Source organism: Xenopus laevis, chromosome 1S (genome assembly GCF_017654675.1).
Source record: "Xenopus laevis strain J_2021 chromosome 1S, Xenopus_laevis_v10.1, whole genome shotgun sequence".
NCBI lineage: Eukaryota > Metazoa > Chordata > Amphibia > Anura > Pipidae > Xenopus > Xenopus laevis.
The window spans coordinates 163,639,572-163,925,735 of NC_054372.1; the positions used below are offsets into that span (position 1 = coordinate 163,639,572).

General features: G+C 38.7%; 4 protein-coding genes across 14 annotated transcripts; 2 read left to right on the forward strand and 2 right to left on the reverse strand.

The window, feature by feature from the left end:
- Window positions 1-384: 384 nt before the first annotated feature.
- Window positions 385-8,468, forward strand: LOC121399121. The gene is made up of 3 exons (XM_041579054.1): window positions 385-456; window positions 7,179-8,211; window positions 8,394-8,468. Exons 2-3 carry the CDS (start codon window positions 7,204-7,206, stop codon window positions 8,466-8,468), a joined length of 1,083 nt encoding a protein of 360 aa, XP_041434988.1. The 5' UTR covers window positions 385-456; window positions 7,179-7,203.
- On the forward strand, window positions 8,270-42,660 carry LOC121399505. 2 transcript variants are annotated; one of them, XM_041580449.1, is made up of 12 exons: window positions 8,270-9,601; window positions 10,336-10,524; window positions 19,795-19,962; window positions 22,922-23,023; window positions 24,039-24,149; window positions 27,429-27,542; window positions 31,846-32,024; window positions 35,892-36,049; window positions 37,622-37,664; window positions 38,038-38,224; window positions 40,701-40,836; window positions 42,389-42,660. In XM_041580449.1, the coding sequence occupies exons 1-12, from the start codon at window positions 8,617-8,619 to the stop codon at window positions 42,486-42,488; spliced, it is 2,472 nt and encodes an 823-aa protein (XP_041436383.1). In that variant the 5' UTR covers window positions 8,270-8,616; the 3' UTR covers window positions 42,489-42,660. The 2 variants fall into 2 exon arrangements, with proteins under 2 accessions (XP_041436383.1, XP_041436384.1); XM_041580450.1 differs by lacking the exon at window positions 27,429-27,542.
- Window positions 42,661-54,505: 11,845 nt separating this feature from the next.
- Window positions 54,506-67,823, reverse strand: macir.S (macrophage immunometabolism regulator S homeolog). 3 transcript variants are annotated; one of them, XM_018244336.2, is made up of 2 exons: window positions 67,537-67,823; window positions 54,506-58,653 (listed from the first exon to the last, which is right to left on the reverse strand). In XM_018244336.2, exon 2 carries the CDS (start codon window positions 58,631-58,633, stop codon window positions 58,016-58,018), a length of 618 nt encoding a protein of 205 aa, XP_018099825.1. In that variant the 5' UTR covers window positions 58,634-58,653; window positions 67,537-67,823; the 3' UTR covers window positions 54,506-58,015. The 3 variants fall into 3 exon arrangements, with proteins under 3 accessions (XP_018099825.1, XP_041436386.1, XP_041436385.1); XM_041580452.1 differs by lacking the exon at window positions 67,537-67,823 and adding an exon at window positions 66,965-67,523; XM_041580451.1 differs by lacking the exon at window positions 67,537-67,823 and adding an exon at window positions 62,015-62,080.
- A 17,354-nt stretch (window positions 67,824-85,177) lies between these two features.
- pam.S (peptidylglycine alpha-amidating monooxygenase S homeolog) lies at window positions 85,178-196,521 on the reverse strand. 8 transcript variants are annotated; one of them, XM_041573516.1, is made up of 26 exons: window positions 196,385-196,520; window positions 193,113-193,515; window positions 182,912-183,032; window positions 164,714-164,771; window positions 142,060-142,147; window positions 138,323-138,408; window positions 137,602-137,685; window positions 135,743-135,791; window positions 134,403-134,470; window positions 133,485-133,565; window positions 132,930-133,006; window positions 128,730-128,833; window positions 124,735-124,934; window positions 123,214-123,279; window positions 111,148-111,468; window positions 105,624-105,753; window positions 101,735-101,851; window positions 99,465-99,537; window positions 99,088-99,295; window positions 97,450-97,650; window positions 95,525-95,643; window positions 94,665-94,761; window positions 94,219-94,272; window positions 93,249-93,455; window positions 89,561-89,617; window positions 85,178-85,879 (listed from the first exon to the last, which is right to left on the reverse strand). In XM_041573516.1, exons 2-26 carry the CDS (start codon window positions 193,208-193,210, stop codon window positions 85,698-85,700), a joined length of 2,946 nt encoding a protein of 981 aa, XP_041429450.1. In that variant the 5' UTR covers window positions 193,211-193,515; window positions 196,385-196,520; the 3' UTR covers window positions 85,178-85,697.
- Window positions 196,522-286,164: the final 89,643 nt, after the last annotated feature.

Below are 286,164 nucleotides of genomic sequence, written 5' to 3' on the forward strand. Positions count from 1 at the left end.
ATTTGAATTCGATTTTCAAGCTTTATCAATGGGAGAGGTTGAATTTTAGTGTTCGAGTCGATTTAATTCATTGATTGAATTTCGAATTTATGGGAGTTTAGGGGAGTTTTTAAAAACTCACATGAATTCGAAATTCGACCTTTGATAAATGTGCCTCCACATGTGAAACATAAATTAAATGACTGAAAATCAATATATTGGTGCAAAACATTACATTTAATAGTCAAGACCTTCAAAAGATACCCAATACTGAAATATGATACTTATAGGCTGATTAAGGCAAAGGAGACCAACCATCTTGCTACTACTTGGGATTAAAGAAGATAATCAGATTCTGAGCTTAGGGACAAAAATAGCAACGATGAGAAACAGAATAAGGCTAAACACTGGACAGTGTAACTGGCATCTCTCTCTTGCTTATGAAAACATTATCCCATTTCTACAGGAAATTTCTTGGTGAGTTTCTTTATTATTTCTGTTCTTGACTCCACTCTGTGTTGAGTTTCAAATGGTTGTTTCATAAATAAACCCTTTATGGCAATTTTACTTTACTGTTTATTGTTTTAGGTTAGAATTGATCTTTCAAGAGCCACAGGTTGTCAATCCCTAAAATCAGAAATCTCCAATGTTGGTGTTCCCTTCAGACTCTAGAATGAAGTTTTAGTGCGAATGAATCAGAAGATAATGAAGTGAAGTGCATTTAAGATGGGGAAATGTTGTAGGTGTCATAGTACATTAAGGGGGTTATTTACTAAACTCCAAATGCAAAAATCACAAACAATTTGTCTGAATCAGAAAATCCAGCATCTCAGACCTGTCCAGGTTGCCTATAAGTCAATGGGAGATGTCCCAATGATTTTTTGATGTGCGCTGGGTTTCATGCAATACCCGAAGTTTTCGGGCAAAAAAAATAAGAAATGTGAGTTTTCGGTTGAAAAAAAATCGTAAAAATCAGATTTTTACCGGCAAAGCACATTTTTGGGAAAATGTAATAATAAATAAGCGTAAAAAAACAGAGCAGATTTGATCAGAGTTTGTAGCAGAAAATATTGAGATAAATTCGGACTTAGATAAATAACCCCGTAAATTGAATATAATAGGGCTACTATTGCACCCAGATTCTGTCAGTTGTATCTGACTTCAGCCGTTATTCTCCTGGTTTATTTCTTCTGCTATTCCATTGTGCAATGTGACAGCAACAGGAGGGAAGATATAGCATTTTCTGTTTTCATTTCAACCCACGTTACCGAAAATAGTAGAATGTAGATTTTCTAAACATAATAAATGTCAATGTATTTCATTTTTTCTTTGTTTAATGTATGAGATGTTTTATTTTTACTATATTATTCAGAATATTAAAGGGTATGCTCACCTTTAAATTAACTTTTAGTATCATGTACTGAGAGTGATATTCTGAGACAATTTACAATTGGTTTTTATTATTTGTGGTTCTTGAGTTATTTCGTGTTTTATTCAGCAGGTCTCAAAATTGCAATTTCAGCAATCTGGGTCCAAATTACCCTAGCAACCATGCATTGATTTAAATAAGAGACTGGAATATGAATAGGAAAGGGTCTGAAATGAAAGATACATACAGTAATAAAGATTAGCATTAACAATAAGGGGCAGATTTATCAAATGTCGAGTTGAATTTTCGAATGAAAAAAATTAGAATTTCAAGCTATTTTTTGTGTACTTCGACTAGGAAATAGTCATAAAAAATGTTGGGAATAACTTGGAATCAAATTCAATCGAATGCACTATTCCTTCAATCCGTACGATTTGAATTCTGCCTAATACGGACCAATTAGATCAAAAATGGACCTATTCGACCAAAAAACTTCGACTTCATTTCGGTTGTGCTTTTTGAATTCGAATTTTTAAGTTTTTTCAATTCGAAATTCGACCCTTGATAAAAATGCCCCCTAATATGCCTTACAGAGTGTTTGTTTTTAGACGGAGTCAGTGACCTCCCATTTGAAAGTTGGAAAGCGTCAGACGAAGAAGGCAAACAAATCAAAAACTATAAAAAATAAAGACCAATTGGAAAGTTGCTTGGAATTAGCCATTCTATATCATACTTAAAGTTAATATAAAGATGAACCATCCCTTTAAGGTCGAAATACTTTTATAATTCTCCTGCCCCATCAAAGTTTTAAAATCCAAGGCATCTGGAAAAATAATAATTATATTGGGTTCTGTTAGCCAAATGGCTAGTCTTGAAATTAATTTTCAGTACTATTTAGATTATATCTGTTTATTTAAGACCAATTATTATTTTCTTTTTTTTTACATTGACATTTTTTATATCTGCATATTAATTTTTGGTACCTGAGCTATTGTTTGGTTGCTATGGTTGTATATACCCTAGCAACAGTGGTTTACATGACAAGCTGGGGGATGAAAAGGTGAGGGTCTGAATATATATTGTAGTAAAAGGGGTAATAACAAATATTTATAACAATATCCAGTATCAGGAATCCTTTACTCATATATTGATGGGGGTCAATAACCCCAGCAGCCAGATAACATTTTAAATTTAAGGGTGGAGAAAGGCAGAATTTAAAGGCACAGAAAAAAAACCCATGCTAATTTTAATTTTAAGGCAAACTGCAGTTTATTTTTTATTCAGGACTCAATTCATGTTGGTTCAAAATTTGTGGTTACATGCAAATACCGAATGCTCCACCAAAGATTAGATTAAATACTGAAACACATGTAAGCTGTTTTATAATAAAACTCATACAGTGGAAAGTCATAAAAGCATTTCATGGAAAAAATATTTGCAAAACAAAAATGTCTTCTGTACAAAAATGTTTCCATTTGGCAAATTTAATATAGCTTTTGGAAAACCAGAAAGCGTGTGGCGACCAGTGGAAGGCATATTGAATTTTATAGTTTGCACCAGTGCACAGTGTATGTAATAAAACTTCTTATTGGAAAAATCATTATTTGTATGGCAAAACAGACCACCATAAAAAAATGTAAAAGCCTTAATTTGCCTATTATGTAGATTTTTTTTTTAAAGTGCAACATGTGTGAATAAAACAAAAAAAACATGTTGTCTAAGTTGCCCAAAACATAAAGGGCTCTGTTCCCTAATTTCTGCACTTGATATTCTTGAAACTATAGCTGAATGGCAACTGGTAAACCCATATTTAAAGTAAAGTGCAGGAGCACCCCCAGTGATTGTATTCACTTACCAGATTCCCCAGGCCGTTGCTCCTATCAGCAGAAAACTCCACCGGCCTGGGACTCTTTTCAGTGAGCACCACTGAGTGAATCTCTCCTTCTGCTTCTTCTTTCTTCTACACTGGGCCTACGCATGTGCAGTAGAGTGAAAAGGTCAGCTTTTTTGTTAAAGTTTGGCTTTTCCCTAAACTGAGCATGCACGACCACATGAATAAAGTAGGAGGAGTATCACTCCAAGGTTCTTGTTGAAAAGAACTCTGGGCTGTGGCAATGTTCTGCTGATAGGAGCACTGGCCTGTGGTATCAGGTAAGTAAATACAGTTACTAGAGGGTGCCTAACTTTTGGGAACCCCCCCCCCCACACTGATATTTTGATTTTGATTTTTCTTCTCCTTTAAATGTGTTTTGGTACAGGTATGGGATGCGTTATCTGGAAACCCGTTATACGGAAAGCTCTGAATTACTGAAAGGCCATCTCCCAAAGACTCCATTTATCCAAATATTCCACATTTTTAAAAATGATATCCTTTATCTCTGTAATAATAAAACAGTAGCTTGTGCTAAGACATACTTGATCCTTACTGGAAGCAGGACCAGTTTATTGAGTTTATTAAATTTTAACAAGGATTTTCTACTAGACTTAAAGGAGAACTAAGTTCTCCTTTAAGGTATGAAGATCCAAATTACTGAAAGATCCATTATCCAGAAAGCCTCAGGTCCCAAGCATTCTGGATAACAGGTCCCGTACCTGTACTCTAAAGTCAAATTATAGAAACACCACTTGTGACAAACAAACCTGTGACCTAAGATATATACTGTATCATCAGATCATCGGAATGTAGCAAGGAAGAAGGGTCCACACACACAGGACTTAAAAGTAAAAAAATGGTGTTTATTCAAGTGAAGGGAGACCTGACGTTTCGGTCAGCAGTCTGACCTTTATCAAAACACGATTTTTTGACTTTTAAGTGTTGTGTGTGCGGACCCTTCTTCCCTGATGAAATAAATCTTGGGATATATATATATATATATATATATATATATATATATATATATATATATATATATATATATATATATATATATATATATATATATATATATATATATAAAAAGCAGTCTGAACTGATGACATTGGAAAATATGAGCACTTCACTTTTGTACATGATGTAATTATTGTTAATTCGGTATTTACATCAGCCATATATCTAATCCCAAACTGCTGTTGGTGTCCTGCTTTAACAATTCCAGGAGAAGTGAGAAATATCAGAAAGACAGCAGTCTAAGGGGCATATTTATCAAGGGTCGAATTTTGAATTGAAGGTTTTTAACAAAAAAAACCTTGATTTTTCAAAGTCCAACAATTCACTCCAATTAGGTTCTAGGAGGTCCCCCATAGGCTAAAACAGCGATTCGGCAGGTTTTAGGTGGTGAATGGTTAAAGTTAAATTTTTTAAGAGACAGTACATGATAAATAACAATATTCGAATTTTCAAATTTTTTTCGAATCGAATTCAGACTTTTCCCTAGTCGAATTACACATAAAATAGCTAGAAATTCTAATTTTTTTCATTAGAAAATTCACCTCGACCTTTGATTAATCTGCCCCTAAATGTCACTTGGGGATCCAAGGGGGTGCTGTGTTTTGTGCAGGTGGAACAGATAAAAGTGATCAGGAATAAGCTGAGAGATGGAAACAGGTTGTTAAGGCCTAGGAGAACATGAAAAGGAGGCCTGTTTCTGTATGGATGTATGTGAGTTGCATATGAAGGGTTTATCTTAGTACAAAAAAATTATGGTTTCAATCATAAAACAGGACCTACTTTCCAGTTTTCTAATGATTGCTTATAAAAGCCGATTAGAGAAGGTTTGCTGATCTCTGCCTAAAAGTACAGTAGAATTTACAAATTTCCAAAAAGGTCTTCAAATACATAGTTTGTGGGTCAAGTGGCCAATAACAATGTAATGCACTGCTTAACTATATGTCAGATATTTTATGTGTAGGTTTTACAAACTCATTTCATAGGGGTCCAATAATAATTAACAAACAAACAAACAAACAAACAGAACAATAACCTTCCGCACATGGCTGGATGGGAAACACACTTATTTAAGTAGGGATGCCATCTTATCCTTTTTAAATCGGACACATAAAATCCTTATACCTTGGGTCACCAGATAATCCTGTGGTTTCCAGAGAGTTTTTAAAAATATAATCAGCATCAGGTGACATCTTAATACAAGATATCACACGTTTTTGTTTATACATATGCTGCATATTTGATGTTGCATGTGTATTTGAACTTCTAATTCATTGTAGGTTTTTTGCTAAAGAAATTACCATTTATTACATTTAAGAACATTGAATGTGTCCTGCATTAAAGGGATAAGCTGACAATTACAATTGCCTGTAGCACACAGCTCTAAATGGTTGGTGTGAGCTAAAGTTTGATGCCATTTGTCACTGGCAGATCTTATTATATCAGGCTTTTACAACTGGCTAGGACAGCAACTGATTCATATCATTGTTTGTGGTGGGATCTATCAAATGAGCTAGCTGTATATTTGAGCAAAGAGTGGTCACAATGGGGTAAACTTCCTGGTATCAAGAAAAAAGTCCTCTTGTTGAGAGATCTGGTAAAACCCTAGTCTCAGGGGCAAAGCCAGATAAACTTTAAGTTAAATGGGGGTACAGTAAATCTATCTTTCTTTGATAGTCAAATAATCTTTTCCACAAACACCACATGAAAAAGGTTTTATTGCACAGTTGTATTAAAGTGGTATAGAGGTATATTCTACATAATAAGACAATACATACATGGTCTCTAAAAATGCATACTTATTAAATTCAGGAGTTTATTATAAATCCATTTTAGTTTGGTTTATTGGTTGGTAGTGCTGTACAGATCAACCTCCCTTCCTGCATCAGTGCAGCAGTTTCATGGTTTGAGGTAAAGTGTTTTCTAAGATAGAAGTGATTTCCAAACCAATAAAAAGTGGACACTTACAAAAATAAAAAAAAGCACAAACAGCGGATAATTTATTAACAATCGTAGCTTGGGTTTCTGGTAAATCGTTGTAAGAAAACACACATTTCTGCATTTTCATTGTAGTATTTATAAAGGTCTGTCAATTATTTTTCTTCTGAAAATGATGGCAGAATTGTATACAATCTCAGACACTAGTGTAACCCATTTATATTAATGGGACTAATTCAGCCGGCTAAGAGTTTCTGTTTTGAAAAATTGTAAAAAATGTTGTGTAAAGACTAGAGGGATTCTATACTGGTTTTATGCAGTTTGTTTAAACCAACACCTCTTTTATGCCAGAATTTTACAATTGTCCAAATTGTGTACAAAGCTTACACCTGTAAATGGTTTTACAGAGAAAACTGAGGGGTTTAAGTGCCATTGTTTGGTGTATAACTGACAATTTTAGTAAATTAAGGGAAAAAGATAGAGAATCAGAGATGGCAGGCTGCAAATCTACTTTGCAATAGTTGGGAAAAACTCGGTGCTCTGGGATAAATTGTAAATGACTCACCAAATAGTAAATGTGGTCCGGGTGCTCCAGCCCCAGACCCCAAGCTTTAGGGAGTGGTACGGCAAAGGATATGTAGAAGAGACAAGGCCGACACTCGGATGGATCCACAGGACCAGAGAAAATCATTTAAAAAAATATTCTTATTTGTACAAAGTTTAAAAAATGTATATTTGCATCTCCATCCGCCTGCAAATCTACTTACCACTCACTTTATTACTTACTATCACACAAGCATTTACAGAAACACAAGGAGGTTCTTAAAAGTGCATTAGGAGATAGATATTCAATTGTGATGCATGTACTATTCTCTCTCTCTCTCTCTCTCTCTCTCTCTCTCTCTCTCTCTCTCTCTCTCTCAATTGCCTTGGTGTAGAATGGCTAGCTTCACATTACATTTTCAATAATCAAAAATGACTAACCTTGTTTATCTACTTACTTTATAGAAAGCCATTTGCCGTTTGAAAATTTATGAATAATGTTGCATTAAAAAATCCTGGAATGTCTGTCTCCTCTAATTTGGATTCTGAGCAAGAAAACGAAAGTGAATATTCTTGTTTGTCTAAGTCTGAAAAACCAAAGGAAATAGAAAACAATGAAGAAACTGTTCAAGATATGCAATATGAAGTAAAAACTGGATCATGTGGGCACAGCATTTTTCCTACTTCCTCGACACCAGAGGTATCAGAAAACAGCACTTTAGAAGGTGCCGTTGCTGTTTCACCAAGTAAAAGTAAAACACAAATTAATTATAGTGGAGAAGTGACAGCCCATGTAACATCTGACAATCAACATCTGAACTTGCAAATCCGCAATGTTCCCTCTTCAGATAGTAGAACCAAAGTTGTAATAACCAATAAGAAGTCTCTTAAGAAGAGTCGTAGTTACCATGACAGTCAGCATCAGCAAAGCCAACACAATGTTCACAACAAAGATACTTTTGTAGATGATGTCAATGGAAAAAGAAAGGAAACCCCAAATAAGCAGACTTGTAAAATGCCTTTAATAAAAGTAGAGATTACAGGAGAAGGTATTGAAGTGAAGTATAAAACTATTGACCGTCGTCTAACAGTTCACATTGAAAGAGATAATGAAAGGGAAGAAAGAGAAGTATGTTATTCTCATAGCAATAATTTATTGCGAGGAGGGTCCAGGAGCTCTTACAGTTCAGATTATAATCATTATCAAAGAGAAGACATTGTGGTTCCTGATTGCTGTATAGATATTCCTCCCCCAGAAGAGTTTGCTGATGGAAGATCTGCATCCTCAAATACTAATGTCGGAAATGAGGCCTTAATTCAGGATGATTTGGTAAGGGAATCCAGTTCTATACCATCAATATTCTCTTCCAATTCTGAGTCAGAAACTGAGAAGAGACCAAAAAAAGAGGAGTGCTCCATAACTGAACACATGCCACTGTTAAACAGTAGACTTTGTTTGTCGTGTTTGAACAACTGTACCCATTGTTCTCCACTCACTGTGAAGCCATATAATATGAGTTGCCATCATATTTCATCAATCTGCCCAGAGAAAACAAACTCAAATCCATTTGATTGCAGTCACCATCCAAACAAAAACTTTTTGTTTGACTCTAAAGCAGTCAGAAGAAAAACGTGCCCAGAAATCTATTATAATCCACAAATACATTCTTACAATTCTAGACATGCTTTTTGCAAAAATACAGACCAGCCTTTGGCTTCCAGCATTCTACCCCCAGAACTGTCTTCTACCTCTAACTCTTGCACTGAAAGATGTCAATCATCATCATCAATCAAACATCATGCTTCTCTTGAGCTCTGCAGATCATTTACCACTTCACCTTGTAGACACTGTGTATATACCCAGCATGAGCCAGAGTGTAAATCCATTTTATTTCATTCAGAAATGGCAGCTTCACACTTTGTGAATACGGTTGAGGATCCTTACTTTGTGAGCAGTTGTTCTCCTAGTTCAAAGCTAAAAACAATTCGACCAGATATTTGTTCTCTGTGTTCTTTGCAGAATTTAGAGATCAATTATGAAGAAGAGGACCATGAGGACCTAAAACATAACGAAGATCACATTGACTTCACTGAAAGTGGATTTGATGAGGAAATGCAAGATGGTGATAATGTTATCGAAACCCAAGAGTATTCAGAATTGCTAAATAAATGTCTTTTAATTCAAGTTACTCCACCCTCAAGAGGTGCTTCCAAAGAATATATTCTTGAGAAAAATGTTTATACTAAACACCCAAATGATTGTGTGCAAAATTCTGTTTCACAGACATCGGAAATATCTCAATCAAATTCAACAACACTTGAAATGCCACAGAGGAAGAGAAGAGGATCTGTTGTTACTGTCGTTACAGGGGACCTAGAGCAAAGATTATTAGTACAAGGAGAAAACAAAGCTGCCAGTGGTTCTATTTCATCTCAAGGACATTGTGAATTGCATAAAGATATTCAACAATCTCCATTTGGACGAAGAAACTCTGTTTTAACACCTGTCTTAGATGTTGATGAACCAGAACTAGAAAACAAATTACATGGTTCTTTTGAGGAACAGAGTCAACCCACACTTAAGGATATTTCTTCCCAGACACAGTCTTTTGACCCTTTTTTATCAGTGGAAAATCAAAGCAACTTTGAGGACATTCAAGAGACTGCTGGTAGAGTAGATGGATGTAGTGATGTGAATTTTCCAGCTGATGACACATCTCCGAGAAATAGTTCTGACAGTGCAATACCAGGAACCTCTTTTGAGTCAGGAGCTGGTCAACTTTCATCCTTTAAAAAATCAGATTCTGAAGAAAATGGAGTCAAACGTGCTGAAAGAAAAGACAATCCTTGTGAGAAATCTGAAACACCAAAGCAGTTTGATAAAAAAGGTGAATATTCCTTCCAATTTTTTGTTTATATGAAATCTCACTTTTAAAAATGGGAATTCCCAACTCAATCTATTCCTTGTGGTGAGTTTCACCTTGTGGTGAAATATAAATATATAAATAACAGTGATTCATAACCTTTTTCAAGCTAATTCCATATTTGTTTTTGACCCAGATTTTCCTGGAAAGAGTCACTACAGGTACGGAGCCTTTAATCCAGAATGGTTCTGTTAATTCTAAACTATTTGGATACAGTTTTCCAATTAATGGATCTCATATGTGTAAAAGAAACCTTATGAATTCTCTCCATATGCATGATATATGGAGAGAAACACTTGTGTAACATACCAATTCCCAATTCCTGTTAATTTACAGGGAAAGTATTGCATGCCACTTGTTGGAATTTTGTTTGTTTTTCTACTTCATTTTGCAGATAGCAGTCATGTAATGTTAAAAAAATGTCATGTATGATACTAGCAATATTTTAGAAATCAATTTAGTAATATGATCATATAGGACTAAAAAAGTAAATCAAATGGTAAAACAGCAAATATGATATTAAACAGCTTGTTTAAGAAGCAGATTTGTTCAACATCTGACAACTTTGACTGTTTTTTTGAAGAAATCATGAATCCCAATTCCAGTTTCCAGATTAAAGGCTACTGAATGGTTATTCTTGTAGAAGTCAGTGGGAGTTGTATTGTCATGACGGTAACAGAATTTTCTTTAAATATCAGATGCAAAACCAGAATTTGTCAACAAACATTTGAGATTACCTAAGGAATCAGTGCTCAAAGAATCAAGGGTATGTGAAATTACCCATGAAGAAGATCGATGGGCTAAGAAAAGAAAACAGTTTAAAGAAACCAAGAACTGCAATTCAGCAGGAGGGAGTTCGGTGGCAAGCATCATCACAGAAGAATCAGGTTAGTAAAGAAAACTCAACTTAGAATTACCTTTAGTAGTTGAGTTTAGTGATGAGCGAATATTCCCAAATTCATGAAATGGCATAATGCTGCAAAACACATTAAAGTCAGGTCAAGACTTTTTGCTGCTGCCACATTGTCTAGCTTTGCTTTTCTATAAAAGAATTCTCATACTGATAGGATCTGGAAATTCACTGCCTCTGTTAGATAGGCTTAAACCAATCATTGTAGCCAGTTTTTAAAGCATGCACTGTCCTGTCAATGTAGATATCGTCTGTATTTTGTCTACTTTAATTGCAATTGTAACAATTCTAATTCACAATCTAACAAGCTGGTATAAATATAAACATGAAGTCCATTCAGTTTACGTTTTCTGCTGCTTGATTAAATGTTAATTGTCCAGTTATGCCACATGTGCCATGAGACTAAGGCTGAGTTAAGGTGGATAAAAAAAAGAACTGGGTCATGTAATTACTGGTTAAGAAAAGAAGTAGAGTGGGAATAGAGCTTCCTTAAAATGAGCTACACAGACCCAGACAAGTCTGGAAATGGCTTATTTTGCAAGTGATTAGCCTATTTAGCATTGACTAAAATTATCTCATGTTCTGCAAGTTCAGTGAGAATCGTGAAGGACTATACAGCTCAGTTTCTAGCTTGATTGGCCACCTTGGCCATAACTGTTTTTGCTATAATTGCACAAACCTATTATTTTGTAACATGGGGGTATTATTTATATTCAGAGGTCTATTTATCATCTCCCCATGTCTATGGACTACGGACCATCTAAGAATGCATTGCAGGGACATTAATAACCGAGTCACGTGAAGATGACGTAAGAATTAAAACACGCCTTTTTAAATAATCATTCCTTTTTTGTTGTCAATCTTCTTGGAAATAAACTCAAGCTATTCCATGAGAAATGCAAGAACATACAGTAAAAGCTTACATATAATTTATCATCTTTATCATCTTATACTATAACATACATTGACTCAAATCCCTTTTATGTATTCCTACTGCAGCCTCCATAAAAACAAAAGCCAGAGGGCACACTTCATCTAATATATCATTGCGTGAGTGGGTTGTTATACCCTTTACTCACCAAAAACTGCTGGATACAACCATAATTATAGAGACATACAATTCTTAATTTTTGGAGGTCAGATATGGACTAGAATCAAAAACATTTGGAAGGGTCCCTTTATTCTACTTTTCATTGCTTTTGAGGTTTGGGGTACTATTTTAACATGTGAACCATGTATGTATGTATATATGGGTTATTTATAGAGCTCCAAATTTTTCTGGTCAGACTTTTCTGAGAAAAAAACTCAACTTTTTCTGGATTTTTATTTAAGTCCAATGGTGTTAAAAGTCAGATGAAAAGAGTTAACATGTTAACGTCAATGGCAGATGTCCCGTTAACAATTGGAGAACATTCTGGGTTTCCGGGTTTCAGAAAAAATTGTAGCTTTCAGACAATTTTACAGAAAAAAACCCCATTGGTTTTTGAGTACAAAATCTGAAAAAATTCAAGGATTCCGATTTTTTTATGATTTTAGCAAGGCTTTTTCTGCACAAGAAACATTTGTGAAAATATATTGATAAATAGGGGGGTAAAGTCGCGGATTTGGTCGGAGTAGTTTTCTGAAAATAGTGAGATATATATATATATTGATAAATAACCCCAATTGTCATGATTTTTAACTGATTTATGCACATTTGTACCTATCTACATATTACATTATTAAAAGTAAAATTGTTTTTACTCAGTTTTAATTTGTTTGGTTACAGTTAGGTGGGACAGTCAAGTCTACCGCACTTGAACTTCAATTACCATGTTCTGTAACTAGAAAACATCCTGTTTTACATTATAATGTTGGAGTTGTTTCATGATGATGGCATGTTCTACAGAATCACTTCTCTTTCTTGACTATTATGTAGTCTTGTGGTGTCTTGCAAGTGGTATAACAGACAGCCCATAGGGCTTGTGGAGGCAATGAATAAGGCTATACGTTAAAGGCAGATGTGTTTAGTTTCTAATGTTGTTGATTCAGTATGTAAATATATTTATTATTCTATATATATGTTCCATGATCTATACATATATTTTCCATGTTAGAAATCATGAGAGAAATCGGAGAAATTGACTGTCTTACTGTGACATGTATAGCTTATGCGTTGGCTGCTTCAAAAGACTTTGCAGCTTATGTAACCATCTGTTATTAGCACTGTGTTTTTAACCAGATCCCTGATGATTCATACATCCAAATAATGCTTTCTGTAGAAATGAAATAAACGCAGCGTGGATAGGATAAATATACGTTTTTTTCAAAGTAGCATTTTTCCTGGATATAAAGGCGGCATGATGCCTTAACCATGTTCAATGGAGAATTCTTCATTGCAGGATGAACACCAAGGTAATTATTTTGTGCTTGTGAGTTTTCTAATCTGATCTCGGGTCTGTGTGGAGAAATGTGCATGACAGGAAAATTAGTGGGAGTTTATTTTGCTCTGTACGGCTCTGGGGTAGAAAAAATGTGGCCTCTGTTGTGCTTGACACAACACACAACCTATAAATTCTGCAATGCCACTTTTATAATGGATTAGCAAATGTCTACGTTGTCTCCATTCTTGGGTGATATCCATTTACTAAACTGTAGCGAGAGATCAATCTTAGTTACAAAGTTGTAATCCTTTTGTTAGCAAATGAGTTTTTATCAGGAGTTGGATAGAGCATTGTCAGTAATAATAACTATTTTTCCTTGTTGCTGCTTGCATGCTTGATATCTTTCTCTTTAACGTGATCCTGGCAGCTTCCTAAAAAAACATTTGGTTCACCTAAAAATATGGCCAATTTATTGTGCAAATGCTTTTGCCCTAATTGGTACTAATCTTTAACATTAAGTCAAAAATAAATAGCCTGTGTCCTTTCCTTCATTGGTAGAGATAGTGACTTTCATATGACTGACAGGGAAGGGTTTGCTTTGTACTTAAAGAGGCAGAGGGTTTGTTATATTTAAAAGTACCACACGGGTCTTCAATCTGCTTTTCTTTCTTTGTCAAGCCACCAATGTCTGTCTCCTAATTAATGTAGACTAAGGGATTCATTTAACATCTGTCAGATCCAGAACTCATCAATATAGTCCCACAATTGCATTGTGAAAATGCATCTCCTAGAATGACCCTGCCAAGTAGTTGTTGTGGGGACTGAGAATTGTTTTTCAACAGCTGGAGGCATGCAGGTTGAAATGCCCTCCATAACTTTGTCTATGTAAACAAAAGTGTGGCTCTCAATGTGTTAATCTATATTCCAATGCAAGAACGGGAGCTTGGAGTGAAAGCTATTCTCTTGCTCCCTCTCTCTCTCTAGCTGTTAGGGTCTTGGCGAATGTAGGTACCGTATATACTCGAGTATAAGCCGTCCCGAATATAAGCCGAGGTACCTAATTTTACCTCCAAAAACTGGGAAAGCTTATTGACTCAAGTATAAGCCTAGGGTGAGAAATGCAGCAGCTTCTGGTAAGTTTCAATCAAAAAATTTAGGGTTTCTGCTCCCATTGGAGGTGCCGGCGACCATTCTTGGACGCCAGCGAATATTCTTGGAGACTATTCTTGGACGCCGGCGACTATTCTTTTGCGCTTGACCCGAGTATAAGCCGAGGTAGAGTTTTTTAGCATATTTTGGGGGCTGAAAAACTTGGCTTGTACTCGAGTATATACGATAGGTCTGGCTGGCTGCAGTGGCTCCTGAAAGACACCCTACACAGAAATATATTGAGAGCAGGTCTTGGCATCTACATAATAACAGTATGGTGGACACGAAAACACATGTGACCATGCTGCACCAAATACACAGCACTTTCTACTTTATATATACTTACATATAAATATACATATAACAGATATTTTAAGTTGTTTATCTCTAGCTGTTGTTGAATTACATTTGAACTGCAACAAAAGACCTAAAGCTAGAATGAATGATGGGTGGGTTTTCCAATTAGAGTAGATTTGCCTTTCAGTGGCTGCAACACTGTATTTAATATTGCAAAGCCCTAAGTCCAAATAGTAAATCCTTAAAGTGATCTTAAGTCTTACTTACAAAGCCCTAAAGCTGGCCATAGACGCAAAGATCTGATCGTACGAATCCTCGATTCGTACTATTTTTGGACCAGTGTGTGGAGAGTCCCGACATTTTTCATCCCACAGAGATCGGTCGTTTCGTCAATCGGATAGGTTAAAAGATTTCTGTTGGCTGCGGGTAATATCTCTGCATGTATTGCCGATTTTCAGTGGGAGACTGTCACCAGCTTTGGTCGGATATAACTTACGTACGATTGCTGTCAGGGGCAGAACATCGGCTGATCTGTTCTTTAACTACTTTATGTGATCTGAATGTTTAGTGGCAGGTTGGGAGATGGGGAAGTCCAATCGTCAGTTTAAGTGAAACAAAGCTCCCTGTGTTTTCCAGTTATATGGTGGTGGCCATTTAATTAATGTGACTGTTTAGTATTTTCCTGCCCTACAGGGAGCAACATCTCATCTTGGCTGACATTTCAGCAGTGAATCTAGGATGAAATCTTTCCAAATGAAATCTTTTATATGAAATGATTATGGATAGTTACATTTTATAGTGTAGTATAACTTTCAGTTTTTGCTTCAGTTCAACCCAACTTGCTTGGGACACTTTGGAAGTCAAGTTGCCGTGCACTTGTAAAAAAGAATGTGGACATATTCAGGCCTAAAATCCCCCAGTTTAAGTTTAAAAAAATGTGTCATTTCCAGGAAATCAGGTCTTATTGACATACAATTGATTTTTTGTTGCTGTTTGTATTGTTGATGAGCCAGTAAGTGGGACATGGCTCTAATGTCCTTGGGCATTTGAATGCAATGGCAGTATGGAATGTTTGGTCAATGAAATTGCATTAGAGTGATCCCCAGAACTGTAAATATCCGTGTAAATAATGCAGAGCAAAGTACAGACTGTGGGGTATATTTATGAAAGAGTGAAGTTAGAGATCGCCACAGTCCTCTACAGTGAAATTCCGCCACTCTCCATTAATTTTTATGAGATTTTGAAAGGCGTATTCCCATAGAAATGAATGGAGAGTGGCAGAATTTCACTCTAGAATTTCACTCTAGAATTTCACTCTGTGGCGATCTCTAACTTCACTCTTTGATAAATATCCCCCTGTGAGTGAAATGGATACATCCTGCTTGGGTGCACTGTCTCTTCTTACATTACTCCGATATCACTGTACATCAGGTGAGCTGAATCTTACAGTATCTAATCATTAGTTTTCTTTGTGAGAAATTTACCTTTTATTGTCCTCCAAATAAACAGGAAGAAATAAGAGGCACAAATGTGTCCTACTGTGGTGTTGTAGGAGGGGCCAGGACATACTGTATGTTATAATGTAGAGATTTGTGTTGCTACCTCAATTGTACAACTGTATACTGGCCAGGTTTCTGCTTAGTTCTCTATTTGTAGCAAGATTTCCTTCAAATACATAAAAGCTGAGTTGCCTTTTAATATGTCTGTTTATTGGGATTTGCTCATAGGCAATAAGATTTGCCTCATTACAATAAGTCAGGAGAAACATGGTGCCCCAGAATAGTTGGTAGATAACTCACTAAATAGTAAATGTGGTTTGGGTGCTCCAGTCCCAGACCCCCATCTTTAGGGAGCAGTACAATGAAGGATAAGTAGAAGCAAGGCCGACCGGCACTCAAACAGATCCGCAGGACCAGAGAAAATTGGTTAAATAATATTTTTATTTATACAAAGTTAAAATATGTATATCATCTCCATCCGCCCTATGCGTTTCGCACCCACTCGGGGGGAACTTAGTCATGGGCTCTCTAATAAGATTAGCCTTCCCAAACCTGTTTGCCTAAAAAATTTAAAATTTTAAATAAAAAAAAAAGTCCTCTGTCTTACCAATGTGCCTATTACAGTTTGTCTGGGGGAGGGGCAGGGGGTGCTGCTGACTAGTGTCTTTAGAAAAAAAAAAAAAACTCTACCTGTTGACTCCAGTGATGTCATCATGAGATTTTGCTCAGAAAGTCTTGTGAGATTTCAGATGGGATTTCTAATCTGAGTGGCAAGCACAGTTAGGGAGTAGGTGTGATTGAGCTTTACTGGGATGGTTGCTTGTGCTGGTGATCACGGCCAAGACACAAAGCAACTGCTTATCTGGTATATGGGGATTGTTTAATACAGTCAGGAGCGCCCAGAGAGATCCGCGGCACTCCAGGTCTTACCGGCACCACGTCCAAGATGGCGGTGCCCTTGGGCGCCATCCATGTTGTGATGCTGGCGTCATAACGTCAGCGCATAGATGCGTGACATCTTGCCGCTGCGCTTGAAATAAAAAGACGCTCTGGACACCAGTTCAATGCCCAAGTATAGGTCTCCCTTACTGGTGTTCCTGGGTGCTGTTCTATTATTCTATTATATAACTGTTGGTTAAAGGCTTCATATCCTTATCTGCCTACCAAATAAATATGCTGTTCCTTCTTACTGGAGTGCTGCCTTCATTTGTATCACAGCTTAGACTGCAGCATACATGCCTGTATTTCCCCTTCCTCTGGGTCAGCTATCAGATCAGTTAGGCTACTTTCACTTAGACATACATTTTGTGTTGATGGTTGAATGCAAGGTTGTTTCAACCTCATCTACTATTATATTGTATTACTTTGAAACTACAGTAAAAAGGTAGCTATTGTTTTTGGCAAGGGGACCAAAATATCTCTGCATTATACTTTCTATAGATCTCCCATAAATGACACAGTTACCATATACATTGTGTTTTATGTGAAAGTAGGCCAATAACCATGGTTTAAAGAATAAGTAAACCTTTAAAATAATTGAATGTAGAATTGATGATGGTGCTATTCTAAGAACTTTTGCAATTTACATTCATTATTTATTTATTTTTTATTCCAACATAATAAGGCCTACATGTACTGTTAATATGAATGAATTTAGTGACAACATCACCCCCTGCTGGTCAGTTACCAACCAAGATTTGAGAAAGGTTTCTCATTTTTTTCCTAAGCAGAAAAACATCAGAGCAGACTCTTTCTTTTTCCTGACAATTTCCTTGACTACTTGGTGGTCACAATGGTGGGAAACTGACCAGATGAAGCTGTTGTAACTAAATTCACTCATATTAACAGTACATCTTGAAATTAATAAATAATGAATGAATATAAATAACAAAGGAATAGCACTCTCATTCATTTTACATTCACTTATTAGACAACCCAATTATAAGCTCTGATTTTTAGTAATGTGGATGAACTGAACTTTTTCTATCATTTTGAAAATAAGAAAGTACTATGCATATTATTTTCAAAATAGTCTGGGCTTCATCCATGTCAAGTGAACATTTACTTAGTATTTAAAGAGGCAGCCTGTGTGCCCGTCAGTTAGTAGCTATTAAAGGAACAGTAACACCAAAAAATGAATAATTTTTAAATGACAATATAATGCACTGTTGCCCTGAACTGGTAAAACTGGTGTTTGTTTCAGAAACACTACTGTAATTCATATAAACAAACCGATGTGTAGCCATGGGGGCAGCCATTGAAGCACAGGATAGATTTTAGTATCACAGTAGCATTGGATAAGCATAATATCCAAGGCTAATGTGATACTAAAATCTATAGTTAGTATAGTTATGAGTATACATGTAATGAATGTTTACCCTGGTGGTCTAGTGACCGACGGGGAAGCCCGTCGCGTGGTTCTTTACTCCTCTGGTGCCGGTTCCTCTGTGGTGCATGTGGTGCGCACTTCCTGGTTTTAGGCGCCGACGTGATGAGTAAAATCCAAAGGTATTTAAAGGGGCTTTGAATGGAAACTCATTGCCCGCTGTTAAAGGGCATGTAAAGCCAAAAAAATAAAATCCCATTTTTACTTTCTTTAATGAAAAATAAATTAATATACTTTAATTAAAAAATCTGTACAGTTTTTATAAGAAACCTGACTGTATGCAGTGAAATTCTCCCTTCATTTACTGCTGTGGATAGGAATTGTCAGACGGTCCCTAACTGCTGAGCAGGGAAACAATCATACTTATGAACAGCAGGGGGAGCCCCCACCTTACTTACCAGCCATGCAGAACTCAAGCAGCTTTGTTTATGACGATCCCTAAGCAGCCCAGACCACACTGAGCATGTGCACTTAGTCTAAGTCTTGCAAAGATGTATAACAAAGTTATAAGATGGTGACCCCCTGTAGCCAACTTTGAAAGCATAAATTATTTGTTTGATTAGGCTTGTGGTGCAGTAAGTTCATGTTTATATTTAGTATACAAAATACAGCATTTCTAGCCTTATTCTATTTTAGACTTTACATGCCCTTTAAGTCTAATTTGATAACTTGATAACAATTGTGCTCCTTTGCTCATCCAGAGCTCTTGCTTGGCTCCTCTCTTTAAGGGTAAGGTCACACCGGGAGATTCAGGGAGATTTAGTCGCCCAGCGACTAACTGCCTATTCTTTGGGGGGACTAATCTTATGATTTTTTGAAAACAAAGCGCAGCGAGTGCCATGCCGCTGGCGATTTTTCATTCTAGCAAGCGGAAGGCAGGGGAAAGCAGTTCAGGGAGATTAGACGCCCCAAAGAAGAGTGAATGGGTGAAAGTTAGAGTTCACTATTTGATAAATAAATACACTTCTAAAAATCCCATGAATAGAAAGTGGGTGATTTTTTTTCCTGTGGTGAGCTCAAAATCTTCCCCATAGGGCTCATTACCTGAAAAAAAGGAAACATTTATTTGTGTAAATAGATGAAATATAAATTCAAAATCTCTACACTGTTCTCTGCTCTCATCAACCAATTTACGTCCTTCTTATACTAAGCGTCCCATCCCTTCTATCCAGCCATAATTGGTTTGCTTTTGTAATGTTTTTAAAGACATTCCATTTTACTTCTTTGTTTAACCCTGTGAAAAGTCTGGTTTCTATCAGTACATGTCTAGATGCAAATTCACACTTATGTCAGTAAATTAACGCTAAAAAAACAAAAAAACTAAATAGTGCCTTAGAATAGGACAAGCATATTCTCATCTTTAGTTAATGACATGCTATAAAGTATATGTTTTTATATTCAATTATATGGTTCTCAGTGTTTATTTGTATTTCCAAGATAATACTTCACATTGTGATTGTGTGGATTCAAAATCAGCTGCAATATACATACAATATACTTATACTGATGCTGAAAATGTCTAAATCAAGTGATTCCGGCACATATTTGTTTAGGAAACTCAGAAGAAACTCGCTCTGTGGATCTGGGGGTGCGTTCGGACAGCAAGGATAAAGGATTATACACAGAAAGCTTTCATTCCACTTCATGGCTCTTTAGAGGTGATGACTGCAGCCCAAATAACAGCCCTAGATGCCTGAGTAAAAGGCCCAGATCAGTAGCAAGTAAGTGAGAATAATTTATAGGTATGGGACCTGTTATCCAGAATGCTTGGGACCTGGGGCTTTCTGGATAACGGATCTTTCCATAATTTGGATCTTCATACATTAAGTCTACTAGAAAATCATGTAAACATTAAATAAACCCAATAGGCTGGTTTTGCTTCCAATAAGGATTAATTATATCTTAGTTTGGATCAAGTACAATGTACTGTTTTATTATTACAGATGAAAATAAAATCATTTTTTAAAAATTTGGATTATTTGGATAAAATGGAGTCTATGGGAGACTGGCTTTCCATAATTCAGATCTTTCTGGATAACGGGTTTCCGGATAACGGATCTAATACCTGTATAAGAATATTTACCTGTGGCGATAAATGACAGCTTGACAAACTCAGGGGGATTGTAATTAATATAATCATAGCAGTGCCTGATAACAAACATATTCCGTGTAGAAATACTAGAGTTGCAATGAATGCAGGATTCAGTTTATATTTAAAAAATTTGGATTCGAGAGATTCCTTAAAGTTCAGCCGATCCAAATCTGAAGTCCAAACATTTGGGATTTGATCTGTAGTAAATCTATACATTTTAATTGACCAGTTTTACTCATAAACAATGATATGTATAATAAAAAAAAATAAAATGTATACAAGTTTTAACATTTTCACAATAAATTGTGCTACTCAGTACAGATTGCCTTTGCTTGCATATTTCTATGGTGTCCATGTCTACAGGATAGCAGTAATCATCAGGGGTTGTTCCTGCTGCTATGATACGGCTTCTATACCAACCACTTCTGACTGTCACATTTCCATAAAGGTCAGGCATCATTAACTTGTTCACTAGGCCAGGCCTGTTGGTTTCTTGAAAGAAGATTATAACACTACAGGAGGGCTATGGAAGTTTATAAGGTCAGAGTTAATAGTAGAGACAATCACAAGACTCAATTGCAAGCTGAGCCAGGAACACCTTACTAATCGTGCAGGAAAGCAAAGCCAAAGAGAAATAATTGTCGTTTTTTTCTTTATATTTTCTTTAGAAAAATACAAACTGAAATTAAAAAATAAAGAATGTTAACCCTTGAAATGAGCTACACACAATATAATACAGTACATAGCACGGCATGTACAATAAACCTAGAATATTTGTTTCCCTCTAAAATGAAAAGGTAATTATTAAATAGGTCAGTTTCCTGGTATAATTATATAATCATGGAGTGGCACCTTCTCTCTAATATTAGTAGCAATTATTGAATTAGTAATGGTATTAATTTGAGCAGAAACATGGAGTTTAAAGCAGTAACATCATGTGGGTGATGTTATTTGACCAGGTAAGTAAGTAGCCCTGTTGTTTCAGTACACTAGGGGGCCGATTCATCAAGAGTCGAATATCGAGGGTTATAACATTATAACATAACGATTTTGCGCAAATCCTGCGATCGATCGATTCAAAGGATTTTAATCCAACGATCGAAGGAAAATCCTTCGATCAAAAAATCACAGGCAAGCCTATGGGGACCTTCCCCATAGGCTAACATTGACTTCGGTAGGTTTTATCTACCGAAGTAGGTGGTCGAAGTATTTTTTAAAGAGACAGTACTTCGATTATCGAATGGTCGAATAGTCGAACGATTTTTACTTCGAATCGTTCGAATCGTTCGAATTCGAACGAATTTAACCAATTCGATGGTCGAAGTACCCAAAAAATACTTCGAAATTTGAAGTTTTTATACTTCGAATCCTTCACTCGAAGTTAGTGAATCGGCCCCATAATATGCAGTGTTATCATCTGGAAAATCCATGGGGGTTCATTGGCCAAATCAGTGATCCTGATCAAAACATTTGTATTTCCATGCAAAATAATTGCTGTTGGTCATATTTCAGTTTAGATGTTCTATGAGCACTCCAAATAAAATGCTATTATGCATTGGATACTAGAGGGGTTATTTATCAAAGTCAGTATTTATATCAGTATCATATGGTACTTTCCGAAATTTTGTTTGCTGAAAAAAAACCCTGAATAAAGAGTGAAAAATACAAATCTTATGCTTTTTCCCGATTTTCCACCCAATAACTCATTTCTCCTTTCTGATTTTTGCCCGAAAACCCCGAAATCTTCATGTTATTGCACGAAACACAGCACAAATCAAAAAGATCTTTGGGACTTCTCCCATTGACTTGTATGCAACCTTTGACCGAGATGCCGGATTTTCGAATTCTGACTTTTTCCATCCTCGGAGTCTGATAAATCCCGAAAAATTTGTGGGGTTTTTTTCCACTAAAAATTCAGATTTTATACAAAAAAAACCACAACATTTTTGGGTTTTTGGCATTCGGAATATAGTAAATAACCCCCTAGGTGTTTATTTGCCATATGATAACTATAATTCTGGACTCCTGTACAATAAGTGGCTTTTATACTGCTGCTATAGTGAATTTATGTAAAGCATTCAATATACAAAGTGACAACCATATTGCTTGGTTATGCAGAGAGGAACATACTGTAGTATTATATGTAAATACAGGTATGGGACCTGTTATCCATAATGCTCGGGAACTGGGGTTTTCTGGATAACAGATCTTTCCCTAATTTGGGTCTTCATGCCTTAAGTCTACTAGAAATTCATTTAAACATTAAATAAACCCAATAGGCTGGTTTTGCTCCCAGTAAGGATTAATTATATCTTAGTTGGGATCAAGTACAAGCTACTGTTTTATTATTACAGAGAAAAAGGAAATCATTTTTAAAAATTTGGATAAAATGGAGTCTATGGGAGACAGCCATTCCGTAATTCGGAGCTTTCTGGTTATCGGGTTTCTGGATAAGGGTTCCTATACATGTATCTAGTGTTCCATGAATGGGTTTGAAGAAAACCTGATCATAGCTTAGTTACTATTCTGTACATTGCTATATTTGAATATAATGTGCATATGATTTGCCTTGTGTTTTTCTGATACAGTTCGTGAACGTACTGTGCAAATAGCCAAAGGGACAGGGGACTACCCTTGGGGATTCCGAATTCAGTTTTCAAAACCTATTCTTGTATCCGAGGTTGATACAAGTAAGTCGTTCCCTTTTTTTTTTCTGTTGTTTGAATTAAACACTAATTCTATAAGAATTTTATATAAATACTACAATTGCCAAAAGCCAAACCATTATTGTTGTTAAATAATTTGAACCTCCACCATACCCAGTGCTCAATTTCACACGACACAAACCTTACAGTTACAGTGTTCCAGCTGAGACAAGTGGCCCTAAAATTCTTGGTTGGGACTGGTGTCTGTCATACATTAATTAAGATGGACAGTAGGCTAAGCCTATCTCAGGCAAGTGCAAGCCCACATTTCTGTGCTTGGTGAACACTGCTCAGCCTTTTGACACAGAAACTCAGGCACGGTGGTAGTGACCAGCACCAATTATAAATGATCCCTAATGTCTCACCAGTGTGGACACCATTGTTATTTTTTGCTTATATACAGACTCTTCAACTTCAAATAGGATAACATAATATTTGTCCCACTTAATATTTATGTAAAGCTGTTCAATAATGCAATAGAACGAGGATTCTTAGATTATAAGCATTGGCATGTTGCTAAACTATACCTGTCCCGATATCCACTTGGTGTGACATCACTTCCTGCCTGAGTCTCTCCCTGCTCACTTATAGCTCTGGGCTCAGATTACATCAGAGAAGGAGGGGGGAAGAGGAGCAAACTGAGCATGCTCTTGCCCAGGGCAAGGAGGTTTATGCTGAAAACAGGAAGTCTGATACAGAAGCCCATGTGTACACAATAGAAGGAAAGAAATGCTGTGTTTCTTTTGACAGAGGACTCAGAGCAGCATTACTTTGAGGGTTTACCGGTATATTTAGGTGGACTTTTCTGATAAGGCTTACTTAGTTTTAGCCTTTCCTTCTCCTTTAAAGCTACTAAATAACATGGAAACAGTAGAAAAAAAAACAGGATTGTTTTGTTATTAATATGGATTTGAGGTAACTTATTTTTACCATTGAGTATAAGGTACTTTTTTACTTCTTTGTACCCAATGAAATCTAATGTTATCTTGTTTCATGTTAGATGGTGCGGCTGAAGAGGCAGGGCTGCAGGTTGGTGACATTGTAATGGCTGTTAATGGAACTGATGTTACAAGTATTCCACATTCTGAAGCCGCATGCCTAGCACGGCAAGGTGAGTCTCCACTGCCCTCTAATCATGAATGCTAAATCAACCCCTAACTTTACAAACAAATGTAAACGAATACGGACTTTGTGTAGATCAAGGGCTCTGTACACACATAGGAAGCCATATTTACAGGCCCGGACTTCCTTCACAGGTGCCCCATGGTCCTAGAGCCTGCCTGTGCACCCCCTCCCTCACGAGTGCGGTGCGTCCCCAGCACACCTTAAAGAAGCAGTTCAGTATAAAAATAAAAAACTGGGTAAATAGCCCGTGCAAAATAAAAAATGTTTCTAATATAGTTAGTTAGCAAAAAATGTAATATATAAAAGCTGGAGTGACTGGATGCAAAGGCTGGATGTGTAAAGATGCATTCAATTCCAAGGGGTGTTCATCTCTGAGTTTATTTTTAATAACTTTTCGGTTGGCTTTCATTTTTTCTTTTTTATGGTTTTTGGATTATTAGCCTTCTTCTTCTTCTGACTCTTTCCAGCTTTCAAACTGACCCCATCTAAAAAAAAACAAATGTTCTGTAAAGCTACACATGTATTGTTATTGCTACTTTTTATTACTCGTCTTTCTTTCCAGGCCTCTCCTATTCATATTCCAGTCTCTTATTCAAATCAGTGCTTGGTAGCTAGGGTAATTTGACCATAGCAACTAGACTACTGAAATACTAGAGAATAAAAAGCTAAATAACTCAAAAACCAAAAATTGTAAAAAATGAAAAGAAACTGCAGATTGTCTCAGAATATCACTCCCTATATCATGATACTTTTAGAGTTCATTTAAAGGTAAACAACCCCTTTTTTTTTCTTTGAAATTACAATTCTGTTTTTATTTATATATATATATATATATATATATATATATATATATATATATATATATATATATAAATGTATGTGTGTGTATATATGTTTATATATATATATATATATATATATATATATATATATATATATATATATATATATATATATAAAACACACAAGGGAAAGTTGTGCTCACCACTATTTTTTAAAACCATTAGGCGGGGGTGCAATGAGGCTGTGACCACAAAATACATATAGTCAAATACAAGAGTCCTCTGCACTCAACCCATTATCAATATATTTAAGACAGCGACATTTTGTGCATACTGCTACTAAAAAATGCCTTACCCTTTAAACAAAACAGGGATTGTTTGTCCATATATTGCAATATATTTAAGCTGGCCAACTACGTCAAAGTCATCCCATATCTGGCCAGTCCTATGCTCAATTTTATCTGATTCATTAAGAATTCTATTGCTTCATTATACATTTTACAAAGGGACTAGGTATTACCTGCAACTTAACTTGCTGCTTTCAAAGTAAACCTCCATACTTGGCTGCCCTTTTATTAGACACCAGTGGGATCACCTGACTATAGCTGGGAAGGGTGGGAGCTACAACATGGAGCTGGTCACTGCTCCTGTATAAACTATAACAAACAAGGGAAAGTTGTGCTCACCACTATTTTTTAAAACCATTAGGCGGGGGTGCAATGAGGCTGTGACCACAAAATACATATAGTCAAATACAAGAGTCCTCTGCACTCAACCCATTATCAATATATTTAAGACAGCGACATTTTGTGCATACTGCTACTAAAAAATGCCTTACCCTTTAAACAAAACAGGGATTGTTTGTCCATATATTGCAATATATTTAAGCTGGCCAACTACGTCAAAGTCATCCCATATCTGGCCAGTCCTATGCTCAATTTTATCTGATTCATTAAGAATTCTATTGCTTCATTATACATTTTACAAAGGGACTAGGTATTACCTGCAACTTAACTTGCTGCTTTCAAAGTAAACCTCCATACTTGGCTGCCCTTTTATTAGACACCAGTGGGATCACCTGACTATAGCTGGGAAGGGTGGGAGCTACAACATGGAGCTGGTCACTGCTCCTGTATAAACTATAACAAACAAGGGAAAGTTGTGCTCACCACTATTTTTTAAAACCATTAGGCGGGGGTGCAATGAGGCTGTGACCACAAAATACATATAGTCAAATACAAGAGTCCTCTGCACTCAACCCATTATCAATATATTTAAGACAGCGACATTTTGTGCATACTGCTACTAAAAAATGCCTTACCCTTTAAACAAAACAGGGATTGTTTGTCCATATATTGCAATATATTTAAGCTGGCCAACTACGTCAAAGTCATCCCATATCTGGCCAGTCCTATGCTCAATTTTATCTGATTCATTAAGAATTCTATTGCTTCATTATACATTTTACAAAGGGACTAGGTATTACCTGCAACTTAACTTGCTGCTTTCAAAGTAAACCTCCATACTTGGCTGCCCTTTTATTAGACACCAGTGGGATCACCTGACTATAGCTGGGAAGGGTGGGAGCTACAACATGGAGCTGGTCACTGCTCCTGTATAAACTATAACAAACAAGGGAAAGTTGTGCTCACCACTATTTTTTAAAACCATTAGGCGGGGGTGCAATGAGGCTGTGACCACAAAATACATATAGTCAAATACAAGAGTCCTCTGCACTCAACCCATTATCAATATATTTAAGACAGCGACATTTTGTGCATACTGCTACTAAAAAATGCCTTACCCTTTAAACAAAACAGGGATTGTTTGTCCATATATTGCAATATATTTATATATATTTATATATACAAACAAGTCCCAAAGGTGCACTCCGTTTCCTGTGTAAATGCCTGGAGTCTATAGATATATATACAATTGTACAATGTATTTCTACTCCCTCCTATGTCACTCAGTTTTCATTGTTTGTGTCATACCTTATAATGTCCCGTTTAACCTGGCAGTTGCCTGTAACTCCCCTCCTCGTCTGGGCCCCCAGCCACTACTCCCCTTGGCACTCCCCTAATAATTTATTATTATTATTTATATTGATTTATCTTGTTGTGGCCACGATCTGGAAGGTAAGGGTGCAGCATCCAGTTGGTTTAGGTCAGTAGCCCAGTCCGACCCTGACCTAATGTGATAAGTGCTGGAACATTTATACACAAAAAACACATAATATATGAAATATCTTTAACAAGGACAGGGTAAACTAAATCCTTAAAAAACAAATCTATATATATATATATATATATATATATATATATATATATATATATATATATATATATATATATATATATATATATATATATATATCATATCCACTCCTTATAGGTGAATCCCACATTTCCCACACTAAACACAGATGTGAAGAGTAAGTAACAGGATAGCATTGTTAATATTCCATTCATTTTTTTCATCAGAGAAAAGCTGCAGCTACAGAACAGTGCTGGCTGTGCTTTCAAAACGAGTCTCCCCCATGTATGGTCCAAAAATAGGAAATATACATCAGTTCTTTACTTTCGACATTAATCATGGTAAGGCTGGCAATGTTCTTGATTCCTACCTTTGCACTCCAAACGCCTCCCCGTACAAGGGACAGCTCTTGGAGAGAGAGAGAGAGATCGATTGCACCCGATCCCCCCTTTCTTATATTCCATTGTGTGCATTTTGTGCATTGTAGAAAGCAAATATAGGAATCAGTAAATGTTTAAGTTATGAGTGAGTTTCACCATATGGATGTTCTACAGCTCCCAACATGTCACTGCAAGACCTGGATGTTGTAGTTCAAGAACACCTGGTAACTTTATTGGCTATCACTGAGCTACAATGAGCTGCTGCTAAGAGAACTGTCAGTGATATCATGAGACATGTTGGTAGAGAGAAAGAGTCATTAGGTTTGATGGAAATGGATTTTAGACCAACTACACTAAAATGTGGGAAATGCTCAAAAAATGGAAGTCCACTTTCCACTGCTTCCATTAATACTGACAACCTCCTCCAAGGGGGTTTACTGGTTGAAAAATGCCAGCGCAGAATATGTCCCATGTAATTCTTTTTCTGACTTTTCCAGCTTTAAAATGGGGGTCACTGACCCTGGCATCCCATAATCTATTGCTCTGCAAGGCTACAATTCTGTTATTGTCATTTTTTTTTACTTATCTTTCTATATAGCCCCTCTCCTATTCATATTTCAGCATTGAAACCGCTGCTTCTTTGCTAGAGTAATTTGGACCCTAGCAATCAGATAGCGGCTGAAATTGCAAACTCGAGAGCTGCTGAACAAAAAGCTAAATAATTTAAAAACTGCAAATACTTTAAACCAAATTGCAAATTGTCTCAGACTATTATCCACTACTTTAAGTTAATTCAAAGGTGAACTACCCCTTTAAATATGGGCACATATTGGAATAAGAGCTGCACAAACAGGAGATAGTGCTGCCCTCAACATATAAATAGTTAATAAAGTACCCCCTCTTGTAAAATATAAGGATATTATAAGTTACCGAGGAGTTTCATGACCATATAAAAACACGAGGCAGAAGGCCGAGTGTTTTTATACAGGTCATGGAACTCTGAGGTAACTTCTAATATCCTCATATTTTACAACTGGGGGTACTTTATTTATTATAATACACAAACTTCAGTGAGTCATGTGACTGGAATGACATCAGAACTCACCATTTATAACTGATGACATCAGAACTCACCGTTTATAAGGATATAATTTACAAGATATTCATAGCTTTTGTATATTATATACAAATAATCAACATTTAAACGTTAAGAAAAAAAAATTGCATGACATTATAAAAAGTATATACATATATTTATATACACAAAATAAAATGCCTGCAATAATAAATGCCCCCAATAATTCTTTCCCTACAGTATATACTTGTAATATTCAGGCATTGTATTGTTTGTCAGCTCCCCTCCAGCCAAGCTGCGTCAGACTGGGGGGCCCGGGGTCAGCAGCAACCCCCCCCCCCGGCCACCCCATTCCAGCTGTAACCCCTCTCCACCCCCACTCCCCGAGTACCATTTCCTTGCGCATATATTGATGAGCTCTGTGGTCACTGTTTTTTGCATGGAATTGCTGGGGCCACTGTGTCTCATACTGCTGAGGTCAATGCAGGGGTCACTGTGTCATAAAATTCTAGGGCCACTCAATGGTGTTACATATATACAATGGTGTTCCACAAATTACCCTATAAAAAGTATAAATACTAATGGATTTACTGCCTATAACAAACCAGCAACAAAAACAAATATATATATATATATTATAGGCCTGTTCTCAGAGACAGATGAAGCAGATCCTTCAGTTGCAGAGGGGCCCATGAGTGTAGAGGGCTTATTAAAGAGCAATTTGAATTTCATAGTAGAAATAGTCAATTTACCAGTATCTTGAGACCCTAAATGAATTATCTAACATCTAATTATCCCACTGCCTGTTGCTTCACCCTCAAACAAGAAAAGGTTAAGTCTTAAAAATAAAATGTTTTTGTGGAAAATGCCATATTATGAGATAACTTGGCCCAGTGGTTGAAGTCAGAAGGTTAAAAAGTAATGTGTACAATCTGTCAAATGAAAATTGTGGCACGGGAATTGAGTTGCTGACATTTTGGATCTGTCATGCCCATTCCACCACAAACAAATGCCAAATTTCATTCCATGTTTAACTCGCTCCATAAAATTTCTAACAGTTCTAAAGAGTGAAAGTAGAATAATACATGGCTGTACATTGTGCAAAGTGTAGAACTCGCCTGGTTTTTTCACGTGTGCAAATGTAAATAAAAAGTTGTTCAACAACTTGACTATTGATGTCAACCGTGAAACGACTGATCACCTGACTTGCGTGCAACATAAATAAGTCACACTTGATAACTGATTTTCATGCAGTTCTGGTTACTTCATGCCACATATTATTTTATATATGATGTCTTGTCGTCTGAGCTTAAATAATGTATGTGGTGGAAAATGCAGGAGAAGGCAATTTCTGACAGTTGTGCAATTCAATTGTTTTCTCCCCGTCAATCTGCAGTGACACCAATGCAATGGCATTTTCTGACAGTTTGCCACAGACCAATGCATCAGAAAGAATTATTATCATTCTACTATATAAAATTTCATTCCTGAACCAGCAAGTGTATTTTTTTAGATGTAATATTGCAAAGTATGCTAATAGTCGTCCGTTCTTATCTCCCTGCTCAAAGTATCTCTGTGATTGGTAGAGAAGGACTTTTTTGGTCAACAGGGTATTATGTCGTTCTAAGGCATTATGTTTCTCTAGTAGAATTGAGTAAGTCTCTGGTGTAGGGTTAGTGGTGTAGTCAGTTTCAGCTTGGTAGGCTTCTGCCTCTGCCTGTTCTATGGTTTCTCTGGCTTGTCGGCGGGCTTGTGTTATTGCTCCTGTTAGCGTACCCCACATAACCGCCTTAGAGGCATCCCAGAGAATAGCCTGGGAGGCTGAGTTTACATTTAGGACCCAATAATTATAGTAGCCTTCAGTATTGGCCGTCTGTACTAGGTCGTTGGCCAACCAGAGAGGACTGAGTCTCCACAATCTCAAGGTCGTTGAAGTCGACCATCTTAGGGAGAGTAAAAGTGGGGAATGATCAGAAAGTATGAGTGGTAGAAATTGCACTTTGTCAATGTATGGGAGAATATCTGAGGATACCAATGCTAAGTCTATCCTTGAGAAAGATTGGTGTGTGGTAGAATGGCAGGAGTATTCTCTAAGCCCTGGGTGTTTCCATCTCCAAGTGTCAACCAGTTGAAGTGCTTCTGCCCATTGAGCTAATTTAGTGGGAGATGTACCTTGTGCATTAAGAGGGTCAATTTGGAGGTCCATGGTGCAGTTGAAGTCTCCTAGTATACATACTGGGGCTGGTGGCAAAGTTGCTAGTTTGTTATTAACAAGATCTAAAACTGTTCCAGAATAGGGTGGCGAAATATATAGGTTAACTATGATTAAAGGTTTGTTATACAGGGTACAATAGAGAATAATGTATTGGCCGTAATGGTCCATAATTATTTGGGTCAGCAAGAATATGGTACTTTTTTTATTAATATAGTTACTCCCCGGGCATGACTGGAGAATGTGGAGTGGTATGACCATCCTACCCATGGACGTTTCAGAGAAAGGACTTTTTGTCCTGTTAGGTGTGTTTCTTGCAATAAAAGGATGGAGGGTGCGTGTTTCTTAATATAATTATGCATAAGGCTTCTCTTAAATTTGGAGTTTAACCCCCTGATGTTCCAAGAGATTATATTACAAGTAGCCATGATAATGGAGAGTTACATATGTGAACGAATGAGACCTCAGTACCTGTACAATACTGGTGACCAGTGTGACTGCAATAGGAAAGAGGATAAAAGTTAACATAACACACAATGTAAAAGTTTTACAAAATATGTAAAATTAAGTAAAAATTGTAACATCCCCCCCGGTTCCCTCCCTTCCCACCCTCCAAACTTGAGGGGGGTCTAGATCCCATAACAAAAGACCTGGAAGTGGTCATTATTGAGGTGCATGCCCCTTCAAACCCAGAACTCAAACTAGTCAAAAAAAAAGAGAAAAAAGTCTTGAACGGCCGTTGTCCCTACCAGCCCGGTTATAGGGTAGGCTAAAGGACTGCCTAGATATATGACAGACCCCATAATTAAATAGTCTTGCCCCTCAGCTTGGTAGCAATCCGATGACTTGACTCCTGTAAGTAAGTGTCACACTTGTTGTTTCAGTTGGTTTTCTAACTAAATGGAAACAGTATATCTGTTTGTTGGACAGTATCCCTTTAATGTATTTTGTAATAATTTAGAATTTTTATATTGCAGGACCTGATCTGTTGACTCTTGTGGTTGGATCCGATATCAGTCGCTTTCCCACCACCCCGAGGCCATCATGTCGGGGATATCTACATAAGAGAACTCACTCAGGCCTGTTGAAAGGCTGGAGGAAGCGATGGTTTGTTCTGAAACACGATGGCAGCCTACAGTACTATAAGCGAAAAAAGGTGGGATACAAAATATGCTGGCGCTCTAAAAAGAAAATGTTAATAATAATACAGGTATGGGAACTCTTCTCCAGAATGCTTGGGACCTGGGGTTTTCCAGATAATGGATCTTTGTTATTTGGATCTCCATGCCTTATATTTACTAGAAAATCATTGAAACATTAAAAAACCCAATAGACTGTTTTGCTTCCAATAAGTATTAATTATATCTTAGTTTGGATCAAGCACAAGGTATTGTTTTATTATTGCAGAGAAAAAGGAAATCATTTGTACAAATTTGGATTAATTGGCTAAAATGGAGTCTATGCGAGATGGCCTTTCTGATATTCAGAGCTTTCCGGATAACAGATCCCATACCTGTAATAATAAATACAAATGAGTGTCAACAAGCAAAATTGCATCTAAGAAATGTAGCACTTAGATATACAAATCGTATTTTAGCCATTAGCTTTGGAATTGAAATGCTTAATTATGTAAGTCTAGAGTAGTCCCCGTACATTCCTTTAACAAATAATATCATTTTGAAAATATCCCTTTCAATAACAGGGTTGCTAGATATATCCACTAGGTGGCGCGTCTCACTAGAGAATGAGCTCAGTCTTCTCTATAGGAAACACTTTCCTGTTCTTCTTCAAACGTGTGCAGTAATGTCTAGCTGCATATTAACTGTCCTGCATTAATTATATGATCATTAATATTTTAAAATTGTGTTTGAAAAATACATTTTAATAATTCATATATTTCTTCCATCTTTCTTCCTTTACTAAAATTAATTAATTGAATGGGTCATTTACAACCACATGTGCAGTGTGTAAAGTGCAAAGTGTAAATCGTCATGATATTTACCCAGGCGAAAATGTCTGATGTTGTAGATTCCAGGTCTCTGGTTCACCTTCAGGTTAACTTTTAGTTTGTTATAGAATGGCCTATTCCTAGCAACTTTTCAATTGGTCTTTTTCTTATTTTGTATAGTTTTTTTAAAATTATTTATCTGACTTATAACCAATAACCTATTGCTCTGTCAGGCTAAGGGCTAGTCCACACGGGGAGATAGCGACGCGTTTGCGGTCGCGGCGACAAAGCGCCGCGACAGTCGCCGCGACCGGCGCAGGCGACAGTTTTGTATGGGCGCCTATGTAAAAACGCCTGTGCTAACCACACGAGGCGATGCGCTTTTCAACAGTCGCCTGAAAATGCCTCGCCAGGCTTTTTCAGGCGACTGTTGAAAAGCGCATCGCCTCGTGTGGTTAGCACAGGCGTTTTTACATAGGCGCCCATACAAAACTGTCGCCTGTGCCGGTCGCGGCGACTGTCGCGGCGCTTTGTCGCCGCGACCGCAAACGCGTCGCTATCTCCCCGTGTGGACTAGCCCTAAATATGTATTGTTATTGTTACTTTGTATTCCTTATCTTTCTATTTAGGCACACATCTTTTCATATTCCTGTCTTTCTTTCAAGCTACTGTCTGGTTGCTAGATTAAATTGGACCCTAGCAACCCGATAGCTGCCAAAATTGCAAACTGGAGAGCTGCTAATAATAAAAAAAATTGCAGCTTTTCCAAGTATAACTTTCTTTACATCATACTGAGGGGCAGATTTATTGAGGGATGAATTGAAAATTTGAATTCCAATTTCGGAGAAAAAACTCGAACCAAGTTTAGTCGAATTCGATTCGAGTTTTCGTGTCAGTAAAATTCATGCAAGTTTTAGTCTATTCGTTTTTTTTTATTAAATAGCCCCCCTGTTAAATTTCGAGTATATTCGAATTTAAAGGAGTTTAAAAAAACTCACATGAATTTCGAAATTCAACCTTTAATAAATGTGCCTGTTAAAGTTAAAGGGATACTGTCATGGGAAAAAAATATTTTTTCAAAATGAATCTGTTAATAGTGCTGTTCCAGCAGAATTCTGCACTGAAATCCATTTCTCAAAAGAGCAAACAGATTTTTTTATATTCAATTTTGAAATCTGACATAGGGCTAGACATATTGTCAATTTCCCAGCTGCCCCAAGTCATGTGACTTGTGCTCTGATAAACTTCAATCACTCTTTACTGCTGTACTGCAAGTTGGAGTGACATCACCCCCTCCCTTTCCCCCCTCCAGCAGCCAAACAAAAGAACAATGGAAAGGTAATCAGATAACAGCTCCCTAACACAAGATAACAGCTGCCTGGTAGATCTAAGAACAACACTCAATAGTAAAAACCCATGTCCCACTGAGACACATTGTTACATTAAGAAGGAAAAACAGCAGCCTGCCAGAAAGCATTTCTCTCCTAAAGTGCAGGCACAAGTCACATGACCTGGGGCAGCTGGGAAATTGACAAAATGTGTAGCCCCATGTCAGATTTGAAAACTGAATATACAAAAATCTGTTTGCTCTTTTGAGAAATGGATTTCAGTGCAGAATTCTGCTGGAGTAGCACTATTAACTGATGTGTTTTGAAAAAAAACATGTTTTCCGATGACAGGATCCCTTTAATTTAAAGGCAAACAACCCCTTTAATATGCTGTCTGTGCATATTGACGCAGGGTGCTATATGGATGCACTTTTGTGTGATTCAGAACAAGAGGCTGGATGAGCGACTTTAGACGCATGTAACTTGAATGAATGCCATCAATTTTCAACTGGATACACTTTAGGAGAACCAAACCCTTTTTATTAAAATCCCCTACCCTACATAGACTCCCCTCCCTGCTTCCCCCCCCCCAGCCCAGCTATTAGCCTGGGTAAAAGCCCCTAACTCTTTACTTACCCCTCGTTGCAGATTCAGCGCATCAGAGTTCACGGTCGCCATCTTCTTCTCTTCGGGAAGAGAGCGGTGCAGGGGCGTTACTACAGAGGAAGCAGACCCTGCGGCTGCAGGGGGGCCCAGGAGGTATAGGGGCCCCATGAGGCCCTAATTAATGAGCAATTTCAATATATATTGGTAAAAAAGGGCAACATGTGGTTATGTTGGGGGCCATAAAATGAATTTGCTGTGGGGCCCAGTAACATCTAGTTATGCCACTGGAGCGGTGTATCAGCGCATGCACAGTTGGCGCAATCTTCCGTTCCCGAACAACTGCGCATGGGCTGAAAGCTGCGGAAATTGCTGAAGCACCGGAAGAATACCTGAAGATTACCGAAGAGAAGAAGATGGCACCCGTGAACTCCGATGCCCTGAATCTGCAAGGAGGGGTAAGTAAAGCGTTAGGGGTATTTACCCAGGGTAACACCTAGACTGGGGGAGGAGGGAGGGGGTCTACGTAGGGTAGGGGGCTAGGGGATTTTAATAAAAAGGGTTTGGTTCTTCTTTAAGTAACTGTGATCCATATGTGAGTCCTATAGTGATGAGTGCACTTTCCTAATACTGTAAATGTGTAAAGCACCATTAACAGGCCGGATTTGTGTTGTATCAGGCCAAAGAGGGAAATCCGGGCATGACCATTATACTGATGATACTAACCATTATACTGACCATTATACTGATGATACTGACCTTTATACTGACCTTTATACCGATGATTCTGAGCATTATACCGATGAAACTGACCATTATACAGATGATACCGACCATGATACTGACCATGATAATGACCATGATACCGACCATTATACCGATGATACTGACCATGATACTGACCATTATACCGACCATTATACCAATGATACGACCATTATACAGATGATACCGACCATTATACCAATGATACCGACCATGAAACCGCGCATTATACCGATGATACCGACCATTATACCGACCATTATACCGATGATACTGATGCTGAGTAGACACAGTTATATACTCATGGGCATGGATTATAGTCCAGTACTTAGCTGTGGGTGGATAACTGAAGCTGATCTTCTTTGTCTTTTTGCCCCAGGATGAAGGAAAATGTCGGCCTCTTGAGGTGACTAAGCTGGAAGGCTCAGAAATTGGCATGGATAGCAGTCTGGGAAAACCATTTGTGTTTAAATGTGCCCCACAGTCTGGAAATCGCATCTTTTACTTTTGTGCAACCTCAAACCAAGAGATGAAAAGGTGCTTCAATGTGCTACAATGTGGGAGTACTCACAGCAGCCTCCATTTCATATTATGTTAAATTAGTGTCATTATCAGCATAACATTGAATATGTATTTATATGCCGTATAGTGGGTATGCTAGAGTTATGCAAAAGTGTACAGTGCAAATCTAGTACTGAAACTGACATAGAGAAAGTGGCAAGATTCTGGAACTTATTTCCCCTACATCATTTTACTAGCTACACCAGTTTCTACCCAACTGCACCAGACTTACCTTTCCACATTAATGCAATGAATTAATGCTGCTTTCTACCCAGCCTCCCCTATTCATATTCCAGTCTCTTATACAAATCAATGCATGGTTGCTAGGGTAATTTGGACCGTAGCAACCAGATTGCTGAAAATGCATACTTATTTATTTTAATACCCTTAGGGGGTTATGCAATAAAGGTGCAAAGTTTGTTACAGGTTTAGTCACCTGTAGCAGACAATGAGCAGGTAGCATCACCTGTTTAAACGCAAACATCTTATTGGTTGCAATGGTTTACTGGACCTGTACAAACTTTATACCTTTTATTACGTATTAAAGTGAAGTTTAGAATTCAGCCATGCGAGATGTTGGACGGGCAGGTGTCCACACACTTTTGGCCATTTCATTGATTTAGCCTCTCAGTGCACATTCTCTAAATACCACTCCAAGGGGCAAATTCACTAAAGGGGAAGTGACTAAAGTTGGTGAAAATTCGTCAGCGTTACGTCATTTCGGTACTTCGCCGTTTTACAGTCGCTGGTGTAAATTCGCTAGTGAAGGAGATAGACTGTAACGCTACTTTGCACTCTAACGCCTGGCGAATTTTCACTCTGGCGAATGGACGTAACTACGTGAATTCACTAAGATGCAGATTTGACTGAACATTACTTCTTGCGCCAGACTTGCCTTCACCACCTCAGACCAGGAGAAGTGCAATGGAATATATAGGGCTTCTTCAATTCTTAGTTGAAAATTTTTCTATGTCCCAAAAAACGCTGGCGACTTTTCAGTTTTTCAGGGTGATAGGCTGCAAAAGAGCTTACATTTTTTTTGGGGTAACCAGCTTCCCCCCTACACTTCCTAACATATGGCACATAAACTATACAGTGGGCTCATGTGTAGGGCAATATAACAACTCTATTTTATTAAGGTTCCCTGGACTTGTGTAGTGTAATGTATTTGCTGCAACATATATGTCCATTCAACTTTAAATTCCCGCCATATGCAAATTAGCCAACGCCAGAGCAACTTTACTTTGCTTGCCGAATTAACACTGGTGAAAATGTCGCCATTGTTCGGCGCCCTGGACGCAACTTCGCATTTTAGTGAATTCGTGTTGTCCTGGTGAATTTTAGGGGGTTAGTGAATTTGCCCCCTAATTTCTCTGCCTTGTAACCATATCCTATAGTTACCCAAGTTTAAATCAGTAAAGATATCACTGTTCTAGTTTCTAATTAAAATACACTTTGAATTATGTCCTTAAACAACTCACTTTTGCCAAAATATGGCTAAATAACAGATCATGCTAATTAAGGTTTCCTCCATCTCTTTGTGTTTAGGTGGCTTGAGGCAATGGATAAAGCAGTTCATCCTCTTACTCAGGTACAGTTTTAAGATATTTTTTTTTCAGGTTTCAAGGTTTTTTTTTTCCATTTTTAGTAACACATTGGAGATTGCATTATTGTTATTATTTATACGGCACATCTCCTGCAGAACCTCACAGCACCCGGGGATACAAACACAAGACCCCAATATATCAATATACTTATTATAATAATAATAATAATAATAATAATAATAATAATGATAATAATACCACCACATGTACACAGGGAGAATGAACTCCTTTCACATAGTGTCCTGGTCAAAATGAAACTAAATAAATATAGACAAGATTATATATTATTATTATAGATTATAAATATAATATATATTATTAATTGCAATAATATTGCCTTATGTTTGTGTCTGACAGAACCACGTGTGGGTAGATGTTACAATGCACAACCTCAGCCTGCCTCCCCTCGCCATCAAAACCCCAGAGTGCCTGGGTCTCCTGCACCAGCTGGACAGAATGAAAGACGTGTGGATGCAGCACTACTGTATTCTGAAAGATGGCTGCTTGTATTTCTATTCTAGCATTCGATCGACCAGTGCCCTAGGTACGTCCAGAATTACCTCTTATCCCGTATTGGGCTTCTATTTCATCCCTTTAACGTTTAAAAGGCATTCAAAAGGACTAGACAGTGCTCCTTATTTGTCCATTTAACTCATACATGTATGGGACTTGTTATCCAGAATGCTTGGGACCTGGAGCTTTCCGGATAACGGGTCTTTCTGTAATTTGGATCTTCATACCTTAAAGGGGTTGCAAAAAAATAAAAACCCCTTTTTACTTTCTTTAATGAAAAAGAAATCTATCTACATTATACTTTGTTTAAAATATGTGTACTGTTTTTATAATAAACCTGATTGTGTGCATCGAAATTCCCCCTTTGTTTTACTTGCTCTGACTGCTGAGGATAAGAAACTCCAGACGGTCTCTAACTGCTCTGCAGGGAAACAATCATAATTGGTTTGTTTCCCTGTGACCGTGTAGAGATTTGTATGCGCAGACCCAGTGCAGTCTGTATATTCTGATTATTAATCAGTCTTGCTGCATCGGCTTCTATGGCAGAAATGATTTGACTTGTGCTGTTTTGATCATTTATGACGATCCCTAAGCTTAGTAGTCTTGGTCTTGCAAAGATGTATAACAAAGTTACAAAACTTCCAACTTTGAAAGCATAAATCATTTGTTTTATAAGGCTGATTAGAAATAGTGTTCATACATTAGTGAATTTGTATTAGCTATGCAGTTTCCTTCTTTTGGTTCCAAAATTGTCAGCAAAACATTTAGGGTTGGAGGAAACATTTGTGTTTGTTTAGTCCCAATGGGTTTCCTGCAGAAAAAGCTCATAGCTCAATTCTCATCATTTTCCCCAAACTGGCTTTTGTAACAAAGAAAAAGGCTTGCACAATCATAATAAAGCCCCTCAATGTGTCTTTTTCTATCTCGCATTGGTTCTGTTTTCATTCCACTCTTATTCCAATAATAATAATAATAATGATAATTAGAAGAAAATAACAATGCCAACAAAATGGCAGATGAGTTGATCCCCGGTTAAGTGCAGGGGTATTAAATAGGTAGATGATATTGCACCTTACTCAATCTTCTCTAGTAGGCTTGTGCGACTTTGACCCATTTTGTTTCGCCAAAAGTTTGCCGCTGGCGAAATGTCGCAGACGCAAGTCTATGGGCATCAAAAGAAATTTTTTTTTTGACTCGCGACAACATACAAGTCTATGGGCGTCATTTCCACGGCGAAACAAGGCGAAAAAATTCACCCATCCCTATTCTCTAGACAAGGATGAATCCAGAATGACTGTATATAATTAAGAGGGGAGTAGGTAGCTACAGTGTTTGCCAGTGAGTATTCGCTTCATGGCATGTGGAACTGAGGCTCAGGAGACCAGGTGAGGTAGATCTGTAGAAACTACTTAAAGGAATTGTTCAGTGTAAAAATAAAAACTAGGTAAATAGATAGGCTGTGCAAAATAAAAAATGTTTCTAATATAGTTAGTTGCTGGTTACCCTGGCTACCAGGCAGTGACCAATCAGAGACTTGAGGGGAGGCCACATGGGTCATATCTGTTGCTTTTGAATCTGAGCTGAATGCTGAGGATCAATTACAAACTCACTGAACAGAAATGTCCCATGTGGCCCCCCTTCAAGTCGCTGACTAACTCAGAGTTATAGAGCTGAAAAGCAGGAAGTTGGATTCTGGCTGTTTTATTAGACATCTGTTCACTCCAGCCTTTATACATTACATTTCTGGCTAACTAACTATATTAGAAACATTTTTTATTTTGCACAGCCTATCTATTTACAGACCTTTTATTTTCACACTGAACTATTCCTTTAAGGCCGGGATCCCCAACCTTTTGAACCCGTGAGCAACATTCAGAAGTAAAAGGAGTCGGGGAGCAACGCTAGCATAAAAAATGTTCTTGGGGTGCCAAATAAGGGCTGTGATTGGCCATTTAGTAGCCCCTATGTGGATTGTCAACCTACATTGAGGCTCTGTTTGGCAGTACATCCAACAGGTTGGAGAGCAACATGTTACTCACGAGCTACTGGTTGGGGATAACTGCTTTAAGGTAAGTAAATGTGTAAGTGCTGCTGGGAACCTCATATTGAATACATGAAAGATGTTAATTAGTGATTTCCACTGAAATACAATGAAGTTTATACGTTGATAAAGAACCTGTGAGGTCAAACACATTTGAGTTGTAATGAAAGGAGAGCTACTCAGTGCCTGTTTATTTACTGAATTTGACAATAACTAAAATCCATTTAGTATGTGCCTTTTTATGATTAGCTGGAATTGTGGTTTCTCTTTAAATTCCTAAAGATCAGTGAATGGTAAGCAACTTCAGACTATTATTCTCTGTTTTGCTTTATGCTGTGCCAGTGAGTGTTTGCGCATGAGCCTCTATAAACGGCATTGAGGGTCACCAGTGCAACCATTGTTTTTGCTTAGGGATATGAAAATGTACAACATGGATTTATAATTACCCCCTCTTTTTAAACAACAGGTGGTATCTACCTGCAGGGATACACGGTAACTGAGCAGTCATTTAATTCCCGCCGCTGTCTAATTGAGCTCAGACCTCCATCAGAAGAATTTAAAGCGTTCTATTTGAGTGCTGGAAATGCAGCCGAAAACAAACGGTATATTTAGGCGCTACTCTCTCTCCTTTCCCTGTTTCAGATCCAATTCTCTGTTCTTTTCTTCTCCTCTGTCATTTTCTTTCTTGCCTTCTGCCCTTTGCTTTGTGACACCCTGTATTTACTCACAAAACACACTTGATCTATTACTAAGTTCCTTAGTAACCACTGTAACCACTTGAGGGGTTATTTACTAAACTCTTAAATGCCAAAAACCCGACAAATTCGTGTTTTTTTTTAGTATAAAATCCAAATTTTTAGTGGAAAAAAACCACACATTTTTGGGCACCTGGGTGCAGAAACCCTATAACATCAACTGAAGTGCAGACTCATTCAATACTCTAAAGTGCTACTAAACTGCAAACACCACAGCACCACTTCACAGGGCACAGAGTGCCTACAAAAAAAATACTCAGCACAGCAACCATGCACATGGAGAGAGCCACCACCCAGAAAAGACACACAAGATGGCACAGCCCCCATAGAAACACACCCAGTAACAACCATGTGCCATTGCCACTACACACACAGCATAGCACCGATCCTATTAGAACTTTTACCTCCAGTTCTGCACCTATAAATGCAATACCTTTTAGAGCTATCTCCTGTGTGTTGCCGTCTGCTATACAAGTTGTATGCTTCATCCCAAAATTTGTCATCATTTTGTACGGAAAGCATTTTAGGACATCATCAGGAGAACACATGCTCCTGCGTGCGCTCTCCTAACGAAGAAGTATACAGACTGGCCTTTTATTATATTCACTGATCCTAAGAGGCTGCAATCACACCTCCCTGCTGCCCACATTTGTTGTTGCGTTCTTCCCCCTCGTGACTCATTCTTCATCCCTCCCTCCTCAGCCCTCAGTACAAACGCTCTCCATCTTCAGCCCTCCCTCCTCATCTCTCAGCCCTTCTGCCTCAGACCTCTACTCCTTAGCCAGGCTGATGGCTGAGGAGAAAGGGCTGAGGATGGAGAGCATTTGTACTGAGGGCTTAGGAGGGAGGGCTGAAGATGGAGAGCGTTTGTACTGAGGGCTGAGGAGGGAGGGCTGAAGATGGAGAGCGTTTGTACTGAGGGCTTAGGAGGGAGGGCTGAAGATGGAGAGCGTTTGTACTGAGGGCTGAGGAGGGAGGGCTGAGGATGGAGAGCGTTTGTACTGAGGACCAGGGGGGGGGGCTGACAGCTGATGCCTGAGGAGGGAGGCTGAGGCGGAAGAGCTGATGGCTAAGTAGGGAGGACGGAGTACCCAGGATGGAGGTGTGACTGAAGCCTTTCAGGATGGACGAGAAAAAAAGCAGACCACAGGAGAGCGATTTCCCCTGAGGATATCCTAAAATGCTTTCCGTAATTTTTAACACTGGAATCATTGATCCTTCCGGAGTCATCTATTCGGGTTCCCCATTCTTATCCCATACCCTGCCCTTCTGATGGTGCATCTGTGGTATTTAGTAGAGCTAATGTGATCAGTTCCCTGGCACTGTAAGGTTATAATTTATATAACAAGGTAATACTTGAAAATGAGATCGTTTTCTTCATGTTAATGTATCTTTCCAGCTGGATTACGGCTTTGAAAATGTCAATCAATAAGTGGTTACCCCTTCACCAAGCTATTCAAAACTTCATGAGCCGACCTCTGGAGGAGACCAGAATGTGAAGAACAACATGTGCAGATGATTTAGGACTGACTGGACACTTTAACAATGGAAGGTTCTGATGAAAAACCCGTTTAACAGTGATGGTTTCATAATACACCGATTAGATTCACTGATTTATTTGTACAGAAACAGATTTTTAATAAGTGACCTATGGTTAGATCTGATCTAAAATGTTTGTATATAAATGCTCTGAATTATTGTCTACAAAGAAGGACTAAATACATGTTTAAGGAAAATAAAACTTTTTTTATGCAATCCAAAAAAACGGTGTCATTATTATTCTAATACTGAATTTGTATATAAACCGGCATGTGGCAAAATACACATTTCAAACATTTCCTCTCTGTGCCTCCATATCATACTATTTGTCAGACATCACCAATAGTCTCTCTCAGCTGCGGCACCTCACTTCCTACTTCCTGTGAGTGAAATCTGCCCCCTCTCACAGGTGAGTTTGCACCAGTCCCAGCTTTAGAAGTAGGGTTTGCATCCACTTTATTTTCCTATATATGAGATGTAAACATATTGGCATTGACCTTACTTTTTACAGAGAACCAAATGTATCTGTGTATTAGTGTATATTCATATGGAGAGAGAAGTCACAATTCTCTAAGACTGTGCTGTGCAACTATTGGCCCAGGGCCCCATTGAAGTCTGGCTGATGTGACTGCTTACCTTTTGTAACCTTCAGATAATGATATTAACTGCCCCACACTCAGATTTAGGGCTCATACTCACACTGCAGACTCAGACTGTGCCCTAATAGTTCACCTGGTCATACCTCAGACTAACAGTAGGAGCAGTGCTGCCATTGTGTCAATGTAAATAGAACATTATGTACTATTCATCTTAGAGTGGTTTCCATGTCTCCTGCCCTGCCCTATGCTCCCCTGTGTGTACCATTCCGTGCCTGCCCTATGCTCCTTGTTTGTACCATACTCTGCCTGCCCCTATGCTGCCTGTGTGCCATATCCTGCCTTTCCTATGCTCCCTGTGTGTGCCATACTGTGCCTGCCCTATGCTGCCTGTGTGTGCCATGCTCTGCCTGCCCTATGCTCCCTGTGTGCCATATCCTGCCTTCCCTATGCCCCCTGTGTGTGTCATACTGTGCCTGCACTATGCTCCCTTTGTGTGCCATACTCTGTCTGCCATATGCATCCTATATGTGCCATACTATGCCATTCCTATGCTCCCTGTGTATGTCATACTCTGCCTTGCCCTATGCTCCCTGTGTGTGCGCCATACTCTGCCTTCCTATGCTCCTTGTGTGTACCATACTCTGCCTGCCCTGTGTTTCCTGTGTGACATATCCTGCCTACCCTATGCTCTCTGTGGGTGCCACACTACCTGCCCTATGCTCCCTGTGGTGCCATATCCTGCCTTCCCTATGCCCCCTGTGTGTGTCATACTGTGCCTGCACTATGCTCCCTTTGTGTGCCATACTCTGTCTGCCATATGCATCCAATATGTGCCATACTATGCCATTCCTATGCTCCTGTGTATGTCATACTCTGCTTGCCCTTATGCTCCCTGTGTGTGCGCCATACTCTGCCTTCCCTATGCTCCTTGTGTGTACCATACTCTGCCTGCCCTGTGTTTCCTGTGTGACATATCCTGCCTTCCCTATGCTCCTTGTGTGTACCATACGCTGCCTGCCCTATGCTCCCTGTGTGTGTCATACGCTGCCTGCCCTATGCTCCCTGTGTGTCATACGCTGCCTGCCCTATGCTCCCTGTGTGTGCCGTACTCTGTCTGCCCTATGCTCCCTGTGTGTGCCATACTCTGCCTTACCTATGCTCCTTGTGTGTACCATACTCTGCCTGCCCTGTGTTTCCTGTGACATATCCTGCCTACCCTATGCTCCCTATGGGTGCCACACTACCTGCCCTATGCTTCCTGTGTGTCATACTCTGCCTGCCCTATGCTCCCTGTGTGTGCCGTACTCTGTCTGCCCTATGCTCCCTGTGTGCCATACTCTGCCTGCCCTATGCTCCTCGTGTGTGCCATACTCTGCCCTATGCTGCATGTGGGACGACAAACCCATAATGGTGACATCCTGCCAAAAAAATTTCAAGTAAAAGAACACTAAGGACCCAAGTTCAATGCCCAACTATAGGATTGATTTGGTGAGTTCCTTGGTGTTCCCTCAATTACTATTTCTGATGGATCTCTTAGTTCCTGACTTTCCTGCTTGACTATTCTCATTGCTGCCTTTCCTGACATACGCCTGAAATTCTACTAAAGACTACTAGAGTCCCTATTCTAATCAGTTTTTACTCATTCAGACCTTTAACCAAACATGCTGCCTTTGGCCACATTAAATATGATCTTCAAGTGAAGAAATCCATACATGCCTTCTATTGTTATCAGATTAATTTTTAAGATGGTCAGAGATATTAATATTAAATATTTAATATTAAAAGATCTATTTGTTATTTGACCAAACCTATCTTGAAATGATTGTTTATAGGTATGATTTGTCCATCAACTAAAAAAGACCATTTTAAGCGATATTGTCTAGTTGAAGCCAGGAAAACTGTGGGTAGATGCCTGCTTGGCCCTGCAAACTATTGGATAATGGATATATTTCACTGGGAACGATGAAAATCTTCTAACCTGCCCATTCGATTTTCTGAATGATGTCAGACATAAAAATTGTTAGATTCACGATTGTTTAGTGGCCACTAACCTCATGATAATTTGACGGATTTGTCGGATCACGCTAAAATCAGTTGTTAAGGACAGAAAAAATCTTAATGTCTATGGTGAGCTGTAGTCAGTATAATGTCCCTATAGCCCTGTTCTGGTTTTGTGTAAGTATGTTTGTATTGTCATGTGAAGGGATATTGTTTGATTCTAATAGTGGGGTTGGGATTCAGAAGCTGGTGGTCAGTGTAAAACTATTTTAGGATAATAAAAGTATATCCAATAGTTTTGCACACTGCACCCTTTTACCAGTGACCCCTATTCCAACATGAGTGAATGTTACTAGGGACCAGTGCTAGAAGAAATTCTGTCGTTTCGGTTTAGTAGCCTCTTATGCTTTTGAAATGTCACTGTTTTGTTCTCAAATACAAGATTCCTCTGCCCTCAACCCATTATCAATATATTTAAGACAGAGACATTTTGTGCATACTACTATTGGTCATAGTTTATACAGGAGCAGTGACCAGCTCCATGTTGTAGCTCCCACCCTTCCCAGCTATAGTCAGGTGATCCCACTGGTGTCTAATAAAAGGGCAGCCAAGTTTGGGAGTTTTACTTTGAAAGCAGCAAGTAAGTTGCAGGTAAAATCTTGTCCCTTTGTAAAATGTATAATGAAGCAATAGAATTCTTAATGAATCAGATGAAAATTAATTAAGGACTGGCCAGATATGGGATGACTTTGACGTAGTTGGCCAGCTTAAATATATTGCAATATATGGACAAACAATCCCTGTTTTGTTTAAAGGGTAAGGCATTTTTCAGTAGCAGTATGCACAAAATGTCTCTGTCTTAAATATCTTGATAATGGGTTGAGTGCAGAGGACTCTTGTATTTGTCTATATGTATTTTGTGGTCACAGCCTCATTGCACCCCCGCCTAATGGTTTTAAAAAATAGTGGTGAGCACAACTTTCCCTTGTTTGTTACTGTTTTGCTCTCCCCATTAATTTGCTACAAACAGCCCATTCAATTGTTGTGTTTTCCATTTGACAGCAAGCTCAACACTGCCAAGTGAAATGACACGTTAAATCCTTTGCCTCTGATTTGATTGCAAGCAGCGTGAAGCTGCACAAAGTGTCCGTAATGCCCTCCAAGGGAACCAGTATCAGGGCCGCACGGCTCATGCTACCACACAAAATCTATGCATACAGTGACCTACTTTCCAGAGCTCTCTCCTGATAAAATTAAAAGCAGCTATTTAAAAAGCTTGGCCTCGATATAGACTGTTAGAGCAAGTGGAAGCCATTCTACAATGGAGGCAGTAATTGAATTCTCATTTCGGCACTCACACAGTGCATGGCCGCCTCCACTACCCGCTCAGAATGTTATCAATTAAAGCTTCTCTTGCTGCAAGAGTTCACAATAAAAGAAATCATGTGCCGATCTCCGGCAAGTATTCTGCACACGGCTCTATTCTGTATTCAGAATTTCATTTACAGAAGATACTGTCAGCGGGGAAAATATATTCCCAAGCCCTAATGCTTTTTCACTGATCATGAACCATCTCTTTTGAACTATTTCAGTAACTATTTCAGTAAGTATTTCAGAATCAAATGAGCAATCAAGAAATGGATTATGATGAAGTCCATTAGCTCAGGCCTAGAGGGCAGTTATGGAATATTCATTAAAGGGGAAGGAAACCTAGTCGGCGCAAACCCCCCACCCCCTCCCGTTTGTTGCCGTTTGTTGAAGATCGTGTGGAAGAAGATGTCGTCTGTGAACTCCCTGGACTGGACCTGCGCAGAAGGGTAAGTAACAAGTTAGGGGCATTTGCCCAGCGGGAGGGGTAGGCCAGGGGGGAGGGTGGGCAACAAACGGGAGGGGGGGTGGGGGTTTGCGCCGACTAGGTTTCCTTCCCCTTTAAAGAACAAAGATTTTTAGTGAAGCAGTATTTAGTTATATGAAATTCAAATGTTAAAAACTGGCTGTGCAAAAATTTGGGTACCCTTGCAATTTTGCTAATTTGAATGCCTGCAACTGCTCAATACTCATTACTGAAACACCAACTTGGTTGGATTAGCTCGTTAAGCCTTAAGGTGGCCATAGACACACAGATCCTATCGTACGAATCGAGGATCGTGTATAGGCAGGTGTGTCCAATCATGAGAAAAGGTATTTTTAAATAGCCAATTGCAAGCTCTGCTTCTATTTGACTCTCCACTGAAGAGTGACAGCATGGAATCCTCAAAGTAACTCTCAAAAGATCTGAAAACAAAGACTCTTCAGTATCATGGTTTAGGGGAAGGCTACAAAAAGCTATCTCAGAAGTTTAAACTGTAAGGAATGTAATCAGGAAATGGAAGGCCACAGGCACAGTTGCTGTAAAACCCAGGTCTGGCAGGCCAAGAATAATACATGAGCGGCATATGCAGAGGTTAGTGAGAATGTTACAGACAACCCAAAGATCACCTCCAAAGACCTGCAAGAACATCTTGCTGCTCACACAGGCGCGTGTAGGCGCCGAACGCAGGAAAAATGCAGCATGTTGCGTCTCAACCTGCGTTCGGCGCCTACACGCGCCTGTGTGAGTACAGTCCCATTGGAAAAAATGTAATGCGTCTATTCCTGCTCTCCCCTGCGGCTGAACGCAGAAAAACGGAACGCAGGGGAGCGGAGGTAAAAACACTCGTCAGTAAGAGCCCTTAATCATAGGCATGAGTCACTTGTTGTATGCAAAATCTCATTTAGACAAGCCACAGTCATTTTGGAACAAAGTGCTTTGGACTGATGAGACAAAAATGTAGTTATATTGTCATAACAAAAAGCGCTTTGCATGGCGGAAGAAGAACACTGCATTCCAAGAAAAACACCTGCTACCTACTGTCAAAATTGGTGGAGGTTCCATCATGCTGTGGGGCTGTGTGGCTGGTTCAGGGACTGGGACCCTTGTTAAAGTTGAAGGTCAGATGAATTCAACCCAATATCAACAAATTCTTCAGATAATTTTCAAACATCAGTCACAAAATTGAAGTTACGCAGGGGTGTAATATTCCAACAAGACAATGACCCTTAACACAATAAGAAATCTACAAATGCATTTATGCAGAGGGAGAAGTACAATATTCTGGAATGGCCGTCACAGTCCCCCGACTTGAATATCATGGAAAATGTATGGGATGATTTGAAGCAGGTTGTCCATGCTCGGCAGCCATCAAATTTAACTGGAGAGATTTTGTATTGACGAATGGTCAAAAATACCGCCATCCAGACACTCATCAAAGGCTATAGGAGGCGTCTAGATGATGTTACGTTTGCAAAAGGAGGCTCAACTAAGTATTGATGTAATATGTCTGTTGGGGTTCCCAAATTTATGCACCTAATTTTGTTATGATGCATATTGCATATTTTCTGATAATTCAATAAACTTTATGTCACTGCTGAAATACTCCTGTTTCCATAAGGCATGTTATATATTAAAAGGAAGTTGCTACTTTGAAAGTTCAGCTAATGATAAACAAAACTCCAAAGAATTAAGAGGGGTTCCCAAACTTTTTCATATGACTGTAACCACTGCAGAAGCCATGATCAGATTCCTGTATGTTGGGCCTGTCGTTATGTGCTGATCACTGTGTGACCCAGACACATTTATTGTTTCATTACACCATTGTATCTCTATTAGAGATGTGTCAGTGACCTTTTCTTACATTTTTGGGTTGACAGATATTAGGGATATACAGAACTACGCTAAAGTTGACCAAATACAGAACTGAATCTAAATTCTAAATTCAAATTTTATAAAACCGTTTTCCTTTTTATCTGTAATAATAAAACAATACCTTGTACATGATCCCAACTGAGATATACAGTAATTAACAAAAACAATCCTATTGGGTTTATTTAATGTTTACATGATTTTCTAGTAGACTTAAAGGGCATGTAAAGCCAAAAAAATAAAATCCAAATTTTACTTTCATTAATGAAAAAGAAACCTATCTCCAATATACTTTAATTAAAAAATGTGTACCGTTTTTATAAGAAATCTGACTGTATGCAGTGAAATTCTCCCTTCAGTTACTGCTGTGGATAGGAATTGTCAGACGGTCCCTAACTGCTGAGCAGGGAAACAATCATACTTATGAACAGCAGGGGGAGCCCCCGCCTCACTTACCAGCCATGCAGAACTCAAGCAGCTTTGTTTATGACGATCCCTAAGCAGCCCAGACCACACTGAGCATGTGCACTTAGTCTTAGTCTTGCAAAGATGTTTAACAAAGTTATAAGATGGTGACCCCCTGTGGCCAACTTTGAAAGCATAAATTATTTGTTTGATTAGGCTTGTGGTGCAGTAAGTTCGTGTTTATAGTTTTAGTTTACAAAATACAGCATTTCTAGTTATTCTATTTTAGACTTTACATGCCCTTTAAGGTATAAAGATCCAAATTATGGAAAGATGTTATCTGGAAAACCCCTAGGTCCAGAGCATTCTGGATAACAGATGCCATACCTGTATACTCAACAAACAAAAGGCTTCTCAAAGGCCAAGCTGTCTCCCACTGAAAATCTCTGTAAAGCAGAAGTGATGTCAGTAGTCAGGATTGGATAGACACAGGAAAACATGTGATGTCACAATTCACCTAACTGATGTCACCTAAATCCTGACCTTTGCAGGTAATTCTGTGGGTACTTAATCCTGGATTTGGTGCATTCCTAGTTCAAGATGCAGTTTAGACATTGGTTGTTTGATAGAGCAAATGTTGGTTGTGATGTCTTTTAAAAACTTACTTCCAAAATTTTTCATGCAATGTCATGGGGAGGTCATACAACTATCGTCATTATTCTTTATTTTGTCTGCAAGCCCTTCCTTCCAGTTTCAGCTACAATGTGTAATAGGACAAAGAGAAGTTCTAACCTCTACACACATATGGCACATGTAGCTCAACAACAGCTGGAGGGATGCCAGACTCTGAAGCGAATATCAAACATTTCCAATATACAGTATGTAGCACACCCAAGTGGGACTTTTAGACATACTTTTAGGGTTAGGCCACCAATCTCCCCAAAGCCTTCCCTGACTCTGCGCCGGCTAAAAGGAAAAAACGCCTGCGCTAATCACATACTGCGATTCGTTTTCCGAGTAGTCAGTCCCCCGAAGCTTTTTCATTTTAGCCGGCGCAGAGTCAGGGAAGGCGTTTGGGGAGATTGGTTGCCGCAAAGACGAGGCGATTAGTCGCCAGGCCACCAAATCTGCCCAAAATGCCCAGTGTGGCCTTACCCTTAGACATTTTTGTTTCATTACATCATCTAAAAGCCTAGATAAAATGTACTTTCAGCCCTGATATTTCTGTCCATAGTAATCGAGCATATTCTAGACATTAGTGCTGTGTGAAACATACAAGTGTAAACCCTTGGAACACAGTCATGTAATTTCTGAGCACTATTGCAATTTACATACATTTTTTTTCTAGTTTTAAAGATAACAAAGATAATAACACTAATAATGAATTTGGAACAGCCCCAACTGCTGTTCATTTCAGCTGACCAGACACAGTCGGTAGAAAATGAAATTGGTCAGAAATGGGAAGTCTTATGATCCAGAGGAACATGAGATGACTCTTCTTTGCTCTCTAACTTTTCTGTGCAGAGTGAAAATCAGAAGAATTTGTTTAATTTGCATTACCTTAATTTTCTACCAATTGTGTCCTGTTGGACAAAAAGAACAAAAGGTGGTGGTGGCATAAATTCATTAAAAAAGTAGTTTAAAAACTGCTAATTGCGTCGATAACTAGAAAAGAAAATGTAAATTGCAAAGGCGCTCAGAGGAGCGTTTTAATCTTTTTCTTATATGCCGATTTGTCTGGTGTGACACCTTACTGATAAAAAGCACACAAAGGTAGTAGCTTCAGTACCTGAACAAGAAATCAAAAGTAAATTCCATGTTTTAGCCCTTATATCATCTGGAAGCTGCATAAACAATACATTTCTGAGTCACAGCAGTTGTACCAGAAGCCTTTGCTTGATGCTTCCAGCATACGTTTTGCAGCTGCCAAGTAATGCCCAGATGATGTTATGTGACCGCTGAGTTAAAGGCAAACGTCTATCTGTTAGACGCCTGTTCCCTCGATAAAAATCCTGCTGGTGCAATGCACAGATATCAAAAAATATCTTCATTCTGAAATGGAAAAAGACAGCTCTAATAGACAGGCCGTAAAACAGACTTACTGAAAGTCTTCCATATTTGCTACACATTACGGCTACACCAATTCCAGTTTTCAACTGAATCCTAGAGGCACATTTATCAAAGGTCGAATTTCGAATTCATGTGAGTTTTTAAAAACTCCCCTAAACTCCCATAAATTCGACCAATTAATTTTATTTAAAAAAAAATCGAATTTTTACAACTCAGATTAATTTACTCGTCCCGAAAATTTGAATTGAATTAGATTGAGATTTTTCTCCAAAAACATCTCGAATGTCAGGAAGGTAGCAACCAACTTGATCCCTGGACTTCTCCCATTGAGGTGGCAAATAGTCGTATTCGAGTTCTTAAAGGTCCAGAGTATGATAAATCTCAAAAATCAAATTACATTTTTTTTTTAAAAACTTGAATCAAATTTCAACAACTCCCTAGTTGATTTTGACAGTTTTGTCCATAAAAAAAAAATTGAAGGTTTTGAATTTTCAATTCGACCCTTGATAAATCTGCCCCCTAGTGTTTTTGTAGTAATCGGTCAAATACAAACCCCAATATAGAACGAAAGGCAAAAAGTTTGCCCAGGTTTATAGATTTTGCCCAGGTGCAGTAACCCATAACAACGAAGCAGGTGAGCAGAAAATGGTACCTACTGATGGGGTGCACCCATAGCAAGCTTTGCACCTTTTATTATCCCCCACCCCATAAATGTTCAGACAAACCAAATACAGTTAATATAGTGGGACTTCTAGGAGTATGAAAAAGTACTTTTGGGGAAATGCACTGCTGTTTTGCTTACCCTTGAAGATTGGTTGGAATGTGCTTGAAGTAATGGAGTTTCAGTGACATTTTATTGATATTTGGTGGCAGACTACAAGCAGATGTGCTGTGTGGGACCAAAATGTTCTCCTCTGCTATCGAAGGAGCCATATTGGACCCAGTGGATGAGGAATGCATTGACGCTTGAATGTGTATCTGGAAAAATCAACCAACATTGGTCTGCAATATCATCTTGCTCTCTATTCCAAGTGGGGGAGGGGGGGATCACAATTTAAGTGACACAAGTCTAAATTATTGTTCAGGAAGCTTATGCCGACATGCACCATCCTCAGACCTGAGGATCGATTCTTGGTTTCCATCCTGCAGGATATCCAATCATGACTAGTGGAAACAAACAGGATCCAAAGAACATAATTCAAAAACATTCAGCATGTTTTGTAGACAGATCTTTATTTAATAGCAGAAAACAGCTTTTATTGTAAACTTTCAAGAAATACGTCAGAAAAGCTTTAAAATGTCACCTAAATTTGGCATTGCTTGTTATCGGTCAACCTAAATAGAAAGAAGTCCTATTATTTACCAGTACAATAAACTAAGAAAGGTGCAAATATCTCCTCTAAAGCCAAGAAGAGAAGATCCAGTGAGCACGGCAGCCGAGACTAGCCTTGGGCTTTTCTGGAAACAACCAGTGAATAAATAATACGTCAGCGAAAAAAAGGTTTACATTTACACCTCAATCTAAATAGAGATATGCAAGAGTAGTGTGAGCGTTACAATCATACCGGCACTGCAAGAGGTCTGTGTGCAAGCAGTTTGGTAACTGGAAAATGAAAACTTCCCAAGTGTCTTATGTCTAATATAATACATATTATAGGAACATAATTGGCCTAAGCCTATACTTAAGAACCATTGCACTGTGCAAATCTAACTCCAGTCCATCTACTCTACATGTCATCCATATTCTTTTTAGTTAACATGAATGGAAAGTATTCTGTTCATCAGCAGGTTCTGTCTTCCATACAAGTGAAGGTGGTTCCTCACACAAGCAAGCTACAGATAGCATTATGGCAGCAAGTTATGCTAGCCACTCACACGCCACGTTTTGGCAAACTCAACCAATCAGTCTGCAAGTGTCGTTCCAGACTTAAGTAGATGAAAGTAGGTCAAGATATTCTGAATCATGTCTTTAAGCTGGCCATAGATGTGCACATATAGCCGTCATCTCCTGACCTGCCACTAAACATTCAGATCAAATAAAGTAGTAAAAGAACAGATCAGATGATGTTCTGCCCCTGACAGCAATCGTACGTAAATTATGTCCGACAAAAGCTGGTGTCAGTCTCCCACTGATATCGTCAGATCGGCAATACATGCAGAGATATTATCTGTAGACGACAGAAATGTCTAACCTGTCCGATCAACTAAACGTCCGATAACCATGGCACGAAAAATGTCAGGACACTCCACACACGGCCCGAAAATCGTACGAAACGGAGATTCGTATGATCAAAACTTTGCATCTATGGCCAGCTTTAGTCCCGCGATTCCTGCTTTGGTCAGTCAACTCAGCAAGAGGTTCTTCTCACAGCTGAAGATCTGCCCTTTAATAATCATGATACCCCAGGTCAACTTTTTTGAAAGAAGCAATCACAAAAGAGTTGATGCGGAGTCATTTCAATCAAATAAACCCAAGGGAATCCAGATCAGAAAAAAAATGAAACTTTCTGGGATATCAGGAGAATTCATTTGAATGGTGAGTGCGGAACCTCATTCTTGTGGTCCCACAATTTTAATATAGTGAATAAAGTACCCCCTCTTGTAAAATATAAGGATATTATAAGTTACCAAGGAGTTTCATGACCATATAAAAACACAAGGCCGAAGGCCGAGTGTTTTTATACAGGTCATGGAACTCCGAGGTAACTTCTAATATCCTCATATTTTTCAACTGGGGGTACTTTATTTATTATAATACACAAGTTTCAGTGAGTCATGTGACAGAAATGACATCAGAACTCACCGTTTATAACTGATGACATCAGAACTCACCATTTATAACTGATGACATCAGAACTCACCGTTTATAAGGATATAATTTACAGGATATTCATGTTTTTTGTGTAATATATATATATATATATATATATATATATATATATATATATATATATATATATATATATTTACCTGATTTTACACCTTTTTTTCAATGGGGGTTTCACTATGTATCCCACCTGCACATGTATAAATGCTAAAGTTCCAAGAACAAAGCTACAGCTTCATTCCCTAATGTCTGCTTTAGGTAAAGTAATATAGAACCAACATCGCTTATAAAAAAAAAAAAGTATCCACTTAATCCTGGCAATACGATGTTCATAACAGCATTAGGGCTTATCTAAAATGTAATAATTTAGCTTTATTGATTCTAGACACAAGCGGGAAACGAACCCACTGCTACAAAGGCATGCTTGAATACGATTATAGAATGTTTATTCTGTCAGTCAAAAGATCATATTCCCAGAAGTGAGCCCGAGCTAGTCTCACCGTAAAAGAACGATCAGTGCAACCATTATATGAAACAGCTAGAAAGAAGAGATACGCCTAGTGTATGGCTATGTTATAGAGCAGCACAGACAGCAGGCTGCCTGGTTAATCCCACTATCCTTCCTGCAGTATTCTTAGTGCAATGTATATAGATTGTTATAGAGCTCATCTAAAGCAAAGTAAATATCCTGTACCTTACCCTCCTCCTACTCTATTCCACCATATTTAAGAAATAAAAATCTTAAAGGTTTGTACAAGGTCCTGTAGCAACCCATGAGCGGGTAGAATTTACACAAAGATCACTGCTTGCTATAGGTTTACTAGACCTCGTGCAAACTCTGCAACTTCATTAGTCTTTAAATCAGCTTCTATCAGTTTCCAGTGCTTATAGATTTAAGAAGAGGATGCAAGAAAATCATGAACACCAAACCTGTACATTGACAGAAGCTAGAGATCTACCAAAAGTGGTTGCTTCCTTTTCAGTGAACAGAAATACATGGATTTAAAAAAATTAAAAAACAAAAAGACCAAACAGATTCTTCATTTCAGATTATGTTAGCAACTTGCTCAGCAGTTTCATTAAAACCCATGACTCAAATAGTTTAGCAGGGCAAAATATGGATCTAATCAGCATAAGGTCAATGGTTTTTTTTTTTAAATTTTTTTTAAAGTGTCCATTTATAGTCAGATATTGGGAGAATCATTACATGTCTTATTTAAAGCACCCATCACATTCAGTCAGCAGCTGGCTAAGCCTAAAGGAAGGGGTCGCTCATCAACAAATGATCTTTCTCTGTCCCAGTTAGAGGCAGAAAATAATATCCGGAACATGGAGGGCCAGTAGGATGATCAGGGTTTCCTAGTAGATGTATTGCTGATAAGCGGATGCGGAAGATCCCATCACACACAGATCAGATCAACCTTTGAGCTCCCCCGTTATTCAGCTTTTGAATACAACGTGTGGGGAAACATGTGTTGTTCATTTACATACAACAATGTCGAAATCATTTACTTTAATTGCCACATTAAAACACAATTTGCTATGTACTCACCCTGTTCCTATTTGCGGGTTGTGCCTATTTTTGTGCACAAGGCACAGTGCAATCTGGACCACGGGATCCCTGTATCGAACACGTGGCTTGACCAGGATAGACACATAGGGCGCCATTTGTATTTTGCAATGTAAGGGTAAGTAAATGCACAGCCATGTGCCGCCTCTCTGCTTGTAGGTGCCAACTGCTCCTTAGGAATCATGCAGCTAAGCTCAGATTTAAGCAAAGAAGGTGGCACGATGGGTCCAAACATGGCAGCCATTTTTTTGCACTCTGTAAGTAAATGAGCCCATGTTTCCAGTGTAATTTCCGTTGCTTTGTAACAATTAGGAGGTAGAGCCTGATGCTTAAAGCAGCGCACATGTTGGTAAAAGGAACCCTGGTCTAGAAAGTATAGATGCAATTAGTCTCTGTGATATTCCTGCAATATTAAAGTCTTTAAACAGTCCTATTGCCTGGTGTATAGATTGACTGTTGATTGGGCTGCAAGTACAACAATTATTTATCCTGACAACCAGGCACGACTTCATTTCTGTCAAATAACAGCGCGTCTTAAACCAGAAATAAATTGCCTCTAATGGGATGTTTTACTGTTCTAAAAGCATGTTGATCTATAATTTAGAGCTAAAATGTTACAGCAAACCAAATTCTGTTACATTATAGTGACAGCTGGGACAGGAGAGAGAACAAGCGCATCCGAAGTTTATTAGCAAATATACAAATCACGTTCATTTTCCTGGCTGAAACTTTAGCACAGTTGTTTGACTCACTGACAGTGAGTTTGTGGCTTTGGCTGTTTATCCTTCTAGACAGTTGTTTTTCCCTTTACAGGGAATGTTAGAAGGACTGTCTATCGAGTGGGAGAAATAAATAATCCCAATGCAATGGCAGGTCCCTTCCTAAACAGACAGCCTCTTTGGTTCACATTGGCCCATAAATGAGCCATGAATTAACCATCTTGTACATGTGAGGTCATGAGAGTGAGGTCATGAGAGTGAGGTCATGAGTGAGGTCATGAGAGTGGCGCGTGGCTTTACTCTAATCTGCACAGAAAATGGAAACAATGGCCTTATAGTAAATTGCTGCACCTACTCAGATAGGGATACGCATTGAGTTCATATGTCCCTAGTTATGAAGGCATTACAAATGCATATATTGTTATGGGTATTCTTATGAAATGCAAAAAAAAGCCAAAGGATCTCATTGACAGAATGGGGCCTTGTAAATAAAGAACATGTTCAGGTCTCCTAGGTATTAGAGTGATCGCACGGCATGCAATTACTATTCAAAGCAGTCAGATGCAATTTGTACATTTGGTTTCCAACGGAACCAACTGGTCACAAGCAGTATTAATGTGACTTTAGATGAACATAGAGAGATGGAAGCTGGTGCATGCGGCATCCCCTTATGCTATTTATGGGCCGAGAGCATGGATTCCTTAAGCCTTGGTGAAAGTGTAATTAGACTGTCTGACTGGCGGCCATGTAAATAAAACTGCCAGTGTGCAGTAGGCCTTAGAAGCCCATATTCTCATCAACAGCCTCTTGGTAGATTGGTTTGATCTTCAAAACTGTGTCATAGTCCATTGTCTACTCCTGCTAATGTAGTTTATGTACAAATACATATATGCTGATTAGATCCACATATTTAGTGATTCATTTACGAATTTCAATAACGATGGATTAATTAGAAACAACCTGAATTCATAAAGGAGAGAACAACAGCCACACATAAAACAAACCAAGTTCAATCAAGATCAAGGGTGCTGGGTATATTGTACACAACTGCGCTACGGTAAATCATCATCCGCCTAACTCTGAAATGGCCCAAATTAGCTTTTTTTGATGACTAAAATTATTAACAAAAACATAGTCAATGAAAAATGACTTATTCACCAACATATATTATAAATCAATACTAAACTCCACTTCACGACCACATTATTATTCCTAGTGTAAAATTCATTGGGGCTTAAATAGGAATTATTAAAGGATATTCCCCTGCCTGCAGCAAATCATATATAGTAGTTATTAAGGTGCTGTCGAAATCCAGGAGAACGCTTTTCGGAACGGCTTGATCAGCTGCTGAATCTTAAACAATCCCCTAATCACCTAGTGATAGAAACGATGTTCCATATTCCAGATCTACCTGGTTTCCAGTTGTGTTGAGTTGCAGCACTGTAGATAATATAACCTTAGCTTGCCTCCACTGCAAGGAAAATCCTATTATACACATAGTATAGCACAATATCGTTTTGACCAGTGATTCTCTGTGCAGTGATGTGGACTTATTCTAGCTAAATGACTCGAGCATCTTCATGTATTATTCCTGGCAAACACACGATCCCCTCTCAGAGTAAGGTGCTGAAGCTGATACTGTAACACTTCCGTGTCGGCAGACTCCTTGATGTTCATTTTATCTAGATTGAGGTAGTCCAAAGACTTTGAGTGGGCTCTTTTACCTTTAAGTAGACAAAGTGGCAAAGGACCATGGACAGCTTTGTAAGGTTCATATGGAGCAGCTTTATTGCACTTATCACCTGAGCTTGGCATTCGCCTTCGTCTCCTTCCGTTGACGGCTGGGATTTCATACGGCTGGTATTGCCGCCCTCTAGCTTTGTATATCCGAGAGGAGCGAGAAAGTCCAGATTCCAACTGCTTGGTGCGTAAAGGTGGCAATGACTCACCAGGATTTTCTTCAGTGGTTGCACATTTCTGAGCTAATTTTAAAAGCTCTTCACCGGTGGTAAACCCAACCAAGAAATTGGCATCCATGTGCAGGATCTGGTAGCCGGACACAGTCCGGCGAATTGGAGAACAAGGGGTGCTAGAGCAACGAGGTTTCTCTGGATCTGGCTTGGATGGAGAACTCCCTTCTGCTGTACTGGGAACGGAATTGTTAGTCCTATTAACTCCATTAATATCCACCTCCATTATGGAGGCACTGTGTTCTCCTGGTGGAAACAAAAACACAAAATACTGGAATTAAGAACAGAAAAGAACAATTCAAGGTTTCAAACATCCTTTGTAACAGATAAGAAAAAACAGGGAAATCATACAACTCAGTTAAGAGAAAAATGGTGGTTAAGACTGATATGAAGTGGCAAATATAGTCAATGGATGAATATAGGAGAAGTAAACCTATTCTGTAGCACTGGCCAATAGGAGCTTTATTATGTTCACTACTTGCCCTGCTTTGCCTTGACTACAGAATAGAAGCTTGCGAGGGGACATGATTGCTCTTTACAGGTACATTAGAAGACATTATAGACATTATAGACCGATAGCAGGGGAACTTTCTTTCCATAGAAAAGATCAACGAAAAAGAGATCTATATAGATCGATATCAAAGTGAAGTGCGCCCTTTAAACCATTAGCCTCCCAAAGACAGTGGACAAAAGATGTATAGTCAATGCTGGCCACTCACACAGCTAACCTAAGAAGATCAGCGATGCAAAAGAATTTACTGGTTGTAAACTTGGAAATACTCAGTGTCAGACAGTGGCAGGGAAGGTTATCAGAGCTGTGCAGTCGGACGCAAGTTTTGGTCTCTGAAGTCAGAGTTCCAAAAATGTACCGACTCCAACTCTAATAACTTTAAATACAAGCACTGAAAATAATCAAATCAGATTTAAGAGCTTCTATTAAGGAGGATCCAGCAGAAGCAATTCTGTTTCTAAGAGCACTACTTTGGTTAATTTTGGATTGAATTCAACAGCTATTCTACCGCCATATGCCAGGTTCAATGAATATATAAATCGTTTTAGGTTTTCCAATTGTTTTTGGTTTATGTAGTTAAGCTTTGATTTGGTTTAGAATTACCAAAGGGTATGATTTATATGTATGAGCTTTGGCAGTGATAAACTGTCTTGTATGTTGTGTACTTAACTTTCAATCAACATGAAAAATACGTTAGTGGTACCATAAACTGAGGAGTCAGAGTTGGAGTCGAAGCATTTGAAGCCCTGAAGGTTATTACAATATTACTATCCATACAAAGAGTTTATACTGCTTTTTTTAAACAACACCTTAAGTAGAACTGTAGATCCCCATTTCAGAATTGGTATCTAACTGTTTAACCCTATGTACTATATGTCAAGATCTGTCTCCCATTCAAAATGCCTTTAGATCATAGTTAAGGTGGCCATACATCACCAAATGAACGAATCATTCCCCGACAGACCCACCCTGGGTAGGAGATATTGTGGTAATGCAATCATAATACAAGAAGGGGATACAAAAATATGGAGCCGATCAAGCCTGCCCAATTTCTGGCCAGATATTGATCAGGGAGGCCTATTGGAGGGCCCTATACGTGGGCAAGTAAGCTGCTGAATCGTGCTGGAGGACCCGAATTGGCAGCATAAATCTGCCCGTGTATAGCCGCCTTAAGAAACGCTACACTGAGAGACATCTCCAATTTAAAAGCTGTTAAAACATTCCTTATACAGTTACTGCATATCTGCAAACCTGAGCTCGAGGAAATGGCCCCTCGCCTACTGTAATGTAGGATTTTCCCCCACTAGGGCAGCTTTAAAGCTGCCACACTGAGCTTCCAGGAAATATGACAAGAGGAGGATATCCTAATTTAGAGCCCTTAAAGGGCATGTAAAGTCTAAAATAGAATAAGGCTAGAAATGCTATATTTTGTATACTAAATATAAACATGAACTTACTGCACCACAAGCCTAATCAAACAAATAATTTATGCTTTCAAAATTGGCTACAGGGGGTCACCATCTTGTAACTTTGTTATACATCTTTGCAAGACTAAGACTGTGCACATGCTCAGTGTGGTCTGGGCTGCTTAGGGATCGTCATAAACAAAGCTGCTTGAGTTCTGCATGGCTGGTAAGGCGGGGGCTCCCCCTGCTGTTCATAAGTATGATTGTTTCCCTGCTCAGCAGTTAGGGACCGTCTGACAATTCCTATCCACAGCAGTAAATTAAAGGAGAATTTCATTGCATACAGTCAGGTTTCTTATAAAAACGGTATACATTTTTTAATTAAAGTATATTGGAGATAGGTTTCTTTTAAAATTGGATTTTATTTTTTTGGCTAGACTAGAGGAATCATGGTCTCCAATATCTTGCGTATTGTGTCTTTCCAAAATGTTCAGGCAGTCAGTCCTTGAGGTGTCCGCATTGCACAATGAAATTTGGAACGATGACAGTAAAGCACTTTAATGTTTCCAGATCATTTTCCTGAGACTTCAGTGGACACTTTGTAGCATTTTAGGACACATTGCCCAGAACAGAAAACTTCAGACTACGGATAATTCCTGGTTTTCAAATGGATTTCTCTGGTTACTTAATCACCCAGGGTAACTAGATGAATTATGACTAATGGGATGTTTAGATCAAGCTGTTGCCTGTTTAGTATCTGTCAATGAGCTTGTAGTCTCTGTAGGACTTGGTGCTTCCAAATTGCCGATTCCTCCCCATAAGAACATGGTTAAAGGAATACTGTTATGGGAAAACATGTTTTTTCCAAAACACAGTTAATAGTTCTGAAAATCCATTTTCCAAAAGAGCAAACAGATTTTTTATATTTAATTTTGAAATCTGACATGAGGCTAGCCATATTGTCAGTTTCCCAGGTGCCCCCAGTCATGTGACTTGTGCTCTGATAAACTTCAGTCACTCTTTACTGCTGCACTACAAGTTTGAGTGATATCACCCCACTTCCTTACCCCCTAGCAGCCCATCAGCAGAACTATGTAAAGGTAACCAGATAACATCTCCCTAGTAGATCTAAGAACAATACTCAATAGTAAAAACCCAAGTCCCACTGCAACTCCTTCAGTTACATTGAGTAGGAGAAACAACAGCCTGCCAGAAAGCAGTTCCATCCTAAATGTGCTGCCTCTTTCTGAAAGCACATGACCAGGCAAAATGACCTGAGATGGCGCCTACACACCAATATTACAACTAAAAAAATATACTTGTTGGTTCAGGAACGGAATTTAACATGGTAGGAGTGAATTATTTGCAGTGTAAACAGTGGAATTTAGAAATAAAAACTACACCATAAAAATTATGACAGTATCCCTTTAAGATGGTTGTTCACATAAATTCCAGATTAGTAAACACAACATGACATAAGAAAAACGTAATCAGCTACATCACTTGTTAGACTGAGTTGCCGGTATTGAGGTTTCCGTTATGGTATGAACAGGCAAAACTATTTTAAATAAACTTTATACACAAATCGAATGGTAGCTCCCATTTTAACAATGTCCCTTTTAATCCAGTCACCCAAAATGAAAAACACGACCCTATTGATAAATGCATAGAAAATAAGAGCATGGTTCACCCTTATCTTATGAAAAAGAGCCTTTAACATGACATGGCAGACGTTCAAGTAGGAATGTGCCAAATCCACTTTATCTTTCATAAAGGATTTGTCTTCATTTTGAAACGAATCTGAAGGATAAAAAAGAAAAAAACACAACATCTTTGCTTGTGTGACAAAAAGTCATGTGACTGATTTTAAGGATTTTATTTGGCCAGGCACTTGATTTGGCCATATCACTGAATCCTAACCGAATCCTGGATAAAGCATGATCTCAAGTCATCATGTTATACTGAATGATCAGTCATTTCCAACATTCTCATGAGTCAACTGTCCCCTCCCTCTTTAGATTGTAAGCTCTTGTAAGCAGGGGATTCCAAGCCTATTTTCTTAACCCTTGTTCGTTAAAATAATTGTAAGATCTATATATTTTTTTTATAAACTATAGTCAACTTCTGAGAAATTGGAGGCTCTATATAAATAAATGATGATCTGACAGCAGTAGATCCATGCCATCCTAGGAGTGGCCGGCCTGTTGACCAAGAATTGACATACTAGATGGCAAGCTCCTCACTCTTCGTAACAACCTGATTCAGAAGCACTAGTCATACAGCAGTGATCCCCAGAATGGATAAGTGGGAGCAGATAATAGTTGGAGATGATCTAAAAGAATACTCTTTCGCAGCTGCTTTACTTTCAAAGGGTCTTACCTATGCTGTGCAGCCTATGGGATTAGAATGAATAAGCAGAACTGTGCCTGGTCTCTGCTGAAGCCCAAATAATCAGATCTCATTTTGATTCTCCGTCACACCGTGACCTTTTCCTGCTGTGAAATTGCGCTTTCCTGCCTTGCCAAATTTAGCTGCTTACATGAATTACTTCCCGACACTTAAAAAAGGGCACTTTGAAAATCCAACTGATATGAAGCTAGCAAAGATTGTGTACCATGCACACAAGGGCTGCAGTATATCATGGAGACTGACAGTCAAGCAAAGTGCATGGACCTTGGTGGGAGTGTAAGCTCCCCTGCCAACAGATTTGGCTCATCCAACTGTACTGCTGTCTCACTGCGGCATTGTCTTTGGATGATCTTGCTGGACAAACTGCCCTAATATCCACCCGTCCATCATATGACAGATATGGCAAAGCTTGCCCTTCTCTCAAGGTATCACATCCTTGCAGCAACTCCACTTGTCCTCAGTGAGAGAAATAATTCCATGGGTTGATAAAGCAGCTACGTGTGCTGACTTGCCCTTGGCCTGAGATCAGAGAGAATAGTATAATATATAAGGGACCTACAGACAGCAGGACTGCACACTCCAGACTTTTACTCTTATGTGAGTCCTTCTTTTATCTACTCTATCAGCAACTGATATAAGCTATTCCTTCTACTCCCCCACAGCATCATTACATGTGACCTATGCACAGCCTAATAAATAAGTAATGACCCATGCGTATATCCCACACACCCCCAGTCAATAGAACCCAGTAACATACATGTGCTTATCACACACTCACTCACTATCCCATGACTATTACAATTGTCTTCTTCATTCCCATGTTTTAAAGTTTGCAAAATGAAATAAACATCTGTAAATGGTTTTTGACTGACTGACACACAGTCACAATGCACTCTATTTCCATATAGACCCTCCCAGTCACACTAACAAAGACATACTGCACTCTATTCCCATAGGGACCCTCTCTGTGCCACTAACACACAGTAATACTGCATTCTACTCCCATACAGACCCTCTCTGCGCCACTACCACACAGCCACAATGCACTCTATTCCCATATTGACCCTCTCAGTACCACTAAAACAGACACACTGCACTCTTTTCCCATACAGACCCTCTCTATGTCACTAACACAAAGTCACACTGCACTCTATTCCTATATGGACCCTCTCTGCGTCACTAACACACAGTTATACTGCACTCTACTCCCATACAGACCCTCTCTGTGTCACTAACACACAGGCACACTGTACTTTATTCCCATATGGACCCTCTCCGTGCCACTAATACACAGTCACAGTGAACTCTACTCCCACACAGACCCTCTCTGTGTCACTAACACACAGTTGCACTGCACTCATATTGACCCTCTCTATGCCACTAACACAAAGACACACTGCATTCTATTCCCCTATTGACCCTCTCCATGCCACTAACACAAAGACACACTGTACTCTATTCCCATATTGATTCTCTCCGTGCCACTAACACACAGACACACTGCACTCTATTCTCATATGGACCCAATCTGTGCCACTAACACACACACACTGCACTCTATTCCCATATTGACCCAATCTGTGCCACTCATACACAGATACTGTGCACACTACTCAAACATGTGAACACTACATGTAAAAATGGTGTCTGATCGTAGAGTAATAACAGTTGTATCAATCCTTCTCTTCGTGTTGGAGTAGGTCAAATATAGCCAAGGGATATACAGGTCTATAAAATCAATGCAACTAGGGAGGGCTTGACTAAGCAGAGAAAAATCCTTTAATATACAGTAACACAATAAAATGAATGCGTATCAAAAGGAATTAAAATACAATGTAGTGTTGCCCTGCACTGGTAAAACTGGTGTGTTTTCTTCAGAAACACTACTATAGTTTATATAAAAAAACTGCTGTGTAGCAATGAGGGCAGCCATACAAAAACGCACAGGTTACATAACAGATAAAACACCATTTTACTGGACACGGCCTATTTATTAAGTGCTGCATAACCTGTGTCTTTTCTCTTTTTTTCCAGCTTAAATGGCTGCCCCCATGGCTACACAGCAGCTTATTTATATACACAATAGCAGTGTTTCTGAAACAAACACACCAGTTTTACCAGTGCATGCTAACAGTATATTATATGTTGATTACTTTCATGTTTTGGTGTATACCCCCTGTTCACCAGTGCATTGAACATGGCTTGTGCTAAGCATACTTTTGCCTCTTGTTTTAATCAGGGTAATTTATGGGGGTTATGAAATAAAAGCTGCAATGTTTACTACAACTCTATTCATCTATAACAACCAATCAGCATGTAGCATTTACAGGCCACCTGTTTAAAAGCAAACACCTAATTGGTTGCCATGGGTTACTGTGCCTGGGCAAAGTTTGTGCCTTTTATTATATGGCCTCCATTCTGATCCAATCGTTGGGCCCTAGGACCCACGATCGGATCAGCCCGATATCGCCAAATGATATGATCTCTACGTCTAGGGCCACCTTTAGGGAGCTGCTATCTGATTACCTTCCCATTGTTCTGTTGTTAGGCTGCTGGGGGAAGGGCGGGTGATATCACTCCAACTTGCAGTACAGCAGTAAAGAGTGACTGAAGTTTATCAGAGCACAAGTCACTTGACTGGGGGCAGCTGGGAAATTGACACTATGTCCCGGCTCCCTAGACTCGCTCCTCAGATTAAGCTTCCTGCCGCAACCTCGAAAAGTACAAAGCGCGCGCATGTGCAGTGCTGGGGGGGGGGGGGGCGGCTTCTGAGCAGAGAACCCAGAGGGAGGCCCTGCGGCGGCAGCCCTGGTGCGACCCTGAATATGTCTAGCCCCGTGTCAAATTTCAAAACTAAATATAAAAAAAATCTGTTTGCTCTTTTGAGAAACAGATTTCAGTGCAGAATTCCGCTGGAGCAGCACTATTAAATGATTTACCGTATATACTCGAGTATAAGCCGAGTTTTTCAGCATCCAAAATGTGCTGAAAAAGTCTACCTCGGCTTATACTCGGGTCAGCGGGCAGTAGCTGAGATTGCAGTCACTTTTAATCATTCCTATACCAACAGTTCACTTGGGGAGAGACTGCAATATCCCACAATGCCCTCTGTTGGTTTTATGAAAGCATAACAGTGCGCCCTCTGTTGGTTATATCAAAGAATAACAGTGACTGCAATATCACACAGCGCCATCTGTTGGTTGTATCAAAGAATAACAGTGACTGCAATATCACACAGCGCCATCTGTTGGTTATATCAAAGAATAACAGTGACTGCAATATCACACAGCGCCATCTGTTGGTTATATCAAAGAATAACAGTAACTGCAATATCACACAGCACCATCTGTTGGTTGTATCAAAGAATAACAGTGACTGCAATATCACACAGCGCCATCTGTTGGTTGAATAAAGGATTAACAGTGATGGCAATATCACACAGCGCCATCTGTTGGTTATACGAAAGATCAGTGATGGTTTTATGACACACAGCACTCTCTGCACAATTCTCTGTCACCATCAACTTTGCAAAGAAGTCCGGTCGATCGCTGGGGGAGTCTCTTTGGCGGAAGGTGCGCTGCTGGGAGACAGGGCTGTAGTTGTGTCTAGGCTTATACTAGAGTCAATAAGTTTTAAAAAAAATAAGGTAAAATTAGGTACCTCGGCTTATACTCGGATCGGCTTATACTCGAGTATATACGGTATATGTTTTCCCATGACAGTATCCCTTTAAATAAAACAAGTCACATCAAATATAAAATTCAACCGTAAACCGTAAAATATCCAATACATTTCTCATTCATGTAGCATGGTCAAAATATCTCCTCGGTTTTCATTCTTTATTATTTTTTTTTTTTTGTTATTTAGCTTTTTAATCAGCAGCTCTCCAGTTTGCAATGTCAACAATCTGGTTGCTATGGTCCTAATCACCCTAGCAACCATGCCTTGATTTAAATAAATGACTGGAATAGGAATAGGAGAGGGACTGAATAGAAAGAGGAGTAATAATCAGCAGCAATATCAATAAGCTTGTAGCCTTACAGAGCATTTGTGTTTAGATGGGGTCAGTGACCCCCCATTTGAAAGCTGAAAGGAGCAAATTATTAAAAAAAAAAAAAAAACCTAGAAAAAAAGAAGGTCGCATTCTAGAACACACTTAAAGTTAATGATCAACCCATTTATGACAATGAAGTGCAGATTTGCTGAGACTGCTCCTAACTAACACACCCACCTTGAATGTGAGTGGGACCTGCCCATCACCCCCGCCTGGATAGACTTGCCCATGTCATGCCCATCTGCTGACTGAGTCATTACAATGGGTACTGGAAGGGGGGGGGGTTACTTGCAATGGGGCGAAATTAAAGACGTGTTTGTACTTTGCCTTTACACTGTATAATTGCAGGATGTTATTATCATCGCTACAGCCCTTCATCATCATCATCATCATCATGCACCGAATAGACCTGTAACTGGGACTCCCCGGCTGCTGTCTGACCCCACGGGCCCCTCTCATGACACGCAGGAATAATGACACGCAGGAATAATGACAGGGCGCGGAGAGGTGTGTCCCTTGCATTTCGGAACAAAGAAGGTTTGTCCAGTTGAACTACAGCTCCCAGCATCCCCGGTGCATCCACCAACTGGTTCCGCTGGGGATTGGGCATGACAATGTATTCCCACCCGACTCACACAATCCCCCAGCATGCACCGAGATCACCCCCGCACAATGGCACCGACATCAGTTCCACAGCCGCTCCTCAATCAGTTTCCCCCGCCATAAAGGACAAAGCCCCCGTGTGGTACCTGTTCCCGCAGCGATGCCTCAGCCCGACACACGGAGCAGCCAGGCGGCAGCAGCAATAGGGCGAGGAGGAGAAGAGAAGCAGGAGACACACAGGGAAGAGGAGGAGTGAGGGGAAGAGGAAGCCGCCCACTGCCTCTCACACTGACACTCACTGACCCCGCCTAACACTCGCAGAGCACCTAGTGCTGGGGCTGCAGCTTCTGTGGAGATGGAACCGCTCAGTGATACTGATGTGTGACCTTTACCAACGCCATTGTCGCACACACTCACACCCAGGCCCAGCTTGTTGTATTCCTTCCCAGCTTGTATCCATTTCCAACTTGTATTCATTTCCAACTTGTATTCATTCCACTGTAGGGTGACACTGGCACACAGAGCCCTCAGGGGCACATTGAGGCATCTTTCCATACAATGGATCATAGAGCCAGTGTTGGACTGGGACACCAGGGCCCACCCTAAAACCATAGACCAGGGGCCACTCTCAGTATTATTATTATTCTTCTCCTCACTCAACCTCTAGTCTCTATTCTTTACATACTATAATCTATTATTCCATATATTTAACCTCTTTGTCCTCAAAGAAATAGGAAATAACCGTGAAATAGGCCAAATTTTTAGCAACTCAAGGGCCCCCTGACACCTGGGCCCACCGGGAGTTTTCCTGGTATCCCAGTGGGCCAGTCTAACACTGCATAGAGCTGCATTTTCCCTTCCCTGCTTACTGCAATATGTTACAACAGAGGGACTGACTGGCTATAGGCAACCTTCTCCTAACCACAATCTATTGCACTACAATAGGCTGCCATGTTTAGCTGTGCTGCCTGGTGTTGCTGGAGTCCCATGATCAGAAGACTAGTGTAGATATCCATAATAAGCACAGTTACTGGCCTATTTGTCTCTCCCCAGTGAGCTGCTTTGGCAAATACATATCTTATTACAGGTGCCAGTTGGACAGCCAGGCACAGAGACAATGGCAGTTTAGGCAAGGATTAAGCTAAATGCTCAGCCAGTAACAGCAATACAAATGCCGGGGTATTTATATGTTATTTACAAGCTCAGTTTCAGTCAGCTGTAGGGAAAACCCATCAACATTCCCTATTTACACTACAAGTGTTGGACTAGTGCTGTGAGCTCACTATGCCGTGCGCTTGTGCGTGTGACAGAGTTGGAGGCCAGCGCATACAACAAATTGTGGTGCCCATGCTCCACAAAATTAGTACTCACTAGTTTATATTGATTCCTATAGGGGCATTCTAGGCTGCCTGCCATATATAAATCATTGTAACAATTAATAGCTATAAATATCAGATACTAATATCCCCGTGTGATAGTACAACATTTTGAATGGCTGGCCAAACCACACATAGCAGTGATATGGGTTCCACAAAGATATTGTGTACCTCCTTAGCAAAAGAACTGCACCTCTAGTGATCACAGGAACCAATCCCACAACTGGATCTGAGACATTCTTCAAGTGACCACATGAGCTCGGGGAATGAAGAAAACAAAGGTCACAGTATAGTTGTACTTGGATGATAGTGGGGGTTCCAAAGTTAAATCAAATCCTCTTGTAGGATTGTTTATCAATATATTTCTACCACTTGTCACCAGCAGTGACAGGTTATAGTCTAGGGGCCCAGTGTGATCAGGAACGCATCTAGCTTTTTTTAAAATATTTCTTTGTACAGTATTTGTGCTGCTGGATCCAGTCGGGGCACATGCTGGCAAACGTAAGCAGGTAGCCAATAAAGCAGGGTTAAATTCAATCAGTTCCAGTTGATTGTATTATATAAGTGAGACTGTGGTAGGAAGCCTTCACAGGAGCTACTGCTCCATTTTGCTGTTCAGAGAAGAAGGAAAGAGTGAAAGGGAAGGGAAAGAAAGGATGGAAGGGAAAAAAGGAAGAAAGGAAGAAAGGAAGGTGAATCAAAAGGCAATCTCATGTGGTCAGTAAGTATGTGTACGTTTGTGGCACATGCATGTGTGGGATGCTTTCTGCACTCGCTGGCAGCTGCAATGGAAGCTCAGCCAGAACAAACTGCAAAGAGCTGATTCCTTTCCACAGGGAAATTATCTGCAGCTGACATTTTGCTGGATAAGCCTCCTATTAGATTTTCTGTGGCCTTATTTAATATAAGTCACAGCATGTGCGATTGTTTGAGTTGCAGCTGCACACTGTGCACAGTAGAGCGAGAAGCCAAACTTTAAAAAAAAAAGCCGGCCATTTAATTCTACTGCGCACACGTCTGCCTCGGGAAATTTGAAAAGCGAAGAAGACGATCGCTCTGTGGTGCTCTCTGGCAGACCCCAGCCCGGGGTGTCAGGTAAGTAAATGCAATCACTTGGGGTGCCTGAGGTTTTCTGTATAAGGGATCTTTCCATAATTTGGATCTTCATACCTTAAAGGGGACCTGACACCAAAAAAACTATTCAAAATCCTATTTTACCACATTAGTCAAGCAAAATTAACTTTAATTACACTATATAAATTATTTGAATCTTGTTTCCTTCAGTCTGGGAATTCATAATTATAACAAGCAGGCAGCAGCCATTTTGTGAACACTGTTATTAAGACAAGCCTTGCATCATCTCAGAATCTTGTTTGTGCACCAGAATGGGGGACCTGATGTCCATCCCCATGCCCTGACTACACAATTAAATGGTAAAGAGAGAGGGGGAATGTAGGGAGAGCAGTGACATCTAGGAAGTGCTGAATGGAAAGTGAAAGTAATTGTCTGCTCTGCCTCTATGCCTAGGCATAGAGGAGGGGCAGACAATATCTGATTGACAGCTGAGATTTTTAAATGAGCTTACAACAGCTATGAATGCTTTAATAAAAAATAGAAATTGGATTTCATGTTTAATTTGAAAAGGACTTTTATTATACAGATTTTTGTGTCTGGATGACAGGTCCACTTTAAGTCTACTAGAAAATCATGTGAGCCATAAACATAAGCTGCTCTGTCCTGTTTCCTTTTTTACTTAACGGGTGCTGCTTAAATTACTTATATTTAGTTACATATATTTAATTTATAAGTCTCAAAACACAAAACCGCTCACCCTGTATATACTCTGACCTGGGTGTATAAACCCCAGGTCCTCCGCTTAAGTATGGAACACCTTTGGCTGGAAAATAGATGGGAAATGCACTCAATTTGTCGAGTGGCCCGGGTGCATGGCCGGAACCCATAGCAGGAGGTATCTGTGCAAATTGTGAAGAAGAAACAGCAAACACTCTGGATTCCACTCTTCGGTAAAAACAACTTCTTCTTTACTAGAAAATCATGTAAACATTAAATAAACCCAATAAGCTGGTTTTGCTTCCAATAAGGATAATGAAAATTTGTGCATGTGCACAAATGAAGGGGAGGGGACAGGGGTGATGAATGGCAGTGGGCCTAGGGGTCGCACACTATGTAAATCCGGCCCTGGTGTCCTTTCGGTATATTCGAACAGGGGCTCTTGGCCAATGAGGCGACTTGAGACTACCACTAGGTACCAGGGGCGGCAAAAATGCCGCTCCTGGTACTTTAAGAGCCAAATGTCCGGTTTTCAAACCGGAATTTCGGCTCTTCTATTGCAGAGAGCACAGTTAGGCTCTCTGTGCTAGTGCACTGGCCCTCTCCACTGCCCTGGTGGACCCCCTCAGGTGCAAAAAGGTAAGCGCTCAGGGGAGGGGGGGGTGGCAGCAACTGCTGTTGCCTCGGGAGGCGGAGGGGCCAGGATCGCCCCTGTATTCAAAGGTAGTTTTTTTTCTTTTAACCCTGCTGTTGACTGTCATTTTTCAGTCATAATATTCTCCCCCTATTCATGCTGCCCCTATATACTGTATAAAAATCTAGCACCTCCAACCACTCACTCCTGGGAGCATGAATGTATGAAATCCTTCACCCACTTGCTCTTCCTCCCTCTGTCCTGCATTTACTTGCTGCAGGCAATGTCTTTCCAAATCCCAGTCCCTGCCATATACCAACAGCCACTTCCCTCCTGCTCAAACCCCCACTTACTGCTAACTTGCCTAACCTTATTCATATACCCACAACCTTATTCATATACCCACACTCCCCTCTTCCTTAGCTTCTCAGCTTCTGCTCATATAGATGAGACCTGCGACCCGCATCTATACCCGCACCCAAAAATCCCATCTGCAACCTACAGGGTACAATCATTCTATGCAGGTAACCCAAGAGTACCCAGCTCCCTGCAGGGCTCTGGACCTTTCCTCCTCTAAACCCCTGTAACGTCTGGCCTTTTTTTTTCATTCTGTCAAATCCTGATTTTACATCCCCCATTTTACATTTTTGTAATGCTTTTCACCGGGTGCATTTCCTGGATTTCCTGGATTTGAAATAACATTTACCACATTTTATGCCAAAATTTCAATGTTTGTTCCCATTAAAACATTTATGGGGGAATGTAATAAAAGTCGTTAACGGAAAAAATATTCGTAATGCGAAAAGTTATGCCTCTGTGAGAACAAATTTAATATAGCTTTTGCGAACCCGGAAACTGTTTAGCGACCACTTACGACAGTGGAAGAAGGTTTGTGAATTTTATAGTTAGCGCCAGTGCGCAGTGAATGTAATAAAACTTCTTACTGAAAAAGTTATGTTTGCTCCAAAAGATTACGACACCTTCAAGCACTTCTTAAAACTGGGCAATGTGTAATTAAAATTCGCAATGCAATAACAGTTTAACTAAGAGTATTACAAAAGAGTATTAGAAAATGAGACTTTTTATTCCTATTTGTGTTAATTGTTTTGCTCTTTGTGACTTTTATTACATTCCCCCATTAAAGTTTTCCTGCGTTTTAAGCATTTTTTTCAAAGTTTACCAATTATACAGCAAACACCTAATTTTATTTTTTGGTAAACCAGTTTAAAATGAAGGCTTTTCATTCTTGTATACTTTTTGGTTAAGTGGTAACTGTATGGGGCAGATGTAAGAAGGGTCGAATATCGAGGGTTAATTAACCCTCGATATTCGACCAGGAACTAAAATCGTTCGACTTCGAATATCGAAGTCGAACGATTTAGCGCAAATCCTGCGATCGAACGATCGAAGGATTATTCGTTCGATCGAACGATTAAATCCTTCGAATCGAACGATTCGAAGGATTTTAATACAACGATCGAAGGAATACCCTTCGATCAAAAAATCACAGGCAAGCCTATGGGGACCTTCCCCATAGGTTAACATTGACTTCGGTAGCTTTTAGCTGCCGAAGTAGGGGGTCGAAGTTTTTCTTAAAGAGACAGTACTTCGACTATCGAATGGTCGAATAGTCGAACGATTTTTAGTTCGAATCGTTCCATTTCGAAGTCGAAGTAGTAGTTGAAGGTCGAAGTAGCCCATTCGATGGTCGAAGTAGCCCAAAAAACACTTCGAAATTCTTTGTATCTCTATAACAGTGTATATATCCACAGTGTATAAACGCGGTCGTCCTACCTCCAAGCAGCAGATGTAATCAGATTGTGCGTTTGCTGCTCTCCCAGCTTTGTTGTCTTTTCACTTGTTGCATTCGTCAAGCGAATGGGTTTCTAGGGTCTTTGTACAGTTAGGGCGTCTTGGGGTACATAATATGCAGTCGGGGGCTCTGATTGCAAAAGTGAGTTGGCAGCGAGAAAATGCATATGCACAATTTTTCATTTGGGGTCAGTACATGCCACATACTGTAATAAATCTAAGCATATTGAGCATCAAACTGTTAAGTAGACCTCTGGTGTTCACATTTAGGGTGATTCAAATTATGTTTAGGAAGGTTTTGCAGTTTGGTAGTTTGATGCAGAAAGGCATCTATACCCATGTTGGCATCATCAGAATGTGTAATTTACAAAAATATATGTTTTTATATATTTTATATATGTAAGTGGTGACGTGTTTTTGAATTTATGTAAATGTAAGCATGAAATTAGTATGCACAAGGTAAAATTTGGGGACCTTCAATGCATCATACTATGCACATTGGGCATCAAACTGTTCAGTGAACCCCTGGCATTCATATTTAGGGTGATTTATCTTGATACCCAATGAAATGTAGGAGATAGGATGCTGCAAAGTGGAATCTTTGAGGTGATTTTCTGAAATTTCATCACAATCGACAACTTTAAGAAAACTTAGCAGTTTGGTACTTTTGAGTAGAAAGACATATTTAAAGGAAAACTATACAACCCATACAATGTAGGTCTCTATAAAAAGATATTGCATAAAACAGCTCATATGTAAAATCCTGCTTCATGTAAATAAACCATTTTCATAATAATATACTTTTCTAGTAGTATGTGCCATTGGGTAATCCTAAATAGAAAATTGCCATTTTAAAAAATAAGGGCCGCCCCCTGGGATCGTAGGATTCACTGTACTCACAAAGATACCAACAAACCCTACATGTTAGGTCACATGAGCCAATTAACAGACAGAGTTGTGTCTTTTGCTTCCACACTTCTTCCTGTTACAGTTAGAGTTGTAGTATTTCTGGTCAGGTGATCTCTGAGGCAGCACAGAGACCATCACGAAATGGTGGCTCAAGGCAAGAGATGTAAAAGGGCAATATTTACTTAAATATATATTCCAGTTTGGTGAGATTCTTTAATATGCCACTTAATATGATATGAACTATCTGTTGCTTAAGTGTCCATTTTGGGGGTATAGTTTTCCTTTAAACATTTTGAATTCAGAGTAAGGTTTACTTTCCAAAAATATATGACTTTCTGGGGTTGCCACACTTTTTTGCAGCTTTACCCCACATAAAATGCAGTAAATGTGTTACTTCTGCAGTAGCTGGAATGACTGAAGATGATAGATCATATGGGGTGTCTTACTTTTGGGGCCCCTAGAGGCCATATACTTAGGTAAACTTATGTACATTGGGCACCAAACTGTTCAGCAGACCCCTGGCCTTCATATTTAGAGTAATTTATCTTGGTACCTAATGTTATGTGGGAAATAAGAATATAAACTGGAAGCTTTGAGAACATTTTTCCAAAATGTCATAAAAACTGGTAAATTTAGGAAAGCGTTGTGGCTTGGTAGTTTGGAATAGAAAGACATATTTACTTATTTTGTATTTGCAAGAATCTATTCATTCCAAAAATATATAGTTATTTGGGGTAAACTACCTATTACCGGAGTTTTTGGCCTTCACAGGTATTCAGATTTCCAGAGCAGCACTTTAGAAATGTGGTAGTGTCCTGCTGGGAGTTTTTGATTTTTACAACTCTCCATCAAATTATACATATTTGGTATTGACATGTTCTGGTGACATGGGTCTTTCCCAATCAATTCATGCATAATATAAATAATGCTTCTACTATATTTGTTTATATCATGGAAAATATATTTTTTTTTTATGAAGCGTATAACTTATTACAAAACTGGAATTACCGTATATACTCGAGTATAAGCCGAGTTTTTTCAGCCCCCAAAATATGCTGAAAAACTCTACCTCGGCTTATACCTGGGTCAATCGCAAAAATGGTCGCCGGCGTCTAAGAATAGTCGCCGGCGCCTAAGAATAGTCGCCGGCGTCCAAGAATAGTCGCCGGCGTCCAAGAATAGTCTCCAAGAATATTCGCCGGCTTCCAAGAATGGTCGCCAGCATCCAAAAACGAGACGCCGGCACCTCCAATGGGAGCAGAAACCCTCAATTTTTTTATTGAAACTTACCAGAAGCTGCTGCATTTCTCACCCTCGGCTTATACTGGAGTCAATAAGCTTTCCCAGTTTTTGGAGGTAAAATTAGGTACCTGGGCTTATACTTGGGAGGGCTTATACTCGAGTATATACGGTACACCCAGATTCGAACATATTTTGAAAGTTTAGGTTGTTCTGAAAAAAATGATTATTGTTTTCCTGGGTGTCCTTAAGTCCTCTCAAGGAAAAGTCCCTAAAGTAAAAGAGCACTAAATGTTCTAGAACAATAAAAGTTTGGCATTGAAAGTTTGCAAATGACCAGACCGGCAGTGAAAGGGTTAAATTTGAGTTGTATAAGACCAGATGTGTTTCATTTCTCACATATGAGGAGATGCAGGAAGAGGTGAGAAGGCTCAGCAGGGAATAAACACATTCGGCAGTCTATTTATAAAGCCGTGAACAAGAGACAAGTGTTTTAGACTTGCTTGTCATGTGTGTGTGTTTATAAATGTTAATGAAATTTCTTTTTTTCACACACAGAAACAGGGAGTTGCACGGCTCATGTGATATATAGTAAGTGGTTAGTGCCACCAAAACAGTATAAAGTAGAATTACGTTAAAGGCAACTGGACATTTAGGGGGCAGATTTATCAAGGGTCGAATTTCAAAGTTAAAAAATACTTTGAAATTCAACCATCAAATTAAAATACTTTGAATATGAAATTCGAACTTTTTTTCATCGGATTTGGCTATTCTGCGGTCAAAGTAAAATGGAACGATCGAACGATTTATACTTTGGTTTCAAAAACTTACAAAAATGCTGTAGAAGGTCCCCATAGGCTAAAATAGCACTTCGGCAGGTTTCATTTGGCAAAGTATTGAAGTCGAAGTTTTTTAAAGAGACAGTACTTCGATTATCGAATGGTCGAACGATTTTTACATGGAATCAAAGTGGAAGTAAATTCGAAAAATTCGAACTTTTTTACTTCGAAAATTCCCTCAAATTCACTTCGACCCTTGATAAATCTGCCCCTTAGAGTTTTTCTTGAAAACGTTTTTCCGCTCATCTAAGTGGCTTCCTCAGTTCAACTGAAGTGGTAGGAAATTTACTACCCTCAAGGGTTAGTCATCTGACCAATTATTATTTGAAATTGTTTCTGGAAATCATGGTTGCTGCATCCTCCAGGCTAAAAAGGGGAAGGACAATCAGGCTTGTTGAAAAGCCAATATCGGTGGTGGTATGGGGGTGCATTAGTGGACATGGCATGGGTAGTTTCTATATATGAGAAGGCAATAAATACATGTAAACAATAATAATTAAAGCTGAACCATACTGTATATACAGGTTTTGGCTCAACATATGCTGCCATGCTGATTAAGGGCCCTTGTCTCTTTGGTAATTTATGGAGCTTCCGGGCTCATGCGTCAAAATGCTCAGCAGTCCCTTAGTAGAGAAATCCGAAGAAGGCGCCCATGAGCCCGCTGTGATATTCTACTTTGGAAGGTCAATGTTACTGACCTGCTCCCATGTTTCAGTGCCAAAATTGCCATTTGTGCCTGCACCTGGTTCAATGTAATGGATCCAGTGCAGGTCATGAAGGGGCTAATTCTTGCCGCATAACCGGATTTGCTTTAGCCTTAATCAGCTGCCTTTTAGTAAATTGTTTCAGGAATCAAAATAAGCAGCACAGAAGATATAAAGAGTCAACAGATGCTGCTTGCAATGACAATTACAAATAACTAATTACTCAAAATGTTAAATAATGTATATTGGAAAGTAGGATTTGCACTTTGAGTCATTCAAAAATGTAAAGCTAACTACTGACTGGACGAATCCCAGGCTAACCCCTTTCAACATGCAGCCTACTGAATGGTTACTACAGGTTATAGGATCTTCATGGTTCCTCTGTTATATACAAGATAAACACTAACACCTTACACACATCAGACATGTATAAATACTACAGAATATGCAACACTAGAGTTATATTGAATAAAAGCAGCTTGTTGGACAATTAGTGACTGTGTGTAGCGTGTATTCAGAAACAGAGCAGATCTCACAAGCATGCTAAAGTGTGCCTTAATATACAATAAAATATTTTATTGTTAACAATTTCTCCATCACAGATTAAAACTGTTCAGTAATAGCAATGTATTGGCATTTATTTTTAGCTCTTGACATAATTGCTGGTTATTTACAGTGTAAACAAATAATAATAATAGTTGTATCTGTATATACAAAACAATAAGCAGCATATATATAAAAAACTGCGACAAAGATACCTATGGAAAACTTGTATTGTCCCTTTTTGCACGGTTCTTAGAAGAATCAATCCAGCCCTGTTACATGGATTTGGTTTGGTTGGGCACAGTGGTCTTTAATCATCTTATGCCTGATGTATATTATTATCAGCAGAATCGGCCAGAACTGGCTCTGTGCTTATTGAGCTGCAATTCTCTATGAAGAGACAGGACAGTTAGAACAAGCACATACAATAAAAATAACTGTTTGTGGTTCTAAGGAAAACAAAAGATTATTTTGCACGTTTTACTGAAATATATAACATGATGAAAAGAACTGCTACAAGTTATTCCAATTAGCCTGTGCAGGTATCACATACACCCCAATCTTCTACCCAAAACGAACTTGTGAGGGAACTAAGAGGAGTAATGGTGATTAAGTATAGTGAGACAAAAGCTACTAAACAGTTAAATAGTCATGAGAGGGGAGGCATCTAAAGTTTTTCAACAATTATATTAAGGGGAATTGATATTTGAGACGTAATTTGTTGCAGTACATCTAAGAAAGCCAACAGAATCCTCCAAAAAAAACAAAAAAAAAAACAAGACAATTATACAGGTATAGGAACCCCCTTATATAGAAAGCTCTGAATTATAGAAGGGGCATCTCACATAGACTCCATTTTATTCAAATTTTTTTTTTTAATTATTTGCTTTTTCTCTGTAATAATAAAACAGTAAAGATATGATAAAGTAAAAAAGATAATCCTTATTGGAAGCAAAATCAGCCTATTGGTTTATTTCACATTTAAATGATTTTCTAGTAGACTTAAGGTATGGAAATCCAAAATATGGAAAGATCCTTTTTCCAGAAAACCCCAGGCCCTGAGCATTCTGGATAACAGGTCCCATACCTGTAATTTTTATGTCAGTCAATGCAAGCAGCTACATTTCACTAAGCACAGTGGGCTACAAAATGTTGACATCAATTATAAAATGCAGAACACTTGAATTCGAAAACGTTTAAAACATGGGGCATAAGACTAAAAAAAATCAACCAAGTATATTCTAAATAACAAGTATATTTTGAATTAATTAATAATTTTATTTAATTACGACGGCTATTTTTACTTATGAAACGCGGAATCTGACATTTCAACATCTGTAGACAGGGAAAATGTTGGTGGAAGAATTTTAGTTGGCCTGTAGGTATTCAATGATATTTTCCTGCTTCCAACATGAGTGTAGAATCCAGGAGTGGCTGCAAGGATTAAATCAAATAAATCAGAATATGCAACCAAGCACAAAACAGATAGCAATAGCGTAGTGATGGAACACCTTAAGACTGAAGATAGCTAAACATGAAAATTTATGAGCGATCCAATTACTCGGCCAAACGTCCAAGTGGGTTATGAAATCCGCCACTTACAGAAATGCCACAATGCAGATTTGCCAGTAGTAACCTTCCAAAATGTGCCAATAAAGACCACAAGCCATTTGGATTTTCGAACTTCTGATTTCACTGCAATAGTTGCTGATTAGATCACAGCATATGTGGTCAGATTAATCTTATTCTAAACACTAAAAAAGTATATAGACTAAGTTCCAGTGCGGTTTTTCCATCAACCGTATGGCACATACTGGAATAAAAAGCTAAAATATTTACAAACACAAAACTATTATACAGCACAAAGCATGAAATATAAAAGCAGCCCTACAAGGAGAAGCAGTCGGTGTGTCCATCTGGTGGTCGCTCGAGGGAGCTGCAATAGCAGCGAGGAATTCCTCCACTTGTTTTAAGGACAAGGAGTTGTGGAGAGTTTCTAAGGGACATATGGAAGGCACCATGGAGTACAGCTCAAATCCTGAAAAACAGACACCCATATTGCAACTGAATTAGGTATACGAAGAAGAATCACAAGGACAACATTTTCATAGCTGATAACAAGATCAGTCATTCTGGCATAATATTAAAATTCTGGAAATGTTAGCCATTTCCCTAAGGACAAACCTGCTTATGAGAACACTTTAACTGCACTCAGCAGCAATGTGTCTTTATATTCCCATCTCCAGTGACTAAACACAAGCCCCTTCACCTGCCAGACAAATGCAATGCGGTCGAATGCAAGCAGAAACATTTGTGCATTTCAAATTCAATATAAAATGACTGACTTTGCATGTTTATCGTGCCTTCAAAAGCGAGGAAAGACCATACTCCTCTTACCATCTTCTTTTTATTTTGTAGACTGAGTAAAAACATATTCTGCATGTTGGAATTTCTATAGTCTATAGTGGCAGATGCAGCCATACATAGGGCTGCTGATCACACATCTTACTTCATATTACTCTGCTTAAAAACAACACAGGCAAGAGGCCATAACAACTAGATCAGAAGAACTACATCTTAAACTCAGGTTTACTAATGATTGATGATTACTGATGATTTATCAAGCTAGCTTGATAAAAGGCCATTTGAGGCCTGAAACGTTGCTGTGATGCCCAGAAGTCTGCAATAAAGGCATTTTTATCTTACAAAGATTGAGTGGTGCTGTTCAATTACAATTTCTCCAAAGATTTAGCTGAATATGAGTCCTAATTTGCATATGCAAATTAGGGATGGGAAGGAGAAAACATGTTTTACTTCCTTTTTACTTGATTGGGATTCGGCTGAATCCTTCTGCCCGGCCAAACTAAACCGGAATTTTAATTTACATATGCAAAGTGACTTTTTGTCACAAAAAAATGTTTTTCCCTTCCAACTCCTCATTTGCATATGAAAATTCGGATTCGGCTGAAGCTTTCCCAAAGGATTCTAGGGTTCGGCTGAATCCAAAATAGTGGATTCGGTTTATCCCTAATAGCAAAGCCTTGCTACTCTAACGTGCTGTGGGAGGATGGAATTCTACTGGATTCCTTACCTCTTAGCAATGAGACCCAATTGTGACTTCTGGTTTTATACGTCCCAGAATGAGAAGGCTTTCATGTTTCTTTTCTTTCTGAGATGCTGTCTGCAACGAGACATATCTAAGTGTGACCTGACGTCAGCGCACCCAGAAAAGTAACTAGAGGGGGACGGGTCCTGGCGCCAGGCCCCCGCCCCCCTCCGTACACCCGGAACTGGCCGGCACAAATCGGCGCGCGAACTGACGGGGGGCCCTGAGGGGGTGCGGGCCCTGGTCCACTCGCACCCCCTGCTCCCCCGGTAGTTCCGCCACTGAGCGCACGCATGGCTGTGTCTAGTAATGACGTTCTACCCTCAATGCAGGGATTCATTGATGGGAAACAATTCTAGATTTCAGAAATCATTTTCAGATATGTGTTTAGTTGTTGGAAATTCTTTATGGGTCACACACTGCTCAAGCTTATGAAAACACAGTGAGCATATGTGTAACCAAGCAGGCAAGGAGCAATGACAGATTTGCTTCAAGCTGTGGAAAAAATAGACTTACGCTCTCAGATGGCAATAATAATACAGTTACTTCTGTTCAAAGGAAGCTATAAGCGACTGCTGACCAAGAGGGAATTAAAAAGGTATTGAAAAAGCAGAAGGTGGCAAAAAATTGGGAACATCCCCAAAGCAACTGTCACCAAGAAATCTGTACATCAGAGATTCAGCTGCTGCAGAAAGTAAAACAACATGGTTTCCAAATCCATGATGTACAATAAGTGAAGAAAAAAAAATGTAGAGAAGTCACATGCATTTTATACATGTTGGAAACTATATTTTTTATATCTTTGAATAAAGCAATATTTCCTTTGTATTTCCTTCCTGTCTGGCAAAAAAAGAAGGCCAATTATATTTCAAAGGGGACTTCTGATCTTCCGTAAACCCTTGAGTTTCAAATTTACTGCATAATGCAAATGCATGAAATATTTAAATACGCATGAATTTGCAAAATAGCATCACAGAGAAATAAAGGTGCAAACAATTAAAAGGCCTCTCTCCCTGGGAAGGAAATGTTATAAGGTATCCTCCAACAGAGACATACTTGAAGACATTAAAAATATGCCCCATTAATTACACCCCCCCCCCCCTCTATTTTTATAGTATATACAGTTGTGTTCAGAATAATTGCAGTCCAACATCACTAACTTGATCAATCACTATTTTTGGTAGAAATTATATTTCTTCATGGCAAATAATTTACTAGTAAGTGTAGTACAGTATTAGAAAACCAACAGACCCAACAGTCATGACATGTATTCTGCGGATTCGGTGTAATTGAAAATGCACATCCTCTTTGGAAAGTACTTTTACAGATGGAATCGTGTGATAATGACTGGTGCAAAGCAAGCATTCGGAATGTAATGGGCACATGGGTTAAAAGCAATCACACGCATGCAAATGTGCCTCCGCATTTTCTCTTGTTACCTATATATTGTATACATTTGAGATGAAAAATAATTTCCCCTGTTCTTACCTATATTCTCCTTAAAGGAAAACTATACCCCCAAAATGAATACTTAAGCAGCAGATTTATATCATATTAAGTGACATCTTACCAGACTGGAATGTATATTTAAGTAAATATTGCCCTTTTACATCTCTTGCCTTGAACCCCCATTTCATGATGGTCTGTGTGCTGCCTCAGAGATCACCTGACCAGAAATACTGCAGCTCTAACTGTAACAGGAAGAAGTGTTGAAGAAAAAGACAGAACTCTGTTAATTGGCTCATGTGACCTAACAAGTATGTCTTCCCTTGGTTTGTGTGCACCGTGAATCGTAGAATCCCAGGGGGCGGCCCTTATTTTTTAAAATGGCAATTTTCTATTTAGAATTACCCAATGGCACATACTACTAGAAACGTATATTATTATGAAAATGGTTTATTTACATGATGCAGGGTTTTACATATGAGCTGTTTTATGCAATATGTTTTTATGGAGACCTACACTAGTTTTCCTTTAACAAAATATGATATGTTGTACTTACTTCTAGTAGACATCACTGCTGCTGCTGCTGCTATTTTTAATGCAGGTTTAAATTCCCTGCCAGACAATCCTTCAATCCTATAAACCACATCAATCTATAATCCCAGATATAAACAGAAAGCTGTTCTTGAAACACTGCTGCATAGCACACTGCAACCTCTAATAACTGATTACATGCCTAACTGATGCAGGAATAAAGATTTAATCATTTAGCTTTGATGATTTGCTTGTAAAACATATTTAGTTTAATTTCTTCATGTAGACGTTTTTGTATTTTTTATACATCAGATTATGCACTAAAGGCAAAGTAAGGCTTAGTTAGTTATCTCATGTCATTATTTCAATAAACAGCTACAGTATCATACTTTAAAGTTTTCTTTCTCAAAACCTTGTAACATTGTTGCATCAAATCAGGCATTTGCATAGTACAGGTCATGGGCAAAACCTAGGGAACTGTCACTACAGGTATGGGATCCGTTATCCGGAATGTCTGTCTCCCATAGACTCCATTATAATGACATAATCCAAATTTTTATAAATGATTTCCTTTTTCTCTGTAATAATAAAACAGTACCTTGTATTTGATCCAAACTAATATATCATGAATCCTTATTGGAGGCAAAACCAGCCTATTGGGTTTTACATTATTTTCTTGTAGACTTAAGGTATGAAGATCCAAACTACGGAAAGATCCATTATCCAGAAAAACCCAGGTCCCCAGCATTCTGGATAACAGGTCCCATACCTTTATTACGATAGTGGTATTTAGAGACATTATTTGCCCCCAATAAGAAGACACCAATTCATATAGACTGCTAGGTCATGCTTTTGGGTTCTTTCGATGGGATTATAATCAATAGAAAAAGTCCCATGGAAAGAGGTCAGGAATTATACTTTCTAGGGATGCACCGAATCCAGGATTTGGTTCGGAATTCGGCCTTTTTCAGGAGGATTCGGATTCGGCCGAATCCTTCTGCCTGGCCGAACCGAATCCTAATTTGTATATGTAAATTAGGGGTGGGTAGGAAAAAAGCATGACTTTTGTCACAAAACAAGGAAGTAAAAAATGTTTTCCCCTTCCCACCACTAATATGCATATGCAAATTAGGATTCGGATTTGTATTCAGCCGAATCTTTCGCAAAGGTAGCCCTCTAATTCGACTTTTGCTGTGAGTGCTTTCATTCTGCTGTATTATATATATATATATATATATATACACACACACACACACACACACACACACACACACACACACACACACACACAAACTTTTTGTACCTCTCATAGCTGACTTCCCACCTTCCCATTTACCCAGAATAAACTAATGAATTCATCATGCTTTGTCCATGTTTACGTTGCAAAAGGAGATTTTCATTTGAAAATCATTGGTCCATTGAGCCAGGTTTGCCTATTTTGTGCCATCTTAATAAATTCCCCCAACTCAGAAAGAGAGCCATGGCTGAAAGATGGGGCAAAACAAGGTTTACATCCTATAAAATGAGACAGCACATTCAAATTGAATGAATGTGGATGACAAAAACAATACATATTATAAGAACAAGAACATAATAGCTTTCTTTATCTTTGTTATACTCTTGTATCCTCCATAGCAGATACCCTCTAACTTAATTATCAGACCGACTCAGATACCCAGCAGGGGATGAAGACTATGAGGGGCACATTTACTTAGGGTCGACTGTCGAAGTAAAATCCTTCGACTTTGAATATCGAAGGATTTATCACAAACTGTTCGATCAATCGATTAAATCCTTCAAATCAAAACAAAGGATTTTAATCCATCGATCGAACGATTTTCCTTCGATCAAAAAAAGCTAGGAAAGCCTATGGGGACCTTCCCCATAGGCTAACATTGATGGTTGGTAGGTTTTAGTAGGTGGTCGAAGTTTTTTTTAAAGAGACAGTACTTTGACTAACGATTTTTAGTTCGAATCGTTCAATTCAAAGTCGTAGTCGAAGTAGCCAATTTGATGGTCGAAGTAGCCAAAAAAATACTTCAAAATTCGAAGTATATTTTATTCTATTCCTTCACTTGAGCTAAGTAAATGTGCCCCTGAATGATGGCCTGTACTCTAATTTCATTGCATAATTAGATCCTAAACTAACCAATAATCAAAGGAACATGTTAATAATCTATTTAAAGTACCACTAGAAACTACATTTTGGTGAAATATGTGTATTGCCATAGATTTACAGTAGGAGGAGCATCTATTCTTGAGATGAGGATAAATCAACATCTAGGCAGTACAACAAGCGAATCACCACACAAAAAATGGAGTTTATTGTAGACAAAATACCTCCAGCTCAACAATAGTGTGTTGCACCATACCTAGCACTTATACTGCCTATAAATGAGTATCTTGGTATAGCATGGAAGCTGAGCAGATGTTGTATTATCTACCATAAACTCTAGTGGTACAATACACCTTGTCTGGGGTTTATTTTCTGGAGTTCCTGCTAGTTAGACTTCTAGGTCAAACATCCTTCTGGATTCTTTAGAACACAATATGAGGGCAATGAATGTTGTGGACGGTCATCCCAAGAGTGCATGCCACCTTCAAAGCAGTAACAACTTCACAGAAGTAGGGAGAGGAAAGTCAAAATGACAATAAAATATTCTAGATTCAACTCTTACTACTTCCATTAGACTGTATGAGTGAAAGCTTTTGTGATATGAGTGGAGCTTCTTAAAGTAACTTCAGAACTAGCTTTTGAGAGAGACAGCAGACTGTGTTTTCTAATAATTATATTTCCGATGATCACTGGAAACATGGATGTATAGGACTATATACACATTTAAAAACAAGCTGAGAGTAATGCTCTGCGAACACTTTATTACACAAAGTACATTCAGTTCCTGAAAATAGTGTTCTAAACCGCGGAACCATCTGAAAAGAAGACACCCCAAGAACACCAAAAACAATGAAAAAAAAATAGAAAGAAATAAGAAACATTAAATATTTTGTCTTTATCGTTTCCTTTCTTGAGCGCGACATCGTGTTGTTAATTTAAAAAAATAGAAGAGATTTAGCAGCTTTGCATTTATGTGGCACGTATCGTTGTAATGCGATTCGATTTCAGTTAAAGGCTTGAAAATAATTGGCAGTTAAAGTGCTCTTGGTGAAGCAGAGGAAGGCCATCAAACACTGGAAAAGCCAAAGTCATTGACCAAATAGAATTATTCTGAATGTTCATATAAAGGCTACAACAGCACTTCAAATAAAAATAAAAGCTATGACGATTGTACAGTCCACAGACTAGTACAGTAACATTTAAATACACCATTTTAAACGTGCTAATGGAGCAAAAGGTTGTATGGAAGAAGTCAACTGTTTCAGGAGGAAGATACTGGTGGAATAGGCAGGGCAGAATACTCTTCTTCAGAGTCTGAGCCATCATCATCATCATCTTTCTCTTGGTCGCTTCCTTCTGTACTCAGCCTGTCAAAGCCTTTTCTACTATATCCTTTATGCGTTGCAAAGAATGTTCCCAGATTAAGGCCTCCACTGCCCTTCCCTAAAATAAACATAAAACATATAACTTGAGGTGAAGCAAGGTTAGGCATTTGCTTAGAAATAAGATAGAGGCGGACATATTCCTACAATTACTTGTAGGAACCCGGGGGAGGTGGGGGACATGATAGTTGAAGACTGTGTAGCCCTATTGAACTCAGAGGAAAGTTGATTAAAATGTGGCAGTGGGCTGCAAGAGCAAGTGTCAGGCAAGAGTCCAGAACAACTCTGGAGAATTATGAGTAGTGATGGGCGAATTTTTTCGCCAGGTGTGAATTTGCAGCGAATTTGTGCGATTCGCCACCAGCGAATAAATTTGCGAAATGGCCATGAAAATTCACCTGCAAAAATTCCCCCGGCGTCAAAAAATTTTTTCGCCGGCGTCGGAAAAAACGGACACCAGCTTCAAAAACGGGCGCCGGCGTAAAAAAAACGGGCGCCGGCGGCAAAAACGAGACGCCGGTACCGTTTCGCGAATTTTTCGCCGTTTCGCGAATTTTTTTTTTTTCCGCGAAGCAAAACGACGCAAATTCGCCCATCACTAATTATGAGATGAGGAACACTGAAGAATATTAGCATATGCACATTTGGGGGGGTTATTTATTCAAGTCCAAATGCTAAAAATTTGAAAAATTTGAGGTTTTTTTACTATAAATTTGGATTTGGAAAAAAAAACATCAAATTTTTCGAAATTTATTTTATACCAAGGCTGCTAAAAGTCAGAATTTGAAAATACTCCATCTTCAACCGGCTGAGGTCCTATAGAAGTCAATGGCAGAGGTCCCATTTGCAATTTGAAGATATTATTGTCTGTGCTGGGTTTCAAATGATAATCCAAAGATTTCAGACTTTTCCGTCGATTTCGGGCGACAATTACTAAAAATTCCGATTTTTCACGCGACAATCCATAAAAGTCGTGCTTTTTGTGCGACAGTCCAAAAATCAGATTTTTTTATTATTGATAAATAAGGGCAAATTGTGGCTTCTAGTTAGGTCAGACTTTTTTTTATCTATTTGAAAAATCCGTAGAATTTGGATTTTGATAAATAACTCCCTTAAACGGATACTGACAGTAAAAAAGTTCTTTTCAAAATATTAATCTATATTAAAAGTTACCTATAGGTCATGTTGATCATTTTTCTCTGCATTTGTAAGTACTTAAAGTTCCTAAACCTGTAACCTGACTGTCCCTTCTTTAACTGTCAGTTAGAGTTTCTAATGCTAACGGACTCCTGCTGCACAAATATGGCAGCCCCCTTATACAGTAACACGGGGGTAAGAAAGGTAATATAAAATCATTAGGCAAAATTATAAATAGCATTCAAAGACAATGTTATAGAATAAAAAAAGGTTATTTTCTGGTGTCAGTATCTCTTTAAAGACTTAGGGGCACATTTACCTAGGGTTGAATATCGAGGGTTAATTAACACTCGATATTCGACTGCCGAATTGAAATCCTTCGACTTTGAATATCGAAGTCGAAGGATTTAGCGCTATTCCAACGATCGAAGGAATAACCGTTCAATTGAACGATTAAATCCCTCGAATAGAACAATTCAAAGGATTTTAATCCATCGATCGAAGGATATTCCTTTGAAGAGAAAATTGTTAGGAAGCCTATAGGGACCTTCCCCATAGGCTAACATTGGCCTCGGTAGGTTTTAGGTGGCGAACTAGGGGGTCAAAGTTTTTTTTAAAGAGACAGTACTTCGACTATCGAATGGTCGAATAGTCAAACGATTTTTAGTTCGAATCGAAGTCGTAGTAGTAGTCGAAGGTCGAAGTAGCCTATTCAATGGTCGAAGTAGCCATATTCGACCATTCGAAATTCAAAGTATTTTTTCTTCTATTCCTTCACTCGAGCTAAGTAAATGAGTCCCTTAAAGTACTTTACAACATGCACGTCTATAAGTATGTATTGGATTTGGATCAGAATGATATGGGGCCCCAATGTCCAGACAATCTACTTCATACATTTCTGATTTATGAGTAAGGTTTTCGTATTACATATGGGTGTGTTCTTCAGAAAAAGGTTTAAAGGGGTTGTTCAATTTCCAAACACTTTTATTCAGTTAAGTTTTTTTCAGATTTTTCACCAGAAATAAAGATTTTTTTTTTTTTTTCCATTTTTGCAAAATTAAATTCTAAAATATAATGTTTGTGTCTCTGGTGTTTCAGTCTGGCAGCTCAGTAATTCAGGTGCAGATTCTGAACTGTTACAATTTACATTTACTTAATACAATTAGTTGATACATTTCTCAGCAGCATCGCTGGAGTATTAGCAACTATTGTATCAATTCTAACAGCTGCCTGTAATGAAACCCAGAGATTCTGCTCAGCAGGGACATAGATAACAAATGTATTAACTAGGGGCATATTTATCAAGGGTCGAATTTCAAACTGAAAAAAAAATTGAATTCAAAAAGACCAACCGAAATTAAGTCAAAGTTTTTTTTTGGTTGAATAGGTCAGTTTTTTGGCTGAATTCGAAACGTACGAATAGCGAATTTGATCAAATTCAATTCAACGCTTCTCCCCAAAAAACTTTGATTTTTCAAAGTCCACCAATTAACTCCAAATAGGTTCTAGGAGGTCCCCCAAAGGCTAAAACAGCAATTCGCCAGGTTTTAGACGGCGAATGTTCGAAGTCAAATTTTTAAAGAGACAGTACATGATACATTTAGATATTCGAATTTTCCAATTAATTTCAAATAAGAATCGAATTTGGACTATTCCCTAGTCAAAGTAAACAAAAAATAGCTCGAAATTTGCCCCTAAATGTATCAATTAACACCCCACCCAAGCTGCTCCAGAAAGACATAAGAAGGCGAAAATGAAACGTTAAACTTTAATATTAGAAAAAACTCACAAATAGAAGACATTTTAAAAAAGTCTTTATTTCTAGTGATCTTTTTGAAAAAGGGTTTGGAAGGTGAACAACCTCTAAAAAAGGTTAATGTAGTAAAAACCAATTATTTCTGTATATACAAATGTATAAACAGTCATGTCTAATAAAGACCTTCTTGCAACTGTATAGGGCTAATTATTTTTATTTTTCAGTATATTGTAATAAGTAAACTGAATAACAAAGAAATAAAATACCTTATTATAAAGCAAAGTAAAAGTGATACACTAATAACTCAGGAAGGTTCTCTCCTCCCAAAAGGCAGTGGAACATTTTTTATTTATACAAATTTTTAAACTAATCTAGAGAATTTGTAAGAAGATTAGCGATGCACAGAATCCAGGATTCGGTTCGGGATTTGGCCTTTTTCAGCAGGATTCGGAATTTATATTTGCATATTCAAATTTGTGGCAGGGAGAGAAATCACGTGACTTTTTGTCACAAAACAAGGAAGCAAAAAATGTTTTCCCCTTCCCATCCCTGATTTACATATGCAAATTAGGATTCAGATTCGGTTCGGTATTCAGCCGAATATTTCGGCTGAAGGATTCGGGGGTTCGGCCGAATCCAAAATAGTGGATTCAGTGCATCCCTAAAGCAGGTATCTGCTATTGTTATTTTACCTTTACAGTTTTTGCTATTGTTATAATGCCCCAGGTTCAATGGGCAAAAAAAGTGCAAAAAAAAAAAAGGCCGGAATTCGTGACTTCTTTCATTTGAGCCCTTTTCTTTTTATTCAATGGAAATGTTAAAATAAATATTGCAGAAGAATATACCAACCTCGAAGTTTTCCCAAGATGCCCCCTGAACTGGATTCTGATTTGTGGCCAATGTCACCTGCATTTAGTATAAAATAATAATAATCAGTTACTTCTGCATTTTATGTTTGGATACATATTCTTTTTATTGCTACTGATATTTAAACTGAGTCGACAAAAACAACTTGCACAGCTTTCCTAACATTTTATTGGCGCCGGTATGTTAAAGGAACAGTTCAGTGTAAAAATAAAAACTGGATAATTAACCCTCAATAGTTGACTGCCGAATTGAAATCCTTCGACTTCAAAGTCGAAGGATTTAGCGCAATTCGTTCGATCGAACGAAAAATTAAATCCTTCGAATCGTTCGGATTTTAATCCATCGATCGAACGATTTTTCTTCGACCTAAAAAAGATAGCAAAGCCTATGGGGCTAACATTGAATTCGGTAGGTTTTAGATGGCCAAGTAGGGGGTCGAAGTTTTTTTTTAAAGAGACAGTACTTCGACTATCGAATGGATAAATAGTCAAATGATTTTTAGTTTGAATCCTTCGATTCGAAGGTCGAATCAGCCCATTCGATGGTCGAAGTAGCCAAAAAAACATTCGAAATTCAAAGTATTTTTTATTCTATTCCTTCACTCGAACTAAGTAAATGGGCCCCTTCGTCAGTCCAGCCTTTATACATTACATTTTTGGCTAACTAACTATATTAGAAACATTTTTTATTTTGCACAGCCTATCTATTTACCCAGTTTTTATTTTAAAACTGAACAATTCCTTTAATATGTATATTTATGTAAAAATTATGAGCAGGCTACAAGCATAATGGCCAATAAAATTTTGCTTAAATTGGCAAAATTTACTCAAATTGGAAAATGAGAGTTGACTGCTCATAGGGGATATTTTTCTCCTTATAAATGCTGGTGGGTCTTAAACTCATGGGCCCATTGGCTCTTGGCTTTTTCACTGAAATGGAGAAAAGCACATCGCTAGCAATAAGTGTCTGCCTGTCAGGCCTTATGATGGGATAGGTACTAGTGATGGGCGAATTTGCGCCGTTTCGCTTCGCTGAAAAATTTGCGAATTTCGAGCGAAATTCGCGAAACGGCGAAAAATTCGCGAAACGGCGCCGGCGTCTCGTTTTTGACGCCGGCGCCCGTTTTTTCGACGCCGGCGCCCGTTTTTGGCGCCGGCGCCCGTTTTTTACGCCGGCGTCCATTTTTCCGAAAAAATTTTTTGACGCCGGCGAATTTTTGCCGCGAATTTTCGCGAATTTATTCGCTGGCGGCGAATCGCGCAAATTCGCCGCGAATTCGCGCCTGGCGAATAAATTCGCCCATCACTAATAGGTACAATTTAACTTCATTACTACTAAAGTAGAAGTCATTCCCCTAAGCAGACGTAACAGTTATGATGTGCTAGATTTTTATTGGGTAATAGATGCGATTATTTGTATTTGTTAGAGGCAAAAGGGTCTGATATCCTGGCTATCCAATCTGCTTCCAATCTGCCCCAACTCACAATGTGTGCTCCAAAGCAATAGCTCTTCAACTACCCTACATTTGTGTAATTTATACTGAGCAGTACCAGCACTTATATGAAAGGCTTGTACACGGTATGTATGAAAGTAAGCAGGAGTGTTCCTGAGGTCCAGTAGTTGATATACCATAGTATTACTATAGTTAAGTCTTGTTAAAGGAAAACTATACCCCCCAAAATGAATATTTAAGCAACAGATAGTTTATATACTATTAAGTGGCATATTAAAGAATCTGGTATATATATTTAAAGTGATACTGACACTAAAAAAATGTCTTCTTAATCTACATTAAGCGGAAGATTTATCAAAGGTCAAGGTGAATTTTCAAATGCAAAAAATTGAATTTTGAACTATTTTTTGTGTACTTCAAATTCGAATTGAAAAAAAATTGAAAATTCGAATATCGAAATTTATTTATGTACTGTCTCTTAAAAAATTGATTTTGACGATTCGCCATCTAAAACATGCCGAATTGCTGTTTTAGCCTATGGGGGACCTCCTAGAACCAACTTGTAGTCAATTGGGAAAAAACTGTGATTCGAATTCGATCGAATGCGCTATTACTTAGATTCGTACAATTTGAATTTGGCCGAATACGGACCTATTAGATCGCAACGGACCTATTCGACCAAAAAAAAAACAACAACTTAGACTTAATTTTGGTTGGTCTTTTGGAATTCAAAGTTTTTCAAATTCAATGTTCGACCCTTGATAAATATGCCCCTAAAAGTTATATAAAGTCACATTGATTGTTTTTTTTGCAGATAGTTCTGCTTTTCTGAGTAATTATTACTTAAAGGAGAAGAAAAGTCTGTTTGCACTTGGGGGTGCCAAATGTTAGGCACCCCAAGTGATTGTATTTACTTACCTGAAACCCCCGGGTCGGTGCTCCTATCAGCAGAAAACTGCACCGGCCCGGGGTTATACCAGTGAGCACCACAGAGCGATCTTCTTCCGGCTTCTTCTTTCTTCAAATTTCCCGGGGCAGGCGCATGCGCAGTTGAAATAAATAGCCAACTTTTTAGTTACAGTTCGGCTTTCTACTGCACAGCCGCACTAAAAAAGAAGAAGCCAGAAGAGGATCGCTCCGTGCGCTCACTGGTATAACCCCAGGCCGGTGCAGTTTTCTGCTGATAGGAGCAGCGGCCCCGGGTTTCAGGTTTCAGGTAAATAAATACAATCACTTGGGGGTGCCAAATGTTAGGCACCAAGACTTTCCTTCTCCTTTAAAGTTCATAAACCTGACTGTATTGCCAACCTGACTGTCCCATCTCAGTCTGTCAGTTAGAGTTTCTAATGCTAACCGACTACTGCTGCACAAATATGGCAGCCCCCTCATAGAGGAACATGGGGATAAGAAAGGTAATACAGGCAAATACTTTTATGGCAAAATTATAAATAGCATTCAAAGATAATGTTATCATGGATATAAAAAAAGGTTATTTTCCTGTGTCAGTATCTCTTTAAGTAAATATTGCCCTTTTAAATCTCTTGCCTTAAACCCCCATTTCGTGATGGTCTCTGTGCTGCCTCAGAGATCACCTGACCAGAAATACTGCAGCTCTAACTGTAACAGGAAGAAGTGTGGAAGCAAAAGACAGAACTTTGTCTGTTAATTGGCTCATGTGACCTAACATGTTTGGTTTGTTTGTGTGCACTGTGAATTCTAGGATCCCAGGGGACGGCCTGTATATTTTAAAATGGCAGTTTTCTATTTATTATTACCCAATGGCACATACTACTAAAAAAGTATATTAATATGAAAATGGTTTATATAAATGAAGCAAAGTTTTACATATTGCTGTTTTATGCAATATAGAGACCTACATTGTTCGGGGTGGATAGTTTTCCTTAAAGGCCGGCTACACGTGAAAAAAAATGGCCAGCTCTAATTTTGTTTTGTCCTAAACAACCAGATATTATGAGAGATCAGATTCAGAGCAGAGATACTGGTACATTTACTGCTATGATCATTAAACAAACAGGCTCCTTTGGATAAAGTTTCTCAGACGCACCAAATAGCTGTCTTTATAGCCCAATTTGGTTCCTCTGCATGTGTGGCTACAAACCTGTCTAGCCATTGGACCAAATAGTTGTGTGTGGCCAGCATAATAACATTAATTATTTGTCCCTATTGCCTAGGTGACAGGTTAATAGTTCAACATACCTCCATACATCCTAACTTTCCTCCAACGAATGAAGATTGCAATAGCGATGAGAACCACAACAGGAATGATTAGAAGAGTGATGATGAGAACGAAAGAGACGCCGGCGCTGCTTTCTTGTACAACACTCGGTTTCTCCTGTGTTTGCTGCCCAACACTTTCATTGGTCTTTGGTCTGCTTCTCATATGGGTCTCGAAGATCTCGGTTTCTGAAAAGAGTATTGAATAAGCATTAGCACAATAGGTTATATACAACAGCCATACAAAATATATTCAATTTTGTTGAAATAAACATATTTTAGTAACTAGGCAATGAGAATGTAAGGGTTAAAGGGTAACTAAACCTAACACTTATGCACAAGATGCACAGTCAGTATGTATGATAAAACCTCAGCCAAGGAAGACATATATTATAGGTAGTCTCCTTAAAGGGCATTAAAGGAGAACTAAATCCACCAGTAATTTCTTTAATTTTAGCCCCAGTACAGACTGCTATCTAAGTCTGATTTTAACCATACAAAGACCCCGATTTCTATGCTTTAAATGAGACAGGGCCTCCCACTCTCACACCTGATTATTATCCCATTGACTGAAACGCTGGGCTCCTTAAAATGAACTGAGGATCCAAGAGGTACACGTCCTTTTGGCACACACCAATATGTACCTTCGGATCATTTTCCTCAACAAATAAATGAATAAGCATTACGTTTTTGACACATTTGTTTAACTGGGGTTTCCTTATCTAGTCTAGAAGTATTAAAAAATGCAAAAACAGTTCACAATCTTTCAAGCACCAACATGCTACATGACTGAAGACCAGACATAAACAATAAAATGAGACGCAGTGAGCAGGGTTGTGTTGTATTTTATGCAATAGGAATATAACATAAGTCTGGCACATATGGACAAGCCTAATTATAAGTTTAAATGCTTGCTTCACAGGAATCAGTGCAGTCTGCAGCATGCATGTACCTGTTATTTCTTCTACCTCTATTCCAGCTTTTTTGACAGATCGATGCTCTGCCTCTGGGCAGGAAAGAGAAGATCAATCAGAGATTCAGCCAAGTGCCGTCATGATCTATTTCACACTCAAGTCGGGATGGGATATCAGGAGCCAATCAGAAAACTTTAAACCACAGGCGACTATTCATTATAGCGGATGGGAAGAGACGCAAAGTCTCCTCATGTGGACTAACCCTTATAGGCTACACTTGATGGCATTAACAGTCAATTATGAACTGCTCCATGTTAGTTACTGACCCCCAACTCAATGGAAGTGAAGAGCAAATGTTAATGTAATTAAAGAACAACTGTGCATTTCCTTAAATTACTGGCTTTTACAAAAAATAGAAGTCCATCTTTCTAAAACCATTAAAATATTTGCTGGACAAAGGATTTTAAGATAAAAATGTACACACTTGAAGGGGAGAACTTCCATACAGCGTTGGCATGTGCATCCCCAACATACACCGTTCCATCATCTCCTGCAGTAATATCATGGGGCATTTCAAAATTCTGAAAGAGCAAATCAGAAAGATATTTGTAAACCAATTTACCAATCACAACTATATACACAAGTATTTGCTGGACTAAGTATACATTTAGCTACAGAGTTCCCAAAGAAAACTGGATTCAAGATGAGAGGCAGGCGCATCTATACTGAAGTGCAAGAAGCGCATTCTGACAAAAGTACCAACTAACTGCAGGGGAATCCACTTGTAAACCAGCCCTCATGTTTTTCACATGCTTTCATAATGGAATATCAACTATATTTCTTGGATCTCTCATAAACAAAATTGAAATCAATGACATTCTGGGGCACATTTACTTAGCTCGAGTGAAGGAATAGAATAAAAAATACTTTGAATTTCGAAGTATTTTTTTGGCTACTTCGACCATCGAATTGGCTACTTCGACTATAAACTAAAAATCGTTCGACTATTCGACCATTCGATAGTTGAAGTACTGTCTCTTTGAAAAAAATTCCGACCACCAACTTCGCCACCTAAAACCTACCGAGCATCAATGTTAGCCTATGGGGAAGGTCCCCATAGGCTTTCCTAGGTTTTTTTGATCGAAGGAAAATCGTTCGATTGATGGATTAAAATCCGATTTGAAGGATTTAATCGTTCGATCAAACGATTTTTTCTTTGATCGTTCGAACGAAGGAAATGCGGTAAATCCTTCGACTTCGATTAACCCTCGATATCGACCCTAAGTAAATGTGCCCCTCTGTGTTGCTTTAGGCACTTAATAGCAAGTAGTATCAGAATGTTACCTTTCTAGCAGGAATGAATGTATCTAGAATATCCCCATTGGAGAAATTCAGCATAAAGCCTTGTACAGGGGTGGAATCTCCATAGTACGGCTTTCCATTAACAGCGTACAACACTCCACCTGAAATAATAGTGGACAAATGTTTAAATGTATAGATTCATAGGTAAATTAGAAAACAAAAAAAACAGCATTTTTAAAAAAGTCTAGCCCAAAACGTTTGTGAAAAGGAAAAAGGAAAGGCATGTTTTAATGGAAAGGGAACAGTCAACAAGCAGTTAAAAAAAAATCAGGCACCACTAAAATACAATAATCTCCTAACTTGTTCTCCGTGAAATCTATTGAACACTATGGGCCTGATTCAATTACCGTATATACTCGAGTATAAGCCGACACGAGTATTAGCCGAGGTACCTAATTTTACCTACGAAAACTGGGAAAACGTATTGACTCTAGTATAAGCCTAGACACAACTACAGCCCTGTCTCCCAGCAGCGCACATTCTGCCAAAGCGACCCCCCCAGCGATCAACCGGACTTCTTTGCAAAACTGATGGTGACAGAGAATTGCCAAACGGATTACTGTGTGCATTGTCCCACTGTCCCACTACCATGTGCAGAGGGTGCTGTTTGATATTGCAGTCACTGTTAATCTTTCGTATAACCAACAGAGGGTGCTGTGTGATATTGCAGTCACTGTTATTCTTTCATCTAACCAACAGAGGGCGCTGTGTGATATTGCAGTCACTGTTATTCTTTTATATAACCAACAGAGGGTGCTGTGTGATATTGCAGTCACTGTTATTCTTTCATATAACCAACAGAGGGCGCACTGTTATTCTTTCATATAACCAACAGAAGGTGCTGTGTGATATTGCAGTCACTTTTATTCTTTCATATAACCAACAGATGGCGCTGTGTGATATTGCAGTCACTGTTAATCTTTCATATAACCAACAGAGGGCACTGTGTGATATTGCAGTCACTGTTATTCTTTCATATAACCAACAGATGGCGCTGTGTGATATTGCAGTCACTGTTATTCTTCCATATAACCATCAGATGGCGCTGTGTGATATTGCAGTCACTGTTATTCTTTCATATAACCAACAGAGGGCATTGTGGGATATTGCAGTCTCTCCCCAAGTGAACTGTTGGTATAGGAATGATTAAAAGTGACTGCAATCTCAGCTACTCGGGTCGGGTACCGCTGACCCGAGTATAAGCCGAGGTAGACTTTTTCAGCACATTTTGGATGCTGAAAAACTCGGCTTATACTCGGGTATATACGGTACGTGAAAACTCTGTTGAAGTCTATAGGAAAAACTGGAACTGAATTAGTTTTTTCTCCTCGAATTGAATAATGTTCAAGAGTTTTCACATGATAAACCACGAGATAACTTTTTTTGACTGAATTGAATATGTCCCTGGGTCTGCTCAGCAAATACAGAGCGAACATAGTGGATCTATGTGTAAAACTTGAGTGACAAGACCGTTTCCTCATTTGCAGTCGTAGCAGAAGGAATCCTGGGAAGGGACTTTAGGTTTTAAATTGCATGGAATACCCATAGGTGTGTGGGCTTCAGCTCAATGTGTATAGACAGTCTGATTCTTCAGATACCACCCCCACAGACCAATATTTAGGCCAGGAGACACACAAGCCCTTTTGACCAGTACTGCGAGTATTAAATGCTCCAAGCAATGCTTTGGATCCTAGCAACCAGATTGTGGAAATTGCAAAATGGCAGAGCTTCTGAATAAAAAGCTAAATAACTCAAAAAACACAAATAATAAAAAATGAAGACCAATTGCAAATTGTCTCAGAATACCACTCTCTACATCATGCTTAAAGTTAATTCAAAGGCGAACAACCCCTTTAACAATTGCCATATACAACAAACCGACTGAGACATTTACTGGTGAATTTTACCTGGTGCATATGAGACAGCAAACACCTCTCTTCCAAATTCCTGATGTTTGATTTGCTTTACAAATTCCCCCGTTTTAGCATGGAAGCACTGAATCCGGCCGTTCTCTCTGTCGGCCACACACAGCTGTCCTTGGTCAGATATCATGGTCAGACTGTGTGGAATGCGGAACTGACCAGGTCGGGGGAGGTTTGAGGATGTTTCTGCAAGATAAACAAAGATTTCATGAAATGAAATGCTTGCATTATATTATATGCTAAGGCATATTATAGGTTTAAAAAAACATACAGTATAATGCAAATCCCAGAGCCTCTAGGTACTGACTCTACAATACACTATATACATTCTACTGTTTTATTTAATTTGGGTATCATCTCAACATTACTATCAATGGGCCAACTGGTTACTTGATCCCCAAGATGTGGAGGTCCTCATAAATCAGCCCTTTCTGTGGCTTTCCTTATTGAGCACAGAGATTAAGAGGTGGAGTCTGTCATTCCTTTAATCAGTTTGCTATAGGTATTCTCTATTGCACATTCTGACCTAAACACTGTAGAGGGGTATAGGGCCACAAGCAAACTGCCTCCAGTGACTAGGGATTCCTTGGGATAGTCATTCTATAATTAAAACCTTCCTTGTGAATTATATGTTTGCATCATTTCTGGTTGTAATCTCACAGCAGAAAATATTTACTTTCTTCGTTACCCCGTGGGGCTCAAGACTTAAACAAATAATCTTTTGGGATAAAGAGACCCCGGAAAACAGAGGAAAGTCATTAATCACATTGGAAACCATTTGAAGAAGTCAAAACTGATGCAATCTTTGTTTTTGCATGAAGGTTTTCCTTGGAAGCAGTTTTATGGGAAGGCAATGCTTAAACACTGCTCTTCACAAGGGTTTACAAGAAAATATTATGAAGTAGACTTCTGTTATCAAGGTTATTAAGTAGTTCTCACACACAACACGAGGATTTTAATAAAAATAACAGAAGATTTCTTTTCATTGGAATGCTGTTAGGCTTACCAAGAATATTTGCTTTGAAAGCTCGAAGATTTTAGGTTATAGATCCTTTAGCTAATCCCACAGGTAGCACAGTGTCTAGCATTCTCACTAGCACTGTGCTACAACCAATAACCATGCTTTATATGGAGTGTATATAGACAAGCTTGAGCCACTTAGCTAAGAATATGTGCTGTCCATGTTTGAGTTGTGAAGGTCACTAATAAACACTTCAATCCACTTGTTACTGTTTAGTCCCGGTCTTCACTTTCCAGTTTAACCGGCACTGGTATAAGTAGTTGAAAAGGAAAATTCAAAAGGATTCCGGAAGGTCGATCCTGTAGCCGCCTTCTTTTCCCTTCTCCAAACAGTATAAATCAGCGCTTCTCAAGGAAGCTCAGGAGAAGACCGCATGAAAAATGAAAAAAATGTTCCAAAATATAGTATAGTATGTTTTTATCTATTCACCACCTCTCTGTGTGAACACTCTATGGTTATTGGCTGAGAAGTGCTGTTTCGCAGTGTTTGGATTAATAAGTCTGGTAATAGTAGTGACCAGTGAGAACTAACACCTAGAATTAACTGGTTCCTGTCCCCCAGGTGTAACTAGTATACAAATCCGTTCCTTGTGCGAGGCCTACCTTCTCCCCACTGCATGATGAACATTCCATTAGGTGAGAATTGCATGATGCGACTGTTGCAGTAGCCATCCGCCACAAAGAAGTTGCCAGTAATGGGGTCGACTGCAACATCAGTTGGCTGACAGAAATGCTTCCGATCGCTCCCAGGCTGAAATGCCCTCCCTAATACAAGCAGCGGCGTTTCTTTTTCAGCTCCCACTTTGAAAACCTAAATGGAATTATAGAAATGATACAAACGATTATTAAATAAAATGAATGAATGACGGAACCAAAATCATGCGAGTGTGAGCAACTCGAGACTGTAACGGAGCCCAGTTTTGACATAAAAATACTTGTAGGACACACACACCTTTTTCATTTCATTTTAAAATAAATACCTGATGAAGGGCTACATCTGTGACCCAATAATTCCCATCTCTGTCTATAGTCAGGCCATGGGGCAAAAAAAACCTGAAAAAAAAAATAACACCACAAGTTGTAAAAATTGCTATTTACCCAGTTTTTATTTTTTACACTGAACTGAATTACTTTTAAAGAACAAGGATCACAAGCAATTTATTAGTCACTGCCCACATATTATAACCTCAGACCCTGGGCCAGGGCTACTGTTTGCTGAAAAGCATGCCAGCGTTTCAATTGATTGGTACTACTGAGCCCACCTTCATGAGGCACCTTGCATTTGTTTTTCCCTATTTCTTATTGCTCTTAACTCAGGGCAATGCTATTTATAACACTATTCGTTCCTACTGTAATATACTGTATTATATATTGTAATAATATTGGTCCTGGAAAAGCTACACATGGTGTGACATGGTACATGATAGAGGAGGGCAATACATATGCTTATACACACACACATGTCATTCTTAAACAAATGATTAGCAGCTCCTTTCTAATATGTTCCCATTGACCCCTGTAAGAAAAAGATCACACCCTGAGCTTACAAACTTTAAACTCGATTACTCGATTACCTTCTCGATTATCACATCAGCAGGAGTGGCTGCAAGCTCATTATGAATAACCAGCAAAATATCACATAGAGCAGATATTATATGTATAAGTAATTCTTCCCACACACTTGTGCAATGAAAACCAAAGCGCTTTCAAAAAAATATGAAACTGGTGAAACTGTACAGACAGGTTATAGCAATCGGACAAACTGCCCTGGTAGCTGTGTATAAGCGGCGTCATAATGATTTTGAAAGTATTGCTTTTAGAATTTCAGTATTAAGTATTATGTGCTTTTATGCACCACAATCAGCGCTAATTCATTGTCGTATGTATGTGTGTCAAAGAGAGCATGAAGCTAAGAGCCTTAAAGGGCATGTAAAGGCAAAAATATAAAATTACTTTCTTTAATGAAAAAGAAACCTATCTCCTATATACTTTAATAAAAAAAAAATGTATACTGTTTTTATAAGAAACCTGACTGTATGCAGTGAAATTCTCCCTTCATTTACTGCTGTGGATAGGAATTGTCAGACGGTCCCTAAATGCTCTGCAGGGAAACAATCATACTTATGAACAGCAGGGGGAGCCCCAGCCTTGCTTCCCAGTCATGCAGAACTCAAGCAGCTTTGTTTGTTTCCTGTAGAGCAGTCGGCGACTGTGTAGAGATTTGTATTGGATTTTATTTTTGCCTTTACATCCCCTTTACTATTTCTTACTCCAGTTGCAGGGACAAAGATCATGGAGCCAGATTTAAACAGATAAACTGGGATTCTATTTGGAGGATTATTTTGCTGAAGCCACTGGTTCTGCAGTGTTGGAGCAAGTTTGTATTAAACAATACAAAAACTATAAAATCCACATTAGATTACTTGACAACACAGGACCCAGTGCAGTCTGCATATTCTGATTATTAATCAGTCTTGCTGTATCGGCTGCTGGCAGATATTATTTGACTTGTGCTGTTTATGAAGATCCCTAAGCAGCCCATACCACACTGAGCATGTGCACAGTCTTGGTCTTGCAAAGATGTTTAACAAAGTTACAAGATGGTGACCCCCTGTGGCCAACTTTGAAAGTATAAATCATTTGTTTGATTAGGCTTGTGGTGCAGTGAAGTGAAGTTTATGTTTAATATACAAATTACAGCATTTCTAGCCTTATTCTATTTTAGACTTTAGTTGCCCTTTAATAGTTCACCCCTGCCATGTCAAATACAAAAAAAACTAGGGATGCCCCGAATCCATGATTCAGATTGGGATTCGGCCTTTTCAGCAGGATTCGGATTTGGCCGAATCCTTCTACCCGGCCGAACCAAATCCGAATCCTAATTTGCATATGCAAATTTGCGGTGGAAAGGGAAATTTCGTGACTTTTTTTTAAAAAAAAACAGTAACTAAAAAACGTTTTCCCTTTCCCACCCATAATTTGCATATGCATATGAAAATTAGGATTCGGTTCGGTATTCGGCCGAATCTTTCACGAAGGATTCGGGGGTTCAGCCGAATCCAAAATAGTGGATTCAGTGCATCCCTAAAAAAAACTGGCTACCACAGCTAATTCTTATGTGCTTGCACTTAGAAGAAAAATGTGAGCCCCCATTAATAAATAAACCGTGTTCTAATCTACATGTATTTGTTGGTTAGCACTTCTATACCATAACAAACAATCAAATGATCCAGTAAGGAGAAATACTTACAAATTCTGCCCTGTTGACTTGAGGACTTTAGAAGTGTTCGGATCAACAACGAGAATGGTGCTTTCCTGGATTGGTCCGATTCCTCTTTGTTGATAAACAAAATTCCTATCAAATGAGCTGTGAACAGAAAAAAAACAGTTACCATGTATACTACAAGGGAATGCAATAATGAATGTACACCTGGGGGCCATTCACCAAGCTCAAGTGAAGGATTCGAAGTAAAAAAAGTGTTTTTTGGGCTACTTCGATCTTAGACTACGAATCGAAGGATTCGAACTAAAAATCGTTCGACTATTCGACCATTCGATAGTCGAAGTACTGTCTCTTTAAGAAAAAACTTCAACCCCCTAGTTCGCCACCTAAAAGCTACCAAACCCAATGTTAGCCTATGGGGAAGGTCCCCATAGGCTTGGCTAAGTTTTTTTGGTCGAAGGATAATCCTTCAATCGTTGGATTCGAAGGATTTAATCGTTTGAGACCCACCAGCATTTATAAGGAGAAAAATGTCCCCTATGAGCAGTCAACTCTCATTTTCCAATTTGAGTAAATTTTGCCAATTTAAGCACAATTTTTTTGGCCATTATGCTTGTAGCCTGCTCATAATTTTTACATAAATATACATATTAAAGGAATTGTTCAGTTTTAAAATAAAAACTGGGTAAATAGATAGGCTGTGCAAAATAAAAAATGTTTCTGATATAGTTAGTTAGCCAAAAATGTAATGTATAAAGGCTGGACTGACGAAGGGGCCCATTTACTTAGTTCGAGTGAAGGAATAGAATAAAAAATACTTTGAATTTCGAATGTTTTTTTGGCTACTTCAAACATCGAATGGGCTACTTCGACCTTCGACTTCGAATCTAAAGATTCAAACTAAAAATCGTTCGACTATTCGACCATTCGATAGTCGAAGTACTGTCTCTTTAAAAAAAACTTTGACCCCCTACTTCGCCATCTAAAACCTACCGAAGTCAATGTTAGCCTATGGGGAAGGTCCCCATAGGCTTTGCTATCTTTTTTAGGTCGAAGAAAAATCGTTCGATCGATGGATTAAAATCCTTCGAATCGAACGATTCGAAGGATTTAATCGTTCGATAGAACGATTTTTCGTTCGATCAAACTTTTTGCGCAAAATCCTTCGACTTCGATATTCGAAGTCGAAGGATTTTCATTCCCCAGTCAAATATCGAGGGTTAATTAACCCTCGATATTCGACCCTTGATGCATCGGCCCCCTAGTCTTGACTACATGCTGATGAATAGGTTCTCTGAGATGTGTCCTAGCAAGGCCGAGGGTAGCAATGCATGGGTTTCTACAATCAGCCCTTACAGTGTAACCTTGAGTCAGGTTTAAGGCTGGGCCCCTTGACCACATCAAAGGGCAATGTTAGCCTTAAAGTTGGTAAAAATACATGATCTCGAACTTATGAACTGCAAATCTGAAAGCTGATGGGATGCTGTAGAGGGGGGCATATGCTACACTGTGAATTCATTTTAAAGGGGAATTATCGTGAAAATGAAAATTTCATATAAGCTTCTATTGTATTTCTAAATACAATCTATTAAAAAATTCTGCATCGATTCTGAAATCAAGTTTATGTTCACTATCCCTCTCTCAGCATCTGTTTGTCTTCATTATGTCTTCATGCAGCAGTTGGGTGTCAGATATTCACTGACAGTTAGATCCAATATATCTTATAGCTGATAACTGATTCCAGTTCAAACAAAATCTAACAAAATAACTGCCTTTTGCAGAAATCCTGCATGTAGAAAGACATGATGTCTAGTGATTTTAATAGAGTGAGCTCTAATACATCTTCTAGGCAAAATGACCCTCCCATATAAGATATATTGGATCTAACTGTCAATGAATATCTGACACCCAACTCCTACATGAAGAGAGAATGAAGAGAAACAGATGCTGAGAGAGGGATAGTGAAGACAAACTTGATTTCATATTTTTTAATTGGTTGTATTTAGAAAGTTTCAGTATGCTGAAGCTTATGTTACATTTTCATTTGCGATAGTTCCCCTTTAAGATATAGCCTACAAAATGTGCCCCTGGATATTATTTTCAAATTTTTGAAACTATCACAGATGAGGTCAATAGAAAAGATAAGATTAGAGATGGAAGGTTGCAGAATAAGATCCCCACACTGTTTAATGTGTAGTTATTTTAAACACATTTACTGTAGCTCCCAACATGAAGATACACTACTGTAGCTCTATTTTCTAAACACAAGGGGGAGCCGAAGGATTGGATCCAACAATATGATCATTACCTATCAAACCTAAACAAAATCAAAGAAATAAACTGACCTTAATCATATTAAAATGGATTTACTTGCACTAGAATCAATTACTAAGGACCTCTGACATACAGATGACATCAAATATTTCCTACAGAACAAATCAAACTTAATACACAATTGAACATTTTGCTCAGGTTCACTTAGTCCACAGATCCAATAATATAAATAAGCCGCCTGTCCCTGTTAGAGGAAATAATGACACTGGAAACGTATACTTGCACCACTCAATAATGGGGTTATTTAATATCCAATTCTGATCACCAACTAAAATGCTGGGGCTCTATTTCCTTACTTCATCCTGCAGGATGCACTCCAGGAAAAGAGAAGAATGAATGGGTCCCAGCTATGGTCCCACAAAGACAATAAACAAAACATCTCAACTGTGTGCAAGTGAATTGTGTATGTAGGAAGTGTTATTAGCTGCACCATTTGATGCAGGCAAGTATGGCAAGTATTATTTTGCACCCTTAGCCGGAACAAATGGGATTATTTGTTTATTTTCCTCATCTGAGCAAACAGAACTGCTGCCACTTACATCTGTCAGTATTGTAAGCTGAACATTAACAAAATGAATGTAAAGACCACAGTAGAACCCCCCATTTTTCAGGGGACCAGGAAAAAATGATGTAAAATACGGGAAAATGTAAAATCAGGGAAATGTGTTAAAGTAACTTTTTCTTCAAGTACTGAAAGGATATAAGCACAGGAGTCTGTTTTACTTGAGATACAATATTTTCTGTTTTGATAACAAGGGTTAAACATTGCAGTGTTAATGTTACACTATGGGGGGCGTGTGCAAGACTCTCTGTCAGTCACATACACAACCTAAGGGTAAGGGCACCCTGGCGATTCGGGGAGATTTAGTCACCTGCAGCATGGCACACGCAGAGCTTCGTATTCCGAAGTCGCACAAAGTTTCCTCATGAGGCGTCTTTGGAAAATGACGCGCCGCTTGTGCCATGCCGCAGGTGATTTTTCATTATAGCCGGCGGAAGACAGGGGGAAGCCTATCGGGGAGATTAGTCGCCCCAAAGAAGAGGCAATTAGTAGTCAGGCAACTAAATCTCCCTGAATCGCCAGGTGTGCCTTTACCCTAAAGCAATAAGTGATTGCTGCAGGACTGTATAAGGGGCAGACTAATTGGGAGTGACCATTTACAGGCAGAGCCATGGCAAAATATAGAGTGTACATCTGGTTAGTATTTTAAACCTCTTTATTTCACAAATAATAACATTCATAGAGGAAAAAAAAAACAGTTTTTGGGAACATCAGAACAAAATTAAGATGTAAAATCCGGAAAAAAATCCGGGAAATGCACCCACTGAAATGTATTATAAATTGTTGGGACCACAAATAAAAAACGTAAAATGGGGGGAAACTTATAATCGAGTTTTCACTGTATTTCATTTGCGCAATTTGGACCCCTGTCTTGGATTCTTAAAGCATTAGGGTGATGGAGGCTGCACAAGCCCTTCTTTAGCTGTGGGTATGCAATATTTATTACATCGCTGCAACCCATCCACAGGGTCAAAAACCTTTGCTTAAATAGGGAGGAATAGTGATGAAATATATACTTACTTTTCATCCCAGACATGATCCCCCCTGTGGAAAATAACCAAATTATTCTTGGGATCCAGCGCTAAACCAGACACTTGTCCCACTTTGAGGTTCACTCCCGGCCAGTCTGTATCTTCTTCTAGATGGACATCTGTACACAGGAGAGAAATGTGACCATTGATTACAATGAAGCTCCCCAATAGAAATGGTGGGAGTGGGGTGTGAGCAATAATCAAGAATTGTCACTGCTCCCCCTCAGTGTGTGAAAATTACAATTTATGTTAATGGCAGTTTCTTTATTACTCAGCCATGTGTTATGCCGGATGTTAGGCATTCACCTAAATATTTCAAGAGAGAGGACATTATTGTAGATAGCTGCTTGTCTGCACATGCAATTTAATGTTCTTTCTTGCAAGGCATCACAACTAAGAATAAATGCATCCCCCCCATTGCAACTCATAATGCTAACACATTGCATGCATCCATCTTTTAAATGCTTTATCTTCACAAAATGAACAGAAAGGTTGCAATGATGGGATGCAGCTTAATGGACTTGCCAAAATGATTTTGTGGTATCATCAATACACTGCACCATTCAGGTTCAGTTATGATTCCCAGTACCCGCTGCACACACACACATATTCAGGCTTTACTCAGAACTTTGTATAACAGATGACACATTTATAGGGAGATGTAGACTTATCCCTTAAAGGAGAAGTAAACCCTAAAAATTAATATGGCTAAAACTGCCATGTTTTATATCCTGAACTTATTGCACCAGCCTAAAGTTCCAGCTTCTCAATAGCAGCAATGATCCAGGACTTCAAACTTGTCACAGGGGGTCACCATCTTGGAAAGCGTCTGTGACACTCACATGCTCAGTGGGCAGCTATTGAGAAGCTAAGCTTAGGGGTCGTTGCAAATTACTGTATATTGTGAGTGGGTCCGTAAGCTCAGTAAGTGACAGCATCACAGAGCACGTGCAGTGAATCAGCAGAAAAGAAGATGGGGAGCTACTGGGGCATCTTTGGAGACACAGATCTTCCCTGCTAAAGGGCTGCAGTTGCATTGGGCTGGTACAGAAGCCCAAAACATAATGTACAACATTTCTAGCTACTTCTTTAGCTTAACTTTCTTTGTCCTTTAACACAAACCACACTTACTTATTTAGATACTTTCCCTGCTTATCTATAGCTTTAGCAACACATGTATGGTTTTACTACAGCATGAGAAATGGGCCACTGAAGTACTCTTTATATGAATTGTTTGCTTTCATGTTTACTTGTGTTAATTGCAATGTGAGCATTTTCTGTCTTGTATGAGAATCCATCATGTTGCTCACCAATCCCTTAGATGTGGCTCCCAGTGGCCTCAAAGCAAAGGCTCAATTTTAAATTCTTGGCTTGGAAGCAAGTTTTTGTTGCATAAAAACCTGCTGTGCTGCCAGAAATTCCCGTAGGCTGCCAGTCCATACAGGGGTCACCAAATGTCAAGTCAAAGCACATATTTTGCACCAACCATGAAAATTTTTTTATGCTTGTGTTGCACCCCAACTGTTTTTACATCTGAATGTTGCTCACAGGTACAAAAAAATGGGACACCATCTTCTCAAAACCTTGTTTCTTTTCAAAGACCCCATGAAGGAAATCATACTTTTAAAGACACGTATGGCTTGTAAAGGTGGTATGGCACAAACCTGGTTTTTATCCCCCTTTACTATGCAGAATCCAAAAGAATTAGTTTTGCATTGAAGTTATGGCCCCTCTTTGAAATGAGCAATGTTACTTTCTACTGTGTCCCTTGCTGAATTTTGAAAAAAGCCTAGTGATAACAGTCCTTATTCCTGCACTGTATAGATCATTATTTAATTAATTGAATAACCATCAGCAGTACTAAATGGGAACAGAAATGTGCGCACTATTTAATGCAGTAACTGCATCAGTGTTAAACACATGCCATAAAGCAAAATGTACATTTATGTATTTTATCTTGTCTGATTATACAAAAAAAAAAAAAAAAAAAAAAAAAAAAAAACTATCCTATTTGTGAATTAGGCCCTAATGGCTATAAATGTGCCCTACAGTTGTGGTGCCATGGCAAAGCTTTCCTATTGGTCTAACTGGGAGCCAACCAACAGCCCTTGCTAGCAACAAAGCAACGACTCCCTTGTACTCCTTGCTGAATGTTCTCCTGCATGTTGCATTTTTTGTTCAGTACAGTTTTGTATTTTCCATTACAGGCATCATCCTGCTATTGTGTTGAGCTACAAGCATTGTCTGTTGTCAGGTATGATAACAGGAGTCAATGAGGATGCTTGGGGGTAGGAGCAGATATTGAAGCAGGTGGGAGAAACCCATTATTATCATGTCACGTTAACAAGTGTTGTGACACGATATGTGTGTTTTTGTGTGGGTGTGTGTGTAAAGATGCATATCTACCTTAAAAAATACAAATTGTCTGGTGTTAGTAAAGACTATTTACCTTTCAGTAAGTATAAATGATTTAGTGACAAAACCATGAATTATATCTTACTGTTATGACAGGGAGAACCATCATTTCTAAATATAATATTATAGTCATGCTAAGCTGGAGACACTGTAATATTAAATATATAGTTAACCTAACATGGCTAGGCTTTATATTACAACTACTTTAAGCTGCAAGCAACTCAAATCTCCTATCTTAGAGATGTACACCTCAGTGTCACAGCACAGGTTGTTGGCTGATTCCTAGGCTACAAAAGGGAAAGATCACATGCCATAAAAGTGAGGAGATCTCTATCTAAGATGTAATGTTACATTCCTTCAATAGATATAAAACTGGGAAAAATGTGGAGATGGCAAGAATTACAGCCCCATTGTAGTTTTGGGGAGAAGTCTGTGCTATAGTCTCATCATAATCGTTGGGGAAGATTACTCTTGTGTCCCTTGGGAACACCCAAAATGAATTTGCAAGAAAAGCAGCAATCATCTTTTTGTTTTGCATCAATGTCAGGCAGGACCATTTTCTGTTCATGGTTAAAGCAAGGGGAAAGACACACAGAGCAACTAGTAGCAGCTATTTGTCACGTCTACACAATAGACATTAGTGATAATTTGCTTTGCTAAAACACTACATGTGTTTTAGCAGAGGGAATTGTCAGTATTGTCTATAGCAGGGCATTTTGTTGCTGCTACTAGTAGCTCTGTGTGTCCTCACCCTAAGGGCTAGTCCACACGGGGAGATAGCGACGCGTTTGCGGTCGCGGCGACAAAGCGCCGCGACAGTCGCCGCGACCGGCGCAGGCGACAGTTTTGTATGGGCGCCTATGTAAAAACGCCTGTGCTAACCACACGAGGCGATGCGCTTTTCAACAGTCGCCTGAAAAAGCCTGGCGAGGCATACAGTGAAATATCCTTTGCCAGGAGCACCATTGTCCCACCACCGATCTTGCACGCCCCCTCCCCAAGGAACTTTACTAGCAAGATAAATGTATTATAAGAGATAATATAAGTCTTACTGTTAAATAGAGCAGAATTTTGATTTTACACTTCTCAGGAGGCCAAAGTCAATGTGATATAAATTGCAGGAAAGTGTAAATTCAAAGGGAAGATACATGAGTTTTGTGCTCTTGAGACTATAAATAAAAGATGTAAAAGCAAGAAAATGTAATATCTGGGAATGTAAAATGGAGGTCTGGCTGTATGTGGATATAGGAAGTCACCTTGGAGTTACATATATGTATTTAAGGTCAGAGTATTCGTTAAAATTTTTATATTCAACAATATATTCCCTACATTCAAGGAACACAAATTCAGCACTGTAATACAGTCTAGTGCACATGTAGTACTTTCATATAATGGGGGGGGGGGTGTTACATATTTCGCACAATCGATCCAGGGACTAGTCCAATTGCCATTTTGGAGCCAGGAAGAATTTTCCCCCTCTGAGGCAATTGGAGAGGCTCCAAATGGGGTTATGGGGTTTTGCCTTCCTCTGGATAAACTAGCAGTTAGGCAGGTTAAAATAGGTTGAACTAGTTAAAAGTTTGAACTTGATGGACGTGTGTCTTTTTTCAACTAAACTTACTGTGCTACTATGTTATAGGATAGAAGTAGAATTAGGAACAATAAACAGTAGCCTTGCATTCATTCAGAACAGTTAGACATGATAGCATGTATTCTGTTAAGGCACACAACGTTGCTCCGATATTTATTAACAGCTCTGATGTGCGGCACAACCCTTTACAACAGGTTTGAATAGAAAAAGAAGAGCACTGTGAAAAGGCAAGATGTATTTGGAAACATTAAGCTGTCAGGCGACAATGTAAAGAGAGTGCGGAGAGCAGCCCACGCACAGATGTCTGCCATGCATGAGGATTGCCGAATACTCAGATGGAATCTTCACATGCTGTATCATTATCTAGCGTTCCACATTTGTGTGAAATACTGAACACAATCAATATCACAAAGACCACAACACAAAAGAAAAGGGAGCGATGTCATCATGGTTTGCTGCCATAGCAACCTGAAGGGAATGAATGTGGGCCTTCCCTACCCAGAATGCAGGATTAAAAATAAAGCCCTGTTTCACCCCTACTGATTTCTGTTCCACGTTTCTGGCCAGTGGTGTAAGTAGATATTACTGGGCTCCACATATTTTTAAGGCCCCCAGGTTGACCAGTTTTAGCAATATTTATTTAAATTGTATATGAATTAGGACCTCCTGGGGCCCCCTGTAGCCGCAGGGTCTGCTTCCTCTATAGTTACGCCCCTGTTTCTGGCTCTACCCAGTCAGGTGGGTGCAGCAGAAATATATGAGCACTGTGTGTACCCTTAAAGGAGAATTCAACCATTAACTAAAAAAAACCCTACCCCCCTACACAACATAGACACCCCTCCCTACTCCCCCCCAGCCTAGATGCTACCCTGGGAAATGCCCCTAACTTTTTACTTAACCCTTGGTGCAGATTCAGGGATCGCAGTTCACGGCAGCCATCTTCCGTGTCTTCGGTAATCTGAGACTGAGAACGGCGAATCGGCGCATGGGCAGTTGGAGCAATTTCCCAGTTTGCGACAACTGCACATGTGCCGAAATAGTCAGAAATTGCTGAAGCACCGGGAGAAGACGTGAAGACACGGAAGATGGCTGCCGCAAACTGCGATCCCTGAATCTGCACCGAGGGGTTATTAAAACGTTAGGGGCATTTCCCCGGGGTAGCAGTTAGGCTGGGGGCAGGAGGTGGGGGGTCTACATAGGGTAAAGTGGGGTAGGGTTTTTTTAGTTAAGGGTTGAATACTCCTTTAAACGGCAGGGGGATAGTATATACAGTAGGTGATTTGCAAGCAGTGACATGTTGAGTTGGAACAAGACAACATAAGGGTAAATATAATGACGCTACAACTGCAAGTTGCATAAAATCTGTATACAACTGTAACCGTATAGAAGAACAGAGAAAACAGTATATATAATAGTATTACTGTATATTATAAATGACTTGATTTCCCTTCAGGTGTTGCTAAGATGACTGTAGCAATGAGCATGGTTTAGAACATTCCCAACCAACCTCCTAGATGCTGCTTCACCCTGGTGTCGGCTCCAGCAGGTCTAGCTTGCTGCACCTGGGGGAGCGTATTCCATGGTGGTCTCATGGTGGATTCTAATTTATGGAATTTGTGAATTCGGTCTCTGACCAAAACCGTGTTAGGCTTCTTGTCGTGCCCCAGGATTTGCCTGGTGTAATACCAGCCAGGGTCTTTCTTTTGCACAACATTAGTGATCTCAGCTACAAGGTCAGAATCTAACATATCTGTGGGGTTGTATTTATGGACATGTACAACATCTTCCCTCTCGCCTAGCAGTTTGGAAACAAGGGAATAGAAATCACCTGTATAGAAAAGAGATAAGATAAAGAAGTAAAATATTAACACAAACTTCAACACAATGGTGGCAATCATGCAACGGATACCGAAAAATAATAACACCGTTGTTTTGTTGGATGAGTGCATTCACTTCTTGCCTTTCTGTTCATTTACATCATTGTCAGCAAAAAAAGTAATACATTTAAACTCTTTTTATTACTTTTTATTGGCTTTCCACCAATTTCAGCTGATCCGGTTCAAGTAAAGAATAATCCTGATTGCAATCAGCACTAGAGCCCTTAAAAGGGTGGTTCACCATTAAGGTAACTTTTAGTACGGTATGTTATAGAAGGACGCATTCTAAAAAAAACGTTTCAATTGGTTTTCATTATTTATTTTTTGTAGTTTTATGGTTATTTGCCATTTTCTTTGCAGCTTTCAAATGTACCCTAGCTACCAGATTGCTTAAAACGCCAATTGAAGAGCTGCTGAATAAAAAGCTAAATAACTCAAATACCTTCAATAATAAAAAAAGAAAACCAATAGCAAATTGTCTCAGAATATCACTCACTCATAATAAAAGTTAATTCAAAGGTGAACAACCCCTTTAAAGAATTAAAGGGATCCTGTCATCGAAAAACATGTTTTTTTCAAAACACATCAGTTAATACTGCTACCCCAGCAGAATTCTGCACTGAAATACATTTTTCAAAAGAGCAAACAGATTTTTTTATATTCAATTTTTAAATCTGACATGGGGCTAGACATTTTGTCAATTTCCCAGCTGCCCCCAGTCATGTGACTTGTGCCTGCACTTTAGGAGAGAAATGCTTTCTGGCAGGCTGCTGTTTTTCCTTCTCAATGTAACTGAATGTGTCTCAGTGGGACATGTGTTTTTACTATTGAGTGTTGTTCTTAGATCTACCAGGCAGCTGTTATCTTGTGTTAGGGAGCTGTTATCTGGTTACCTTCCCATTGTTCTTTTGTTTGGCTGCTGGGGGAAAAAAGGGAGGGGGTGATATCACTCCAACTTGCTGTACAGCAGTAAAGAGTGATTGAAGTTTATCAGAGCACAAGCCACATGACTTGGGGCAGCTGGGAAATTGACAATATGTCTAGCCCCACGTCAGATTTCAAAATTGAATATAAAAAAATCTGTTTGCTCTTTTGAGAAATGGATTTCAGTGCAGAATTCTGCTGCAGCAGCACTATTAACTGATTCATTTTGGAAAAAAAATTTTTCCCATGACAGTATCCCTTTAAATTTTAAATGGCAACCAACAAAATATACAGATAACGGTTTGTGTACATAAATCCAAAAAACTCAACAGCAGAACCATTTAGGAAACGGGGCATAACATTTCTTAAAAATCCAGTTTGACATCCAGTTTGACTTTGCTCTGATTTTCTGTCCAACAATTAGGCCTAGTGTATAATTCATAAATATTGTTCAGCTCAGCAGTGCTGTAAGGCTAATGGAACATGGGTCGTTTTGTCCTCCATTGACATTCAGCACAAAACAGCCTGACCCTAATAAAGGAGCCATACACAAATGATTGTATGGAACAATCTTATCTAAGGGGGCAGATTTATTAAGGGTCAAAGTGAAAATTCTAATTTGAATTTTTTTTTTGTCAAAACTCTCAAATTTGAATTGTGAATTATCCAAACTCAATTTGAGTTTTAAATCGGATTGGAATTTTGAGATTTATCATACTCTGGCCCTTTAAGAACTCGAATTAGACTATTAAACCTGCCATTTGCTGTATAATGGGAGAGGTCCAGGTATCAATTTGGTGAGGTTTGCAGCATTCCTAACATTCAAGAAAAAAACTTGCAGCGTGTTTTTTTAATTGAATTCAAGTTTAATCCGAGCTGAGAAAATTTGATTTTATTAATAAATTTTACGAATTTAGAGTTTATGGGAGTTTTAAAATGCCACCCAGACCATGTCTCATGACTGCAGTGCTGAAAAGTGTTGAAGATAAACAGTGTTGCATTTGTGGTGCACTATTCTGAAATGCAAGACCTGCACCCAAGGGATAGGGTGCAAAGTGCAGATAATAGAATACTTTGCACCCCCATTTTACACTTTGTACATTGCATCTAGCCTGCCATTAGTGAGTGAGCCCTCATGTGCTTCATTTAAGGAGTTTGCCATTATATGACATTAAGAGCCCCATTTGTCAAAGATCGCATTTATCTCATTATTTTCTAAAAACTACTCCAACCAAATCCACACTGGTTTTTTCCCCTTATTTATCAATACAATTTGGGAAAATATCCTGTGCAGGAAAAACCCCCCAAAAAAAAATTGTGGAAAAAAACGAATCATAGAGATTATTTGGATTTTCCACCCAAAAACCACAAAATCCTTCTGATTATTGTACAAGGCTCAGCACAGATCAAGATATCTTCGGGACTTCTCCCGATTTTCAGATTCTGCCATTTTCCATCCTCGCGGTATAATAAATCCAGAAAAAAATGTGTTTTTTTCCCACTAAAAATATGGATTTTATAGTAAAAAAACATGAATTTTTTGGGTTTTTGACAAAAAAATAAATAACCCCCTTAAAGAGATGACAGGTGGGCCATTTCATCTACTGCTGTTCTCAAATAGAGGACAGTGATAGTCAAAACGCCAGTGTGCCATTCTAACTTATTTCTCATGCTGTCAATTTGCTGGTAGTCTAACAAGCGGACAGCAAATTGCTAATTAGTTGTTTTGGTTACAAAATTGCACGTGTGAATTTCCACTCTATAGGAACCAAAATGACGAACTGGAAACACTTTGTTCACATTAGACAAAGTAAGGTGAGCAGTATTGTAGTGTAAGCAAAGCAAAGGTATCATATTGAGATACTCCCAGTATGTGCTATTTACTCTAGTGTAATGCAACACTCTCTTTGCGTCATACAAAGCAAAGGTTCGTTTGCTCTGCCAAGAATTCAAAATGGTATAATTTACATTTGGCAAGTGTAATTAAACACAGGTTTAAGCTTTGATTACATTCTATAAATAGGAACCAACCTTAAATTCTGAAAACAACAGCAAGAGAAAGTAGTGAAACAAAGCCCTTTTTAGAAAATATAATTGCAACTACAGTTCATGTTTTTTAATTAATGTTTTATTTTTTTAATTGATTGTCCCTTCCCTTACATACTGGTATAATGCTAATGGAACAGGTCATATAGATACAAGTATTTCAGATACGATTACACCCACTGAACAGGATATGTAGAGTGACGGAACAAGATGCAATCATTGAGATTTGAGGTTCAATTGTTCCAGCTTTCCTCAATGTTAGCCTCAGAGAATTGTTCCATGTGTCCTGAATTTAGTTAATGGAGAGACGTTTAAGTCCCTAAAAAGGTACAGAAACTCACAAATTCTTGATTCAGGGATGCTAGAACAACCAATACGGTTGAGTCTTGTATGGTTTTTATGCCTTGCCAAGTCTGACCTGTATTGTGTTCAGAGTGCAGAGGACCTCTTGTATTTGTCTATTTGAATTTGGTGGTTACAACCTCATTGCATCCCTGCTTAATGTTTTTAAAAACACACACACACACAACCTTCCCTTATTTGTGTTCCTGCCTAGTCCAGTTCCTGTGTATTTGTTCAATGCCTGACACATCTTGATACTTCTTAGTCCTACTTTTCATGATCTCAGTCATGTTCATGTCTGTTCCAGTTTATACTACAGTTGTTTTCTTCTACCTCCTGTTCCAATCTCTCTCTTCAGATCTTTGCCCATTCCATATTGTTTCTACATGTTCTGTTCTTAATCCATCCTTGTTCTAATCTGTCTCCTAGTCCCATTCTTGCCTGAAGAACTCATCACCTACATTAAAGCTGGCCATACACTGAAAGCATCATTCGTTTGGCCAATGTGAGTGCCCCATACCTGGGCTGTTAACCTGCTGACTTGGTCCATCTGCTGATTGTATTGTGTATGGCAACCTTAACTCTAGTTTCAATCATTTTCTCTGCAGTATCTGCCATATCCCTTGATAGATCATTGACACCAAAACAGATTTGCTTAAAATGGAGAAGGGGCTTTTAAAACTCTGCAATTATGCATTCATCAATACGTCTTCCCTTTGAACAAAGGAGTAAAGATGGCCACACATGTCTAGATTTTGCCAGGCAGTTTGGCCAATTTCTACCGTATGGACTGTATATCTAAGCATGTATATATAATCTTATGGAGCTGTTGAATTACATATACTGTAGTCTGTCCAATCTGAATATTTAAAGGAACTCTGCACAAGCTTTTTGAAAAGTAAACATAATTTAAAGCAATTTTACAATATACATCAGTTAAAAAATATGCAGACTTTTCATGATTTTTAATGGTTTGGAACAGTTTCCTAAGCCTAGTCCCCTGCTCTCCTGCTGATCTGTCTGACTACTTTGCTGAGCTGGCTGACTACTGTTGCTTTGTATCAACAGCCATCTGTCCTCAGCCTGCATCCTCCAAACCCCACAATTCCCTGCATATGTGATTTCAATAAGAAACAGAACATCACAGTGCAATGCATTGTGGGTTATGTAGTTCCTGCATGCTGTCAGTAATATCAGTGTTTAGTCCCTCCTTCCCTGCCAGGATTTCAAATGATGCAAAAAGAGAAAAACTGCTAACCAGCTGGATTGCACCATAGAAAATGGCATTTATTCATACTTTTTAAAGAAACAGGTAACTGTGATGGGTATATTAGGGGTTTCTTTTGTTATGTGGGCCTCTTTATCTAATTTTGGTTTGGAAGCCGGAGTTCCCCTTTAATCTCCTGATACACATTGTCAGTGGGTACATGGGGCACCAACAAATGGATACAATACACAATTCCTCCTCACACCTCCTTACTTGATTTTCAAGGGTGCATACACTTCCTGGCTGCTTCCAGGTCAATTAGTATTCAGCACCTTTATATAGAAGGAGCACACCTGCTGGCCAATGCCTTTCAAACCATTTATTACAGCAGAAAATACAGTATAAGCTTTCGGAGAATACCCTTCCTCTGGGGGATACCCTTGCACATGAGGAAGGGCATACCCCCGAGGAAGGGTATCCCCCGAAAGCTTATACTGTATTTTCTGCTGTAATAAATGGATTGAAAGGCATTGGCACCAACACATGGGACACTGGGAGGCCCTGCAGCTTCCCTCACAGCCCAAACAATAGTACTTGGGAACAGCCTTCTTTGGACACACTGTACAATATCTGACTGATTGGTCCATTATAGTCAGCTTTTCAATGTACAATTGGAAAAAAAAAATACAGTGCCCTCACAGCTCATGCTTTGCTAGAGGTCAGATGTTCAAGGATACTAACCTACAGCTTTCAGCTCCACAAAGAACATTTGGAATTATAGTTCATTGTGCCAGACATGTTATGAGCTCATTTATTATTATTAACATGTATTTATATAGCGCCAACATATTGCGTAGCACTGTAATTTAGAAGATAATCTGTGTGTAGATATCAGTGTTACAGATGTAGGAAACACAAATATCTACACACTGATCACCTACTTATTGGAATAAATTCACATGCAATCAACCTAACCCCTACCAATACACACACACCCCAAAATAAGAACAAACACAGCTTCTTCACTTATTGGAAATATATTATGTTTGATTGTTGCCCTACAAATGCTTTTTTTCATGCACCTGTGGATGAACCTACTTACAGGATAACCGCCAACTAACCAAATGACCTTAATAGACTGTGTCATGTTTGCAAACAATCTTTTACTTCCCAAAGATTTCAACCAGCCTTCTGAATGCACAAACCTAGGAGACAAGTCCCTCAGCTCAGGAAACAATTACTACCGTTATTAAGCCAATTTCATAAGTAAATTATAATTCAGAAAAATGCTCACGTCTCCATCTGCATTGCTTCAAGAAACCACAGAGGCAACATGTTCTACTCTGCCACCAGAGTAAAAATACAGTAAATACTACAAAGAGTCCACCGATAAAAAATAAAATAAACAGCATACACACTGTAATAGAATATGCAAGTGAATATTTAACAAAATACAAGAGGCACCAAGACAAAATGATTTTCCTCATGTAATAGGCCAGCAGTCATGTGAGATTCCAATTGGAACATTGATGCTACTCTAGATTACTAAGCAATAAACAGACTTGGCATTATAGAAGTGAAACATTCCATATACAGGTATGGGACCTGTTATCCAGAATGCTCGGGACATGGTGTAATCTGTAATTTGGATCTTCATACCTTAAGACTACTAGAAAATCATGTAAACATTAAATAAACCCAAATAGGCTGGGTTTGCTTCCAATAATTAATTATATCTTAGTTTGGATCAAGTACAAGGTACGGTTTTATTATTACAGAGGAAAAAGGAAATCATTTTTTAAAATTTGGATTATTTGATTATAATGGAGTCTATGGGAGACAGCCTTTCCGTAATTAAAAACTTTCTGGATAACGGGTTTTCCAAATAACGGATCCCATACCTGTACTAGGAAACAAACACAACAACCCCAACAGACTCAGTATTATGGCAATAAAAACTATATGGACAGTTTAGTAGCCATAAAGAAGCACACACAGATTTCCAATTACTTGAACCAAAATATTGAGGGTTTACAGTGTCAGATTCCAACTGGAACTCGGCGGCCAGTACATTTTTCTGGAACCAACAGAGAACTGAAGCCTGATTAGCTGCCAGCTGATTTTTCAGAGTTGTGCCAACAGTGCAGACCATAAATCAAATACAGATGCTAAAAATACTTTTATAAATGCTATTAGTTGCAGTAATCTTACAGAGATTATCACTAAATTCTGTTTGGAAATGTAAAATCCCTAAGGGTAAGGCCACAGAGGAGATTCGGGGAGATTTTGTCACCTGGCGGCTAATCGCCATGTCTTTTGCGCTACTATCTCTCCGAACTGCCTCTGCGTTTTTCCCCATAGGCTACAACGCAAAGTCACCTGCGCTAATGCACACGCGGAGATGTGTTTTCTATAGTCGCCCGAAGTTGCCTCGGTGAGATAGTTGCGCAAAAGACGTGGCGATTAGTCACCAGGCGACAAAATCTCCCCGAATCTACTCGTGTGGCCTTACCCTAAGGGTCTGGCCACACGGGGAGATTAATAGCCAGACGACAAATCTCCTCTTCTTCACGGCGACTAATCTCCTGATCTGCCTTCCACAGACTAAAAATGAAAATTGCATGGGGGCAGACACTCAGAGCGATTTGTTTTCCGAAGTCGCCCGTAATTGCCTCATGAGGAAACTTCAGACGACTTTGGAAAACGAAGCTCTCCGAGTGCCTGCCCCCAGGCAATTTTCATTTTAGCCGGCGGAAGGCAGGGGAAAGCAGATCAGGGAGATTAATCGCCACAAAGAAGAGGAGATTTGTCGCCTGGCGACAAGTCTCCCCGAATCTGCCCATTTGGCCAGACCCTCAAACAGGTGGCAGTGTGACCTTATGGGGCAATTTTATTCATTTCCCACTTTTGCCGTGATTCAAATAAATAGTGGAAAAACATTGCTATTATCAAAAAATAAAAAATCTTGCCGTCTGAATCTTGCTGAAATGTTTGTTCTTTAAAAAAAAAATATGATTGTGGCCAAAAAAAAGGCTTATGGGTTCAATATAGGGATTTCCATCTTACTATATAAACTCAGTGGATTTGCCACCCAAACCCTGTACACCCTGTACATGGGCACAAGGCAGACATGAGGCACTGTTGGCTAGGCACAAAACTGTTTTGTACAGAAATTATAATTAAATAGTTGTTTAAATAATAAGTTTTGTTTGTTTTAAGACATTGGTGAAAAGCCAAGTATATGAAACAGAATCTGTTGTGTAACTTTAATCAGCAGAACGTTATGGGCACTGATAAATTAGCTCTGCTTCCTTCCATTTGGCTACCATGTTTCCAACTTCAGGCAGACAATTACACTGTCCTGTAAATAGACCGACTTCCCTCTGCCAACTTGCAAGTGCCAATTTCTAATGGGTTACTGCAAAAGCCATCTTACCTGCTGAGCACTGTATTGTAAAGCAACTTATTTCTTGTACAGGTAAGGGAGCTATTAATTATCTGAAAGCCCATTATTCAAAAAGCTCTGAAATATAGGAAGGTCATTTCCCATAGGATCCATTTGATTTAAAAAAGTAGTTATGATTTCTTTTTTCGCTGTAATATTAAAAAAAGTGATGTTCACTGGATTGTAATTAACTTGGTATATATCCATAGTGTGTGCAATAATATTAATAAATTCGGATTTTATAGTTACAAAAACTATTAATAAATAAACTTTAATAAATAAACCCCTACATTTTTGTTACAAGAGTTGTAAGAATGGGGATCCTAATTATGGAAAGACCCCTTGATAGAAATTATACAAAATACATAACTTTCAGAACATTAAAGGGGCCCCCTATTATGGGGATGAGTAATTGGGAAGGAGTAATTTTGTATCATAATGGAAACTCATGAACTGTAGCAGGGAAAATGTATATATATTATTTCATTTTACATTTTTTGATACCCATTTTTATGGAAATAGCGTATGGTTTCGATGGACAGCGAAGTAGGAATCAGCAGGTGATACAATTTATTACTTTTTATGTTAAAGGGTAAAGATCTAAACTCTACAAGATGTGTGACAAGTAAACAGTGGCCACATTAAGCAGGCCACCAACTGAGGGATGTGAGACAGAATTGAAAATTTATTTCATTTTCACTTTTATTGCGAGGCAAAGACTTTGGGAAAATTTCAGTGCTCAAGACAAATGATAGGGATCTGGATCGAGTTCAAGGAGATGCTTTTTAAAGTTGTACATTTGTCTATTATTAAGATTAATATAATAATTTAAATTATGATGTTTGAGTTTTCCTTTAAACACAATAAACTTTACATGCATATAAAACATAAGGAAGCTCAGAAATGACATCATTCATGGTACAAAGTAAAAATTAACTCATTGTAAAAATAGAAGACCCACCATGTCATATTTGTCCCCAAACAATGATTATTTCTTTATAATTACAATAACAGAGAAATGTATACCCTTTACCCTATGATCAATTTACCCACCCCATAACAATTCAACATTAGAATCAACATAATCAATTAAATATTACTGTTAATCATTTCATTTTTAATATAATGTAAATATATTATTTTTCCTTAATGAGCCATCTAGGTTTTAGTGCCTATAATGTGTATATCCACAAATTCTTCTTAAGAATAGTTACTTCATTCCACTACATACTGTATAATAGGAGTCACTGACTCAGCGACCAAAAGTTAACAACAGTTGAGACTTGATTGTCAGCTTCTTTTAAAAAGCGACTTTTGGGCCAAATTCAGTTTAATTAGCAAAGTTGATCTCTTAATTCAATTCCATAATTTCCAGTAGAACCAGATGCAATTCAATGAGAAAAACTGGACCTGAATTAGAAAAGTTTTGTCTCCTCAAATTAAATCTCAACTGTAAGTTTTCACATGATAAACCATAAAATTAAGATTTCTCACGGAATTGAATCTGGGCCCTTGTCAAATTGTGATGTATGTACACAACTTATACAATGGATGGATTTGTGTCTCCTAGATGTGGCCTCTTGTGTTTATATCTACTCATCCAATTCCCTTTGCAGCTATATGGAAGGATTCTTTAAAGGAGAACTAAAGCTTAACTTAATAAGTAGGCTAGAAATGTTGTACATTATGTTTTGGATTCTGTACCAGCCCAAGGCAACCACAGCCCTTTAGCAGGGAAGATCTTCCCAGTAGCTCCCCATCTACTTTTCTGCTGATTCACTGCACATGCTCTGTGCTGCTGTCACTTACTGAGCTTAGGGACCCACTCACAATATACAGTACACAAAGAATATAAATGTCACAATACATAAGGCTGATTAATAATTAATACAGATAATCACTACATGGCAGCACAGATACCAGTGCAACTAGCATCAGAATTTAATAATCAGCCTTGTAGCATCAGCTTACATTACAGACCAACCTCATTTTCTGCTTGATAATTGGAGACAACACCTACTTTGCTTCTCAACAGCTGCTCAGAGCCCACTGAGCATGTGAGTGTCACAGACACTTTCCAAGATGGTGACCCCCTGTGACAAGTTTGAAGTCCTGGATCATTGCTGCTATTGACAAGCTGAGACTTTAGGCTGGTGCAATAAGTTAATTGTATAAAATACGGCATATTTAGCCATGATCTATTTTAGAGTTTAGTTCTCATTTAAATGATTGGGTCATCCTCTTCAACGGTATCCTCCATCACACTGCTCTATCTCCTAAGGTATGGAGACCTAGAGATATTGCATATTATGATGAACGCTATCATATCTTAGTAACCCATTATGACCAGCAAGTATGGTAATCAAGTCTACTTTGCAGTTTAAATCTAGTTCATACTATGTACATCTTCAACCACAAAAATAATTGGAAGATCATGGCGTCTCAAAATAGGTCTTTAAAGCAATGCAGGCATCTAAATTCACCCCCTATACACTTGAGAAAGGGCACAAAAGGCCCGAAACATGTCATGTGAATAGTAGTCTGCAAATAAAAGAAATTAAATCACAGCAGTATTGATTGAATTGCTCTCCTTAAATATTTTGATTGGAGGTTTACCTAAAGGGTGAGCGGTTCCCTGGATGAGGATTAAGTCAAAGGCAGAGCATAAGAACATTCTCTAAAAAGGTTCAACCCCTATACAAATGATTGAGCATCACCAATGTTTAGGAAAACAGCTGGGACAACGTTTTTGCATATTCAGTTGTATTTAAAGAAAAAAAATAGATCCAATGGGGTACCACTAGATCCCATCATTGCCACAGCTGTAGATAGTGTAGAATATATATATATATATATATATATATATATATTGAAATAAAGATCACCTTCCCAAGGCCACTAACTGTTTGCAATGAGTAATAACTTTCCAATTTTTTCCAAGTTAGTTGTATCCAACTGATGTTTTACCTCATTAATATACAGTAATCCTGCTTAGCACCAGGTTCATAGACAACTTCATTATTCTGTGTAAGACCATTAGCCAATCATTTCTGGAGTGAATGAACCTCGGGTTGGGGGGGGAAGTATGCAATGCTCAGACATTGCACTGGAGATGATGAAGCTACAATTTGGAGGTATGAACCAAGCTTCATTAACATATTAGAACTACTGACAATTACCTCCAGCACAGCTGCTTCTTACAAGAATTTTGAATTAATTCAGCTAACATAGCATAATAAAAATGTCAGCAACATCATCCAATCAACAAACAGAGAGAATAACCAAAGAAATCAACCTATAATGGAGGTTTATAAGCCTAAAGGAATAGCCTATCCCTAAGAAAAAATTTAACAATTAAATACAAAGATGCAAATCAGAATTCTTTTTTAATCCCTTCAGGCTTAATATGAACATTAACATTCTGCTACCAACGCTTTCACAAAAAGAGAAAATTTCCATTTCAGTAAGGTAATGGTAACAGTTTTCTGAATGCAGGCAACCACAGACAAGATAGACAAAAATAGTAAACGCAAGAATAAGGAGAGGGCTGTCGGCAGTCAGGACATGAAGAATGGCTAAAGAGGTTATGAGTTTTGCCTTCTGTATCAAAAAAGCTGTAAGTAGCCTGTATAAGAATGTCAAAAAAATTCTGTATAAATAAGTGCATTTTCAATATGCCAATAACCAATCGTAAGTGAGGACATTTCTGGTATCAGCCCAATTAACACATACCCTGATTTAATACTTCTTCCTCCTCCCGTTTAGGCTGCTGAAGTGCTGTATTCGTCTCAGCCTCAGCTTCTTAAAAATAAAGTAGAATGCAATCATCAAAAGATATCGATCTATCTACACACAGTTTGCAAGTAGGTAAGTCACAGTATTTATGGGTTACATTTTGCTTAAAGGGGTTGTTCACCTTCCAACACTTCAGTTGGTTTCAGAGAGTTCACCAGAAGTATCAACTTTTTCCAATTACTTTATATTCTCTTCAGGTTTCCCAGGAGCAGCTCAGCAAGTTTGGTCACAGACTCGCACAACTGTTACAATTTGACAACCTTAAATGCCATAATTTGACCTAAGCATTACACATTCTGTTCCAGGTCAACTGTTTAGGCTTGATATATTAGTTGTTGAAACAGAGCATGCTCAGTAGGAACTGAAACTGTTGAGAAATGTATCAACAGTGATCCCCAACCAGTAGCCCGTGAGCAACATATTGCTCACCAACCCCCTGGATGTTGCCCCCAGCAACCTCAAAGCAGGTGCTTATATTTGAATTCCTGGCTTGGAGGCAATTTTGGTTGCATTAAAAAAAAACAGGTGTACTGCCAAAAAGAGCCTCCCATAGGCTGCAAGTCCACATAGGGGCTACCAAATAGCCAATCACAGCCCTTATTTGGCACCCCAGAGACTTTTTCGTGCTTGTGTTGCACCTCAGCTCTTTTTAAATCTGAATGTAAAAAAGGTTAGGGATCCCTGAACTAAAGTATGTAACCATATCAGTTTAGAGAGTCCACTGGTTGGCTTACTGAGCAACCTCTGGGAACCATTGAGAATGGTAAAAAATGAAAACAGAAGGGATGTTAAACAAGTTATTATTTGTAACGTAGACTTTGAAAGCAACTGGTTTTGTCAAATTACCCTTTTAATTGCAAGGAATAAACATAATACAGATAACTAAAACATTAAGGGGCAGATTTATCAAGGGTCGAAGTGAATTCGAGGGAATTTTCAAAGTAAAAAAATTCGAAATTCGAAGTATTTTTTTGTATACTTCGACCATCGAATAGGATACTACGACTTCGAATTCGATTGAAAGTAAAATCTTTCGAATATTCAACCATTCGATAATCGAAGTACTGTCTCTTCAAAAAAAAATTCCAACTTCAATACTTCGCCAAATTAAACCTGCCAAAGTGCTATGTTAGCCTATGGGGACCTTCTAGAGCATTTCTACATTTTTTGAAGTCGAAGAAAAATCATTCGATCGATGGTTGAAATACTTCTAAACGTTCGATTCGAAGGATGTCATCTTTCGATCGAACGATTTTACTTCTACTGCAAATGGTCAAATGTGATGTAAAAAAACTTCGACCTTGACTAACTGTATTTTTTTTTTTTTTCAAATTTAGAAATCAGAGACCAATTGAAACCGTCCAGCATACTACTATCTACATCATGCTAACAGTAACTGTTAAGGCAAACCTTATTTTTTTTTTTAAATAAAAAAACAAAATAATTAATCAAGTTTACCTGTATGGTGGTGACCATGTCCCATCATCATCATCATCATCATGTCAGGGCTTACAGGAATCGGAACATTTGCAATCTCAGGGATGTTTTCAAATAGCTTTGGGTTACCTGTCTGTACACAGGTCATGTATGAAGTAGCATGGGCAGCATCCATGTAATACATGATGTATAAATTACACATTTCATCTTTAGCTGTGCCCCTAAATAAAGAATATAGGAAATTAAATTCAGCATTTGTTTTCTATACAACAAGAACATTTTAGTCTTTTCCTCTCTATTATTAAATAATTAAATCACATAATTTTTTAATTTGTCCAAGAATATATCAGGCAGACAAGCCCTAAACAATGACCATGGTCCATAGAATGCAGTTGGAATATTAGAAAACTGACTGGTTTCTATTGAATACATCATACTGCATTGATTAAAGCTCCATTAAAACAAATAGCTGATGATCTGCAATTCTTTAATTTGTCAAAAAGCATATTGTCACAAATTACCACTGAAAAACTTGAAGAGAATGCAGGTTTTGGGTAGCACAGTCCGAATTTTTCATGTAGTGGTTGAGTTACGTAGAATACTACAATACATTATTAAAATGATTATAAGTTGACAGTGCTGCTGCATCAGAATTCTGCACTGAAATCCAGTTTTATTTAATATTTAATTTTGAAATCTTACATGGGCCTAGACATATTGTCAGTTTCCCAGGTGCCCCACAGTCATGTGACTTGAACTCTGATAAACTTCAGTCACTCTTTACTGCTGCACTGCTAGTTAGAGTGATATGACCCTCCCTTTTCCCCCAGCACCCCATTAGCAGCCTATTTACAGAACAATGGGAAGGCAACCAAATAACAGCTCCCTGACACCAGATACCAAATCCTTGGTACATATGAGAATAGCACTCAATAGTAAAAATCCAAGTCCACTGCTACTCCTTCAGTAACATTGAATTGGAGAAACAAAAGCTACTCTGAAAGATTCATCATGGAGTGCTGGCTCTTTCTGAAAGCATAGGATCAGGAAAAATGACCTGAGATGGCTGCATACACACCAATATTACAACTAAAAAAATACACTTGATGGTTCAGGAATAACATTTTATATGGTAGAATGAATTATTTATAAACAATGTAATAAAATATAATAAAATAAAAACTACAACATAAACATTATGACAGAATCTCTTTAAGTATTCACCAAATGGACTCTCATTCACACATAGTGTTGCCACTTTTCAGAAAAGTAGTAGACAAGACAAGGGTGAGTCAGTGAGGGCGCAGTTCCATTTCATATGGGCTACAATAATGATGTAAATGGGGTGGAGCCATGATATCATCAGCCTAATCGGAAGGGAAATTTGTGAGTTGAGCGGCTAGAGGGGGAGCTCAGAGAGGGTATTTGGGTGTCCTGGGAGTGGATTGGAGCATCGACTGTGGAAGAGGACTAAAATTGAAAAACCCTAATCACAGTGGTAAATTTTCTGAAAGTGTCTCAATAAAATCAACCTATGGATTGTTATAACATATATTATGGCGAGGGGTAATTTAACTTGGCTTTATTACCTGCATTAACGTTCACAGAGCTAAATTCATCTAAACCTCCCCTTGTTCAGTTGTCTTATGGTGTCTTAAGCCATGTGATTGTTATTCACGCTCTCAGTTTCATATTTATGCTGCAGTTGGGAGGCAGATACCGTATATAGATCAGGAGAACACAATATGCTATAAACCATCAACACAAACTTTATCCTGATATAGTGATACTGACCAACTTTCATTGGACATCAAGCTTATCTGCCTTTTGATTTTCCAACATTTTGAGTTTTATTCTAAATACAGTACCAAAAGGGGTTCTAAGTTTGGTTCGGACAGTCCAACCTGGAGTAGTATTGCCTTAGGATCTGCATTCTGTTCTTTTTTATTTTTATTTACTAAAGTGCTCTGCCATACAATTTATAGGTTTAGGAATCTGTTACATGGACACATGGTGATCGGCTGGGTGCAGCACACCATAATAAAGCCTGGCTATGGTTTTCAATTAAATAAAAGCAATAATATGTGTTGCATTGCTATGGAAGCTGAGAAGAGAAAATAAGTTGTGTTGCACTAAAATAAACAACATCCAGTTCTGAAGAAGTGCCAAAAATGGAGCCCTCTGTGGACAATGTTGGTCTTACTGTCAACTAGTCACCAGGTTTAGACCACCGTCTTTTGGGTCTTCTAACCATACCTGCTGGCCATGCAACAGCAGCATTAAAGCATTTTTTCATTTTTCCTATAAGTTCTTTCTGAATCCTTTTCAGTGTTATTCTAATTACAAGGCACGCAAAAACAATATGAACTAAATCTCTAGTGACTGAGTTTTCCACTACAGTGCCCACTTTTGCATGAGCAGTTGCAATTAAGCACTTCGAGGCTACAAAAATAATTGGCACATAATATTCATATTACAATTTTCCTATTGCTAATAAACATTTCAAGGCACTTTTACAAGGTGCAATAATAACTTAAAATGAAATTGAATAATTCTGTTTTGCTTTTTCGTAATGGTACACTGAAAATTTACCTTTGGGAAAAACATAAAAGAAAATCACGTGAAAGAGCAATTTTTGCTTTAGAAAAAAAAATGCCAGTGCCATCTTTGCTTGTGATGTCTTGCTGGATTCACTTATTTACCATGGCAACAGTAATAGCACCAAGGGGGGGGGGGGGGAAAGGACTGCTCCAAAAAGGGATTGCTTTATCCATGAATTCAATCAAGAGATCCCCCAAGAGACTACACAAGTATGTCATCAACCGATGAGCCCCCCACTGCTGCTGTGAAAATCGCTATGCTCCGTACTGTGTGTATCAAATGTCAGTATAATTGCTTTCTCTGCGCACATACAGTAAGTTAGTCAGAATCTCTGCTATATTCATGGGAGGCTCACTTCTAGCTTCCAGCTCTGAAACTCCTCGTTTAATGCCATTGATTTCCTGCTACTTTCAAGAGGAAAACATAATGCACGAAATGGACTTAAAGAGGGAAGAAACAGAACTGAAAAATAATTTTTTTGTACCATTGATTTTGTTTGTAGTCAATAAAAGCAAATGCCCGATTCAAGTGAGAATGAAATGCTATGTGGCATTAACCCGGTGCCAAGGAGATTTTGCAATTCAAAAGGGGAATGAAGATTTTCTTTCTATAAAAGTGAAAAACAAAACTGCCACCGGAGGAAATTTTACAGACATATAATTGCTGGGTGTGCTGAGAAACAAAAACACACTTGTTATAAGGAGAACTGAAGCTTTACAAAGTAGGTTAGAAATGCTGGAAGAAGATGCCTGTAAAAATGCCCACAGTAGCTCCCTATCTTCTTCTCTGCTGATGCTCTCTGTTGCTGTCAGCTACCCGGGTATAAGGACCGAAAATATATTGTATGTATAGAAAGTCACTACACAGGCATTACATGGCAGCTCCAACCAGTGCAATTAACATTAGAATTTAATAATCAGCCATGTAGAATGAGCTTACATGACAGGCTCATTTTCTGCTTGATGATTTGCACTGACCTCTAAGCTTAGCTTCCCAACAGCTTCCCAGAGCACACTGAGCATGTGCAGTGTCACAGACACTCCTAACAAATTTGATAAGCTCTTGTAAAAAATGTAAACACCTGGATCATTACCCTCATAGAGATATTGAAGGTTTAGGATGGTGTAGCAAGTTTAGTATATAAAATATGGCATTCTAGTGTACATGTAGAGGACCCCTGATCCGGAAAAAAGATATCCAGAAAGCTCCAAATTACAGCAAGGCAATTTCCCATAGAGCTGATTTTCATCAAATAATTTACCTTGCACTTAAAGGTAACTAGACTGCATGAACCCACTCAATTGTGTGAATTATTAGGCTGTAAATAAATGTACCGGGGGCTAACATGAGAACAACTATAAGGCAATAGGGCTCTTCATTTTTAGGACATTAATTAAAGCATTATTTCTTCATACCCAATATATGTCGCCGACATCCTTCCTTTACCAGTGAACAGACACCTGGTTGCTATAATATCTCCAGGGCTAATCTCTAATGGATGCTCTACAGGGTAAAACGCCTGAAAAAGAAAACATCAAGATGCATTAGAGCGAATCCTTTTTTTTTTTTTTTTTTTAATCATAAGCAACTTTCAAATTTTATTTTATAGATTTAAAGGGGCAGTATATCCTCTTGTTCAAGTTAAAACAAAACAATGATCTGTTTGAGCTTTATAATAGAAAGGTAATAAGGTTTTTTTTAATTCAAATTTTAATCAAATTCAAATTATAGACAAAATACATTTAGAGTGCAAGTCATACTTATTATACTCATGTAATCCAGCCTTCATTTCTAATGATATGCATTCATTTTGTCTTGTTACTTTATTTACATCAATATTTAAGAGCCACATTAATTGATATCTCAGAGAGACTTTTTCATAATGTAATGTGAGACTGTAGAACAAATCAAATCATCAGCACAAAGCCTTATTACTGGCTTAGCCATTTTGAAGCAATACTGACAAATCTACCTAGCTAAAGGTAAAAGGGTTAATAAACAGTTAAAGCGGTTGGTCCCCTTCCAGACATTTTATTCAGTTCAGTTATTTTCAGATTGGTCACTAGAAACAAAGACTTTTTTTTCAATTGTTTTCCTTTTTTTTTTTTTTACTTTGTTTCCAAAAATTAGGTTCAAAATGAATTGTTCTGGCAGTTCAGCAATCCAGGTACAGATTCTGAACTCTTACAGTTTGTAACATTAGTTGACACATTTCTCAGCAGCATCTGCGGAGCCTTAGCAACTATTGTATCAATTCTAACAGCTCAGGGATCAGGAATTTTGCTCAGCAGGGCCAAATATAAGAAATGTATCAATTTAGAACAGTTGGCGACCCCCTCCAGCTGATTTAGAAAGAGACAACAAGGTAAAAAATGTAACTTTAAGCTTAAAATATTTAAAGTGGACCTGTCATCCAGACACAAAAATCTGTATAATAAAAGTCCTTTTCAAATTAAACATGAAATCCAATTTCTATTTTTTATTAAAGCATTCATAGCTGTTGTAAGCTCATTTAAAAATCTCAGCTGTCAATCAAATATTGTCTGCCACTCCTCTATGCCAGTGGCATAGAGGCGGGGCAGACAATTACTTTCAATTTCCAATCAGCACTTCCTAGATGTCACTGCTCTCCACACATTCCCCCATTCTCTTTACCATTTAATTGTGTAGCCAGGGCATGGGGATGGACATCAGGTCCCCCATTTTGGTGCACAAACAAGATTCTGAGATGACACAAGGCTTGTCTTAATAACAGTGCCCACAAAATGGCTCCTGCCTGCTTGCTATAATTATGAATTCCCAGACTGAAGGAAACAAGATTCATATAATTTATATAGTGTAATTAAAGTTCATTTTGCTTGACTAATGTGATAAAATAGGATTTTGAATAATTTTTTTGGGTGACGGGTCCCCTTTAATACAAATATTAAAATTTAATATTAGAAAAAACGGTCACAAATAGAAATCAGAAAGTAATTGAAAAAGTCTTTATTTCTGTGATTTCTGTGCACTTTCCCGCATATGTAATAAATGGCACAAGGTTTACCCAAGTGCAGGAACTCATAGCAACAAATTAAAAGTGTGCTTGAAAACAGGCGAACATTAAATAATCCCTGTGCATTGGTTGCTATTTTATTGCATAGCCACATTAATATGAGCCTTTGAAAAAACTTAATGTAGTGTAGCCCTTGCAAAAGAAGCAAATTCAATGCATCTTTATGGTACTAAGTGAAATCAGATTAATTGAGGGAGCCTACCTTATGGGCAACCCCGTGTCCTTTAATTCTGGAAAAAAAGTGTTGGCTACTTTTCTACTGCATATTTCCATGCCCTCATGTTCTTATCTACTTTCTCTCAGCTATGTGATTCTAGTTTAATGCAACCATACACAGGATAACCAGTAAGCCCCAACCCCAGGCCAAACAGACAAATACTGTATTAAGGGGCCATAGTTGTGCTTGTTCTGTTTGTTTGTGCAGTCAGTCAGAATGATCGGAACAGCAGAAAGTGCAGATTAACTACGGCTCTTCTTCACTGCCTTTATGGTGACCAGTGGAGATTTAGCAACACAAAATGGGGAGAGGGAAAAAAAATAAGTACCCAAATCTTTTGAAATAAATAGTTTTACTGGATCACTTGATTCTATGCATAACTAGTTGTGTGTGCAATTAAATATGATGAACGTAGACAAGTAAATGGCTGCATACAATGATAGAATCCCTTTACTTATCTTACCTCCCCACCTTGAAGGGTTTTAAATCAATAATTATAATCATACCTATTTTCCTGCTATGCACAGCTAGAATATCCAATGATTTAAAAATTGCATATTGCATTTTTTTCCTCATATGTTAATGGCTGCATCATTTTAAGGAAGAACAATATAAATCATTGTATCATTTAATTAACTAAACACTAAACATTGTTTTGAAGTATTAAAGTCTTTATTTTGACAAAAGTGTCCCTTTAACATTAAGAGATATATTTTCTACAAATCACCCTTCTAGCAAATGACATGCTATTAAATATAAGCCCCAGTGTGCAGTATATAATACGTTATTCTAAGTGTCAAAGGCACAACATTAAAGAGCCTACAAATGATTAAGTCAAATATGGTGAACCATAACTAATTGCATCATTCATTTACCCTCCGCATTACTCTGAGCAAATAAATCCCACTTAAAGAGACACTTGTATAGAAATAGATACAACATTCTACGTCTACAAACTGTACAATATGTACTCCAGGGATGAAACATATTGTTCATTTAGCTGGTTTATTTGTTTAAACAAGTTGTTAATTTAGCTTGTTAATAGTTTTTTTTAACACTTTAACATTATGTTTTGAAATAGACACAACATTACAACTAATTTCATGTTTCATAAAAGGAAGAGGCTAGCAGTCCTGGTACATATGTATTAGATAAGCAAACAGACAGACGATGGGTGTATAAATGTTAAGATAAGCAAATTCTGATGATCATCATATGAAATTTAAATTTGTCCCTATGATTTCTCTAAGGGGGGTTATTTATCAAAGTCCGAATTTATCTCAAAATGTTCTGCTAAAAACTCCGCACAGGTTTTTTTACATTTTCCCAAAAATTTGCTTTGCGGGAAAAAAACAAAACAGATTTCCACAATCTTTTCAGATTTTTCATCCGATTTTCACGATTATTTGGATTTTTCACCCGAAAACACAGATTTTTGCCCGAAAACTCGGGGTATTGCACAAAACCCAGCACAAATCAAAAAATCATTGGGACTTCTCCCATTGACTTATTTGCAACCTCGACAGGTCTGAGATGCCAGATTTTCTGATTCAGACTTTTCCATCCTCTGGGTTTAATAAATTCCAAAAAAAAATGTAAAAGTCCAATTATATAAAAAATAATCACAAATTTTTTGTGAATTTTGCTTTAGGAGTTTAGTAAATAACCCCCTAAATCTTATATAGATATGGAACAAAACGTTTCCACTGAACTCCATTTCTACAAACTCTACAATATGTACCCCAGGGATGAAATAAATTGTTTACTTAGGTGCAGCACATTCCTGCCAAAGGATTGAGAGGCAAATAGTTTATGAAACACTCAGGCCTTTGGCACTCAAAGTGGTGTTTGGGCATTTTGCCATTTGCATTTATAATACAGGCAGCATTGGAAAATGTTCAACCACACCAAAATCTGTCACATGTACCAATACAGGTATGGGACCTGTTATCCAGAATGCTCTGGACCTGGGGGTTCTGTGTAACGTATCTTTCCGTAATATGGATCTTGATACCTTAAGTCTACTAGAAAACCATGTAAACATTAAATAAACCCAATGGGCTGGTTTTGCTTCCAATAAGGATTAATTATATCTTAGTTGGGATCAAGAACAAGCTACTGTTTTATTATTACAGAGAAAAAATAAATCATTTTTTGAAAATTTTGATTATTTGGATGAAATGGAGTCTATGAGAGACAGCCTTTCTGTAATTTGAAGCTTTCTGGATAATGGGTTTCCTAGATAAAGGATCCCACACCTGTAGTCTGAAACATGCAACACATTAACATAAATATATTCTAAGTCACTATGGAGAAAATGACTAATTTACTAAGCACACCTACCTGTGGCAGCTGTGGGCTTTGTCTGCCAATTAAAGTCCATTTGCCATGTCTGACTCTAAAGCCGCTCACCACCTGCCCTGAAAAATAGAAGGGAACTGTATTAGCAATACATTACTTTATACAGTATATTCTCCAATGTTTAATGATCTTACAGATCTAAATACTAAAGGTTTAACTTGAATATAAAAATAAATAGAACTATTAAGTTAATAAAGCTGAATGAGCTACTTGGTAAAACGGAGGTAATTTATCCAATATTTTATCAGTTCATCAAGGCAACCCCGCATGAGTTATCTCCCATTTTTGTGAAATATCAGAAAATGGAAATATAGAATTGAATGATTAATAAAAGAATGTCCAGCAGGAGGCGGATGGGAAAGATGCTGTTCACCAAGGGATGAAGCAAATATAGGTAAATAATAGGTAAATAGCTTAAAATAAATGCTGTATTTTTCACATTTTAGTTAAAATAATAAATGAAGCACCTTTGCTAATTGAAACTGCTGTATTAAAACTACGTATACTTATTTGGCATGATACAGCAAACTTTCTTACCTAACTGATGAGTATGGACTCTGTAGGCAAATGGGTGTATCGTTGGTCTGTTGTAGAGGCAGGCAATATCAGAATTAACTACTGTTAAACAGAAACAGATTTGTTAAACATTTGAGATAAAAAAAATACACATATATAAAAAAAAATCTTCCTCCCATAAGCACGAACAGGGGGACCAAACAGAAAATTACTAGTTCTATTCCAAAACAATATACCTACACACGCACATACATATAGAGATGTTGACAGTTCTGCATATTATAAGAAGTTAAAAGACAAAAACTAGTTAATGTAATCGGGGGTGGATTTACACCGCAGGCACCACTAGGCTCGCTGTCGTTCTACGCCCCCCCCTTCTATTCACTCAAATTTTCATTGGGACCGGAGCAATGGGAATTGACACACGAGAGATTTAAAAAACTGTTGTATCTCCTGCGCATCCCAAGTGTTTCTGAAACAATGTGGGTGTGGTTATGCAGCATGCCACCCCCAAAATCCTGCCGCCATAGGCCCAGGCCTTGGTGGCCTCTCCACAAATCCGGGCCTGAATGTAATAAAAAAGGGAAAGCTTGCACTGGTATAGTAACCAATAGCAGCCAATCAAATGTTTGCCTCTAATCAACTGACAAGTAAAAGCTACCTGCTAGTTAGTTGCTGTAAGTTACTACATATGTGCCAAACATTATTCCAATTAGGGAAGCACAACAGACTTTATGCATAAACAGTAGCTATACAAAATTCCATTTAAAGTGCTGCCTTTCCTAAATATCTCCCTAAAAATTGCATAGAAGTGAATACAAGTTTTATATTCATACTTTCATATGTTTCTTAACTCTTTTTTTTTTTACAATATCTCATACAGTACAACTGAATTCAAATTTAACAGCAGTATACATTAAATATCTATAAATTCCTTACCCTCTTGCCCAGGTGGAACAACAGTGTTGAGAGACATTGAAAGATAAATGCCTGCAATTAATGGTTGTCTGTAAATATAAAAACAGCATTATTACTGAAGTGAAACTGAGAACACACACATATATAATGTATAATTAGGTAGCTGGAAATACAGTGTCATGGTACAGAGAAGATAATATACGTCATTTATTTGCAGCCCGGTTTTTATAGGAATACACCGAATCCACTATTTGGGATTCGGTGGAATCCCTGAATCCTTCATAAAAGATTTGGCTGAATACCAAAATGAATCCTAATTTGCATATGCAAATTAGGGAAAGGAAAAAGTGGCAAAAAAGATTTTACTTCCTTATTTTGTGATGAAAAGTCAAGTTATTTCCCTTCCCGCCCTTAATTTGCATTTGTAAATTAGGATTCGGTTCGGCAAGACAAAAGGATTTGGCCAAATCCGAATCCTGTTGGAAAGGGCCGAATCCTGACCGAATCCAGAAGCGAATCCTGGATTCGGTGCATCCATACTTTTTTTAATCTCCTTGGAATTGCTCCAGATATTCACAACTGTACATAAAAGCACGCCTGGTCCTTCTTTTACTTAGTAAGCAACTTTTAACTTTTAAAATGATGCTTTTTTGGCTGGTCACCTACACACTTTCACTTGCTTTAGACCAAATCTAGTGTGATATATCAATCAAACAGAAAAGTCTACCTAGAAATTGTTTCCAAATATTGACAGCAATGTTGGTGAAAGCCTGATCTTTTGTCATTACTAGGAAATAAACAGTAAATTTACATTGCAATGGTTGCCTCCAATATCTTGATGGCTTCTAGCCAGCTTGGTCATAAATAAAGGAAAAAACATATAGAGAAAAGCGGTGCAGTAAATAAGTAAATCCTAAATGACAAGAAAAGCCTGATTCACTTAAATCAAGTGTGCAACTGAGAACAACCCCATGGATTTTGTTCTCAGTGAAAGAAGGTGCTTATTTTTGAATTCCAAGCTTGGAATCTGTTTGGTAGGTGTACTACCAAACAGAGCCTCCCTTGGGCAGTCTTCATAGGAGCTAATAAATATCCCATTACAACACTTATTCAGCAAACCCTCAAATTTTTTTTTGTGCTGCTCCCCATTCTTTTTGTACATGTATGTACAGTAGAGTAATAAACAAAAATTGCTCTTTACCACACATACATGAAGCTAAGTCTGCCGAAGGGTGCCTGGAAAAGGTTAAAAACCTGATAAAGTGCTTTGTGTGAAAAAAAAAAAAAAAACACCAAAAAATTAACTCACAACCACAAAAACAGGGAATTCTAGAGTAGACTGAAACAGGAATAGTACTTACTTTTCAGGTGTTATCCGTACAGTCACCCCTGTGCAATCTTTATGTTTATCTAAGAATACAAAATACAGATGTATTTCAAAATGTTGTTTTTCTTTCACAATTTAATTAAATTAACTGTATCAAGAATAGCATATAGAATAAAATATAGAATAAAGGGCGAGACAGACGCTTCTGTTTATAATATAATAATGTCTTCACAAGCTTTCATTAAAGGAATTGTTTTTTACTATTTGAATTCAATACATTTTTAAACACAAAACTATATACTCACTGAAGCATTTATAGCATGAAGGCATAATAGAACTGTGTTTAATTGCGGGTTTTGACCTTCTTCGCATTAACTTCAATTAGATTATAAGCTCTTCGGGACAGGGACCTCCTACCACCATAAGCCAAAAGACCTACTTTGCCTTCATTCTAAGAACAATATTTTGCCAGTCTCTTGGCACTGTCAGTTGAAGATCTTTGTTTCCAGGCTAATATACACACCACATTATTATTTCATTAGGAAAAATTATTATTGTCTAATCCTGTGTTCAGCAATTTGCTGACATTTATAGGTTTAATATGACCATAGAAAATAAGGAAAAGCAAATCTTTTTGCTAATGGGCAGCTTTAAATTAACTTCTCACTTATCTCCATTCCATTCTGCAAGCAACAGAAATCAGTAAGGCACTGCCAATTACAGAGTTCAATCAAGTGGCCATTGACTTGCCTTAATAAAATGCAAATCGTTTCAGCCATCCATGTCATAGAGCCATATAAAACCATATTAAAACTGCTGGGCTTCCTCTTTGGCCTATTTATATCATCATTTGGAAATAATAATTGATTGCTAACACAGAGCAGCGGTTTAATCGGACTTGAATAAAAGGTTTACAATTCCAATGATGCTCTCCCCACAAATATGCAAATATTCCTATTTCTAGGTATTATTTGATGCCCTTTGACTTGGGCTTGTGTTAGCACAGCGATAGCTACAGAGTTGTGAAGTCATGTTTTGAGCAGGTTCTGGGGAAAAAGAGAAGTTAGATATTTTGGGGCATATTTACTAAAGGTTGAACTGTTTACCCTACTATTGGAGTTTATCGGGCAGGGAATACAGTGAGAGCTTCTCATATACTCGTCTTTTATTAATAAAATGTATGTTGGGGATAGGGGTTTAGTACAAAACTGAAATGCCACAGATTGAGAGATCATTTAACTATTTAGTTAACATGTTATCTAAAGGGGCTCTAAACCATTCATACCTAATTCAATTTATTTCTAAGCAACTAAATAATTACAATTTTTTTGTGGTTTTCAAGATAGTTATAAATATAATTGCAAGTGCAAGCATTATGTTTCTGTCCCTTCCTGCACTGCTGACTATGTTCCTTGAAACAATGGAGGTGAAGTCAGGTTTGGATGCTTCTTCCCAGGTCTCATATGAGCTGGCTTCTTTTATGTTGATTCAAAAAGTCAGAATCGCCAATACAGGGAACAGAAAGAGACAGAAAGAGACAAACTGATGCTACATTCGGAAGCAGTTATATTTATAAATAACTTTAAATAACAAAGAAGATTTGTAATTGATGCAAATTGGAAAGCTGCTTGGAATGTTATATTTGGCTTTACACACTGCTGCATAAAGAGTGCTAATATATCTTTTTCATATATTTTCATATATATTCTGCATTCATTAATCCCCCCTCCAAAAAAAAAAAAAAAACAAGAAGCCTGATATAGCCAGATGTCAGTCTTTTTATGTAAATAAAACATTTACCCACTGAATTTCTGTAAAAACATATCATTTTACTCATAGGCTTTATGTACTTCACAAATTTAATTGTATCACTATTATTGCTTTTCCACTTACCCTGGAATGCTTTCACATCACCATAGTGAACTTGAAGAACAAAATATCTACTGCCCGATTTCCCTCCAACTTGAAATCCAACTCCTGTGAGTAATCAAAGTAGATAAACAAGTAAAAAGTACAATAAAAATGTTGATATGATTATATATATATATATATATATATATATATATATATCTATATATATATATCTATATATATATATATATATATATATATATATATATATATATATATATCTATCATCAATAGCAACCTATAAATAGTAAGATTCTACAGGTATCCGGAAACCTGTTATCCAGAAAGCTCCAAATTGCGGAAAGGCTGTCTCCCATAGACTTTTTTAGCCAAATAATCCTACATTTTTCACTGCAATAATAAAACAGTACCTTGTACTTGATCCAAACTGATAGATAATGAATCCTTATACGAAGCAAAACCAGCCTATTGTGTTTACTTAAATTTGACATGATTTTCTAGTAGACTTAGGGTCTATGAAGATCCAAAGTACAGAAAGATCTAATACTGCACAGACCACTGCACAATAAAAAATATCAGCGCTGTCTGCACCTTGTATCATGTGACGCAACCGCAAACTATATTCGTCTCTATCTGCTTTAACCACTGCCCAAACATGCACCTTTTTATAAATATTACAGAGTGTTTTATAGAGAGAAGGAACAGATTCAGAAATACTGTATAGCATCAACCTGCAAAGTACCTTCTGGTAGTTTGGTGGGTGGTGCATTCTTTGCCCAGGCATACATTATACTAGATTTGTCATTACAAGTTCCTGCACTGCAGTCCCTGTAAGAGAAACAATGTTAGAATTAACTGAATGATAAAACCAATAATAATTACATAGCTCAGCTACTAAATAAATCCATGAGAGTGACTCAAACATACCCTGAACAGATACGATTTATATACAATAGAAAATACCAATAAAATCGCTCTAAGACCAATTGCACAAGGTGAAGTTTAGACATTCTCAGTCATTTGGCAGTTGCCCTGTGTACTATGGGCATAAAGACTACAAGAACACTGTATTTTAGTTCACAGAAAACAACAGAACATAAAGGCAGAAAAGTTTTGATTTGCCAAATTCACATATGCCAAGTACAGTGTGCTTTGAAAGTAATCATGTAGGAAGCCTAATTCTGCAGAAAATGAAAGTCTAATGCCAAGAACAGTTTGAAATTCCAATTTATTAAACTTATTGCTCCTGCCTGGATCCTCGTCTCCTATTAATCAGAGATAGGGTTAAATCAGATGAAAGAAATTGCTATCTGCTTGGCATATGTCTCGAGTTTCTTTTAGGGTAAGGACACACTGGACGATTTGTCGCCAACGTTTTAAAAAAGTAAATCGCGGCGACAAGATGATCGTCTTTTTTGAACAGACGATTCACAGCGACTATTGGCACAGAGCGATTTGTATCCCATTACTCTGTGCGGTACGTGCTCCACCCAAACCGGAAACGGTTTGTGCTTCCCGCTGTAACCTGGCGTCTTTACGTGCTTGCGTGCTTGCGTCATTGCGTTCGCATTGTAATTTGAATACAATCGCTGCTACTTATCTGTATGTGTGTGCGTGTCTAGGAGATTTCAGTGCTTTTCTAAGTACATGCTATTTCTGATAAATCGCTCGGAAAAGGGTCTCAGTGCGTTTTGGAGCTACAGGCGATTCACAAACGCGCTGTGGGCACAGGAGCTGGCGTCTTTCATTTGGTTTTGTTCAGAGACAAAACGAGCGATATGTCGCCGCGATTTGCTTTTTAAAAACGTTGGCTACAAATCGTCCAGTGTGTCCTTACCCTTAAGGAGCAAGTTTGACCTACTTGCTTGTATTAAAGGATAACTCATAAGAGAAACTTTTCATCTGAAAAATAAGTAATTTTTGAGGAGTAAGATCTATACAATGCATGAGGCAGAGGAATTGGGGTAGAACAAGTTGAGCTGAGAGTGAAACAAAAGGGCTGTGCATGGAGTGAGGTAGAATGGAAGCAGGGCTATGGCGATTCCATAGGTATGATTAAATAGTCCGGATAAAGAGAATAATAATTAAAGTACAGGTATGGGATCCGTTATCTGGAAACCTATTATCCGTTATCAGGAAAACCCCAGGTCCCAAGCATTCTGGATAACAGGTCCCATACCTTTATTAACTTATTTTCTTCTTCTGATCACGCATTATAGCATACTACAATACTGCAAGTATAAATGTGAAAAATCTTACTCCATGTCCAAGACATTAATACAACTATGCTGCTCTATTGTAAATGGCTACTTATTGCCCCTTAAAGCCCACATTATAAAAAGGATTCCAGTCGTTGACCCTCATTCTAGAGAGTGAAGGATATCAAATGTTAAAAGGGGTTGTTTACCTTTAAATAAACTTTTACTACAATGTAGAGACTGCTATTCTGAGACAGTTTGCAGCTTGTCTTCATATTTGATTACTTGCAGTTTTTGAATTATTTAGCTATAAAAAGTAGCAATAAAAGCGTAGCCTCACAGAGCAATAGTGCTGGGGTAAGTGACCCTCATTTGAAAGCTAGAAAGAGGAGGAAGGCAAATAATGAAAACAACTATAAAAAGCAAAAAAATTTAGACCAATGGAGAACTTGCTAAGAACAGGTCATTCTATAACAAACATAACATTAACCTGAAGGCTGATCACCCCTTTAATGTCAAGAAAAGACACGTCATGTTTTAATGGGTGAAGCAATCCATATTTGATGTGTTTTTGCAATGTTTTATGACTTATAATAGTAAGTAATTTTTTTTGTTGTGTTCCCTTTTTCCCCTGGTTAGAAGCAAAAGGGCCCACCTGGTATCCCGATGGGCCAGTTCAACACTGAGGCGAATCACCCCTTTAATGTCAAGAAAAGACATGTCATGTTTTTAATGGGTGTAGTCATTCATATTTTATGTGTTTTTTCCTGTTTTATGGTTTATAATGGACAGTGAATTTTTTTGTTGTTTTCTCCTTTTCACTTGCATCCTTGCCCTCTTTCTGCCATCTCCATTTCATGGCCAATCGTTGTTTGCTCAGCCTTCCAGATGACATTTTCCCATATTCTCTGCCTTTATGCCAGATAATCTTCAAGAAGATAAATTTTCCCCGACAAAACAGATAATGTTTTTACATGTCGGATTACAATGAGATCTGATTTGGCAAGACTTACGTGGGTGTGTGATTGATTTTAATGCCTCTGTGGAGGGCGAGGATTAATCCCCTATATCTATGAAATTGAAAGTCAGGCATAACACACACCGAGAACCTGTGTCATCAATCTGATTTGGAGTCAGTCTGAAAACACCATTGGGTGCTGTAAACCGATTGTAAGCCAACGCAACCTCCTGTGAAATCCCCAAATGCATGTTACAGTATGGTGTTTAGCATATTCCAGATCTTTCTGATACTAAAAGCGACAGATCTAAGCATGATAGGGAGGCTTCTGTCACTGTGCTGTCACTACAAGAAATCCTATTCTGTATTGATGAGCTCTAATAAGATTTAATCCCCTTTGGACTGAGAGTGGCTTATAGGGGTTTATGAAAATAGATTTCTTTAGAAGCAATATTTGCAGTTTTTCAAGATAAAATTCAGCTCGGAAGCAGAGACACACAAAATCGATGCACTGACGTAATGGAACACTGGAATTATCAGCCAGAATCAACAGTGACAACTCATTTGCGTCAGGTAAATCAGACACTCATGCCATTATTATTTTTTTTGCAGAAGTGATACCACTGAAACATAAATGCAGGGGAAAAAATACACACGGGAACTTGCGGTTGATGCAGCTTACAGCAATTATGGTGGAACCTTGGGGAAAATAATGCACTGTAGGTAAAAAAATGCATCCATAAAGTCCACAGTGCACTTTGTTTGTAAATGAACCTTTACAAATGTAAAAATGCCTGTAAAGTTAAAGACCTATAATTCATTCAGCAAAGGCAAAGCTAAATTTTTCATATACATCATTGGCCTACGTATGTATCAAAATGGCCCTCCAACATATTTCAATAGGCAACTCTATTTATGACCTTACTCCTCCTAAATTAGTTTTTATTTTATGATTATGAATTATCAATTGAAGCATTATAGCTTTAAATGAACTTTGACTTATTGCTGCTACACATGTACTTTAATACATAATGTTATTGATTCTTTTACTATTAATGCTGATTATAGGTATTTGAGGATGAGTTCCCCCTTTTATATTTATATGTTTATATATATATACCACCTGGTTTCTTCTCCTTTTGTTTTATGTTACTTATTTTGCATTGGGACACTGCCCCATATGTTGGTCTACCCCCTACATGTTGGGCTCACTTCCAATACATTATAATCGGCCATGTGATAACAGAGGTATCACAGCAAATGCCTAACCAAATAATGTGGTATCTCTTATGACACAGGAAAACATTAATTGGTTGCACTTACCAGTAATCATCAGTGGAAGAAGGCACATTGCATCCAAATAGGAGCATGTGATGTGCAGTATCCATATTGGCATGTGGTCTGTAGTCAACTGCAAAACACAAAGGAATGGCATCATAAATTACAAACACAATCTCACTTTATGCACTTGGATTAAAGATATCGATTTGCAATATGGAAATTCCATATACACATTTTGTGTAGCTTTAAAAGGAAAGGTTACAACTAAGTAACTTCAAAAATATCTATATAAATGCACCAGTAAACCCCCAAAGTAATGCAACTCTGAGTCCTCTGTCAAAAGAAACACCACATTTCTTTCCTTCTATTGTGTACACATGGGCTTCTGTATCAGACTTCCTTCCTTCCTTCTCAGCTCAATCTAGTCAGTGGCTAACTCAGGATATGATTCATAAAGCTTTAATAAATATTTAAGTAAAAAAGGCGCCAGGGCCAGATGGCATACACCTCCTGGGTTCTAACAGAACTTAGTTCAGTTTTAGACCAGCCTCTATTTCTGATGTTGCCAGATTCGCTTTCATCTGGTATGGTACCTATGGACTGGAGAAAATCTGATGTAATTCCAATATTTAAAAAAGGGATTACGCTCTCAGCCTGGCATTATAGGCCAGTAAATTTGACATCTGTGTTGGGCAAATTATTTGAAGGCTTGTTAAGGAATCACATTTAAAATGTTGTCCTAGTGAATGGCATTATGAGCAGCAATCAACATGGCTTTATGAAGGATAGGTCAGGTCATATCAGATGAATTTGATCGCTTTTTATGATGAGGTAGGTAAGATCCTGGACAGTGGGGGGGGCAGTATAGTGATCTATTTGGATTTTGCCAAAGCGTTTGATACTGTGGGCCAGTGGTGGACTGTTCCACAAAGTGTGACTTCCTCACCCTCCGCTCCTGACCTCCGGCTCTTTCCCTGCTTGATCTGCCTCTTGCCCTGACCGCTCTGCCCACTTGCCCCCGCCCACAAACGACCGAGACGTAGGTATGCGCCGCGTGGGGGCAGAGAGGGGTTTGCTGGGGAGGGGGGCCTGCAACTGGTGAAGGGTGCCATTGGGGGGTTGTGGGTGCCCTGATGTGGCAGCCCCAGTGGGCCCTGACCCCCCCAGTCCGACCATACCATGCCCCAAAAACGACTTCTTTCTAAACAAAGGTCGTTTGGGCTTAATGAAGTAATTTGCATGTGGATAGGAAACTGGCTACAGAATATGTACAGAGGGTGGTTGTTAATGGTACATTCTCTACATTGAGTAAGGTTCCTAGTGGGGTCCCTCAGGGCTCAAACAGCTCTGCCCTCAGTGACCACCTGTTTCACAATCCCAACCTCTATCTACAGTATATGTCTCTTGCTCTAGGTGTTTGAAGGTGAACAACTCCTTTAAAGTCTCAAGACTTTAGCTGGATAGCATTGTAGGTGCCTAATTTGTCACACTATGAGTCATATGCATTCAGTGTAGGTCATTACTTATGAAATTAAAAGTTATGACTTCATCCTTATGCCTATGTCTTGTTTGAACAATCTGAAAACAACTAAACTGAAACAAGGTTAAGGTGAACAACCCCTTTAACCCATCAGTGATATTTCTGGCCCATAAGTATACAATGAACTCTGTGTGTATAATTTATAATGTAAAATGATGAGAATAAAATGATCTGGTCCACAAATAAGTTAGGGAACAATCAGCCCACTAGCTGGAAAAGGCTGGGAACCTTTTCGTTCATCCAGGTCATGGTATATCTAGTATAGGTAAATCTAAAAACAACTGGACTTGCTGAGTAATTATTGAAGACGTTTCACTACTCATCCGAGCAGCTTCTTCAGTTCAACTGACTGGTGTGGGAGGTTCTCGGCATATAAACTCTTCCACTAATCCAGTCACAATGGCACATTGTAACTCTTCAAAGAGATGACATTTGAACTGGGAACCTTTGTATAAAATGGATTTAATTAAAACACATTTAACTTTTTCCATATGTCCAAACGCTTCTCTGCAATTACATGCAAGGTAATATATAAAACGTTCCACACTACCACATTGCTGTACCCCTTAAAGGAGAAGGAAAGCTACGGAGGCATTTTATTGCCAATAGATTAGCTGCAATAGTGCAAGCTATAATACTATATTTATTCTGTAGAATGTTTTACCATACCTGAGTAAAAAGCTCTAGAAACTTTCTGTTTGTTTAAGATAGGAGGTGCAGTATTAACGTGGTGTGACATCACTTCCTGCCTGAGTGTCTCCCTGCTCACTCATAGCTCTGGGCTCAGATTGCAGCAGAGAAGGGAGGGGGGGAAGAGGAGCAAACTGAGCATGCTCTTGCCCAGGGCAATGAGGTTTAAGCTGAAGGCAGGAAGTCTGATACAGAAGCCCATGTGTACACTATAGAAGGAAAGAAATGCAGTGTTTCTTTTGACAGGGGACTCAGAGCAGCACTACTTTGGGGGTTTACTGCTATATTTAAATGGACCTTTCTGATAAGGCTTACTTAATTGTAACCTTTCCTTCTCCTTTAAGCCATGAAGAGAAGAGGAATGTGTTCATCTGTAAGGCACAGCTGGCCAGTCCCCGGAGAGCCACAAGTACTATAATTGTAATAACAATGCTTCATTTCCTAGCTGATATTGTTTGCAGGAATTAAATGCTCTGCACAAGGTCACATGGATGCAATATTAGATTAGATACCCATCGCCATAAAAACAAACAAAACAACAAAATCCCTTCCTGTGAGGAAATCAGTGTAGTCCATTAGCAACACATATGGCCGGCAGCACCATGTACAACTAAAGCTGGCAATAGATTTAAAGATACCAGCGTAGGATTTCTGGAGCAATCCGACATTTCTTGAACCATGGCAATTGGTCATTCAGTTTATCGGACAGTTTAAAATATTTATATTGCCTATTTATAATATCTCTGCATGTGCAGATTATGATTTCAATAGGAGATTATCACTGCTATTTGTCCAACATAACTTTCGTACGATTGCGGTCTTTCAGTTAATGGACCGAGCATCATGCGATTTGTTCCCTTTACTACTTTATATCAATCTGAATAGTTAGTTGCAGGTCAGAAGATTGTCTTGGATGATCGTTCGTCCGACATAGGCTATAATTTGCACATCTATGCCATCTTAAAGGAGAACAAATGTTGTACATTATGTTTTGTGCTTCTGTACCAGCCCAAGGCAACCACAATCGTTTAGCAGTAAAGATCTGTGTCTCCAAAGATGCCCCAATAGCTCCCCATATTCTTTTCTGCTGATTCACTGCACTTGCTCTGTGCTGCTGTCATTTACTGAGATTAGGGATCCACTCAATATAATATATAGTACACATAGAATAGAAATGTCACAATATAAGGCAGATTAGTAATTAATACAGATAAATACTATAAGGCAGCACAGAAACCAGTGCAACTAGCATCAGAATTGAATAATCAGCCCTGTAGCATCAGTTTACATTACAGGCCAACCTCATTTTCTGCTTTATAATGTGCAATGACCCCTAAATTTAGCTTCTCAACAGCTGCTCAGAGCCCACTGAGCATGTGAGTGTCACAAGCACTTTCGAAGATGGTGACCCCCCTGTGATAAGTTTGAAGTCCTGGATCATTGCTGCTATTTACAAGCTGAAACTTTAGGCTGGTGGAATAGGTCATTATATAAAATATTGCATTTTTAGCCATATTCATTTTTAGGGTTTAGTTCTCCTTTAAAGCATGAAGAGAAGCAGTAACATTGTATGTTTAAGCTACATGCATGCATATAGGCTCATTTTCTGCACAGACAAAGGCTGTGAAACATATAACACTTTAGGATCGTACCAGGCAGTGAACCCATTTATGTTGGTTGATCGATAAAAATACTATTTTTTTAACCTGTCTACTTCTGCAGAAATTGTTTAAAGGACCAGTAACACCAAAAGATGAAAGTAAATACAAGTATTGGATCTGTTATCCAGAATACTTGGGATCTGGGGGATTTCTGGATAATAGGGTCTTTCTATAATTTGGATCACCATACTTAATGTCTATTAAAAAATTATTTAAACTTTAATTAACCCAATAGGATAGTTTTACCTCCAATAGAGATTAATCAGATCTTAGTTGGGAGGTAATGTTTTATTATTGAAGGGAAAAAGGAAATCATTTTTTAAAATTTGAATTATATGATTATAATGGAGTCTATGGGATATACCCTTGCTGTAATTTGGAGCTTACTGGATAAGTGGTTTCCGGATGAGGGATCCCATACCTGTATTTAGCCCATGGCATTTTGAGTGCCTCTGCTCTCCAGTGGTGAACTGAAACAACCTTTTGCTTTTCTGGGTTATTCCTAGCACGGGCTGCATTTGCCAATGGTACATGGGAGATTTTAGGTAAGTAACATGACTTGGGGCAGCTGGGAAATTGACAATATGTCTATAGCTCCATGTCTGATCTGATCTCTGAGGCAGCACACAGACCATCACGAAATGGTGGCTCAAGGCAAGAGATGTAAAAGGGCAATATTTACTTAAATATATATTCCAGTTTGGTGAGATTCTTTAATATGCCACTTAATATGATATGAACTATCTGTTGCTTAAGTGTTCATTTTGGGGGTATAGTTTTCCTTTAAAGGGGTTGCAGCATCTGTAAAAAAAAAATAGAAGCTATTTTTTCCCTATGTTTACTTCTATTACATGCAAATTTGGTCAGAACAAAAAGTGCATTGGTAAGTGCACTACTTGGAACCCCAAATAATGGCTGGATAACATAGAAACAGTTTAGAAATATAACATAGTGGCTTTGCCATTCTAGATAAGCAAATGCAATATAATGATGACGATTCTGCTGCTGTACTGGGCCTCATTTTTTGTCTTTACTTTAAAAGCAATCCTTTGGGCTGTTATTAGCAACAAAAATGATTGAAATGCTTAGCAATGCTTTCGGAGCACTACACTGTACTGTTCAATTATAGATCTCATCTGTTTCCAACATGCATTGATGAAGTGTTTGAAAACTCTATTAGTGTTTATTTATTATAAAACCAAAAGTTCCCAGGCACTTACAGTGGATGCCAGACAGACCTCACAAGCAAAGTTTGGCATGTGCTTAATTCTTGTACTACTGTTTACTGCTACACAGTGAAATCATAGAGACAATATAAAGGGGTTCAAATCATTAGCTAAACCTGAGAACATGAAAAATATATATTCTTATAATACACAAAAGCCATGAATTTCCTTTAAATTATATCCTTAAAATACACAAAAGCCATGAATATATTGTAAATTATATCCTTATAAACGGTGAGTTCTGTTGTCATTTCTGTCACATGACTCACTGAAACTTGAGTATTATAATAAATAAAGTAGCCCCAGTTGGAAAATATGAGGATATTAGAAGTTACCTTGGATTTCCATGACCTGTATAAAAACACTAGGCCTTTGGCCAGGTGTTTTTATATGGTCATGAAACTCCTTGGTAACTTATAATATCCTTATATTTTACAAGAGGGGGTACATTATTCACAACAGCTCTTAGTGATGTCATCAGTTATAAACGGAGCTTAGTGATGTCATTTTTGCCATATGACTCACTAAAACTTGTGTATTATAATAAATAAAGTACCCCTTGTTGGAAAATTTGAGGATATAAGAAGAAACCTTAGAGTTCCATGACCTGTATAAGTACTCGGCCTATGGCCTCATGCTTTTATATGGTCATGGAACCAGGCCCGGATTTGTGGAAAGGCCACCTAGGCCCGGGCCTAGGGCGGCAGGATTTTAGGGGGGCGGCATGCTGCCCAACCACACCCACATTGGTTCAAAAACACTGGGGTGCGCTGCAGATACAATAATTTCTTAAATTTCCCGTGCGCCAATCCCCATTGTTCCTGTCCCCCTGGAGGGGACAGGGGCGACAAACGGTAGTGGGCCTAGGGGCGCCCACAATGTAAATCTGGTCCCTCATGGAACTCCTCTGCGACTTTTGATATATAATATCCTTATATTTTACAATAGTGGGGTACTTTATTCACTATAGAATCTGTTATTGAGTCAGAACAATAAAACATGGCAAAATTTGTATCTACTTGCCCTCAACTACTATACTCATACAACCAAGCCTTTGAACCTGAATAAGTGTCAATTAGAGTAATGTCCTGGTATAACTAGGAAGAACTATGACCATCTTTGGCAACTGCAGATCATTTAAGAGAACTGCAAACTGAATGGTTGTCATCAAATGCTGAGATTCGTGTTATATCCAGAATCTCTATGTGAAGCCCATTATAGAAGCACATGAAAGACACCACAGTTTCCCATCACGTTGTAGTAACACAGTTCATATGAGCCTTGTAAGTGACAGAATTATATGCTTAATATTTTTAGGGATTTATACTGTACAAGATTTCAAGACTTGTGATGAACTACAAAACACATTACAATAACACTCACTGCAGATGTATGTTAAAAGATTTCTGATCTTTGAGAGCCAAGGCAGAAATTTTCCATGATCCACACACACTGCATTATCACCTTCCAAGTCAAGGAGTAATTAAATTTACACTCAGCCACGCACAGCTGCTTTACATCAATCATCATCTACGGGGAACAGGAATTGTTGTAATTTAAGTGGTGGCTACAAAGCAAATACAGTAACTGACACAATCTTGATTAGCCAAATGAATGATCCCTAATTATAGGAGCATGCATGAACTGGATATACCATATTCATCACATACAGGGAATCATGCTTGGAAAAAGAGCCTTCTGCATATTGTTCTTCGTGGGGCAGAAAATTAGGTTTAATGAACAACACAGATAAATGGTCCATAGGTAACTTTTTACTATCTGATATTAGCGAGTAGAGAGATGTGGGTGAAAAGAACAGCAATAACCAGCTGGCATTAAGCAGTTAAACAATCAGCACTATTATATATTTATGTGTGTATATAAATATATATATTCATAACATACATACATACATAAATTTGGCCATGGGTGTCTTTTTCACAGTGAAACCTGACGAAAAAATTCGCTCATCGCTAATTTTCAGTGATGATAAATTGCTTCACCTGACCAATAATATTGACCAATAATATGCCAAACTAAAAGAATGGTGTTTTGCAGGATGACTCATATTTGCCAAAACAGCTAACATTTTACAAATGCTGCCAGGGATATGTAAATGAATATATATATATATATATATATATATATATATATATATATATATATATACACACTTGTGAAAAGGGGGCATACTTCAGAGCCGGAACTAGGGGTAGGCAGAGTAGGCACGTACCTAGGGTGCAAAGCTTGGGGGGCGCCAGGCATGCACCTTCTCTGCTTCTTCTACCACCTAGTCCGGTCTCTGCTCGCAGATGTACCGGCGTGTGTGTGCGCGCTGTTCCTTTGCATCCTTTCTGCTCATGTGAACTTTCGTCTTTTACGCGAATGCGGTTGTTTCGCACATGCACACATAAGTTATTTCGCACATGCGCCCATTTGATTTTTTCACGCATGTGCGCCTGTGGGCGTTATGCTCGGCCAGGCTGCCTAGGGCGCCTGACCGGGTTGGCCCAGCACTGACATACTTTAAGGGCACTCAAACACTGAGCAACTTGCTTTCATCTTTACTAAAACTACAACACCAAAAATTGCCTGACAGGAGCCTGTACTGTTACACCTCATAAGGAGCAGTAGATCACAATTTCAAGCATTTCTCACTATCCTAAAGCATGCTATGGGGTTGTTCACCTTTGAATTAACGTTTATTATGATGATGAGAGCGATATTCTAAGACAAATTGCCATTGGTATTCATTTCTTATTATTTGTGGTTGAGTTATTTAGCTTTTTATTCAGCAGTGTCCAAATTATCATAGCAACCATACATTGATTTGAATGAGAGACTGGAATATGAATAAGGGAGGGTCTGATTATAAAAGAGGAGAAATAAAAAGTTGCAGTAACTATTAGGGGTGAAACTATAGAGGAAGCAGACCCTGCGTCTGCAGGGGGGGCCAGGAGGTATAGGGGCCCCACAAGGCCCCAATTAATGTGCTATTTCAACATATTTTGGTAAAAATTATAAACTCTGGGGGCCCTAAAATTAATTTGCTGTGGGACCCAGTAACATCTAGCTATGCAACTGTTAACTATACATTTGTAGCATTGTTTTTTTAGATGGGGTCAGTTTGAAAGCTGGAAAGGGTCAGGAGAAGTAGAAAAATAATTCAAAAACAATTTAACAAAATGAAGACCAATGGAAAAGTTGCTTAGAATTGGCTATTTTATAACATACTAAAAGTTAACTGAAGGGTGAACCCCTTTAATAAAAAGCTGCGGAAATAAAGAAAACCTCTTATTTTAAAATTCTCAAACCCACAGCATCCTGTAGGCAAAATAAAAAAAAAACTCAATGGAGAACAAGAAGCTGAATAAAGCTGGCAAAACTTAAATCTTACTTGTGGTCCAAAAGTGGTCCTATTTGCCTTTTAGCCAAAACCATAAACCAAAGCCCCCTGTTTGTAGCACATTATAAAATTAGCATTATGTTGTAACAGGCAGTTAAATGACAGCAATAATCCATAAATATTATACAATATTATAATATGTTACAATGCAGCATAAAACGATGAATGAGAGTCATGCAATGGAAAGTATTGGCCATTAAATCATAGAGGGATGACACAAAGCCAGACTGCTTCAGTAGCTGAACATCTACAAGATAAACGATCCATTAATGTGTTTTCTTACTTCACAAACATTGTTATATTTCTGCTCCAACTGTGAGTGAGCACAGCATCCTAGAATATATGGAAATATCACTATATTAATAAACATAGCACAGCATCTGGCTTGTGACTAGCACTCACTTCAGTGTTGATTTTCTATATTGTAAGTCTCATCATATTCCTGAGGTCTATGTTGACTCATCTAATTTACGAAGTGGAATCCATTTACATTGGTTTGTGAGTAGATTCATAGCATAAGGATCCTTTACATATTCATTTGTAAATGCATAGAATTAACCTGATTTACAGAGTTATATAATTATATACATGAGGATATATACTGTAGAGAGAGCAAGCCTAATTGATAGTCTGTATTTATATTTTGTATTTGTATAGTGCTACTTATGCAAGCGGTGCTGTACAGCAGAATAATAATAAAAAAGGCTGGTTGTGGGTTACTAGCCCTGCTTAAAATTTGGCTCTTTTTATTATATTAGCCTATTTTCTCTTTACATAATGGATTGTAAAAAACAAATGTTTTGTTTCATACACAGAGCATATGATAGATAGATGTGGGCCATGTGATACCACACTAGCTGCCATCATATGTCAGAGTAAGGTTTCCACCTCTCCGCTATTGACTTGGACAGCCCGGTTATTTGAAGGGCTGTCCGGGTCCAAACTTCCTTCCCGGTTTTCCAAATTAGGAAAACCGGGCAGGATTCCCCATGATTGACATGGCTCAAAGAGGATTTGAGGGGCACACACCTGGTTACTTTTCTCAATTGTTTGGGTGCACCTCCCGCAGAGTCCTTCCCCACTGGAATACAGGAATCAGAGACGAAATGGGCAGCACTCCAGGATAAAGTTAAAAAATTGCCTTTATTTAACAACAGCAGGGCAGCATAGCAACGTTTCGAGCCTCGCACGGCTCTTTTTCAAGGATTCCCCATGATTGACAGGGCGACATTGTGGTCCGCCCCTCGCTGTGTCACGACCCTGCCAGGTCTCCACCAGCAAAAAAGGTGGCAACCCTATGTCAGAGGCCTGAAATTAAAACAACAGCTACCATTATATTAAAGCTAGTACAGGTATGGGGTTCGTTATTTGGAAACGTGTTATCCAGAAAGCTCAAAATTATGGAAAGGTAGTGTCGCATTTTATCCAAATTTTTAAAAATGATACCACTTTTTCCTCTGTAACAATAAAACAGTACCTTGTACTTCATCCCAAACAAAAGATATTATTAATCCTTACTAAATGAAGATATCCAGTGTTCCAATTTTGGCTGACAAAATGGCTTTGGCTGGCTCCAAAACGTGTTCCTGTCGTCCCACACAAATCTTGTAGTGAATAACCAAACAAGGTGAAAGAAGCCTCAAAAGCAGAGCTTTGCTGCAAGTAAATGTATTGGTTTTTGTGCAACTACATGTTTCAGGCCACAAGCCCTTTATCAAGTCACTTGATAAAGGGACTTGAGCCCGAAACATGTAGTGGCACAAAAAACAATAAATTTAATTGCAGCAAAGCTCTGCTTTTGAGGCTTCTTTCCCCCTTTTTGGTTATTCACTATAAGATATAATTAATCCTTATTGGAAGCACAACCAGCCTATTCAGTTAATTTAATATTTACATCATTTTCTATGGTATGGTATGAAGATCCAAATTACGGAAAGATCTGAACATTCCGGATAACAGGTCCCATACCTGTATAAAGCTATAGTTCAAAAGTTAAAGGCGAATGCTATAAAACTATATAGAAACACTGGAAAACAAGCCAAGTAAAATAAAATCTACCAAAGCCAGCAGAACAAGATACTTAAAAAATGTCACATTTGTTTTATCCAGTGTGTTTGCACTGATGCTGCCATAACTGCCAACACAATTCATTTCAATTTTTCATTGTAAGAGTGTAATAGGCTTTGGTGAAGGCCATCTCCCGCTAGCAACATGACTACTGAACAGCTTTATCAGATTTGTTGTTCCCTGTGCAGTCTGCAGAGCATCACGTTGTAGATTCAAGCTGTCACCATGACAATTGGAAGGAATGTGTTTACTGGTCAGTCATGTGAGTGCAAGCGAGCGGATGAAGATGACAGGCACATTTCTTGGCCGAGTGGCTTGCTGTCAGACTCGATCTTTCCCAGTGCCTCTACAATATCCTTCAGTCAATAAAGGCACATGGAATAAGCTCTGAAATAACCTTTCATAAACAGGCTCTTTGCAATAAATTACATTTTTCTCACCTATTTATAAAATATCTATAAAAATTTAGTTTTTTGAAAAGTGCATAATTAGGAAGTATTATTGGCATTTCTATTTTCATCTAAGGACCAGTGATGAGTGAATTGTTTCGCCAGGATTCCCAGTGAAATTCCACGCTTCACCATCTGCAACATTTTTTTGCGAAACTGCGCCAAAAAATCCACCATGAAAAATTTCACCCGACAAAAAAAGAAAAAACGCCCATTGACTTTAATGCATTTGGATAAAAAAGTCGCAGAGACAAAAGAGTCGCCACAAAAATAACACCCATTGCTCTTGGAGTGAGAAAAAATTATTGCATGCTTAAAATTTACACCTATTGACAATGCAAATTTGTCGGCAAAGTGAAAACAGATACGCGCATCACTACTAAGGACAACTAATCATTCACAGGCATACAAACTACTACTGAAAGAATAACAAATAGGGCCATTTAAGAAAAAAATTAAAGGGGCTGTCCCATATATAAGCAAAAGCACATAAAAAGTTCTAAAAAAAAAAAGTTTCGACTTTGTTTAATACTAATTCAAATACATTGTCCATAAAAGTAGGCAAAATTACATTGTCTCCCTTTGGGCTCTGACACAGGAGATGTTTTTGACTTCTACATATTCCTTGAATAGAACTGCAACTCATTCTCCTGCAGTGTTCCTAATAAAAAAAGGTTTTTTTAAGATGACATCTGAAATATTAGTGCTTCACCATTGAAACACTCAGTTTAAAATACTTTCAAGATGGCCATAGACCGAAGATGCAGTCGTACAAAACAAAGATTTGTACGATTTTCGGATTGTGTGTGGAGTGTCCCAACATTTTTTTTGTACCATGGCAATCGGTCATTTAGTCGATCGTACAGGTTAAAAGATTTATATCGACTACCGATAAGATCTCTGCATGTATTGCCTATCTGTCATTATCAATGGGCGACTGTCACTACTATTTGTCTGGGATGCCTTTTGTACAATTGCTGCCTTTTTGCTGCTTATTTTTATCCCAAAGGTTAATGGTAGAGATTGTTAGACTGAAGCAAATAAGTGTTAGTCACACAAAGAATAAAATATGTACGTCTATGGCCAACATTACTTTAGAATCTCACCACCACAGTATTACATAAACAACAGAGCTATGTGCTAGGCTAGTCAGCTATCGATTTCTGCCACAGAATAATCTTTGCTGCTGTCGTAACACTTACTTTACTGGGCACATATCGGATTTGCTTCTGCCACACATTATAGGCTAGACAGCTTGCCCGCCCAAGAACTATATTCATAGTGGAACAGTGTCAGGAACAAAATGGGAATGGATGTGGACACAACAGAAGGAAAGTATGGACGAAGAGAACAAAAGGGAGAAGGAGAGACTAAATGGAATGGGGAAGATAGGGGGTAGAGCATAAGGGGTTCTGAGAAGAAAGCTGGAAGGCATTTTGTGACATCCATTTCCTGAAATATGCATTTTTGGGCAGAGCAGCGAGCACATCTAAGTAATCATATCCTTGTCATCCCAAAGGATGATAGTTTTTTGTTAGCCTCACAAATTTCCAGGCCCAAGTCACTGTAGCCTCAGAGAGTTTGGTTTCTGCTGCATTTCTGCTATTTGGGAACAGTAATTAACATTAGAAGGATAGGGACTTTCTTTCCACCACGGACCACTGCTCTTCCCTGCTGGATGTCAGTGGTAGGCTCAACAATGCATGTGCCATTACTCTAAAGCTATATTTTATTGGTATTGTTACTTTAACTTTCTCTAGAGGCCCTCTCCTTTTTATCTTCCATTATGATTTCCAAAACACTATCTGGATGGTAGATGGGGCCCCTAGCAATTAGGAAGGTTACAAAATACCAACCTGAAAAGCAGAATAAAAAGTTAGATTAAAACATGGGGTTCCCTTCATGCCTGGCACAATAGGCGTAGTGCATGTGCGCACGAATTATCAGGTACAGATGTTACTCACATGCTGAAATGATGCCAAAAGAACTTCCATGCAAGTGCCAAAAAATGTGTGCACAGTTAGTTGGTTAGTCAGATGCACCTTTGTCAAGCAAAGCCCCTTGTGACTGTAATGATGCTGAAATTCTGGGAAAAAAATCATTATAATTGTGCTCCAAATTGAACTTGCAGATACAGTATAGATGACCCATATTGTCTACATCATACATTTTAATGTGAACTACCCCCTGCAAGGGTCATCATAGCAAAAGAAGAAATAGGCGTTAAAACTGTTTAGAAATGGTTGTACAGTAAAACCCCCGTTTTGTGTTTTTCAGGGGACCAGGAAAAAATTATGTAAAATCGGTGAAAATGTAAAAGCAGGGAAATGTGGTAAAGTAACTTTTTCTTCAAGTACTGAAAGGATATAAGCACAGGAGTCTGTTTTACTTTGAGATACAAGATGTACTGTGTTAATAACAAGGGTTAAGCATTGCAGTGTTAATGTTACACTATGGGGGGCGTGTGCAAGACTCTCTGTCAGTCACATACACAACCTAAAGCAATAAGTGATTGGTGCAGGACTGTATAAGGGGCAAACTAATTGGAATTGACCATTTACAGGCAGAACCATGGCAAAATATACATCTGGTTTTAAACCATTTTAAACCTCTTTATTTCACAAATAATAACATTCAATAGAGGGGGAAAAAGCAGTTTCTGGGTACATCAGGACAATTTTTTTAATGAAAAATCCAGGAAAACATTACTTAAAGGGGTTGTTCACCTTCCAAACACTTTTTTCAATCCAGTTGTTTTTAGAATTTCCCACAGAAATAAAGACTTATTTCAATTACTTTCCATTATATCTTTTTTACTGTTTTTCCAAAATCTAAGTATAAAGTTGAATGTTTGTATCTCTGGTGTTTGAGTCTGGCAGCTCAGTAGTAATTCAGGTGCAGACTGTAAACTGTTACAATTTTGCAACAATTGGTTGATACATTTCTCAGCAGCATCTCTGGAATATTAGCAACTATTGTATCAATTCTAACAGCTGCCTGTAATGAAACTCAGAGATTCTGCTCAGCAGGGACAAAGATAAGAAATGTATCAACTAAATGTATCCATTTAGAACAGTTTACAGGGTCGGTGACCCCCCTTCCCAGAGCTGCTTCAGAAGGGGAAAAATTACACTTTATACTTCAAAATTAGAAAAACAGTCACACATAGAAAATAGAAAGTCATTTGAAAAAGTATGAAAACAACTAGTTGTTCGAAAATGAATCACCTCTTTAAAATCAGGGAAATACACCCATTGAAATGCATTATAAATTGGTGGGACCACAAATAAAAAATGCGGGAAAACTTAAAAGTAAGTAAGATTTAGGTACTTTAGGAAAGGAATGTTCTAAACAGCACACATAAGGAAATGGCACATTTCTGTGACGCCAGTATCACCCTATTAAGACTCCAGTGACATTATCACTGTACTGTGATCATTTCTTGTGCTCACTTCCTTGTAGCATTCACAATTATAGTATATAATTAGACTTCTTCTAGCTGAATGTCTCTGTTCAATAAATGCGGATTTGCTGGAGTGTATAATTAGAAACCCCAATGTGAGCTTGTTTAAAAAAAATTATACTTTCTACATTTGCTGCATGAGACAACGAAAATTGCTTTTAAAAATGCATGTAATATACATACTGTGCCCCTCTATATATGGTGAGTAACTGGTAATAATTATGCATTCTCTATACTTAAATGTCTTTAGCACTTGTCTTATTCAAACCTAATCTACCTTGGTAAATACAAGTCCGTTTCCCCCCTGTAATTTGCCTTTGAAATCTTTCCATTACCAAAATCCAGAAGGGGGATTACTTTTGCTGAAAAGTAAGCCAAACTGCTGCTCCCATTAGGCCTATGATCAATTACGTATGGCAAGGATATGCCAATAGGCTTAAAAGGGAAATGATACAATTATATTCCACTCACACCCAAAAGCAAAGGCTTGTGCCTAAAAAGCATACCTCCCAACTGTCCCGTTTTTAGAGGGACAGTCCCTCTTTTGACAGCTCAACCCACAGTTCCTCTATTGTACTGGAAAGTTTTTCTCTGCACTGTACAGCCAGAAAAAGAAACAAAATTTCTAACTTAATTGGCTTTTGGTAGAGAGCCGAGAACAGCCAAAGCTGCAGATAAGATACTTTTGTAACAATTTCGAGATAAGCAATTGTAACAATATAAGATAACGACCCTTGGAAAAAGTTAGACTCTGTAACTATAGAGGAAGCAGACCCTGCGGTTACTGGGGGTCCGGACTGCGGGGTTAGCTTTCTCTATAGCTTTCAAATTTCCCTCCCCATCACTATTTGCGCCAGTGTGAGGATGCGGCATAAGGTTGCCACCTTTTCACCCAGTACAATCCGGGCAGGGGATGGTTGTGATGCTCTGGGGCCATGACACGACGGGGGCGGGACAGTGATGTCAGGTGTGTTGTGGCCAGTCGCCGTGTCAATCATAGGAAATCCTGCCTTACGCGTCTCATACCCTCTGGTACTTATCATAGGCACTTTTGAATGAAAGTATCTTTTTATGCAATATAAGTTATGGGATACTTTTTTGATTTTTTTTCTGTTATCATGTGCCCTTAGAACTGAGAGCTGTATCCCAGTAAATGTGGACCTTGTTTTTGTTTGGCCATTTCTATACTGTAAATGTAAGTTTTCTAGCAATCTTATGTAGCCTAGGCTAAAGCTACCCAATCACCATACTGGTTCACTGTATTATGGTACATCCCCTCTGCTGTACATCTGGAGGAGAATATGTGCACAGAGATACCTTGCGGTGAATGTGCTGATGGTAATCTATGTATACCCATCATTTTGCTGGGTGGGGGAGGAGCTTCAGAAAGTTTGCTTTGCCTTGAAACTGGACATTTTAAAATACTCTGTTCCTCAGTATTAATATGTTGTAATATAAATCATTCAAAGATGTACAGTAGCATCCTGATTTTACATCCAGGTTTCCTGGAATATACACTGTTTTCTCAGGGGAAAAGTAAAATCAGGGATCTACTGTAAATTGATTTATTTAGTGTAAAATATATGTGCAAGGTGTCATAGACAACCTGTGCAGTATATACTAGGGATGCACTGAATCTTCAGGATTCTGCCTTTTTCAGCAGGATTCGATTCGGCCAAATCCTTCTACCTGGCCGAAACAAATCCGAATCCTAATTTGTATATGCAAATTAGGGGGTGGGAGGGAAATCACATGACTTTTTGTCACACAACAGGGAAGCAGAAAATGTTTTCCCCTTCCCATCCCTCATTTGCATATGCAAATTAGGATTTGGTTCCGTATTTGGCCGAATCTTTTGCGCAGGATTCGGGGGTTCGGCCAAATTTAAAATAGTGGATTCAGTGCTTCCCTAGTATATATACCCAGTAAATATAATTTACCGTACCTTTATCTCAGAAGTATTGTTACACAACAACCTCCATACTGGATTTTTTTCTTAAATACCGATTACTACGGCAACCTCTGACTGTGTCTGCCTCTCGAGACATGTCCTTTGTAGCTTACTAGATATTGGATGTATAAACTGTTCACACAAATATCAGGCAGAAACCAACATCTAGCACGTGAAAGAAAATGGGTTAATACAAATATCATGCTTTACAAGTTAAGCTAAAGTTTAAATTATTTAAGCCTCCACCCTTTCATCTGGGTAATTTTATTTCACGTATTTCATTTTCGTATGTCTGTCTGTGCTATTTAACCGATTCTACCAACACGTCGCTTGATGAAAAAGTCAGTAAACCTTATCTACAGTATATGGAAAGCCTCTACTGTCTGTTTAGCTGATACACAAAGGTTCAAAATATTACTTTTGCATATTTGTAATTATCCAGTCCTTGCTGCCATATTGTCTACTCATACGTCATGTTCTTCCTGCCTTCTGTTTTAAAAGGATAGCTCATGTCAAAACCATTTTAATTAAGATGTGCACATTGATGGCCTGACATGTTCTTTCAGTTTGTTCTTCATCTATGAAACTGGACATGTATTATTGTTATCTGGGCTGTGCAATACCAGTCAAAGCAAAAAAGGAAAAACAGATTTCTATTAAGGATATATTTTATTGTTAATATTTTTTAGACTATGTTCTATTTCCCTTCCTGTCTGTTATTCTTGCCCCTAACTATATTTATTGCCTTCTCTTCAACATACTAAAAAACATAGCCTTTATCTTAAAAAATTATTTAATATTTCTTCCACCCTTCCCTTCTTCCTCTCCATTTTTATATGGTTGCTAAATGATTGTGTTATCATATCTCTACTCTTCTCTGCTCTAAAATTTACCAGTGCAGCTGCCCACAGCAACCAATCAAATATTTGCTTTTCTTTTCTTATTGTAGTAGTGATGTCAAGGCCCTCGTTTGACCCAAAGGCTGGTATAGGGAAATAAAGAAGGATGCCGCAATATTCTTGTGTGACAAACACATGCTTTAAACAAGACTTCTACACTTTGGGACAGTTACTGCCTGTGAGCAATAAACAGACTGCCTAGTTTAGACCAGTGGGTAGGGCAGTCTAAAGGTCAGTTAGGGTAACATTTGGGGTGAACACTCCTTTACTGCCATACATATTCTTGAAAATAAAGCTGAACAGTATTTTCATATATCAGTACCCATGTTATGAAAGTTGGAACGCAAAAGAGGCTGTTGTTTTTTCCCTATTGAGACTTATGTCACTGACTGGTTGTATAACTCAGAAAGGAAGAAAAAGCGGCCAGAAATGAAGTCAGATCATGTACAGAGCAAAGCCAACAGGTGATGGTAAAGCACCAACAAAGCAAGCAGATGAAGAAGGAATAACTATGGGGAACAGATGGAAGCAGCAGTTCCTCCAACAGTAAATAAAGCTGGCAGCATTACAATCATTACAGGGACAGCAGGTGGAAGAAGAAGAAAGAAGTTTGCAGGGACTGTTGTTTTTAGGCTTTTCTTTTGGTGAAAACAAACCAGAAACTCTTGAATGCAGTGTCGGAATGGCCCACCAGGATACCAGGAAAACTCCCGGTGGGCCCAGGTTTCAGTGGGCCTCTTGCTTCTAACCATTTGGCCTATTTCATGGTCATTACATATTTCTTTAGATTAGATTAGATTAGATTAGATTCAATTCAACTTTATTGTCATTACACAAGTACAAGTACAAAGCAACGAAATGCAGTTTAGGTCTAACCAGTAGTGCAATAAGCAGTAAGTGCAGGATAAGGTATAAATTATAATTGGTATGTACAAGAATGAACTGGATAATATTTACAGAGTGATTACAGTCATATGAACATAATATACAGTTTGTAGTAACTATAATCAGTAGTTACAAGCAGATGAACAAATGTACAGGTTGCTGCAGTACAATATTGAATGTGCAGTGGTAATGGGGATAGTGTAAGGTGGGGGGTTTAAAGGAGTCAGTAAGGTGCAGAGTTCAGTATGGAGACAGCTCTAGGAAAGAAACTGTTCCTCAGTCTGCTGGTTCTTGTCCGGTGTAACCTGAAACGCCTGCCTGAAGGCAGAAGAGAAAACAGTCTGTGGGCAGGGTGAGAGGAGTCCTTAAGAACACTGCGTGCTCGACGAAGACAGTGCTTCTTCTGGATGTCCTCAATGGATGGAAGCGGAATCCCTGTGATGCGCTGGGCAGTTTTTACCACCCGCTGCAACGCCTTGCGCTCAGCAACAGAGCAGCTCCCATACCACACTGTGACACAGCTGGTCAGGATGCTCTCTATTGTGCAGCGATAAAAGTTCACTAGGATGGCTGAGGACAGCTGGTTTTTCTTTAGTATTCTTAAGAAGAAAAGGCGCTGGTGAGCCTTCTTGACCAGGCTGGAGGTGTTGGTAGTCCAGGACAGGTCCTCCGAGATGTGGGTTCCCGGGAACTTGAAGGATGACACAGGTTCAACAGCCATCCCGTTTATGTGGATGGGATCATGGGAGCCACTTCTCTTCTTCTTCCTGAAGTCCACAATGAGCTCCTTGGTCTTGGTGGTGTTAAGGAGCAAATTATTGTCCGTGCACCAAGTGGCTAGATGCTGGACCTCATCCCTGTAGGCAGTCTCATCGTTGTTGCTGATGAGACCAATCACCGTGGTATCGTCTGCAAACTTAATAATGGTGTTAGATCCATTTACAGGTCTGCAGTCGTGGGTGAAGAGGGAATAGAGGAAGGGGCTCAGCACACAGCCCTGTGGTACACCAGTGTTGAGTGTGATATTAGTGGAGCAGATGTGGCCTGACCTGACATGCTGTGGTCTGTTGGTCAGAAAGTCCATAATCCAGTTGCAAAATGAGGAATTAATGTCCAGGGCTCTAAGTTTAGTGATTAACTTAGAGGGTATGACAGTATTGAATGCTGAGCTAAAGTCAACAAACAGCATCCGTGCGTAAGTGTTTTTATTGTCCAAGTGTGAGAGCACAGAGTGCAATGCTAAAGAGACTGCATCTTCTGTGCTCCTATTGCTGCGATAAGCAAACTGGTGAGGGTCCAGAGTTGATGGGAGAGAGTCTTTCAGATGTGACAATACTAACCGCTCGAAGCACTTCATGATAATGGGTGTGAGTGCTACAGGGCGGTAGTCGTTTAGGCACGATGGGCTAGAGTGTTTTGGCACTGGCACAATGGAGGTGGACTTAAAGCATGTTGGAACAGCTGCCTGGGCAAGAGACATGTTAAAAATGTCTGTGAATACCCAGGCGAGCTGCACTGCACATGCTCTAAGTACGCGCCCGGGGATACCATCTGGTCCAGCAGACTTGCGCGCGTTGATCCGGCTCAGTGCAGTACAAACATCTGAAGAGGCTAGTATGATGGTTGAGTGGTCGGTTGAGGGAGAAATCCTGGTAGCTGGATGGTTGTTGTCTCTTTCAAAGCGAGCGTAAAAGTCATTAAGCTCATTCAGAAAGCCGACATTAGTGGTTGTGGTGGAGTTGCTGGGTTTGTAGTCTGTAATGGCCTGAATGCCCTGCCACATGCGTCGAGGGTCAGCGTTGGAAAAGTGATCCTCTAGCTTTAATTTGTAGCAGTGCTTGGCCTTTTTGATGCCCCTCTTCAAATTTGTCCTGGAAGTCCTGTAGGCCTGTGCATCACCTGACCTGAAGGCAGTGTTACGTGTCTTTAGCAAGAGACGCACCTCCTTGTTCATCCAAGGCTTCTGATTTGGGTATATAGTGATCTGTTTCTGGGTAGTAACACTGTCAATGGTGGAATTAATGTAGACCAGAACAGAGGAAGTGTAGTTATTTATGTCCGTATGAGAGCCACAGGTGGCCTGGGAAGCAAACATACTCCAATCTGTGTGTTGAAACCTGTCCTGGAGTGTGATGTCAGCCTCCGCTGGCCACACTTTGATGGTCCTCACTAATGGCTTCTCACGGTTGATGAGGGGGGAGTACTTAGGGGTGAGGAACAAAGAAAGGTGATCTGATTGACCCAAGTGGGGGAGGGGGGTCACAGCATAGGCTTCAGTCATGTTTGTGTATACATGGTCCAAAGTTTTGTTTCCTCTGGTGTGACAAGAAATGTTTTGATGAAATTTGGGGAGTACTGTCTTTAGATTGGAGTGATTAAAATCCCCCGCAACAATAAATGCAGCCTCTGGGTGAGCAGTCTGTTGTTTACTGATGGCTGCATGAAGTTCCTTCATAGCAAGCTTGGCATCAGCATCGGGGGGAATGTAAGCAGCTGTTATGATGGTGGATGTGAACTCCCGCGGCAGATAAAATGGTCTACACTTAACCATGAGAAACTCTAGGTTAACTGAGCAGTGTCTTCCAACGATAACAGAGTTCGTGCACCAAGCTTTGTTAACATAAATGCACAATCCTCCTCCTCTGGTCTTACCGGAGTCAACTGCCGTTCTGTCTGACCGGAAAGTGTGGAGCTCAGCTAGAGCAATAGCATTGTCCGGTATTCCACTGTTTAGCCATGTTTCGGTGAAAATCATAACATTACAATTCCAGAGTTTCTTGCTGTGGTTAATCCGGAGTCGAATCTCATCCATTTTGTTCACCAGTGATCGTACATTGGCGAGAAAAATGCTGGGCAAAGAGAGCCGGTGTGGTGTTAACTTTAGCTTAGCTCTTAGCCCTCCGCGTTTCCCCCGTCTTTGTTTGCGGTCTCGCCGCCGCCTTCGAGCACTTCCGCCCAGTCGGGTGGAGTGCGCGGCCTCAGGTGTTCTGGCGATCTCAGGGACGAGTCGAAGGTTACCGTTAAAACTGTCAGAAGTGCAAAAACCAATATCCATGGGTACAAAGAGGCTTAATAAAGGAGGAACAGAGTATAATAAGTAGAGAAAATATTTATGGGTACAAAGAGGCTTAATAAAGGAGGAACAGAGTATAATAAGTAGAGAAAAGAAACTATGTGCATAAAGAGGTTGAGTGAGGAGAGGAGGTATAAAAGTTTGGAAAGTGGACCCTCAGCCTAAGGTTTTCTGGTGGGCCCCTGGTATCCCAGTCCGACACTGCTTGAATGCATATTCTATACCATTACTGCCATGTTAGTTGCCTATTGCCTAACCCATAGAGCAGAGTTGAAGCTAACTATTCTTCTCATCTCAGAATGCCCTTCTGTTCATGCCCACTAGGGTAAACTGAAGAGCTTGTTTAAAGCTGTATTTGTATTGTACATGTTTTATATATACTGTACATCTTACATTTACTGGCAGATTTATCAAAAGTGTGATTTTAGAACTCACCACAGAAAAATTCACTCACTTCCTATTGTATTTTTAAGAGCAGATTTATCGAATGGTGAACTCCATTGATAAATGTGATTCCAAAAATCCCAAAGGAATGAATAGAAAGTGAGGGAGTTTTTCGTGGTGAGTTCTTAATTCATACTTTGATAAATCTGTCCCTCAAAGAGGTGGTTCACCTTTAAGTTGACTTTTAGTATTTTATAAAATGTAACTTTTCCGTTGGTCTTCATTATTTATTTTTCATATTTCTTTATTATTAATTAGGCTTTTTCTTCTGACTCTTTCCAGTTTTCAAATGAGGGTCTATTCCAGTCTCTTTCTCAAATCAATGCACAGTTGCTAGGGGTAATTTGGATCCTGGCACTCTAATTGCTGGAATTGCAAACTGGAGAGTGAATAAAAAGCTAAATAACTCTAAAACCACAAATAATTAAAACCAATAGCAAATTGTCTTAGAATATCACTCTCTATACCTCTCTAACTCAAAGCTGAACAACCCCTTTAATGCATCTTCAAATGTACAAAAAGATCTCCCTTCTTACGGACACCTATCAGGCATATTATGATTACTCATAATAAAATGCTCTTCTCTTCATTTGTTTGCTTATCAGGCATAAAACATTTAAATATAAACCAACAGGTTAAATAAAAAGCCTGTTCAATGAAGATGAATTAAGTAGCTAGTAACTGACAGAAAGCCAATATCTTAAAGACTGCTGGGTAATACTTTACATGAGAATCTGTATGCATTTCTCTTACCACCATGACTCATAAACCCCCAAGAAACACTTTGTTATCTAGAATCCAAGTTCCTTTCTTTCGACTGTTTTTGCATTCGGAAGATGAAATGCCCTGTAGGAACTAGTTGACATCAGCTAAAAACCTACCACTAGAACAGAAAACCTTTGAATAATGCTAAAGAAAATTGCAACAATTTATCATTCTTACCTACGTAGGCTTCATCATCCACTGGCAGCCGGTAAGACTTGCAAAGATACGTGTCCGACTGCAAAATAAATGAACAGTTCTTAGTAGAAAATAAGCATCCGTCTTCTTTCTTCTCATTGTTAAACATGGATCATTACAAAAAAGGCACAAAGTGTTTAAGCAAACAGCCAGGCTGATTATGTACTTTGTCTCAAAGAAAACAATCATAGGAAAGAAAATTTTTTATTGTGTATTAATAAGTCTTCTTGAAAAGGCATCTACTAGTACCAGCTTCATATCGAAAAGGAGAGAGGAGTTGGGATGCAAATAAGGTGACTTTGGTATAAATACTATTACACAACATAAAATGCAATTTGCAGCATTACCAAGGCAATATCTGCTCTGAGCTAAATAAAAAACATGCAAGGATAAAATACCTGTGTCATTTGCTAGAATCTGATGTATCAATTAATTTGTGATTTCAACTGGAGCTGCAACCCTGTGCTCTTGCCCACAGGCCTGCTCCAGTCTTGAACACCTCAATACTTGTGCATATTCCATGCTCCTGGGCAGATTCTCTGAGATGGAAATATAGAGAATAACTTTCCAGGCTGAAATCTTCATTGTGATACGGCTGCTGGTCCCACCATCGTATGCCAGAAATATATAACATCAAGGGAAACTATCACAAAAATTAAAATTTAATATAAGCTTCAGCATACCGAAATAAGAAACTTTCGAAATACAATCAATTAAAAATTCTGTATTGTTTCTGAAATAATCAAGTTTATCTTCACTATTCCTCTCTCTGTTTCTCTTCATTCTCTCTTCATGCAGGAGTGGGGTGTCAGATAATCATTGACAGTTAGATCCAATATATCATATAAGGGGGCTCATTTTGCCTAGAAGATGTATTAGAACTCACTCTATTAAAATCACCAGACATCATGTCCCTCTACATGCAGAATTTGTGCAAAAGGCAGTTATTTTATTAGATGTGGTTTGTACTGGAATCAGTTATTTGAGTGAGATCTGATAAATGTGCTTGGAAAGGGAGCCCCCTATAAGATATATTGGATCTAATTGTCAATGAATATCTGACACCCAACTGCTGCATGAAGACAGAATGAAGCAGATGCTGAGAGAGGGATAGTGAACATAAACTTGATTATTTCAGAAATGATGCACACTATTTAATTGATTGTATTTACAAGTTTCTTATTTCAGTATGATGAAGCTTATATTACATTTTAATTTTCACGATAGTTCCCTTTATTCTGTAAATTCTGTATGACAAACAAGTGACTGCATGTCAGCAGTGACATGTCATGGGTTTATCTATGGGCTTGTCCCAACTTTATCCCATAGGGTCACTTTGGCTAGCAAAATTCTTGTGTCTATATCTAGCCTCGGGCATGGGAGCTCTCCAAATAGGTGCCTCATAGGTGTAAGTGCTTGGTTGAGTTGAAATTTCAACCCACTGACTTGTATGTATGATTGCATACATTATTCTAGTCAATGTTAGCACAAAGTAAAGTGGTTTCTTTTTAAGTCTTTTCTTTACCGGAGCACAAATTGCATTAGTGAAGTTAGGCACCCCTGGATATGATTTCAGTTCAAGCAGTTGCTTCATTAAATAATGCATACCTCCCAACATTTTAGAAATAGAACGATGGGCAAAAAAATTGCTTGCAAATTTTTTTGGTCACGCTCATTTTTGTGACCACACACCCCTACTTAACACGTTCATTTTACAAAATTTGGAAGGTTATGAAAGTTTAAACACATTTCTTTGGTTTTTATGTGTTATTACAGTTTAGCAAAACTGAAGGTGAAAGCTGGAAGTCAGTTTCCCCAAGAGACCTGCTTATCTTAAATAATTACAATTGTTTCTTTGCATATCTTAAATAGTTACAAAAGTATCTAAGTGCACGTGCCACGTATTCTGGACTCCCTGCCAAGAGCCAGTTAAGTTTTAGAAACTTTGTTACTGAAATGTCCCGACTTTCTCTGCGCTGAACAGCCTGAAAAAGATACAAACTCAGGACTGTGGGTTGAGCTGTCCAAAACGGGACAGTTGGGAGGTATGATAATGTTTAAACCACACTTCCTTAAGCGGGCTCTAACTGTCTCAAGTGTTTTCACTGAAAAATTCATAATAGAATTTTAAAAACAAATTCCCAAAGTTCTTACCTATGTTCTATTAATTTGAGTGATTTTATCTCTCGTTCCTTTTAAATACTATAATAGATGGAACTGCCTTCCTGATATCGGAGGGGAAAGTTATGCAAGAAAGGAAGTGTACAGACTCCAAGCCACTAATTAAGGCTTTAGGCCAATCTGCGTAATCCTTGCAATTGTCATTCTGATTAGGTCCTATTAAAAAAAATCTAATTAGCCGACCTCCCACATATTCTGCAGGGCAGTATACCAAAAGAAAGAAAGACATAAAAGTTTATAAATAGGCATAGTAAGTTAAATTGAATGAAGGCAGAAGGATGTATTCTTTCAACATGCACATCAATCTTCAGTCCCACTGCTAATGAATCAATATGAGCTGTTTATGGGCTTCAGGACCTTCTGCAAGCAAGATAGCATCAAGCTAATCTAATACATGATGCAAATGCAGTGCAAGTGCAAAGATATAGAAACCCACACACTTGATTTCCAAGAGTCATATTTCTTTGTCTACAGCTTATTATATATTAAAAAATACATTAATATATTGATTTATGAATACTGTTATTTCAACATAAATATTTATCACTGATGGTTTTTAACAAATATATGGAACCTTTGCAAACACAGCTTTTTTTTATATCTGTACCTGCAGACTTTTAGTTGCATTACACCTATTATTTACCCAAAGATTATAAAAAAATATACTGTAAAAACAAACTATTTGTAGAATTGCCGGTAAAATGTTAATGTTGTGTATTTTTTTAAGTTTTTTTGGGGTTTTTTTGCTTCAAAACAGACACAGCGAAAAGATCACACCTTAATAAATAACCCCCTTAATATATTATTTGTTTCCATTTTATGACTTATGGGTTATCCTATCCAACGGTTGGGCTTTCATGGGGGCTACTGGTCAATGTTTAGACTTTTAAGTAAAGCTTGAACTGAAAATGAATGACAGCCCCTACATTAGGATTTGATTAAATCAATGCATCAGTTAAAAAAAAATAAACTCATGTAATAGGTCTTACTGAAGTTTGTGGGGTTGTTGCTATTTAAAAAATAGTTGCAGGGAATTACATAATGCAGCATGATTCCAGGCAGTTCCACCTGATGTATACTATAGATCTGGGCACAACTGAAACAACATTTTTTTTGGTCTGACTCAAAAAGGTTCAGTCACACTTTGCAGTCTATGATAATCAAGTTGACTAGCTGAAAGAACCTAAGAGCAATGTGAAAAGTAGCCAATCCAAAGCAGACTGGTTATAAATGCAAGACCACCTGAACATTAATTAGAATAAAAAGAGAGGTAGATTAAAGTAAAGATACTTCTGTCTACTCTATGTTTATATTGCTTACTAATAAAGTCAATGACGGGCACAAGCAAGACAAGCAAAAGATATAGAACAATGTGCTCTGAATGATATCTCTCTGGTATTCAGACAAATGTGGACATGTCTAGCACATGGCTGGAAATGAGTAGTTATTGCTTCTAAGATTGACAGAGTAGCACTTTCACATGAAAAATTCAAAGAACCGGTTTGCTTTATCCATCCATGGCCTTTAAAATCCCAGTCATTAATCATACACAATAGACAGGACCAGCAGGAAATCAATGGAGAAGTTGAACACACAGCGGTGCAACATTAAATGATGTGGTCGGGGCAGCTCTCTCATTAAAGGCAGCAAACATATTATTACCTTTCTTGAAGCCTCAGGTGTTTTTACCAATAGTGTTCCATTATTAATATGGTATTGTAAAACAAGTTAATACACATGAAAAAGATAATGAAAAAAGGCAAAATGGAAAAATATGTAATTTTAAGCAGCTTTCCAATATGCAATGGCTACGGAACACAGTCTCTCTCTATATTTTATATTCACTGCGAGTTGGGTTCTGACTCTTCGGGGTAGATTTATTAAGGTTCAAATTTTTTTTTGTGGTCAAAACTCACAAATTTCAACTCGAATTTGAATTCATATGCCAGATTTATCACACCTTCACCCTGGAAACAGTTCTAGTTCGAATATTCGCCACCTAAAATCTGTCGCGTTCATTTACAAGTCAATGGCAGAGGTACGTTGAACCATTTGAAGATGTTAATAGCCTTCATGAAATTCAAGTTTTTTGTTCAGAGGAAAACTCAGATTAGAATTCGATTTGAATTTTCGGATCGTTCGTATTCGACCAAATATTAGATGTTCGAGTTTTTTCATAAATAACCTCGCATTCAAGTTGTGAGTACATGTGAATTTATTAAAGTTAAAAAAAAATCACATAACTTCGAAATCCGACCTTTGATAAATCTGCTCCTTAATCAACTGGATAGATAGTGCCAACCTAAATATTGAGTATTTTACATATAACAGTATAATATCCATTATCCAGAAACCTTTTATCCAGAAAGCTCTGAATTACGGGAAGGCCCTCTCCCATCGCAAAACTTCGCCAGGCGTAGATTTGCCAGGACAATGCTAATTCACTAAAATCCGAAGTTTCGTCCAGGGCATCGAACGTTGGTACCATAGTTACTACGGCAAACGAAAGCGAAGTTGCTCTAGCATTGCCTACTTTGCATACGCAGGAAGTTAACGTTAAATGGACGTATATGTTGCAGCCAATACTTTACACTACACAAGCCTGGGAAACCCTAATAAAAGAAATTAGAGTTGTTATATTGCCCTACACATGAGCCCAGTGTATAGTTTATGTGCTATATGTTAGGAAATGTAGGGGGGAAGCCGGGTACCCCAGAAAAATGTACGCTCTTTTGCAGCCTATTTTACCACCAGAGTCTATCTTCTTCGCTAGCGAAGTTACGCCTGCGCCCGTTGAACGAAATGACGTCACGCTGACGAATTTTTGCTAACATTAGTCACTTCGCCCTTTAGTAAATCTGCCCCATAGACTCCATTTGAATCCCGTAATATAAATGTGTTACAATTATTCCATTATTTCTGTAATATAAAATAATTCTTTGTACTTTATCCCAACTAAGATAGTATCAATCCTTATTGGAACATAAATAATCCTATTGGGCTTATTTAAATTTTTAAATGACTACTTAGTAGAGCAAGTATGGAGCAGGCTCAGAACTAGGGGTAGGCAGAAAAGGCACTTGCAAACTTTGTGGGTGTGCAAACTTGCAAACTTTGTGGGTGTGCTTGGCAGGGACCTTTTCTGCCTGCCCCTAGTCCAGGCTCTCCTGCCCCCACTGCCATTTATCACCTATTCTCATTACCCCCGCACACCCCCATCAACGTCACCGCACGCTTACAGACGGTGAGGTGGTTGGCCCGGGCTTGGCCCACCTCTTGTTTGGAGATCCAAATTATGGTGAGATCCCTTATCTGGAAAACCCCAGGTCCCGAGCATTCTGGATGACAGGTCCCTTACCTGTATAGGTATTGGCATCCATTATCTAGAGATCTGTTATCCAGAAATCTCTGAATTGTCTACAATAGCGTATATGTTAATCAAATAATTCTAATTTTTAAAAAATGTTAAATTTTTTTTTGTAATAATAAAAGAGTGCCTTGTATAAGAATGGAATCTCCATGTTAATTAAATGATTAGAAATTTTAAACCTAAAATTATATTTTTCCTGTCATGTTAAAACAGTACCTTTCTTTCTCAGTCTTTCTAGAGTTATTTTCTGATCATTGTTGAAAAATTAAATATATGTCTGAATTTCCCAAAATGAAAAAAGAAATTATGACTAAATAAAAGAAATAAATCCACAGAAGTCGACGGCTGTGTTTCTTTCTCTCTCTCTGTTAACATTCCCATTATTCTTGGAAGTGCCAGTGTAGAGTTGACTGGAAGCTGATAAATATTTCATGTGCAGTCTGTATTGTTTAGCATTAATGTGAAAGAAAAAGCCAGCGTGGGCAAAATCTCTTCAAATGGACAGATAATATATTGTTTCTTTTTTCTAAATAAAGTATATTTTAACAAATAAAATCAAAGTGGAGCTGGTACCCAAGATAATTTAAGGATATGCTTAAAGGAGTATAAATTCTAATTCCACAAAACAGAAATAATGCTGCGTCAAAATTTGGACCAGGGAAGGTGTAGCTAAAGATAAGAGCAAATGAAAGAGAACAGGTTACATACTAGAGATAATATACTTATGATAGAGATAACAGGTATACAAAGTTTCACTCAAGAATAAAAGACATGAAATCAAAATATAAAAGTAACACAGCTAATGAGGAATCTATTGGATACCCATGTTAGCATGCATAATACTCTATTATACAATAATAACTAGATAAATGTATGAGGTATTAAATAGGTGTTGGCATATATTATTATTATTTGATACATGGCTTAAGCATCTATTATATGTAGAACCCTAATTAATTTTTGCTGTCATAGTTCCTAGAAGGCTTATTATATATGGTTATTTGTACAGTTATAGGATCTCTTATACAGACACCCAATATCCAAAAAGTTCAGAGTAAGAGGAAGGCCATTTCACATAAGAGTCCATTATAAGAAAAAATATATAAAACAATAATGTTTTTTTAAAGATTTCCTTTTTCTCTGTAATAATAAAACAGTACCTTGTATTTGATGGCAGGGTTGGACTGGTTGGCTTGGGGCCCACCGGGGCTACTGCCCCAGGGCCCCCCTCTGGCCCCCGCTGCCGCTCTAGTGCACCGCATTGCGTTTTTGCATACGCGCGCAGTGCAGGGTCTCTGCATGTGCGCAAGGCACCACATCAGTGCGCACACATGCGGCGTATCGTTTGTGCACACGCTATGCCGTCTGGCCCGGCGGGGCCCACCGGGTTTTTTCCCGGTGTCCCGCCGGCCCAGTCTGACACTGTTTGATGGTAACTAAATTGCATGAATCCATATTGATGGCAAAACAATCTGAGTTTATGTAATGCTTAAATGATTTTTTGCAGGTATAGTGATGGAAATTACAGAAATATCCAAGCAGGGAATGAACTAGGGCTAAGCAGAAGAGGCATATGCCTAGGGCACAAAGGTAAAAGTGTGCCAGGCATGTACCTCTTATCCCTGGCTGCCCCTAGTTCCTGCATAGGTTGGACACATGGAATTTCTGCCTCCCTCTCCTGGCCAATTGCCAGAACCCAAAAATTGCCTTTTAGGACGGCATAGACGGGGTCATGCTAAAATAGTGCCATTTGACCCAAACATATATATGTCTTTAATGGCACTGCCACTCTATCACCACACAAACCACTTTCTGAATGATAGTTTTTTTTTATTTTTATATCTGACAGGGATTGCCCCAGTGGGTTATAAAACAGTGGTCATACCACAGGGAAGCTCCAGCAACATATTTATGAGCAAGTCAGGAATATACTATTAAGCAATAAATAGATCAACCTAATTCTTACTCATCCATGCTGTATGCCAGGAATGCATTATAAATTGCTGACTGATTCTGGAACTAGACAATTAGGGGCACATTTACTAAGCTCGAATGAAGGATTCGAAGTAAAAAAAACTTTGAATTTTGAATTTTTTTTTGTGTACTTCGACCTTGATTCGAACGATTCAAACTAAAAATCGTTCGACTATTTGACCATTCGATAGTCGAAGTACTGTCTCTTTAAAAAAACTTCGACTACATACTTCGCCACTTTAAACCTACCGAGCTACAATGTTAGCCTATGGGGACCTTCCCCATAAGTTTTCTAAGCTTTTTCTGACCGAAGGAAATGTCTTCGAATCGTCGATTTTTTTCCTTCAATCAATCGATCGTAGGATTTGCGGTAAATCCTTTGACTTCGATATTCCAAGTTGACGGATTTTACCTTGAGGGTCGAATTTGGGGGTTAATTAACCCTCGATATTCGACCCTTAGTAAATGTGCCCCTTAGAATAGGTGAAATCGTTCAGTAACTAACAGCAGGAGTGTGTTGGTTAAAGACAAGGAAAACAATGTTAGGCTGAAGAACTCACAAATAAATAAATATGTAAGCAAATTTATATATATATATATATTTATTTTACACACTTTATTAAACACCCACTGACACACTGGATGCTTCATCGTCCACCTGGATATCTCCTTTCCCCCGGGTAATGAAGTGCCTGATTAATAACTCAGCAGGATCAATAATATCTGTTTATACAAAATATTCATGTGTAAAGCTGCTGCTATAAGCCTCTACCAGATTTGGCACACATTCATTCCAGTCTCACCAGTTCGAACAGATGCCCATATTTGTCCTTTCTTGCTGAAAGCCAATATGATAAGACGTGTTACTGAATCCTACTTGTCTGCTTATGAAATCCCTTCCCAAGAATAGTAATAGTAAAACAATGATATGCCATGAGTGAAGAGAAAAAGTCATGCCATAGAATCGTCACCCCTGATCCAGAACTAATGTACTATTCTCCTTTATATGCCTTTTATTGTTTTTAATTTGCGGATATTGAGGAACTGGTGGTATACAGTACATTGGAGTATAAACATGACAGAGGACACCAAAAGTGGAAAGGCAGCTGGGTGGCAACATTGGAATACCTTCCAATTAATCCAACATTCCAATTTTCTATATGAAGTTGGGATAAACTGACATTCTCTGACCATCCCTTGTGTCCAATGACTCCAGTCCATAATGTTGACTGTTTCTGAGAGCTGAAGCACATGTAAAGAAGAATTTCATTCTCCCTCTGACTCTCTCTCTCTCTATCTCTCTTGCAGTCCCTACAAACAAGACCACTTGCAGCATGTGTTCCTACTCCCATACCCCAGGAGAAACCAATAGATGAAATCCATCACTTGACAATTTGGACTCCCTCTCCAAACAGATGTAGGATGAATCAGGCCACTACCTATGAGATTATCCCTGCACTGCTTTTTACAAAGAAAAAAAAAACCTTTATCATGAATAATAACTTACATCCCATCCTCTGGGCTTGCTATCCAGTCTTCAACCTTTAGTCCTGTATATATTTTTAAACACCATAGCACCCGATTAAGTGTTAGAGGAGAGAATGAATCCCTGCTTTCTGGCTGCTCCTAGAAGCTCTTGGTTTGTCTTCAACATATGAGAATACCTATTTTGTATGCTGCAACATCACATATCTTTGTTCAGTGTCAGTGTATGAAAGTACTGATTACATTGTTGTGCTGAACACTGGCTACGTAGCACACTGATATGACTACTATATGAATTTAAACTACAGATAATATGTCCAGAATTTTTGCTGACAACAAGCTGTGTGGCATATTGTTCTTAAAGGACAAGGAAAGGCTAAAATAAGTAAGCAGAAAGGTCTATATAAATACACCAGTAAACCCTCAAAGCAATGCTGCTCTGAGTCCTCTGTCAAAAGAAACACTGCATTTCTTTCCTTCTATTGTGTACTCATGGGCTTCTGTATCAGACTTCCTTCTTTCAGCTTAAACTTCCAGGGCTAGGGCTTGAGCATGCTCAGTTTGCTCCTCTCCCCCTCCTTCCTCCCCTCCCTGCTGTAATCTGAGCTCAGAGCTATAAGTGAGCAGGGAGAGACTCAGGCAGGAAGTGATGTCAAGCCAAGCTAATATGGCAGCTGCTATCCTAAACAAACAGAGAGAGCTTCTAGAGCTGTTTACTCAGGATGGTAAAGCATTCTATAGAATAAATATAGTGTTATAGCTTGCACTATTATGGCTAATCAATTGGCAATAAATTGCTTTGGTAGCTTTCCTTCTCCTTTAAGAACCTTTATTTGCAGCTTAAATGGATAATAATCGGTTCTGGGCCTTATACATGTGCATATACTTTAAATTTAAAGTAAGGATGCACCGAATGCCCTATTTTGGATTCGGCCGAACCCCTGAATCCTTTGTGAAAGATTTGGCCGAATACCGAACCAAATTTGCATATGCAAATTAGGGGTGGGAAGGGGAAAACATTTTTAACTTCCTTGTTAAGTCACGTGATTTCCCTCCCCACCCCTAATTTGCATATGCAAATTAGGATTCAGTTCCGTCGGGCAGAAGGATTCGGGAAAATTCGAATACTGCTGAAAAAGACCAAATCCCGAACCAAATCCTGGATTTGGTGCATCCCTAATTTAAAGGCATAGTCTCTGAAACACAGTATCATACACAGATCCACAACAGCAGGCCTGAACTCCTCTTAATCTCTAATTGCACCTTGCTTGATGTTGCCTATGAAGGATATGTAGGACCTGTCACCTCATTTCACTATGTATTAGTGAGTACTGGTTTCTTTTGCACAGATAAAGATTTAACAAGTGTATTGTATTTAAGTTATAGCTGCAGGTTGTTACTCCAAGCCGTGGATCAGTGTGATCTAACATATGACTGTGTGTACCCTGGCCCTAGGTTATTTATCTGCTGAAGCTAAAAATGTCAGATAAAGAATTACTGAACAGTCAAAGAAACCTTTTAACCATGGCGGAGTATGTGTAGAAAACCAATGTTTAACTAGTTTTGTTATTGTTTCCAAAGCTATAGGCTTCAGGCACACGGAGTTTCTGGGCCAAAAAATGAAAATTTGAGTGGTTTTAGGGACGAATAGATCCTATTAAATGATGGCAGGTGGCACAAGAGTATTGGCTGTAATGAACATGAGCTTAACACTACTTAAAACATTAGCCAATGGAGCAACCCAGTAGAAAGAAATAGGTAGGGATGCAATGAATCCACTATTTTGGATTCGGCTGAACCCCCGAATCCTTTATGAAAGATTTGGCCGAATACCGAATCCGAACCCTAATTTGCATATGCATAGGTGGGAATGGGAAAACATTTTTTACTTCCTTGTTTTGTGACAAAAAGTTACGCAATTTCCCTCCCTGCCCCTAATTTCCATATGCAAATTAGGATTCGGATTCGGTTCGGCTGGGCAGAAGGATTCGGTGCATCCCTAGAAATAGGGCAAAAACCAGCATCAGCAGTTGGTCTGCGCTTACTATGGCTCAACAGAAAACCTGACATTGAGGGCACACTCTCGCCATAATTAGATGCAGATCATGCTAATTGGAATAGGTGTTATACAGACCACTAAATGGGGCACTCACACTGCGGTCTATCGGGAAATTGATTAATGTTGTATTTGGAGACCAAATTACCCTGAAAATATACAAATTTTATTTTACTTTAACAATTTTCCATTTAAAATCAGGATCTGGTGAGATCAGTCCCAGGGCCGGAACTAGGGGTAGTCAGAGTAGGCACGTGCCTAGGGCGCAAAGCCGGAGGGGCGCCAGGCACGCACCTCCTCTGTCGCCTACCCCCAGTCCAGTGCCCGACTCTGTAGTTTTTACGTCTTCTTGCGCTCCTGCACATGCACGCGAATGTATTTCTCGTCAATTTGCGCATTCGCGCCAATTCGCGCATGCGCAGAAGCGCAAAAGAAGTAAAAACTACCGCTTTTCTTGCGCATGCGCACGCAAGCGCCACCTTGCGCATGCGCACTTGGGCTAAGCCGGCTTGCCCTGGGCGCCTGTCCGGCGCGGCCCTGATCAGTCCATTATTGGGGGCACGTGTAGCTGGAAAGAGAGGGGTGTGGGGGACGCCCCATTTAACCCCTTTTGTAAACGTGTCTACATATATCTCTACATAATAAGCCTGGCAACCCTTTTGGGAAAATTACCTCACACTACATTACTCCCAAGTTGGAGAACTATAACTCACACAAATTTTGCTCTACATAACTGTAAGACTGCAAGACTGGGGGAATCACTAAATACAACCTAGAAGACTTTGGAAAATTCCTATTACTGTGATTTTAAGTGACCACCTACCTGAGTCATTTTTGAAAAATCTTTTTATGTATTTATATTGTTATTGTTGGGTTCCTGGCCAGCCAAGTTTTCAATGGAAAATTGTTTAAAGTAAAATAAAATGTGTATGCTTTCAGAGTAATTTGGTCTCCAAATACACCTTTAATCATTTTCGTACTGTTTGTTATCCTCAAAAGGACCTTGGGGAATTTAAGGTGTGTTTCAGACCAATTAAAGAGATTTCTCCTTAATGCCACATTACCTCAATTCATGCTTGTCTATCAAGAAATCCTCTGCTATTCCAGTCTGGCCTCTGTGCCACTTTTCTCATTAGTCTTATAAATGAATTTTGTATTAGGGCCAGTGGTTAGATCATCTGAGCTGGATAGTGCTGGGCCACACATTCCTTTCTCAACAAATCATATGGCACTAAATGAGATAATGGCACATTCCTTTCTGCACATTCCTGGAAATGTAATTTTAATGAACATCTCGTTCAGACATTTACATTCATTCACTTAATTCAGCTAAGCAGAGCAGCCATTGATTCAATAAGGATCATATTTAAGAAGCTCACTTGGTTTTAGTATATTAGAGTATGCAGGCAGCCTCCATATCATCATATGCTCAGTTTTTAAATTAAATTAAGTTACGTTAACTGAAGTTTAAATGTAAATATTACATGCAATTACCCTACAAACCAGAAGAAAAGCTAAATCCAGGATTCAGACTTTTTCAGCAGGATTCAGATTCGGCTGAATCCTTCTGCCCGGCCGAACCAAATACTAATTTGCATATGCAAATTAGGGGCGGGAGGGAAATCGCGTGACTTTTTTCACAAAAAAGGAAGTAGAAAATGTTTTCCCCTTCCCATCCCCAATTTACATATGCAAATTATAATTCGGATTCAGTTCAGTATTCGGCCGAATCTTTGCAAAGGATTCGGCCAAAACCAAAATAGTGGATTCGGTGCATCCCTAGTAATTATAATGTTATAACCTATAAGAGCAGCATTATACAATGCACCATTTCATAAAAGATATCCTTAAATGATGCATTCTGTTGTCAGAACAGATGATTTATAATAAGTGACGGCACAATGACAGCATGATACCAGGCAGCACCCACAGCATCATATATGTGGGAATAACATCTGTCAGTGTTGTTATAGAAAAAAAAAAACATATACAAGCGCCCATAGCACCAACTGTCAGCAGTGCTAAAGACACCCAAGCTGAATTCTGAGGAGTAGTGTAACAAGTGCTGCACTGGGAGTAATCTCAATATCTGAGCTGTCTGGCTGGTGGGACCTTGTTTCTGCTGCTGGTGGGTTTGGCCCATGTACTGTGCTCTCTCCAGACTCTTTTATGGGAAAGGGTTCACAGTTTATCCCAGCTTGTAAAATATAAAACATAACGTAACCCCCTACTATTATTTATAAGCCTTCAATAGCCAAAAAATTACAGTAAGGGTTAGATTATCCTCTTTTTTTATGACCCTTTTAGGTACATCTCATAGTCATTCTCCAGTCTATCATACAAATAACTGCTTGGCTGTGGCAACCAGTGGCAGCTGTAGATAGGAGCACTACATTGCAATGCCCCGGTGATAACACTAAGGCACACAATGAGTTTCTTATATAAAATCCAAAAATCTCTCATTCTTTTCTGAAATCTACTCCAACCAAATCCGCACAGATTATTTCCCCGTATTTATCAATACATTTTCCAGAAAAACTCCAGTGCTGGAAAAAACTCGAAAACCACAAAATCTTTGGATTATGGCACAAAACCCATTGCAGATCAGGATATTTGCATGACTTCTCCCATTGACTTAAATACAACCTCTGCAGGTCTGAGATGCTGGATTTTCAGATTCTGACTTTTTCCATCCTCGGGGTATAATAAATCCCGAAAAAGAGTTTCGGCATTTGGCGTTCACGCAATGCATTTGTGAGGACTTTTTTTACACATGAAGGAAAAGTTTGTTAGAGCTGCAGCCCAGTTCAGATCTGGAGACCTTTAGGGTCTGCCCACACGAGCAGATTAAGGGAGATTAGTCGCCACAGCGACAAATCTCCTCTTCAGCAACTTCGGGCGACTTCGGAAAACGAATCGCCGCGTGTGCATTCCCCCAGGCGATCTTCATTTAAACTGGCGGAGGGTAGGGGGAAGGCAGTTCGGGGAGATCGTCGCCCCGAAGAAGAGGAGATTTGTCGCTGTAGCTACTTATCTCCCAAATCTGCTCATGTGGCCAGACTCTTATGGTTGTTCTTCTACCCATCGTCCAGCTAAAAGAACATTGTAACGTTCATGTTATCAGGAACCTTGCACTGTGAGGGGTACACTCAAATGCACAGGGAATCCCTGTGGATTCCGGTGTTCACCGACGTGCTTTTGGGGCCCCGGGCTTTCTGCTGCCGAAACCAACAAGGGAAAATGCGTAACTAGAGATAAGTCTGTAAACGAGGAACAGGCAAGGATTTAGAGAAGACGTGGTCGGGATTCAGGCAATAGGTTCAAGGCAGGCGGCAGGAATCGTAGTCAAAAAGTCAGGCAGGAGTCAAAAACCAGGATCAGTAAACTGAAACCAGCTTGGGCACTCTCAAAATAGAGGACTGGGCTTTTAAAGGTGTTTTGGCGCCAAGAATTCAAATTCAGCACCTTTTCGTGATATCACAACACTCGGCGGAAAGCGCCAGAGTCACTTTGGCCCTGAACCCGGAAGTGCGCACCTGCGCCTAAACTTACTGCTTGTTATTAACATTACATTTCAGAAGGCAAATGGTATTCTGTCTGCCTGAGAAGCCTTCCCCTGTCACATTCATGTGCAAAGCACAAATGCCTTGCGCTTGAGCTATTGAGCACTATCTGAACTTCTGCTGAGAAAGGAACAGGCTTTCAGTTTTCCCTCTTCCCCCATTAATGTCATCTCTTATTTTCTCAACAGAAAAAAAGTCCATCTGCAACAATGAGTCATAATCTGCTGCAGCACAGCAACAACAGACTCCTTCCGTCTAGGCTTCCGCAGAATTTAGCAGAGAAGGGAAAGAATAAATTCAGTTGATCTACTCCAAACTTGATGGACTTTTAGCTGTTGCCAAAAACAATCTGGCTCTGGAGTTTGGTTAATAAGATGGAAATCAGTGTGTGATGTGGCAGTCATACACACAGATACTTCACTTGTAGTAACAAGTAACAAGCATGTTGCAACATAAGTGGGAAGAGTTTTTCGAAAGGGACGTTTTACAGTCTGCTTTCATTGTAATCATATTAAGTCTGATCAGCCACTCTCCTGGTGCCTAGGAACAAATGCTAAACTCTCTATAGTATTTCTCAATTTAAAGGAACAGTATCACCAAAAAATGAATGTTTTAAAGTAATGAAAATATAATGTGCTGTTGTGCTGCACTGGTAAAATTGGTGTGTTTGCTTTAGAAAGACTACTATAGTTAACATAGACAAGCTGCTGTGTAGCCATGGAGGCAGCCATTCAAAGCTGAAGAAGGAGAAAGGGCACTGGATGCACAACAGATAACAGATAAGCTCTTTAGTATACAATGGGATTCTTCAGAACTTATCTGTTATCTACTGTGTGTCCTGTGCTTGAATGGTTGCCCCCATGCAAACACATCAGTTTTACCAGTGGTGGGCAACAGTACATTATATTGGCATTCCTTTAAAACACTTTCATTTTTTGGTGTTACTGTTCCTTTAAGAGGATATTGTGTAGTTTCTATTGTGGCTCTACCCCAAAAACTACAAAGATGTTAGTATTCTGCCTTGCACCTCTATTTTACTCTACTTTTGTTTTTATTTAGTTGTCCAAAATATCAGTTACACTACAGACCCTCTTCAGGGACAACAATATATATATTAGTGATGTGTGGGCCCGACCTGCACCCGCCCGAAGCCCACCCGCACCCGCTTACTGGCTTCCTTTTGTAGACCAGCGCCAACCAGCCATGCCAATGAAGTCACAAAAGGGGCGGGGCGAGCAGGCACATCGTCTATAAAAGCAGAACCCGGAAGTCGGAAGCTGGCACTGCAATGTGGTGGGCAGGGAGAGCAGGAGAAGAGCTCAACCCGCACCCGCCTGCCACTCATGAAGAGGAGTGCGAGGTTGGCCTGAACCTGCCCGACCCGCTGGTCCCGTGAGTATCGGCCGGCCCGCACATCACTTCCAGTGCTGATATGTTAATCAATACTTACAGAAATTATTCATAACTAGGGATGCACTGAATCCAGGATTCGGTTCGGGATTCGGGCAGGATTCGGACGAATCCTCCTGCCGGCCGAACCGAATCCAAATATGCAAATTAGCGATGGGAAGGGAAATCACATTACTTTTTGTCACAAAACAAGGAAGTAAAAATTGTTTCCCCTTCCCATCCTTAATTTGCACATGCAAATTACGATTTGTGGATTTGGTGCATCCCTATTCATAACTTCGACTTTCTGCCCCAGTGGAAGTGTGGGCTCAGCTACTGTGCTGGACAAGTATACAGTAAAAGAGATGACCACCCAAAAACAACATAACGAAAGAAAACATAATTTTAAGTAACTTTCCAATATGCAATAACTAAAAAAAATCTGTACAGGTTTTGCAAATATAATAGCAACTGAAAGCAGGATTCATTTTTCTATTCTGTTTTCTTATGCAGTTACATGTAATAATAATTTTCATACCATTTGTAGTTAATGTATATTGGGGAAGTTGGTTCGAATTACTTTCTTTTCCTTTATTAGGTTTTTGGGTGGGGATGCTGATAAACTATAAGGCAGATTTTATATTTAACACCAGGCTTCTGATACCACACATACAGTGCTGAATCTAATATGCATGAACACACCTAATCAGTGGGGCAGAACTAATACATGCAATATATTTTGCTTTTTTCTTCAGTCAATAGACAAATAAACTTCAGACAACATCTTTAACTTGCATTCATTTATCTCCCTGGTCAATCATTTATGATTAGCTTTCTTAAATTAATGGCTAACAGGTTTTGCAGTCACACAGACCTCCACTATCCCGTTTCCCCTGACCTCTTCCCAGCTGGCCCATTAGCTTAGCAACTGGATCAGTGTAATTTGGCCATCCAAGTGTGCAATTAAATCACACACCATCCCAAGCTGTCAGCCTGCCGTGTGCTTGGATAAATGATGAGACCCATGATTACAAAGTAATTGGCTGAAATATCATTTACATTTTAAAATAAAGAATGCTGAAAAAACATTGACTTTCTTCTATATATATTAAAATCAAACAAGATAAGAGCACAGAGAAAAATATAAGGGCATACAATGCAGTTATTTCTATTTGAATAGTCAACTATACCCATACATTTATATTGCCTTATAGGAGATAGAGATTTTACTGACTGCACTGAACATTTAGTCCAAAATGGGAAATGATACAAACCTCAAGGTAAACAATTTAGTATTCTCAGTCAAATACAATCATGAAATATATACATAGTTCCCAACTTCCCAAAATATCCAAATATCCACCCCAAATCCTACAACCCCCATCAATGTTCAGTAAAGTAGGACAACCCTACCTAAACAGGACACTTGGAATGTGCCACCAATCCCTAATCAGAACACAGGGGAAGAATATGAAGCTCAGATAGAGGATATAAGAGATGTATCATTTTCTGGTTCAACCACAAACAAACTGTATGAACAAGTACTGTCAATGAGAGTTGCAAAATAATACTTACATACATGTTTTATGGTCCAATGTGTCTCCTAAAAGAATTCTAAAAATGAATATGGCTAAAAATGCAATATTTTATATACTGAATTTATTGTGCCAGCCTAAAGTTTCGTCTTCTCAATAGCAGCAATGATCCAGGACTTCAAACTTGTCACCATCTTGGAAAGTGTCTGCGACACATGCTCAGTGCGCTCTGAGCAGCTGTTGAGAAGCTAAGCTTAGGGGTTGTTGCAAATTTTCAAGCAAAAATTAGGTTGTAATGTAAACTGATATAGGGCTGCTTATTAAATTCTGTGCTGCCATGTAGTAATTATATATATATAAAATAATAATCAGCCTTATATTGTGACATTTATATTCTGTGTGTACTTTAAATTTTAAGTCAGTATCTAAGCTCAGCAGTGAATCAGCAGAAAAGAAGATGGGGAGCTACTGGGGCATCTTCACAGATCTTCCCTGCTAAAAGACTGTGGTTGCATTGGGCTGGTACAGAAGCACAAAGCATAATGTACAACATTTATAGCTACTTCTTTACTTAAGCTTTAGTTCTCCTTTAACTATAAAGCAATTCTGTCAAAAATGATAGCTCACCTCTGTCGGAGTTACTCCTGGCATTCGGATATCTAAAGTATAATCTGATGAGCCTGGAGACATAACGGGCCGTGTGGTTCCCAAGCAGTCATTGGAAAGTGATCTGGTTGATTCCTCATACCTTTATCAAGAAAAGCAAGTTAAATATATAGATTTTCTTTCAACCCAAGGATAAGCTAAATTACATCGAATGCCCACAAATGTACTTTGTCCAAAATGCATTAACCTGCAGAAATGTGGTTTTCCAGAGGACCAGTGACAAAACTGATGTTAGAAGTGGTACATTACACCCAGCCAACGTGATGCCACTTCTTCTTGGGCCCCATTTCTGCAAAATGATTTAGAAGCACTTCAACTGCTAAATTCTGACAAATGTGAATCATGTACAAATGTGCATCAAGCAGTATGTACTGATTCATCTGTATTTATCATAAACGTGTTTTCCAAAGTTGCCTGAAGTTGCCTTGTGAGAAAACTTTGGGCAACAGGCTGGGCCAAGTCACTTGCGAGCCCAATGCACAGCACTCTCATCCAATATGTTTACAGGTTTTAGGCAGGAGTTCTTTGAGGCCGAGCTCTTCGGGAGCTAAGAACTAGGGGTATCCAGGGAGAAGATGTATGTGCTTGGCGCCCCTTTAAAGACGAAGGAAACCCTGTAGAAATAAACCCCATACCCCCCACCCCACATAAACCCCTCTCCCTCCTCCCCCCAGGCTAACTGCCCCCCCCTCCCCGGGGAAATGCCCCATACTTTATACTTACCCCTAGTCGCAGATTCTGGCAGCAGTCTTCACGGCATCCATCTTCTGGGTCCTTGGTAAGCTGACTGAGAGATCTGCAATCTCCGTCAATTTCGGCGCATGTGCAGTTGTCGAAAACTGGTAAAATGCTCCAACTGCGCATGCGCCGACATACCGATCTTCCAATCAGCTTACCGAGGACCTGGAAGATGGATGCCTTGAAGACTGCTGCCGGAAGTATAAAGTAAGTAAGTATAAAGAATGGGGCATTTCCCGGGGGGTGGGCAGTTAGCCTGGGGGGAGGAAGGAAGGGGGTCTACGTGAGGTGGGGGGTACGGGGTTTTTTTCTACAGGGTTTCCTTCTCCTTTAACTTTGTGCCCTAGGCAGGTGTTTCTTCTGCCTATACCTTGTTCTGGAATATAAATGTATGGTGGGTTTTTCCCAAAAATTCCAAAAAACAAAAGTATGTTAAAAGTATAAAGTCATTTATTAGGACAAAAAGTGGCTTACCATACCCACCATACATTTGTATTCTGTAACATGATTTACACCCTTGGACTGGGGTGGATTGTGGAATTCCCTTGGACTATTACTTTAAACACAGATTGCCTAATATACAAGATGTGGTGCCCCACCTTTATTTAAACTTTACTGTGGGCTAAATATGCGCCGCTCATCGGTTTTTATCTGTTATCTACACCTTGTTCTGGCCAACTTCAGGAAAACGAAGTGCTGCCTATGGATTTCCACCGGTGATTTACATTATTGGCAGTGGGAAAGAATTTAAACTTGGAATGTAACTATCTTTTCTATTTAGCTTTTATTTTATTATTGTATTGGCCTCTATTAATGTATTGTTATACTGTACATGCACAAGTAGAGCGTCATAAACAAAAATATGCATACATGTCTTCTAGCTTAAGTTTACATTTGTGGATGACAAATCCTGCCAGAACACAGTACAGAATGCTACTACAGGTATGGGACCTGTTATCCAGAATGCTCGGGACTTTCCGGATAACGGATCTTTCTGTAATTTGGATCATCATACCTAAAGACTACTTGAAAATCATGTAAAGCTTAAATAAACCCAAATAGGCTGGTTCTGCTTCTGAAAAGGATTTATTATATCTTAGTTTGGATCATATGCAAGGTTCTGTTTTATTATTACAGAGATAAGGGAAATAGTTTTTAAAAATTTGGATACTTTGATTGTAATATTGTCTATGGGAAACAGTCTTTCTGTTCGGAGCTTTCTGGATAACGGGTTTCTGGATAACGCATTCCATACCTGTATTTTATACAAAGAAGCTTATTGCAAGTATATCTTTAGATAATCAAACACTGCCTCTTATTTAACTTACCTTAAAGGAGGCATTTTGTGTTAAAAAAAAAAAAAGAATGTACCAGTGCATTATACTTTTTTTTTTTATCTCCTCACTAGCTTGATATATGACTGAATCCTATAGAGATTGTTTATTGCTATTTTTATCTCGGTACTATTGTACAGCTTATTCGGTTAATATACGACATACATAGGCTTGTATTACTTTATGGTTCGCGGATCAGGATTGCCTTTAGCTCATGAACGCCTAGATTAGTAACTGAGATAATGTGTTTGCATATTCAGCATGATGCTTTTGCTTAATTTCCCTATACGTAGTTACTTAAACACACTTTGTATGAGAAATTATTGGATTCGATGTACTTGCTATGTGAATATTTTTGCTTTATTTATTTTTTTCCTTTCTGTATAAGAAAATGCTTATTCCTTAAATAAAGAATATACAAAAAAAAAAAAAAGTAGTGTTTCAGGCTGATTTATTGAATATTTCTGCAAAACCCCAAATAATCCCTCCCTTCCCTTCCACTTCCTGCTCCCTGAATTCCCAGGCTGTGCAGGAAAGCCGGCGGCTCTCAGCTCACTGCACTGTAGAATAGGAACCAATCAGCAGCTAGCAGGACCTGATAGGGATCTGAAGCCTGTCTGTGCTTGTTTGACTGCAGGGCTGTGATTGGCTGTCCCCCTCCTACTGTGCTTCTGGTAGGGACCGTTAGGACACGCCCACCTCTCATTTGAAACACAGTCAGGGACCAGAGAACATCTATAGGGAGCTCCAATAAAGGGGATATTTTTAAAGATAACATTAATTTTTAGCACTATGTTTCCTTTAATCGGTAGGGGGACCTAAACATTCCTTCAATCTGTAGAGTATATAGTGGGAGGCTGGTTGAGGGATCATGGTAACTGTAAGCCAATAACCTAATAACTTAGACCCAGGTCTCAATATGACTCAGGTATCATAATCGTAATCTTATCTTCAGTGTAAATGAAACTATGCAATATTTTTATGTGAAGCTAAAGAATATTGAAAACATAGATACTAGCTTGTGACCCTTGTACCAACATCTGATATGCTATAGGATTTACCCTTCCCTGTGTTATGTTGTTTTGGTTTTCCTTGTCTTGTTGTAAAATGATAATACAATAAAAAATGTACCTATTAAAAATATACATACATAATCACTCATGTGAACCAAACAGTGCAGCAATTCCCAGTGGCAACAATAAGAAGCAATTAGCAGCAGTTTTCCCTGTTGGACTCAATACGCTTTACCTTAGAGAAATAATGTTGTGGTTCAAGCAAGTGTGAATAAATGTGACCGTATGAAACGGTAACAGAAATTGTGCTGAAGAAGGTAGATCATATTCTAAGAGCACATGTGTTACAATGGATATGAGATAACTACACCTGGGTTCTACCAGCTACACCTGCAGGTACAGATATGGGATCCCTTATCCAGAAACCCGAAATTATGGAAATGCCATGCTTTAAATACTCTATTTTAATTATTTACATTTTTAAAAATGGTTTCCTTTTTCTCAGTAATAAGGAAACTAAGCTGCATGAATTCATATTGGTGTTTTTTTTTGTTTATTGTTTAAATAGGCTATGGTGATCCAAATTATAGAATGACCCTTTATCCAGAAAACCCCACGTTCCAAGAATTCCGAATATCAGATCCCATTCCTGCATTGAATGTTGCATTAAAGGGATCCTATCATCGGTAAACATGTTTTATTCAAAACGCATCACTTAATAGTGCTGCTCCAGCAGAATTCTGCACTGAAATCCATTTCTCAAAAGAGCAAACAGATTTTTTTATATTCAATTTTGAAATCTGACATGGGGCTAGACATTTTGTCAGTTTACCAGCTGCCCCTGGTCATGTGACTTGTACCTGCACTTTAGGAGAGAAATGCTTTCTGGCAGGCTGCTGTTTTTCCTTCTCAATGTAACTGAATGTGTCTCAGTGGGACATGGGTTTTAACTATTGAATGTTGTTCTTAAATCTACCAGGCAGCTGTTATCTTGTGTTAGGGAGCTGTTATTTGGTTACCTTCCCATTGTTCTTTTGTTTGGCTGCTGGGGGGGGGGAGGGGGGTGATATCACTCCATCTTGCAGTACAGCAGTAAAGAGTGATTGAAGTTTATCAGAGCACAAGTCACATGACTTGGGGCAGCTGGGAAATTGACAATATGTCTATCCCCATGTCAGATTTCAAAATTGAATATAAAAAAATATGTTTGCTCTTTTGAGAAATGGATTTCAGGGCAGAATTCTGCTGGAGCAGCACAATTAACTGATTCATTTTAAAAAAAAAATTTTTCCCATGACAGTATCCCTTTAAGCTGTTTAACAGCCAGAAACCTGTAATCACCTTAGTTTTCACAGACGGGACCTTATCATCTGCCCCAGCCCACATTCACCTGCTGCTGTCATTAATTGGGATTTTAACAATATTTTAACTATAAAACGATCTGTGCTCTATTATAGTCATCAAAAAGCAGGAATAACAAAAAAGGTTAAAGGATTAACTCTTTAGGTACAGGTGCCTCAGATAATATGGCCTGCTCCATCTATTCTATACATTTATACTGTTAATGAAGTGAACTGACTGAGACACTGATACTAATGAGCGCTTTCTAATAACAGATAACCGTGTATCGCTGGAGTGCACCTTTTGCAGACACCCCTACAGGGAGAATGGTAAATCAATAGGGGGATGAGTCCTTTTGGCAGATATACTAAATCAATCGGAATAATAATCTTAAACGCAGTCCGACAGTCATTAGCAAGGCTAGAACAAACTTAGAAATACCCGAGCCCTCGGTGCCCATGTAACGGATAGCTCTCACTAATGGGCAATCTACATGAGTGGCAATGACAACGTTATCTTTATATCAATAGTAATAGGAGGAAACAGGATTCGGGAGTAAATAGTGCATACTCTTATGTGTGACTGATCATAAATAGTGATGAGTGAATTCATTCGCCAGCCATGGTTTGGGTTCTCAGCAAAATTCAGAATTTCGCAATGTGTGAATTTTTTCAAGAAAACTTTAAAAATAGAATGCATTTGGATGAAAAAGTCACCATAAGAAAAATCGCCCATTGACTAGAATGCATTATGACATAAGTCCGTCCATAAGAAAAAAAGCCCATTGACTTTAATGCATTAGGACAAAAAGTCACCATAAGAAAAAAAATTTGGAGTGAGAAAAATTGTCACTCATGTAAAAATAGTCATTGGCTTCAATGTGTTTCGCGAAATTTTCGCCTTTTTACATCACTAATCATAAAAAACAAGCAAGACTAAAGGCCCCCATACACTGATAAAAAGCTGCCGACAGACCAAGACGGCGGCTTATTGGCCCATGTGTGGGGCCATCCAACGGGCTTCCCGATCGATATCTGGCTGAAAGTTGGCCAGATCTCGATCGGGCAGGTTAAAAAAAAATCCCGTCGGATTGCGGCTGCATCTGTGCGTCTATGCGGTCCCGTGATCTGACCACCCGTATTGGACCCATTATGATCCTATCGTTGGGCCCTAGGGCCCACAATCGGATCAGCCTGATATCACCCACTTCAATGTGGGCATATCGGGGAGAGAACCACTCATTTGACGACATCATAAAATAAGCGGATCTCTGCGTCTATGACCACCTTAAATGCAATATCTGTCATGTTGATTTGAACACTACATTGGCAACTCTGTGCTAATCTGATTTCATTGCCTCCTTCCCATGTGATTATCTTTTAACAGTCAAGCCAATCTTCAGATCAGCAGAAGTTGTTGTAATGCAAAAGTCAGCCTTTGGCTGTCAGAGGAATACTGGGAGCTTCAAAGACTATTTTGATTCCTGCTTTTTAATTGAAACTGCTAGGTAATAAGGAAAACCACGGCACTGCTTTGGAGAGCATACCCCAAAACAAAGTGTGTGGATCATTGGCTTTTCCAAATAAAACGAATCCTTGGCAGGCAAACAGCCTTAACATGTGCACTATTTCTCCCACATTAAAAATGTGCCTTTGTACAAATATGCTAGGAATCTATTTTTTCCTGTCCCCTCGGGCGTGTGATGTTACTAAATTACTTGCATGGAAACCCATAAATAGTTCTCAGATGGAATACAATTACGGTACTCAAACATAGAGAATCTGATCATCTGGGAAAGTTCCTTGCATGAAGAGGTGTAAACATGTGCCCACCCCAGCTGGTAGGGGAAACTGATTGTGGAGTTTTAGTACAGAAAAAACTGCAGGGCCGCAGGCTGGACATCCCTAAGGGTGAAGATACTGGTCACGGCTACAAAAATAGACAATAGTGATAATTGGCTTTGCTATGGCACTACATGTGTTTTAGCCGAGGCAATTCTCGGTATTGTCTATGGCAGGGTTTTTTTTTTTTTTAGCATTCCGTTGCCACGACAAGTAGATGCTACTAGCAGCTCTGTGTGCCTTCACCTTAAAGCAGTGATCCCCAACCAGCAGCTCGTGAGCAACATGTTGCTCTCCAACCCCTTGGATGTTGCTCTCAGTGGCCTCAAAGCACGTGCTTATTTTTGAATCCCAGGCTTGGAGGCAAGTTTTGGTTGCTTAAAAAACAGATGTACTAACAAACAGACCCTCCTGTAGGCTGCCAGTCCACATAGGGGCTACCAATAGCCAATCACAGCCCTTATTTGGCACCACCTAGGAACATTTTTTGTGCTTGTGTTGCTCCCCAACACTTTTCAAATCTGAATGTTGCTCATGGGTGAAAAAGGTTGGGGACCCCTGCCTTAAAGAGTAGTAAATTCACGGATCCGCACACACATAATTATCTGCAGTCAGGGACGTGGCCCCTTTAATATTATTATTCTACCACCAGTATCCTGATGAAGGGAGGTTATACCCCCCGAAACGTTGATCTTGCTGGTGGTATAATAATAAAAACAGGTGCCATGTCCCCGACTGCAGATAATAGAGTGTGTGTGGATCTGTGAATTTACAACTGTTGCTAAGGGACCTTGCCAGGTCATCGGAGGACCAGCACCACCATTGCAGTAAAAGTGGAGTTGCGGGAGAGCGGTACACATTACTTTTACCCTAAAGAGGCCCAAATGATTGGGAACTACTACTTTATTGGTTTGTGAAGATTCTCATTCATCCAGGTCATGGTATATCTGTAGAAATAAGTCAAATCAACTGGACTTGCTGTGTCTTTTTTTTTTTAAAAAAAACTGGCTTTCTCAATTCTGAATAACTTGTTATTCTGAAGTTATTCTGAATTGAGAAAGCCAGTTGGATGGGGAAACAGCAGATGAGATTTTCCACAATGTCCATGTGACAAACCAACTGATATACTTGGCCTGAGTCAGGATCATCCCCCCCTAACATACAAGCCAAAAATCATCTAAAACTATTGTAATGGTACTTGTATGTCCATTTTAATTATAGTTCTGTAAAATAAATCGACAGGTCTGCCCGGCCAAAAAAATCAAAGCACTAAAGGATGCCAGCATATGTAAAGTGCCCGTGGCAATATTTATATATTATGTAGCAATATTTATTTCCATAGATAATGAATTCTGACATATATAGGGCACATTTATAAAGCAATGGAATGCCTAATTAAAGGGATTGTTCACCTTTCAAACACTTTTTTTCAATTGATTTTCATGTTTTATTTTTTTTACAGGTGCAGATTCTGAACTGTTACAATTTGCTATATTAGTTAATACATTTCTCAGCTGCATCTGTGGAATATTAGCAACTACTGTATCAATACAGCTGTCTTTAAAGGGGTGGTTCACCTTCAAACAACTAGTTGTTTTCACCAGAAATAATGACTTTTTCTGCAGACTTTCTATTTTCCATGTGTGACCGTTTTTCTAATATTGAAGTGTCAAGTGTCTTTTTTCACCTTCTGAAGCAGCTCTGGGAGGGGGGGGGGTCTCCAACCCTGTAAACTGTTCTAAATGGATACATTTAGTTGATACATTTCTTATATTTGTCCCTGCTGAGCAGAATATGTTTCATTACAGCTGTTACAATTGATACAATAGTTGCTAATAGTACAGAGATGCTGCTGAGAAATGTATCAACTAAATGTTGCAAAATTTTAACAGTTTAGAGTCTGCGCTTGAATTACTGAGCTGAAAGATTGAAACACCAGAAACAGGAACATTCAACTTTAAACTTAGACTTTGGAAAAAAAGTAAAAAATAAATAATGGAAAGTAATTGAAAAAAATCTTTATTTCTGGGGAACAATCTAAAAACAACTGAACTGAAAGAAGTGTTTGGAAGGTGAACAAACCCTTTAAACTCGGGATTCTGCTCAACTGGAAAAAGTCGTTATTTCTGGTGAACAACTGAACTGAAAAGTGTTGGAGCCCTTTAGCAAAGTAAAAAGTGGTGTAAAATAAAGAGTGCACTTATAATGCTCATCTGTATTCATTGAGCTGGCCATACAGGTTCAGATTGTAAGGCAGTTTGTAAGGTTTCAACTCCCTGACAGTTGAGAGGGGTATCATTATGTGATCTTGGTGAACTGACCTTGACAGAAAATTGCCATTGGGTGGCCAAAAGGAAGTGAAGCTTTGCTCCTCCTCTTCCTGCTCTTCTGATCATTTGGCGATCAGCCTGGACGAACAGCACAATACAAAACTGGCCATATTAAATTATATTTTCTTCAGTGCCAGTCTAGTGTTAAAAATGAAGCTATTATATTACATGTATGGGACCTGTTATTCAGAATGCTCGGGGCCTGGGGTTTTCCGGATAACGGATCTTTCTGTAATTTGGATCTTTATACCACAAGTCTACTAGAAAATCATGTAAACATTAAATAAACCCGATAGGCTTTTTGTTTGCCTCCACTAAAGATTAATAATATCTTAGTTTTGATCAAGGACAAGGTTGTTTTATTATTTCAGAAAAAAAGGAAATCATTTTTAAAAAAAACTGGATTAATGGTATAAAATAAAGTCTATGGGAGATGACCTTTCCGTAACTCTGAGCTTTCTGGATAATGGGTTCCATACCTGTATACCACCTCAGTTTAATCCATTGAAAGGCATACGTTCGGGCTGATATTAAGTCGATGAAAACTGATATAAACTCTGTGTAAAAGGCAGCCGCACGCAATGATAAGTTTAGAATCACTTTTTCAAACAAAATTTTACACGCATAAACCATTACACATCTATACAGATATGTGGGATTTTATGTGGTGCACCATGGCATTTTTGTGGCAGTTTGTTGTATTTCAAAGCTGCTTTTTTTTTTACACAGCTTAAAGGAGCAGTAACAAAAAATCTTAAAAAAATTGTTTCTAGATAATGAAAAAAAACACCAAGACACATTTAACTTTAAATTCGCAAAGTCTTTATTAAGAAATAACTTACCGATACTCCTCTTGCGCTCCTCTTCAGAAAGGCGACGATCCATAGTTGTGCCACTCAATTTCTCCTCCCTGCCTTGTATAGGAGATAGCCAGGGAGGAGAAATCGATTGCAGCACTATGAATCGTCACCCTGTCGCCATTTCTGAAGAGGAGCACCGGTAAGTTATTTATTAATAAAGACTTTGCGAATTTAAAGTTAAATGTGTCTTGGTGTTTTTTTTTCATTATGTAGAAACAAATTGTTTAAAAAAAAAATATGTAGAAACAAATTGTTTAAAAAAAAAAAAAATGTATGTTACTGGTCCTTTAATAAAGACACTCCTTAGAGTTTTATTACTGAGCACAGACCAGCCAGTTTTCGCTCTATGCATATGTCTTCATTCTGAGGCACAGCTGTGGCCGATAATAATTAGCCTATACAAAGCTGGTTTAAAGCAGGACTTTCTAATGGATCATGAATAAATCATTAAAGAAATACAGTTCTATAACTGTATTTGTACATATGGTGTTTGTAGAGAATCCCCCTCTCGCATATGTTCAGTGTGTAGACTAACACACCAACTCATGTTAGCACAAATAATCCATCAGCTGTTGCCGGTAAGCATTTAGCACAGAAACAGTTAATTCCAAAATATGTAACGGGTCTCCATTACCCCTAGAAGAATACACACGTACATGGTTTGGCACAGAACATCACAATGATATTACACCACATATATCTCACCTCTTAAAGACAGAGAGGGGACTTCTGAAACAGTAACAGCTGTTCTGAAATATGAGAAAGAGCACAAGCAAGCTGCTAATGAGGCTGGCCATATCCATAATATGGTCTGTGCCTTACTTCAGGAGAAATTAAAGGCAGGGTTGTAATCCTGGTAATAGGAAGCTGGATCAATCCCCCTACTCCATTAGTGCTTGCCCCACAGGTAGCCAGAAATACACATCCTTGTTGGGATACGATCTTCTTGAGGGAAGAAGTGCACTTGCGTCCAGTATAAGGTGCCTGATCAGGGTACAAGTTCCACTGCTTTGGTTCCTTTAGATGCTGGCACACTGCTGATCACCCACAACTGAACGGTCCTTTGAGTGACATCACGCAAACGCCAGCATCCGTCTTCATTGAGAGCCTACGGAGAAAAGGGTAGATAATGGATGACTAATACATTACAACACTAGTCCCCAGCAAATCCGCGCTGATGATTCTCAGTTTATTTGTTCCTTGATCTTCCCAAACCCAGGCCCCCCCTTAACAAACTCTGTGCTGCTCTCTCCTGATGCAAATCGTTCTTCTTAAAAAAGCTGAATAAAGTTCAGTCCCCTGTGCCGCAGAACAGGTCACAGACACACTGATCCTTGAGGTTAATCTCCTGGCTGTGAGCACTGGCTGCCATAAAACAACAAACTCAAGGCATTAACATTAAATCATCTCAATTTAACTTAGTATTTCCGTTTCAGCAGCACCATCTGAACCCAGGGGACTACAGTTCCCAGCCTCCCCATCTGAATGGCTACAAACACCCCAGCTCTGAGACAACTAGATGTAAAATAGGCTGATTCTATTCCAGTCGCAATAACTGGTTGTAAAATCCTGAAAGCTTCCATACCGCAGACAAGGCACTTATCCTTCATCTCATCCTCTCCTTAAACGTCCACTACATTTGGGAAGGGGTGGGTCTGAAGCAAAGCAGGCTACTCCTACCATTTTTTGGGAGGGTGGACCAAAGTGTTTACGTCTGGTCGACTTTATGACATGCCCAAGCTGAATAGGAAATGAGAACCATCACAGAAAAATGAAAACAGATCTGTCAGCAAGAGGAAGAGCCACTATACTTACAATGGTCTGAATATACAGCTGTGTATTGGGTTACAGGGCTGTACTAAATAAGACAATTATATTCATCTTACAATCTCCGCTTTGCTAGGCAACAACCTATAGCATAAAGTGCCACATGGGGGCTGCATCATTCTGCAGCCTATGAGTAAGTGCCCATTTGGCACGAAACGCATTAGGCTGTACATGTCCTAATAAAGATTTTTTTTTACTTTTGTAACTATTTTTGCTACTTTACTGTTATTGGCTCCCCTCTCATCTATATTGCAATTTCTGAATCATACTTTAACTATAATGCCTTACTGAGCCCCTTCTCTGCTCTTAGAGGCAGCTCCATCCCATGTCACTTTCCTCCCTTCTGTACACATAGGGGGTTATTCACAAAAGTGGAGAGAGCCCATTTTTGGAGTAAAAGTGGTGGTAAACTGGTGTAAAATACTTTCTCCATATTCACAAACAGAAATCCGCCTAAATTCCGACTCAACTGCTACTTTTCATTGTTTAGTGAAAGAAAGGCCATTTACAGGCACTTTTATGAATGAATGCTTCTGAGGAAGTGGCAAGTTGCCACGAAACGCGTCAAGCGTTGGGGGTAATGCTATACCCATACTACATGTTTTGATTTTAATGGATTTTCAATAAACCTTTCAAGTTTTAATTAGTCCGGCCACTGTGTGCTCCGTACCAATGTTGTACAATTGCATGAAGCCTGTCTGGAGTCGGGGACATTATATACGTTGATGCACCAGGGTTTGCTGGACCCACGGGTCAAGAGCGGGTGAGTGCCGGCGCTTTCATGTTTGTACTTTTATGAATTTGTCTTTCAAACTACATAGAAATGGCGCAAAAACTAAATTTTCTCGCATGGAGTAAAGCTCAGTGTAACTATTTCCCATGTGGCAAATCAATTCTAAGATAACTTGCTCGCCCAATTTTCGTTTCACACCTCTTGTAGGTGCCTAATTGGAGAATTATTATCATATTAATTGGGATTAGCATTTTTTATTCAGGGCACAAGTTTGTGTCTAACCCTATAGGTGTAAAAGCCTCATTAACTAAACAAAAAAAAAAAGTGTATTTTATATAATTTTATATGTAAAAAGTGAACTCACACTTGCATTATTTTACTAGTTTTAGCTTAATGAATGAGGCAATATTAGCAATTTGAGTGAATATGTTATCTAAGGGTAACGGGCATTTTTTTTTTAGTTTTAGACACTTGACCTAAGATAATAAAACATATTTCTGATACAAATCCCTATATTATGCAACATTTCTTGTATTTAGACCCTTATATTCTATATATTAGAATGACACAAACATTTGGGCAGATTTAGAAAGCCCAGGTTATCCTGAAAAAAAAATGATGTATTTTCCTAGGTACAATAAACCTCCTCCCCCAAAAAATCGAATTTGATGGCTGACTGACAGGTGTAGTAAGAACTAAGGGCAAATTCAGAAAAAAAAAATGTCTTTAAAATGTCGTGCAAACGACTGAAATGTCTGTTTAAAAGACAAATTCACAAAAGTGGTGATAGAGGTTTGTAAATGTGGTGGAAAATCCGACACTTTTATCTCCACTTTTATTTAGTCTTTCGTGAATTCCCCCCACAGAGAATCTGCTTCTGCCATCAATGCTTGGCACTTTCCTGTTGGGTCTCATTTCCAGTAATCATCAGTGGAAAGCCAGTAGCAAGTTAAATATGAACCTCTTTTCTGCTAAAAGGGGAAGCTAAATCTTATGACAGAAAGAAAGAGAGGGGTGAGAGCCATCACTCAAGCACCACACAGGCAGAACAGGCATTGGTGTCAGTACCCAAAACTTAGGGCCAAAAATGATTAAAAAACTGTAAAGATATCACACACTCATTCCCCCAGTGCTACTGGAAGGAGCTTGAAGTAATGTGAACAGCAGCCAAGCAATGTCCTGACTATATGAGAAGAAGGGAGAGTCCACACATGTAGTTACGGGGGGAGTCAGCGCTGGGAGTCAGTGAGCAGCAGTCACACTTAACCCTGGAACTTTTTCACACCCAGAACATCCCACTGTAATAAGGACGACAGTCACATTCCAGGGCTGGAACCCTTACCTCCCACACCCTGGCGTTGTCTCCTGCCGCCCTGCCACGGGATCCCCCCCTATCCACAGCCCCACTCGCACTTACTATGGAAAGCACCAAACCGGCCACTCCGCGCTCGGCACCTGATATTCTGCCAGCTGCCGCCAGTCTACGTGCAGCAATACAAGGAAGAAATGCAATATATGAAAACTACAACCCCCACAATCCCTTGGAAAAAAAAGCGAACGTTCAAAAGATTTCAACTTTATCAATATGCAGAGCACGTCCTGAATACACGAAGGAGCGCCGGAAGAATTCGGGCTGTCAGTGGTTAGAGTGTGTGTCTGGGGTGGACATAGGACGCTCCTATTGGCTGCAGTGCTTAGATCCCACACGTTAATGACAGGCACGGATCATTCACATTCTCGCAAGTGTAAAGGGAAGATTTTGTGCCTTAAAGGGGTTGTTCACTTTTACATTAACTTTTAGTATGAAGTAGAGAGTGATATTCTGAGTCAATTTTCAATTGGTTTTCATTTTGGATTATTTAATTTTTTTGAGTTTTTTAGCTTTTCATTCAGCAGCTCTTCAATTTGCGTTTTAAGCAATCCGGTAACTAGGGCCCAAATTCCCCTAGCAACCATGCATTGATTTGAATAAGAGACTGGAATATGAATAGGAGAGGCCTTAAGGGAAAGCCCACCAAGGCTATTATCTTTCCAGAACAACCTGTCCCTACTATAAACAATAAAGTAGGATGGAGCACTCCGAACACAGGCTCTGCTGCAAATAACTTTTATTCTATCAAGGAAACATGTTGTGATAGAATTCAAGTTTGTGGCTGCAGAGCCTGCGTTTTGAGTGCTCCATCCTACTTTATTGCTTATGGATTGAATCTGGTCTGCTGGTGTCAGGGGCGATCCTGGCCCCTCCGCCACCTGAGGCAGCAGCAATTGCTGCTGCCCCCCCTCCCCCGGAAATTCGCTCTTAAAGTACCAGGAGCAGCATTTTTGTCCCTCCTGGTACCTAGTGGGTCGCTGCCGCCTGAGGCGACAGCCTCAACTCGCCTCATTGGTGAAGCACCCCTGGCTGGTGTGACCAATTTGGAAAGAGAGAACATTAACAGGAGTGTGGAGGTGAACAACACGTGGCGTTTCATAGGATACCCCCTACTATGGAATACAATTTGATTTAATTGTGTGTATATACCTTGACTAAGCCCAGGGTTGCCACCTTTTTTGGAAAAAAATACCGGCCTTCCTATATATTTAGATTTTTTCCCTATTAATAACATTGGGGTCAAACTTAATTTTAACCAGCCAGGCCGGTAAAATACCGGCCAGGTGGCAACCCTAGCTAAGCCATTTGCTGCTTGTGGCTCCACAGAACAGTATAAGCAGTGATCCCCAACACCAGTGGCAGGACTCCTCACTTTATGGCACCTCTGACTTCTCTGTTTTTAAAGTAACAGTAACACCAAAAACTGAAAGTGAATCAAAGTAATGAAAATATAACATACTGTTGCTCTGCACTGGTAAAATTGGTATACTTGCTTCATAAAAACGACTATATTTTATATAAACAAGTTGCAGTGTCGCCATGGGGCAGCCATTTGTTAGCTGCTATGTAACCTGTTCCTTTTCTTTTTTCCAGTTTGAACGGCTGTCCAATGGCTACACAGCCAGGTGCGATCCTGGCCCCTCCGCCGCCTGAGGCAGCAGCAACTGCTGCTGCCCCCTCTCCCTCTGAAATTCGCTCTTAAATACCAGAAGCAGCATTTTTGCTGCCCCTGGTACCTAGTGGGGCACTGCCGCCTGAGGCGACAGCCTCAACTTGCCTCATTGGCGAAGCACCCCTGTACACAGCAACTTGTTTATATAAACTATAGTTGTGTTTCTGAAGCAAACATAGCTTTTATCAGTGTATGCTAACAGTATAATGTCATTACTTTAATCTTAATCACACTTTCATTCTTTGGTGTTACTGTTCCTTTAATATACTGATATGTTTTCCATGTTGATTAATTTAAAGGGGGGGGTGCCTTTAAGTTAACTTTTAGTATGTTATTGAATGACCAATTCTAAGCAAATTTTCAATTGGTCTTCAATTCAATTCAATTTTTTTTTTTTTTTATAGTTTTCGAAATGTTGGGCTTCTTCTCCTTCTGATTCTTTCCGGCTTTCAAATGGAGGGTTACTGTCCCCATCTAAATAAAACAAACGCTCTGTAAGTCTACAAATGTATTCTTATTGCTACTTTTGATTACTCAGCTTTCTATTCCTATTCGTAATTTGGACCCTAGCAACCAGATTGCTGAAATTGCTGGAGAACTGCTGATTACAAAGCCAAATAACTCAAAAACCACAAATAATAAAAAATGAAAAGCAATTGCAAATATCACTCTCTACAACATACTAAAATTTAATTTAATTTAAAGGTAAACAACCCCTTTAAGTAAGTTGAGTTGATTTTGCACAAGATAGAAAGATTAGGGGGCCAATTCACTAAGGGTCGAATATCGAGGGTTAATTAACCCTCGATATTCGACTAGGAATTAAAATCCTTCGACTTCGAATATCGAAGTCGAAGGATTTAGCGCAGATAATAATTCCTTCGATCGAACGATAAAATCCTTTGAATCGTTCGATTTGAAGGATTTTAATCCAACGATCAAAGGAATATCCTTCGATCAAAAAAAGTTAGCCAAGCCTATGGGGACCTTCCCATAGAGACAGTACTTCGACTATCGAATGGTCGAATAGTCTAACGATTTTTACTTTGAATCCTTTGATTCGAAGTCGTAGTCGTTTTTTACCTTCGAATCCTTCAGAAGTTAGTGAATCGGCCCCCAAGTGTGGGTTAGGGCTATGGGATACAACAAATGGTTTGAAATTGAGTGTCGTATCAAGACAAATGTGGCCCTGGGCAACCTACTGAAATAAATCAGAGCAATTGCACTCTCTGCACTAGAGGAGATGAATTTCTGGTTTAATAACCGTAAATTCCGCTCTTAAAGTTGCTAGGAGTGGCTTTTATCCGGCCCAGATAACTCGGGGGGCTACTGCTGAATTTCTCAACTTGCCTCATGGCAGCGACTCCCCTGTTGGTAAACATAGTGTATTGCTAAGAGCACTGATGTGAAATCAGCCATTCAGGTGGAAGCCTGGGCTGGAAATAATGTTCGATATATTATATTTACACCAGGGCTACCCACTCTGAGAGTCTACCCCAGGCACAGACAACACTACCCCTCTTGATACTAAGAAACTCCACTCTAAGGCTGTCGGAGGGTCTGGGAGTTGAAGTATAATGGCATCCAGAGTATTGCAGGTTGACCATCTCCATTCTGTAGCCATTTTTAAACTCTAGAATTCCTGCAATCTCTGGCATTTTATGTCTACAGTGTCTTAGCTTTCTGGCTATATGACCTCTTTTCACTCCAACAATGATAACTAGTGTTCATTTATTAAATTGTTTATGTTTCTTTTGCTCTCAAGACCTGTTGTAACTGCTGCCAACTGATCACAAGGTTAGACTTCTAGATTGCAGCCTGTGATGAACAAGAAATGATTTGTTCTGCACTGTACAACAAAACAATAAATTAGTAGTAACAAACAAGTGGTCATTGGAATAAAAAGTAACAATAAGAGCATTATTAGAATACAATTCACATAAATATAAAATATAATTACAATGCAGATTAAGTGCTCAGTGTCAAGGAAACAAAAGGCTAGAGGACCCTACCCAGTACAGTCTAAATGGGAGGGTAACATACAGACACAATTCAGAGGGGTATTAAGGTGCTGTGGGTTACAGTTTGTTACACTGTTATATAAGTGCCAGTTCAGGTGTTATCCAGGTGCTCCCAGTCTTTGAGTTTTGTTTTAAAAACATTGAAGGAGGATTCTCTCCTGAGAGATTCAGGAATGGCATTCCAAATATAAGGAGTCGCAAGAGAGAAGGGTTTGATACGGGAAACAGCAGTAGTAGTGGGGGGTACAACCAAGCGGTTGCTCTGAGAGGAGCGGAGGTTTCGGCCAGGAACATATAGAGAGACAAGAGATGAGATGTAGTAAGGTGCAGAGGAATGAAGGGCTTTGAAGGTTATGAGGAGGAGTTTATAAGTTATTCTTTGTTTTATAGGAAGCCATGATAAGGACTTCAGCAGCGGAGGGGCCTGTACCCTTTTGGATGAGAGGAGGATAATGCTTGCAGCAGTGTTTAATACAGACTGTAGAGGGGAGAGTTGGGAGTTAGGGAGGCCAGTTAGTAGAAGGTTACAGTAATCTAGTCTGGATAGGATGAGAGCATGCATGAGCGTCTTGGACGTATCAGGTGAAAGGAAGGGACAGATTTTGGCAATATTGCGTAAGAAAAAGTGACAGGTTTTGACAGTGGTGTTAATATGATCAGAGAAGGAGAAAGAGGAGTCTAAGATTACCCCCAGACAGTGAGCTGAGTTGACAGGATTAATGAGCATGCCATCAATAGAGATAGTAAATAGGGGAGTAGGACCAGGCTTAGGTGGAAAGATGATAAGTTCAGTTTTTGTTAGGTTGAGTTTGAGGTGGCGCTGGTTCATCCAATTTGAGATAGCCAGGAGGCAGTTAGAGATCTGAGCCTCTGTTTCAGCTGTTAAGGGGTGGATAAATATATTTGGGTATTATCAGCATACAGATGATAATTAAAGCCAAATGAATGGATGAGATCTCCCAAAGACAGAGTGTACAGGGAGAATAACAGCGGACCAAGTACAGAGCCTTGCGGCACCTCCACATTAAGTGGAACTGGAGATGAGGTTTTGTTATCATAGGAGACAGTGAATGATCGGTAAGAAAGGTAAGAAGAGAGCCAAGATGCAGCCTGGTTACGGATGCCAAGTGAATAGAGAATCTGCATCAGGAGAGAGTGATCAACTGTATCAAATGCAGATGATAGGTCAAGGAGGAGAAGGATGGAGAAGTGACCTTTGGCTTTGGCAACCTGAAGATCATTTGTAACTCTGCACAAAGCAGTCTCAGTAGAGTGACCAGGCCGGAAACCAGATTGCAGAGGGTCCAACAGATCATGGGTGTGTAGAAAGTTAGTAATACGGGAGAACACAATACGCTCTAGGAGTTTAGAGGCAAGTGGTAAAAGGGAGACAGGACGGTAATTTGATAGACAGGATGGGTCAAGCGTGGCCTTTTTAAGAATAGGCTTTACACAGGCCTGTTTGAAAGGAGAAGGGAAGGTTCCAGAAGCTAGAGAAGAATTGAAGATGTGAGTAAGTAGTGGGGTAAGCTCTGCAACACAGTGTTTGAGCAGAGAAGAAGGCATAGGGTCAAGGGGACGAGTTGTGAGTGGGGAGGACAAAAGAAGCTTGGAGACTTCAGACATTATTACCTGAGGGAAGGAATTAAGACATGCAGAAGGGGGCTTAGGAAGAAAGTTAATGTACAGAAATATTTATAAACAAGGATGTTTACAGCTGCAGACCTTATTTATTCCTTCTTTTTGTTCTCTCCCAATCAGTAAAGGTAAACTCAACATGGTGGTCCTAACTTTTTACCTATGGTAATACAGTATTTTCCATAGGCTGGCACCTCCCTGAATGGTTGCAGTTCTAGGGAAAGTGCCTCTTGATCTGGGCATTGGTCTCAGGTGTGATCCTCAACCCCCATTAGCTTTTATAGGAGAGAGATTTCCCCAACCAAAACATTGGTCCAATAGGCTTTTAATCCTCCCCCACTTGTGGCTTTTATTGGAGAGAGAGTTCCCAGATCAACTCCTATTTTTTATAGGCATAAGGCCACTATTAAATGGACAGATGTGGGGATTCTGCAACCACATGGGCGTTTGGCTATCCTTCCTGTAGAATACCTCTGCCCAAGTACAGACATGCATAAAAAAGGAGGCTTCAAGGCTAAGTAAAATAAAAGTACAATGGAAGTGCATCTGATCTGGCCAGATTAGCTACAACATATAAAATATGGGCTATGAAGACAGAAACAAAAAAATCTGTACAATTGCAGTTTCAGCAGATATTACTGGGCCATTTATTTCCCACTGAAGTTGTCACACCCTTCTATAGAATGTTGGCATTTCCATGTGGTTCTCTGGTTTCCTCAGCCTAAACACCAAACCAGTCAATCTTGTTCTTCTCATTTCTAGCTGGGAAACAAGACTTGAACCTTTATCTAGTGTTTAATGGCTCATAAATGTCTCCGTTTATTGTGCCGCATTTTAGACTTTGCCATATATTTATATTATGAGGTGTGTGTCCTCAGTACTCCAGCACTGGTGCTGGGAAAGAAGCCCTTTTTTTCCCTGATTTACAAAGTTCTCTGACTTAGTTTGTTAACTATCCTCTAGACCAGGAGTCCCCAACCTTTTTTACCCATAAGCCACACAAGCATGAAAAGAGTCCTTGGGGTGCCACATAAGGGCTGTGTTTTGCTGTTTGGTAGCCCATTCTGGACTTGAAGTCTAAAGGAGGCTCTGTTTGGCAGTATGCCTGGTTTTTATTCAACCAAACTTGCCTCCAAGCCAGGAATTCAAAAATAAGCACCTGCTTTGACGCCACAGGGAGCAACAGCCAAAGGATTGGTGAGCAACATGTTGCTTGTGAGTCACTGGTTGGGGACCACTGTTCTAGACAAAACAGGTTATTTAACTCATGATAGTATGGAGGATAATATGGAGGTGAATATTAGCTTTAAGGTTTTTTTTAGAATAAGTATGTACCTGCTTTTAGCCTATTCTTCCAGACATGTTTTCTCTAGGCAGTTAAAGGGGTTGTTCTCCTTTAAATTAACTTTTAGTATGATGAGAGTGACATACTGAGTCAATTTGCAATTCGTTTCATTTTTTATTAATTCAGATTTTTCCATTATTTAGCTTTTCATTCAGCAGCTTTTCAGTTTGCAGTTTCAGCAATCTGTTTGCTAGGGTCCAAATTACCCTAGCAACCATGCATTGATTTGAATAAGAGACTGGAATATGAATAGGAGAGGGCCTTAATAGAAAGAGGAGTAATACGTCGCAGTAACTATAAATTTGTAGCCTTACAGAACATTTATTTTTAGATGGGGTCAGTGACCCTCATTTGAAAGCTGGAAAGAGAAGAAAAGGGCAAATAATAAAAAATAAAATCTATAAAATGAGTGAAGACCAATTAAAAAGTTGATTAGGACTGGCCATTCTATAACATACCAAAAGTTAATTTAAAGGTGAACCACCCCTTTAAGGTTCACAAATGACTCCAATGCACTTGGCAATATTTTGTTAAATCTCTTTTTATTAAGTTTTCAATATCAAAAAAAGTATCAGGGGTACAGAATATAAAGAAGGGGGGGATACAAAGAAAAAGACAAAAAAAAAGAAAGAAAAAGTTTTCCACACCTACAAGGAATGTGTATTTTCCTAAGAAAATGTTTTTCAAAAATATTTAACAGGATATTACATAAACCGTTGCGTTACATGACAGATATGTAAATCTTAAGTTACTTATATAGTTGCACAAGATGTTTTTAATATTATCCAAGAAATAAATAACAATATTGATATACATTCATTTATTTCTTTCCATATAAGTATTCCAGGGGTTCCAATTTTTCAGTTGTTTGTGCAAAACATAATTTTCATATGCTATAACCTCTTCAGCATGTCTTATCTCCTCAATTCGTTTTACCCACTCTGTTAAGAGGGGAGGCTCTTTAGATTTCCATTTACGGGGAATCAATGACTTAGCAGAAACTAGAATATATTTGATAGTTGGTATGTTGATAATCTTTTTAATATTATTATCATATAAAAGTAAAACTGCGGAAGGATGTAACCTTAAATGATTAGGATATATTTTGTCAATAATAGATTGTATAGCCTCCCAATAAGGTTTTAAAATTTTGCATCCATACCAAATATGTTCATATTTTTCATGACGATTTGCATTTTTCTATGGTTGATCAAATATTTTTAATGAAACTCAATACTAGTTTTCAGTAGAGGTGCTTAAGTCTGACATATACATACAATAAATATATACATAAAGTGAACAGGCTTTGAACAGTCTTATGAACAGTTTTATGGTTTGACTACATCTCAGCCAAATCCATAGGGGTATATTTATCAAAGAGTGAAGTTAATAGTGAAGTTCCCCCACTAGAGTGAAATTCCGCCACTCTCCATTCATTTCTATGGGATTTTTATAGGCGTATTTATCAAAGGGTGAACTTTCACTTTCACCCATTGATAAATATGCCTTTCAAAATCCCATAGAAATGAATTGAGAGCTGCGGAATTTCACTCTAGTGGCAGAACTTCACTCTTTGATAAATTTACCCCTTAGCATTTAGTGGCCCCAAATCAAAATACTGGTATTATGTCATTAGCCAGTCCAAAAGTAATCCATGCTTAACAAAATGAGGTTAAGGAGAGGTAGTCCCCAGCCACCTTGAATAAAAATGTGCCAAAAGCTGATGCCTATGAGCAAAATAAACATACCCTGAAAACCAGCTAGAGTTGCCACCTGTCCGGATTTCACCGAGACAGCCCGGTTTTTGGAAGAACTGTTCGGTTGAAAACTGCCTGTCCGAATTTCCAGATTATTAAATCCGGTCAGGACATTGAAGTAAATGACATGGTGATCAGCCAATTGCTGATTGCCACATCATCAGTCCTGCTCATTATGTAACCAGCCCCTCCCACCATCCGCCATACCCCCTGCCCGATTTCCTAGAAATTAAAAGGTGGCAACCCTTAAACCATCAAATGTGCATTTTTGATACAGAAACTACTTGTATTCAGTGAAAAGCAGTTTTCATCTAAAACACAGGTGACAGAGACATCTATCTGAAAATTCTCTGCAGGCCAACTAAGAAATATTACGGGTGTGATTTACTGCACTGTAGTGAATAAAGTGCAATTTTTGATGCAATCACCGTGTTTTTACACAGTTAAAATACATACAAAATACATTGGGTTTTTTCTGTAATTCCAGTACCACAGGGATTGCTGGGAAGTTGCCTCTAATGCAGTTGTGGCCAATGTGCCAAAATGTGATGTAGTTGTGCTTGCGCTGAACATTTATAAGCCTGGTTGGCATCAAAGAGCATCGTCTGCACGTGTATGTGTTTCATTTTTCTTAGGGAAAATCCTTGATGACCATAATATACTGTGTCCTGTGTTGCTCCTTTTTTTGTATCTGTAGGGTAAAAGAATTTAATACATGCCAGAAAAAGAGTCTGTATCTTATCTGCTGATTAACAGAAAGCTTCAGAGGAAAGAGCCACTACTATTTAAAGCAGCTGCTATTTTGAGCCTTTAATAAGTGCTAGCAAGCATTTTTGATGAGTGAAGTGTTTATTGCAAAAGAAAATTAGGGTCAGGAACTGGATACCAATATGGATACCAATATACCAAAAACCTTGTGTTTTTTTTATTCTTAAACTGATATAAATATTACTAATTTCTTTTGCCATTACTAATTTATTTTTCTTTAATAAATATGTTTATAAAATATAGGCAAACAGCACAGGCAGTATATAGCAATTAACCTATTATTGCTAATCAGTTAATAAACATCTTTATGCCACTAACAAAAGTTTTTAATGTCCATAAAAATCCATAATTCTACATGTGTTCTGCAGCTCTGTATATCCCAATAAGAACCTCACTATATATCATTCTTACAACATTACCACATTTTTAATTATCATTCAGTTTATATACAAGTCCCCAAGAAGTACCTGGGCAACATGCATTTCTCCATTGCTGTATTTAGTAACTGTATTCTGTGCAAATATGTGTTGTATAATATTATCAAACTGTGGCTTAATCAACAGACAATACATTCAGAGCCATTATAAATCCACCTTATAAACAGTTTGTAATAGGGGCCCATTTACTAATAATCTAATTGCGATTTTTTTTCCACGAATCTCAAAAAATTAGTGGTTTGCCTATATTTCTTAAAAGCTCTAAAAATTTCTTATTTGCACTTTTTACATTCGGATCTTTTAATAAATTCAATGACAATTGTGGTTTTAGAGTTTGTTAGTTTAGTCGTTGTTTCAAAAACCTGTAAAACCACAAAAATCTGACTGAATATTCAGTATACAAAATACAAGAGTTTCTTTTTTCCAAACATGCCATAGACCACATTGCCTACAAAAGGCTATTCTCCAGATGATCTGTATAATTCAGGGGTCCCCAACCTTTTTTTACTCGTGAGCCACATTTAAATGTAAAAAAGAATAAAGCTTACAAAATGCAGCCCAATAAAAAATGTCAGTCTCTTAGATTATTTCTTGCCGACCCCTTCACAGTCTCTCAACTGTATATGACTCCAAAATCGAATATATATAAACCCCCAAAGAGGGAATACGTATAAGAAGCGATCAGCGCCTGTGGCAACAGAAATAGAAAACAAACATAGCGCAATACGTTTGCAATATAAAATATCACCCCGTGCATGCACTGGATGTTGAGTGGATGTGTTTTCCCCTTCTCCTTCAGGTGGCTATTAATAAGTAAAAGTGGCAATACAGGTGAGCAAAGGGGCGAAAGAGTGCTTTTCCTGTGAAAATGGAATATGTTCCAGGGATGCAGGTGCCTCCACCTTCTATATAAAATGCCTACTTACAAACCACTGCCGTGGTATGATGCGTTTATCATGAAGCTCTCTCAGGTTTCTCCTCCAGCGTTCAACTCCTTCCAAGTTCCCAAAGTAGGAATACAAACCGATGATAGTGTAACACCGTTTATTTAAAACATAATTAAAAGCAATTAAAATTCACACTCACATTTCCCTTGCGGGTTTTTGCGCATTGAGTCCAAAAAACAGTTTTTCTGGGGTCCCCAGGGGCAGTCCTGCCAGCTCGCTCCAAAAATCTTTTCTGCTCACTCCAGGTGCCTTGGTCCAGGTTGTTGTGTCCCCCAAACTATGCCTAACGCGTTTCGCTGGGTGTTACCAGCTTCCTCAGAGGCGTCTCTACCATCTTTTGACAATTAAACGCCAAACACTGGAAATGACAACAGACGGACATCAGCACAATTGAATCTGATTTCTAATTTCTAACAGCAAATCGGATGCAACTGCATCAGACGAAGAACAACTGTGTCAGGCGAAATGCCCCCTTGCATCCACATTTGGCAAATTTAGAATCTGACCTGTTTCGCTTCGCAAAAAATTCACAAAACAGCAATTGCCAGATGCATTGAAGTCTATGGGCGACAAATATTTTTTGACGAGCAACATCTTTTGATGGTAGAGACGCCTCTGAGGAAGCTGGTAACACCCAGCGAAACGCGTTAGGCATAGTTTGGGGGACACAACAACCTGGACCAAGGCACCTGGAGTGAGCAGAAAAGATTTTTGGAGCGAGCTGGCAGGACTGCCCCTGGGGACCCCAGAAAAACTGTTTTTTGGACTCAATGCGCAAAAACCCGCAAGGGAAATGTGAGTGTGAATTTTAATTGCTTTTAATTATGTTTTAAATAAACGGTGTTACACTATCATCGGTTTGTATTCCTACTTTGGGAACTTGGAAGGAGTTGAACGCTGGAGGAGAAACCTGAGAGAGCTTCATGATAAACGCATCATACCACGGCAGTGGTTTGTAAGTAGGCATTTTATATAGAAGGTGGAGGCACCTGCATCCCTGGAACATATTCCATTTTCACAGGAAAAGCACTCTTTCGCCCCTTTGCTCACCTGTATTGCCACTTTTACTTATTAATAGCCACCTGAAGGAGAAGGGGAAAACACATCCACTCAACATCCAGTGCATGCACGGGGTGATATTTTATATTGCAAACGTATTGCGCTATGTTTGTTTTCTATTTCTGTTGCCACAGGCGCTGATCGCTTCTTATACGTATTCCCTCTTTGGGGGTTTATATATATTCGATTTTGGAATGTAAAAAAGAGTTGGAGAGCAACACAAGCATGAAAAATTCCATGGGGATGTCAATTAAGGGTTGTTGTTGGCTGTTTGGTAGTCCCTTCATGGACTGGTAGCCTACAGGAGGCTCTATTTGGCAGAACACCTGGTTTCTATACAACCAAAACTTGCCTTGAAGCTGGGAATTCAAAAATAAGCACCTGCTTTGAGGCCACTGGGAGCAACATCCAAGGGGTCGGTGAGCAACATGTTGCTCGCGAGCTACTGGTTGGGGACCACTGGTATAATTCATATATCCTTCCTAAACTCTCCAACCAATATAAGCACGTTGGGTTCATAGGTACCACTTACTTGCTAGGTTAGTGTGGGACATATTTTATTGCCATAATATAATATGCTCAGTTACATTTGTTATGACAGCTGTGATTCAGTCTCGGAGGGGCAAAGGTAAAGCTTCATTTTAAATACTGTTTTTATTACTTTAACCCCCCCCCCCCAGTTTCTCACCAGGAAAAGAACAATAACCCTCTTTTTTGGTTTCCTAAGAAATCCTCCTAATTAGGATGTTACTAGGGAAGCCTGGAGTATAAAATAAGAAAACCTACAGCTTCTCTGTGCTATTGATTTACTGCAGGCATGTCCAAAGTCTGGCCCGGGGGCCAATTGTTTTCAAATTTACACCGGCCCTCAGCCTCTGTCATGAAATTAATAATAATGTGGCCCGCCAGCACAGTGCGATCAGGAATAGCCGTGGCAGTAATATTTGAGCACATTAGTGAAATGATCTGCCGCTTGGTCAATACTTCTGCCTGTGTGCTGAAGGTGTTAGCAATAGTAATTGTAGATAAAGTGTGCTTCAAAAGCGGATTAGGCTCTTTGCAGCCCCGGGTGCAAGCCGTACCCCCTGCCAGGGCAAAGTATACATGTAGCGAATAAAGCAGCAGCACTCAGGTATGTTGGACACTTACTGGCACATAGTGACGCACCAATCTCGCATACTTCTTTAGGGCTGAAGGTGCAATAGACGTACTGATGTGCCAGTACAGTAAACTAAAGACCTATGCGAGAGCGTTGCGTCACTACGTGCCAGTATGTATCTATTGCTAACACCTTCAGCACACAGGCAGCAGTATTTCACTAATCATGTGCCCAAATATTACTGCTATGGCTACACAATTCCTTGTTTAAATGATGCAAGGAGAAAACAGACTCCACTTCCTAAACGCTCTGTACACGTCCATCTCCAGGAGTGAATGATCCTGATCGCAAGCTAGCTACCTTGGAATGGATGTCAGGCTGAATGGTCGGCCCCCACACATTTTCACCTTACCTAAGCTGGCCTTAGTTGCAAAAAGTTTGGACACGCCTGATCTACTGGTAAATAAAGCATTAGAGAGATTTTTGTATGATCCCTTATATATTTATACATAGTTATCATATCACCCCTTAAACGCCTTTTCTCCAGAGTGAACAACCCAAATTTGGCCAGTCTTTCTTCATAGCTAAGATTTCCCATGCCTTTTACCAGCTTAGTTGCCCTTCTCTGCACCCTCTCTAATACAATAATGTCCTGTTTGAGTGACGGAGAACAAAACTGTACAGCATATTCTAGATGGGGCCTTACTAGTGCTCAACCAGGTGTTTAAACATTATATTAAAAAAATCCAAACAGACTGATGAGTCAGAGGGAGCGAAATGAAAATACCCTAATTAATTTGACAGACGAAGGAAACCGCTTCATTATGAACCATATTCAACAAAGAGAGCTTATACTGCTAGAGCAGGTCTCTGGTGGGCAGAAATAATTAAAATTCATAACTGTTTGAAATATCTCATATGATCAGCTAGACTGATCCTGGATAACTGGTCCATTTACAACCTATAAGTAATCCCTATTTATCAGTATTTTTTTTTTTATATCATTTCTAATGGAGGTCTATTATGATTGAATATATTTTACAACACATAAAGAAGGGTTCGAAGCACAAATAAACAGGTGCAAAACGCCATCTTTCTTGTACTTTACATCCTGCAACATGCTTAGCTCACTCAGTCAGGGGAATCCCAGTGAATAGAGTCCTTTCTGCATTCCATAGTGCTGGGAGGGGAGCATGTAGGCATCTCCTAGACCACCTCCTAGCATAATGTCTATGATTAAGTACTGCTATGGTACAACATGTGTCAGATATCCTGTTGGAACAAAAACTTTGTCATCATGATTCCTTGGTCACAGAGTGGCACCAGCCCAACCATTTGTCTCTAACTGACATAATCTCTGTTACTGGTTGAATATATGCAATGGCCCTTAAGCTTAGTTTCCCAGCAGCCCAGAGCTCACTGAATATGTGTCACTAAAACTCAAAAGATGACCTACCAAGATCAGAAAATGTAGAGCTGCTGTTTACAGATTTGAAGTCCTTGGTCATTACAGTTATAGGACTACTAAACCTCTGGGCTGGTACAATAAGAATATAAGATGCAGCATTTCTAATCATATTCCGTGTTTGGTTTTAGTTCTCCTCCTGACAAAGTGGTATCTCCAGGGTTCCCTTTGTAGTAGAGCACTTGCACCTAAAGAATGAGATGCAGACGACAATTAAACGCCAAACACTGGAAATGACAAAAGACGGACATCAGCACAATTGAATCTGATTTCTAATTTCTAACAGCAAATCGGATGCAACTGCATCAGACGAAGAACAACTGTGTCAGGCGAAATGCCCCCTTGCATCCACATTTGGCAAATTTAGAATCTGACCTGTTTCGCTTCACAAAAAATTCACAAAACAGCAATTGCCAGATGCATTGAAGTCTATGGGCGACAAATATTTTTTGACGAGCAACAAGTTTTTTCATCCATTGGTGTTTATGGCCATCTTTTTCGCATTGAAACCTGGTGAAAAATTTCACTCAAGACTAAAGACTACTTGAAATTTATCCAGCTGTGCATAAGAGTTATTATTTGCCATAATAAACACTTTGAGTCCTGTTTCAAATACCGTGAATACTATTAACATTTACAAAAACCATAACCATAAAATCCTTAGACAACGTCTTACCTAGAATCTAATTTTTACTACTGTGCTAAAAATACATCCCATTCAGAAGGTAACCACACACATGTCTGGATAACATGCCCTGTTATGCGGCAATACTGGAGAGATATATTAGATGCAATAGAGAAAATAACAATATAAACAACTCAGGTTATATAATTCTAAACTTGGATCATGCCACTAAGAAGGTAATAAGGGACCCTCTCACCTTACACCTCCTACAAACTGTAAAGGCGATAATCCCCAAAAGATGGAAATCAACAGAGCCCCCAACTTTTAGAGAATGGATGGCAAAAACAGAAGAAATAAGACAGTTGGAGGAAATTGCATTTCTACTACATAAGAAGAAAAAAATACTGGGAAATATGGTCCCCTTGGGTGAATTTGATCAGAGCACTAAAACCTTAAGGAAGTTTGGCATTCCAAATGACAAAGAGTAACATCTGATGTTACAGGCCATATGGAAATTAAGTTGAGAAATGAGTTGAGAAATGACTTGTTGTTTACCTTGTTTGATAATGATATTATAACTAATATCTGGATTGTATGCTCAACCCTCCCCCTTACCCCTTTTGCCTTCTGTACCCCTTTCCCCAAAATTTAACAAAAAATAAAGAATTGTTAAAAAAAAATACATCCCATTCATGTCTTCCCCTCTGGGGCAACTGCCACTTAGAACACTTCACTGAATTACTGAAATATGAATGATGGCCAGACCATGGCATCAAAGTCCTAAAAGACTTGTTGCATGACTGGACCATTAAAAGCTATGACCAAATCAAACTAGCAAAACATGAAAATCCACCAAAATTCTTTGCTTACCTACAACTACGCCATGCATTTCACCAAAAATTTTAGCAATTGCAAACATCCTATGAACCACCTGGGATAAAGGAAATCCTCTGGGCTGAAGACAAGCATAAACTAGTGACTAGACTCTATCAGAACCTAATAGCAACGAGACCATCCCCCTTCCAAGTAGCAGTACCCAGCTTGAACTCTGAGGCCTGGGACAAAGCCACAACTAAAGCATATAGTTACCATATCTCATTCATAGACATGTTAATACAGTTCAAAATCCTACACCAACTATACTACTCAATTGAGAGACTAGCCAAATTCCAAAAAGGCAACAGAGCAAACTGCCCAAGATGCCAGGAGTCCAGTGTTCCATTTCTCCACATACTATGGTCCTGCCAACACATACAGCACTACTGGGGATAGATAGTGGGCGAATTGCATTCCAACCTAGAGTTCCTTCAAGTCGTCTCATCTGAGGTTTGCCTCATGGGAGTTATTTATGACATTATCCCTCAAAGAGTTATGTCCCGCACACTCTTATTCTATTCTTATTCTAAACTGATAATCAGAAAGTGACTAGCAAAAACACACAAGGAATGAAGGGCAACAGTAGCAACGCTACTGCCTCCTATTAAACTCACATACTGGGCTAGAGGCTGTCCCCAGAGGTACGAAAGCATTTGGTAAACTTGGGAGGATGCCTATGCGTAAGGCACAGAAAATTGTAAGTCCCAACACCAACACCCGCTAGGTCAAACCTGTGCCTACACAAGCAGGGAAGTTGCTCCAATTTAGATCTTGACTTGTCTTACAACCTATGTACTTTACTACTTACCAATCTGTAATTTGTAATATGAAATGACATTGCTCAATCCGCTTGACTTGTTTTTGTTAATTTATTTTACTTGTTTAAATAAAGCCTTTAAAAAAGTACATCCCATTAAGCTTAACCAAAATCAATTTGTTCTTATAAAGTAACCTTAAAGTTCAGAAATCCACACATTTGGTATAATGAATGCAGCAGGTGAACTGATGCAAACACACAACATGAGTAATTGAGAAAACCCTTATATAAATAATATTACTCACACCAAGCCCATGTCCCTGTAGTATTACAGTAGACATAAAATGTGCAGGCTTTATTATTTTCCCCTCTAACCTTATACTCATCATCATTTATTTATATAGTGCCGACAAGATACGCAGTGCTGTAGCTTAGTTATAACAAACAGGGAATGAATGGTGGATAGCAAACTAGGGTTACAGAGTACAATAGGATTAGAGGGCCCTACAAATTAGAGTTTACAAAGTAAAGGTTAGGGTACAAATGAGACATTGGGGTTTTAGAAACAATTTTGTGATTTATGATATAGCAATGATTGATTAATTAAGGGACATTGAATAAGCTTCTTTAAACAGGTGGGTCTTTAAGGAGCACTTGAAAGTTTGTAAAGAAGAAGAAAGTCTGACAGCTCGAGGCAGAGAGTTCCAGAGAAAAGATGAGAATGGGCAGAGGTGATGAGAGGAGAAGCGAGGCGAAGATCAGAAGCAGATCGAAGGTTGCGTGAAGGAGAGTATTTGGAGATCAAAGATGAAATATAGGGAGGGGCTTTATTATTAAGGGCCTTGAAAGTGAGTGTTAGTAATTTGAATTTGATTCTAGAGGAGATTGGGATTCATAATCAGTTATGCTTAAAGTAGAAGTCATAAGAACATTTCCTGCTGAGTAGAATAAGGTTAGTGCAGGTGCTCAGAATTGGCTTTGATGTAGAGGAAGAGAGAATTTCTTCATTGTTGCACTGTCCCTGTTCTTTGAAGATTCGGAGGTTTCCCTCCATGAAGCTCAGAGCTAAAATACAGTATACAGTTAAAAAGTTATATGAAATGTGAATTTTGACTGAATCTCAATAGAAAATGATTGTTTTGCAAAGAGTAATAATACAATATTCTCCAGGATATAATACAGAATATTGTTGAGCCACATTGTATTGTGCCAAGCATAATATATAACTTCTACATGAAAAATATCCTCTTTTGTTCAAAAACGATGGCAAATTAATTTTTTTAACCAGGCTGTGACATTATTACCATTTTTTAAGTGCACTCATTATTTGTCACTTTTTCAAGTGTAATATCAAACATATAAAACAGTGGAGAAGAAGAGGAAACAATGGGTAGTTAAATGTAAAACACAATATCTTTGTTTAAGGCATGTGTTCCACTGACATCACAAGACTACTTTTCACAAAGTTAGATGGAAATGGTTCTAGATGTTCTGTTAAATTGTTGCAGTGTAGCAATATGGAAGAAATGGGATCTGTCCTTGGCTGTGGCCTGGTAGGATATACTTTAAAACTCTGACACGGCAGTGCGACTCCTCAAAAATGAACCCCAGGAAGTAAACAATAACCTCAAGACAAGACAAATGCTGATTTTCATGCTGTTTCACAGGTAATAACCAGTCACCGCAAATATGGTCCTAATTGGGTCTAGAAGTTGGGACCCACACGCCAACCTCCAAGGTGGGCCACCCCTGCGTCAGGAAACCTTTTCCTCTAAAGCACGGGTCCCCAACCACTGGGCCACAGACCGGTGGTGTTCCGCAGGCTGTGATGAACTGGGCTGCGTCAAACTGGGCTGCCTCTGGTGCCAGCTGCAGTCTATAATAGCTGCATAAACAATGAAAATCACCCTGATGCTCCATTGCCATGACAACAGCTGTGCGAAGCCCAGGAAGCTTTCTACTGATCGCAATAAGGACCACAAAACAGTTTGGACAGTTTTTTTGGTAAGCCTGAGATGCATCCATGCATCTACATCCTCCCCTAAAAATTGTCTTGCTTGAAACTGGTCCGTGGTGCAAAAAAAGTTTGGGGGGGTTAGGGGCCGCTGCTCTAGAGCTTACTGGCTCTTATAACTAATACTTATAACTATAAATTAGGTCTGCACTGAAGGAAAATCATGTAAGTTGCTGTTTTTACAGAATGCAGTGTACTTTATATATTAGGATCAAATTAGGGATGGACTGAATCCAGGATTTGGTTCAGGATTCAGCCTTTTTCAGCAGGATTCGGCTGAATCCTTCTTCCGGCCAAACCGAATTCTAATTTGCATATGCAAATTAGGGAGTGTAAGGGAAACCTTTTTTGTCACAAAACAAGGATTTGCATATGCAAATTAAGATTTGGATTCTGTCTTCAGCCGAATGTTTTGTGAAGGATTCGGGGGTTCAGACGAATCCAAAATAGTGCATTTGATGCATCCCTAAATCAAATATCTCTAAATATTTATACTACTAAACTGATACATCAGGTAACAAAACATGACAGTCTACACCAGGGGTGCCCAAACTTTTTGCAACTAGGGCCAGATTTGGTGAGGTGAAATGTGTGGGGGCTGACCATTCAGACCAACATTCTTTAAATCACTAACATTAAATTAAAAGAATCGAGTAACCGTAGTAGTAATATTTGGGCACATTAGTGAAATGATCTGCCACATGGTCTATACTGCTGCCTGTGTGCTGAAGGTGTTAATAATAGACACATACTGGAACATGCTGGCACATCAGTACGTCTATTGCACCTTCAGCCCTAAAGAAGTATGTGAGAGTGGCGCGTCACTACGTGCCAGTACGTGTCTATTACTAACACCTTCAGCACACAGGCAGCAGTATAGACCAAGTGGCAGATCATTTCACTAATGTGCCCAAATATTACTGCTATGGGATTCCTGATCTCACTGTGCTGGGGGGCCTCATTATTATAAATTTCATGATGGAGGCTGAGGGCTGGTGTAAATTTGAAAACGGCCGCATTTGGCCCCCGGGCCAGACTTTGGACATGCCTGCAGTAGATCTTTCCAGCTGACACAAGGTCACCCATTCTGGTTAGAAGAAAAGAGGTTCCTTCTGAATATTTGGAAGGGATTTTTTTACAGTGAGAGCTGTGAAGATGTGGAATTCTCTCCCTGAATCAGTTGTACAGGCTGATACATTAGATAGCTTTAAGAAGGGGTTAGATGGCTGTTTAGCAAGTGAGGGAATACAGGGTTATGGGAGATAGCTCATAGTACAAGTTGATCCAGGGACTAGTCTGTTAAGGAACCATCCTAGTGAAAAACATGCTTCCAAATTGGATATTTGTGAAAACAGATATATCATAACAGGTAATAGCAGTTTAGCGGGTTCTAATAAAATTTCCATTTTCATTTTTTAATAAATTTTTCCCTAGCATTTAAGCTGAGAATTGTGTGTGCTCTAAATTCATCTGCTGCAGACATATAGTGCACTTATTAATTTTCTCATTTTGTGAATGAAACTGGTTAAAGCAACACCAACAAATAAAAGTGTTTATGAAATATAATGTAGTGTTGCCATGCACTGGTAAAAACTGGGTGTTTGCGATTATTATATTATATAAACTATTTTTTTATATAAATAAACTCCCTGTATAGCCACTGAGGCATCCATTCAATCTAAAAAAAAAAGAAAAGGCACGGGTTACAGAGCAATTAAGCTCTGTAGAATACAATGGGTTTAGCTCTCACACAAGAAAATAAACAGGTCAAATACCAGATTATAGAATGAATACCTCTCTCATATTAGATAAGAAATTTGTTGTCAAGGGATGGTTTATTTGCAGGTTCTAGATCAAACAGATACAAACTTTTTTTATGTTGCTGGTCCTTTATTAAAAGCATTAGCATCTAGTGAAACTGACTTGTGACAAGTGTAGCCAAATATATTCTGGTGTTGGAGAGAAAATGCTTTGTACCTATCTTTGTAGGTGGTGGGGCTGCTTAAAATCATGGGTGTGGTAAAATACAAATAATACTGATAAACTGTATTTTTCTCTGTGAAACAAAAATGAAGCTTTGGACAATGGTCTCAAACACAAGCAGGGTCAGCCCAGACCCGCTGCCACTGCTGTCTGAGACGGGTGCGGCTGGGGCGGGTGCCTCGTGAGGGGTGCCTGAGGGGGGGTGCCAGAGGGGTGGGTGGAGAACCCAGTGGCAGGCCTGGGCTCCCCCAGTCCGATACTGAACACAAGGCCACTTGAGACACTGAGAGCATCTCAAAGAATAAGTTAAACATGGCATGGTCAAATAACTGATTTCAGTCCAATTGAGAACCTGTGTCACAACCTGAAAATTTAGTTGCACAAACAATATTGGACTAACATGGAGCAAATCAAGAACAGAAACCGTTTCAATGCATGTGCACTTGTGTTCAGCACCATTTCTGCTCTGTTCTTGGTGCATGTATGTGCTCATACAGTGTATTGAGTAGTGATCAGTGTCTTCCAGTGTGACACTAAGCCTTGCTTTCCTGCACTGTTATTGACCTGACCTGTTTTTTGGATCCTGGTTTGATCATTTGCTTGTTACTGACCCTGCATCTCAGCTGCCTGCCTCTGACCTCTGCCTGTTTCTGGCTTCAAGTTTGCAGTACGCGTAGATATCACCACATGTAATTGTTGTCCTTCTATGTCACTTTTGCAGAGCTGTCAACCCAACCTTCCCTTTTTTTGGGGAGTTACAGGATTTTGGGTTCTATCTCCACCCCCCCAGAACCGTACAGAGCAGCCAATGTTTGAGTGTCTGTGAGATATGAAACGCGCAAGGCTATGCCCTTGTGTACCCAATAAACATCTCCATACCTTGAGTCTGCTAAAAATCATTTAAACATTAAACCCAATAGAACTGTTTTGGATCCAATGTTTTATTATTACAGAGAAAAAGGAAATCATTTTTAAAAATGTGACTTATTTGAATAAAATGGAGTCTATGGGAGATGGCCTTCCCAGAAATTGGAGCTTTCTAGATAACGGTTTACAGATAACAGATCCCATACAGTATCGGACTGGGACACCAGGGGCTCACCCAAAAGCCTTACTCTCCTCACTCAACCTTTATTCTGCTAGTCTCTTTTTTTACATACTCTAATCTATTATTCCAACTATTTAGCCTCTTTGTTCTCATAGAAATAGGAAATGGCCATGAAATAGGCCAAATGTTTAGCAGCATGAGGGACCACTGACACCTGGGCCTACTGGGAGTTTTCCTGGTATCCCGGTGGGCCAGTCCGACACTGATCCCATACCTGCACATATTGTATATACTGCCATTTTAGATGTATAAGCTTAGAGATCACTTTGTTACTTTGCTGTGATAAAGGCCATTGTGTTAGCCAAAATGCCAGCCTCTAATAAATAAGACTCACACCTTGTTTTACCTGAAAAACAGAAATCGCCAAATATCTAATTTTTCTACATAACTGATAATCTTTTACTTTTAAAAGAGAAAGAAGTTTTTTTTTAAAATTTAGTAAAAACATGTATAATGATTTGTTGGTCTGAATTTTCACCCCATATTTGAATTTGAAGCAGTCAGGATTGGGCTATTAGCAGATTCAGTTTTGTCCTTTAAAGCTTGAAGTAACTGGAAGCATTCATGCAGTATTATAACAGGCATTTTCATCCTGCATTATTGATTCTCAAAGCTGAACTCTCTGAAGTCCAAACACTATAAACATTTCCAATTTAGCGGTAAAAAGTAATTATTTTCATGCGGGATGTTAGCATTGTTGAAATGTGCACAGAATTCCATAGAGACCAATCTAAGTAAGCAGACGTTAGGCAGATGGCACTGATAAAGAGTTCAGAGTATGGTTCCCAGTTAATTTGGCAATGAAATAGAATTTGGGACTGAAAAGAGAGCAATGTCTGTTATTTAATGCAACAGAACTCCGTTTGCTGCTGCTCATTGTCATAGAGGATTTATGATACAGGAACAATTTAAGGGTCGGTTGTAGAGGGTATTAGCCCTGGGCTCCAAGCTATTGCCTCCACTATTGCATATTATTTGAGTAACTTGTTTTTAGATTTTCTTGATTCGTGTTGAGAAGAATTGCTGTTTATACAACCTTGGGGCTGGTAAAGATATTCTGAATGTAGATTTGTGTGGGGTACATTGTTTGATTGACTCAATCAACGTCTACTGATTCAGTTGGATTCAATGAAGTAAAAAAAATATAATGTTTCAAATAGCAATTTTCTTGTGGGATGTTAGCATAAAGATATTCTCAGGCTTCAATTAAAAATTATATCTAAAGCCAGTGTTCTACTGTATGTACTTGTGAGCAAGTTTACAAGGGGTATTTAGTACAGGTATGGGACCTGTCATCCGGAATGCTCAGGACCTGGGGTTTCCGGATAATGGATCTTTCCATAATTTGGATCTTCATACCTTAAATCTACTAGACAGTCATGTAAATATTAAATAAACCCAATGAGCTGGTTTTGATTCTAATAAGGATTAATTATATCTTAGTTGGGATCAAGTACAGGGTACTGTTTTATTATTACAGAGAAAAAGAAAATTTGGATTATTTGCATAAAATGGAGTCTATAAGAGATGGCCTTTCCTTAATTCGGAGCTTTCTGGATAACGGGTTTCCAGATAACGGATCCAATACCTGTAAAACATTTCTCATTATTTCTAAAATAAAAATCTGAACAAAAATCGTAAGTGCGGGAAAAGTCTCAACAAAATTGTGCTGATATATTAAAGTGATACTGACACAAAAAATTTTCTTTTCAAAGTATTAATTTACATTAAAAGTTGCCTTTGGGTCATAATGATCGTTTTTCGCTGATCGTTCTGATTTTGTAAGTAATTGCTTCTTGAAGTTCCTAAACCTGACTGTTTTGCCAACCTGACTGTCTCTTCTCAGCCGGTCCGTTAGAATTTCTAATGCTAACGGACTATTGCTTGCCAAATATGGCAGCCCCCTCATGCAGGAACAAGAAAGGTAATGTAAAAGCATCAGGCAAATACTTTTATGGCAACATTATAAATAGCATTCAAAAACAATGTTATGACAAACACAAAAAAGGTTATTTTCTGGTGTCCGTATCTCTTTAAGGGGCAGATTCACTAAGGTTCTAATAGTATATTGGAATTTGAAATTTAGAATTTTTTTTAATAATTTCGAATTCAAAACCACCAACTTGAATTTGAATTAGAATGTGAGATTTATCACACCACAACCCTAGAAACAGTTCTAATTCGATACTTCGCCACCTAAAACCTGCTGAGTTCATGTAGAAGTTAATGGAGGTCTGTTGAACCATTTGAAGATGATTGCCTTCCTGACATTCAAGGTTTTTTTTTCGGAGGAAAACTCTATTCAAATTCAATTCGGATTTTTGATTCGTTACTATTTGATCGAATGTTAGACATTCGATTTTTTTCATAAATAAAGTTAATAAATAAATATTATATAATAAATAAATAAATAAAGAGTTTTAAAAAATACACAAAACTTTGAAATTCGACCTTTGATAAATAACCCCCATAAGAAATCTAAAATTTTTAGAGTTTTATAGAAATTTTTAAAAAAACTAACATTTTTAGAGATTCTATGAAAAAAAATAGAAATTTGTATGTTAGTAAATAGACACCTAAGGGTTCAGCTTCAGTTAGTAAATAGGCACCTAAGGGTTCAGCTGCAGTTCTGCTGAACACATAAGAGTCCAAATCTCTCAGAAACTGCTGAGATTTGGCTGACGCCTAAACAAAAAACTTGATTTGAGACTGAGGCTTTTCTGTATGGATCTTTCCGTAACTTGTATCTTCATATCCATTTAAACATTAATTAAATGCAATAGGCTGATTTTGCCTCCAGTAAGGAACGATTCTATCTTAGTTGGGATCAGGTACAAAGTACTGGTTTATTTTTTACAGGATAAAAGTAAATTATTTTTAAAACTTTGAGTTATTTGATTTAAAATGGGAGATTGTCTTACAGTAGTTTAGAGCTTTCTGGATAACGGCTTTCTGGGTAAGGGATCCCATACCTGTGCCTCTTTTTCGATATACATTTCCCTATTAAAGGATCAGCACCCCACTTTAAATTTCCAGTGTGATTGATTGCTTATAACTGTGCATTCTGTGTGCATAGTGACATGCAATAAATCTCAATGGCAATTTCAATTGAATTGTTGCTCCTTATCTAATGATACATAATTGATCTATAACAGTGCATCCTCTGTGTTACTTACAGTAGTCAGTGTAGATACTTTTTGCAATCTATATATACAGTGTAGATTTATAGTATATATATATGTAGATATATATTATATATATATATATATATATATATATATATATATATATATACATATATACATATATATATATATATATATATATATATATATATATATATATATTTATATATATTATAAAAAGCTGTCTTTCTGTGGACATGATAGTGTGTACATAAGAGTTTCTTCATCTGTTTCCATCTAGCTCTATTTCTCCCCACCCCCATAGACAAACAAGGGAAGAGTGTAGGCGAGAGATGTAGCAAGCATGACGCATGCAGGAGTCTAAAGGTTGAGAGCAGCAAGAGGAATGGTTCATGACAGCACAGCTCAGTAATTAGCCAGTTGAATGGTACAGCAGAATACATTTTTTGTTCCATATACTTCTTCTCATTTGCCAGTTAAATATTTGCTTACCAATCAACGTGTAATTAATCTCTCGGTGACCAAATTATATGTGCCGGACAATTTATGCAAATGCGTTGATATAATTATATTTGTTTTGTTTATTGAATGAAGCGGAGCTCTTTTAATGATTGATTATGGGCAGGGAAATGCTTAAAAATAGGCTTAAAAAAGCAGAGAAAAGCCTAAATGAACTATCCACATTTTATTTACAAATAATCCGGCGGCGTAACTACAGAAGAAGCAGACACTGCGGCTGCAGGGGGGCCCAGGAGGTATAGGGGCCCCATGAGGCCCTAATTCATATGCAATTTCAATAATATTGGTCAACCTCTATACCTTTTGGGGGCCTGAAAAACAACTTCACATATAGGCAGAATTTCTCTTCTCAGGGTCACTAACGTAAGTAATTGTGCATAAGATGTAGAATACTGAGATCTTCACATGAATCATTGAACAGATAGACTTCTCTATTTCCATACAGCATAAAGGGGTCATGAACTGACAGAGGAGCAGGTTGCAAAGAGCAGCATGACCCTGACTGCAAGTGCTTTCTTGCTTGATCTCCAATGGAAGTGATTTTGCACCCCTTAGTGCTCTATCACTTGTGGCTGGGGTCATAGTGCATGACCTCGTCAATATCTGGCCCTTTCTCTTGCCATACACATAACACTACGGTGCCACATTGCCTTGTGTGTGTGTGTGTATATATTTATATATATATATATATATATATATATATATATATATATATATATATATATATATATACAGTATATATATATATATATATATATACAGTATATATATATATATATATATATATATATATATATATATATATATATATATATATATATATATATATATATAAATATTCACAAAGTACCTGCACACCTTCCTAGTTGTCGAGAGTGGGTGCTTGGTCAATCAAGGTATACAAAGTTCAAAGTGGACCAGCACACCAAATCTTCAATCAAAAAAGGTTTATTTCAACATCACTCAAGTGTCCAACGTTTCGGCCCACATCAACATCCTTGATAAAGGCCCTAATGTGGGCCGAAACGTTGGACACTTGAGTGATGTTGAAATAAACCTTTTTTGATTGAAGATTTGGTGTGCTGGTCCACTTTGAACTTTATATATATATATATATATATATATATATATATATATATATATATATATATATATATATATATATATATAAATCCCATACAACTGGTGCACTCTAAACTGTCCTCAAATGCCTGGGTGCCGGTCAACAAATTAGTATAGCAGAAAACAAACAAGCCGCACTCCAAGGACTTTGTGTCTCAAAAGCCAAGTGAAAGTTTATTCTTGCTCAATGTTTCGGCACTCCAACTGAGGCCGTCTTCCTAAAGAAGTCCTTGGAGTGTGGTTTGTTTGTTTTCTGATATATATATATATATATATATATATATTCATGTAGAAAGCTGACGCACACTGGGATTTATCAAAATAAAACTTGTTTTATTGGATCGACGTTTCGGTCCACACACGGACCTTTATCAAGATGAATATAAAGTGCAAGTGTAGACAATTTTATAGACTCACCCACCAGTGAACCTTCACCAGAACACGCCCACATATCAAGTGAAAATTTTAACCCTAGAAGACCCAAAAGTCCAGGGAACATGGATGGTTTTAACTTGGTCTGAAAAACAAAGTGCATAGAACCATATAATTTAGTATGTAAAAATGCATAATCACATATTATAAATCCACTTAAAAACTGTACTAAAATTGGTAAAGAGATTTTTCTCTAAAAAGTGACATTATAGTAAATATAGTGTTAAAAGTGTCATAAAATACTCTAAAAACAATGTCTAATAAATCCATAAAGCGTAAGCTGTTTGCATATAGATATGTTACTATCTGTCAATAACAATATATATATAGTTCAAGAGACCCGCACTCCTTGGTTAGTGAAGCAATTGATTCACTAACCAAGGAGTGCGGGTCCTCTTGAACTATACATAAATACTTTGACCCTGCACCCACGCTTATGGAAGACTGGTTCAGAGTGCAAGCGTCTGATTCAGGATATATATATACAGTATATATATATATATATATATATATATACTGTATATATGTGCCTATTATATATAAACTATAAAGGAGAACTAAAGCTTTACAAAGAAGAAGGGTAGAAATGCTGCACTTTATGTTTTGGGCCCTCTGCACTAAGGCAGGGGGGCAAGGACATGGCTTGGCTATACCTATAAAGAAACAAACTTGCATAAATACTTGTGCTGTTTATACTGTCTTATTAACTGCAAGGTTTCCCCAGAACTGTGGCATCCTTACATAAATCCCTTCATTCCGACTCCTCAGTTTTTAATAATCTAATCTATTTTCCATGTTGAGTGAAAGAACACAATATAAAAGGTATTTTATCATTGCCAAAGCTCAGCTATTTTAAAGGGGTGGTTCACCTTTAAAGTAACTTTTGGGGGCCAATTCATTAACTTCGAGAATTTTGAACTGTTTTTGGGCTACTTCGACCATCGAATGGGCTACTTCAACCTTCGACTTCAAATCGAATGATTCAAACTAAAAATCGTTCGACTATTCGACCATTCGATAGTCGAAGTACTGTCTCTTTAAGAAAAAACTTCGACCCCCTAGTTCGCCACCTAAAAGCTACCGAGCTCAATGTTAGCCTATGGGGAAGGTCCCCATAGGCTTGGCTAACTTTTTTTGGTCGAAGGATAATCCTTCGATCGTTGGATTAAAATCCTTCAAATCGTTCGATTCGAAGGATTTAATCTTTCGATCGAACGATTATTCCTTCGATCGTTCGACCGCAGTTGTTGCACAAAATCCTTCGACTTCGATATTCGAAGTTGAAGGATTTTCATTCCCAGTCGAATATCGAGGGTTAATTAACCCTCGATATTCGACCCTTGATGAATTTGCCCCTTAGTATGTTATAGAACAACCAATTCTAAGCAACTTTTCATTTGGGCCCTAGTTACCAGATTGCTTAAAATGCAAATTGAAGAGCTGCTGAATAAAAAGCTAAATGACTCAAAAACCTTCAATAATAAAAAATGAAAAGAAATTGCAAATTATCTCAGAATATCCCTCTCTACATCATATTAAAAGTTATCTCAAAGGTGAACAGCCCCTTTAATGATTTGCTGTAAGCTGAAAGGTTGTCATTGATTGTATAATTATTACCTAAAGATATTGTCTATTTAATGGTAAATTGGCAGCATTGCATTCTATTTTGGGTGCTTCCGAAAAGATCTAGTTATTTAATATTTACTAACTAGACAATAGCGTTACCATTTAACATCATCATTTAAAAACATTATACAGTACTGAAAAGTATATTAAATAGCAACAATGATCATATAAGTTTTATTGGTTCTAGAGAACAAATAGATAAGTTACAGATCTGGAACTTTTTTTGGCAGCCTAGATCATTAAAGGGATACTAAAAGATGTAGTTCTGAAGCATTTGATGCTTTATAATTGGCTTTTCCCAGGTCTACAGGATCTGCAAAAGCAATAGGAATGTAACAGTCTATTTCTATCTATTAATCAACATTCGTTATTGCACAGTAGGAACTGGCGTTTCAGCAGAAGACAAATACCCAATGCAGCCAGCAATGGGAAAGCAGAAAAGTAATTCTGCGCCAAATAAAGATTAATATTTGCTTTCTGGTTCAGTCATTCATATTTGTCCTGAAAGTGTCATATTCTGAAATTATTTTTGCTAGTAATTAATACAAGTACAAAAAAATGCAATTTTATTTACAACGATATCCTGTCATTCTACAAAATACATACACAGAAACACATGTTCAATTAGTATAGTCTTTAAATATATAGATCTGTGCAAACTAAATTGTAGAGCCATGTGTCAATGGAGTAGATGTTCTAGCCTCATAGTAACCCCTTGTATTCTAAGACATCACGTGCAACTGCAACATTGTTGCTGCTCATATTTTATCAGTACGTTGCTCCAGGTGCTGGTGCAAGGCAACTCCACCTAGTGTCAAAAATATATTGGCTGAGAGCAGTGGAGCCCTCATTCTGTGTGCCGACAGCCAAGGCAGAACAAAATCTGCACAAAAAGACTTGCATCAATTCAGGACCAATGGAAAGTAGGGTTGCCATCCTGTAAAATAACTGCCAAGGCCGGGGCCAGTATTAAAAATTTACCAGCAATGTAGTAGCCGTTAAATTTGTGATGTAGTAAAGTTTAACCCCTGGACCGCCCCATGAGCCTGCATTATTTACTAGAATCTTTTCCCTCTTCCCCGATCCTCCTTGAGCTGGCCTGATCCCATAGTGCTACCCCATTTCATCAGAACCCTGCCCATGTGACATCAAAGGCCAACCTCATTGTCACTGTCCCCCTGCTGGCCAGTATATTATTTATAAAAAGATGGCAACCCTAATAGAAGGCAGTGTGCAAAGTACAAAAAAAAAATTACAGATTGCACATTTTATTTTGCATTTTTCACACTTAACTAAATGACTCATTAAAAGCTGCAACTGTCAGCAGCAGGTGCCACTCATTGGGGTTGCAGGCAGGTGCATTGTGGTCAAAAACTTTATTTGCAGCCACAAGTTAAGTAAAGCTAGATTGGATGCAAATGTAGCAAGTATTTATGCCATTCCATGGTGGTAAATCCAGGATTCCCAAAGATAGTTGTTTAAATAGCCGCAGCAGACTTGCACCAAAAGAATCAGACCCTAATGCTGTTCTAATGCTGTGCACCCAATGCCAGTGATAAGTCACCCAGTAACATAGTGCAGCAATGAACCATCTCCTGGCATTATAAATAAATATATATATATATATATATATATATATATATATATATATATATATATATATATATATATATATATATATATATATATATATATGTAAATATATATATATATATATTCCCCTTGATCAAGTCTAAACTCACTGAAGAGTACAGGAAGATGTAATGAGAGGATACTGTAAGTGGAAGTACAACAAGATCCAGCTCACTGTTCCTGTTTTATCCTCTGGTGCATTACTTGCCTAGATGCTTCACTAGTAGCGAGGAAGGAGCTGCATGCATGACAGATGTGTTATAGGTGTTTAGCTCATTTAGTTCAGCCACAGATTGTGGCACAAAACACTGAACACTTTGGGGGACAAGCCACCCTTCGCAGAGCTGTCAAATTCTGAAATGACGGCTCCACTGTCTGGAGCCAGGGTACAGAGTGGAAAATCTAGTCTCTCCCAATAAAATTGGGGGGTGACAGCTCTGCCTTCATCAGAAACATTTATGGGGAAATATAATATGTTATGTTAGTGCAAGAAACATTTGCAAAGACCACTGTGAATGTTACCAACCATGTTTTTGTCCTTTTTGACTGATTACAGACCTCAACGACTTCCTTGCAAAGTTTGCAACCAAATGGCTTTTGCGAATATTCGCAAAGTATATTTTGCGACTAAATATTTAACAAAACTCCAGAGCAGGCGTTAACGCTAACCTTTGCTTAGCGATGTAATAATTGCCAGAGAATAATTTCACATTATCATTTGTACCTCCAAATATGTCCCTGTAGCTCCCCATTTTCTCTTCTTCTGATGCGCTGCACATGCTGTGTGTGCTTAGGGACAGATGCACAAGATATATATTATATACTGTACATATAATACACATGAATATCTTGTAAATTATATCCTTATAAATGGTGACTAGTGATGTCATCAGTTATAAACAGTGAGAAGTCATTTTTGTCACATGACTCATTAAAACATGTGTACTATAATAAATAAAGTACCCGTGTTGGAAAATATGAGGATATTAGAAGTAACCTTGGAGTTCCATGACCTGTATATAAGCACTCGGCTTTCGGCCTTGTGCTTTTATGTGGTCATGGAACTCCTCGGTGACTTATAATATCCTTATATTTTACAATAGGACTACTTTATTCACTATATATATATATATATATATATATATATATATATATATATATATATATATATACTGTAAATGTCACAATATAAGTCTGAGACTGATAAGTGAATAATTAACATGATCATTTAATAATCAGCCTCAGCTTATATGACAGGCAAACCTCAATTTCTGCTTGATGATTTGTGATGACCCCTAAGCTTAGCTTCTCAAAGTACACTGAGCATGTGCGTGTTGCAGACACTCCTAACTAATCCAAGATGGAAAACTCCTGTGAATCATTACTACTATAACTCTGACCTTTGCTGAACCTTTAAGCTTGTGCAATAAGATCAATATATAAATTATGGTATTTCTAGCCATATTCATTTTTATGGGAAATAGTGTTCAGGCGAGACTATGGGGATTGGATCATAAATGAGCTGGGTGCCAACCCAAGCACCCATCTGATGTTGCAGATGACCACAGACAGGCAGATAAATTGATCAAAGATGACCACAGTGGCTCGTGAACCTAGATGTTTATTGGCAAACATCAGAGTATATGTAAACCTCTCCAGTCTTTCCTAATAAGTAGATGTCACATCTCTGTACCTATTGGGAAACACAAATGGAGAAATGAATGGAATTTCAATCAAGCCATTAATATAGAAACACCGCCATGGTCCTCAGCTGAAGCAAATAAAACATGCAGTTTGTTTACTAGACGTGGAAAAGCAATGATCTATAAACATGCATAAAATTGTATATTTTCCCAGCACTGCATATTTATAAGGTAGATCAATCCAATCAGGCAGCCTATTGAGCATATCACAGATTATGCATTTCTCTACTCTAATGTAAGCAAAACCCTATGATTATTAAATATTAAGCTATGTTTGACCTTTGTTCCTGCTGACAAGAAGCTTATTTGTAATATTACTGTGCATTCATTTGAGAAATGTTATAAATAATCTGCAGATACACTGTATTTAACAGAAATATATATGTACGGATACCACCCCTATTATAAATCCTGCTCCCTTTTTCCATTTGTCTTTCACCTCCATGAATACCTTTTCTTTAGCTTCCATAATTTTTTTCTTCCTTGCCTTCTACAAGTATTTTGTCCTCCCTCACATTTTAAAATAACATTTATTTAAGTCACAGTATAGTCACAATGCACAACATGATTATTTTTAAGATGCCGGAGAGATACAGCATCAAAAATGTAAGTCAATATACTGGGCTGAAGATACTGATTTAACACCTAAATGTTCTCTTTTATCTGCTGGAAACCTTATAAAACAATATATTTTCTTGGCATTTTAAGGGATATTTTCAGTTCCTGTGTCATTTATTCTGTGACATCAGTCAGTTTAGGAATTGGGATTCTTGGACTGAGAGTTATTTGCCACTGAATGGTCCCTTGAGTACATGCAAGTCACGTGTAGTATATATTTTGTACATTTACAGGAGAGAGAAACCCAGCTTCTAGTAAAATGTTTCTTCTGATTTCTACTGTCTATTAGTGGGTAGAAGACTTAAGGCCCCCATACACCGGCTGATAAAAGCTGCCGACAGATTAATGGTCGGCAGCTTATTGGCCCGTGTGTGGGTCCATCCGACGGGCGTCCCCGATCGATATCTGTCCGAAAGTCAGACAGATGCCAATCTGGCAGGGTAAAAAATCCCGTCAGATCGCTGCCGCATCTGTTTGTTAATGCTGTCCCACGATCTGACCACCCGTATTGCCTCCATTACCTCAATGTGGGCATATTGGGGAGAGATCCGCTGGTTTGGCTACATCGCCAAACGAGCAGATCTCCCTGTGTATGGCTCAAACTTCAGCAAAACCTGTAACAGACAGGAAAAACATTTCCGGTCAAGTTGATCCAAATACCTCAAAGGTAGCAATGGATAATGGGTGATTTCTCCCACCGTTAATCCTGTGTGGGTTCTTCATACAGAGTAGAGGCACCAGCAGACTTTTCAAAGTTGTTGCTGATTGGTCACAAAGTCCTGTTGTTGCTGTTGAGAAAATACCAGTTTATCTACAGGTCACGGTAAAAATGAGGGTTTAGTTCCTCATTGATTAAAAAGGTATAGAAAAGAAGCCTCTACTAGTTGAAAGAAAGATTTCAGTTCTCTTTAACTTTCAATAGGAAACAGCAATCATAGTCACATTAGAGTAGACATTGTTTTTTAGTATTATTGGTATTATTTCATATACAGTATGTAATACCGTTTTACAGATGTTCAGGTTATATTAAATAAAGATTTAAGTCCCTTGGACAGAATGGGTGGGGCAATAGGATCACTAAGATAAAGTCACAAAAAAGAACTGGATCAGCGTCTACGGCTATGGAGAAATCAGAAAACGTATATAGTGTAATAAGCTCCAATTTGGTTTAAATAGCACCCTGTGTTTATACACAACGCTATAATGCGTGTTCACTTAGAAGGGTTCCTCTCCCATGGGCAGTGCACCACTGGTTAATTCTAGCAGCCTTCACCAATCTGGCTGAAGTGCCTACTTACAGGACCCTGGATGAGGAGGTTGCATGTAATGTTTCACAGTTGAGGGTTCTCACAGTATGCATTAAGACTCCGATAAGGGAAAACAGAAATCCCATAGTATGATACAGTTTATTAAAAAAATGCTTTTCACTCACATTTAATTTTAAGAAGTCAGTCACATATAAAAGTAAGTCTTTTGCACGTTCCCAATAGTGTCCAAGGAGGGATATTTGCCGGCAAATAGTTTTATTCCTTCTCCTTTAAAACAGTACCTTGTATTTGATCCAAACTAATAATTAACCCCTATTGGAAGCAAAACCAGCTTATTCTGTTTATTTAATGTTTACATAATTTTTTAGTAGACCTAAGGTATGAAGATCCAAATTACGGAAAGATCCCTTATCCGAAAAACCTCTGGTCCCGAGCATTCTGTATAACAAGTCCCATACCTGCATAATTAATTTTAGAGCCTCGTTGATAGAGTTACTACTTTTGTCTTCTTGGTTTTGAGAGAAAACTGAAAACTTTATTCATGTTCCATGTCTCCGTTGTTTATTTTCCCTGTCTGCTGTATCCTAGTACATGTAAATGTTAAGCACAGCAGTAGGATATCTTTGCATATTTTTTGACGGACCTATTAAAGAGTTAAGTACAGTAAAATATTACTGAGCTTTTGCTATACATATTGCCTAAGATCCTTTGAGGGATTCCGTTTTCTTTGCTTAACACAGGATACAACTTATGAAATCTAGCTCTTGACAATATGCAAAGTTTTTTATTCTGAGAAAATAATCTATTGCGTATACAGTTATAATAAAACCACTAAAATTCGGCCTTTATTAATATGCCTCCATGTGTCAATTTGATGTGCGGTGCACTGTGTCTAGTGATGGGCAAATCTCAAGTTTGCCTGAAAACATCCTAAAAACTGCAAATATTCATGAGACATATTGAAGTCAACTGGGGAAATGTAATAACATTTGCATAGAGTAAAGTTTTGCAAATTAAAATTCTCCTGCCGCAATGTACTATTCTTTGTTAGGCTTTTATTGCATTGCTAATCTTAATTGCGCATTAAGAACCTTAACACCTGCTCTGCAGTTTCGTTAAATATTTTGTTTCAAAAAATGATTTGCGATTACGAAATGTAATTACATTCACTGCGAACGTTCGCAAAAGTAATTTGGTCGCAAACTTTTTTGCACTAGGGAAACATATTACATTCCCCCTAATAGGCGTTATTCCCAGTGACTCCCATCCCCGCAACTTTTTTTTTTTCATAGCATTTTTTCCAGTACACAAAACACTGGAGTCTATGGGCAATTTGTTGCAGGAGAAAACGGGCAAAACATTTAGTTTTAAATTTACATCACTAAGGGGCACATTTACTTAGCTCGAGTGAAGGATTAGAATAAAAAATACTTTGAATTTCAAAGTTTTTTTTTGGCTACTTCAACCATCGAATTGGCTACTTTGATCTTCGACTTCGAATCGAACGATATTCGAAGTCGAAGGATTTAACTTTGAGGGTCGAATATCGAGGGTTAATTAACCCTCGATATTTGACCAATAGTAAATGTGCCCCTTAGAGTCATATTTATCAAGGGTCGATTTTTCAAAAATCTTCGAATTCAAAAAGACCAACCAAAATTAGTTTTTTTTGGTCGCACAGGTCCATTTTTGATAGAATTGATCTGTATTCGGCCGAATTAGAATCGTACGAATCGAAGTAATAGCACATTTGATCGAATTGGATTCAAAGTTTTTCCGAAAAAACTTAGATTTTTCAAAGTCCACCAATTGACTCCAAATAGTTTCTATGAGGTCCCCCATAGGTTAAAACAGCAATTCGGCAGGTTTTAGATGGTGAATGGTGGAAGTTGAATTTTAAAAGAGACAGTGCATGATACATTTTTTTATTAAAATTTTTTTTTCAAATTAGAATCTAATTTGGACTATTCCCTAGTCGAAGTACACAAAAAATAGCTTGAAATTTGAAAATTCACCTCGACCTTTGACCTTTGATAGCTATGAGGGCCATGGAGATCACATATAAAAGTAAGTCTTTTGCACGTTCCCAATAGTGTCCAAGGAGGGATATTTGCCGGCAAATAGTTTTATTCCTTCTCCTTTAAAACAGTACCTTGTATTTGATCCAAACTAATAATTAACCCCTATTGGAAGCAAAACCAGCTTATTCTGTTTATTTAATGTTTACATAATTTTTTAGTAGACCTAAGGTATGAAGATCCAAATTACGGAAAGATCCCTTATCCGAAAAACCTCTGGTCCCGAGCATTCTGTATAACAAGTCCCATACCTGCATAATTAATTTTAGAGCCTCGTTGATAGAGTTACTACTTTTGTCTTCTTGGTTTTGAGAGAAAACTGAAAACTTTATTCATGTTCCATGTCTCCGTTGTTTATTTTCCCTGTCTGCTGTATCCTAGTACATGTAAATGTTAAGCACAGCAGTAGGATATCTTTGCATATTTTTTGACGGACCTATTAAAGAGTTAAGTACAGTAAAATATTACTGAGCTTTTGCTATACATATTGCCTAAGATCCTTTGAGGGATTCCGTTTTCTTTGCTTAACACAGGATACAACTTATGAAATCTAGCTCTTGACAATATGCAAAGTTTTTTATTCTGAGAAAATAATCTATTGCGTATACAGTTATAATAAAACCACTAAAATTCGGCCTTTATTAATATGCCTCCATGTGTCAATTTGATGTGCGGTGCACTGTGTCTAGTGATGGGCAAATCTCAAGTTTGCCTGAAAACATCCTAAAAACTGCAAATATTCATGAGACATATTGAAGTCAACTGGGGAAATGTAATAACATTTGCATAGAGTAAAGTTTTGCAAATTAAAATTCTCCTGCCGCAATGTACTATTCTTTGTTAGGCTTTTATTGCATTGCTAATCTTAATTGCGCATTAAGAACCTTAACACCTGCTCTGCAGTTTCGTTAAATATTTTGTTTCAAAAAATGATTTGCGATTACGAAATGTAATTACATTCACTGCGAACGTTCGCAAAAGTAATTTGGTCGCAAACTTTTTTGCACTAGGGAAACATATTACATTCCCCCTAATAGGCGTTATTCCCAGTGACTCCCATCCCCGCAACTTTTTTTTTTTCATAGCATTTTTTCCAGTACACAAAACACTGGAGTCTATGGGCAATTTGTTGCAGGAGAAAACGGGCAAAACATTTAGTTTTAAATTTACATCACTAAGGGGCACATTTACTTAGCTCGAGTGAAGGATTAGAATAAAAAATACTTTGAATTTCAAAGTTTTTTTTTGGCTACTTCAACCATCGAATTGGCTACTTTGATCTTCGACTTCGAATCGAACGATATTCGAAGTCGAAGGATTTAACTTTGAGGGTCGAATATCGAGGGTTAATTAACCCTCGATATTTGACCAATAGTAAATGTGCCCCTTAGAGTCATATTTATCAAGGGTCGATTTTTCAAAAATCTTCGAATTCAAAAAGACCAACCAAAATTAGTTTTTTTTGGTCGCACAGGTCCATTTTTGATAGAATTGATCTGTATTCGGCCGAATTAGAATCGTACGAATCGAAGTAATAGCACATTTGATCGAATTGGATTCAAAGTTTTTCCGAAAAAACTTAGATTTTTCAAAGTCCACCAATTGACTCCAAATAGTTTCTATGAGGTCCCCCATAGGTTAAAACAGCAATTCGGCAGGTTTTAGATGGTGAATGGTGGAAGTTGAATTTTAAAAGAGACAGTGCATGATACATTTTTTTATTAAAATTTTTTTTTCAAATTAGAATCTAATTTGGACTATTCCCTAGTCGAAGTACACAAAAAATAGCTTGAAATTTGAAAATTCACCTCGACCTTTGACCTTTGATAGCTATGAGGGCCATGGAGATCCAGTGACCTTCAAGGAAGTGGTAGCTTCAGAGTTCCCCAGAGTTCGTGCTTTTCAGCTCTCTAACTCTGAGTTAGTCAGCGACTTGAAGGGGGGCCACATTGGACATAACTGTTCAGTGAGTTTGCAATTGATCCTCAGCATTCAGCTCAGATTCAAAAGCAACAGATATGACCCATGTGCCCCCCCCCCCAAGTCACTGATTGGTTATTGCCTGGTAACCAATCAGTGGAAACCAAGAGAGCTGCAAAGCAGGAAGAAGTGTTCTGGCTATTATGTTACACATCCAGTCACTCCAGTCTTTATAATATTACATTTTTGGCTAACTAACTATATTAGAAACATTTTTATTTTGCACAGCCTATTTACCCAGTTTTTTTATACTGAACAATTCCTTTAAAAAATACTTTACTTTTCATCTAAATACCTCTTTATGTTTCCAAGCAACTCTCCTATTTGAAATGACCACAAGTTGTGACTGTCTGTATCATAATCTGATCTGAAAATTAATCCTGCATTTATTCATTGTGTAATGCGGTTTGGCAATATTAAGCATTTATAGCATAATGGCCGGCTTTACATAGTGGGCGCCCCTAGGCCCACTGCTATTCGTCGCCCCTGTCCCCTCCCCTTTATTCATGCAAATTTTCATCATCTGGACTGGAGCAATGGGGATTGGCACACGGGAAATGTAAAAAACGATTGTATCTCCAGCGCATCCCCAGTGTTTTTGAACCAATGTGGGTGTGGTTGGGCAGCATGAAGCCTTGGTGGCCTCACCACAAATCCGAGCCTACATAAGAGATCAAACAAGAAGTAGTTCCCCTCAAGCACTTTAATTTTCTCTTGCGAAAAATGGAATTACATCTTACTAATATTTCTACAGAAACTGCAAGAATTTCACTTCATGCATTGCATTGAATAAGATTTTCTTTTAAATTTAGAAACCTCTTGCAATATTATGCTACTTGGAATAATTCATGCTGAACTCAGTAGGGCATCGAAGTCAAGTCCAGTTGCCATGGGAACTGACACTGAAAACGTAAGCTTCTACCCTCACAGCTAAATTTGTTTATAGCAGAACGGCTGGCTATTACATTTAGAAAACACTGATGCTCTTATATTTTCATAGTGTAAGCAGATGTTCAGCTGGGTTTTACCTGGATGAAAACATAAAAAATCTACAGTTTGATGGCACCTAAAATTTAACTTGCTCATTAAATTTGCCAATTCCCCATTTTTGGAAAGTTCAGCTGTAACATAAAACCTTATTTAATGCATATTAAGGCTGTATGTCTAGCATAATACAACAGAGAAGGGGTTTTCATGGAGTGGAGTATTTACTCACCACATATAGGAAGTGAACCAGGTGCACCGCCATGAGCCCTCAGCTAGGGGAGCGGACAACCGTAAATAAATCTATGGCAGGCACTCAAATAAAGGCAATCTTCCAACAAGTTGTAGAAATCAAGTAGAAAAGATTTACTGTGTCCTCCGCCTTATGCATTTCGTGTTACAAACACTTAATCATAGGCTGAGTAAGTGAAGCTCAAACATAAATATTTAAACAAAAGTGCACCAATCACAACACTCCATCAATAAAAGCATTATCCAATCCCTGAGTGTCCCACATCAGACCAACCCCTGTGTTCAATTATCTCAGGTGCTCAATTCCCATGCGTTCCCTTAGGCATGGGAATTGACAAACAAAATGCTACCAAATTCTAGGCAATGACATTTCAAATGCTGAAGTTCAGGTTTTAAACAAGTGCTAGAGAGTAGGTGATACCTTTTATTGGCTACATTTGTATATTATAAAATGTAAGCTTTTGGGACTACTTAGGACCCTGCTTCAGACATGGTAATGGCAGATATCAAAAATCCCATTAAGTAAGGTAACTATCCTTGACCAGGTGAGTTGCAAACACCTCCAGACAGGCATTTTTTTATTGGACACACAAGTGCACACTTAAATTACCTGCAGCTCGGTCAGGGTCAGGACACCGGCCTTCATGGGTCCCAACGGCCCAGACCCACTGCCTGCATGTAATCCTGCCACTACTTATGAGCTCCCTAACTGGGCCTAGGGTTGCCACCCTGCCGGTATTTTACTGGCCTAGCTGGTAAAACACCTGCCAAGGCCATCAAATTTGTAATACCCCTAACAAAAGCCCTTGGCCCGCCCCCGATCCACTCAAAACTGACCTTTTGTCTGCCCTCTGGCCATTGCGTGATGTGTCTCCACCCCCTTTTACGGCATAGCCTGCCTCCATTTACATCACAGCCCGCCCCTTTTTTCCTGCCCCCACCACCGGGCAGTGGAAATTTTATGAAAAGGTGGCAACTGTAACTGGCCCCCGTAGCTGCCACAAGAAGAAACAGGTAGGCGCAGGGGGCCGGGGGGGGTATCGGTTCGGCAAGGGTGCCGGAGGGGGCCTTTTTGGCTTCCATTGGGGGGTGCTGGGGACCCTAAGGTAGCAGCCCCGGTGGGACCCGGGACCCCCAGTCCGACGTCAAGCTTTGTGGCTCTGGCAATCACGAAGGAGTTTAGGCACAGGTGTATGCACCCCCTTCTCTCCCAGTAGTTATGTTACTGCACTGGTGCTTTGATGTGGTCCTCACACTAATAGCCTCTGTAAACAGTCTTCACCCATTGGCTCTCTGTAAATCCATATTCCATCACTGGCTCCCATAAAAATAATGATTAGATCAGCACAATTCAGCCCAGAGAAATGGGGGAAAGATCTTTGAGAATGTCTTACACTGTTGCATAGTACATGGGAGTCATTTTTGACCCCCCATCCGATGTGACCTTTTCTTATATGTGTATTCATGGCACTAAAAGGAAGTTACACCAGGGACATAAGTTGCTTTGGAGATTTGTACTTAAAGGGGTTGTTCAACCTTTGTTGTTCAACCTTTAAGTGCATGTTGCTTTTGGTTTAAATTTGTTATGAGTTATTTAGCTCTTTATTCTATCTGAAATTTCAGCAATCTGGTTGCTAGGGTCAAAATTACTCTAACAACCATGAATTGATTTGAATGAGAGACTGGAATATGAATAGGAGAGGGCCTGAATAGAAAGATGAGTAGTAAAAAGTAGCCTTTTTCTGTAGCCTTACAGAGCCTTTGTTTTTAGATGGGGTCAGTAACCCCTATTTGAAGACTGGAAAGAGTCAGAATAAATGTATCACCTAAATAAAAAACAATATTATACCTTACACATAAAATATAATTTATATAATTATATTATAATATTATTATATTATTAGTTATCGTTCATTATTAGTGTAAAATATAGTGTATTTTCATATTCTTCAGTTGTAGTTTAGAACAAATAAGCACTATATAATACCCTGTATATTATATGCTGTTTTTGTTTTCTTTAAAAATAAATCTCTCTACTTGTGGATTGTGTTCCAGTACTGAGCTACTTATCCCCACTTTGGGTATCAGTATTGTTTTTCATTACTGTTTAACATACAGATCACAAACAAAATACTGTACAAAAGAAATGCTTCAATTAAGAGCTTTCAAATCCTAAATTCAATACCTTAAACAGTGATCTCCAACCAATGGCACGCGAGCAACATGTTGCTCACCAACTGCTTGGATGTTGCTCCCAATGGCCTCAAAGCAGGGGCTTATTTTCGAATTCCAGGCTTGAAAGCAAGTTTTGTTGCTTAAAATTCAAGTGTACTGCCAAGGAGAGCTTCCTGTAGCCTGTCAATTCACATAGGGACTTCCAAATAACCAACCACAGCACTTTTTTGGTACCCACAGGAACTTTTTGCATTCTTATGTTGCTCCCCAAATTATTTTATGTTGAAATGTGGCTCATGGGTAAAAAAGGTTGGGGACCTCTGCCTTAAAGCATACTTTTAGGACACTTTGTTTGACATTCAAAAAAATCTAAAATTGTGACCGCTGTGCCTATTATGGAAATTCCTTTTAGTGAAAAATATGTAATAAATCTACCATCTTTACATATTCTCCTTAAAGTTGAAAAGGGCTTAGTATTGTCACAACTATTGGCAATAAATGTATGCTTATCTTTGCAAAATACAGGGAAACATACGGATAACTTGAATTGTATTGTATTGAATTTTGTATTAATTTTTCCACCAGAATATAACATTGTGGGGTTATATTCTCTAGTTCAATGTTTCACTTAGTTTTTAAAAATTGATCTAGATGGCTATTGTCTATACATTGACTAGGATGCACATTGTTGTGTTGAATAAATGTTGAATAATGAATTCCTGCTTTAATTTGCACCAGGGAATAAAAATGATGATGGATGTTAGTACTTAGCTGTTCTGAACCCCAATGTCTCCCCATTTGTTTGGGAATTGCACAACCGTTTGCTCTAAAGTTAGCCAAACAAGAGGTTACCAAACAAGCAAATTTTGATCAGTTTGGCCAGATGAGACTGATCCAATCATCTGACCTCTAGATCAATGACTAGTTTGCAATAAGGGCCTGCATAGAACTGTCAGAACTAGCAAATATGTCAGTGTTTATTTCATATCATGCACCCTATCTCCCTCATTTCTTTAATGGCAGTTGATAACATTTCCACAGCACCTTGTTGAATAAATATCTCCTTGTGCTGTGTATCTCGATTTCCACAGACTCCCACCATTTAATGGTTAAAAAATGAGGAAATCTTTATCCTTTTGAACCACTATCCCTATTTCCCAGTAGTCTAAAACAATAACAAATACTGTATAATTTCGACTTGTTATGTAACGCTGACCAAAAGCAAAGCATTAATTCAAAAGTATTCTAAACATGTTAGCTATTATAATTCATGGCACATTTTATGGCTTTAATTGCTGAATTAAAAGACTTTTAATTCAAAAATGCTTTATCTGGCTTCCCTCTGTGTCTAAACAAGAGTTCAATGACACTTCAGGAAAAATATGAGACCAGAATCAAATCACGGCATAAAGAAAGATTTATGAATTTATAGTTCAGTTGTTATGGGTGGCTTTGTGCTAAACACAGTCCTGCAGTTTCTTTAAAAAATGTTTTGCTGGTAGCACAGCTCTATTGTAAGTGACACCATTGTCTTGCTATAAATATACAGTTGATTTCACAATAAACTGTGTTGCTGATCTATAGGTTGTTTTAAAAAAAGATCTGTATTTTGGTAAGTGTGTGATGCCAATAAAATCGGTGTCACCATTCCCAGCCTGTGTTTTATGTGGCTTAAATGGATTATAAATGGCATAGCCTAGAGTACCGTATTTATTTATGTATTTATTTATGTATTTATTTGTTTTAAACCAGTGATCATGTAGTTGATATAAACAGCAGTATATGTTTATTTGCAGGATATTAAATTCCAGCCAAAATGCTGGTTGGCTTCAAGCTGATCTGGAGAATCTGGGCAGCTAAATGATAGCTATAATGAAGAGATATGGCAGGTTATGTATTTTGGGAAATGCTAAATAAACACGTACATTTATTAAATGGAAATGTTTTATGACAAACCATTGGGGAGGATGTGATATTCCTAACTATGAAATGGCATGGGCCATTATAGACCTTAACGCACAGGAGTATTTTTGCAATTTGTTTCTTTATGTAACCTCAGCTAGGTCTTATCTTGAAAATGTAGTCCAGTTATGAGCACCATTTAGTAAAGTTTAAAAATGTGCATTAAAGGGCAGTAATGTTAATGGAGTGGTGTGGAAACATATAGGCATGCCAGCAAATGCCCGTAATATCACCATAATGTTAAAATGATTTATTTACATTTGAAGGTTATCTCTTAGAATTGCTAGAGACAGTGTTAGTTGCTAAAATGGCAAAATTCTCCCCATAGAAATATGTTTTATAACAGTGCCTTTGTATCAGCTTTCATCCATCTATATGAGTACCATGCTCTACTCTACAGGATTTTGCCTTCTTTGGGGAATAAGAAGCAGATCACCATACAATGGCACGATGTAGCCCTTGCCTAATACCAGGCAATAAGTACAGTGCTCCCTTTGAATTTTGTTACTATTTGATGTTGGCTGCTATGTCACTTGGATTATACACAGTGAAATGGACACCCATGTGCCACCCTTTACTTTGCAGGTGCAGCCAGTGCCCATCTGTGGAAATTTACTAACCAGTCCATCATTTCACATTTACAGTAACTACGGAAAATGTTTGCATCTGATTATGATAGGCACAGCCATTCTGCAACTCTAGAAAGGAATTGTTGGCAAAACTATGTGTTGAATAACCACAAAACTGTTTGCAGTTTGCACTCCTTTAGTAAGCAAGTGCTCATTAAGGAAGCACTTCTTCCATTCCCTCTGCACCTCATGCTGGATAAAAAATCCCATGTCAGGTACAGAAAGCAGCATCAGGATAAAGGGCCAGCCCTGTCCTTACCACCTACCATAGAGCAGGCAGTAAAGTAGGGCTCTGTTACAGCCTGTGCCCTCTGCCACTCCCTAACTTGTGTATCTGAATGATGCACAATTAGGGTATAGGTAGGGGGAAAGAGGGGATACACCCATATGTCTCCCCCCACCCCCCTCACGAATACAGTGCTGCCACAGGAAGGAACACAGGAAGAGTTGTATTCATAAGGTGTATCTGCAGGTCTCTGTGTTTTGAAATAAAATGATACAGACTTGTAACAACTCTTTATACAAGGAAGGCAGTGTGCAAAGTTCAAAGAAAGGGTGCATTGCAGGGCTGGAACTAGTGGTAGGCCAGTGCCTAGGGTACAACTTGAAGGGGATGCTATTTGGGTGGGAAATATGCCAAAGTTCAAACAAATACGACAAAGCCCTCTCCGCACAAAGCATTTGGAATGGGGGGGGGGAATGATGGGAGCTGTGGCTGCTGCAGACAGTGGGCATGGGGAAGTAGGATTGGCTCTAGCATGGGGTGATGGGGGATGAGGTCTAGCATGTGGTTGCAAGGGAAAAGGGGGATGGGGTCTAATGGCTGGTTGTGGGGGGGTGAAAGGGAATTGGGTCTGGCAGCTGGTTGCGATTTTAAAGGGGGTTTGGTAGCAGGTGACTTTGAACAGGTAGGTGGGTGCTAGCTGAGGGCTGGAGCTGGCGTTGGACACCGGTATCTGACAGCCCGGCTCTAGTGCATAGCACCAGTTTTTATGAACTTTGTAAACTCCCTTTCTAATAGTAAATTACCCCTACCGTTTTTCCAAATGAAAGATAATATAATTGTTTCATGAAAGTTAATTAAAGTTGTTTCATTTTGATATATTTGTTGTTTTTCATTTGACTGATAATAAGAACAAGTTTAATTTCACTAACGATATAAAGCCATGTAATACACAAAAGCCATGAATATCCTGTAAATTATATCCTTATAAACGGTGAGTTCTGATGTCATCAGTTAGAAACGGTGAGTAGTGATGTCATTTCTGTCACATGACTCACTGAAATTTGTGTATTATAATAAATAAAGTACCCCCAGTTGTAAAATATGAGGATATTAGAAGTTAACTCGGAGTTCCATGACCTGTATAAAAACACTCGGCCTTCGGCCTCGTGTTTTTATATGGTCATGAAACTCCTCGGTAACTAATAATATCCTTATATTTTACAAGAGGGGGTACTTTATTCACTATATATATATCAAGGTTTCTTAATTCTGATGCTTAAGTGTGGAGAGATGCACTGTGCTAGTCTTTGTTAGTGACGTGTCTGTGATATCTTTATTGGCTACACTGGAAATAGTACAAGCTAACTTCTGGTTTCTGCACCTCATATCTTGCCATTTAGAATTTTTCGCTGAATTGGTGTGCCCTCCATCCATTGTTAATAGTACAAGCTTCCCAGAGGTAACTAGGTCAACAATTATTACAATACGAATGAGGAATAGAACTTTTGCCCTGAAATCTTGCAGAATTATCCTTCACAATGAGCAGGTGATGTAGCCAAGGTGTAAAGCTGATGATTACATTCTCCCTGTCAGTATTTTGGTGATTTTATTTTGTTTCATACAAGAGCTCCATGCAATTTGTCCAGCCAAGGATCACACATAATACAAAGGCTGATGTGCCACATGGTTGACCTGATTTTTCTTGAATTGATATTATTTAATAAACTAAAATAAAATAACACCCCAGGGACCTATGGGAATATTATCAATTATATTATTTTATACAAATAAATAAAGATAAGGAGTGGGATAGAACTCTAACACACTGGGAAAAAATAATAGAGGAAGATCAGGAACTAGATAAACCCCTATCAAAAATATATACGATGATAAATAGAGATAGAAATAAAACCTATACATTTTGTAAATCCTGGGAGAGAGAACTGGGCATGAATATACCAGAATGGACGTGGAAAAAGATATTTAAATATGGGGACAAGATGACAAAGAGCATGAGAATAAGAGAAGCAATATATAAAATGATAACTAGGTGGCACTATACACCGGACAAACTGAATAAAATGAATCCGCAGATATCAAATCTATGTTGTAGATGTAATGGGAAAGAGGGCTCACACGTCCATATATGGTTATCATGTCCAGTCCTCAAAAACTTCTGGACTCAGGTCTTAGAAGGTATAAATAAAATAACCACTTCTAAAATTAAGTTAGAGGACCACTCGGTTATTCTGCTTAATGTTTATTTAGAATATCCGAAAATGTTAGAGGATACTCTCACCTCCCACCTGGTGCAAGCAGCTAAGTCTCTTATACCAAAAAAATGGAAGACTAAAGATGCCCCTACATTTAATGACTGGACAAGAGCGGTGGAAGATGTAAGAGAGATGGAGGAATTAACCTCTATATATCATAATAAGAGCAAGTTATTCTGGAAGATATGGTCCCCATGGATTAAATATAAAGAAAAGCTAAATAAATAACGCTAACGGTCTTAACCTAAGGATCAGGAGGCAAATTGTATATTTAAGATGCACCTTAAAGTGAAAGCGACATGTATGTGATTTTACCCGATTACTTTCCCAATTCCCTTTTTTTTTGTATCCTTGTATTTGAAAAAATTACCAAAATAAAGAATTATAAAAAAATAAAAAAATTATTAAAAATTAGGCCGGCAGTGATTATGTGATTATGTTAGGTTTTTAAAGATTATTATGAAGAGGTTTTTAAAGATGACTATGAAGATTTTTATAGATGTTGTCTTCATCATGTGTCTTCTTCCTCTCACTGTGATGCACCAGGTATTATCCATTACCTAAACAAATATTGCAGAGGAGCAGCAGGTTGATGAAAGCCAAAGAACTTTGCTTGCTGGCCAAATAATCTGCACTATTTATGATTGTGGAAGACTGGTAATAAATGAAAGTAAGGATGCTTTTCTCTGGGGAATTGGTTGTAGGGTGTCCAAATGGCAGTGTATCTTAGAACAAATGCATCACTTGTAGAAATTACCATTACATGTATTTACTAAGAATCTATTAAATTAGATGAGGTTTGAAAAAGGCTTTAATTAGACATTTTTGCAGTGTAAAATCATCTGTGCACCTGATTTTGGGCACAAATACAAAGAGGATTTTTTTCTGGGGGGAAAAAAAAGAATTTTTTGACATTTATTAAACCCAGAGGCTGCTAAAAGTCTGAATAAAAAAACACTCCATCTAAAACCTGCCGTGGTCATGTAGAAATCAATGACAGATGTCCTTTTTTCAATCGGTAGATATCATGATCTGTGTGGGTTTCATACAATAAATTGAAGAATTTGTGATTTTCAGACAATAATCCGATAATCTTAAAAAATCATATTAGATTTTATTCACAATATTATCAAGAGTTTTTGCCCGCACCAAATGTTTCGAATTATTTTATTGATAAGGTAAAATTGTGGATGGGAGTTTGGTTGAAGTTGTTTTACTAAAATAATGAGAAATTTTCAGATTTTAGTAAATAACCCCAATAGTAGGGGTAGAAGAAATTCTTATGGATCACTTTACCTTGCACAAAGATATTCATGTCTGATAAATAATGCATGTACAGCCAACAGTGCACACCATCAAAGGCTGACCACTCATTCCCCTGTTTTGCAACTGGTTAATCAAGTATTAGACACAGTCATGGTACTTGATAAAATGTAATTGCACAAATGGCTGGCGCCACTGCTTCTCTGACATGTTGCTCAGCTACTGTATATGTATGAGATTTAGACAAAATAAATATATTGAGTGAGAAGCTTATTTTCTGTGCTCTGGATTGCTTTAGTGTTTTTATCTAGTCATAATTCCAAATGATGCATTACACAAGTTGTGCTACATATTGTAGTTCCATAGCAGTAGCAATTCACATAATGGAATGTGCAGACGTCTGCAATCAGTTGCTATTATACTCGAACTATAGTATCTGTATAATTCATGCTATAGTGTGGTATAGTGTTGTCGCAGTATACATGAAATGGGGTACAGCAGAAATTTGACAATACAGGTATGGGATCTGTTATCAGGAAACCCATCATCCAGAAAGGTCAGAATTAGAGGAAGCCCATCTCCCACAGACACCATTTTAATCAAATAATCATTTTTTTAAAAATATTCTTATATGCTTGGTAACCAGGGTAACCAGTCAGTGTAAACCAAGAGAGCTGAAAAGCAGGAAGTAGTGTTCTGGCTATTATGTTACACATCCAGTCTCTCCAGCCTTTATACATTACATTTTTCAAAATGGTGACTATTCATCTCTAAAGATCTCTGCTTGGATATTTTATCTTCACCTCGATCCTCCAACAAACCTATATGATATGCTCCATATAGTATTAGGGCCCTGTCTTCTGGGCTACTGGGCACATGCCTTGGTAATTCTGGAGGCATTAACCCTGGGCTAAAGCTGTCCATAGAAGTGCAGATTTTACCCTTTTATTCAATGAAAATCTGATGTCCAAATCTTCCGACCTGCCACTTTCCAAAGTAATAAAAGAACAAATCAGACAAAGTTCTGCCCGTGACTGCAAAAATACAAAAATACAAAAATTATGTCCTAGTGACATAGTGACAGTCACCTATTGATATTGTCCACTAAATGATGATTGCCATGGTACAAATGTTGGGGCGATTCACACATGGTCTGAAAAGTGAACAAAACTTTCATTCGTACAACCAGCTTTAGATATAAGGTGCAAGCCTAGGGTCCCGGTTCTCCATGTCTGCCACTGAGACGCTCTCCCATTAAACACAATTATTGTAACTGATATGTAAACGTATTGTTGCTGCTGTTCTGGTTACTATATTAATATATAAATAGAGCCAATATTGTGGGACCCCACAAAGAGGGAGAAGTCAGTGCTTCTGGGACTGTGGTCTCAAAATTGTAATCTTTCCTAGCTATTGTAGAGAGCTAACTTTCTAAAAAAAACACAAACCCCAGAGCACTTATAGTGAAAACCGATTGTAAGGTTAAGAATGTAGATCTCCTTAGTCAGAGCTAAGAGGGACCAGTAATAACGTTATCCAGCAAAAGTCCTTAAAGGCAAAAGAACCCCCCTCAAAATTACGCTGAGACCACAGTCTCAGAAGCACTGACTTCCAGTGCCGGGCCGCGCTGGTCAGGCACCCTATGTTAGCGTGCGCATGCGCTAATGGCTGCTCGCGTGCGCATGCGTGAATTACCACTCTCGCGTGTGCATGCGTGAATTGCCGCTCGCGTGCGCATATTAGAGTTATTGAGCATGCGCACAAGCGCCAAAATGCTAAAATACCACAGATAGTCGGGCAGAGAAGGGAACTGGACTAGGAGGCGGTACGTGCGGTACGTGCCTGGCGCCCCCCCAGCTTTGCGCCCTAGGCACGTGCCTACTCTGCCTACCCCTAGTCCCGGCCCTGCTGACTTCTCCCTCTTTGTGGGGTCCCGCAGGCAGCCAAATGATCAGATAGATTATACGGGACTTCTCCACCTACCCTTTATTTCCTTTTTTCTCCACAGAATCAGAGGAACCAAACATTTTTCTCAAACCAATTGATGAATTTGAAACTCTATTAACTTGTTTAGCACTGTAGCACTTTTTAATTGGAATACAAGGTTATTAAATTAACCCTTTTGGGTAAAAAGGTTAAAAAGGTTAAAGTACTGGGAATGAATTAGTAGCTAATCTATATATATACGAATTTATTAATCAATTTTATTTATTCACCAATTAAATCAGCACGGAAACACTTTACAAATTTAATTAGAAGCCTCATCAAAGGGTATTTAATCAATTTATTTATTGCACTGGCACTTTGTAGAAGTGATTTTTCTGGTGAGAATAAGGAATAAAGAAGCACTTTATTGCTGAGGATTGGTTCTCAGTATTCCTTTTTTTGCTAGAGGGGGATATCGCTTTTTTCTCTCTTTCTCTTTCCAATAAATCCTACCATACTGACATACGTCAGATCCCCCCCTTTTTTTTTTATCAAATTAAAAACATTTAATCTGAAAATGCACTTCATTACTTGAGCTGTGATTAATTCTACTTGCACTTGCTCTGAAAGCTAAAACATCAGGTGGCCATCAGTTAAGCACATTATTAAAAAATAAACATTTGGCATACAACGGTTTGATTTGGCACCACTATATGTAGACTGCTGGCATTTTATTATTGCATTCAAATATTACGGACGACTATCCTTAAATGATGTCTTTAATTATGCCTAGCACAGGGGCTAATAATTATGCTTTCTCTAATTATGCTTCCTCTGTACATGCTTTAGGGGGAGTTTGTCTGTGTCTAGCTGCCTCTTATTCTTTTTATATTGTGTCCAATATAAATAAATATATTGTGGGACCAAATCAATGGCCTTCCTGATTGATATAGCACAAACCATGGAACTGACCTCCCATGGGGAAGCCAGATTGAAGGCCATTTAATGATACGTTTTATACTTATTTGCTGTCTTGGATATTTCTGGGACATTAAAATTGAATTTTATGACCTAAATGGAAATATGGTTCAGTGGGAGTGAGGTTCATGCAGTAGCTGTAAATATAACACATGGTCAGTAGTTCAGATTTAATGGTATTGACTGTTCTTGTGTGGTATGACAATAAGAAAAGGAAGTCTATATTTGAGGTAATGCACAAGTGATGCCAAGAAGATCACTGCAAAATTGTTCACTTGCAAATGTCTCTGCTAAAGCTTCATTATTTGCCTTTCTACCATGCATGGCTATCTAGTACTTTATGCAAAATGTAAACATTTAAATGTTTATATTAGGGTATGGGATCTCTTATTCGGAACCTCACAATCCAGAAAGCTCTGAATTACAGGAAGGCCTTTTTGCCAAAGAGTCCCATAGAGCACATTTTAAGCAAATAATTCTTGTGTTTTTCTCTGTAATAATAAAACATTAACTAAGCTGCATGAACCATATTGGTTGAAAATCAGTCCTATTGAGTTTACCCAATGCTTATATATTTTAGTAGCCTTACAGTATACTTATCCAAATGATGGAAAGCCCCCTTATTCAGAAAAGCTCAAGTCTGGATAATAGATCTTATATGTGTAAAAAAATATATCATAAACTGGCTATGCAATGTCTTGTGTACATAGATTTGTACAATACAATAAATGTTTCTGTTGAAGGTTTCACAGATTGTGTAAATGGTAAAACATTTTTCCTCTGGCAAACTGGAAAATTGGTTGCCATAGTTACTGTCATTCTGAAATACGTGTATATTTTTTTCCCTGTTCCCCAGTTATCTCCAAGTTCATTACCTAAGCTACATCTTCACCTTAAACCTTTGGAGCTACATGAGAAGATTTGCATTTAAAATCCCATTAACAGTTGGATGAAAATATCAGCCCTATGAATTTGCTTCCCAGTGGCCTCAGTCTGTTCAGGGAAGGCAAACAAATATACTAGCATTTATACTAGCAGTCCTGTTTATTGAATAATGATTGGCTTCCCCTTTGGGTTAAAAGTAATATTTATATATATGGCTGTGGGAGTTTGTAAAATATTAAAATTAAAGTTTATGTGTGACAGGATAAGTGTAAAGCGACAATGTGTGTATGTGGCTTGGGGGAGAGTAGGCTGTTCTGCCTGTGTCTGGCTGATTGATTGAAAGAGATGCTACTATTTTTCCATACCTCCCTACTGTCCTGTGTTTTGCGGGAAAGTCCTGCTCAGCCTGCAGTCCCGGAATTTCTTACTGAAATGTCCCGACTTTCTCTTTGATCTCCTGCATTGACTCGAAAAAAAGATAAAACGTTTCTGAAACTTAATTAAAATAAGAGGCTTTTTGACAGAGCCCACAACAGCCAGCAGCTGCACTTAGATACTTTTCTAACAATTTAAGATAAGCAAAGAAACAATTGTGACTCTTTAAGAAAAGCAGGTCTCTTGGGAGAACTGAGCACTTTCATTAGCAAAACTGTTATAACAAATATAACATTGCACTAAAACTCCCAGAAATGTGTTCAAACTTTCATAACCTACCAAATTTTGTATAATAGACATAGTAATTAGGGGGTGTGGTCATAAAATGGGCATGGCCAAAAATGCAAAAGTTTTTGTCCATCTTTTTTTTTTTTTTAAATGTTGGGCGATATGTTTTTCTTACCAGCTACATTAGTTTGATACCCACTCAGTTCATCAGCACATAAGGCATTTGTCTCCTACTGTACAGTATATACTTAAAATAGAGCCAAGTGCTCATGTTGGATATTGTGGATTAGGTTCATTAAGAAAAAGAAGGAGAACATGCTTTGTAGTATATGAGCCAGTTAATTCAAGGTTGTTTCTATTTAATCCTTAAATGCTTTCATGTTGACTTGCATGGTAATAACAATGGATTGGCTGCATATGGTTGTGTCACTGGGAAGCCAAATACTCTTCCCTTTTCATTTCCATACTGGGACCTGTGGCCAGAATTGCACTCTTGGGAAATACTACGGAATGGAAAACAGCAAGAAGTGAGCAATAGGCAATTAACGTGGAAAATTGTTCTCTAATGAAGGGGGGAATCAAGCCGTATCCAATCCAGCATTGAAGCAAGTCATTACAAATTCATAAAGGTATTAAGGGTAAACTGCTTCACAGCCTCTGAAAAGCAGGATGCCATTAGAGAGCATCCCTTAAGGAATACCCCACATCAATGACAAAGAAAAACCTGACAGTTCTGGTTTGTTTACGATGTCTGGGAAAATGTCCATCCATTTAACTTACGTGTATGTTGGCCAGATTTATTTACCAATGAACATACAGTAAAACTATGGCACCCTAGGGGTGTTACATGTTTATGGCTTTCTAAGCCTGAAGCATTCATCATCATCATCATCATCATATTTAAATATGCACAACACTGACTCTCCCTCCATGATGCCTTATGGGAGAATTAAATCTCTCATTTTTGGTATTAAGGCAGTGCTATGTGTATGGCATGAGGCAAGTAAATACCTTTTGTTTTCAGAAGGCTTTATGTTGCATGTCTTGCAAGTGAAGGGATAGTTGGCTCCTTTTAACCCATCTCACCCTAACCAGGCTAGGTTTTCTACTCCGCAAGTCCTGCCCACTCATAAGCCATGTTCCAATATCTTGCACTGATGAGATCTAACAAGATAGAAACAGGCTGTCTGCAAGTTTGGATATAAGTCTCTGAACCATTAAGCTGTATCTGTGCTATAAACCAGCGGTTCTGGATGCATAGGACATAAAGGAGTGATTTGCATGTCTCCGCCCCCGAGACGCCTTATGGGAGAATTAAGACTCTCATTTTTGGTATTTAGGCAGTGCTATGTGTATGGCATGAGACAAGTAAATACCTTTGTATAGACTCCTGCACGGAACCAATTTCTAAGACTCGGACCAGACCCGAACCCGCATATTTACCCTCTTTGATCCGCTACCCGACCCGGACCTGCAACTGTCTTATCCGCAACCGGACTCGCAACCCGCCAACCACCATCAAACCGGAAGTGAGGTTGCAGCAAAGGAAGTGACATCATCAAAAGTGGGCAGGGACAGAAACAAGTTTTGTAAAACGTTAAAAGGAGTAAAATATAGACAATATGACATAAGATAAGAAATTCAGATGAGACCCGCATCTATACCCGCACCTAAAAATCATCCCCTCATTCCGCAGGGTGCCTGCTTTTTTTGCAGGTAACCGCAGGTACCTGACCCACTGCAGGACTCTACCTTTGGATTTCAGAAGGCTCCACTTTGCATTCTGTACAAGGGACAGCAGTAAACCCACTTGTCAATATGAGTAAAAGTACAGAACAGGAAAATTGGAACATTCTGGAAGCCTTATTTATGAATGCAGTGCAATGTGCAATACCAGACTCAAATTGTTGTGTTATTTTATATACACTGCAGTATTTTTCCAAGAATTCCTACTCAAATACATTCTCAATTGGACATTTTTTGGGCAAAAAGAATGTAATTTAGCTGGAAGTGTTGGGAAAATACTGCACCGTGGCTATAAAATGTGGCCTGCTAAATTGTTTGTATATACTTCACCATTGCTGTGATACTGTCAGGGTGGTTAAAAGGACTTAGAAGGAAGCAGGCACAGTTGAACAGGCAGGACAGGGAAGGCTGGTACTGTCAGTAAGTAAAATAAGCATAGTAAAATACTAGCCAAAAAGCAAAGCAGGCAAGCCACACAGTAGCACATGTTGGTGGTGAAAGTACAGATGATGCATTTGCCTCAGTGGAAGTCTTAAATAAACATTGATGTTAACGTGCACGAGTGCAGTGGCCCAGATATTTGCTTTCCTTTTTCAACTTGTACTGGTAGCTATGGTAATTGCTTGTGCAGCATAGCATGCATTGGGCATAATAGAAAAAAAGGGGACAGGAGAGCCTTTCAATGTACTCTGAATCTTTTTATTGAAACACTACGGGGCAAATTCACTAAGATTCGAAGTTGCGCCAGGCGCAACTTCGCCGCACTTCGCCAGGCGTAGTTTCGCCAGCGCTCCGCAAATTCACTAAAATCCGAAGTTGCACTCAGGGGTAGCGTAAGGTTGCGAAGTTGTGCTAGCGTTGATTCGCTATGTAAAGCAAAGTTACGCTAGCGAAGGCTAATTTGCATACGGCACCAAATTCAAATTTCAATGGAGGAATACGTATCAGCACTACAAATGCCAAGAAAACCTTCAAATCATCAAATCAAAATTTTATTTTGCCCTACACATGTGCCCACTGTCTAGGTAAGTTGCCATGAGTCAGGAAATGTAGCGGGGAAGGAAGGGAGCCCCAAAAAAAAATTCGATCTTTTTCAGCCTATCACCCATAATGTAGAAAACACGCCAGCGTTTTTTGGGACTTAGAAAAAATGTTGACTTTTTTTGAAACAATCCCTATCTACTCTATTGCGCTTCGCCAGGTCTGAGGTGGCGAAGGAAGTCTAGCGTAAAAGGTAGCGTTCAGTACACTGCGCAAGTTAGTGAATTTGCGTAGTTACGTCGCTAGCGAAAATTCACCAGGCGTAAGGGTGCGAAGTAACTCTAGCGAAACTACGCCAGCGTTCGTTAGTGAATTTGTGCAGTAACGAAAATGCCAAACGCTAGCGAATTAACGCTAGCGTTCGGCACTTCGGCGCTTAGTGAATTTGCCCCTACATGTTTCGCACCGCACGGGTCCTTCCACAGGTGTAGTCTGAATCTTTTTATTGAAGCACTACATGTTTCGGACCACACGGGTCCTTCTTCGGGTGCATATGCATTTGAGGAAGGACCCATTTGGTCCACAAAACATGTAGTGCTTCAATAAAAAGATTCAGACTACACCTGTAGAAGGACCCGTGCGGTGCGAAACATGTAGTGCTTCAATAAGATTCAGAGTACATTGAAAGGCTCTCCGGTCCCCTTTTTCGTCTATGATACTAAGTGGAGGTGGCTTATCCAGCAACTGTTGATGAGCCTTGAAAATTCAAAGAATTGATTAACGAGTGGAACAATAAGGAATTTAATTTGCATTGCATTGGGGATAATGTAATGCATGCATCTAGTAATCAATAGCAACCAATCATATATTTGACAGGTGTAAATAGTTTAGTAAAATTCCTTGGAATGCTATGGATTTTTTATCGCATACCGATGCGCACAGCAATGAGTCTATAATAAGCAGAATCTGATGAATAGTATATTATTACTCCTTCTAAAGAAATTTGTATGCAGCTGTGTATTTGCAGTATAAAGAACAAAAACAAAAAGATGTCCGTAGCTGTTGAATGTAAAAGTGGGGTGTTCCCAGTAACATGCACGCGATTCAAATGTTTGCCTTAAATATTTCAGCCACATGTGAATGTTTCTGCACCTTGAATAAATACTGGGATCACCCCAGTTGCAACAAGTACAGCCACATTTTTGTTCATCGTATGTACTGGTGAAAGTAGAGTTACGGAGGGTACATAGAAATCCCACTTTTTTGTATATAGAACATATTTTTAAAGCAGCAACTTGTTTCACAGCGCTATACAATATATGGGTATATACATGGAACATGGTATATGATACAATACAGGGGATTTTCTCCATCTGAATTGCTCCTGTGTGCCAAATATTTGTGTTTATTGCATTTAATCGTTGATGGGTGCCCCCTGACTGCACTGGGCTAATAATGGTTGAGGACAGGGTGTGTGAACACAATACGTACTCTGTATACATCAACCATTCAAAAATTCAATTGCTAACCAATACAAGCGATAAAGAGGGTCCTGCTCAATAGAGCTTACAATGTAAAATCAACCTAGTGCCCATTCAAGTGATTAAAGATGCCAATAAAGTCATGGTTACAAGGCTATAGAGCGTGACTGCTAAATTGGTTGTATATACTTCATCATTGCTGTGATATTGTCAGGATGGTTAAAAGGACTGAGAAGGAAGCAGACACAGGGGATGCATTTGCCTCAGTGGAAGTCTTAAAGGACATGTAAAACCTATATTTACCTACCCTCTATATAAGCTGGGCACCCTGTGTGTCATTTGTCTTGGACAAATAAACTGTTACTCTTTTGTTTTCACTGCAAGAACCTCCTGGCGTCCATTCTTTCTATTTCTATTGCACAGTAGTAGGGATGCACCAAATCCAGGATTCAGCCTTTTTCAGCAGGATTCGGATTCGGCCGAATCCTTCTGCCCGGCCAAACTGAATCTGAATACTAGTTTGCATATGCAAATTAGGGTCGTGAGGGAAATTGCGTGTTTTTTTGTCACAAAACAAGGAAGTGAAAAATGTTTTTCCCTTCCCACCCCTAATTTGCATATGCAAAACACAGTAGCCTATTGGAGTTGTAGTTACACTACACCACAACCTTGTTCTTCCACTTAGTGAAGGCCCTGCCTGAAGTGTTAGAATCAAGTTTAAGCCTTGCTCTATTTACTAACTGAACATTAAGCCCGTTTGGTCTGCCTAGCCCCATCTGAAGATCACATTTGTACTGTAGGGTCCATGCAATCAAGAATGCAGGCTTACATAGGCAGAACTTTGATGGATAATTCTGCTTGGAATGAGCCCTGCTATGGTTAAGCTGAGCTCAAGAGAGGAGGTAAGGAGAAAAAATAGGATCAGGCAGCCAGAGCAAAGTTTCTATGGGAACAAGCAATGCCAACTCTTCATTGGCTGCTAGACTGGAGGGTGTGTTTAGTGATATAACCTGAGAAGAACTGAGCATGCTCAGTAGCCAACAGCCAAAGCAAATTCCTGAGGGAGGATGTTGAGTGGGTTAGAGAAAGATAAGGAATCCTAAGTGATGAAGTGGATGCTGCAGCCTATCTTACTTTATAAGCTTTTTTCTGCCAGCTGAAAGGAAAACAATGAAAGTAAACATCTGATTGGCTGTCATAGCCAGACAGAAACATCTGATGAAACTGTCATGGCAGTTACGCCCAAGTTGCAAATTTGCTTCCATCACTTTGTCATTTTTATTAGATATTAACGTCCTTTCCTCAGATCCATGACAGTTTCATCAGATATGATCTGGTTGCAGTTGAGCTCTTTGGCACATTTGTATGTTTTTGCTGATGTATTGCTGTACCGTTTCTGTCTGGCTATGACACAATGTGGTCATTTATAAACACTGGGGAAATTTGCACTGGGGCAGTAATCCATGGCAACCAATCAGACGATTGTTTTCAGTATTCAACATGCAGCTGACTGAAAAAAGCTAATCACTGATTGGTTGCTATTGGGTAACTGTCCAGGTGTAAATGTGCCCAGTGTCTCAAGTGCCATTCATTCTCACTTTTAAGCAAAAGCAATATGATGTATCATTTAGTAAAATATGGCGTCTACTCTAGGTGCGTCATAAACACCATATCTACCTATAGACCAATATGTGCATAAAATTCAGATCTTCTTTCACCTATGTATTGTCTAACAAATTAATATTGTAAATGTTATAATGTATCACATCTAATAAGAGTTCCTGTCTTAAAAGGTTTATTCAAATGATGCATAATTTGAAATTCATTTGTAAGGAAAGCGCACGTGCAATAGGCTATTTTTGTACTCTCTGCCATCTGTCATTTTCCAGACAAGACATTACGAAGTCTACTGTAAGACCAATTGCGCCTGAGAGACTGGGTATGTTTACTAATGATCTACCACAGATGGATATGTATGTAAGTAAGGAACGCTTCTACAAGTGCAACAGCAGAAGCACCAATAACAAAACTGTATGGTAAATATAAACAAGACAAAAGAAAGCAGTTTGTAAAGTAATAGATTGCACAAGTTTTGTTCTGCTAATATATGGCAATTATTATTACTGTGTATGATAGCAGCGCAGCACCTATTGCAAATGTAACTTGGTTTTTATTACTTTTTGACTGTTTGAATTATTTACAGATTTCCTTTTCCAAGCAGGCTGAACATTTCTATCAATAACAGGAGTTTTGATGTAATGCAATAACATTAGAGAGGCTTCGATGTATAGATCCAGGAGAACCAGATCTCTCATTCATGGTTTGGGACCAGGGCCGGAACTAGTGGTAGGCAGAAGGGGTACTTGCCTAGGGCACAATGATAGGAGGGCACTAGGCAGGTCCCTCTTAAATTGCCTTCTGCCTACCTCTATTTTTGTTTTCAAAGCCCTCTTTGGTTTTCCTCTTGTCCCCTACCCTCTACTGCTGTCCCACCTCCCCTCCGTCGCTCTCCCGTCTCTGTCGCCTCCCCTCGGTCCCCTGTCCTGCTTCTGTCCACAATTTGGCCCACAAAGTCATGTGTGTGTGTTTGCACACACATGCACGGGAGGTTGGAGCTGGGTATCTGGCCGGTCGGATGCCCTGAGTAACCCGGGCCCAGCTCTGGCCGGGAAAGCCTTAGCCTAGGGCCATGTGGGGGGGCAAATTCAGCTAGCTGAAATCTGCTGGCTGATTTCAGCCCTAACGTAGGCTCAGGCTCCAGTTAGATAATTTCAGCCCCTATGTGGCACTAACCTTATTCTCCAATAGGATGGAAAACTCATTACCTTTGTACCCTAAAGCTAAGGCCACACTGTGGCCAAAATCAGGTAGATGAAATCCGCTGGCTGATTTCAGCTCTACCACGGGCTGTCTTTTCTCTTTTCCACACTGAATTGGCTCAGTGCAAAGAGACTCAGCAGGTATCAGTGAAGATGAACAACGAGTCTTTGCATTTTGAGCTAAGATCTCCAAAGTCTGTTGGTGACAAGCAGATTCAAAAGTGAAGAGGCTACTGCACGCGGTAGGGCTGAAATGAGCCAACGGATTTCTGCTAGCTGATTTTGGTCCCCGTGTGGCCCTAGCCTTTTCTGTTCCAGGATTGTGCCATTCTGAGCCCAATGGAACTAGTGATTCCACTGACCCTGAGACTATACAGTATGCGCATGTTATAGGGTTCACACCCAAGGTGCATTGGAGGGATGTTTAGATGGATATTTCAAAAAGATATCATCTGATTTTTAAAAGAGAGCATAATTACAGGGACATCCATGGATATAATGTATATTTTGTCACTAACTAGAGTAAGTAAAGAAATAACTATAATAATACTATAATAATGAGATGCCACCAAACTGAAGTGGTCATTTACAAAACCGAGGCAAGAACATGCCCCTTAGTGTTCATTTACACAGCATTTGCATCCCTGGGGTTGATTCTCTTTGCATGGTGTATCAGATCATATCCATCACTCTGTGCAAAGAGCAGCAAAAGGGTGTGATGCTCAGACCTGTCCTGCTTTTGGGAAGGCAGTAAAAAAGAGGGCTCCTTTGCAGGCTGTGTGTCCTGCCACTCCTACTTTGCACCTCAGACTGACAGACAAGGTAGGGGCTAGAATACCTCCGTGCCCCCCCCCCCAGACCTGTCCCTTACAAATCTACAAAAAAATGTAGCTTTGAGGACAATGGTTTTTTGGCTGTTAGGGTCAGTGACCATTTGAAAGCTGGAAAGGAGCAGAAGAGGGAGGCATGTAAGGAAGATCAGGACATTCTATAATAACCTTAAGGTGAACTACCGTTTATGGGAGTAATTAAACCAGTGATCATACAATAAGTAGCTTTACTAAGAGTATCACTGTTTTTCAATTATAAAACAGATATACTAAAAATTGCAAAGGTGTGGAAATACCTTATCTAGAAACCTGTTATCCAACTCTAAATTACATAAAGTAATATTCCATAGACTCAATCTAAAACAAAAGACTCAATTTAAAACAAAAGTCCTGAGGACGGCTCGTGTGTGGGAGCCGAAACGTCGAATAAACACTAAGAAGTTTTTTGCATCACAAAGACCCATGAGTGTGGACTCTTTTCTTCATTGATTGTACTATTGTTTGTTCCAGCACCTGGGCAGTGACCTAGTTCTCTGGGTGCACCAGGCCCACTCTTCTTTATATATATATATATATATATATATATATACTGTATTTACATATATTTTTTTTTAATTATTTATTTTTTCTCTGTAATAATAAAACAGTACCTTGTACTTGATGGCAACTAAGCTGCATAAATCCATGTTGGTGGCAAAACAATCTGACTGGGTTTAATGTTTAAATGTTTTTAGCAGATGTAAGGTATGGTGATCCAAATAACAGACATATCCTTTATCAGGAAATCTTCAGGTCCCAAGTACTCTGGATAATAGATCAAATGCCTGTTCCCACTATATGCAAGTATTGAGACCCTATGTCGTTAAAATAATAAGAGCAAACATCTGAGGGTTCATTTATTACTGTGTACAGTGCAAAAACTGGCACTAAGGGCACCTATTTATGTGGCACTAAGTTTGCCCAGTAACTCATAGCAATCAATAAGATGTTTTCTTTTAAACAAGTGACCAATACATTCTACTAGCTGATGGGTTACTGTGGGTTACTGCTCCTGGGCATATTTAGTACCTTTTATTTGATAAACCCATTAGTGCTCTTGCACTTGTGTCCAAGGCAATAGTAAATAAACCCTTTGGACTATGAGTGACTGGATAGTTGCTAATTAACTAAACAATTATTATATACTACAGGTACCTGTTACATTTCAGTTGGATAATGTACAAGGTACAGGTATGGGATCCATTATCTGGAAACCAGTTAACAAGAAAGCTCCAAATTACGGAAATGCCATAGACTCTATTATAATCAAATAAACCAGATAAAACAGTACCTTGCACTTGATCCAAACTACAATATAATTAATCCTTATGGAACCAAAACTAGTTTATTGGGTTTATTTAATGAGTACATGATTCTTTATCAGACTTCACGTATGAGGATCCAAATTACAGAAAGATCCATAATCTGGACAACCCCAGACCCAGAGTATTCTGGATAACAGGTCTCATACCTGTACTGTTTTATTATTAAAGAGAAAAAGGAAAACAGGCGAGATTGTTACCTTAATGTTGCAATAAACCTCCTCAAATTCATCTGGAGTGCCGCCTATTGCTTATTTAAACATTTTTTAAAATGTGGATTATTTTGTTAAAATGGAGTCTATTGGAGGTGGCCTTTCAGTAATTCTGATTTTCCCATACCTGTAAACCCCCTTTGTCTTCTTTATTACTGTTGTCCATCCCTTACTTTGCTCACTTGGGATCAATTCATATTTCTATGTTTTCATGGACGAAGTGTATGAATTTTAATAGATCCATTTTCTACACCACAATTGGTGGATTCATTATACACTACTGACTCTGAATAACTTTTACATTGAAAACTCAATAAAATAATAAAGCATTTCCAAGAATATAGTAAAACCCAGTTATTAAGGAGGTACTTCTAACTTCCTGGAAATGGCATAGATCAGATTTTCCAACATAATCAGTCGTTTAAGTTTTTACAGCTGTCTGAGGTTTTTCTTGTTTGCATTTCCAAAACTCAAAAATTGGAGATTTATTTAAAAAATGAAAAAAATTTACCATCTAAAAGCTGGTTCGTGTAGAAGTCAATGGGGATAATTAGTAAAATTCAACCCAATTTTCAATGTTTTTATTGAGAAATTCATTTTTTGAAATACAGGTATGGGACCTGTTATCTAGAATTGTCAGAAACTGGGCCTTTCCGTATAATGGATCTTTCAATAATTGGGATCTTCAAACCTTAAGTCTACTAGAAAATAACTTAAATATTAAATAAACACCACAGGGTAGTTTTTCCTCCAATAAGGATTCATTATATCTCAGTTTGGATAAAGTACAAGGTACTGTTTCATTATTACAGAGAAAAAGGAAATCATTTTTAAAATTTGGATTATTTGGATAAAATGTAGTTGATGAGAGATGGTCTTTCTGTAATTTGGAGCTTGCTGGAAAACGGAACCTGTATAAGCTTTTTTCTCAACAATTAAGCACACATTCGAAATTTTCAAGTGTTTTCCAGAGATGTTTCAAATCAGAAAAAAAAGATTTTTGATTAATCTTAATCATTGCATTTTTAAGCAGCCAAAAACAGTGCTAATGCACATGAAACAGCCCCACACACACTAACACTGAAACTCCTGCTCCAGTATTTGTCAGCAATTGCCTGAAGAGTTTCTATATACCCTTTCAATGGCATGTGCACTTGTCAATCAATTTTCAGACCTTGGGGTCTGCTGCTCATAAATTTGCCCTCCGTAGCCACTTCTGAATCTTAGAATTTGTGCACTCGCATGCTGCAGACCACCCATAGTGAGCAGGGGTTTTGGGGGGGGGAGGGTCACAGGTTTGCTTTGCACAGCAGGCCCCTCCGAACCTAGTTGCTAGTTATGCCACTGACAGATTTTTTGCAGATATTATTGTTAAATACATTATTCTTTGCCTTTAAATATTTTAACATAATTGAAATGCAATATCATACATTTTAAATGCAAAAAAACCCATCCACAATGCTCGGCCTAACTTTTTAGATTATCCAAAGGAAGCCTTAAAAAGAAAAACTTCTGAAGCAGGTCCTAAATGCCTCCCAAGAGGTAGCGTTTCATCCTGATTCCAAAAGGTACTTAGGGTAAACCTATATTTTTTTTCTTTGCTAAAAAGTCATCCAGCCCATTCTTGAAACTATGTACAGCATCTAATGAAAATGCCACCACGTCAAAGATCTCACTATGAAAACCCTATTTGCCCTTAGGGTCTGGACAAACGGGTAGATTTGGGGAAATTAGTCGCCAGGCGACAAATCTCCACTTTTTCGCAGCGACTACTTTTCCTGATCTGCCTTCCCCTGCCTTCCACCGGCTAAAATGTAAATCGTCTGGGGGCAGGCAAACGGGGTGCTTCATTTTCCGAAGTTTCCTCGTGAGCCTATGTGGCTGCCTGCAGGCGATTTACATTTTAGCCGTTGGAAGGCAGATTGGGGAGAGTAGTCACCGTGAAGAAGAGGAGATTTGTAGCCTGGCGACTAATCTGCCCGTGTGGCCAGACCCTTAAACTGAGACCTTGTTTTTTGTCATTTGAAAGGGTGCCCCTAAACCCAGAGGTTAACAATCCCTGCAGTAATGTATTCAAATGTGAAGAAGAACCTATTCTAATGCTTTTGCAGCGACAGATTTAGAACATCATCATAAAAATGATAAAGCCAAACATTCCTTGTCACACTTATTGGTCACCTGAATTTAGAGGCTGTAAATGTTAACAATGGGGGTAATCTCTATAAATTCATTTTGCTGGAAAGATATATGAGATTTGTGAAATGAGAGAAGTAATTGAATGTATTATTTATTGCTGAATAAAAATCCTCCTCCTCTGTAGCCCACTACCTACACGAGACGTTCCCTAAAGCTAATAATAAACTTGCAAAGATGATGTTAAAACCATACACTTTCAATTGAAAGACTCTATACTGCTACCTCTCATTTAATTATAAAATATGATTTGATATATTTTACAGGAATAATTATTAATCTCTTGCTTGATTTAAAAAGAGGAATTGGCATCTTATCATTTCTTTGCAGCTACATATTTTTTATTGTAATGTATAATATAATACCACATATCAAAGAAAAAAACGAAATTGAAATGAAATGAAATGAAACATCTTGGCAAATGAAAGTTGCAGAGTTCCTAGAGAAGTCATACATTTTTTTAGATTTTATTAAAACAATCAATATTTTACAGCCTCATTAAAAATGATTGGAACAATGCAAATCAAATGTTTGCTTTCAAACAGGTGCCCAACAAATGATTCTTTTTGATATATATCTACTGTATTTAGTCCAAACTAGTCCAAACTTTACAGCTTTTAGTACATGCACGTCTAGCGCTAGCCTCCTGGACCCCCCGCTGATGTTGTGGATCCCCACTCTCGACCCCATCCAGCACATAGGAGGGGGGCGGCAGCAGCAGCAAGATGCCTCAGGGGGCGGAGGGTCCAAGATCGGTCCTGCTAATAAGGTTTGCAGTTACCATGGCTACATTTTGGTACACTAATAGTGAATAGCGCTACTTTATGGTACTGTAGGACACCCTTGAGTGGGCCTGAGATGTGTGGAAATGATGTGACTTGCTGCCAGTGTATGCCGGGCACCCTGAGGCTATAGACAACTCCCTGCAACTCCCAGCAGTGTGTAGTGGCCCTTTAAGCACCTAACTCACAGGTGGATCATGTGTGTCTCCTGGTCTGAAAGTAACAGCAGTCCAGGGATTGCTTCAAACAGATAAACTTCTTTATTGATCAGGCAGGCAGTGGGATTGTTCACAGCAATCAGGGAATATAGATCTTCCAGTACATTCACAGCAATCAGTGGAAGATATTGCAAGTAGATCCCTTACAGGGGTAGTGCAGTCTGTCTTGGTGATTTCCCCAGCACTAGGGATCCTACATGGTATCCTGTTCCTTGGCACTTTCCCTGATCCTGAGCTCACCCACTCGTGTCCCTGTCTGGTGGCTTGATCACCGCAAATAATCTTCTTATTGGAGCCAGAAAGTGGCTCACTAAATACCTGCTCTTTTGCTCATAAAACAACTATAACATAAACTCCTACTACTAAATAAACTTTCCCTAACTTGGGGCCTGATACTGTACAGACATGATACTGTACCCACTTCCCAGTGGGGTGGGATCCAGGACAGCCCTGAGCACCTGTGTGTTCTCCCTTTTAAACTTTTAAACACTGCCGACTACTGGGCAGCTGCCTGGGTGAATCAAAGGGCCACTTAGGTGCCCAAATACAGGGTAAACTGCCTGAGTAAAACTATCACCCAACACATGTTTCCAGAATTATGCTGTTACATTTTTGAATGGAGTTTAGGAAACCATCTTATATGTTACATGTAGCTTCTTTTGGCTTAAAAATTCTCATTTATAGCCAACATTTATGACATATACGAAGACTATAATGGTATCAAAAGCTTATAGTGGTTTTTCAACTGTGGCAGCAAGTGACAGGTGCAGCAATAAATGCTGGGCAGGATGTTGGTGGAAAATCCTGAGGTCTCAGGGCATAAATATTAGCAGAGCTGGACATGGACATACAGTTACCCTGTATGTCCTTCAGCTGCACATGATTTAACTAATGCTGAGTGCCTTTAGGTGCAACAGACAAAGGGAAACCTGTTATTACCACATTGTATTTCATGAACCAAAGTTTTACGTCCAACAAATTGGCCTACCACTCTAGTGTAGATGAGCACAAATAGGCACAGGTTCATTGTTTGTGACTGTTTCAGTTCTACAACAATAGTTTCACCTATTACTGCACCTTAGCCATCTTAAATTAACCTTAGAATCCTCAATAGAAAAAGGGTGGTGTGGGAAGTTCATAATTGCTTTACAGCGTACCTACCCATGTGTGTATTAAGATTACTTTAAATGTTATATACAATAAGATGGGTTGGTTTCTGGCAGGATGTACTGAATTGGTTCTTATTAGTAACAGTTTCTGTGGTTTTTATGTAGAGTCTGTACCCTTATGGCAGTGTTTACCAACGTGTGGAACTAGGATTATAGCAAGTTAGAGTAAGAGTTGGCAATTGCTATTTGCTTTCCTAGAGGCTTCTGGAAATATAGCTTTAGGTCAATTATGGTAAGATTTAGGATAAACACTTGTTTTCTGCCCTATATATTCTTGGAACTATGCCTCAATGGCTGATGATCCAAGTAGGGCACCAGCAAAATGTTTAACCTTCAAGTTGAGGAACTTGGCCCAAAAAAGTCCTAGGGATTGTGACTATAAGTAAAGGTTCCATATAGTAGGTCATTCTTGCTGAGGAAGGTGGGGACGGGCTGTGAAGTGCATTATGAGCTCTCTATCTATTGCAATATCAAATTTTAGCAGATTTTCTAAGTAAGATCTGGGGGTCACATATGCAGGTATGGCACAAATAATGTATTATGAAAAATTGGTCACGTCCAAGGAAGCGGAAAGCTTGGAGCTGCCAAATGGGAGCAGCAGCTGAAGCCACCGAATGGGAACATCAATGGTCTTTTTTTTTTTTTCTTGGCCACCAATGTCTTTTTAGCTTTTATGGGGGTAGAGTCCTGACCAACAATGTTTTTTTACTTTTATGGGGGGGGCCTGGCCATGAATTTGTTTTTTTTACTTTTATGGGGGCTACTAACGTTTTTTTTAAACTTTGTGGGGACCTGGTCACCAATGTTTATATTATTGAGGGGCCTGACCACCAGTGTTTTTTTCTAACTTGTGGGGGAGCTGGCCCTAATTTTTTTTGCCAGGGCTGCATTTTGCTCCCAGTCCAGCCCTGGTCACGTCTACCTTTTTAAACGACTTCCTCTTTAACAACACAAGCACAAATTTAATGTTGACGCCATGTTTTCTTTTTTAAAAATGAAATTAGCTTTGTGCATATTTCTCTCAAAAAGTGAAAATATAATGACATTTGACACATAAGTTTGCTTTTCATACCCAGCTTATCAATTTCAGCCAAGATCTGCCAAAAGCCTTAAAATAAATTTTCTCCTTATTGGAGAAACAGCTACGTATTATTGACAAAAAAGGATGAATGGTGACAGCCATTTTCGTGAGAACCTATACAATAGTATGCATTTTGTCCCAATGACACCATGGCAATGGCACCCAGTGTCCCTCCTTAGCATGTCGCTGTCCCCCACCACTTCCCTGTGACTAAAATTTGAAAATTGCTGGCTCAGTAGACACTTGGTAGGTGTGTATCCCTTAGGCCAGCAGAGGTTAGTAGACATGGAAAACTGTATAAGCAAGTTACTCAAATGGAGTAAATAAAGACTGGAACAAAGAGTTTTATTATGTGTTAAAAACAAAAGAACAATCTCCCTAGGGCAAGGTATAAAAGCATAATCATTTTTTTCTTGAAGCTTTGGAACACCATGTAGCCAGGAGTATCATTAAATATTCATTTCTTAGTATTCCACTTACACAAATACAAAGGCACAATTAAAAAAAGGAGCCAGCATGACTTCAGGTGACCATAGAAGTGCAGATTTATCTATTTGTTTAACGTATGATCATTCGTTGCAATCTTCCGACCTACCACTAACCATTCACATTAAATAAAATAAAATAATTAAATTAAATTAAATTAAATAAAATCTTCCACATTGCTGTTGAGTTGCTGCGAAACAAATCTCACATACAGATATGAATCAGTAGAGTTCAAATAAGCAAATAACTAGCTTAATGATAATCCAGAAGATTTCATGTTTTCCCATTAATGCAAGTACGTGCTTCAGTCATTAAATGAAACCCAAGCATTAGACTAAAAAGTCACTCGTATTTTGCTTTTCTTTGATTTATTTGATGCTATAGCCCTGGGAATCATTTTGAAAGGTAACATTTTACTTTGTAGCAGAGAGGTCGCCAGTTGAATTAATTAAACTTGTTTAGATTTTCCATTTTGTAACTTGTATAATTAGTGGCCATAGCACATACACATTCACAAAATGTCAGTGTATGATGTGTAATCTTTTGTTTTATTATATAGATAACATGCCTTCATCATGTCCATAGTTCAGTTTAGAGTATGTAAAGGTAGAAAGGGTCTTCGGTTGTTCCCATAAAATCTGAAGCACACGGGCTCCATGGAAACCATCTTAACTTGCAAAGATACAAGATTCCTTAGAGGCCCTTAACAATAATGCTAATTATGTTTTTTAAACACCCTCTTTCCTCACTAGGACTACGGGGCACCAACCAAGGACATTGTGCTCCTGGGATTCGTTATTACTGACCCCAATACCATCTAACCATTGGTTCCCTGTGGGAAGAGTTCATCTGTTGGCAATTCAAAAATATTACTACCTGTTATCCTTAGGGTCATCTTAAACAGTGCTGTCCTGGTAAAAAAGTAAAAATGATGATGTCCTAAACATAAGCCTGCAAAGCCCTGATCTAAAATAAAGAAACCTATATATCCATCTGACCAATGACCATTTTCCAAGTACTTGTACTCGTAAGTGAGCTCAGGAATCATAAGTACATAAATAATTTCTTTAACTGTATTTCTCCCATAATGGTAATCACTGAATTCTTTCATACTTTACATACAAAAATCCAAGAAGACAAAAACTCATACAAAATATTCTTTCCAAGAGGGTCAATCCACTTCCATTTATGTGGATATAGTTCTGACAATCAGGACAGTGGGTCCATATTTTCTAAAAACTACTCTGACCAAATCCGCACAGACTGTTCCCCCTATTTATCAATACAGTTTTCCAAAAATTTCTTGTGCTGGAAAAAAATAGTTAAAATTATGAAAAGAATCAGAATTGTACAAATTTTTCAGCTTTGTCCCCGAAACCTGCGACTTTTTTGAATTTGACACCCGAAAACCTGATACTTTTTCGGATTTGACGCCCAAAAACCACAAAATCTTCAGATTATTAAAACGAAACCAAGCGCAGATCAAGATATCAACGGGACATCTGCCATTGACTTCTACATGAACTCGGCAGGTCTGAGTTTGAGTACTTTTTCATTCTGACTTTTAACACAATTAACAAACAAGTTTTTTTTCTACTAAAAAATAGTTTTTCCCCTTTAAAAGTCTGACCAGAAAAAAATTGGACTTTAATAAATAACCCTGAGTGTAGTGGGTTCTGCACCCCAAGCACAAAATATACACATACTGTACATAGTAAAATGGTAATTTAGGTTCGAAAAACATGTTGTCCATCAGATTCAACCTTTTGTCTAAATGAATCCTGCCAAACTCTAATTGATCAAAAGGATCCAGTGAATACATACACAGCATGCAGATCTGGCAGACACATTATATCTAATGAGAAGCAGGAGCATTGCGTTAGAATGCATCCAAGTTTAAAGGGGTTGCTCACCTTTAAATTAAAGTTGATGTAGAGAGTGAAAGTCTGAGACAATTTGCAATTGGTTTTAATTTTTTTTAATATTTGTGGTTTCTGAGTTATTTAGTTTTTCTTCAGCAGCTCTCCAGTCTGCCATTTCAGCAATCTGGTTGCTAGGGTCCAAAGTCCCCCTAGCAACCATACCCTGATTTGAATATGAGACAGTAATATGAATAGGAGAGACCTGAATATAAAGAGGAGTAATAAAAAGTAGCATTAAAAATAAATGTGTAGCCTTACAGAGCATTTGTTTTTAGATGGGGTCAGTGACCCCCATTTGAAAGCTGCAAAGAATCAGAAGAAGGCAACAAAAAAAAATGAAAACCAATTGAAAATTTGCTGAAATATGGCCATTCTATAACATACTAAACATTAACTTAAAGTTGAACCACCACTTTAATAAATTGCCAATACTATACATTGGCCCGCCACATAAAACGTTGTAGGATTAATTCAGTACTAATTTCATCTATAATGACCCTAAAAACAAGACAGGACAAATGCAATGGAAATTTAATTTACAGTATATTGCTCACAAAACATTGTAAAGGATAATTATTGTTCCAAACATAATTATTGTTCCAAATGAGACATACAGTATATCACATACAGTATATTAGGGCAAATACTCTCTGGGAAAAATAGTAGCTTAATTGATGTGTAAAGTACATGTAATGTAACCTCAAAACATATGAATGAATACTACTATCTCACCTGGACAACTATTGTTCTGCCATGTTGTTTTTAAAGATTGTGATGGTAACTGCAATTGTAACCAATACTTTAACCCACAGATTTAACATTTAGTTAGTTAAAAAATAGCACTGCAGGTTAAGGCAAGAGAAGGGTTAATATTACTGTGGTAGGAGAAGCTTCAGAGCCAGAACTAAACAAGATCACCTTAGAGATAAAGGTATTGTTTTTGGTCCTGATAGGTTTTCATGTCTCCTGCTGTATTGTGCCTGCCCTATGCTCCCTGTGTGTGCTATACTCTGCTTGTCTTATGCTCCCTTTGTGTGCCATACTCTGCCTGCCCTATGCTCCCTGTTTGTGTCATACTGTGCCTGCCCTATGCTCACTGTGTGTGTCATACTCTGCCTGCCCTATGCTCCATGTGTGTGTCATACTCTGCCTGCCCTATGCTCCATGTGTGTGTCATACTCTGCCTGTCCAATGCTCCCTGTGTGTGTCATACTCTGCCTGCCCTATGCTCCCTGTGTGTAACATACTCTGCCTGCCATATGCTCCCTGTGTGTGCCATACTCTGTCTATCGTATGCTCCCTGTGTGTGCTATACTCTGCCTGTCCTATGCTCCCTGTGTGTGTCATACTCTGCCTGCCCTATGCTCCCTGTGTGTAACATACTCTGCCTGCCATATGCTCCCTGTGTGTGCCATACTCTGTCTATCGTATGCTCCCTGTGTGTGCTATACTCTGCCTGCCCTATGCTCCCTGTGTGTTCCATACTCTGTCTGCTCTATGCTCCCTGTGTGTGCGCTGACATTTTGGCCACGCCCATTTTGTGGCCACACCCCCTAATTACCTTGTTTATTTTACATAATTTGGCAGGCTATGAAAGTTTGAACAAATTTCTGTGGTTTTTACATGTTATAACAGTTTTGCAAATTAAGGTGAATTGCACTTTAAGCTGTGAGTCTAAAGCTGGCCATAGACGCAAAGATCTGATTTTCAAGGTGTGTGGAGAGTCCCGTCATTTTTCGTTCGCCGGAGATCGGTCGTTTGGTAGATCAGACAGTTTATAAGATTTCATTTGGTTGCCGATAATATCTCTGCATGTATTGCCGATCGTACGATTTTCACTAGCTTTGGTCGGACATAACTTTCGTACGATTGCTGTCAAGGGCAGAACATCGGCTGATCTGTTCTTTTACTACTTTATTTGATCTGAATGGTTAGTGGCAGGTCGGGAGATGGGGAAGTCCGATGATTCGTACGATCCGATCTTTGCGTCTATGCAGTGGCGTAACTAGATGTTGCTTCCTCCGTAGTTACGCCCCTGCGTCTATGGCCAGTTTAAGTTCTTATGTTATCAAACTGTTACAGAAGTATGTCAAGTATGTATTCTGGGCTGTCTGCCAAGGCACAATTAAGTTAGATACTTTGTATCTGTTTCTGGCTGTTCAGTGCAGCAGATCAAAGAGAAACCCGGGACTTATCAGTAAAAATCCGTGACAGCGGGTTGAGCTGTCAAAAGCGGCACTGTTCTGCTCAAAACGGGACAGTATGCTCTATGCTCCCTGTGTGTGCCATACTCTGTCTGCTCCCTGTGTGTGCTGTAGTTTTCTGTCTGTAGGACGTGAGTCTGGTAGGGTTTGTTCTGGGGGTTTGTTAGCATTTAGAAATTGTTGTTAGGGGTCTAAACATTTTCGGGGGGGGGGGGCTGTGTTATCCACAAGGGAGGAGGAGGTACTGTATATGATTTAAGGGTTTGTTTTAATATGACTTACATTTTCACATGATGATAAGTAATATCCCTGCAGTGAGCATCAACCATTTGTTTTTTTTTGGTGTGTTACCACCATTAATGTGGACATGGTCTTAAAAGATCTTATGGTAACACGGGGTGGTTTAAAGTGGGTGTAGTTTAAAAACAGTAAATGGTTAACACTGGCTTCCATTATCAGCCCTCCACCCACTCCACATTGGTCAGAAAAATTCTGGCCTCGGTACCACAGAAGTTGGACAGCACTGCTGAAGGGCAGAGACACGCGTGGAAATTCAGGGAGATTAGTCACCCGGTGACAAATCACCTCTTCGGGCGTCTAATCTCCCCGAACTGCCTTCCCATCGGCTAGAATCTAAATCGCCAGCGGGATGGCACTCGGATCGCTTCATTTTCCTTGTGAGGCAACTTCGGGCGACATCGGCGAAGGCAGTTCAGGGAGAATAGTCGTCCAAAGAAGAGGCAATTTGTTGCCGGGCGACTAATCTCCCTGAATCTCCATGTGTGTCTCTGCCCTTAGAGGCGGTGGACAGGCTGGCTCATTTATACATATTTGGTGTCAGTATTCAGAGGTGATTAACTCTTTGTCCAGGATTACATCATGATTGATAAAACCAGTGTCAGAAGAGGCTTTAGTACACAAGAGGACTGATGGGGGAATAAATATTTGCACTCTCTTATCAAACACATTTTTGGTGAAACGAAACAGGTCAAATTCGCCCATCACTATGATATTTTCAGTGGCAACACAGACCATTGCAAAGGCATTTTCTAAAAATTCAACTTATTAAAGCCCAGCTGAGCAGTTATCTAGTAATGAAGCAACTCACTGGCCTAACCATGGACAGGTTAGATATTTTCAGAAAAGTATGGGTCCCCGGTATCTAATACATTCTTACTTTAGAATGACTTCACATATTTTACTTTGGGCTTTCCTTTCTATGTATTTAAGCCTACTTATACACTATGGGGCAGAAAACAAATATAACTGTGCTCTGTTATGTTAATCTTTTACATACATTGAGCACATGCTGCCACCTTGAGGCATTATAATTCAACTGCACTACCAGTGTCAACTGAATTGTATTGTACAGGAATGGGATCTGTTATCTAGAAAAACCATTATCCAGAAAGCTCTGTATAATGGAATGGACATCTCCCATAGACTCCATTTTAATCAAATAATTTAAATTTTTAGAAATGATTTCCTTTTTCTCTGTAATAATTAAACAGTACCTTGTTCTTTATCCCAACTAAGGTATGATTAATCCTTATTCATGGCAGATGACTCCTATTGGGTTTAATTGACTTTTAAATGTTTTGTTTAAGAAGACTAAGGGGTACATTCACTAAACTCGGGTTAATGAATAGAGGGGAAAAAACTTGAATTTCGAGTTTTCTAATGAGTTTTTTGTGCTCCTCGACTATTGTATTGGCTTAAATTCGCCTGAGTAGAATGATTTGAATAGATTGAGCGAAAAAATGATGCGACTATTCGCCCATTCGATAGTCGAAGTACTGTCTCTTTTAAAAATCATTCGACTGCCTACTTCGCCAGATTAAACCTACCGAATTGCTTTAAAAGCCTATGGGAAAGTCCCTTAGGCTTTTTTTCTAAGTTTTTGATCGAATAAAAAGGCATTCGATCGAATGAAAATCCTTCGATCGAATATTTGATCGCTCGACTATTCGCCAGGGGAATATTCACCCATTTGACTATTCACCAGTGCGTAAATTTGCCCGAATTCCCTATTCGATTCTATTCCCCAGTTGAATTTCGAGGGATTTAACCCCTCGAAATCCGACCCTTGATACATCAGCCCCTAAATCTGCTATAGTTCTTTACTGTTTATAATCCAGCATCACAGTACCTCTAGCAGCTTCCACTGCAAATTCATGGTATCATCAGCATGGACAATTTTCCCTGTAAACAATAATGAGGTCAATTTAATAGTAAAAAGCACTGTTTGTTTTTTATACTTGCATATATACTAGGCACTAATGAAACAGGGGTCCATGGAATATGTTTTGATTAACCACCTTTCTTTTTTTCTATGTTTATTTACCACAATACCAATATAATAAAGTCTTATTCAATAAAACAAGACTTTTGCATAGAGTGATTTATAAATAAAGCCCAATTATAACCAACCAATACGGTTTTTTATTTATTATGTTTTGCGCCTGGCATCTGATGCTTATTCTCAGAGCTCCCATTTAACATTCAGAGACTATTTAACAGAACCTGTGTTTTGTGTCAGCATTGTGACTTCCTGCAAAAGAAAGGTGAAGACTTTAGGAATAATTTACAAATGAAAATACTGTGTGCAAAGTACATTTTTGGACACATACCATGTTTTTAATCAGGATGACCAATGCTTTGGTCTTGGCAGACTCTCTCGCTATAAAATCTAATGGTGGGGGGAGGATCAACTGGAGGCCTGCAATGGGAACCCTGGAGGTAGGGTCTTCCTGCATCAATAGATGCAATTCAGCTGAATAAACTAGTAGGGAGCAATGCATGCAACTGCAGGGAGTCAATATGCTCAATAACTGCTTAAATATTTGGAAGGCTCCTGTTTCTGCCCTGGCATTCATATTTTCTCCACTGCTTCCCTTCAGTTAAAGGCAACTTTTAAAATGGTAATTTTTTCCACTGCTTCCATTTAACAAAGGCAACATTAACTCTGGGGTTTTGAAAGCATGTGGAATATATCTTGTGGATGCATTAAAGAGATACTGGCACCAGAAATTAAATCTGTTTTTTTTACATCTACCATAAAATTGACTTTGCATGCTACTTATAACTTTGCCATAAAGTATTTGCCCAATGCTTTTTCATTACCTGTCTGACTCCCTGTGTTTGTCTATGAGGGGGCTGCCATTTTTGTGCATCAGGAGTCCATTAGCATTAGAAACTTTGACAGACCGAGATGGGACAGTCAGGTTAGCAAAACAGTCAGGTTTAGGAACTTCAACTAACAATTATTTACAAAAACAAAGCTCTCAGCATGACCTATAGGTAACTTTTGATGTACATTCATATTTTAAAAAGTAGTACTTAAGTGGCAGTATCACTTTAAATCACCAAGTATTCACGCATCACAGTTATTTTAATAGATCTATATCGCCCAGAATAATATAACTAAAGCCATCACAATATCATCAGTTTGCTGTATTATTTTATAATATCATGATATTAATATTATAGATTTAGGAAATATATGATTTCACCTTTGGCAGCTTGTTGTTTGCCATTGTTATTTTTTGAAAATTAAAATGTTTTTTTATTGTAGATAAGCAGGTATGCACATTTCCTTTTCATCTTTTGCCAGGGTTTAAACAGAATTTTTGTAACTTTGCGACTTGTCCAATTATCACTGTTATAATCCATATCACTTATTAAACTGTTTGTTATCTTTAATAATGACATTTATTAGGCCCTACGGGCAATGTGTGCCTGATAAAACTAAAGTTTGCTGAGCTACACCTCCTTTGACATTCTCTTTAGGCATAATGACCCACACATGCCAGTAAGATGCCTGCAGAAAATTGATTCAGATCACTACATTGACCCAATAATTTTAAGTAAGATCATTGCAGAAAATAGATTCAGATTATTTCATTAACCCAAGACTTTCCAGTAAGATCACTACAGAAAATGTATAATTATTAGTTATTAACTCCAAACTTGCACATTTCTTCTCTTCCAAACTTGCCAAGGTGCTTAATCTTTCTCCTTCCGATCATTGAAGCCTCCAGAAAAGGAGTAAGGATGTAGCTTCTAGGCCAGTAAAACATATATTCTAAGATTCATTTCGTCAGAATTTTTAAAAAAACTACTGTAGGATGTAATATGCTTTAGAAAAGGAATTGTGATGCTGTCCTATTAATGTAATTATTGTATCATAGTTATAAATAAGATTGGAATTTATGATTAATATAGGACTGTGGTGGCTGTCTCCACCCTCCTCCCAAACTCACCAGGCCCAAAAGAAGAAAGAGAAGTGTGAGTGTGGTAAATATATCCACAATATGCATAAACAAATTATAACAACCGTAATACTTATTTTATACCCAAATTCTGGCCACTGCAATGGGCATGCAATGTAATAACACCCCAAAACTACATGGAAACAAAGCACATTACAGCAATAAAGCACAATTTGCAAAAACAACATCACATTTTCAAGAATAATGTTATTTTCTAATGTATTTTTGGTATTAATTTCTAAACATTTGCACTGGGGTGGCTGGAGGATTCCGCCCTCTCGTTAGACACCAAGAGGAAAGGGGTGGAAACATGAGGTTCCTTTAGGAACAAGGGTAATTGCCAACTATGGGACTCACAAAGATGGGTGGGGAAACCCCGGGTACATTATGGAAGAGGGATTAAGTGTAAGTGGAATTACTTGCTCCACAGTCCCTCTGTATTTTCATTATGCATTTCAACACACTCCAAGATTAACACCTACACGTTCTGTTCCTTGTGTAGCGCTATAGTAAACTGACACTACTGTGGTCAATTTTAGCTGCTTTCCATGTGGTGTGGAACCACAAATGAGACCCTCTTTACTCAGGGGTAAGCCCTCACAGTGGGGTGGAGGCAGGGTGTAGTGTAACAGTAACCGTGTGCCACTGCACAAGAATTGGGCGCCAGAGGTTCTTTTATGCTTAACCAAGAACAGTATTTATTTACAGTAGCACAGATCCACAATGGAGCATAAGCATAAAGGTAGTATATACTCACAGTACCAGTATAGGCTGAATCCCTGCAGGCCAGGGACACATCAGCAGAGGGTTATGCAGCTTGTGAGAGGTATTGCCCAGTTTTCAGGATCTCTTTAAGTGGCATCTAAGGGAATTCCTATCATCCCTAGTCTCAGCACTTTGTCCCTACTCTGGGTCAGTAATACCCTGGGATCTTAATCCCTCTAATATCCTCGTCGGAGCCTTGAGCTGCTCGACTATATAACTTCTCTATCACTCCTAGAGTGATCTATAAACGAGTATGCTATCACTTTACTAGGGCCACTGCTTGTAGTATTCACTACCCATTCCCTTCCAGTCTGCTTGGTTGGGCTAAAGTAATGAACCCAGATTGCATGGTTCCCTAATTCTGGGCAGTGTCATTCTGTGGCCACTAAAGCAAATAAAGTTCTGTCTTGCATAAAAAAGGGCATAAACACAAGGGATGAAAACATAATTATGCCTCTTTATAGGTCTGGAGTATGCAGTGCAGTTTTGGACTCCAGTCCTTAATAGGGATATAAATGAGCTGGAGAGAGTGCAGAGACGTGCAACTAAATTGGCTAGAGGGATGAAAGACTTAAATTATGAGGGTAGACTGTCAAGGGGGCACTTGCGAGGGGACATGATTACACTTTACAAGTACATTAGAGGACATTATAGACAAATAGCAGGGGACATTTTTACCCATAAAGTGGATCACCGTACCAGAGGCCACCCCTTTAGACTAGAAGAAAAGAACTTTCATTTGAAGCAACGTAGGGGGTTCTTCACAGTCAGGACAGTGAGGTTGTGGAATGCACTGCCGGGTGATGTTGTGATGGCTGATTCAGTTAATGCCTATAAGAATGGCTTGGATGATTTCTTGGACAAACATAATATCAAAGGCTATTGTGATACTAAACTCTATAGTTAGTATAGGTATGGGTATATAGAATTTATGTGAACGTATGGCGGGGTGTGTGTATGGATGCTGGGTTTTCATTTGGAGGGGTTGAACTTGATGGACGCTGTCTTTTCAACCTGATTTAACCATGTAACTATGTAACTACTAGGGGAGCCATGAGCTATGTGCTACAGACTTTGACCATACGCTGTCAATCTATGAAAGCAGGTATATATCTGTATTAATTATAATACAGCATGGACAAGATCTTTTTATTAATCATGGGTGCTTTATAACCTGCAACTGTAATACAGAGCTTCTTATACAGATTTATTATTCACATGAAAATTGTTCCACAAAGTTCACAGGACTAAACATAAGACTCTTATTCACAGGAAAGCTGAACCCTTGCCAACCATCAGATTAGTACACAACACAAGCCCAATTTATTCTGTCTCTCTCGGTTTACTAAATATCACTTTCTTTGTATGGCCTCCTGGTTTTCTAGGCTAGGGCCTGCTGGACAGGGCTGGTCCTATCAAATGTGGGGCCCAATTGGGACCATGTTGGCGGGGCCCCTAGACAAAGTGTTGCTGGCTACTGACACAGCAAGTATTTAGGAAAATAAGGGCATACAGGCACAAAATAGAAAGGAAAGGGGCAGTGCGGGGCCCCCCAGAGGTGCGGGGCCCAATTGGGCCCAATTGGTCCAATTGGCCTAAGGCCGGCCCTGCTGCTGGAGCTATCCTGTGTCATTCGAAACCAAAATGCTACATCATGGAGATTGGTCACTGCCATTGCCTTGCTGATTAAACACATGACAGGCATAATAAAGATATCTTACCCACCTACTTGGAGATTACACAATGGCTTTCCACAGAAACAAGGAAGTATTAATTCCCTGTATTATTACATTTGTGCACAAACTGGCACTAATGGGTCAGGGATAAAGAATTATAATACCAGATGTCCAACAGCGTTTAAATCTTACACAAATGGCATGGGGAAAACTGAGCAGGGTGAATAAGCTTTGAAACTCAAGGTAAATATTGCAATATATACAGTATATATATATATATATATATATATATATATATATATATATATATATATATTTAAACGTTGTCACTTTTTTCATCATTTCAAAACCTTGGAGTGCGGTTTTTTACTTCTGATTGTTATGCTATAACCAGCACCCAGGCGGTTGCTTACATTGCGAGTGCTCCACTACAGACTGTATATATATATATATATATATATATATATATATATATATATATATATATATATATATATACATACAAGGCCCACGCCCATACCATTATTCACTGTCTGGTAGGGTTAGTGCCAGAAACAAAGCAACACAGAAAGGAAGAGAAGACACTATTATTATTTAAATATTGACATTAAGAATGTTATACACCACAATAAACATCATCTGCATTTGTGCCCCCTGTTTTACCAAAATGGTTGCAATCCAGGCAGCTGCCTCCCCCTAGTTTTGGTTCAGGGGGAAAAAAACCTAGTTACATGTCTCTATGTCAGAGGCTTTAGTGTATTAAAGAGATACTGACACCAGAAATTAAACCTTTTTTTTTACATAAATAAAAGGTTTTACTACCATAAAATTGACTTTGCATGCTACTTATAATTTTGTCATAAAGTATTTGCCCAATACTTTTTCATTACCTGTCTGACTCCCTGTTTTCGTCTATGAGGGGGCTGCCATTTTTGTGCAGCAGGAGTCTGTTAGCATTAGAAACTTTGACACACAGAGATGGGACAGTCAGGTTGGCAAAACAGTCAGGTTTAGGAACTTCAACTAGCAATTATTTACAAAAACAAAAAACAAACAGCATGACCTATAGGTAACTTTTAATGTACACTCATATTTTAAAAGTATCATTTTTAAAGTATCACTTTAAGTAATGTGATGCAGCATCAAAAATGATGCTACTTCGGAGATACTTGTATAATCATTTTCTAGAATTAAGGGGCAGAATTGAAAATTTATGATCAAAACTGTCAAATTCGACTAGGGAGTTATTGAAATTCGATTTGAGTTTTTTAAAAAATGTTAATTTGATTTTCGAGATGTATCATAGTCTGGCCCTTTAAGAACTCCAATTCGACTATTCGCCACCTAAAACCTGCCATATTGCTGTTTAAGTCAATGAGAGAGGTCCGGGGATCAATTTTGAGTTGTTTTCAGCCTTCCTGAGTTTTTAAAATTCGAATCAAATTCAATTTCAGTTTTCGGGTTGATTCCATTCATCCGAGTTTAAAGAATTCGATTTTTTTAATACATTTCTATTGGGAGTTTAGGGGAGTTTTTAAAAACTCATATGAATTTGAAATTTGACCTTTGATAAATGTGCCTCTAAATATTAGCATATTTTCAAATGTTTAAAAAGCCAGTATATACTGTAGTTATAGAATCCTGAAGAGGAAGGAAATTCTGTATAGTACAACAGCCTATAGATATGCAGCACTAAAGAGAGGTGTACCAGTTCTTGGGAACTCTTTCAAACAACATCTACTCCAGTTTTAGGTCAGTGTAACTCCAATTTCCACAATGTCGTCACAGGTCTGTGGCTTCTACATATCGTGCAGAGAGAAAATATGGACTACTGCAATTACTTTTACAATTTTGCTCCTTTGGATAGCTATTTCTGTTTTCTTATAAAAAGCTTGCCAGATCAAAGTCTGCGTTTTTTTTATTAGAATAAATTAGAAATTGCAAACTGCTGAATAAAACGCTAAATAGCTCAAAAACCACAAATAATAAAAAATTAAAACCAATTGCCAATCAAACTATGTTTTAAGACTCTTTGCAGATTTTGATATGACTAATCTCTTCAGTGAAAAGTATTTAAAAAATGCTCAACAACTGACTTCCTCCTATGTTTGGTTTCCTTTGATGTACTGTATGATATAATGAGGATATGAGGCAAGAATTCAAGCCACAACTCTTGTGAGATTCTTTAGCTCTGTCATGTGATAGCAAAAAGAAATTCTGCAGAATATTGCAAAATAGTTTAAGATATATTTTTAGACAGAGCCAGGGGTAGAAAGACTATTATATCCATTACTGAGCATTCCAATAGGAGATAGCTGAGAGAAAAGCCATAGGACACTCATTTACTAACACAACTATACTACAATATTGCAGTGACCCGTAGCAACTAATCCACAATTGATCTGTCTACTACCAGTTAGAAAATATAAAATAAATAAATATAAAAATAAAAGCAAAGATAAATGCACTGGTTCAATTTAGCACCCATGTTAATAAACTATCCCCCATATATATTATCACTTGCTAAATGTCATATAAGACAATCCAAAATATCACATGAGTAACTGGATTCTGTATTATACATGTTCCTTTGCCTATAACAGCCACCTCTTGCTTTGGGATAGGGTTGCCGCCATCTGCTTTTGACATCGGTAGCCCTGTTTTCAGAAGGGTCAAGACAGTCTGCATTTTTCAAGGAAAACCAGGCAGAATACCCCTCAATTGACATGGCGATACACAAATGACTTGTACTCATATTTTGGTTTCCACACAGGGGCGGATCTTAATCTGGACTGCTGCTTCGTAATGGTAATTTTAAAACAGATTTTCCATACCTTTTACCAGTTTAGTTGCCCTTCTCTGTACCCTCTCTAATACAATAATGTCCTGTTTGAGTGATGGAGACCAAAACTGTACGGCATATTCTAGATAGGCCCTTACAAGTGCTCTATACAGTGGAAGAATGGCCCCCTCCTCCCTTGACTCTATGCCCCTTTTAATACAGCTCAAGACCTTATTTGCCCTTGATGCTGCTGACTGGCATTGCTTGCTACAGCCAAGTTTATCATCTACAAGGACTCCAAGGTCCTTTTCCATAATGGATTTGCCTAGTGCAGTCCCATTAAGGGTATAGTGGCTTGGATATTTTTACATCCCAGGTGCATGACTTTACATTTATCAACATTGAATTTCATTTGCCACTTAGCTGCCCAGATTGCCAGTTTGTCAAGATCCTGTTGCAAGGATGCCACATCCTGGATGGAATTAATTGGGCTGCATAGTTTTGTCTCATCTGCAAACACTGATACACTACTTACAATACCCTCCCCTAAGTCATTAATGAACAAGTTAAATAAAAGTGGACCCAATACCAAGCCCTGAAGGACCCCACTAAGAACCTTACTCCAAGTAGAGAATGTCCCATTAACAACCACCCTCTGTACTCGATCCTGTAGCCAGTTTCCTATCAATGTGCAAATGACTTCATTAAGCCCTACAGACCTTAGTTTAGAAAGCAGTCATTTGTGGGGCACGGTATAAAAAAAAAATCCAAATAGATCACATCTACTGCCCCCCCCCACTGTCCAGCATCTTACTTACCTCATCATAAAAAAGCAATTGTAGCATCAGCTTATATTACAGGTCAACCTCATTTTCTGCTTGATAATTTGTGAAGACCCCTAAGCTTAGCTTCTTAACAGCTGCTCAGAGACCACTGAGCAACACTTTCCAAGATGGTGACCCCCTGTGACAAGTTTGAAGTCCTGGATCATCGCTGCTATTGAGAAGCTTAAACTTTAGGCTGGTGCAATAAGTTCAGGATGTAAAACATGGAATTTTTAGCCATATTCAGTTTTAGGGTTTAGTTCTCTTTTAAACCTGCTCTCCCCTGCATTCCATTATAAAGCACTCAACATGGTGAGTTCCACAGCGCTTACATGTGCCTGTGTCAGTATGTGTCCCTTTAAAATAATACCCTACGTTCCTTCCTGTGCTCCCCTGTGGCTGAACACTTTAAAACAGAATGCAGGGGAGCACCCATTTGCCCCTTTGCATGAGCGTATGCATGCGTCAGAGCACTGGGGATGATGTGTACAGGAGTATGCATCCCCAGTTCTCATTGGATTGTGTCGTCCCTAAAATTGTGCCACCCTAGGCCTGGGCCTTCGTGGCCTCACCACAAATCCGGGCCTGCTCGTTTTGGACAAGTTCTTACTCATACAGAGCAGAGGTATTGTAAACGGCAGGTATTGCTTCAAATATAGGCAAAATATTACTCTAAGAATGTGTAATTTAGAGAGTCATTTTCATTAATATAAGATGCAAACCTCTGCACCTTTTTCTGACCCATGTGACAGGGGTCCATGAACGTAATTCATGCTCTGTTTAAAATTTACCTTTAGCTGTCATTACCATGAGTAAGACTCCCTTAAACACTAACGGGGGAATGTAATAAAAGTCGGTAACAGAAAAACAAATTTTGCTTTGCGCAAATTTAATACAGCTTTTGCAAACACGGAAACTGTTTAGCGACCACTTTCAACAGTGGAAGACCGTTTGCGAATTTTATAGTTTGCCCCAGTGCGCAGTAAATGTAATAAAACTTCTTACTAAAAAAGTCATTATTTTTGCTCCATAAGATTATGACACTTTCAAGCACTTCTTAAGTGTGCGCAATTAAAATTCGCAATGTGCAATTAAAATTCGCAATGCAAAAACAGTTTAAGGAACAATATTACATTGCGAGATGTGGATTTTTATTCTTATCGGTGCGAATTGTTTTTCTCTTTGCGACTTTAATTATATTCCCCCCCGTAAATAGTTTCACTTTTTAATTATTTAATTATTTACTCTCTATGATACCTGCTGATGTGTTTATTTAGAGTGTCACTTCCTCTGTGTATATACAGTAGTAGCTATGCCACAGGAGTGTTGGACGTGAGTTCTTTTTAGCCAAAACAGCTACACAGGTGAAAAGGTGGATAATAATTAATCCTGGAGGAATGAGGTTTCACAATCAGCATAGTTGGCAGCAACTGGTCATGATGTACTTGGTCCAATAATCTCTCTGTCTTTAGTCATGGCAGCACAGTGACTTGTTGTGGTTCTAGTTTAAGGACTTAATTTTGATTACTGTTTCATGCAACATGCTCCAAGTCCAAAATAAATAACACTAGAACAACATGTATTCTAACTACTCACAATTTCAGCTAAAGAATATCAAATGGAGCTGCACTAAGGAGAACACACACAAGGGGTGAGTTTGGAGCGGCCCAATCCTTTCTGTCATTAATTGGCAATGAGAGAACAATTGGTCAAAGAATTGCTAGAAAAATTATTAAACTAAAGTTAGTTCTTGATTAATTCTTCGAGGACCTCATAAAACAGTTCTGTTAGTGGTTTTGCAGCCGGGTGTTTTGCTTGCTTTGTTTGGATCATTGGGCTGAAAATTTTTAAAGAGTGAACTTGAGTCTTTTTTTTTCATCCTTACTACATAACTATGTTTTTGCATTAACATTGCCCAATCCTCTAGAAACAATAGGTAACGTAAAAGTGGACATTTAGAAATTCACATAACTCACACCATGACCTAGGGAGCATATTATGCAATTGAGAATGGTGAATAGTGAAGCATCATTCCTGCACAACCTTCAGCAAAAAAAGGCAAAGAATACTAGTAAGATTTTTTTAAGTACTGACCCTCTGACTCCTGCTCTTATGAAATTTTGAATTACACTGACCTTTTTTAGACTACAGAATCCCGGGACCCATACTACTTAAAGGAGAACTAAAGCTTAACTCAAGAAGTAGGCTAGAAATGTTGTACTTAATGTTTTGGGCTGCTTGTTAATTTGAACGCTGAATCCTTGCCATGATGTGATGGTCTTTTAATGGAAGAAAATAAAGGAACTTTGTTATAACAACTGTGGTTGATCCATGGCTGTGAGTATATTGCCTACAGTAATAACAGATGCTTAGGTTTTGCTTGGTTTTTAAGCAGATCTTCAATAACCACTCTCCTTGGACTCAAAATTTCGGCCCTGTGAAAATTCTCTGGGAGAACAGTCACTGGTGGAGCTATAGGCTGCTTAAAGTGGTTGTTCACCTTTAAGTTAACTTTTAGTATGGTGGAGAGAGTGATATTCTGAGACAATTTGCAATTGGTTTTCATTTTTCTATTATCTGGGGTTTTTGAGTTATTTATTCGCTTTTTATTCAGCAGAAATTTCTGGTTGCTAGGGTCTAAATTACATTGAATTACATTTGAATAAGAGGCTGAAATATGAATAGGAAGATGGGTAATAAAAAGTAGCACTAAAAATAAATTTGTAGCCTTCCAGAGCATTGGTATTTAGACAGGGTCAATGGACGTGATCTGAACGCTGGAAAGAATCAGAAAAAGGCTGAAAATAATTAAAAAACTATAAAAAATAGATAACAAAGATTAACACATCTACCATTAACTTCTACATGACCTCAGATGGAGTACTTTTTTGTTCAGAATTTTATATATATAATAAATCTCGAAAAAAAATTAGGTTTTTTTTCCACTGGAAAAAAAACGCTGACCAGAAAAATTCTGGTTTTAGTAAATAACCCCCTAAAAGTAAATTGAAATTTTTACAGGGGCAAATTGACCTCCTCCAATGAATTGAAAGACATATGGTAAATCACACTGACCTACAATAAAATGACTGACAGTACTTTAATGAAATATTTTTACTATTTATATGAACTACTACTGACTACCGTATATACTCGAGTATAAGCCGACCCGAGTATAAGCCGAGGTACCTAATTTTACCTACGAAAACTGGGAAAACGTAGTGACTCTAGTATAAGCCTAGACACAACTACAGCCCTGTCTCCCAGCAGCACACATTCTGCCAAATCGACCCCCCCAGCGATCAACGGGACTTCTTTGCAAAGTTGATGGTGACAGAGAATTGCCAAACGGATTACTGTGTGCATTGTCCCACTACCATGTGCAGGGGGTGCTGTGTGATATTGCCATCACTGTTAATCTTTCGTATAACCAACAGAGGGCGCTGTATGATATTGCAGTCACTGTTATTCTTTCATATAACCAACAGATGGTGCTGTGTGATATTGCAGTCACTGTTATTCTTTCATATAACCAACAGAGGGCACTGTGTGATATTGCAGTCACTGTTATTCTTCCATATAACCAACAGATGGTGCTGTGTGATATTGCAGTCACTGTTATTCTTTCATATAACCAACAGAGGGTGCACTGTTATTCTTTCATATAACCAACAGAGGGTGCTGTGTGATATTGCAGTCACTGTTATTCTTTCATATAACCAACAGAGGGCGCACTGTTATTCTTTCATACAACCAACAGATGGCGCTGTGTGATATTGCAGTCACTGTTATTCTTTCATATAACCAACAGATGGCGCTGTGTGATATTGCAGTCACTGTTATTCTTTCATATAACAACAGAGGGCGCACTGTTATTCTTTCATATAACCAACAGAGGGCATTGTGGGATATTGCAGTCTCTCCCCAAGTGAACTGTTGGTATAGGAATGATTAAAAGTGACTGCAATCTCAGCTACTGCCCGCTGACCCGAGTATAAGCCGAGGTAGACTTTTTCAGCACATTTTGGATGCTGAAAAACTCGGCTTATACACGGGTATATACGGTAATTATTGGACCCCATAGCAACATTAATGGGTGTAATTACTGGGATACCTGTTGAAACTAACTTTTCATTTCAGGGTCATTGGAGGTCCCTCCATCTCTGGGTGATGGATTTAATGGTTAAGTTATATTTTCAGGCCTGGATTTACCAGGCTTACCAGGAAATTTTAGATGGAACTTTTTCCTGAGTTTGTCAGCCTTGATGTCCTAAGAGTTCTCCTCAGGGCCATAGCCCTTCCACTTAATAAGATATTGTAGCTTACCTCGTACGAGGCAGGAATCAAGGAACTCTTGGTTCTCAAACTCAGGCTGACCTTCAACCAACACTGGGGGAGGAACAGACAAAGAACGAATATCAGAGGCAGGTTTCAATAGGGATACATGAAATGAATTGGAAATCTTAAAATTAACAGGTAATTGAAGGCGAACTGAAGATGATTAATTAATGTACTACCCTGCTGCGAGAGTCAATTAGTTCAAAGTAAGGTTTGTCTGCAGGTTAGAGTTCATTGAAGAACGTATAATATCAATCCCAATTAAAGTACAGTCAGCTGGGCCAGACACAAAGCCTTAAAAGCCCTGTCGACTGAAAGCTAACCAGTTCAGATACTCTTAACAATAGTTACTGGCTAAAACATAACTTTTAATAAATATATTAAAACCATAATATACATCACCAACAAACTAAGTCATAACAACAAGACTCCATTGTGACAGTAAGGAAGTCCGGGAAAAGTGTCCCTAAAACCATTTAAAAATCAGGCTATAGGTAGAACGGTGTATAGCACAATTACAACTGTCTTAATTGACAGCGTGCTACTTGCAAGCAGTTAGAGTAATGGATGCCAGTCGCAATCCCAGAACCCTCCCTTCCAAAAGTTCCCCAGGCCAATTTTTCCTACCTAGCTACGTGGGGAGCAAGTGGGAGCTAGCTTGGTAATGATTAATTAATGATTTTGGAAAAGGGATATGGACCAATAAACCTGGGTCCTAGTTTGAGAGAGGGCACCTTTAACTTGATATTTTTGGTAGACAACCAGACCTGATCCCCCACCTTATACTGGGGTGCCTCTCTACGTGATCTGTCAGCAGCTTTTTTTTGAGCAGAAGTAGCTGCTGACAGAGATTCATTCACTTGAGACCAAACCTTAGAGAATTGTTCGACAGAAGAATTGGCAGAAGGTACAGGGGAACCAGACCCAAAAAAAAGAAAAAGCTTTGGGATGCAACCCATTTACAATAAAGAAAGGGGACTCCCCAGAGGAAGAATGGGTAGCATAATTGTATGCAAATTCTGCCCAGGGTAACAGTTCCGCCCACGTGGACTGGTTGTCAGACACATAACACCTGACTGGTTCACCCTCTCAGTTTGACCGTTGGTTTGGGGGTGATAAGCAGAGGAAAACTATAACTCAATCCCAACCAAAGAACAGAAGGCACGACAAAACTTAGAAACAAATTGAACCCCCCTGTCAGAAACAATATTTTCAGGAAAACCATGAAACTTAAAAATGTGTGTAACAAATAGGTCAGCCAAAGTCTTAGCAGAAGGTAGGTGTGGAAGGGGAACAAAATGGCTCATCTTGCTAAACCTATCCACCACCACCCAGATCATGTTTTCCCCTGAGAAGGGGGTAAATCAACAATGAAGTCCATTGACAGATGGGACCAAGGTTTTTCTGGAATGGGTAAGGGGATTAACAAACCCTGGGAAGAATTTCGAGAAGACTTTGATCTTTGGCAGACTGGGCAGGAATTAACAAAGGCTTTAGCATCCTGTTTGAATGATGACCACCAAACATGACAGGATAACAGGGACACCGTCTTAGAAATGCCTGGATGCCCTGCCATTTTAGAATCATGAACCTCCCTCAATACCTGCTCCCTTAACTCCTGTGGTACAAACCATCTCCCCGAAGGGGTATCCATAGGAGCAGATGTTTGAAGAGGGAGCAATAAAGAAGAAAGGTCAGATTCAAGGGTTGCTATGATCATTTCTCTGGGAATAATGGGAATACACTCACTAGAGTCAGAAGAAATGGATTCGAAACTCCTAGAGAGTGCATCCGCCTTGGTGTTTTTAGTCCCAGGCCTGAAAGTCAGAGAAAAATGAGGTCAGTATAGACCATCACCAGATGTTTTGCACCCTCCAGGAGATGCCGCCATTCCTCAAAGGCCCATTTGACTGCCAACAATTCCCTGTTACCTTTATCATAATTCACCTCTGCGGGTGAAAACTTCCTGGAGAAGAAAGCACATGGATGTAACTTGTTGGTAGTCGGGTGCCTTTGAGAAAGGACTGCCCCAGCTCCCACCTCAGAGGCGTCAACCTCCACAATAAAAGGAAGCGCAGTGTCGGGGTGACGAAGGATTGGAGCAGAACTGGACACCTTTTTGAGGAACTCAAATGCTTGAACAGCCTCAGGAGACCACATGCTGGGGTCAGCGCCCTTCTTAGTTAAATTAGTGATGGGGGCCACAATGAGGGAAAAATTCTTAATAAACTGACAATAATAATTAGCGAACCCGAGGAACCTTTGGGTTGCACGTAACGAAAGGGGTTGGGTCCAATCCAGGACTGCTCTCACCTTGCCTGGATCCATTTCTAAACCCTTGCTGGAAATGTTAAATCCCAAAAACTGAAGAGAAGAAACCCCAGAAGTACATTTCTCCAGTTTCGCATAAAGATTGTTCTCCCTCAGTCTCTGTAAGACCACACAAACATGTTTTTGATGTTCCTTTGTGTTGGAAGAAAAAATCAGGATATCGTCAAGATAGACCACTGTGAATATCCCCAACAGGTCCCGGAAGATGTCGTTGACAAACTCCTGAAACACAGCGGGAGCATTACAGAGACGGAATGGCATTACAAGATATTCGTTGTGGCCATCCCTGGTGTTAAATGCAGTCTTCCACTCATCACCCTCCCTGATACGTATCAGGTTATAAGCCCCCCTAAGATCAAGTTTGGTAAAGACCTTAGCATCTTTAACCTGATCAAAAGTTCGGAAATCAAAGGGAGGGGATAGAGTTTTTTTTATGGTGATCTTATTGAGCCCCCTATAATCAATACAGGGGCGAAGACCACCATCTTTTTTCCTAACAAAAAGAAGCCTGCACACGCAGGGGAACTAGAAGGTCTGATGAAACCCCTTTCTAAATTTTCTTTAATATACTCTTTCATTGCCTGGGCTTCGGGCAATGAAAGAGGGTAGGTTCTACCACGAGGAGGAGTTGACCCAGGGACAAGATCTATTGGGAAGTCCTACTGCTGGTGTGGGGGTAAGGTTTCTGCTGCCTTTTTAGAGAAGACGTCAGCAAATTCTGCGTATGCAGCAGGTAACCCCTCAAGAGATGTAGTTGCTACTACAGAGGGAAAGCATACCCCACCACACATAGTACCCCATTGAACCACCTCCCTTGAGACCCAATCAATCAGAGGGTTATGCCTCTGGAGCCACGGTAACCCCAAAATAAGAGGAGAGGAAGCACCCTCAATAAGGTAAAAAGCTATCAATGCAAATTATTAATACACATGGAGAGAGTTACAGTCTCCTTAGAAATTACACCTGACCCTAAGGGTCTTTTGTCTACTGCCATTATCCTCATGGGGGCACTTAGAGGAACTAAAGGGATACAGAATTTAGGTGCAAAGGCAGAATCCAAAAAATTACCCTCCGCCTCTGAGTCCACAAATGCGGACACCTTGACAGAGCCCATAGGCCAGGTTAGTTTAACTGGTAATAAAACCTTAGAGGCAGATTGGGGAGAGGAAACTCCTGCACCCAAATGGAGCTCCCCTTCTCTATTTAGGCTTCGGAGTTTCCCGGCCTCTTAGAACATTGGTTCAGAAAATGTCCCTTTTCACCACAGTACATGCAAAGACCCAGGGAATGCCTGCGTGCCTTTTCCTCAGGAGTTAGATGGGATATGCCTAATTGCATAGGCTCCTCCTGAGGTAGAGGCACAGAGGGGTTAGGAGATTTTACATTGGTCACCATATTAGATCTTATATTAGTAACCCCAGAGAAGTTTGTACTCCTCTCAC

Coding starts and splice junctions, on each gene's coding strand:
- macir.S (XM_018244336.2), bottom strand. CDS start 58,633: ATGGAGGTGGATATTAATGGAGTTAATAGGACTAACAATTCCGTTCCC.
- pam.S (XM_018234114.1), bottom strand. CDS start 193,210: ATGGATATGGCCAGCCTCATTAGCAGCTTGCTTGTGCTCTTTCTCATA. Junction 93,456..94,218: donor AGAGGTAGAAGAAATAACAG/GTACATGCATGC, acceptor TACTCTTTTCAG/AAACCGAGATCTTCGAGACC. Junction 85,880..89,560: donor CATCTTGGGAAAACTTCGAG/GTTGGTATATTC, acceptor TGTTTATTTTAG/GGAAGGGCAGTGGAGGCCTT.
- LOC121399505 (XM_041580449.1), top strand. CDS start 8,617: ATGGCAGCTTCACACTTTGTGAATACGGTTGAGGATCCTTACTTTGTG. Junction 32,025..35,891: donor AGTACTATAAGCGAAAAAAG/GTGGGATACAAA, acceptor TTTTTGCCCCAG/GATGAAGGAAAATGTCGGCC. Junction 36,050..37,621: donor TCAAACCAAGAGATGAAAAG/GTGCTTCAATGT, acceptor CTTTGTGTTTAG/GTGGCTTGAGGCAATGGATA.
- LOC121399121 (XM_041579054.1), top strand. CDS start 7,204: ATGAATAATGTTGCATTAAAAAATCCTGGAATGTCTGTCTCCTCTAAT. Junction 8,212..8,393: donor CCCATTGTTCTCCACTCACT/GTGAAGCCATAT, acceptor TTACAATTCTAG/ACATGCTTTTTGCAAAAATA.